Source organism: Heteronotia binoei, chromosome 15, assembly GCF_032191835.1.
Source record: "Heteronotia binoei isolate CCM8104 ecotype False Entrance Well chromosome 15, APGP_CSIRO_Hbin_v1, whole genome shotgun sequence".
NCBI lineage: Eukaryota > Metazoa > Chordata > Lepidosauria > Squamata > Gekkonidae > Heteronotia > Heteronotia binoei.
Genome location: NC_083237.1, coordinates 22,255,789 through 22,535,254, shown reverse-complemented (window position 1 = coordinate 22,535,254; position 279,466 = coordinate 22,255,789). Strand labels below are relative to the sequence as shown.

At 47.5% G+C, this 279,466-nt stretch overlaps 15 protein-coding genes and 1 long non-coding RNA gene across 22 annotated transcripts in view; 9 read left to right on the top strand and 7 right to left on the bottom strand.

Annotated features, from left to right (window-relative positions):
- The window catches only part of LOC132583315 (uncharacterized), a 31,521-nt gene extending 604 nt beyond the window's left edge, over positions 1-30,917 (bottom strand). The window contains exons 1-8 of the mRNA XM_060254978.1: positions 30,790-30,917; positions 26,535-27,519; positions 17,126-17,191; positions 15,594-16,645; positions 14,049-14,074; positions 9,503-10,390; positions 4,382-4,464; positions 1-3,136 (exon numbers count right to left, since the gene is read on the bottom strand). The exon at positions 1-3,136 is cut by the window's left edge and continues 604 nt beyond it. Coding sequence (XP_060110961.1) covers positions 1,137-3,136; positions 4,382-4,464; positions 9,503-10,390; positions 14,049-14,074; positions 15,594-16,645; positions 17,126-17,191; positions 26,535-27,519; positions 30,790-30,867 — 5,178 coding nt within the window. The 5' untranslated portion in view covers positions 30,868-30,917 and the 3' untranslated portion in view covers positions 1-1,136. The remainder of the gene's footprint in view (positions 3,137-4,381; positions 4,465-9,502; positions 10,391-14,048; positions 14,075-15,593; positions 16,646-17,125; positions 17,192-26,534; positions 27,520-30,789) is intronic.
- Positions 8,069-10,577, bottom strand: BORCS6 (BLOC-1 related complex subunit 6). The gene has a single exon (XM_060256635.1). The coding sequence runs from the start codon at positions 10,219-10,221 to the stop codon at positions 9,499-9,501; it is 723 nt and encodes a 240-aa protein (XP_060112618.1). The 5' UTR covers positions 10,222-10,577; the 3' UTR covers positions 8,069-9,498.
- Positions 15,390-18,834, bottom strand: ZNF771 (zinc finger protein 771). The gene is made up of 2 exons (XM_060256632.1): positions 18,627-18,834; positions 15,390-17,191 (listed from the first exon to the last, which is right to left on the bottom strand). Exon 2 carries the CDS (start codon positions 16,467-16,469, stop codon positions 15,537-15,539), a length of 933 nt encoding a protein of 310 aa, XP_060112615.1. The 5' UTR covers positions 16,470-17,191; positions 18,627-18,834; the 3' UTR covers positions 15,390-15,536.
- Positions 30,918-34,444: 3,527 nt separating the features above from the next.
- On the bottom strand, positions 34,445-36,037 carry LOC132584732 (uncharacterized). 2 transcript variants are annotated; one of them, XR_009556253.1, is made up of 3 exons: positions 35,933-36,037; positions 34,981-35,097; positions 34,445-34,582 (listed from the first exon to the last, which is right to left on the bottom strand). It is a non-coding gene; the product is annotated as an uncharacterized LOC132584732 (long non-coding RNA). The 2 variants fall into 2 exon arrangements; XR_009556252.1 differs by lacking the exon at positions 35,933-36,037 and adding an exon at positions 35,724-35,766.
- A 3,508-nt stretch (positions 36,038-39,545) lies between these two features.
- Positions 39,546-42,961, bottom strand: ZNF768 (zinc finger protein 768). The gene is made up of 3 exons (XM_060256626.1): positions 42,749-42,961; positions 40,194-41,294; positions 39,546-40,078 (listed from the first exon to the last, which is right to left on the bottom strand). Exons 1-2 carry the CDS (start codon positions 42,903-42,905, stop codon positions 40,276-40,278), a joined length of 1,176 nt encoding a protein of 391 aa, XP_060112609.1. The 5' UTR covers positions 42,906-42,961; the 3' UTR covers positions 39,546-40,078; positions 40,194-40,275.
- Positions 42,962-44,198: 1,237 nt separating this feature from the next.
- On the top strand, positions 44,199-56,429 carry PRR14 (proline rich 14). 2 transcript variants are annotated; one of them, XM_060256617.1, is made up of 12 exons: positions 44,199-44,253; positions 47,373-47,572; positions 47,663-47,930; positions 48,738-48,871; positions 48,972-49,233; positions 49,338-49,387; positions 49,651-49,742; positions 50,193-50,925; positions 51,698-51,812; positions 51,904-52,010; positions 54,222-54,293; positions 55,284-56,429. In XM_060256617.1, the coding sequence occupies exons 2-12, from the start codon at positions 47,475-47,477 to the stop codon at positions 55,531-55,533; spliced, it is 2,181 nt and encodes a 726-aa protein (XP_060112600.1). In that variant the 5' UTR covers positions 44,199-44,253; positions 47,373-47,474; the 3' UTR covers positions 55,534-56,429. The 2 variants fall into 2 exon arrangements, with proteins under 2 accessions (XP_060112600.1, XP_060112599.1); XM_060256616.1 differs by lacking the exon at positions 44,199-44,253 and adding an exon at positions 44,280-44,404 and having other exon boundaries at positions 47,370-47,572.
- Positions 56,430-59,152: 2,723 nt separating this feature from the next.
- Positions 59,153-81,608, top strand: FBRS (fibrosin). 4 transcript variants are annotated; one of them, XM_060256612.1, is made up of 18 exons: positions 59,153-61,354; positions 64,254-64,436; positions 65,692-65,727; positions 66,631-66,660; positions 67,495-67,543; positions 68,283-68,688; positions 70,140-70,378; positions 71,159-71,358; positions 71,542-71,586; positions 71,712-71,807; positions 72,372-72,440; positions 72,540-72,569; positions 75,717-75,953; positions 76,137-76,260; positions 76,708-76,791; positions 76,876-76,959; positions 79,480-79,699; positions 80,084-81,608. In XM_060256612.1, exons 1-18 carry the CDS (start codon positions 60,962-60,964, stop codon positions 80,811-80,813), a joined length of 3,255 nt encoding a protein of 1,084 aa, XP_060112595.1. In that variant the 5' UTR covers positions 59,153-60,961; the 3' UTR covers positions 80,814-81,608. The 4 variants fall into 4 exon arrangements, with proteins under 4 accessions (XP_060112595.1, XP_060112597.1, XP_060112598.1 ...); XM_060256614.1 differs by having other exon boundaries at positions 59,154-61,354; positions 75,717-75,788; XM_060256615.1 differs by lacking the exon at positions 75,717-75,953 and having other exon boundaries at positions 59,154-61,354.
- A 4,324-nt stretch (positions 81,609-85,932) lies between these two features.
- Positions 85,933-96,165, top strand: LOC132583314 (helicase SRCAP-like). Its single transcript, XM_060254977.1, has 6 exons — positions 85,933-86,224; positions 91,499-91,572; positions 94,785-95,029; positions 95,321-95,563; positions 95,726-95,911; positions 96,154-96,165. Exons 3-6 carry the CDS (start codon positions 94,973-94,975, stop codon positions 96,163-96,165), a joined length of 498 nt encoding a protein of 165 aa, XP_060110960.1. The 5' UTR covers positions 85,933-86,224; positions 91,499-91,572; positions 94,785-94,972.
- A 128-nt stretch (positions 96,166-96,293) lies between these two features.
- SRCAP (Snf2 related CREBBP activator protein) lies at positions 96,294-128,877 on the top strand. 2 transcript variants are annotated; one of them, XM_060256608.1, is made up of 28 exons: positions 96,294-96,430; positions 96,809-97,025; positions 97,308-97,588; positions 97,885-97,972; positions 98,080-98,169; positions 98,792-98,947; positions 100,004-100,239; positions 100,322-100,499; positions 106,957-107,093; positions 112,647-112,816; positions 112,926-113,118; positions 113,233-113,369; positions 113,623-113,809; positions 114,103-114,272; positions 114,815-115,152; positions 115,607-116,668; positions 116,759-116,926; positions 119,227-119,550; positions 119,786-120,018; positions 120,162-120,526; positions 120,716-120,918; positions 121,084-121,253; positions 121,817-122,013; positions 122,192-122,306; positions 122,652-122,780; positions 122,885-123,067; positions 123,449-123,532; positions 123,960-128,877. In XM_060256608.1, exons 1-28 carry the CDS (start codon positions 96,299-96,301, stop codon positions 127,644-127,646), a joined length of 9,630 nt encoding a protein of 3,209 aa, XP_060112591.1. In that variant the 5' UTR covers positions 96,294-96,298; the 3' UTR covers positions 127,647-128,877. The 2 variants fall into 2 exon arrangements, with proteins under 2 accessions (XP_060112591.1, XP_060112592.1); XM_060256609.1 differs by lacking the exons at positions 96,294-96,430; positions 96,809-97,025; positions 97,308-97,588; positions 97,885-97,972 and adding exons at positions 98,297-98,350; positions 117,974-118,204 and having other exon boundaries at positions 98,109-98,169.
- Positions 128,878-132,546: 3,669 nt separating this feature from the next.
- TMEM265 (transmembrane protein 265) lies at positions 132,547-136,835 on the top strand. Its single transcript, XM_060256629.1, has 2 exons — positions 132,547-132,778; positions 135,869-136,835. The coding sequence occupies exons 1-2, from the start codon at positions 132,572-132,574 to the stop codon at positions 136,028-136,030; spliced, it is 369 nt and encodes a 122-aa protein (XP_060112612.1). The 5' UTR covers positions 132,547-132,571; the 3' UTR covers positions 136,031-136,835.
- A 3,905-nt stretch (positions 136,836-140,740) lies between these two features.
- Positions 140,741-153,486, top strand: PHKG2 (phosphorylase kinase catalytic subunit gamma 2). Its single transcript, XM_060256625.1, has 10 exons — positions 140,741-140,862; positions 144,395-144,525; positions 147,619-147,794; positions 148,306-148,360; positions 149,532-149,597; positions 149,727-149,890; positions 150,091-150,181; positions 151,453-151,606; positions 151,848-151,973; positions 152,570-153,486. Exons 2-10 carry the CDS (start codon positions 144,431-144,433, stop codon positions 152,852-152,854), a joined length of 1,212 nt encoding a protein of 403 aa, XP_060112608.1. The 5' UTR covers positions 140,741-140,862; positions 144,395-144,430; the 3' UTR covers positions 152,855-153,486.
- Positions 153,487-154,856: 1,370 nt separating this feature from the next.
- On the bottom strand, positions 154,857-163,261 carry CFAP119 (cilia and flagella associated protein 119). Its single transcript, XM_060256628.1, has 9 exons — positions 163,001-163,261; positions 160,862-160,893; positions 160,122-160,187; positions 157,684-157,853; positions 156,915-156,985; positions 156,690-156,806; positions 156,367-156,421; positions 155,188-155,268; positions 154,857-155,072 (listed from the first exon to the last, which is right to left on the bottom strand). The coding sequence occupies exons 1-9, from the start codon at positions 163,061-163,063 to the stop codon at positions 154,894-154,896; spliced, it is 834 nt and encodes a 277-aa protein (XP_060112611.1). The 5' UTR covers positions 163,064-163,261; the 3' UTR covers positions 154,857-154,893.
- Positions 163,262-164,549: 1,288 nt separating this feature from the next.
- On the top strand, positions 164,550-179,320 carry RNF40 (ring finger protein 40). Its single transcript, XM_060256630.1, has 19 exons — positions 164,550-164,745; positions 165,790-165,957; positions 166,451-166,589; positions 166,689-166,922; positions 167,691-167,812; positions 167,918-168,064; positions 170,274-170,348; positions 170,465-170,584; positions 171,661-171,840; positions 172,134-172,269; positions 173,105-173,226; positions 173,606-174,108; positions 175,144-175,261; positions 175,742-175,891; positions 176,558-176,770; positions 176,904-177,029; positions 177,558-177,698; positions 178,383-178,484; positions 178,585-179,320. Exons 1-19 carry the CDS (start codon positions 164,614-164,616, stop codon positions 178,759-178,761), a joined length of 3,105 nt encoding a protein of 1,034 aa, XP_060112613.1. The 5' UTR covers positions 164,550-164,613; the 3' UTR covers positions 178,762-179,320.
- Positions 179,321-184,280: 4,960 nt separating this feature from the next.
- RUSF1 (RUS family member 1) lies at positions 184,281-192,207 on the top strand. Its single transcript, XM_060256622.1, has 14 exons — positions 184,281-184,493; positions 185,431-185,508; positions 185,835-185,949; positions 187,623-187,668; positions 187,798-187,830; positions 188,016-188,121; positions 188,426-188,527; positions 188,642-188,712; positions 188,854-189,038; positions 189,174-189,231; positions 189,798-189,868; positions 190,443-190,601; positions 191,338-191,415; positions 191,901-192,207. Exons 1-14 carry the CDS (start codon positions 184,290-184,292, stop codon positions 191,993-191,995), a joined length of 1,401 nt encoding a protein of 466 aa, XP_060112605.1. The 5' UTR covers positions 184,281-184,289; the 3' UTR covers positions 191,996-192,207.
- A 1,368-nt stretch (positions 192,208-193,575) lies between these two features.
- SLC5A2 (solute carrier family 5 member 2) lies at positions 193,576-211,851 on the bottom strand. The gene is made up of 15 exons (XM_060256618.1): positions 211,706-211,851; positions 209,623-209,694; positions 208,935-209,039; positions 208,487-208,546; positions 205,066-205,170; positions 204,560-204,665; positions 203,428-203,508; positions 202,003-202,232; positions 200,952-201,087; positions 199,762-199,869; positions 198,897-199,047; positions 198,438-198,606; positions 196,392-196,607; positions 195,195-195,366; positions 193,576-194,364 (listed from the first exon to the last, which is right to left on the bottom strand). Exons 1-15 carry the CDS (start codon positions 211,814-211,816, stop codon positions 194,138-194,140), a joined length of 2,049 nt encoding a protein of 682 aa, XP_060112601.1. The 5' UTR covers positions 211,817-211,851; the 3' UTR covers positions 193,576-194,137.
- Positions 211,852-255,048: 43,197 nt separating this feature from the next.
- LOC132584728 (carbonic anhydrase 7-like) lies at positions 255,049-279,064 on the top strand. The gene is made up of 8 exons (XM_060256627.1): positions 255,049-255,170; positions 256,629-256,655; positions 260,581-260,745; positions 264,579-264,724; positions 274,751-274,840; positions 275,451-275,523; positions 275,616-275,779; positions 278,764-279,064. Exons 1-8 carry the CDS (start codon positions 255,074-255,076, stop codon positions 278,911-278,913), a joined length of 912 nt encoding a protein of 303 aa, XP_060112610.1. The 5' UTR covers positions 255,049-255,073; the 3' UTR covers positions 278,914-279,064.
- The last annotated feature ends 402 nt before the right edge of the window (positions 279,065-279,466 follow it).

The window sequence follows — 279,466 nt, the reverse complement described above, 5'->3', positions numbered from 1 at the left end:
GCCACCTACATGGGAAAGTGTGCCTTTTTGACAGTCCTGGGCACATCAACCCCATTTTCCTTCTGTCAGCTCCTCATCACTGCTGTTTTCCCCAGCATGACAACCAGTTTTCAAAAGAAAAGAAAGAAACCGGTAATTGCTATTACACTATTGCATAATAGTGCTATATAACGCTATTACAATCCACTGCCACAATCTGCTAGTTCCTCTGAATCCTTAGCTTTCAAAAAATACCTCTTTAGTAGGTCATGGCAAAAGACAGTTATATGCAAATGTACTACAGTTTGATAGCAATTAACACTTCTTTAAAAAAGACTTTCTAAAAGCCTTCCAGTTGCGTGTGTGTGTGTGTGTAAAGTGCTGTCAAGTCACAGCCAACTTATGGCGACCCCCTAGAGCTGTCAAGGCAAGAGACATTCAGAGGTGGTTTGCTGTTGCCTCCCTCTGCATAGCAACCCTGGGTTTCATTGGTGGTCTCTCATCGAAATCATAATGAGGGCTGACCCAGCTTAGCTTCTGAGAGCTGATGAGATCAAGCTAGCCTGGCCCATCCAAGTTGCACGACAGTGGAGGGGGAAAAATGGAGGACAACCAGTAGCGCACTATGGAAACTACACAAAAAGCTCCCATGTGGATGCTCCGTTGCCAATGCCCCTGCATTTGGGGCAGCAATACGGAGGAAACATGATCCTGTGTGGATGCAGCCATGGTTTGCGTTGAGGAACGTGGCACACCATGTACATACTGAAAGGTAAAATTTAAAAGCGACCTGAATAAAGTCAGCCAATTTGGAATTCATTCGTTCAGCAAAATGGCACAAGACTTGCAACAAGACAGGGAGTTGGATCGTCATCAAGCATGACCACGAGGCAGCTGTTTGATGCTACCCAGCACAGGCATGCGGGTATTGGGGTGAGGAGCATTTTCCAAGTGAAAGGCAATCCCCCCACCCAACAGAAGCTCCCACAAATACGAGTATGGCCATGTGAATTGCAGAACCACCAAGACCTCTTTGCTTCGCAGGACCTTGGATGTTTCTGTCCGCTTCCAAGTCAATGACTTGCTGGTTTTTGGCTACAGTACGTGCTTCCTAGAGGACCCATTTGTGTACTCTCGTCCACTCAAACTCCCGCTGATTATTTTATTTCCACAATCTCCTCCTCCTCTTCACCCTGGCAACCCTGTCTCCAGCTTTTCCCCTCCAAGCTATCCTCTTCATCTCCCTGCCAACTTTGTCTCTCGCCATCCTCCCCACTGTCCTGCCACTCTTGTTCTGCCCTCTGCTGCCTGATGCTCTCGTCTGCACCCCATCCCTCCGTTGTTCTCTGGCCTGTGTCACCTCGCCACTCTCGCTCCACAGCCTCATCCCGACACAATCGCCTTGAGTTCTGATCACCGCAGTCCTGCAAGCCCTCCCCCATGCTTTCGGCATCGTCCTCCTGACATTCCAGCCTCACACCGTCAGGACCATCCTCCTGCGAATCCTCCTCTGGTTCCTCGTCGTCATCCTGGCACTCCAGCCTCATGCTGCTGGCACCATCGTCCTGCAAACTCTGCACCGTACTCTCCTCGTCCTGCCATGCTGCCCCATGGCGGGAAGCCACGGCTTGATCCGTCGTGCGCTCCCAACTTTGCCTCTCGCTCTCTCCACCGCTATCCAGCAAGTGCTTCTCTGCACTTTCCTCAGCATCTTCTTGCCAGTCGGGCCTCTCTGTCTCATCCCCCTCATCCTCCCATTCTTGCCTCATGCTCTCTTCCTCCCGCCACTCCTGCTCCATTATCCGTATTCCGTTGCCTTGCCACATGCTGTCCACACCCCCTTCCACTCCCTGCTCCCCGACACCTTCCATCCCTGCAGCTTCCCACCCCTCTACCAACGCCAATGTCTCTCCTCTCCTCACGTGGGCCCGCCGGTGCTGAGAAAGTGCTGATTTCTGTCCAAAGCCCCTCCCACAGTAAGGGCAACGGAAGGGTTTTTCACCAGTGTGGGTGGCTTGATGCTGAAGGAGAGCAGAGCTACGCACGAAGCCCTTCCCGCAGTCGGCACAGGAGTAGGGCTTTTGGCCAGCATGGATACGCTGGTGTATGTGATAGGTGGAGCTGACGCTGAAGCTCTTCCCGCACTGGCTGCAGCAGTAGGGTCGTTCGCCCGTGTGCGTACGCTGGTGTTGCAAGAGAGCTGAGCTTACGCCAAACCCTTTCCCACACTCGTCGCACTTGAACGGTTTCTGGCCTCGGTGCACTCGCTGGTGCTGCTGGAGGTTGGAGCTCTGGTTGAACCCCTTCCCACAGTCCGGGCAGCGAAAGGGCCGCTCACTCATGTGGATCCTCTGGTGACGGATTAGATGGGAACTCTCGGCAAAGTGCTTCCCACACTCAGGGCAGCCGAAGGGCCGCTCGCCAGTGTGGGCACGGAGGTGGCGAACCAAGTCAGCCCGGAGGCGAAAAGTCTTAGTACATTCCCCGCAGGAAAATGGCCGTTCTCCAGAGTGGAAGCGCTTGTGCTGGGTAACCTTGGAGCTCTGTGAGAAGCATTTCCCACAGATGGAGCAGACGTAGGGCTTCTCACCCGTGTGGATCCGCTTGTGCTGGATGAGGTCGGAGCTGTGGCTGAAGCTCCGCCCACATTCAGGACAGGTGAAAGGGCGTTCACCTGTATGTGTCCGCTGGTGAATGATGAGGTTGGAGCTCTGCGAGAAGCCCTTGCCGCAGTGAGTACAGCGGTATGGCTTCTCTCCTGTGTGGGAGCGCATATGCTGGACCAGGTGGGAGTCCTGGCGGTAGCTCTTGTCACAGTGGGGGCATTTATAAGGCTTCTCGCCTGTGTGGACACGACGGTGCCGAACCAGGTGAGAACTGTTGCTAAAGCTTTTTCCACAGTCAGGACAAATGGTGGCTTTGGGTATCTTGTCACTGTCAGAAAAGTTGTCAATAGTTTCCCGATCCACAATAACTACAGATTCACCATTACTGGCCTCATATTGAGTGATATCTATTGGATGGCCTTCTGCTGTGATTTCTTTCTCTAGAGAGTGTTCTTCCTGCATTTCTGCTCTTCTGTGAATCTCCATGTTTTCTTTCCATGCCCTCAGTGGTTCCACCCCTTCTTCCTTATGATCCTTCACCTCGATCAACTCTGTGGAAACAGCCATATCACAAGTTTTATCTCTCTGTTGCAAACTAAATTCACACCTTTAGATCATAAACGGCAGTTCCAGCTGGCTTGGCATCAGGGGGTGTGGCCGAATATGCAAATGAGTTTCTGCTGGGCTTTTTCTATTTAAAAGCCCTGATACATGGAATACTGGGAAAGCAGTCTATATTAAAAACAACAACAAAATTATGAATAATAATAATAAGATATTGGATTTATACCCCGCCCTTCACTCCGAAGAGTCTCAGAGCGGCTCACAATCTCCTTTACCTTCCTCCCCACAACAGACACCCTGTGGGATGGGTGGGGCTGGAGAGGACTCTTACAGCAGCTGCCCTTTCAAGGACAGAGTCTCAGAGCTGCCTACCATCTCCTTTACCTTCCTCCCCCACAACAGACACCCTGTGAGGTGGGTGGGGCTGGAGAGGGCTCTCACAGCAGCTGCCCTTTCAAGGACAACCTCTGCCAGAGCTATGGCTGACCCAAGGCCAAGCTAGCAGGTGCAAGTGGAGGAGTGGGGAATCAAACCCGGTTCTCCCAGATAAGAGTCTGAGCACTTAACCACTACACCAAACTGGTGGAATGAACCCTGAACCAGATTTACCTTTACTTTCAATATTGCAAGATAAAGTTGACTGTAAAGTCAGTTTTTATTACCAGAAGAAAACTGATTGCTATTATGTTTCCAAGCTAAACTATTTTTATCATTATAAGGAAAGGGCACAACTATGAATAATAACAGCATTACAAAAGAATAGCAATCTATTGCATTCTGATATTTTTATTAAAATATAAGGCTGTCAGTACCAAGTTGTTACTGTTTCCTCTGCGCCTAGAAACTTTCCTGCAAGATTTGGGAGGAATGAGAATTCAGCTTTCAAAGAATATTATAACTAGTCACTTGGGTGCAGAACTCTTTCTTCAACTAGTCAACGTTTTCATCCAGTAGGAATAATTATTTATTTTATTTTGACAGAATACCTATCTCATTTTAGTCTTGTCCTTGGTCAACAACACACCCACAATTCATGGTGAGGAAAAAAGCCATAATGCAGGACTCGCTTCCTTTCACCAGGGGAAGCAGCAAAAGATACATATGTAGTCAATATGTAAATCTTTCTCGTCCACAAACTGAAACGTTGACAAACTATTTGAAATTGCCACAAAAAGACTCAGCACTGGATTGCAGTTAGTCATTAGGTGATGCTATCTCCCCGCATTCCTCACCTGTTACAATCTCTCCTTCGCTGGAGTCCTGGAGATCCAAGACACATTTTTCTTTCCCACTTTCCATATGGGAGGTCACAGCCCTGTTGTGTTAGCACCAGGGACTCCTGACTGTGGAGGGGGAAACATCCGTATATGGTAAAGGCACACAGATCTTTCTCATTTGAACATCTCTAACATATCAGAAGGAGAACTCTATTCTAGTAGTTTCCAGAGACCTGCAACATAGAACTTCTGATCCGATGCCCACAGTCCAGAGGCATCCAAACCATTCTCACCTGCTCCATCACGTTTGAAACACCTCCTTGCACAAACCCAGAGCCTTAAGCGCAAAAGTACTGCTCTCTGTATAATAAACCTGTCTTCTTACATAAGCATGTACCGTCAGCTGTACAAGACACAGCACCACACAACAGTGGTTTTTGTTTTTTTAAGATTCCAAACCAACCTAACTCTATGGGAACCATCACTTCAGCGACACTGCTGTCATGAACAAGGGGTCGTTTGCACCATATTAATAAAGCTGCAGTATTTCGCACTCCCAGGCTGGAAGGCAGCCTTCCTTCCTAACTTTCCCCTCCCTGATTTTTTTTTTTTAAACATTCCTACCATGGTGACGGTTTCCTGACTCCATTGCAGTTTTTGCTTCCCACCCCCTTTGCGCAGCGCCCTCCCCCCTGCATCTCCCCGCATCTCCTGCCCAATAAGGAGCTGCGACTGCAGCCCGGTCCAACCTTGTCTTTGGCCCTTGTCTCCCTGGCGCGCGGGCTTTGTTTTCATTAAAGAGTGGGCATGGGGATGCTGCTGGGTATCTGGCCCTGGAGATCCGCTCGCAACAGGAAGGTCCCTTCATGATTAAGACCCTTCCAGCGCTGCACTTCCTTCCAAGTCCTTTCTAGGACGCCGCAACTGCGCAGCCTCGACGATTTTAACTCCGTCGCTTCCCTCATTCTGGTACTGTCCTAGGACCCTTGTTTTAAGGGATAGCAGCCTTTACTCGACTGCATTGCAAACCCAAGCGCTGTGACGTTTTATTTCAGGCAGCCGTTACGAAATAATCTTTTTTTCTTCCTTTTTTTTTTTAGGCCTTTGAAAGTTTATTCTGGAAATCCTTCCAGCAAGCATCAAGCAAGGGCTTGTTTTAGCATGCTCAGTGGGTTTGAAAGGGCATAACCCCGTCCAGAATTGCACTCTTAATCTGATATTACTAGCACGGCTAATAGTAACGTGACAAGTGTCAAGCTTTAAGCAAGGATGATGGACCGGACTGCAACGAGGCTGGAGGGTGTAGTAGGTGCCATTCGCTTCGGAGAGGGAGCGAGATCCTATTTAGGTGGCCCTGAATCGCATTGCTGTTGCCCATGCTGATCCGATCGTTACATATTTCCGTCCCTTTAGCTCAGGATCAGTTCTGCATTTTTCACGATGAATATTCATTTAATTAACTGTACAGTCTTGAAGAGGGTCACGCCCTTCCAAGGGCGCTGGCTTCGATTTCGAAGGGGGTGACGCTTTTGAGGATGGCGCGGTTTGCGTCCTGTTGTGGATATTATTTCCTTATTATTTGAGACAGCGGAGCAAGATGTAATTTCTTTCAGACTACGGTTTCCCCGACTGCGGTTACTGACTCTTATTGTTTCCCCTTTGCCCAGGGGATGAGACACCCCAGCAGCCCGTTGCGTTTCCTGTGCTCTTTAATTCCACTCCATCCCGTGACACTTGAAGAGCCAGTTGCTCCAGTCATAGAGGTCCCACAAGCCCCAAGTCAAGCCAGGTCCACTAGACCACCCTGCAACTTAAACATCTACATCCCGACCCTCGTGTGCCTCCATACGCCTGGGGCTCCTATTAGACTGTCTTTACATGCCCCATACCTCTAGTCATTCCGGTTTCCAATCTGTAGATGCATTCCTATAAACAGGCAGAATCCCTTTACTGAAAAGAGCGTGTCTGCCTTGGGGGTGGGCAGGCAAAACATAGACAGGAATATGGTTGCCTGTTTTACACACCTGCCTCATTCACACGTTCACATCTCCATTCATTTTTATGCAGGAGGTATTGCAAATTCTGGCGCCTCATTCTGCTCCACATTGCTCTACTCTCAATCATTTTTTTGCTCCACCTGCCTTTTGACTCCGCCCCCATCTCTGTGAGCCCTATAAATATGAGTTCCTCCTCATGCCTTGGAGTCATTTTCCCGCCCAGGGCTGGTGCTGCTGTTAAGTGACTTGGCTTGCTGTAACCTGCCAATTCTACCTCAGAGAGCCAATCTTCATAGAGTGACCGAATCAAATTTTAAAAAATTTACAGTGTGTATGGACTCATCCCTTGGTCTATGGAGTACCATCAGATAACTTTCCCAAATGGTGGTAGAATGGCCATCTAGGAAGAGTGATCAAAAACACAAAGGAAAGCAGACAAGAGCTCTTCCTTAATATATGGCAAAATTTACGTATGCTAGAGCCAGTTTGGTGTAGTGGTTAAGTATGCGGACTCTTATCTGAGAAAACCAGTCCTCCACTTGCACCTGCTGGAAAGGCCTTGGGTTAGCCAAAGCTATCGCAGGAGCTGTCCTTGAAAGGGCAGCTGCTGTGAGTCCTCTCAGCCCCACCCACCTCACAGGGTGTCTGTTGCTGGGGGAGAAGATATAGGAGATTGTAAGCCTCTCTGAGTCTCAGAGAGAAGGTCAGGGTATAAATCTGCAGTCTTTTTCTTCTAATGTACATTCTTGGGTGCAAATGTATATCAAATTACTTTAAATAGAAATACAGTTCCCTACAATGCCAGCAAAGTCTAGGGCAGCTCTGCTTCTTGAGTGACCCTCAAATTTTTACAAAAAGCTTCAGCCAAACACAAACGAACCTACTTTAGTCTTTTCTCTTTTTTTTACTAGACAGAAGCAGTACCTGGGAAATCTCAGATGACAAGCCCCCCAAAAGCCAGATTGTCTTCTGAAAAAAGCAGACACCCAGTTACTCTACATCAGGGGTCTTCAAACTATGGCCCGCGGGCCAGATGCGGCCCGCTGGGGACGTTTATGCGGCCCGCCGGGTTATGGCAAAATCAGACCGGAAGTGACGTTCGACCTAAACTCGCGTTAGCAACGCACACTTCCGGCACTGGGCTGAGGTGGCGGAGACAGAGTGTGAGGTGATACCGAGGTGAGGTGAGTTCCCAGGTCGGGGTGTGTGGTGTGGGGAAGGGAGAGAGATGCAGAAGACGGAGAACTGATGGCCCGCGGCCTTGTACAGTAACGGCAGTCCGGCCCTCCAACAGTCTGAGGGACAGTGAACTGGCCCCCTATTTAAAAAGTTTGAGGACCCCTGCTCTACATAGTGATTAAGTAAATTGTTACTGTGATGTTGCAGGATAGAGTACATGGCCCCCAGCTCATGTGTCAAACTGTGCTACTCAAGACCATTTTGCACAGCAGGTGCGGCTGATCCTTCACCCAAGGCACCGAAGCAAGTACTGAAGGGCTGGCAAGTGTTTCTGGGGCTAAGCTTGTTCCCAATGTGTCTGGCCCTGTACAGTCATTTTCTACCCTTCGCTTCCTTTTGTTTGCCAGCACACCGACAGCTTCAGTGATGGATGGTGCTGAACTTCAGGGTAATGCCAGGCTTTATCATTGCTGGAAAGGATCACACACCCCGGCTCCACTGAAGTAGAACACCAAGACACATCTAATGGATTAGCCATGCTATAAAAAGAAGTAATTTATTTCTTGGTATACACCACTCAGCCATGCTTCCAAATGAGAAATACAAAACCCATAAACAACTTTGCATTCTGCCAGACCCTGCCAGCTGCTGGATCCCTCCTGAGAAAGGTCCTCTGTGTTTGTTTTAGCTGCGATGGCCTCCTGGAAGAGAAGTCTTTGCCAAACAGGAGCACAGAACCCAAGTGTTGGTAGCTCTCTACAACCAAAGGGTGTGTCTGGTAGCTGTGGGGGCATGCCCATTAGGAACCCAGTAACTGGCAACAGCAGCTTCTCATATTATTTCAGACGCTGGCAGAGGCTGAATTATTCAGTGAAACTAGACAAACAAACCAGAGCTCTTTGCAGTCATTAGCGTATGGGCTATATATTTCATGATGGTTCAGCAACTGACTGTAATGAAAAATGCACAGAAAGAATAAACATGGGGCTTTCTCCTCCCGCTCCCCCCTTTGCTACTGTTGGCCCATTTTTTTAATACTCCATGATGTGTGTCAGGTGCCTTTTGTTAATCATCTGCTGGAACTGGCGTTGAAGACAAGAACACACCATTGGGCCATCTATTTTTATGTTGTCAATTGCTCTTTGGAAAGCTTACTTGTACAGACAAATGCTGAGAACTGTCCCTTGCTTTAAGAATATTATATGAACTATGATAAGGTATGGAGCTTAAACTCTTCAGATTCATAGCTACTCCTTAGATAGCCCTTACCCTTTGCCTTGTATGGTGTGTGACTTTGGTAACCCATTACATTAATAAAAAACACTGCAAATTCTCAAGGACTTCTCTTCCACTACATTCATATAGTATGCATGAGAAACATATCAGTTTAAGTAATAGATATTGTAGAAGAGTCAAATACTAGGGCCTGAACTTTTCTAAACAGATTCCAAGGCCTCCCACCAGTGAGCTAAAACTTTTCTAGCTGTAAAACCTGGCATATCCTATTGGTAACTGGAATATAAAACCCCAAAATGGGTACTAAGGCTTATAATAGGGCTGAAAGTATCTTGGTTTCTTCAAGCTGAAGATAGTGGCATTAAGAGAGGAGGTATGGTGAAGGAGGATTTTGTCAAGAGTCTGAGGCAACACAAGGATGAAGGAATCTACACAAGTGGAGTAGAAGTGGCACAAGAGTTGTATGAGCTGGACCTGTAAGCCACATGATACTTCAAGCTTGGAAGCCCCATGATATTTCAAGGCTGGAAAATCAGGAGGAAGCAAAATTTCATAAAGCTTGAGAAACACTGCAATAATGCATTTATTACAGTGCAAGAAACACACCTAATTTCCCTTTTGGAGTCTGAATCACAACAGACCAAGTGTTCTCTCTGTCTCACTGCCCTCTGCCTTGTTCCCCACTGCTGAGCAAGTTCACTCATTCTTCTGAAAGGGGCACTACTTGCAAAGTGCCTCAAAGATCTCTAGTGTCCGCTTGATCTCCCTGATTTGTTTCGCAAGAGTATGGACTGGTTGCATGGACCGGTCCAGCTCCTCGCACCTCGCCATCAGGGTGTACATCCCTTTGATGCTCATGTCCACGGATTCACCCAAGCTGTCCACAGCATCCCGGTAAGTCTGGATGTAGCCCACGCTCAAGGCAGTCATGTTCTGGATAGAGCCGTTCAAGACTCTCAGCATCTGGTCCACTCTCTGAGCCACATCCCTGGTCAGCCTCTCCAGATCCCGAATCACCTCCGGGTCGATGGGAGGAATGTCTGCGGTTTTGCCCCTTACAGACAGCTGCGATGACATCGAGGAGGAAGAAGTGGGCTCCGTGTCATCCAGGCTGCTTCGAGAACTCATCTTGATCTTCATCTGCAGATTGTTGGCCACAAAGTGGGTCAGGTCCCCATCATGGCTCACCGTCCCCTCCAGCTCCAGGGCGCTAGAGATGGTGGCCCTCCTGCCTTCCTGGGCCTTGGAGGCTCCATACACCTGGCTTATCCCATCCAGGCTATGACTGTCCAACAGACGGCCTCCCACCATCCTTTCCCGGGCTGCCACTCGTACCGGATTGGGCAGCTTCCTAGATTCTTCCCCGGCCACGGAAGACGAGGAAGAGGAGGAGGAGATGGGCGTCTGGATGTGCACCTGAGCCATTATGTGCTGCCCCTCCATCGCGCCACCCAGAAGCAAGAAGGTGAGCAGGAGCAGCCAAGGGAGACGGCAGCGGGGACCGGGAGACCTGAAGGAGGAGCTTCGGCAGAGAAAGATATTGGCGACCAGGCGCAAGGACGAGTCTGTCTTCCCATTTCCTACACCTCCGGGACCAGTGGCCTCCCTGCGCCTTTAAGGGGCGGGGAAATCTCCCCGTAAGGGGAGGAAGGGAAGCACAGGTTGGTTAAGGAGGTCGGATGGAGGCTTCTCATTGGCTCTTCTTGGCCGGGAAAGAAGCAATCGGCAAGAAGACACGGCGGTGGAAGGAAGCGGCGCTCTCCATCCGGACCTGCTCCTCTGCCGGAAGGAATTCTGGGCGAGGTAATACCCGTGCTTGAGTTGCCCGGAAAAGAGGGGAGGGCAGGTACAGGATTCGCCTAGGGAAGCCCTGGGGAAGCCTTTAAGGGGGTGACGGCAATTAACGCAGCAAATTGGATTTAAAAGCCGTGCTTCTTTTTGTTATATTTTTGAAGGTAATGCAATCCCCTCCCCTCCATTTACTGCATTGCTTCCGGCGGCATATCCCACCCCTTGGTTTGATACCTGTGGTCTGCTTCTTTAAAGGATATAAACCTCAGCCTACCAACAGATGCCGTGTTGTATATTTAAAAAAAAATGAATATTGCTAAACAGTATTGCAAAATCTGAAGTGTGTGAACGAACGGCAGGGGCCTGGAGACCAAGCCCTAAGAGGGAAGGCTGGGGGACTTGGGAATGTTCAGAAGAGGAGTGGAGGGGAAATATGATTGCTCTCTTTAAGTCTTTGAAGGGCTGTCGCTGAAAGGACAGGGAGCTATTCCTGTTGGCAGCCGAGGAGAGGAATCGTAAGAATGGATTTAAATTAAGGGCGGGAAGGTACCGGCTGGATATTAGGAAATCCTTTTTTTTACAAAATAGGAGTCGATTGCATCTTTAAGACCAACTTAGTTTTATTCAGAAGGTAAGCTTTCCTGTGCGTTCACACTTCTTCAGAGGAGGAATGAGGTGCAGTAAGCAGAGCTACATATAGCTGGTGGGGTTTGGAATAGTGGTACAAAGTTAAAATCGAATAGCAGAATAGCAAAATTAACAAATTCAGAAAACCTTTGATCTGGGTTGCATTAGCGTGGGAAACCATAAAACAGTAACATGTCAGAATGTGAGAATGCCTGTTAATTATTCTATTGCTAATAAACCTGGGTCAAAAAGAGGGCATTTCTTTCTTAGAATTTTTTTACAGTAAGAGTTGTTCAACAGTGGAATCAGCTACCGAGGAAGGAGGTGAGCTCCCTCTCTCTGGCAGTCTTTAAACAGCGGCTGGACAAACACTTGTCAGGGATTCTCTAGGCTGATCCTGCATTGGACTAAATGGCCTTTATGGCCTCTTCCAGTTATGCGATTGTGTTATTCTAGATATGCCTGCCTCCCTGCTTTCCTCCTCCAGTTTCTTCAGTTTCCCCATACAAGTTTAGTTCTAGTCTCCTTTTGTTTTGGCCCTGACTTCTGTGCTAAAGCACCCCAGAGTGGGTAGGTCTGGTAAGGGACTGTTTGCTTCAGAGATTTCTCCCTATGGAAAGTGAAAGCAGTGAAGCAGCAAACAGAGGAATGAACCCCCATATCCTACATATCGCAGTATAGCCCCAGAAGCAATCCTGAACACATGCAAAAGCTAAAATATGCTTGAGGTCAAAGAACATAGGACTACCTTGCCCGTTTCATTATGTTGAAATAGTTTCCTATTGCAAGGGTTATTTCCATTGCGAATTATTGCTAGTTCTCCCTCCTAGTCAACAGTATTGTGATTAGATTATAAAATGTGTTTGTATTAAACACCCATGCTATGATGTGTTCTTGTATCTGTGTTATCTTTAGGTCACACTTGTTAACGTGGTTTGCTGAACTGCTTGGGTAAGATCCCCCACTTGTGACTGGGCTATTGTAATGCCATAGGGCTGCAAACAGATTTATAGCTGTCTTGGATTAGAAAACCAATGCAATTCATTATCAGTCATTTACACTGCACTTTATCGATCATTTGCACTGCACTTTTTAGTGTCTGCCCTCACAACAACCCTGTGAGGTAGGCCATTATTCCCATTTCAGAGGCTGAGGTTAAAGACAGTTTGCCAGAGCTGTGCATCTCACTAAGTCCATGGCTTTGTGGAGAACTGAACCAGAAACATCCAAGTCCATTACCGAACTAAGGTCTTTTACTCCAAAAACAGGATGTTAACAGCTCTTGTAACAGAGAAACTATTCTATAGTCAACTTTTAAAAGAGTTACATCTGTTGAGCTTCCTGGCTTGGTTTAAACTAGTTCTCACAGAGATTATGATCTTTTTCACACAGCCTAAGTATTCCGGTATGGCAGCTGGTCAGTTACTGAACAGTAACGGGTTTCTGTTGGCATTTCAGACAGACCCGATTCAGTAACCGGCTGCTACCGGAATACTCTCACCTTTTCACACAGTCCTGCGGCTGTCCCGGTAGTGAGGCATGCCTGAGTCGTTACTAACAAAGAGCAGCTTCTTCCACTTTTCCACCCCTCCTTCCGGGTTGAAATCGCTATGGGGCGCTGTGTGAAATGTCCAGTATTTAACCCGGGAGCAGTTTTCACGCCCTTTTTCGCCCGCCGGTGCGCGATCTCCGGCTTTTGGGGGGGGGGGGGAACGTCGGCTAAAATCGCTATAGCGCTATAGTGATATATCACAACAGCATCACCATAGTTCACTGCCGCTGAAACTTGGTAACTTATCTCAATGGAGCCTAGCCATCTCTATGGTGGTGCTGTTGTGATATGATGCTATAGCGATCTTTGCCGGACGTTCAAAAAAAAAAAAAAAAGCCGGAGATCGCGCGCCGGCAGGCGAAAACGGCTGGCGCTGGTGGAAGCGAGATAAAAGCGGAACAGTGTGAAATGGCTTGCTTCAATCACGGAACCCTACCGGGAAAAAAAAATGTGTCTGAAAACTCCCATCCCTGTCTCGGATTACTGCAAAGCGGCACAATACTGACTCCCTTCCGGCTTCCACTGGTAAGTGTGAAAAGGGCCTATGACTCTTCCATCACACAGATCATTGTAGTTTCCAAGGAGATCCTGTCCTGCAGGTAGCTTTAATTAAGGGTTTCTGCCCGTTCTTTCTTTTAAAGGGCTCAGTGTTAAAATGGAGCACAGAAGGTAATTCAGAGGAACAAAAAATGATATGTCCCAGTGTCAGTGTTTTTTTTAAATGAAAAAAATTACATAACCTCTAGTTTTAGTGCTCTGTGAATAAGCACAGTGAATATATAAGCACTATTTGGGGGTGGGCAACTCCTGGAATGTGTGCTGAATAAGCAGCATACTGGACCAGTTTGGTAGTCTTACAGGGCTGGTTCTTTGCTGGAGCAACCAATGCTAGCCTTGAGGTGGTGACAGAGCCACTGGGCTTAGCATCATGGCATGGGAGAAGATGGCGGGCATGCTTATCCTCTCTGATCTGTGTAGCTGCCAACCATGTCCACGGTGAGACCTGAGATGCTGGTAATACCACCAGAGCTGAGCTTGCATCTGATTTGTCGGACCAAGCAGAATCTTCATCTCAGCCCCCACCCCTCTTTTTTGTCTGCTAGAACACCAGCATCTTCAAGGATAGACTTTTTTTCCCCCCACAGGCCAAAAAGACTTCCTACTCCTGAGACAGAATAAGCATTTTTTCCCAGAAACTAGTCTATTGGAAGCAGCTTTGCCTTCAGCTATTTTTAAATGTGGTATAACAATCCTTTTTTATACCCTATGAACCAGGACTAGGGGCAGGACTAGTAATTACCTTGCCATAAAGCAAGGATGCTTATTCTAGCAAGAGAAATGAAGCCAGAACACAATTACAGGGAAAGACTTGTATCTTAGGCACAGTTGTCAGTATGCCCTTTAAGTTGGAAACTGTCTTGAGCTGGCAATGGTGGGATTTTACAGCACCGTGACCTGCTGGGGCTTCTTTCATGATCTTCTGTACCTCCCACTCCCAGTTAGTTAGTTGTTGTAAAAGTAAAGGTAGTCCTCTGTGCAAGCACGTCATTTCCAACTCTGGGGTGACATTGCATCATGACGTTTTTACGGCTGAGTTTTTACAGAGTGGTTTGCCATTGCCTTCCCCAGTCATCTACACTCCCCCCCCCCACCCCCAACAAGCTGGGTACTCATTTTACCGACCTTGGAAGGATGGAAGGCTGAGTCAACCTTGAGCTGGCTACCTGAACCCAGCTTCCACCGGGATCGAACTCAGGTCATGAGCAAAACGTGGACTGCAGTACTGCAGCTTACCACTCTGCGTCACGGGGCTTCTTTAGTTGTGGCCATCACCAATATACTCTAATCCCTCTGCCTGCTTTCACAGTCACACATGCAACCATATGAGTCAGGAATCTGGTGATGGTATTACTTTTATAAACATGAGATTTTCCATCCTGCCCTGCCCTGCCCTGCCCTGGATGACTCAGGCTAGCCCAGTCTCATCAGATCTTGGAAACTAAGCAGTGTCAGCCCTGGATGGGAGACCACCAAGGAAGTGCAGGGTTGTTATGCAGAGGCAGGCAATGGCAAGCTGCCTCTCTGCATCTCTTGCCTTGAAAATCCTACAAGGTCACTGTGAGTCATCTGCAGCTTGACGGCACTTTCCACCAATGTTCCCTCTAAGCTGACTAGTGTGAGCTAGCTCACAGTTTTTTAGCCTCCAGCTCACACATTTTTGTCTTGGCTCAGGAAGGATGGCCCCAGAGCAAACTAATTTCTGAAGTACTGTAGCTCGCAATTTTAATACCAGTAGCTCACAAAGTAGAATTTTTGCTCACAAGACTCCACAGCTTAGAGGGAGTATTGCTTTCCACCACTATTTTTCTTTGTTCTGAAATTTTCAGAACCATGTTAATTTTAGGTGTTGTGTGGTGCTTTTAACGACCCTCAGAATTCAAACAGTAAAAACTCCACCCCCCCACCCTCCCCAGCCAGGGCTCTACTCTAAAACCCATTTGAAATGGCAGGATCCAGCTAGAATAATCTGAACTGAAGGAGTGCCCCTGAACATGTACTGAGTTCATTTTTGCTCACCTCTGAGGAACCAAAACTACCCCCAGCACATCTAGGATTAAAAAGGTGAACTTGGATTCCTGGGCAGGTTTCGGATACAAACTTTTCTTTGTAAACATTAACCCCTGCAGACAGATCTTTCTCCCTCACCACCTGGTTACATAAAAGTGTTTCCATTCATCCACATTCCTTTAAAAACACATGAAGCCCAGCTTCCATCTCACCCACCCCCTCAGTCATCCAGCTCCTCTTTGATCCTTAGGGATTTTGTTGGTTCTTCCATCCATGCCTCATCCAGCTTCTCCTCTTTCACCTGTATCAATGGCCCCATTGCCTCAGCCGATACACTCTTCTCCCACTTATCCTCAGGCTCTTCTTTGACCCCAGCGTCCCATGTCCCTGGAGGGAGCGCCAGCACTTCCTCTGTGTCATTCTCTGTGTCATTCTTTACCTCTCGGGGCCGGAGGAAAGAGTCTTTGTAAACGCTATTATCTACCAGCTCACCACCTGTCCTGGGAAGGGAGGAGTCCTTGGCATGAGTCCTCAAGTGCTTCACAAGAGCAGCCCGCTGGCTGTAGTTCTTGTTGCACCGGACACAGGCGTAAGGTTTCTCGTGGGTGTGAATCCTCTGGTGCTGGACCAAAGTGGAGCTTTGCTTGAACCCCTTGCCACACTCCTCACAACGAAAGGGGTGTTCGCCAGTATGGGTGAGGTGGTGCCGCTTGAGGGCTGACATACCGCTGAAGCTCTTCCCGCACTCCCCACAGCTGTACGGAGACACCCCGGTATGAGTCCGGAGATGCTGGGTCAGGGCTGAACTTTGGCTAAACCCTTTCCCGCATTCTTGGCATTTGTAGGGCCTCTCACCTGTGTGAAGTCTCCGGTGAGTTGTAAGCACTGATTTCTGGCTAAAATGGCGCCCACAATCTGGACACGGGTAGGGCGTCTCTCCAGTATGTATTCGTCGGTGTTGTGTCAAGGCAGAGCTAGCGATGAATCTTTTGGGGCAGTCCGGGCACTGGTAGGGTTTTTCTCCTGTGTGTGACCGCTGGTGCTGAAGGAGTGAATAGCGCTTCGTGAAGGATTTCCCACAAACTACACATAGGTTGGGCGGGCCCTCTTCAGAATGCATGCGGATGTGTTCGTTGTAGAGAGCTCGGCGCATGAACTTCTCCCCGCACTCCTCACAGGCCAAAGGACGCTTGCCAGTGTGAATGCGACGGTGCTCCGCTAATGTGGTGCTCCGACAGAAGTTCTTTCCACAGTCGTCACAGTGGTGAGGATTCCTGCTCTCTGAACGACCAGTGGTGATAGTTCTGATTTCCCCACCACCACTATCACCTGGGTGGGAAAGAAGATGCTCTATCAAAGAGGAGATTTCTCCAAAGCGTTTCCAGCACTCTACATTTAAACAGCTTCTCTCCCGTATGACTGTTTAGGTGCCACACCAGGTGTGTTTTAGTGCTGTAGCTGGCCCCGCAGTACTCGCATGGATATGGTCTTACACCATTGTGGACACGCTGGTGGCAGGCCAGAATGCTCTTAAGTCGGAAGTTTTTGCCACACTCCTGGCATTTGTGAGGCTTCTCCCCAGTATGGATACTTTGGTGGCTGGCCAGTGTGGATTGGACAGAAAAGCAATGCCCACAGCCTGAACACTGGTACGGCTTCTCACCTGTATGGGTACGCTGATGTGTGAACAGTTCACAAGTCTTGACGAAGCTCTTTCCACAAGCTCCACAGATTACCTGGCCCACTTGCCGATGCTTTGCTATTGCTATTGCTAACTTCTCTGGATTTTTGTTCTTGATGCAAACTGACCATCTTCTTGCTCTATGTTTGCAGGCTTCTTGCGTGACTCAGCTGCCTCCCATTTCTTCCTCATTCCTAGACAGAACAACAAATTCACAAGTGATTCCTCTGCTATCATTCTCAATGCTGCAGCCTTAGATCCTCTAGAAGCTCTGTCCTGTATCTGGGACCTCCTGTCCCTGCCACTTACTTTAATGCCTGCTTCCTCCATAAAGTCGTTTTGAAGTCCATGTTACTGGACACAAATCTAGCTGTTTTTGAACCAACGGAGCTTTACTTGTTTTGCAATCTGCTAGCAACTATGCCTTTACCAAGTGCTATTTCTTTGCCCCCGTCCTTTCTATGTTGGCCTTGAGTTTCCTGCAGTTTATCCAAATAAACAACAAAGAACCAATGTGAAGTTTTTTCTTCAACTCATCTTGGTCTCCATTTCAGAGAATGCAGACTTGTTAATGGAATTCACTATCAAAAGATGTTGTGATAGTGATTACTTGAGATGATTTTAAAACACATACACACACACCTGTGAGTTCATGGTCTGTAGGTCTTGTCAGTGGCTGTAAGTCACAGCACCGTCGTGTTTGGAGGAAGGATGCCTCTGAGTGCCTATCACTGAGGACAAGCGGGTGGGCTGTCTTCATCATGCCCTGCTTGCTCATTTTTGGCTGGGTACTAACGGAGTAATGTGTAAGATGGACATTCTACCTGTCACAACTTGAACAGTTCTTATTAATGACACTTTAGGGACTGAATTGCAAGTCAAGGCTCTTGTACTGATTTTTTTCCTCCATACATGTGACTGTTCCACAAGGGCTCATTTAATAAACATGAGCTGCATCCACAGACTCTACCTTTGTCTTTGCTACCTGTCCTATCCCACTACCATCTTCTGCCCGAACTGTCCAGCACCAATGCAGAGTCTTGTGAGCAAAAATTCTACATTGTGAGCTACTGGCATTAAAGTTGTGAGCATAAATTAGTGTGCTCTGGGGTCCTCCTTCCTGAGCTAAGACAAAAATGTGTGAGTTGGAGGCTAAAAATTTGTGAGCTAGCGCACACTAGCTCAACTTGAACGGAACACTGTCCAGCACTCCTCCTAATCACCCCAGAAAGGGCCCATAGCTGTGGATGTACAGAGATCTCAGCTAATGGATCAGAGAAAGACCAATGGCTTAATGCAATTTTCAAGCCATGGTACCAATAGATTCAGCTTGACAACCATTCACAGTTTTAGTTTGCTTAAACTGAGTCTCCCCCTTCACATTTTCTTGGTAAATATGCTTGATAAGCCCCCATATAGGCTGGCTAGACCTGACCGTAATCTAACGATTGCACATTATTTGATTCTATTTTGCCTGTTGTAGGATTTAAAAAGTAAATATACTAACTCTGTCTCCCTGGGATTTTGAAAAAATTATGTCTATGTATAAAAGCCTGACATGTTGTGGAACAGACGTATCTAGTGACTTTGCTCCCCTTTCTGCACTTGCCTACTTTCCCCCAACTTTACCAAATGGCTTTGGAGCTGGTATCACAAATGCAAGGCTATTTCTATCCTTAGAGCCTTTTTCGTTATGTTCCTCCTCTTGATCCATCTCAGACATCAAAGCAGGTTTGCAGACAAACAATGTCCTGCTTGTAAAGAAGGATATACAGGGCACAGCTTGTCAGGTTTCAATATAATTTTATTCTCAGTAACAACCACCTCTTTTGGTATCAACTTTTCACTGGGAAACTAATAGAGGAGATCCCAGTGTACTCTGGATGCTTTGACACTGGCACATATTAGGAGCCAGTGTAGTGTAGCGGTTAGAGCACTGGAGTGAGACAATCTGGGTTCAGATTTCTTCCATAAATCTCATTGGGTGGCCTTGATCCAATCATTCTCTCTCACCCTAATGTATCTCACTGAGTTGCTGTGAAGAAAAAATGGGGACGTGTACTCCACAAGGATAAAATTCTACTAGACATACCAGTATTACCATAATATTTACAAGCTTGTTTGCAGAGCTATAAAAACTACAAAAAAATTACTCTTTTTTAAAAAGGTGATTTGCGTTTCAAACTTCCAACAAAACCATGCCAGCTGAACAAGTCTTATGTGGGCTGTTGCCATCCTCAATCAAAGCCAGGGTTTCTTTACCAAGTCAGATGAACCAACTAGGGTGGAGTTCATTGTTTATTCAGACTAAAGAAGTGGACTAAAGTTTGCTGCTTATCTTTCCAATCAGATGCAGAATGTGTCATAGGCAGGGCTTTTTTGGTAGAAAAAGCCCAGCAGGAACTCATTTGCATATTTGACCACACACCCCTGACATCACCATTGTTTCACAAAGGGTTTCTTTGCAGAAAAAACCCCATCAGGAACTCATTTACATATTAGGCCACACCCCCTGACACCAAGCCAGCCAGAACTGTGTTCCCGTGTGTTCCTGCTCAAAAAAAGCCCTGGTCATAGGGAGAGTGAGTGTGACCAGCCCTAGGTCACCCAGCAAGCTGCCATGGCAAAGTGAGGATTTGAACCTGTGTCTCATAGATCCAAATCTGACATTCTGACCACTATGCCACACTGACTCTTGGACGTCTTCAATTACTTTTCCCAGATATAAATAAGGAAGGTTGGGAGTGGGGGGAAATGATCCAAAATAGATGTGCCTGTCATATTGAAAAGGTCAGATGCTCATCCACTACACAGAACTTAAAACTTTCCCAAATCTTAGCACATCCTTAGGCAACGGCAAACCACCCCGTAAAAAGTCTGCTAAGAAAACGTTGTGATGTGACATCACCCCATGGGTCAGTGATGACTCGGTGCTAAGTAGGTTGGGAAGCCCCTGGAAATTTGGGGATGGGGCCTAGGGAGGACAGGGACCTCAGTGGGGTACAATGCCATAGAGTCCACCCTCCAAAGCAGCCATTTTCCCCAGAAGAAGTGATCTCTGTGGTCTGGAGATAAGCTGTAATTCTGGGGGATTCCCCAGGTCCCACCTGGAGGCTGGCATCCCTATAGTTAACCAGGGACAAGGCAACAGGGAGAGAGAGAGAGGGAAGAGATATACCTGTTGAATTTCCACTTGTCATGTCACTGTTAATATCTCAGAAACCCTACAAAGAAAACAGAGAGAAAACCACTCCATCTGCGCCTGTGCAAGTTAGCAGATGCCCAGTGACCTCCAATTTCAGACCACAAGCCCAACCTTCTAATTTAGTAGCTTTGCTGTTTCTCCTCTTCTGACAATAGAGAGGCATCATTAAAAATAGAACCAAACCTGGACTTTCTACAGAAAACCAGAGTGTGAATGTTGACAGCTCTCCCACTTGGCAAATATCCAGGCTGTGTTTTGCCTTCAGCTCTGCTGAGGCTCTTGGAGCTGGAGGCAAGAAGGTCACAGGGAAGTTCCTTTGCTGTCTCCTTCCCCCTTACTGCCGCTTCCAGGGCTCTTCTAGCATGTGCAGCTCTCGTTGGTTTTAACCCCTTAAAAGTGATCCAGACTTTTAAAAAGCATTGTGTTGTTCAACATGAATTGCAAGTTATATTTTATTTATGAAATCAAATTCATGGATTTTCTTTAAAATCTTTTGCTTTATGAGCTGGGAGGTCCAACCCTTCCTCTCAAAGGTTCTGCCAAATGTATTTAAGGACTCCTTACCTGAAACCAGGACTCCTTACCTGGTTTTCTCACTGGTCCATTCATAGGAATATCTGTAATGATCCAATAGTTGGAAAATTTAGACAAGGACCATAGAGCCACATAACCTATTTATACTTATGTTTGGCTTTATCTTATGACATTAAGGCAAAATGGTCCCTTTAATAGCTGCTCTTAACTGGCCTTTGAATTATTTGCAACCGTTTTAGCTTATGAATATGTATTTAGTATTGCTGTTTGTAATATGTTTCTAGTGATTTAATGTGAGGCTTGGAGAAGACCGTAGTATTGTTTGGGAAGCTACTTCAGGAACTTGTTGGCAGAGAGCAGGAGATACTTTGAATAAAATGGCCACTTTTTTGCCTTTTATTTTCATGATACTGTGGTTGAACAGCTTCTAACAAAGGCTGCTTCCAAATTCCAAACAGCAAAAATGGGCTCCTGTGTTAAGATAGTGCACAGCTATATAAAACACAAGAAAATGCACTTCTCATACAATTCAATATCTTATATCACAGTGAACTTTTTATATATAGAACAACGGTAAATGTGAAATATACAAGTTACTCTGTTAATGCAAAGCATTCAAATCCTGTATCTCCAGCAGTAGCAAAGTACTGGTAAATTACTCAAACCACATCTCATTAAACAAGCCCACTCTACAAAACAGTCCTTCAAACAGAGTGCTCAAGGAATTATTTAACAAGATAAAAAATTCTGGAAGACAATAAAAACCAGGAGCAAGAGACTTCAGCGTCTTTCTAAGAGTTTTATTGTGGATGAGTAATTTACTCAATTTTTATTGTGGATTGAGTAATTTACTTTATATATATAAAGTTCACTGTGATATAAGATACTGAATTGTATGAGGAGTGCATTTTCCTGTGTTCCAAATTCACAGGGGCAGGGCAAAGACAAGCCTTGGTAGCCCTAGTTATGCTTCAGCAGCTCTGGGACCAACCACCGCTTTGGCCTGTTGGTTTCAAGAAGAGGCATCCCCTCTCATAGCCAACCCCTTAAGCATAGCTGTGGAAGGTGGCCCAAGTTCCAAAGCACCCACTTTATAACCTCACTGCCAGCTAGCCTCCTCTCCCATGTCCCACCCCCACCCTGGCCTGTTTGTCATCTAAATGTGAAGGAAGATTACAAGTGATGCAAGAGATATTTTTGTTATTAAAGAAAAACTGTGGAGAAATACATTTAAATTACATAACAAGGAGGAAAAAACTTTAGGAGACATTTGGTTGCAGATTCCTGCAAGCTGCAGAATATGGGAAGACAGAAATCCATCTACCACCAACCTAAAAAAGAAATCCTATTCCCCCAGCTCCCTTCTCTATAAAAGGCAAGCTACTATCATATGTTAAGCTAATTTCTGCAGGGGAGTATATCCCCTTGCTGTAAAGTAACTGACTAGTTACTTTGTGGATTGCAGTTTCATCTTCAGACTCAAGAAATGGCTCTTGCTCAAAGCCTTCAGACCCAGAAGAACTGGGGTTTTACAAGTTTAAAAGAGATTTTATCTTGTATGGAATAGGAATGGGTTAATGGTCTGTGCACAGAGGAATCCTGTGATAAACGTTTTAAAAAGGTATCAGTTGGGTAGCTGAATAATGGGGTATCCTTGGTGCGGAATCATCCCTAACTATTGCAGAAGTCTCCCTGCACAAGCTTTTATCAACTGTATCACACTGAGTCTGAGATTTCTGCTTGGGGTAAAATCAGGGCTGCTAGTGTTGTATTTCTATAAACTCTGAGCCTTTGTGATTTTTACCATTCAGCTGTTTTCAGTGGCTTTTGGACATGCATTATAGTCATTATCTTGCAGAGAGATAATTTCAAAACCATGCAAATAAACTTTTCAAAACCATGTACCATTGCTGCCAGTTGTGAAACTTTTATGATGGTATATGTTCTTTGTTAAGGGACGAAAAAAGTGGCAATTCTAGATAAAGGTGACTATTTAAATTCTAGATGAGGTGGCCATTTATTTAAATATTTACTCCTCCCTGCCTCTGAGGAGCTCCCCCCCCTCCATTTATCTTTATAAGAACACTGTAAGGTAGGTTAGGCTGAGAGTTCACCCACTCAATTTGGCATTCCATGAGTGGGTGTGCTAGTGCTCTAGCCACCTTGGCAAACTTGAAAGAACCAAAATGTATTCCTGGGGAAAACACAGTAATGTTAAGCAGCCTTTCATCCAATCCTTAGTCTGGATGGCCTTGTGTCTGTTGTGCCAGTTCATCTTCAATGTCCCTGGGGTCAAAACCAGCATATCATGCTCTTTCCCTTCAGGGTCCGGTGACTTGGCAAAATGGTCCCATGTACAGCCTCACTCTGCTGGCCAAGATCCCAGGGTCATCACTGTGTACATCATTCATCAAGGCAGAGCTCTGGCTAAAGCAGCGAATGCACTGCAGGCAAACACTTGGGTGCTCCCTTGCTGTGGATTTTGAGGTCGTGAATGAGCGTAGAGCCTTGACTGAAGCCCTTCCTGCACTTGGCAGTGATCCTGTGCCTTTGAACAGCAGCACAGAGACAAAAATAACAACCCACATAGAAATGTTGGGATGGGAAGAACAGTAGTTGGTTGGATTTCATCCTGGTGCATCGCATTTACTTCTGAACTTTCAAGCAACTACTTCACAGGCACAACTTCAGTAGGGGAAGCTGGTCTGCTAAACACTCCTGTGCATGAAAGGCTTTGGAGCCCAGCTTTGAGGGGTCAGGGAAATGTTGGTCACCTGATTTGACAGGGCTGCCTGCAATTCAGCGGGAAAGGACCACATCCTGAAAAAGCAGGAGCATTGCAAGGGCCCTGACAGTTGGAAAGTTAATCCCAGCAGAGGGCTGGTCTTGCCAACAAAGGGTACTTGAAAGGAAGTGGTTCAGGCTGCTTGAGACGGGTGGGGTGAATACCAGCATCATCTATTTTAATGTTGTTACATTTCCATTTTAATTGACTTTCAGTTGTCTCTTTATTCTTAATTTTTATTTATCAAACCATCTACATCCCGCCATTCCCTGTGGTTCAAGGCGGCTTACGATAATAGTTAAAAACATTTTTAGGTAGAAGCAAAAATAAGATAGCAAACACAAATATCCCCCTCCCCTTTAAAAGATGCCTGTCACTCAAACCTCCTCAGAAACCCTGGCAAACAGGCAGGCCTTGCTGCATTTCCTGGAGATCTCCAAGGAGGGAGCCCATTCCTCTGCAAGAGCCACAATGCAAAAGGCCCTGGCTCTGATTGCTGCCAGACAGGCCATCCTAAATGGTGGGGTAGTCAACAGATGGCTGCCTGGTTGTACCCTGGTTTGTAAATTTCAGAAAGCAGCATAAATATATATATATATATATATATATATATATATATATATATATATATATATATATATATATATATATATATATATATATATATATATATATATATATATATATATATATATATTTATGCTGCTTTCTGAAATTTACAAACCAGGGTACAACCAGGCAGCCATCTCAAAATCTGGGACAAACTGGTTGAGGTATGTGTGAATAACATTATTATATAGGACTTATGACAGTAATCTTTACGACAGCTCCATAAGGTAGCTCAGGACTGAGGTAGATTCTAGCCAAGTCCACCTAAAGAGCTTGCAGGTGAGATCTGAACAAGCCCCCCCCCCCTCCCCAACTCACACTTTTTTTAGCCACTACGATCACCAGCTCTGGAGATGCCACTTTAGAGGACAGCCTCATTTGCAAGCACCAGGCCAACCAAAAAAAAAAAAAAAATCTGTTGACTTTTATTTTAAAAACACAAATTAATTCCCTTCATGGTTGCTGAGAGAAGCCTGCCTGGAGAAGCCAAACTTGAGGCTGAACAGGGCTTCTGGTGGTGAACAATGGCTGGGATTTGCATGCCTGCCTGCCCTTGCTGCCTGGTTTAGGGAAACTGGATCACTAGCATGCTCAGGTCTCTGGCACCCCCAAACAAAAACGGTATCTCTTGTGTCCCATCAAACTTTAAATCCTGGGTATGGCCCTGATTCCAACCAATATTAGCTTGACTGGCACAGTTTGTTTAGGTTATCCTTTGTGGAAAATCTTAATTGTAGCCAGTTTGGTGTAGTGGTGAAGTGTGCAGACTCTTATCTGGAAGAACTGGGTTTGATTCTCCACTGGCACCTGCTGGAATGGTCTTGGGTCAGCCAGAGCTCTGGCAGAGGTTGTCCTTGAAAGGGCAGCTGCTGTGAGAGCCTTCTCAGCCCCACCCACCCCACAGGGTGTCTGTTGTGGGGGGAGAAGACATAGGGGATTGTAAGCCGCTCTGAGTCTCTGATTCAGAGAGAAGGGCGGCGTATAAATCTGCAATTCTTCTTCTAATTGTAGCATACAGAGCTTGGACCTTTTAGAAATCTGTAAGTCAGGGAAGCTGGGGTTGGAAAAGGTCTTTTGCTGAGTGTTCATTGAGGTGTGGGAGACAAAACCAAATGTGTCTAATGTTGCTGCAATTATTCTCCTTCTCTGAGAGCTGGATACCAGCAAGAAGACCAATGCTCCAGGGCACAGAAGAATTTGAAGAGATTTTATGTGCGGATTAATAGAGACAGCTTGTACTCTGCAACCAGGGATTCGTTCCTGGCTGCAAACTCCTCCTCCATCAATCTGAGGCGGGTTGAAGTGTGAGCCTTGCCTGGGTTAATGCTGAAGCATTGGCCACCATTATAATGCAAATCACGCCTGCATTTTTAAAAGGCAGAAAGGTTAAAACATCCTCATTCTAATTAGCATACCTTGGACAGCATACGTGTGTACCATATTTTAATTATCTAGCTGTAATGGAAGTACATTGGTTAGCCTCACCAGTGAGCAAGTCAGCAATGACCAAGTATTTTTATATATACACATAGACATTTTTTTTTGCTCACTTGGTCAAACGAAAGTAGAAGGCCACATTCTTCCTTTCATCCAAACACAGTACTATGTACATCCCCAGCCCCCCATCGTCCCCTTCTTGAACATAAAAGGGGATCCAGCAACACAAATCCGTTATTTGAAATTGATTTCCAGGCCCTCACCCATCATTTCAGTATTCCTTATGCTGTTTTCCAAAAATGCCAAACAAGAGAGGCTTGGTGGCTCACTGGCAGAGCATCTGCTTGGCACGCAGAAGGTCCCAGGTTCAATACCTGGCATCTCCATGCGGGAGGTGATGTAAAAGACCTCTGCCTGAGAACCATGGAGAGCCACTGCCAGTCTAAGTAGACAGTACTGACTTTGATAGACCAAGAGTCTGATTCACTATAAGGCAGCTCCATGTGACGAAAACATCGGAAATGTTCTTTGCAGAGGCAGGGAGTGAGTCAGGAGAGGTAACTGAAAATATCTTCCTAAAGTCATCTTGAGGCACTAAATTAAACCCAATCTCTGAGTGAGAATTCAGGAGTGCCACAGACACCCTCCTCCAGCCTGTTTTATTTATTCCTTCATAGCCAAAAGAGCACAACTTTAGGAGAGGAGCTAATAGCACTATGAAGGTCCTGGGGGTGAACTCAAGGCCTTGTTCATACAAAACCCCCAAGCTTACCTTTTCACCGATCGATAAACATTTGGGGCTCTCACTGGACATTGTATCCCCCCCCCAGTCCACACCCATTTCAACTACTGACTTTAATATTCAACAAGCCACAAGGAGGTTCTGATTCAGTCCTGTGCCCTCCCTGGCCCCTGAAGCCCTGCTCTTCTGCTCCAGTGCCCTCTCGCTACGTCCAACAGCTGTTACCACACTCAGTACAACTATAAGGCCCCTCTCCCAAGGCCGAGTCTGTGTGCTCTCGATGGTTAGGTTCCAGGCGGAAGCCCTTCCCACACTGGCTGCAGATCAGGAGGCGGCTCCCCTCTTCCCCGTCAGCATCGTTGCTGCCATTAGAGATGCTGGCATTGGCACACATGGCATCATGACTGGCACTGTGAAGGTTATCAGGGCTGTCATCATTGGCACAACCAAAGCTGATGTGGTGATCAGCATGAGGTATGTCAACACCGCTGAGAAGGTCATGCTCGAGGCTAATGCTGGTACCCCGGGCGCTGGCGTGAGTGCGACGGTGGCGAATGATGTGTGAGCTAAGGCGAAAGCTCTTCCCACACTCGGTGCACACGTAAGGTTTTTCTCCCGTGTGCACCCGCCAGTGATCCACCAGGTTTGAGTGGTGGGTGAACCTCTTGCCACACTCGGCGCAGCCGTATGGTTTCTCGCCCGTGTGGGTACGCCGGTGATTGGCTAGAGTCGAGCTCCCGGAAAACCGCTTGCCACATTCCTGGCACTGGTAGGGCTTCTCTCCAGTGTGGGTCCTTTGGTGGCGCGTAAGGCAGGAGCTCCCAGTGAAGCGTTTGCCACACACGCTGCATTGGTAGGGCGTGACGCCCGTATGGCCACGGCGGTGCAGGTTGTAATTGGAGCTTTGAGAGAAGGCCTTGCCACACAACTCACACCGGTAGGGCCGCTCGCCGGTGTGGAAACGCCGGTGCTGCAGGAGGTTGGAGCTGGCTGTGAAGGCCTTGCCGCAGTCTCCGCAGACGTAGGGGCGCTCCCCGGTATGCGTTCTCTGGTGCTTGGTGAGGGCTGAACTCTGGTTGAAACTGCGGCCACAGTCCTTGCACCGGTAGGGCTTCTCACCTGTGTGGATGATCTGGTGTTTGGCCAGGTTGGAGCGGCGGCTGAAACTCTTACCGCAGATGCCGCATGTGTTTGAGCGCGAGGAGGGTACCTGCAGGGATAGCAGTGAGTGAGATAAAATTAAAAGCAGCGTAGGCTGTATACATAAACGAAAGACAACAGCGGACAGTATTTTTGTAACTGTTACTACTTACGATGCTGTGCCCTGCTTCTACACTCTCTAAATCTATATCTCTCCCTTTTCTCCAAAAAGGCACATTAAAATGACATTAAAAGTCCCATAATTCTGTTCTGCTTTCCAGACCAGAGCCCACCACTGTGTATGTATGGTGGACAGAGGCAACCAATGGAGGGCTGGAAGAGGTGCTATTCCAGAATGTATCATCCTGTGAGCCAAACATTCAATGACTCTACAAACTCATCTTTAAAAGAGGATTCCTTCTCCTCCCTGGGTGCTTAAAAGCTCTTCTTGCAATGAGAAAAGAACAAAAGGGTGCTGCAGGTCAGCTGAACTGAAAAACAAGATAATGTGCTTGACAGCTCTCTCCTTCCACTTAGTGGGCCTCTCAGACTATCACTCTCTGTATTAGTAAAGTGCAAGCCAAGTGCTGGACAGGGCTGACAGGAGGGACCCCAGAGGAATGTAGGAAAATCCTTAAAAGCACCCTAATCTCTTTAACACTTTCCAGTTCACAAAGCCAGGTTTGCACACACACACACAGACAGCACCATGGAAGCATGCAGTTCTGACCGCATTCGAGTGCATGTGGAAAGAAATTTGTTACTGGCTTGCTTTCAGCCTGGGTCCTAAACTGCCCCTTCATGAGTATCTTTATCAGGGTGGCCAAACTGTGGCTCTTTCACGCATATTGTGCGGCTCTCGAAGCCCCCACCATCCCACCTAGCCAGTTGGCGGCTTGGAGGATGTATTTTAAAGTTGCTTTCTCCACCTCTCCCTCCCTCATCTATTTTCCTTTCTTCCTTCCTTCCTCCCTCCTGCATCTGATGTTCTTCTATGAGGCTCTTACATTAAACAAGTTCGCCCACCCCTGGTCTATATGTACTGCACTGGCTTTCGATTATTTTTTTCATTGAGAAAAATTTGTATGCTGCCTCTCCAGAGACCCACTACAGAGGGCTCCAAAAGTTTAAAAGAAACCATAAAAGCATGAGAAATTATGAACAGCCATTATGAATAACGTATAAGAACAGCATTAAAATACTCCGTATCCTACACTGATACTCATAGAGCCATCCTCAAGCAACAAGCTGACCATAAAAGTAGCTTAAAAAAAAGAAAAGATGGGATGGGGCCCATCAGTTAAGAGGCCACGCTGTCCTCCGTCATCAGGGTGCACTGAGTGTTCCACTGAAAACAATGCTGGCAGAATGGACATTGTCCATGCTCAGATGGCATCCAGCTGTGGTATGTGGCTCCTCATACACAAATTATGTTGGTGGAAAGATGCTTCCAACATGAGGATCTCTTTCAGTTGGATCAGGCAAGGAGAGACGAGGAGGCAGAGTGAGGAGGAGGAGGAGGAAAAGGCTCTCCCTTATTACCCCATCAGTGCTTAAGTCCATGGCAGAGATCCCTCCATCGACCCTCCAGATCCTTTCTATTTTATTTCTTAATTTGGCCTCACCCAACACTTAGAACAGAAGGGAAGGTCATAAGGTTAGAGTCCAGTAGCACCTTTAAGACCAACCAAGTTTTATTCAAGGTATGAGCTTTTGTGTGTACATGAATGTGTTCCTCTAATCTGGGTGCAGAAGGGAATACCAGTGCAGCCAGCACTTTCTCCTCTTCAAAGAGAGGATACGAAGCAATTACTGAGCATGCTTGGAAGGGGACAAAAGCAAGACAGCTCACTCACCCCCTTCCTCATTCAAAAGCTAGTGTCTTAGTTAATTCGTTTTGCATTACATACTGGTGTATTTTAATGTATTCTTTTTTGCATTGGCAAACTGGAATATTTATAATGCTATGCTACATGTTTAAAAATATTGGGTGGACAGAAACACCTGAGAAAAAGATGTTATCAACTTAACCCATGCTTGAGGAGAAGTAGAACAATTAACAGACTCCGCATTTAGTGAAATTCTCACCATCATTCTCCAATTCCGACATGTTTATTGGCTTTTGCTGTTTTTCCAGGCAACTTATACTATCCAAACCGAACTTGTATTCTTTCAATTTGTTAATTTCACTACTTTGCCAATGGATTCTAACTTTGAAGCATTTTGCATGCTTAGCCCTACCCGCAAGCTATATGTAGCACTGCTAACTGTACCCCATTTTATTGTCTGATGAAGTGTGCATCTAGCACACAAAAGCTTACATTCTCAATAAAGCTTAGTTGTTCTTAAAGTGCTACCAGACTCTCACTTTGTTCTATTACCAAGAAGATCTGTTAAGAGTGACATGTAAACTCATCCATCTCTGATGTTTATTCCCCTTCACTTGGCTGGAATTCGATCCAACCAAATGGTGACCATATAACCTAGTTTGTTATTCCACTTGAGCCATAACCCTCATCAAAGAAGAAATCAACACCTCCAGTTTCCCCCACCTATCTTTACACTTTTGGGGTATAAAGAGAACCCCATCTCACTGGGCTCCAGCAAATGCCTCCAACCCCACAACCACCCCCCTCCCCCCGTGGGATTGCCTAAAGGGGAATGTGTGAATGATTCTGCTTCAGTTCTGCTATCCCAGTGCAGGTGCCTGTGAAGATACCGCTCTGCTCCTGCACCCCACTTTCACCTACACTGCCTTCCCTTTCTCTGATGAACCCTCTTCTTCTTCCTCTTTGTTGGTGGATAGAAGGGTCTGGGGTACAAGGCAGGGACCAAAATATATAAGCAGTTAAAAGGTGTCAATAGGTCTACTTTTTTTTTAACCTTAGAATTGCCTTGAAAATGTTTCTTGCACCTCAGGTTGCTCGGAAGTGGAAGATCTACCAGGTGCAACTTCTCTCTTTGCTGAATCACAATGAAAGGAAAAGCAACACCAGACCAAATTCCATGTGGCACGTGTGTCATAGTATTGAGGGCTGAAATGAAGGGATCATTTGGTAGCTGTGCCACTTTTGAGCACTACAAGGGCCTGGAAAGTTAGATATGCCAATTGCAGGAGCACGATGGTGGGAAAAATACATCAAAGAGGCCACGTGCTGAATCCAGAGAGACCTCCTGTTGTCAAAGCTGACCAAAAAGCTAGCACTAGGATGCAGCTTTAGTAACACTGGGACCCTCAGCGTTCCCAGAGATAATGGAGACAACAACCACAGGGCTTGGAGGTTCTCCCCTGGAACAGACTCCTCTGCCACAAACGTCTCCTCAAGTGCTCTTTACTCACCAAACTTCCACTCAGCGGGATGATGACTTTCTGAACTTTGAATTCTTCGGCCTTCTGTTCCTCCAACTCTGCTTTCATCTCGCCCTCCTCTTCCTTGGAAGGCAATTCTTGAAGGACCACAGGATCAAGCTGCAAGAGATCAGCAAAGGGAAGATACGCCAAGTTTGTCTTTGAAAAAAATAGTTAATAACATCCTTATTTATTTATTTAAACTTATACCCCGCTCTCCCCATTACGGGCTCAGGGGGGCTAAAACCGATAAAAACTACAAAATGTAAGACATGAAAACAGCAATATACAAAACAGATAGATTGTAAATTGGTCCTTCTGCCCACCCAAATGAATCTCCTACTCTCTTTAGCTGACTCTCTATCCCACACACCTCCACTTCGAATTCCTGATCCACATCTCTTTCCTTCTTCACTTTTCTAAGTACCAGCTCCTTCTCACCACCATCTGCTTCCTCAGACAGCCCATCTGGAAAGGCCAAAGAATCTAGCTGGAAAAAGAAACCAAAGAGCATATAAGAGAAGCCATGTTGGATCAGGCCAATGGCCCATCCAGTCCAACACCCTGTGTCACACAATGGCCAAAAAACCCAAGTGCCATCAGGAGGTCCACCAGTGGGGCCAGGACACTAGAAGCTGACCACGTTTCCCAAGAAGAGTGAGGCATCTATAAGAACCACGCAACTTGGGAGGCACCAAGCCAAGCACAGTACAGACAGCAGCTGTGTGTTATAGCCCACTAGGAGAGCAAAATGCCAAAACAAACCCCAAATTTATGGAGATGCCACAGAGCCATCATGGCAACCACTGGTGGGTCACAGCTCATGCAGGCCAGTCTTAAGAAAGTGCAAACAATGAAGCCACAGCCTTCTTCATAACGCCTAGTAAGGTGTGTCCTGAAGCTAACACATGCAGCCATTGATTTAAGGTTACAAAAATCCTCACAAGAAGATGACTGTAGATATATACCCCGCCCTTCTCTCTGAATCAGAGGGCGTTTTCGCACTCACCTTAATCAGCAGCGACGCCCCTCTTCACCGCGCAGGATCTGCGCGGATTTCGCACTAATTGCCGCGGAACACCCGGAAGAGCCAGAAAGTCCCGGCGCTTTTGCAGCACAAATGGAAACTGGTTTTTGGCGGTTTCCGTTTGCGCCGCAAAAGCGCCGGGACTTTCCAGCTCTTCCGGGTGCTCCGCGGTGAAGAGGGGGTCGCTGCTGATTAAGGTGAGTGTGAAAACGCCCCCAGACTCAGAGCGGCTTACAATCTCCTATATCTTCTCCCCCCACAACAGACACACTGTGAGGTGGGTGGGGCTGAGAGGGCCCTCACAGCAGCTGCCCTTTCAAGGACAACCTCTGCCAGAGCTCTGGCTGACCCAAGACCATTCCAGCAGGTGCCAGTGGAGAATCAAACCCAGTTCTTCCAGATAAGAGTCTGCACACTTCACCACTACACCAAACTGGCTTTCAAGGACAACCGCTGCCAGAGCTATGGCTGACCCAAGGCCATTCCAGCAGGTGCAAGTGGAGGAGTGGGGAATCAAACCCGGTTCTCCCAGATAAGAGTCCACACACTTAACCACTACACCAAACTGGCTCTCAAGAAGCCAGCCTGCCTTAAAGATTCCAGTGTGCTGAGAAATACAGGGCTGGATCTCACAATAAAGCAAGCAGGCAGAGTTTGCAGAGGCAGCTCTTCCCCAGCAGAATTTTCCGTGCCCTGAAAATTCTCAGCTGAAAGTTGCACCATGACACCAGCATGGGGAGCTTGGAACGAAGACGGGGGGATGAGGGGGAGAATAACCCCTGCATGTGGCAGAGATGATTCCAAGAGATTGCCCCTCCTTTCTGCATCTCATCTCACCCTACCGCAGTGCATTTTGTTTGACCGTCCCCCAACCTACATCTTGGTTCACCCTTTTAATAAGCCCAATCCCCCACAAAGCAAAGCTGCCCTTAGAAGAAGAAGATATTGGATTCATATCCCACTCTCCACTCTGAATCTCAGAGTGGCTTACAATCTCTCCTTTATCTTCCTCCCCCAGAACAAACACCCTGTGAGGTGGGTGAGGCTGAGAGAGGTCTCACAGAAGCTACCTTTCAAAGACAACTCCTACAAGAGCTATGGCTGACTCAAGGCCATTCCAGCAGCTGCAAGTGGAGGAGTGGAGAATCAAACCCAGTTCTCCCAGCTCTTTTCCTGTTACAAAAAAACCCTTAGCCTGCTGGACATTCAAAGAGATTGAGGGAGGCACAATGGGATGCTAAAGGAAGGGAAAGATGAGCAAATCAAGTAGGCATGAAAAACCTCAGCTGGAGACCCTGGAGAGCTGCTGCCAACCTGAGTAGACAATACTGACTTTGATGGACCCAGGGTATGATTCAGTGGAAGGCAGCTTCATATGTTCACATATAACCACTGCACCAAACTGGCTTTTTTGTAGCAGGAACTCCTTTGCATGTTAGGCCACACACCCCTGATGTAGCCAATCCTCTTGGAGCTTACAGCAGGCCCTATACTAAGAGCCCTGTAAGCTCTTTTCCTGCTACAAAAAAACCTTAGCCTGCTGGACATTCAAAGAGACTGAGGGAGGCACAATGGGATGCTAAAGGAAGGGAAAGATGAGCAAAAATCCCCTTCTTCACACCCTCCTGCTGTCTCCTCCCCTTGGCTGATCCTTACTTTGTTAAAAAAAACAAAGGGCAAGTAACATGGGTTGGTAAGCAACCCAAGTTGCCCACTGGTATTTTTCTTTTACCACATCTGCACATGCAAAGTCATAGGTCAGAGGGCTAGTGTTAGTGTTAACCTCCCTTTTGTGCTTCCTCATCTGGTTGGCTTCCCTCATGGATTTTTTTTATCCGCACGGTGGAACTACTCATTACTAGCAGACAGATGACAGAGATGTCAGCTATTCCCAGCACGCCATAGTTACTCACACAGTCGTCATTTCCTGGGATTTGGACCATCTTCACCTTGAACTGAGGACCCTCACCATCATCTCCTCTGCCTGGCATGATGCGGAATTTCTGCTTCTTTGGAGAGGGCTGAAGCGGAAAGAACAGGCAGAGGGAGGGGATGGGGTGAGGCAGAACACCAACCAACTGTGTGATATCAGGATGGACACCTCTCCATGTCAGAAGATCGGAGATGTACTCACAGTATCTGGTTCAGGGGGTTTTTTTTGTAGCAGGAACTCCTTTGCACAGTAGGCCACACACCCATGATGTAGCCAATCCTCCAAGAGCTTAGACGGCTCTTAGTACAGGGCCTACTGTAAGCTCCAGGAGGATTGGCTACATCAGGGGTGTGTGGCCTAATATGCAAAGGAGTTCCTGCTACAACAAAAAGCTTGAACCTGTCCTTTCACCCTCATCTATACATACAACAGAAGTACACAGAGTCTCAGTTCCTTGTCCTTTCCTGGTCTGGCATGCTGTGGAAATCTGGACAGTCCTTTTCATGTCTTGGGTGAACCCAATGCTACATATTGGTTCACCTTTTTACAAAGCCTGAGGCTCACCCCCCCCCAAAGCACAGCTGCCTTTAGGCTGCTGAACATTCAAGGAGAATAATGACCAAATTACACCTCAGGCAGACTTGTGCTCCTGCTTCTCCTTTCCGCCCCTGCAAACACAATACTTTGTCCTCTGCGATCAATTATGACTGCACCTGAATGCCTTGGGTCACTCCTATGCCTTTCTTCGCTCTAGTTCTCAGCCTTTTCCTTCGTGTCCTTGAGGCTCTCTCCTTATCTTTCATCAGTGATCCATCCACATCCAGCTTGCAAGAAGAGAGAACAAGGGAGAAAAAAAATTAAACAATATGCCTTAAGACCAAATACTATCTCCAGATGGTGTAAACACCTTCCATTGGTCCTGCCCCGGTCTTCCTGTGGTGTTGCTCACATAGCATCGAGGCTACTTTAATTATAACCAGGGGTCGTTTTGTAGAAAAATAGGTGGTGGAGCTCACCCAGGGATTGTGATGCAGCTGCACCTACTATTCAATGGACAAGGTGGGGAGGAGGAGGGGGAACCGTCAGAAAGGTACAGGCCTGATTATAAGTCTGACTAGAAAAAGATATGTTTTAAGCCTCTTTCACAGAACAGCCTTTTCCAAGAACTTAAGGGGTCAACAGGGGAAGCATTCTGCACTCAGTCAGTAGCTCTGTTACTCACCACACTTCCATCTTGAACCAGGATTGCTGTGCCTGAGGCAGGAATCCCCTCCGGGCTCTCTTCTTCCACATCCTCCTTGTCTTCATCCATTGTGAATTTAAGGGCAGAAATGAAGGGCTGGGGTTGGAGGAAGAGGAGAGAGAAACACCAGTGACTTCCACCCTAGGTGTATTTATTTGGAAGCAAATCCAACTGAAATCTAACCATCCAGGGCATATCCTTCCCTAGAAACCAGAGACACATTTTTAGATGTGCTAGATTTTTAGATGTGTGAGGAGGCTGCCTCAAGAAACACATTTGGCCAAAGCTGTTCTCCCGTTTAGCTCTGCAGTAGCAGGGACCAAGACCTCCCATTTCCCTTCCAAAGGCATCACTTTACCCAACGCACCTCCCAAACTGACAAACGGGGTTTACTTTTGAGTAAATTTAGGTTCTGGGGAGGGAGGGCAGTGTGGTACCAGAGCTCAGACCTGCCTGGGAGGCCAGCCCCCACCCCAGATGTGTGGGCTTCTTGGCTTCATAACAGCCCTGGCTTATTATATTCCTCAGCAGCAAAAGAAATGCACTCTGCCCACCCCCAGAGGCACGCTTGCTTGAATTCAGCTCCTTCTTGGGGAACCTAAACATCCAGTTTAATCTAGCCTAAACCGCACGAAGGAAGAGGGGAAATAAATACGGGAGGGGGCCGTATGGAGATTCCCCCTCCCCCGGTCTCTACTCAAAGCAACAGCTGCTTCTCCAACCCGCGCAGGAACGCCCGGATCCTCCCCACCCCACCCCGCAGCCGCCACGACGTCCCTCCGGGGTTGGGCTGTCTGGGGAGGCTGGAAGGACAGCTGGAAATCCTCTCGCCCCGCAGGAGCAACTCCGGGAAGGAAGTTGGGCGAGGGAGTGACTGCTTCCTGCGATCCTGGCTAGCCTGGCGCCCACCCCGCTCGTCTTCCCCACTCACCGGGGCCTCCGGAGGAGAAGCGAGCCGAGTGGATGGGGAAGGCACGAGGGGCGGCCGAGCGAGATCCGGAGGCTCCCCCTTCGCTTTGGCGAGCGCGCAATGGGCGCTCGGTGCGCGCTCGCCTCGCTTTTTGCGCTTCTCTTCCCCCAAGTGGAGACCCTGCTGGGAGGCGGGGGGAGGGGGAGGAATGCGAGGGAGCTGCTGGGGAAGGGGGAAGGGGGGGCCAGATGGCAGAGGGAAGGCTCCGCGTGCAGATTGGCCAGCGGGTCTCTCCCCGCTTCTCTCTCACTGGCGGAAAGGCCGGGCAGCGGGGCTGAGTGGCAAGGGCACAGGCAGAGCGCTTGGCTGTCAGAGCGGGGCAGGGGAGGGACTCGCGAGCTCGGCGCCCGCCCACTTCCCTTTGCCTTCTCCCACTACGGGGCTCGCTGCTGCCCTTTGAATCCCGCAGTCGGAGCGTCATCTGAGCTGGCGGCGCGATGCGTTGACTCCCTCGAGATGAATGGGGTAGCGCGGAAGAGAGTCTGTGCAAAGTGCCTTTCCTATGAAGCGGAACATAGATATATGAAGCTGCCTTGTGCTGAATCAGACCCTCGGTCCACCAAAGTCAGTATTGTCCACCCAGACTGGCAGCGGCTCTTCAGAGTCTCAAGCTGAGGTTTTTCACGTTTACTTGCCTGGACCATTTTTAGTTGGAGATGCCGGGGATTGAACCTGGGACCTTCTGCTTACCAAGCTTTACCACTGAGCCACCGGTGTCGAGTAACCACGCCTTTCCAAAGAATCTGAGCTTCCAGGGTCATAGCGGCCTTGAACCGCGAACATCATCTTCAAAATAGGAGACAAGTTTCACCTTCACGACCATCTGTGTTTTATTCATGTGCGCATGCACACTTCTTCAGACGAGGAATCAGGTGCAGACAGTCAGCAGAGCTACATATAGCTGGTAGGCAGTGGTTTAGAATGCGAAATGGTACAAATTTAAAATCCAGTGACTGAATAGTAATTGCATTCTAAACCACTGCTTACCAGCTATATGTAGCTCTGCTCACTGTACCTAATTCCTAGTCTGAAGAAGTGTTCATGCACATATGGAAGCTTACATTCTGAATAAAACTTTGTTGGCCTTAAAGCTACCACTTGACTCCTACTTTGTTCTACTGCTTCAGATCAACATGGCTGCCCACCTGGAGCTATCACCATCTTCACTCGTTCCACTCCAGCTTGAAACAAGTGAAGGGATACTTAAAGAGAGTGTCGTAGTAGAGCACGTGCAGGGTACCAGTTACCATCTTATTTCACATAGCTGCCAACTGATTGCCAGCGCCTGCCAGCAAACCAAGGCTGCCTTCTGATGTTGCCTCTAAATATTTGTTTTTTAAAATTTCTTTAATTCATTTACGCCTCACCTTTCTTCCCAATGGGGACCCAAAGCGGCTTACATAATTCTCTTCTCGCATCCATTTTTTCCTCACGGCCCTTTGAGGTGGTAGAAAATAGCAGGAGCACCGTAAAGACTAACAACAGTTGTGGTGGGGTAGGAGCTTTCCTGAGTAACTGCTCCCTTCAGAAGTGACTCCTGAAAGCTCCTGCCCTGCCACAAATTGTGTTAATGCTACTGGAATCTTAGTCTGCCTGTAGCGGCAGAAAAGAATAACTCAACTATCCATCTTGCTCTATCCCTGGTAGTCCAGGGACCCTGGTTGAGGTAGGTTAGGCTGAGAGTACGGCTGCGATCACACACAATAAGCAATGCACTTTCAATGCCCTTTCCAACCGGATTTTGACAATTAGCACAGCGAAATCCAGTTGGAAACTGAATTGAAAGTGCATTACTTAGTGTGTGTGATTGCAGCCTAGGACCATGGCCTTTAATCAACCGGGCTGGTAGCCACAGATGGACGTAGCCTCCATTAATCTGTCTAACCCTCTTACAAAGCTATCCATGTGCTCTTGGCCATCACAGTCAGGACTATATACTCTTGAGTTAAGTGGCACCCTGAAGACCAACAAAGTTTTATTCAAGGTGTGAGCTTTTGTGTGGTTGGGGCACCAGTAAAAGGCTCTCTAAGCACATGTAAACCACATGCATACGTAGCTGCAAGCAGCTTCGCTGTGGGAGATGCTTGGAATGCAAACTGCTTTCTTAAAAAAGGAAAATAATTTTTTATTTACTACACCTTAACAATCAATCTAGAGCAGGGGTGTCAAACATGCGGCCCGGAGGACAAGTCATGCCCCCAGAGAGCTCCTATCAGGCCCCTGAGCAACTGGCTTTTGTCTGTTTCCTTCTCCCTCTCTCATCTCCTGCATCTCAACTTACTTTCCAAGGCTTGCTCAATCACACAGGAGCTACAGAGCAAAACCTCGATTTTCTCCATTGACTAAGGCCACTCCCCCTCCTGGTCCCCTAGGGAGGGAGGGAAAGAGCCAGAGCTTCCTTTGCCCAGTTCCCTGGATCCCATCGGAGAAATACATTATATATATAACATAGTTCCAGCTGGCTTGGCATAATGGGGTGTGGCCTAATATGCAAATGAGTACTTGCTGGTTTTTTTTCTACAAAAAGCCCTGTGTGAAACAATGGTGGTCAGGGGGTGTGACCTAAATGAGTTTAAAATCACTGGATGCTCAACCAAGACTTTGTAGGCTCAATGGCAAACCACCCCATAAAAAGTTTGCCATGAAAATGTCATGAAAGCATCATCACCCCAGAGTCGAAAACGACTGGTGCTTGCACAGGGGACTACCTTTACCTTTACTGTTGCATTTGGAGCTATAAGATGCAGGACCATTCATCTGAGAGACAGCATCTTTTAAATGCAGGGCATATAAGGGACCAGCAGGAAAGCACAGCCCCTCAGGTTCTGTTGGTACTGTAGCATAAAATCAATGTAGACGTGTCTGGACAAGCTGCTATCAAGTGTGCCTTCAGCAGGACAATCCAAAGCAAATATGTATCTCATTTCTCATACCTGATATTGACCGCTGGCAGTGGCAGCAAGAGATAGGGCTAAGCCAATTACATCCTACCCAGACATCACTGCAGATCAGAAGGTCATGTGTCCAAGAGAGGAAAAAATGCACCATGCAGACACATGAATGGGAAAATGTATAATGGGAGTGGTGGTGGAGAATGGTGTTCTGATGAATTGAATTGAGGCTGAGGACTTGTGGCCACAAAGCAGGCAGGAGACTGTAAGAGTCACTGATCTTGTACTCTTTTTGAAGAATCTCTCCAAGTCTAATAGATCCCCCTAAAGAAGCCTGTTGGCAAAATGTACAAGGAATGTTGGGAATTTTAACTGAGATATATATATATATATATATATATATATTTCGCCCTGTTGGCCTTTGTCTTATCTTTTTTAACACTGAAAGTAAGTTAGGGCTTTTTAAACATTGAAAGTAAGCTAGTTAAAATTGAATAATATATACATTACTGAGTATCAAAATGCATGGCTTCCGGAGTACAAATTCACAGTGAGATAAGAGGCTCTAGTAAGAGGGAGGGAGGGACAGTGGCTAGGAAGTGAGACTCCTAGCCTAGCTGAGGATGCAAAAATTTGTATGATTCTTTAGCTACTCCCCCCCCCCCAAAAAAAAACCCCAGAAATTGAGCACCAAACGTATGATTGTTTAATTGTGATTGTTCCATCTTGGACAATCTTCTGTAAGGTTGTGTAAAAACAGCCAAGCAGTACACACCCCTCAACTTTTAAAGAATGTGACTGAAAAACAAATTTCACTGTGCCCGTCCTATGCCTCAGTAATCATAACCAGATACAAAGACAAAACACACACATACATTCTGGTGACACCTGGCTCTGTTTTCTAATAAGCTCAGTTCTATGGGAATAAGTGCCAGATAGTGAGATTCACTTCTGAGTAAATGCATAGGACTGGAATACATACAAGTATATGAAAGCAGCCCCTCCCAAACATATTATTAAAAAGAAGACAATGTTGTGTTCAGGACGATGTTAAAAAAAAGTGTAACTGGAATAATGGCTTTGTTTCCTCCTTGAAAATAATGCTGGCCAAACAGGTTTCTTGCCTGGTATTTCTGTAACAAGAATACTTTGTTTTCAAATAATGGCAGTTCTCTCCTGCCCCCTACCTCTCCAAAAGAAGAGAAAATCCCCCACACTATAATTTATTTATTTATTTATTACTCTACATTTATATCCCGCCCTCTCCGCAAGCGGACTCAGGGCGGCTTACAATATCATAAAAACAATCAATTCCATAAAACATATAAAACCATAAAAGTGGGCTTTCCTTCCCACTTCAGTTTCTTGGATTCCTAGTGGACTCAAATTCACTCTGAATACTTCTTGGACTTATCAGGTTTTTCTACCAGCAGAGTGGATTTTCTGTTGCCTAATGAATCCCAGTCCCCAGTTTAACATTTTCTTGCCTTTTAGGAGGCATTTGAAAGGTTTCTTGGCTTGGTGGATTGTCTCGTGCTGCTTACGGTTGGAGTTCTGGCTGAAGCCCTTTCCACACAGCCTGCACTTGTAGGGTCTCTCGCCTGTGTGGATGCGCTGGTGCTCGGTGAGGACAGAATTGCGTGTAAAACTCTTGCCACACTTCCCACAGGTGTAGGGCTTCTCTCCTGTGTGAGTGATGTGATGCCGAATGAAATCTGTGCTGCGCACAAAGCACTTCCCGCACTGTGGGCACCTGTAGGGCTTCTCAACCAAGTGGTTCCTCTGGTACTTCAACATCTTCAGGCTCCAAGAGAAGTTTCCCCCAGGCAACTGAGAGCCCCCTCCAGGTCCCAGCTCAGCTCCCAGAACCTTGTCAGTTGTCATCGCACTTGTAGAGCTGCTCTTCTGGTCATCTGTCCTTTGCTGATTCTTTCCCCAACATGCCGGGCTACTCATTTTCTCCTTGCTGTGAGTCCTCTCATGCTGGTTCCGGTTGGAACTCTGGCTAAACCCTTGCCCACAATGGCTGCATTTGTACGGCTTTTCACCCGTGTGGATCCTCTGGTGTTCAAGGAGGACTGAACTTCGACTGAAGCTCTTCCCGCAGTCCAGGCACAGGTAAGGCCTTTCTCCAGTATGGGTTCTCTGGTGCCTTAAGAGATCTGTGCTCCTGCGGTAACTCTTCCCACAATCAGAGCATCTGTAGGATTTAGACTTGCCACACAGGGACCCAGTGGGATCCTTGAACTTTTGTTTACGCACAGTCGATTGGTCTTCTGCAGGGTCTCCTTGCTGGATCCCATGATCGCCTTCCCATTGGGGGACATTCAAGGGCATCCCAAGATGCCCTGCACTTTCTTCCTGCGAACTTTCCGCTTTGCTCTTACTCTCAGCTGGGAGAGACAGAATCCAGGCAGGATTTGTTCCATGTGCTGCGAACAGAAAAGAGATTCGGCCACCAAATTATTAAATTCCTGCATTGAAACAGAGCATAATCCCATCCTCTTGCAGATACTGTTTTCTGCATACTCATGCATTGGTGATGTGATACAAAATACAGAATTAGCACCAAATTGTTTAAACTGTTTTAAACTGTTTATTTTAACTATTTTATTGTTGTTCTATTGTGTTTGTGAGCTACCCTGAGCCTGCTTTGGTGGGGAGGACGGGATATAAATCAAATAATCTAAATTAAACTAAAACTTCCAAGACAAAAAAAAAAGATCTTTGAAAGAAAATTGGAACAACTAATACCTGAGAAGAAGGTATCGTTTTTGTGGATACTGAGCAGCCTCTAGTTAGTATTAATTTTTTTTATCAGTGTTACCCAGAACAGCATCACTATTTTACATGGATATTTCTCCCTCTCATCATACACACACTTATGATTACATACCTCCCATTCCCCACTCCAAGGAGCAAATGATAGGAGACCATTAATTCAAGCTCTAGGTTTTAGATAAGGCATTAGGGAAACACATTCTGAGATAGATTCCTGCTCTACAGAGCAGCTCTACAAGTGACATTAAGCCCTCGTCTATGACTCCCTGTAATGGACAGTAAATGTTAAACGTGTTGGTCCAGTCAGAGAACCTCAATTGACAGGGGATTCTAATGGAATTTGACAGCTGAGGGTGACCACTGAGAGTGCAGTTGAGGTGGCAGTTAGTTCATTTAAGCAGAGTGAAAGGATCAAGAAGGATCCTGAATTAAGGAAGTGGGACCAGTAGTCCTGCCCTGAGAGAAATAGCTGCAAGTAAAGGGTGGGGGGTAATCCCTGTCAGGTGTTTAAGAAAGAAAATTGGAGCTGCTATGTTCCTTCCTTCACAGACATAAGAAGGTTTGAGACAAAGATGCATATGCCTGTTAATTTAAGCAGTGACTGCCACGGGATCTTTCTCCACAGTTTTAAAGCCCAATCTGTAGACGCAAACTGCAATTTTATTGTGACAAACTTACCTGTTGTTTATAGTTATACAGAGTTACCTCATTCTAGTTGCCTGTTCATTTGCCAGATTTAAATCTGACACCTACCGTACTTGACCATTTCCCCTATAAAAGTGAAATAAATTTTGATTTACTATTAGCCTCTAATGTGCCATAATTTGACATTTATTAAAGAAGAATTCCTTGGTTCCTCAGTTCCAGGCTGGGTCAGTATATATCCATATACATTTAAACAACTGGGTGGGAGAGACAGAAAAACAATGAAGAAGCTCAGCCAAGAAAAAGAAAAGAGGAAGCAGGAAAACGTGTTATGCCCCCCCTTTCCACACATTTCACAACCTTTATTTATTTATTTATTCGAGATTTATATCCCGCCCTTCCCACGAATGGCTCAGGGCGGCTTACCTGGGCTAAGCACCATTGATCCACCTAAGCTTACCTGGGCTAAGCACCATTGATCCACCAGCAGAAATGCCGAGAGGCAAGAGCAAATATAAGGAACTCTCAGCTAGACCTCCAAGCCACAGAGAGGGGCAGGAGGCAGCGGAAGCTGAAGGAGCCGCAGCCTCCATAGCAATAGACAGGTAGCCGAGCATGCCTCGCTTGCAGCAGCGATTCCCACCCGACAGACACAATGCAAAGGACTGCGGGGAAGAACGCTGTCCTTGCACAGCATCCTGGGAGACGTAGTTTCCCAAACTAAGGCGTTTACAATAAAAAAAAAAAACAGACGGGCGAGTGAATTGGGAAAGAAGGAGAGAAGAAAACGAGATGGATTCAGGGGAAAGAGAAGAGAAAGAATGAATGGGCTCCAGGGATTAAAGAGGGTAAAGGCTGTTAATATAAAATGCATCCATAACATTAGAAGCCCAAGAGGAGGTTGTTTTTTTGGCATCATCCGAATCGAGTGGTCGGTTGCAGGGGCGCCTCTTGGAATGCTCTGGGTACGTAGTGGTAAATGTTTAAGCTTCCTTACAAGAAATGAAAAGTTAAAGTGCAGGTTGCATTGTTTGTGAAGGATATCCCTGCCTTTTAGGGCAGTCAAAAGCGTGTAAATGTTATTTTATTAAAACGGCTTAATAATGGTGTAAACATTAAACTGCTATATCTCTCCCCCACCCCCCCGCGCTGTTTGAAACTATTTTTCACCTTTACTGACCAGATTTCCGTGCTTAGGCATGCTAGGAAGCAAGAACTTCATTCGATAGCTATTGTCAGTGTGTTACGAGATTGATTTTTTTGCTTTTGACTTTAGCAATCTAGGAATATATTTTGATGCTTCACTGGGTTTTTCACTAAACTTCCCAACAAGGAGGGGTTGGGGATTTAATAGCAGCGAAGCTGAATAAAATCCTGGATTATCCCAGAATCGGGCTTTTGTATATTTTAAAAACTTTTAACTGAAACTTTGCTGAGAATGGGCTTTTAAGTATAAAAGCGAGGAATCCAGGTTTTTATCGCAACAATCGGAGTGACTTCAACTGCGTAATGAAATCTTTCTGAAGCAGGAAAACACCTTTACCGCGGATCCCTTTAAAAGTTTTCCATTTCTGAGCCTCCCTTCAAATGGCGGCGAACAAACCGGCGTCAACTCTCATCTGCCCTGACCCAAGATGGCCGCCCACTCATACGTCTTTCTGGTTTTTTTTTTTTTTTGCCTTTGCTAAAAATGACGAACCTATTAACTTCAGCGGTGCTCTTTCCCTTACCCAAGATGGCACCCACACTTCCTTTCTTGCAACGCAACCAGGCCTCCCCCCCCCCGTTTGCCCTCAGCAAAGATGGCGGCACTTTAGCCGCCCGACTTTGGCAAACAAGAGGTTGCCTATTGGCTGTGGCTGATAGCAACGTTGCCTACTATTGGGTGAGCTGGATCTGGAGAACGGTCTGGGAAGCTCAGACGGCGGTAGTGGCAGGGGGGAAGAGGAGGACGAGGGAGTGTTGGTGAGCCGAAGGGAGGGGGTAAGGGCGGGCACGACACCCGGGAGTGTGTTTGCTTTTGAATTTAGTTGTATTTAATCGGAGAGACTTGAATTTATGTCTGTACTTAACTTTACTGAGATAAGTAAGGTGCCTGAAGAAGGTGGGGCTGGAGGTGAGATTCCCCGGGGCTGGTGTGTGTGTGTGTGTGTGTGTGGGAGGGGTGGGGAACGGTTGCTGTATCCCGTGGGCATGAAGAAGGATGCGCCAGGCGTGTGATGGTATTGGGGCGAAGCAGAGATCTGCTAGATAGAAGGCCTTGCAGCGGGAGAGGATGCCGGCAATGAGTGAGAGAGGGAGGTGGAAAACTCATGGGTGGAAGACTTGGAGGGACGGATCGGTTGGGGGGAGACAGGCAGGGAGTGGTAGAATGGAGGGGTGGGCATGGAAAGATACGTTGGGGAGAAGTAAGGGAGTGGAGAATTCCCAGAGTTTGGAGACAATGCGAAAGAGAGACTCCGGCAGAAGGTTTTAGGGTAAAAGTAGTTGAGTCGTTAATGAAGAGGCTCAAATGTCTGTTATATCTGGGGAAGTAGGGTTGCCGATCCCCAGGTGGGGGCAGGGGATCCCCCGGTTTGGAGGCCCTCCCCCGGCTTCAGGGTCATCAGAAAGCGGGGGGGGGGGGAAATGTCTGCCGGGAACTCCATTGTTTCCTATAGGGACCGATTCCCATAGGGTATGATGGAGAATTGATCCACGAGTATATGGGACTCTGGGAGGGGGGGGGGTGTTTTTTGAGGTAGAGGCACCAGATTTTAAATGTAAGATCCGGTGCCTCTCCTCAAAACACACTCCAAGTTTTAAGAAGATTGGAGGTCCAATTCTATTAACCCCCAAAGAAGGTACCCCTATCCTTCATTATGTCCAATGGAGGGAAGGCATTTAAAAGGTGTGCCGTCTCTTTAAATGTGATGACGAGAACTCCCTTTGTTTCAATTATGCTTCTGGTTTCACCCCCAAAGTCCCCAGATATTTCTTGAATTGGACTTGGCAACTCTATGGGGAAGTCAGGTGGGGCAAAGTGGTGGGATGTATCCTGAGTGGCCCAAATCCATCTTTCCCTTTGGGAATAGGTTGCCTTTTACACCGCCTGTTCCATTTGGTACAATACACCACAAGAAAGGCATGTTTCGTATGACGAAGAGCCATCCTATCCCATTAAGTGTTGTTTTTTTGTATGGAGAAGAGTGAGCCTAATCCTATGAAGCTTAGTTGAGTAGAGAGGGATGGGAGGGTGAGACCCTGGAGGGCTGGAATTTTCTTTGGCCTTGAGCCCTCGGCTTGTTAACCTTCCTTCGATCGGAGATTGTGTCATACCACTATTCTGTACAGCACCTAGCACCTTGTTCCTAATGAAAAAACAAATGCATGGGGAAGGAAGAGAATAATGTACCAAGTTGGAGGGTGAGATTTCGAGGAAGGAAGTGTATGAGTGGAAGAGAGGCTACAGTCCTACTAGTGTTTATTGAGGAGCTTCTTTCATTGAAACGAGAGGGTTAGTTAATTCAGAAGCGCATGCTGGAATCAATGTTGTTAGCCTTGAAAGTGCCCCTGGATTTTTGTTTTGTTTGACTTCACAGGAGACATTATTAGGTGTGGTCTGTGAAGGGCTGTTTACGGAAAGGAGCAACTAATTAATTTAATTTGCTGTAGACTCATTGTGGCTTGTGACTGCCTGATCTTGCCACTGGTGTCAGCGGCTGCCTCTGCCTGGGTGCTTACCAGACCGTTTATTACATTTTGGCATGGAGCCTGATATGTCTGCCTGGCCAATTTTGGGTGCCTTGGTTTCTGTCATGTGATAGGAAGAAGCAGCATCTCTGTAATGCCTTGACTTACTTCCAATGGTCATGTTTGACTTCTAGTCCACTTACCTCTAACACAGGGGTGGCAAAACTGTGGCTCGGGAGCCACATGTGGCTCTTTCACACAAATTGTGTGGATCTCAAAGCCCCCACTGCCCCATCAGGCAGCTTGGAGAAGGCATTTGTCTCTTTAAATCACTTCTCCAAGCCAGCTGGCAGCTTGGAGAATGCATTTAAAGTTGCTTTCTTTCCACCTCTCTCTTCTTCCCCCCTCCCCTCCATCTATTTGCTTTTTATTTTTCCTTCCTTCCTTGTGGCTCTCAAACATCTGATGTTCATGTCTTGGTTCACGTGTGGCTCTTACATTAAGCAAGTTTAGCCACCTCTGCTCTAACATAACGAAAAGGATAATGAAAGCTGAGTTTGGACAATGCTTCTATCATGCAAGGGCCCATGTTGGCCTGCCCCTATCCTGTGTCTCCTTTGGGACCTTTTAGAAGAAGCCTGTTTTCTTCTGTGTTGCCCTGGTGTGTATCTCCGGTGGCTTTTGTATCTTTTTATTTGCTCCTTGAATTCATTGGTGCTCACCTGCCTTTGGCAGATGCCTGATTAGCTTTGTGCTTGTAAAGGTGCCACTGGAAAAAATTTGTTCTGCTGCTTCAGACCAACATGGCTGCCCGCCTGACTCTAGCGTTATGCTTTTCACTCTGCTTAATACAGTCACATCTGTGCTGGGAAACTTCCCCTTTGCCTTGTGAGCTGGGATTCCAGTTTGGTTATCCTAAAGAGAATCTGTGGAGAGCGTCTGGATTTTCTGTTGTCACTAACAGTGCTGTTTGCATGGCAGTTAATGATTTATAATTATCTTCTCTGAGGGGAGGCATAATTAATCCCCCACATGCCTCTGTACCTTCTTTTCCTTCTGAAGACTGCGCGTGTTTAGAGCTATGGGGAAGACATGTTTGTGAGCTGCCGAGGCCTTCGAATGTGATGTTTGGGCATTCAAAAAGGGGGCACCTCACAAGAACTGAATACCCTGAGCTTACCTAACACGCTATCCTTTTACTAGTTTAGTGGTACCTCCTCCCATTTATAAAAGATAGAACTACGACTGCAGTCTGTCTTATGAATTACAAGAATAGAGCTGGTGGTTGAATATGTTCTAGAGAAATGTGAAATGAAAGGGAACTTTGCATGGATGAGGTAGAGCTGCCTCTGGTCTGTAAGGAGGCAGTGGCTGAAGTCGGGTTTCTTCTTTTCTTTTTCTCCCCGAAGCAGAAAGGTGAGAGATGAGGACCCGGTGGGCCATCCTGGGCCGGCCTCCAAACCCCTGATCTCAGGGGACTGGCGGGGGGAGAACTCTGCTTCCTGGAGCTAGCCATGGAGTGCTCCCTTTTGGCAGAAGCCTCAGAGGGAGACCCTCAGCTAGTGCCTGCCTGTCAAAAGCAGATTAGGCGACGAAGAATCATGGTATACAGGTGAGAGAGGAGTCAGTTGCCTTAGAAATTCAAGTAAGGGAGCAGCTGTGTTGCAGCCTTGAGCCTTTATGTATTATTTCGCATTTTCAGGCCTTCCCCTGAGGAGCAAGAGTCCCCCACCGTCCGCCAGAAACCGCCTGAGCAAGGCCGAACACCTTCCTTCCAGTGTGTGGATGCAGACAGGTCGCCCAGCAAGAGGCAACGGCTGCAGCAGGGACCTCCCCCGGTGGTGGAGAGCAATGGGGACACTTGTGACCCAGTGGGAGAGACCCTGTGGCGCATGGCATCTCCTATGGAAAAGAAACAGCGGAAAGTGCTGGCTGTGGGCCTGGAGGACTTTTCCACGATTCAAGTGCCTGTGAGTGGGATGTTGCAGAGCAGCAGCTGGGATACGGGGAGGGCCGGGATGAAACGGGACCTCAACCGAATAAGGACCAAGGAAGCAGTTTCATAACCCCCTCCTCACGGCTCCCAGTTGCCTCTTCAGGGGAAATCCGGCTCTTCTCCATGTATCTAGAACCACTATGGCAAAACCTTCTGGGGTTTGTGCCTTCATCTGAACACCGTGGGATTCGCCTCATACATTTGTTTCCAGCAGCTTGGCTGCCTCAGAAAATTCTCTGTAACTGCTGGTTCAGCTCTGGCTACCAGTGAATAGGAACTCCCCACCCACTTCTCAAGAGTTAACAGAGGGGTGAAGCCACAGGCTCTTGAGCTGTAAGGTTGTGTAGCTCTCATGGTGCTTTGTGCCTCCCAGTTAGGAGAATGGGGCCCTGTGTTATATTGTGCTCTCCCCCAGGGGTGGGGGGTGGGAAGTCTCAAGATGCTTGGATTATGTATTACTTGTGTCCCGCCTAAGTCAGCTCTCAGGATGAAGGAAGAGGAGGAGAGCAGACCCAATTTTACTTCTCCTCCTCCATGTGTATGCGCCTGTAAGTCATGTCACCCCCCCTGGTGACTGACCCCCTACTGGGGGATATTCATAGAGGTGGCTGAATAAAGCCTGCCCCTGTCCTCCCAACTTGGTATTTCAAGGAAGTCTCCCATCTGTGTACTTGCCAGAGTCGACCCTGTTTAGCTTCCGAGATCAGCTTTGCCTGGGCTATCCAGGCCAGGGTGACTTTGCCTGTTCTTAAGCTGTCGGGGGATGTCTGGCTTTCCCCAGGAAGCTCCAGAAGGCTGCTCACCTCTGCAGAGATCGCCTGTGTCCCCCTGTGCAAATCCTCTCCCATCAACCCGCATGAACGAAGCTGGATCCTCCTCCTGCCAGGCTAACGGTCAAAGCATCACTGTCTCCAGGTGAGCAGCAACTCACGTGACCAGAGAGAGAGGGCTGGGACTGGGGTTTGGGTGCCCAGCTCAAAGCCCTCTGTCTTCCGCTCCTTCCTTTCCCTCCCAGATCATCTCCTCCTAAGGGGCATTCCCCTTCCCATCAAGAGCCTCGGGAGAGGCTGGCTCATGCTTGCCAGAAGCTGTGGCCCCAGAGGCTGCCTCCCTCTCAGGGTCACGAGTCGGAGCGCCTGCAAGCCAAAAGGCAGCGGCTGCAGAAGACGGTACTCCCGCCCAGCGGCAGTGAGGAGATAAAAGCGTCCGCCCTGGAGAAGGCCCGGCAGCAGATCCTGGCCATCAGCCTTGAAGACTGCTCCTTGAGCCCAGCGAGAGTGAGTGGGGAGGGTGAGGGGAAGGAGGGGAAAGGTGTGAAGGGAGCCGGGAGGGCAGTGGCCTGGGTCCAAGTTTCAGTTCAGACGTCTCTTCTTGCCGGCAGGATGGCGGTGCTGGCAAGGAGCCACTGGAGACCTTACTGTCCCCCTGTAGGTGAGTGCTCCTCCACAAAACAAACCGAGGCTCAGAACCGGCTGTGCTGCCTTTCCCCAACAGGGTGGTGCTCGCTGATAAAGCAGGAAAACTCACCGGCTTCCAGGGCTTTTGCATCAATGCCTTGTGTGTCATGCTCCTGTGCTCCCTTGTGGTGCGAAGGGGTGGTCTCTTTGGCTTCCTGGTTTCCCTAGAGCACCTTGGTTTCTGAAGGGCCAAGGAAGGCTGCCCATCATTTCCCCTGTGTTTTTGCTCCCGCACAGTAGCCATCAAGTGACTCTGCCTCACCCGACACCCGCTCTTGACGTGGAAAAGCCCACCCTTTCCGATAAACACGAGAAGGATCATCAGACAGGTAGGAAGGGCTTCTGGATTTGGCCCTGTGCATTGTTAGCCCATTCTTTTGCGTAAGGTGGCATTTTGGGGGCAGGACGATGTCGAGGACAGTTACTGTATCAGTAGGTTTTCTGGGCTAATCGTACCTGCTGCAGGAACTTGCAGCCTCATTGAAAAGCAAATCTGACTCTCTCCATCAAAATGGGCATGAGCCAATTTTGTGTACTGAAAGCATCATTTGGGTTTACTTTGCATCTGCACACGTGGGAGGGGAGTCGTTCATGCACAACTCTGACAAGAGGTTTGGAGTGCACCAGAGGGTGTTAGGGGGATATGTATGTTAAGCAACTGCGCAAGAAAGGGAGAAAGATGAACCAGGCCATAAGGATTAAGAGGAATGATAACTTTGTTTGTGAATGACCATCTGTTCTTGGACTTCCCTGTTTTGTTCTGCTCTTCCTCCCATCAGATGCCTCTTCTGAAACAGCCGAACCTCTCTCCTCCTGGCCACCTTCAGTGTCAGCTCTCTTACGTCCGACTGTGGTCCCCCGTTTTCGGCACTGGGGCCTGGCCCCCGTCTTCCAGAGCATGCGATCCAAGCTGGAGGCTTTTGCCGATATCTTCCTTAGTCCATCCAAGCCCTCCCTTCCGTCCACTGAGGGGACACCCTCTTTGCCACCATGTCCCGAGGAGACAGAGGACCGGGTGGCTGCCCAACCAGAAACTCCACGCCAAAGAGTCAACATTGAAGTCAAAATTGCAATTTCAGAGCCTCGTTCGCGGAAGAGGACTTGCCACCATGAAGAAGAGGAGGAGGAGGCGGCAGGCAGCTTGGTGGTGAGCGGGCGGCCTCCGATCCGCCAGTGGCGCTTGAACGAAGGGGATCTGGCTCCCCAGCACCGCCTCGGACGCAGCTACTCCTGCCCTGATTTTCCGGGGGCCCGTTCTTGGCGAGCGTCCTCGACCTCTCTTTCCCTCTCTGCGCAGCTGCGACAGCGCCGGCACACAGTCTGCAGCCTGGAGGTAGCCCGAGAGTTGGGCTGTCCCACCCTGCCCTGCCTACGCAAGGAGGTGTATCCCTTCAGTACACCACCTGGGCGCCTCCTGATTGGTCCCTCTGTGCACACTCCCCACTGTGACGGGTCCTCCTACTCCTCCCCTGTGCCTTCCTGCTGCCTTGAATCCAACCCAGGTCGCTCCAGGTAAAACCTTCCTCCTTACCCTCTGCCTTGCCCCATGTATGCTGTTCCTTGGGAGTCTTGTAGAGCCCTGCCTTTCAAAATCTAAGGAAGGTCCCTTGAGCATAGTATGAGCAAGCCCTTAAGCAAGTGTGTGTTCCTCTCTGATAGGATGGCTTATGCTTTAAAAAATAAACCTTGATTGGACATAAGCCTCCAGTAGATATTTATCCAACCTTTTCCTCCAAGCATATCAGGGTGGCATGATTTCCCCCCTTCCCACAACATCTCTGCTAAGTAGGTTAGGCTGAGAGAGAATGAATCACCTTGCAGACTTCATGACAGAGTGGGGATTTGAACCCAGGTCTTCCAGATCCTAGTAAGACACTCTACAAAAATCACGTATACTACTGAGTTGCCCTCTTCGGCAGAAAACATATCCAAAGCTCCCCTGCTGTATTCCTGCCGCTTCTTTACAGGATCAAGAACAGGGCTGGGGAAAACGCTGTTCCTGAGACCCGGGCAGCATCTCTGGGCTAGAAGGACCAGCAGTCGGATTGTGTAATACGCACAGCTCCTGCGCTTCTTTGTGCTGATCAGTGCTGGAGCGTAGTGGGGGTGGGTGGGGTGGGCCTCATGTTCTTTGACTGAAGCGAAGGCACTAGTTCTCCTGCCTCTTTGTGCCGCCAGTGCTGTATCCCTGTTTCAACAGTTAGTCTTGTTTGCCCTCCCCCACCTCAAAATGGCAAGTGAGAGCTGCTTCTCTAATTGCCCTGTTTCTCCTGTGCCCTTCTAGGGACCTCTCCCCTTCTCCTGAGGGTGGACAGAGAGTACCCAGCATTGGCCTGAATGCAGCTGACTCGGAGATGCTCACGTCAGACCAGATGATGCTTTCAGAGTCTGAGATGAAGGTCAACCACCCTGGGAGGCGCTGGTAGAAAAGGGCTCTGTTTGAGGGCGATTTTATTATCATTTTGCCTGACGGTGCCCTTATCTCTCTAGGGTTCCCAAGAGAACACCGTAGGGAAAGTTTCCTGCATAAGGATCCGCAGGACGCCTGCCAGGCAGCAAGCAAACCTCACCCCCATGGGGCTTCCCCGGCCAATCCGGTGAGAATGTCTACAAGAGGACTAGAATGGAATGAACAAGGCTTAACTGCTCAGGGAAGAGGGGTGGGATTTTGAAAAGAAGGGGCACGGCCTGGGAAGAACTCTGGGTCTGCAGTGCAGGGAGAAGAGATGGGGGCTGGTAGTTTATAGGCTTGGGGTAGGTGTGTATGTAGTGGGGGAGGGCAGACAGATTATGTGCAGGAGAGGAGTGGAGGCAAAAACAAAGGATGTCCTGTCCTCCAGTTTTAAAGCTAATCATCTGGGTTTCAGTTAAACATGGATGAAGTTGGGGGTTCAACATTTTATTATCAACTAGGGCAGGGGTGGCCAAACTGTGGCTCTTTCACACATACTGTGTGGCTCTTGAAGCCCCCTCCCACCCTGATAGCTTGGAGAAGGCATTTGTTTCTTTAAATCACTTCTCCAAGCCAAGCCAGCCAGCGGCTTGGAGAATGCATTTAAAGTTACTTTCTTTCCTCCTCTCCCCATCACATCTGTTTGCCTGGCTGCCTGCCTCCCTCCCTCCCTCATACATCTGATGTTCATGTCTTGCAGCTCTCAAACGTCTGACGTTTATTCTGTGTGGCTCTGACATTAAACAAGTTTGGCCACCCCTGAACGAGGGGCTCCACCCATTTGCTCCACCCTCCAACTCCGTAGCTTGCTCTGCTTGCAATGTGAACAGTAGTCTGAATACTGAATGAGCAGTTCCATCTCCTGCTGCAAGATGTACAGCGATACCTGATGAAGCGAAAGCAGGAGTGATCTTTTGCTGGCAAGCTGTAGGCAAAATAAAACGTATAGTAAATGTCATATTCTGCCTTTCTCCCCAACGGGAGTTTCTCCCCAACGGGACTCACAGCAGTTTACGTCATTTGCCTCTTCTCCATTTAATCCTCACAAGAACCCTGTGTGGGGTAGGTCTCGTTAGGTGTGTGACTGGCCCAAAGTCAGCTAGCAGCTTTCCATGGCAGAATGGAGATTTGAACTTGGATCTCCTCTTACCACCGTACCACACAAGTTCTGATCGATGAACCCTTTGCCACAGAGGGGATATTTTCTACCCTCCCTGTCAGTGCTGCCTTCCCTTGCTGGCCACTCTTGAGTAAACCTTTGCCATACAGGATGGATGTGCCAGGACGCTCCCTTCATTTCTGCCACTGCAACTTCCAGATCATCCTGAAAGTGGCAGTCAATTTTGAGGCTCCTGGCTTTAATTTCAGTGGAGTTGTGCCTGGCTCTGGCCGCCCATACTGCCTTTTGTGTATAACAATATTTTATTGGTTTAGAAGGGTAGGGAGGTAGAGACAAGGTGGGGGGAGAATATCAGTCAACATTTACACTCTTCCATTCTTACATCATTTCATACTTAATACATCTCCATATTTTCCATAATTTGCTTAAAGCATCTCTGAAAGTCTGATACAAAAATGTTAAATCTCTTATTACCTTAAACGTTATTAGCTCTACTTCTTAACAGTTGTTTACTCTTAACGGGTGAACGTAGTTTCTAAGGGAAAAGGCAGGGTGGGTAGGTTCTGGCAATTGCATTGGGCCAGGATGCTGGCCTTCACATTTGGTACTGAACTCCCACCATCATCCTGAAACTGCTGGCCAATTTTGAGGTGACTTGCTTTATTTTCAGAGGAGTTCTGCTTGCCACGAGTGGACACAGAGATCCAGGTTACCTTCTTGGCCTATACTTTGCCTTTCTCCCACAGGGGCCCCAAATGGCTTATGGCCTTCTCCTCTCCATTGTATTCTCACAACAACTCTGTGAGGTGTAGGTTAAACTGAAATTGTGTGTGACTAGCCCAAGGTTGTCCACCAAGCTTCCATGGCAGAGTAGGGAGTTGACCCTGGGTCTCCCAGATCCTAGCCCAACCATTACAGCATTCTGGCTCTCTGATGGGAGGCCAGTAACAAGGTCTCTTGGGTACTGTAGTTCATGGGTTACTGATGAGCATTTCTGAGAGTTCTGGAGAATGTCAGTTGCAAAAGGGGAAGGAGTGGGAACCAGGATTCCTGGTCTATTGAGATGGTGCTGCCCTTGGAGGACTAAATGTGAGCTGAGAGTCCAGTAACCGTGGGAAGTGGTGTTTGGAGGGTATTGGCATACAGCAGAGCTAGGTACCGATTCCCTTGCTTTTGAGAATATGCATTTTTGGCACTGAGCAAGCAATCCGCTGAATGATGTTCTTTTTTTATCAGGCTGAACAAGAAGGAATTCAGCTTAGAGGAGATCTACACAAACAAGAACTATCGCACACCCACGGAGAAGAGGTGAGGAGGCCTTCATAGTTCACAGGCTTCTGCCCTTTCCCTACTGTTGTCCGTGTGTGGACATGCCCTGTCAGCCAGAAACAGTCCAACAGTGGTTGGCCTGGAACACAGAATTCTTTCTTCAGGAACGGAGAGCACTGAACGCTAATTTCAGAATCTAAACATGTTTTGTGAATCTGCAAAACTTACTCCAAAAAAGGGATGGAGGGAGATACATGGGGGTAGGACTTAAGACAAAAGCTGTAAAAATTCTAAAAACTCTTATCTAATTTCTGAGCCTCTAGTAGTACAGGTCAGGAAGGGTGTCAATATTTGAGAATGAGCATTTTGGAGAAGTGCTGGTATTAAAATAATGTGTCAGTTGTCTCAAATACAGCATGCGGTATACCTAAAAGCAATATATAAATTATGCTGCTTCCATTTGATACAAAAATATGCAGACATGCTGTCACAGTTTAGATTTTGGCATAGTTATTCCATGCTGAGGCAATCACTCACTTTTGTTCCATACTTCATGGTTTTTAGGGGTTCCCTGGTCCTTCAGGTTGTGCATAATCTACTTTCTTTGACCTGTGGAATCTGCTGCTTTTCATTTAGAAGTTTCTAGTTCTCAAGGTTGATAAATCAAATTTTTAATGTACAGTTAGTACCGGAGGTGCTGAATCCAAGGGGAACATCTCTTTTTACGACAAAGGCATTCTGAATTCTTCCATGACTTTTTATCCTGACACCCTCCTTTTCCTGCTTAACTTTTTTTTATTCTGCTGTTAGATGCTGCTAGCGTATTCTGATTTTTACAGAAACCCAAGTATTGTGACCAGAACCTGTTATACATATTGTGTCTATATATTTGATTTATTCCAGTCACAGCATTTTGTGAGGGCATTTTGTGGCTGATCACTTATTAGTTCTTCATAGAGGCCAAGCTAGTCTTCATCTAGAGTCTCTCAGAGATTCCCTGCCCCTTAGCTGATGTGCCTGTCTCTGCAGGTCATTTGAGACCATCTTTGAGGTACCACTGGAACGCAATGGGGCGCTCATCTTCACCAGCCAACGCAAGCTGAAAAGAGCCATGGAGTTCCGGGAGGGAGGCCTTCCCCGTAAACCACGCAAAGCCCGTTCCCGAGGAGGACGCAGAACAGGGGGACGGAGAGCTCAGCCGCAGCCACCTGAGTTGGAGGAGATGTTGCAGCAGAGGCTGGCGGAGTTGGATGCCTTATTTAAGGAAGAAGACTGCTGAGCTGAACAGAGCTTGCATCTGTAACAAGAAAGGGTAGCCGCCTTAGGATCCTTTGCACTCCTGTTTTTCCCCAGAAGTACTTGCTTCTCCAAACTAATGAGTTTCTTTCAAATGGCCATCACCACTCCAGACTTCATCTGTGGTTATTGTCGTTCCCAAAGCCCAGCTCTACCCTCAAAACTGGTATTCTGTTACTGCTGTCTCATCCTCTATGGATCCTAGATCAGACTCAAAACATGGATCATGTCTCTATGAAAACTGAGTTTTGGCATCATTCAGTGCCACTTAGCCAATCACCAAGCTGCCTAAATTGGCACCATGTCACACCCCTCCCACTCAGCTCTTTGTTTCACAAGTGCAAGAGGAAGAACGTTTGTGGTGTCATGAAGCCGTCCCATCTCTTAGCTCTTCCTACGCACAATTAGGCTGTCAGTGCCTCTCATTGCTGGGCAGGGTGGTGGAGAGATATATTCCATCCAGTGCCCTATAATATTGTGTCATATGTCAGAAAGTGATGTGGGGAACAAATACACATTCTGGGGTTCATCTCCCCCACAAACAAAATATGAATGTAAAGCAATTTCCAGGCCTATTGGTTAGAAAGGACAAAGAAAGATTAAAAGAGAAAGCAGCGGGGTCGTTATGGGACATGAAATTAAATGGACAAAGTGAAGAGGTGCCAAAAGCCTGGAAAAAGAGCATCCATCCATCCTGGGGGGCAAAGCTACAAACAGCTGAGAATTTTGCAGGTTTTTATTTGGCTCTTCTTTTAGGATCAGGGCCTCGCTATTCCCACTTCATGTTGACTTTCTGGGAAGGTGTGCAACTAGGCAGTTGTTTTTGGTTTGCATTTTTGTATTAATCTATATTTCTAATAAACATTTTGGCTTTAAAAAGAAGTATGTTCCATGTTGCTTCCTTTAATAGCATTGTTGTGTTCCCAAATTGTAGGGGGCTAGAGTGTGTGAAGGGTTCATTCAGTCTTTCGGCCAGTATATTGAGAATAGAAATGAGCTGTGAGCCCTGGGATATGTACAATTGAATTGCTGCTCCAAATTTGTCTACTTTCAGGAATGGTGACAAGTTTGTTAACCAATATAAAATGAGAAAAACTGGGATAATGGTGGACAGTTCTGCTGTATGACAATATTTTTACATGAGTAACACTGCGGTACAACAGTGACCGGTAATTCAAATAGGATGCAGCTCATCTTGATCCTACAGTTTGAAGTTTTGTCTGCTTTAAAATCTTCCAAGATGAAAACCTTTCTACCTTTGACAGGTATGTGCTGAGGCCACCTTCTTTCCTGTAGTTAGTACCACAACAGAGTAACTTGCCCCATTAGATTATGAAGTTTAAAACCTTTCTTGCCCAATATGCAGTGTGGCAATCCCTGAGGAGCTGCCTTATGGTTGTAGTTCCTGTACAAGGAAGGGGGTTGGACTAGATGACCCTGGTGGTCCCTTCCAACTATGGTAATAATACCACATGGCCTTCCTACCCACTTTGTAAACTCCTTTGGCCAGCACACAAAAGGTGAACAGCAGTCCACAGCCATTTCTACCCATATGTAGGGTCTAGTTCTGTTGTTCCAGACTTAAAGTTGTAGAAAGGCTTCCTACCTCTACTCTGTTGTGGTTAAATGGAGGCTAGGCTGTACATGATAGCTTCTCTTTAGAGATCCAGCAAGATAAGAAAATAGACTGCCATACAATCAGGTTGGCCCTATTCCTCCTCTCCCCACAACTGTTCGTAGAGAAGGAAAGGTCCCCTGTGCAAGCACCAGTCATTTTCGACTCTGGGATGACGCTGTTTTCACGGCAGACCTTTTTACAGGGTGGTTTGCCATTGCATTCCTTGGTCGTTACACTTCCCCCCAGCAAGCTTGGGTACTCATTTTACCGACCTCGGAAGGATGGAAGGCTGAGTCAACCTTGAGCCGGCTACCTGAACCAGCTTCTGCTGGAATTGAACTCAGGTCGTGAGCAGACTGTTTCAACTGAACTGCGGCTTTACCACTCTGCACTATGGAGCTCTATATTGCCTATTCCTCCTCTCCCCACAACTGTTTGTAGGGAAAGGAACTCCAAAATCTTGCCAAGCTTGCACAGTGCAAGCAGGCTTGTTCCAGCAGTTGCCGTCTTATGGGACAGCATGGGACTGCCCTGAAGTGACTGCAATGTGCAGGTAGGCCTGTTTTCACCCCCCCTGAAGCGGCTGTCCCTCCCAATTGCTACGGAAGCTGCTGTTGGCAGCGTCAGATTTGAGTCCAGTAGCATGTTAGGGATGAACAAGATTTTTTGAGTATAAGCTATGGAGAATCAAAGCTGTTTTTGTCAGTATCCTTGAAATCTCATACCCCCAAAATCTTGTTGGTCTTTTAAGATGCTCCTGGCCGTGAATATAGCTATTCTGCTGGAGACCAACATGGCTACCCTTTGAATTAGTTAAAAGTGTGCCCCAATATTTCTCCCCCAAAATTTAACTTTAAATATGCTGTCTGGCATGTGTGTGTGTCAGTTTTGTCATCCGGCTAACCTTGGGGGATCCAGATTCATAAGTGGTGCTGCTGCAGACCCTATGGCTTTGTTGCTTCCTGACTCCCATTTGTCTCTGATCCCTTTCTGCTGGGCTGTGAGAGTAGTTTTCCTGTCTAGTTCTGCACGGCGAAGGCTTAAGCAATTCAAAATCTGGTGTACATTTTAGCACTTTCGCAAGTATTGATATTGTGTTGCTGCTTTATTTTCTCTACAACCACAAGGTAATTTACCTTGGCACAGTTTTTTTAAGTGCCAGTACTCATAAGGTTAATTTGGTTTATTCAATTTCTACCTCTCCATTTCCTGCAAGCAGGATACTGATGTCCACCAGTTCCTCCCTCAGGGCTTTGGGCAGGCCCCATACAGGTGCTGGGGTTCAGTACTGGCACCACAAAAACCAACCAACCCTGAGACCAAATGTTTTGAACAATGTAATGGCTTAGCATTTATACAGAAAGTGCTCCGGCCTCTCAGTCATTTCACCAAACGCTAGTCATGTCAATGCCCTTTATTCAGACCAACCTCAATACTTTGCATGTGCGCTTTCAAGCTTTGTGGAACTCTTCGTTAGCTTGGAGAGGTTTGTAGTAGAACGCAAAAAGCTTGCCTACTACTTTCCATTACTGAGCATGTTTTTTGACAAGGGGGTGTGAGATGATTTTTGGTTTTGGATTTGCTGTGAGTCAGCATCGCTTACTTACCAACCTACCATTTTAAAATAATTGCAGTTGACCTTTTCACTCCATTCAGCTTTAGGTTAGCCCTTGTGAGCTGAGGCAGCTAGGTGGGGGGAAGCAATACTATGCTATTACGTCATGCTGCCGTACAGTGTGACATCACGGGTCGGGCTGCCTACGACTTGTGAGGGGGTGGGCCACTGCGTCACGACCTGAGGCAGTGGCTTGGTATGACGTCACCGCGCGGAGGTGGAAATAATCGTAAACCAGGACAGGGATTGAAAATGACGCACCAGATCCAAAACGACGCGTGGGCGGAGTTTCACGGGGGGACTACTTCTTTCTTCCAGCGGAGGAATTTTATTACTTGTCTCTCCGCGCAAGGCGGAGGGATATGACGCTGTGGGCGGAGTTGCGTGCCGTGCGCAGAGAGGAAGGGGATCCGGCAGCGACAGCCAGAGAGGGAGAGTCCGAGGGCTGCTGCGGAGACAGAGCGGGGAGGGGGTGAAAAGACGACGCGACCAAAAGCCCCCCCCGCCCTTGGGGGAAGGGTCGCAGCACCCGCCTGGCCGCTCGCTCGACAGCTTCCCTCAGGCCGGACCGCTCCAGCCACCCCTCCCCCCATCCTTACTCACCTCACGGCTTCGGCCAATCAGCTGAGGGGGGGGCCGCGAGGTAGCGGAGGGTGCCAGCCCTGCGGCCAATCAGCGTTGGGGGCGCGCGGGACCCCTTGCCGCGAGCCTCAGCGAGGGTGGGGGGACGCGCCTTGCAGCACCCTCAACGGCCGGCGCTCTTAAAGGTACAGCTTTGGAGGGGGGCGACGAGAAGAGGGGCCCTTTCAGCCGGAGGACAACAACCCCCCCTCCAGCTCCTGTCAATGGATTTAAAGGGAGTTCGGCCTTCTTAAAGGGGAGTTTTCCTCGGCCCTCATTGTGGCTGGGAGGGAGGGGTGGCTCTTAAAGGTGAAATTTGGATTTCTCTGGACGTGGAACGCTCGAGCCTTAAAGGGGAGTTGGAGCTGGAGAGAAAATACGTGGAGGGTTTTTAATTCCGATTGTTAGAAGACGAGGCCTGACCAGGAAACCGGGGGAAGAAATCTAGACGCTTTAAAGGGGAGGCTGCGCCTGGCAGGGAATGCGTGGTGGACATTAAATCGTGATTTTCCAAGGGGGGGTATAGGATTGAGAGGAAACGAGGTTCTCCGATCTGGGGCCTTAAAGGCAAAGTCACAGCATGTACGGAAGGATCCAGGAGACCTTTTAACATTAAAGGCTTGCAAAGAGGAAGTGACCCAGGTAAAGAAGGCCAAGCAGGAATTTTGGAGGAAGGGAGGCCGCTGCAGAACTGCTGATGGAAACCCGCGTCATCAAAGGGGAGGAAGTGGCTGCCCTCTGAGCGGAAACCATTTGCCATTGTTGGCAGAAGTTGCATCTGCAGTCTTAAAGGGGAGGTTGTTTGAGTTCTTACTGCTTGGGTACATACCAGGCCTGATTCTTAAAAGAGCAAGACCGGGGACAATTCTTTTTTCAAAAATATAGGCACTTAAAAGTGGAAGTCTGTTTTGTGCTGTTAGACACATACCAAGTTCTGGAGTTTGTTTAATGGGCTTTTAGAAGCAGACTCTTAAAGGCACCTATCCTTTATCTCTAGTTGCTGGAGGGATGTAAAAGTCCTTATTAAAAGAGCGTGTGCTGGTGTTTGGGATATTTTTATTCAAGGCAGAAAGGTGATGTTCAGTAATAAAGGAGATTGGCAGTGGCAGAGGCTTTTATATTAGAACAGTCTCAAACTCATTTCTAGTTTTTATTATGTTGAAAGTATTTAATTCTTTAATTTAAGGATCTTCTCTCTAAGGGGAGGACAAAAAAAGGAAGCTGCCATTCCTGTCACAGGGAATTAAAAGGAGGTGCACTGACTTGTGAAGTAAAGATCCTTCTGTTTTGAGTAGGTTCTGTAAATGTAAATTGAAGAAAGGTTCAGAAGAGGAAGGAAGGAATTTCTGGTGGAGGATTTAACATTCTTTCTGGAAAAGGGTCGTATTGCCTTTTTAATTGGTGCTCTGCTGAGTGGCATCCAAAGAGAACAGCCCTATTGAGAGCAGCTGCAATGAAACTGGCTGGTGAGGGGTGAAGGGTGCCCTGCCTTTGGCTGCATCTGCCACACCCGTAGGACACAGCGCGAAACATTCTCTGTACCTCAAGAGGGACATCATGGAAGGAACAGCAGCAGCTCCTGCCCCGTGTTGGAGTGGGGGAGGAGGCAGCAGTGGCAGAGCCCGGAGGCAACGGCGTTGCTCACGGCGGGACCGTGAGAGTCGCTGCACTCACCGCAGAGGAAGCCGTCCTGGGGATGTTTCTCATCGGGGACTTTCGTCGTCATCGTCTTCAGGATCGGATACTGAAGGGCCCTCTCCTCCTGCCCCTGTGGCGCCTGGCAAAGCTCGCCCCCTGCAGCAGCAGCGCCGTCGCCGGCGGCCCCTGCGGCGGCGGAAGAGAGCCTCTGGATCTTCCTGTAGTCGTGAGGAGGAGGAGGAGGAAGAGGAAGAAGAGGATCTTATTGATGGCTTTGCCATTGCCAGCTTTGTCAGCCTGGAGGCACTTGAGGTGAGGGGGGACCTCCCTTGACCTCAGTCAGCAAGGGGTTCTATTGTCTAGGGAATAACGTGGGGAGGGGCTTCTGGGAGCTGGTGGTGTAGCAAAAGAGAATTAGGATGAATCTAATTCTATATGCCTTAGAACTAAGTTTGGCCAAATAATAGGTATCCAAAGTTCCACAGGATCAAGTGAGGTACAGTAGGATGTAATGGTGCTTGGGAGTGGTGACCTATTTGGATGCTGGTATGCGTTAATGCGGCTGGTTTTTCTCTCTGTGGAGTTCCCACATCTAGAAACTGCTGGAGTTCTTGGTGTGTTCAGGTCATCAAAACTGAAGCAAAACTAATTTATTTTTGCCTGTGTATTGAGTACAATGTGAACATAGCAGGAGCAAAAACAAAAATAACCCATGGTTCTGGCTTCATTGGGAATGAGTATCAAAAGATTGTCAGTCATCCCAAATGATGAGGCATACAGATAATCAAATTAAAATTTGTGCATAGGGTGGAACTGGTCTCTTTTCTTTTTCTTCTGGTCAGTCATAATGCATGCAAAATATAAGGTGCTTAGAAATAGCTATGAACATGACAGTGAGAACAAGGTCCCATCTCTTGGAATGCAGTAGAAGGAGTGAGATGGTATGAGATCAGGGGTAGAACACTAGCTCAAGAGATATAGCTTGTACATTTCTTGGGTAAGGACCTCACTTCAGTTCTTGTCAGCTCCGTTTAGAAAGGTCTCTGATAACAGGACTTGGTAAAAACCTGTGTGAGACACTTGGGAGAATCTCTGCATCAGGGAAGATGGTACTGGGTTAAGTGGGCTAGTAGTCTGTGATATAAGAGAGCTCATATGTTGTCTTGTGAGGTGAGATCACAGGACTCTTCATGGGACACACCATGGAATGTGGCACCAGACATAAAGCAGTGGAAGATTTAGCCAGTTGAAATTAGGCCTGGAGATAGGGTTAAGCCTTGGCCTTTGAGGGTGGTTTGCAGTCTCATGTTTGTTAAAAAGTGCATGGAAAATGAATGGACCATGCTGTAGTGTGTGTTTTAATGTTTTTGTTATAGCAAAGAAATCCTTCCCCTTTCCTCCTCTTTCCAAACATTTCTCCTCAGGCTGGGAGTCAGCAGAACTCAGCTTGCTGGATTTTTGTGGCTGGGGATATATAGCTTTCTAGCTTGAAACAGGTTGAACAGGTGACATGAATGTTCTAGCTGTTTTGCCTGTTTGAATCTGGAAAGAAGACTGCTTAACACAGGAATGCTCCAGGCTGAGTCTGTAGCTCAATTCAGGACTGGCTTCGCCTGCCTTTCCTGTTAGGCAGGACTGGGTGAGGAGCAGGGTGTGAACACAGGTGTCTCGGCCAAACTGAAAGAATCCAAAGGGTAGCTGCACAGCGCACAGAGGAATTGTAGAGCTGGAAGGGAGTGATAGGTCTAGTTACTGAGACAGGCTGTCTCCCCATATCTTACCTCCCATATCTCTGTCTTCTGGCTTCCTTCAGTGAAGCAGATCTAACTTTTGGGGAAGTAATTCACCAAAAATGTTTATCAGCCCTCTCTTGCCTATGCTAGTCACTAGTATCCCCATGGTGCAGAGTGGTAAAGCTGCAGTACTGCAGTTGGAGCCCTCTGCTCATGACCTCAGTTCGATCCCAGAGGAAGCTGGTTCAGGTAGCCAGCTCCAGGTTGACTCAGCCTTCCATCCTTCCGAGGTTGGTAAAATGAGTACCCAGCTTGCTGGGGGGAAAGTAGATGACTGGGGAAGGCAATGGCAAACCACCCCGTAAAAAGTCTGCTGTGAAAATGTTGTGAAAGCAACGTCATCCTAGAGTCGAAAACGACTCGTGCTTTCACGGGGTACTACCTTTACATTTAGTAGCACATCAACAATCTAGTCCTAGAAGAAGGGAAAATACAATTTCTTTGGATCTACAGAAGTCTTTGTTGTGTACTGGATTGCCAATAGGTGACTTTTGCTTGCCCCAAGCAAGTAATTGTTGCTTGTCCCAGGCAACCAGGCGTATGGCAATTCAGAAGTCTCCTGTTTTGCCAGATTCAGTTCTCTTTTGCATTTCTGGTGCTTCAGGTTCAGAAGCTGAACACTTACTACAAGTTACTGTAGGATCTAATGTGCCTTTGCATTTGAGGTAGGAAGATCTGAGGTGGTAGTATCAGTATTTCAGAGACCAATATTACCTGATAACAATTATTTGTATGTATTTTTCAATTTTTAAAAAAAATGTTTACAGTTTCCTTTCTGCTTTCAATATTTGCATTTCTACCATTAAGACAGCTTCATTATAATTTTATTTACAAGATTTATATCCTGCCTTTCTACCCTCACAATGGCTGCTAATTAACATAAACAACACGACATTTCAGTACCTCTGAAATCAACCACTCCCCTAATACACGTTATTTATACACTTTGAAAATAGAGTTAAAATTTGTACAAAGAAGTAAAAAGCGAATAAAACTTTGGTCAGTAAGGAGAGATCACTGAGGGAATGCCAATTGAAACAGAAAAGTCCACCCACTGGCAGAAGGGGGTAAATGAAGCTGCCTGGGGGGAGAGTTCCAGAGCTTTGGTGCCATGATTGAGAAGGCCTTCTCCTGGGTCACCACCTGTCTAATATCTGAGGGGGGGGCACCCAAAGCAAGGTCTCTGAAGATGACCATAGTGGCCGTATAAGTTCATAAGGGATTAGGTGGTTCTTCATGTATGTTGATTCAGACTCTATAGGAGTTTGAAGGTCAAAACCAGCATCTTGGATTGTGGCTGAAAACTCTGGGAGACACTGTAGATAATTCTGCTCAGGGAAGATCTTGAGGAATGTTTCCCTGAAGGGTCCTAGATAAGTATAATTTAATGCATGTGTTCCTTTGCTGGCTACCCGCAGAAGGATGCAACCTTGAAGACCCCAGAGCGGTTGGAGCTTCGGATGAAGCAGTCCGGAAAAAGAAAGCGGGGCGAGGGGAACAACTCTGAGCCTGAAGATGATGAAGGGAATTCAGAAAAGGGTCGCAGGGGCTGCGGTGGGGAAAGAGCACTGAGAAAACGTAACAAGAGGCGGCGCAAAGAGGTGAGGCCTTGGGCTGAAGGGGCTAAGATGAAGGGAGGCACATGGGCGGGGTCAAGAGAAATTGCAGGGGGAGGGTGAAAGTTACAAGCAAAAGTCTGCTTCAAGCTCAAGAGAAGCCGGCGGAATGAAAGCAGTGAGTTGATATTTGGGTATTTGTCCAGTCAGAGGGGAGGTCATAGGCAGCTAATCAGGTGACCAAGCCCTGATAGTATTCAGCAATAGATAACCTAGTTTAAGAAAATATGATTAAAATCCTTTAGCTTTTGTTGCAAAATAAGTTGGCTTGTGACAGGAAGATGTGATACTGATTAATATTCATTTAGTGTTTGCCTTCTTGAGTAATTTGTTTGGGAAATTACATTCCTGAACATGATGTTAACTTGAGAACGTGTCTCTGGTGTATCTTGAATGCTCATCAGATTTTAATATGGTTCAGCAAACAGAACTCTGGACAAATAATAAATTGAATGTATGGAGGGGGTGTAATCTGAAGCAAAATATAGCTCTCTGAACTGATTTTTGCCCAGGTGAAGCCTTTAATCTTGTGAGAAAAGAGTTCAGTTCAACAGGTACAGGGTGCCTTTGCTTTACTATGGAATAACCGCAGCTTTTCTGCTTGTGCCTGGACTTTAAATATAAAAGAGCTACAGAATGAAATTTCGCTTATTGTTTGAAGGAAATAGCACCTCATTCAGAGTTGCCAGATTACCAGCCTGACAAATGGGTTTATGAAAACAGATGGTTTTAGGGCAAAAGATGGAGCAGTTGATTCCCATGTATACCACGTTGCTGCAGAGAATGTGCCAGCTAGCCCCGAGAGAGAAGAAGAAAGGGCCATAACTCACAGGGAGAATGCATGAATTGTGTGCTTCTAATAAAACCCTATTCAGTCTCCACTTAAAAGATTAGGTATAGACTGATAGAGACCTCTTGACTGAGACCCCAGAGAGCCTTGCTGGTCAGAATACCTGCATGGATCAGTATAAGGCATCTTATATTTCTTACTCTGTATAGGGCACTTTTGTTGTATGCTGATATGACCATGGAGTGTCCCATCTTTTGGGAATATAGAATATGTATTTGTAAAGTAGACAGTTTCCTTCCTTTCGCCCCAGTATATATCTTTAAAATCTCACAAGTGGACCCTAAATGTTGTCTTTATTTTAATTTTTTTTAAAAAAAATTAGGAATGGCAGTCCCCATAATAATTATGAATCTAATGTCTGTTCCCCTTACCTTTTAATTTGTCCCCCAGCCTTCTTTCCAATCCTTCCTGGAAACTGGATATATAGTAAGTGGATCCAACATTTTCCTGATTCCGTTCTCCCCCTCCTGCCTCCAAAATTTGGTTGTGGTCATAGTTTTGCAGTGAGTCCTGGCAGCTAGTGTCTTTCAGCAGGGTAGAATTCTTGTTCCTTTCCTGTAGAATCCTTCCTTCCCTTCCTCAGTTCGGAGCAGTATTTTAGTTGGTGTTTGTTTTTTTGTGCATGAGTGCGTGCACCAGGAAGTCATGACCTCTGGTGACTGATGGCCCTACTGTGGGGGCATGGAGGATATTTAGAGAGGTGGCTGAATAAAGCCTGCCCCAACCTCACAATTGTTGGTATTCCAAGGAGGTCTCCCATCCAAGTACTTGCCAGAGTTGGCCCTGTTTAGCTTCTGAGATCTAATGAGATTGGGCTTGCCTGGGCTGTTCAAGTCAGGGCAGTATGTTAGTTGGTTTTGTTGCAGCAGTATCCCCAGGAGAGCAGTGAGATCTTGGGAAACCTCCCTTTGCAGTGCTAGATTAGCTTCCTAAAACCCCTAGACTGCATGCAGTCTCCTTCTTCAGTCTCCAGCGGATTCAGCTAGCTTTGTTTGCAACAATGTAGAGTCTACTCGCTCTCCCCCCCCCCCCACTTTCAAATTGTTTTTATTTTGGGAACTAGGGGTAGAGTTTCTGATATTGGGGGATGCTAGCTGGACATCATTGTTGCTTTCTCTACAATTTTATTTGAGCATCTTTTTCTTCTGGATACCATGTATTCCATATACTCCTGTTGCATAACAAGCTACGCATCTACCTTCAGTCCTTGTCAGAGCTGCATCCTTTCAGACCTGGCCAGTTAAATACGACATGGCTGTGATCTAACAAGGAGGGGCTCTGATTGGTTGCACCATTTGACTTCCCTTTTCATCTCTTTCCTCTCTGCAGTGTGATACAGAAAGTGACCCAGAGGAGCAGGTAGGCAGTAACTCCCTCCCCTCCCCCCCGCATCCTATAGCTGTCTGGAACTCACTTGTCTCTACAGAACTCACTGTTGCTTTAGCTATATAGGTTTTTTTTGGGGGGAGGGTACTTGGAAGGGGGGGAATTGCAATAACAACTGCATGTGTGAAGGACACTGAGACTCCCTTCTTGTGCACACCAATGTTAAGAAAAACTCCTCTACAATGATATCCCACACAGCTCCTGTGAATGTGAATGCCATATCCATCTCTGAAGAGTTAGAGAAAGGTTCTGAGAGGAGCTGTAGCCTTTTGATTAATCCTGAACCTGTAATATATAGGCTTCAAGTCATTTGGGACTTCAGGAATTACAGCTACTGTGCAGAAATGTGGCTTGCCGTAGGTGGCTACTGTGAATTCTTTCAACTCTGGCATCATACCTTCTAAAAGGCCTGCCCCACTGAAAATTAATCTGCCATGAGCATTGCCTCTGAATGCCAAGAGATGTCCGAGGTGGTCTGTGTACAATACCCTTCATATTACAGAATAGAATATGACAGCTGCTAGTTTTGAGTGCAAGGGTTGAGACAGGCATAGAGCAATCTCATTGCATGAAAAGTCACACTTCATTCCATGTGACTTCATACGCAGAAGGCATTATCATGCACTAATACAACTAGTGTAATGGTCTTTATTTGGATGGAATTTGAGAAGGAAAAACGGACCTTCCATGAGAAGCTTGTAGGCAGCTTTTCATTTTGTGTAAAAATGATTTGATTTGATTAATATGTTTTGAATTCCCCCCCCCCCCAGGCTAAATAGTGAACCACTGTTTCTCTTATCTCTTCAGGCCTCCATTGATGACCTCGAACAGTCATTCACTGTCTCAACCAGCAAAGGTGGGTGTGGGGGCTGTGAACAAACAACAAGGCCTGTGCCAGAGATGGTGTTGCAACAGCTGCATTTTTGGCACAGACATGTACATTACCAGGTTAACTTTGGTGGCAGAGAAACATCTGTTGGCCACGCAACAAGGAGATATTCTGATATGCAGTAATCTGTTCTGGTGCTGTATTGAAGTAAGCTTTTCCAGTATCTCCTGAGACTTCTTAACACAGTTGGCAACAGTGTTGTGTAGTACCGGAATGTGGGTATGGGGGCACTAGAATTTAAGTCAAATTATGTTCGCTTGCAGTAGTTTCTGTTGACTCTGTTTTAAATGGCAGAAAGCCCTCTGATTTCCTCAAGTGATCGCCAGTGGCAAGGGGATTTCGTAGTTATAATGCTTAGTGCTTTGTACAGCTCTGCCTATTAAGGCCTTTGGGCTTTGGCATCTTCTATGGATTAGGCTTCTCTCCTCTACTTCCATACCTCATTTACACAGGACTTTGCTTTTTGGACCAATACCTTAGGAATATTTACCTAATTCACCCCTAAAGCCAGTCTAAGGTGGGACACCACTGCCTTTGTTCTGCACTTGCAGATGAGAAAGAGTAACTTGTCAAAAGCCACCTGAGGAGTCCATGAATAACCTAGCTTTCCCCTCCAAATTCTGCATCCAGCACTACTTATTGGGCTGTTGTTTGTACCTCCCTGACTTCTGTGTCTCTCTGCCTCCTGTCTCGTTTTTTCTTGCAGCCTCGGGACCCATTGGTGCATTAAACGGGAGCTGTGAAGCCAAACTCTCTGTGATCCCTAAAGTCTCTGGCCTGGAGCGGAGCCAGGAGCGTAACTACGAGGCCGACCGGGACCCCTTGATAGTGCCTTTCCTGCCCAAGGAGCCCCCTTCTCAGGCAGCTGTGGCCTCTGTTCCAACTCAGGCCTTGCCCCCCAGTCCACCTGCCCCACCTTCCACAAGGACTCGGACTCAGACGCCTAATACTGTTCATGGGACTCCCCAGCCCAAAGGCCAACCGCCTCCAATGCCTCAGGGGGGATCAGCCCCCCACAACCTCACACAGAACCAGCTGCACATGAAGGTTCCAACCTTTGCCAGCCAGACGCAGGCACAGTATTCTGTAGGGCTGGACCTCAGCACCGGAGGGTGAGTCTCAGTGGGATTTTCTCTGGGGTTCTTTTGTCCATCTCTCTGCTGAGCTTCTGTCTTATTGCTTTCAAGTGATTCTCTGGTTTTCTTCATTGAAATTTGACACTCTGTCTTCTTACCCTTCTTTCTTTGTTCATTCTTAAGCCATTTTTTCCATTCTCTTTGTTTATATTCTGTGAGACATTTGCCTTCCATCTCTTGTCTTAAGTATTACTGTCAAGTATTAGATTGAGTTTCTGGTGCCAATCAGAAAGGCAGCCAAACCAGAACTCCACAAACAAGGCAGGGGGTCCCACATAATCATGGGACTGCCACGTATGTAGAACAATGACCTTTTAAACATTGTGTGTTTATTTGAATTATTTTATATGTAGTTTATTTTAAATTTTAATGTTGCAATGCTTTCATGTTTTGATGTTCATCACCTTTATGGGGGACACAGAAATGTTTTAATAAAATAAATTGGCCAAAAAAGGGAAAATGTATCAAAATGGCTCAATGGGGATTGAACATGTTCCAGAATGCATGGAGCGTTGAGAGTAATTAGGAGGTCCCGGAAAGGGGCAAAGAGTGGAGACCTGGCCTGTTCGTGTTCCCTAAGACCTTATGGAATCCTGCAGGTCTCTGTGTGGGGATTTAAACCTCTTCCACCCCTAATTCTTCATTGTCCTTGCTCAAATATAATAATACTTAGATGGTTTAAAGTACGCCATGTGCCCTTACCACAGCTCTGTGTATTGTCCCCACACTGCAGGCAGAGGACTGAGGCGGGGATTGAGAATAGCTTGCCTAAGGCCATACCTAATAGCTTCATGGCAGAGGCAGGATTTGAACCAGAGGCTTCCTGGCTCACTGCTCAGACACTAAACACCTCACCTGGGTCTTTGCCCTGTAAATTTATCTTCTACTACTTATGTTCCATCTTTACTTGAGTGATTCCCCTCCACACAATATGTATAGACTATAAACATTCCTCTGTATATTATATATACAATTCTGTTCCTTGATTCTTTCCCTATGCCTTTCATACTTGTACAGTTTGTTAGATTGATTTGATAGTTTTAAAATGCTGCTGTTCTTACATTGTTATGTGTGACTGGTTAACCCTGGTGATCTAAATTCCAGATGCAATTCCTACTTTCTGTAGAATTACTTTGAATAAAGGATGTTTGAGATTTGTTTTGATGGTCCCTCAGTGAGATGTGTCGTCGTTTTCTTGCCTCATTGACGAGAGACCTGAGGTTGAGAAAGTCACACATCAAAGACTCCCTACTTGAGTCTATGACTAAGCTGGGGTTTGAACCCCAAGGTCTCTCATAATCCGAGTCCAGTGCCCTTCCTAGTGCTTTTCTGGCTTCTGGGGTGCACTTTGACTCCCCTTCCACTGTTTATGCTCAATCTTCCTGTAATTTCTGAACTTCAAATTGGGTTTTCTTTCCCTCTTTCAGGTGCAGCCGTGGTGCAGCTCACCCCAAGCCCATACTCCCCCCATGCTCCCCTTCTTCCTCTCAACTCCCTCACCGACCCTCTACCCCCTCACTGGCCCTGCCTCCCCACGCCTTTCCGCCCTCCCTTCGCCCCCCTTCCCATCACCACCCGGGTATGTTCACCCCCTCGCCCGGCCTCCCACCACCACCCCCGCTGCTTCAAGTTGCTGGGCACCCAGCTGCAGCCGCTGCCATCTCTGGTAAGAGGGACTGGACTGGGCCCCAGCAGATTTTGAGGAAGATCTGCAAGGGCTGAAATGGCAGGGTGGTAATTGTGTGGCTCAGGCAGGGTGGCCAGCAGCGTGGTACCCAAGCTGTGTTGGTGTGGACCGTAGTAGCTTGCTAGAATCTTATTTTATAAATTGGTTTGTGGTCCTCATTGTATTAAAGAGAGGTAGTGGTTAAGTGTGCAGACTCTTATCTGGGACAACCAGGTTCAATTCCCCACTCCACTTGCAGTTGCTGGAATGGCCTTAGGTCAGCCATAGCTATCTCAAGAATTGTCCTTGAAAGGGCAGCTTCTGTGAAAGACCTTTCAGCCCTACCCACCTCACAGGGTGTCTGTTGTGGGGGAGGAAGATATAGGAGATTGTAAGCTGCTCTGAGTCTCTGATTCAGAGAGAAGGGCAGGGTATAAATCTGCAGTTGTCGTCTTTTAAATGTATGATGGTAAATTCAAGAAGCAAGTAGATGATGGTGGGTAGAAATTTTGATTTTCAGGTTAGATTTGGGGAGAACAGCTGTGGGGGAGGATAACTGGAGGGCTGGGCTGTGGAAGATTCTGGCTTCCGCATGCTAGAAGCTGACAAGGAAAGAAATCTGGAATCCAGGCCGCTTGGGGATAGGGCTCTATGCAAGTGGAAAGTTGCGTGGAAGGGGAGTCTGGAAAAGGGACTACATTCTTGTATTGCTTGCTTGCTTTCTTGCCTCCCCCTGTCCTGCACCCCCCTTTGCCCTTATGTTTCCTTTTGCCTTTTCAGAACAAGAACTAATCCGACAAGACTTGAGCTCACGATTCTTGGCTGGGCAAGGCGGGCCTGAGATGGCAGCCGCTGCCATCCGCCCACTGGCCTTCCAGTTCCACCAACACAACCACCAGCACCAGCACACCCACCAACACACCCACCAGCACTTCACCCCTTTCCCCCCAGGCATGGTGCCTGCGCCCAGCCCAGCCATGGTGAGAGCTTTCTGGAGCTTGCTGGGGGAAAGGGGTGGGGGTGGGCAAGCCGGCAACTGTGTGTACCTGTGGCACTGTGTTACAGCCCCTGGTGCCAGTCTCAGCTTTTTTGGTTTTCCTGTTCAGGAGTGTTGGCTTTTTGTCTCATGAATTTCATTTCTTCCTGTTTTCTCTTCCCTTTAGTTTGAGAAATACCCTGGCAAGATGGATGGGCTCCTGAGGCATAATGTAAGTGCAGCTTCTTTCTTTTTTAGAGCAGGGAGCTCCGAGGGGACTGACCTTTTGGAAAGGGGCAGATCCCCCCTCCCAGTTTCGCTGGGTGGCGCTTCCATTGCTTTCTCTTCTTCTTCCAGTTTTATGCCGCATTTCCCCCAACCGTGTCGGGGATCCCCCCGGTCCTGCCTCCCGCTGTGACTTTTGGCTCCTTGCAGGGGGCATTCCAACCTAAGGTGAACCCTCCAGACATAGTAGAAAAATGGGCTTTTTTGGAATGGGACAGTTCAGGAGTCAGGGCTGCTAGGTGTCGTTCTCATCCCTTGGAGCTAGCAAAGTTTTCAGCAGGGAGGGCTGAAGGCCAGGTCTTTTGGGCTCTCTCTGTGGAGAATGGACCCCCCCGTGGAGTAGAGATAAGGCTGAGAGGAAGCCCACAGTGACCATTGGGTTTGAGCGTGGTCCTTAGGCTGGTGTAACAGCCCTTAAGTGATCTGAAGAAACCTGGTGTGTATGTAGTGGTCTCTTCTGCAGTTGTGTAGAAGAGAGGAACGGCAACTCCTAGGTTTTCCAAGAGGTGTGGTTGGGTGGGACCGCAGGCTTGTATAAAGAAAAAATTAGACAATTTGAGGCTAGACAGAAGAGAGGACTTGATGGAGGATGAGCTTTGGATGGGGTTGGGGAGGCAGCTCTAAGCCAGGATTCTCTGTGATGGAATTGGCATCCAGTAGTACAGAGCAGACAGGAGAAAGTAGCTAGGCCTTGGAATGTCTCATTAACCTCCAATATTGTTTCTCCCACAGAGCACTAATCCTGACCTGCCATCCCGGCTGGGCGCCGTCCCCCCCAACTTGTCTCAGAAAGGGACCCAGGTGAGTCTACTGTTTGTACAAACTAGGTTGGGGGCAGAGGTCAGCAGAGTGGCACACAGACGTCAGCTAACCTCCGTTTGGTTTTCTGTCTCCTTGTAGCTCACAGATCCTTTCAGGCCTACGCTGAGAGTGAGTAACCCCGGGATCCCTCCTGGTCAGAACGCAATGGGGTGGATGTCTAGAGGATCGAGGACTAGTGGAGGCAAACCTGGCGTGGACGGGAGGAGAGATCATGAAGAGGGGGAGGGGGACAGGAGGAGGAGAAGGATGCATCATGTTAGAGGGCAACATGTGCCCAGCTGGAAAGATGTGAAGGTTCTCCGTTAGTGGAGGGAGGGAATCCTGGAGTGGATTGCTCCTCCCACTTGCTCTGAGGGCAGACCCATGTAAATTTACTTGAGCCTCTCCTTTCTGGTGGGAGGACTGCTTCCCCCCCACCCCAAATACCCATCCTGCTTGTTCTTTGTCAGTAGAGCTTTATTAGGACCGCTGGTCTATTCCTGAAAGATTTGTTCTTTCCCAAGACACACAGTCTAGGTTTTTTCCCACCCCTTTCCCAGGGAAGAGAACGAGACCAGAAATTTTTTTTTGAATTGACCTTAATATTTCTATATCCAATTTTTTTTTCTTTTTCCAACCTCTTTGGTTATAAGGGAATGAGAGCAAATAGACTTTTATTAGGCCTACAGCTCCAAGAAGAGCAGTTGGCTTAGCAGCTGCTAAAGCGAGCTGGTTAGGACTGGTGCAAATGAAACACCTCATATGGCATCCAGGACTCATCTTCAGAAACATTGACATAGAGCTGTTTCAGAGCTGAATAGGGCAAAGGCTTCAGGCCCTCACTAGCCTGGAGGGAGGAACAGTACCAGCTGAGAGATGGATGCACTCCCCCCCCCATGAGTATCTTGGACTGTCCTGAGCAGCAGTAATGACCAGACATCCATTTTGGGATAGTGCCACACAGACAGCCTCGTGAAGCACAAAGTGACAGACGCTCGCTGATTGGATCCAGCGGACTGCTCTCCCTCTCATCAGTGCCTTATAGCAAGACTTTTGGAAGTGGATCAAGACTTCTGTACCAAGACGTTTGCAAGAGGATCTTTTGATCCTCATCAAGGATATTGGAGCCAGCTTAGCCGTAAAAGGGAAGCAGAAGGCCAGGGCCCAGAAAGGCATTGTCCCCTCTTCCCTCAGTCTCAGACTGGGGATAAAAATAGTTCTCCGAGAAAACCTGTTCTTCTGGGATTCTGCAGATAAAAAATATTGCTTCTTTGAGGAATGAGATTCCCTAGATCTACAGAGGACTGCTCAGGGGCAGATCTTTGGGGGTTGCCAGGGGGCAACCAAACACTCACACTTGGATTCAGGCATGAACCTTCCCCCTCCTGGCATAGAGGATGCATGTGGAGAGAGGGGCTACTTCTGCCCCAGTTTCTCCTACTTTGGTCAGAGACTATGGCTATTTTTAGAAGTGAGTGAAGATCAGCAGCAGGAGGAGTTTCTCAGACCATTTCAAGTCAGGGAGACCCAAGGGCTTTCCCCTATGGTTATAGTTCTAAGCCATATTATTCATTTCCCCGAGTCATTTGAAGGGTCACTGCAGCCATTTTCTCTCTTAATCATGACCATAGCCAAAAAATTCAGAGAGCCCAGAAAGAATGGTGGCTGTCAGGCAGTTCTGGACCCCAGACATCTAGTTTGTAGAGAAACGGCCAATTCCGTAAAGAAATGCTACAAACCCTTCAGCCAGTTAACAGTGTTGCTTATCATTTTTAATGGTTCTTTGAGACATTAATGTTTTGCCCTGTCTGGGTTTTCTCCATTTGTGTTCATCTCTGAAGTAGAGGTTTGTGGGTGTCTAGAGGACTATAGGATACTGAACAGACTGTGGGCTTCTAGTGAATGTCCAGAAAAGCTGCCTTACTTCAGTCCACAGGATGCTACATCAAAAAGTGAGGGGGTAGATTCCATCAGAAACAGCTTCATTTACTCCATTGTGGCACACTAAAACACCAGTCAGTGGCTCTTGCTACAGTTGTAGGCAAAAAGAGGAGACTACTTTCCTTATATCCTCACTGATGTTGAATTCCTACAAGAACTGTCTTTGAGCAAACTTCCAAAAAAGGGTTTACAGATTTCCCACATACTATGCATGCACAGGGTGTTAATGCAGGAGTCTTCAGAACCTGTTAATTTTCTCTCTTTGGATTCAGTCTTTGGAATTACATCTGTAACAAGGACCTTGCTAGGAGCCTTGTCAGTCCAAAATAACTTCTTGCCATACATCATGAAATCAGAGGGATCCTTAATTCTCCATCAGTGGAAGAAGGTAGCCTTCTGATGTGGTTATACTTCCCTTGATCTGCAGGCAAAAATTGCCACTGCTTCCTCATCTGGCTGGACCACTAGTCCACATCCAGCCTGCAAGGATGGAACTTTCACAGTTTGTCTCTCTCTTTCCTAGACCTTTTCTTTCTCTAATCATCCATAAGAATCTAAACAGGTCTACTGCTATGTAAGGCCACCATTCATGGCCACCACTGATTTCCTTGGCATAGAAGTACGGCATTTGGAGGATTTGCAGCCCGTCAGAAGACCTGGGACTCGTGCAGTTCTCAGCATGAACACTCCATTGGAAGAAATGTGCAGTAGTGCCCACATGCTTTTTCTGTTGGAGCATTTCACATTGGGTGCTTTTGCTTCTTTCTATATAGCTTTCAGGGATCCAAGTGCCTTAATAGGTTCTGTCCCCTTAGATTGTGAGCCACAGAGCTGAGTGTCTGTAATGTAGATACACGTTCCACTCCAGAGTACCCTCCTCCACTGGTGGAGAAAGGAACATTGGACTCACTCGAGAGTGTTTCTCTTATTAGTGAATGAAGGGTATCTGGCCCCACCGGAAAGCCTTCAAGTTATCTTGCTGAGCGGACGTGCTACGGTTTTCAGTTGAGTGTTTTCTGTCTGCTGGGGATACCTGTCCCGTCTCCTTCTGCATCTTCTTTCAATATTTTCAGCTTGCATTTTCAACCTTGTTTTCTGAAGTAATTTACTAAAATAAAGATTTTTTTTTTGTCGTCTCAGCTTTACGCACCATGAAATGGTTTGGGGGTGGCACGGGGCATTCCTCCCACCAGAAGGGAGAGGGGCAAACAGATTTATCCGTCCCTGCCCTCAGAGCTAGTGAGAAGAGGAACTGGCTCTGTGATGCTTGCCATCCACAGATGAGAAGAAATTTTTGTGGTAAATCCAACATTTCCCTTCCTCCTTCTTTCGCAGAAGCCCGGGAAGTGGTGCGCCATGCATGTCCGTGTGGCATATATGATCCTGAGGCACCAGGAGAAGATGAAGGTAGGGTGGGCCTGTGCTGCCTCCTCCCTCCGCCTGCATACCATGATGGGGAGTGGCCCAGCTCCTGCTGGTGGCCGCCAGAGGGTCACTGCAAGCAATGGGAGAGGCCTCTCCTCTTCTGCTCTTCTGATGTCCATGCCGGCCTCTGGATGCAAGTCAGGGTTTGTGAGTGTGGGTAAAAGGGGACTGTGAAACTGAAAATTGGAGGCAAGGGTCTGGGGCGGGGCTGATCCGGAGGCATCCCTGACCAAAACGGGCTGTGCTTCATGCAAGTGAATGGTGCTCGAGGGAGCCAGTGGTTTTGTTTATGACGGGTTCTTTTTTCCCCCCCCCATCACAACGATGCAGGGTGACACCCCAAAATTGGATTTCCGGAACGACCTCCTAACCTGCCTGCCTGGCACTGGAGCCTTTGGCAGCCTTCCCCACAACCAGGAGCTGGCCCGTCCTGCCACCCTCTTCACAGCCTCTGGTTAGTGTCTTCTGGCCCACCCTGGAGGGATTTTCTCAGGACCCATTCCGCCAGCTTTCCTGCCTTGCACTTCCCTGGGACTATAATCTTAGTGAGCTTCCCTAGAAATTCTGCCCTGGTAAATCAGGTTTCCCAGGCAAGCTGTTTCTTCCATTTCTTCTGAAAATGTTTAAGCTTGTGTTGTATCTTAAGGGGGTTACGCAGGGCTTTTTTGTAGAGAAAGCCCAGCAGGAGCTCATTTCCATATTAGGCCACATCCCCTGATGCCAAGCCAGCTGGAACTCCATTCCTGTGCGTTCCTGCTCAAAAAACGCCCTGGGGTTATGTGACAAATATAATAGGCCCTGATTAAAAGAAGTAATGGACACCTCTTACAGCCCAGCATGAGCTGCCTCTCCAAAGCTCTTAGCTGTTAACTAGTCTCTCCATCCCTCCTCCCTCCTTTAGGTGCTGTCCACCCAGGGAGTGGCTCATCTTTTGGCCCTGCCAGCACTCCTCATGGTTCTTTCCTCAGCCCCAGCCCCCACATTGGTAAGAGTGGAAGACGGGTCAAGTGGGGCAGGTGCCAGAGGTTTCTGTGCGGTTGTTCACTCCTCCGCTTGTCTTTTTTTGCAGATCCCTTTGGCAGACCTACAAGTTTTGCCTCCCTGGGAGCACTCTCCAATGGAGCTTTTGGGGGCTTGGCCAATCCGTCTTTCAGTAAGTACTGCTTGAGGGACAGGACAGAGTGTGATTGTTAAAAGGCCAGAAAGTAGTTTCTTGGGATTTGTATGACAACTTACAGGGATTGAGGAAAGTGTACCTGTTTGACTGGTAGAGGCAGAAACTAGGGCTACTGGCTCCCATTTCTTCCCCTCACTCTGGAAATGTTGCTGGCTCTTATCCTTCTGTCTCCGTCTCTCCCTCATCTTACCAAGAACTGGAGCGAGAAACATGGCACTTGCCATCCAGGAAGGAGACTACCCTAGAGAGAGTTACACCTTCCACTTGCTCCAAAAACAAGGCCTTATGCCTTTATTCCAGATGTGATTCCTAGTTTGTTCTTTTCCACCTTCTCTACCTAGCTAACAAAGGAATTTGGCAGAATTCTGAAGAAGAATCCAAAGTGCTGTGCTGCCTTTTCAGCTGCCTCTCAGCTTGTGCCACCTGCCATGCAAAGTCCTGACAGGGTCCTTGGGGTGCAGTGCAAGATGTCCAGGGACACTGCACAGTGGAGCTGATCCCTTGGAGGGGTGTCTGTAGTGAAATTGGCGGAGTCCATCCCTTTTCAGGCCACCAGTCACTGGGTACCAGTGAAACCTTCATAACTCCAGTCTGTCTCTAGTCTTGCCAAGATAATGCCAGCAGCTGGATGTGCTATTCCTAAATTGCACTGAGGCTTTGGGCACATATGGCAGTGTTATCCTGTGCCATTGTGGTAGCTTCCAGCCCAGTTACTACTTTTTACTCCAAGGCTCTGTTGTTTTATCGATCATAATTAGCTCCCCGCAGATGGCCAAAGCTCTGACAAAGGGCCCAATTGGACAAAGGAGACCCGATAGATGTTGTTTACCTTGACTTCCAGAAAGCTTTTGATAAAGTTCCTCATCAAAGGCTCCTTAGAAAGCTTGAGAATCATGGAGTAAAAGGACAGGTCCTCTTGTGGATCAAAAACTGGCTGAGTAATAGGAAGCAGAGAGTGAGTATAAATGGGCAGTCTTCGCAGTGGAGGACGGTAAGCAGTGGGGTGCCGCAGGGCTCGGTACTGGGTCCCATGCTCTTTAACTTGTTCATAAATGATTTAGAGTTGGGAGTGAGCAGTGAAGTGGCCAAGTTTGCGGATGACACTAAATTGTTCAGGGTGGTGAGAACCAGAGAGGATTGTGAGGAACTCCAAAGGGATCTGTTGAGGCTGGGTGAGTGGGCGTCAACGTGGCAGATGCTGTTCAATGTGGCCAAGTGCAAAGTAATGCACATTGGGGCTAAGAATCCCAGCTACAAATACAAGTTGATGGGGTGTGAACTGGCAGAGACTGATCAAGAGAGAGATCTTGGGGTCATGATAGATAACTCACTGAAAGTGTCAAGACAGTGTGCGTTTGCAATAAAAAAGGCCAATGCCATGCTGGGAATTATTAGGAAGGGAATTGAAAACAAATCAGCCAGTATCATAATGCCCCTGTATAAATCGATGGTGCGGTCTCATTTGGAGTACTGTGTGCAGTTCTGGTCGCCGCACCTCAAAAAGGATATTATAGCTTTAGAGAAGGTGCAGAGAAGGGCAACTAGAATGATTAAAGGGCTGGAGCACTTTCCCTATGAAGAAAGGTTGAAACGCTTGGGACTCTTTAGCTTGGAGAAACGTCGACTGCGGGGTGACATGATAGAGGTTTACAAGATAATGCATGGAATGGAGAAAGTAGAGAAAGAAGTACTTTTCTCCCTTTCTCACAATACAAGAACTCGTGGGCATTCGATGAAATTGCTGAGCAGACAGGTTAAGACAGATAAAAGGAAGTACTTCTTCACCCAAAGGGTGATTAACATGTGGAATTCACTGCCACAGGAGGTGGTGGCGGCCACAAGTATAGCCACCTTCAAGATGGGTTTAGATAAAAATATGGAGCACAGGTCCATCAGTGGCTATTAGCCACAGTGTATGTGTGTATATAACATTTTTTGCCACTGTGTGACACAGAGTGTTGGACTTGATGGGCCGCTGGCCTGATCCAACATGGCTTCTCTTATGTTCTTATGTTCTTATGTTCACCGAGGCGGTGAGTAGGGATACACTTATTACCCATGGGTCTGTCCCTTGGCCATTCTGGATGTAGTTACCTGAGAAGCTGTTTGAGACTCCACATCAAAGACATTTCTCTGCTTGCTCTCCTGGCTGTGTAGCTGTTCTCTTAGGGTTTCCTGCATCTTCTTTGTAATCTTGAGGATTTGGCTGACCCACGGGTTCAGGAAAAGCAAAGGGTAGAATCTTCTGGATTTGCAACAAGGGGAATAATTTCTTGTGAATGTACTTTATAACAGAACCACTACCCTTGGGAAGCTATTACATAAAGGGGAAGGCTGCTACTCTGGTATTTCCAGATGTCTAAGGGCGTCACTATGTTTATCACTGGGCGGGAGTTGTGAGGGGCTACAATGCCTGCCCCACTCTCCAAAGAACACCTCCCTCACCCACCTGTTGCCTCTAGCATAGCCAATTTGATCGTTTTGCTTTCCTCTCAGACCCAGCCTCTGTCTTTGGGCAAAAGGATAGCCCTGGAGCTCCAGCCTACCCCAGCCCCCATGAAACATGGAACCGCCTACACCGCACGCCACCTTCCTTCCCCACTGCCCCACCCTGGCCCAAAGGTGGCACTGGAGATGGGGCTGAACGCGGGGGTACCCAGCATGACAAAGAGAGCGAGAAGCCAGAAGGGCCAGTGATCAAGGACGAAAAGGACAGGTGAGAGGGAGGGCATGAGGAGGACATGAAGGTTGGGGTCCGGGCTTATGCTGTTCAATGGACATCCTCTCTCACGCAGGTTATGCTTGGGAGTGGGAGGGGAATGGCTACTTCAGGGCACGAGTGGATTTGACTGGATTATACTGAGAAATGAAAAGAATGCAGGTGAAAACCTCCCCTTGATTCTGGCAACAGAAATGTCTAGATTGCATGAGTGCTGCTACTGTTGATGTTTCGGATTGGGTAAGAAGCAAAGATTGGGATAGGAAGACTTTGGGCCAGTATGATGCAATGGAAAATAGGCTTGAATGGGGGAGACCTGTGCAATTAGTGATAAACGAGAGGGCAGAGAGCCAATGTCCGTCTTTTGCATGCATTTTTCAGAGACGCCCTCTTCTCCCGCCATCCACTGCGTGCCTCTCCAGCCACGCCCACCCCAAAGAACCCAGCCCTGGCCCACGAAGAGCCTCCAGGCCGCCCTCATGCAGCAGCAGAGCGTGAGCACCGCTATGGAAGCCCAGCAAGCTCAAGCCATGCCTCCCGCTCACCGTACCCAGAGCCACCTTTGAAGAAAGAAGTGAAGGTGAAGGAAGAGCCGGAACTGACTGGATTTGAGGGAGCGCTGCGCGCAGGTGCTCCTTTCCACAGCACCCTCCATGTCTCCCACCCTCTGGGGACCCTGGCTGTGTTTGAGCGCCCCCAGGCTGGGACTGGAGGAAGTGTCTCCCCATACTTGGTAGCCGGCCCACCTTCAGCTGCCTCCTATGCCGCGCTTGAAGCCTGGCGTGAACCCTACCATCGGGGTCTGGAGTTGCACCCGCTACAACGCCTGCCTCGCTTTCTGGAGACCCCATCACCCGCTGCCACTGCTGCTGAAGACTATGAACGGGCTCGGATCTATGGCCTGCCACCCCCAACCCACCCCAGCCTCATGGCTTACCCCCGACACCAGAACGGGCTGCTGGCAAAGGCCACCCCAACGGCTGCCGCTGTGGGACTACTGAGTGCTCCCCCGCCTCTCATCCCAGCTTCAAATGCCCGACCCTGTTCTCCTAGGCGTGCCCCTGACATCCGGGAACTGGCAGCCGCCTACAAGGACCGGGACTCCAGATAATGGTGCTACGACGGGGCCCTGGAACATGAGTACCTGCGCCAAGCAGCTTCCCTTGTCTCCAGCTGGGCCCTGGCCAGATATGTAGAACCCCTTCCGCATTAGTGGGGATAGACATCTGGCCTCCTGCCGCCTTAGCCTGAGAGGAAGGCTACCACCACCACCCCAGAAGGACTTAGCTCCCTTCAGCTCTGAGCATTGGGAACTCTTCCTGCCCCAGACAAAAGACTTGAAAAGTAGTCTTGTGGAAGTGTTAGGGGTGGTGGAGGAGCGGGCAAGAATCCAGACTTGGGATGCCCTTAATCTTTGTTTCTGGCTTTCTTTTAAAGCTCCCTTTGCCCAACTGTGGGAATTCTTATTAAAAGATTTGGTGACTGCTTCCAGCATTCCTGCTGGGCTGAAAAGAACTTTGGGGTGTGTTCTCCCTCCCTCCATGGACTGAGGGGAAGGCTGCTTTCAGGGGAAGGGGGACTATCTTGGGGCACCTCCCCCCACCAGGCAGTGTAAATATTTATATATTCTGCCCCAGGCAGGTGGGGAAAAGGTTTTTGTACATTTATAAAAGGTTTGAGATTGTGATTTTAAAAGTGACTGCTCCCTCTTTTCCTTCCCTCCAGCTCTCCTTGTTTTTACTGTACTGCTCTTTTCTATACCTGTATCCAGTCCCTCATCCTCTCTTCCCCCCCATCCTTCTGTAATTGATCAGAAAGGTGCAGCAAGGAGGGTGCCACGCATCTGTCCACTGCCCTTTCCTCCCCAGGTTGGTTAATTAAACCCCAAACTGGTGCTTCTGGATTCCTTTTTGCTTCCTGACTGTTTGTTTGTCTGGGGGTGGGGGGGAATCGGGACATGGAGGGTTGGTGCTGGATTCCTGCATTCTTTGGGGGTAGGGCAGGAAAGGAGCAGCGTTGTATTGGGTTGGAAATGGATTTCTGGGAAGGGGCTTCTCGATATTTGGAGAGGATCCATGGTTAAGAGGTGGTTCCAAATGTGTGTGCTGCCCAGTGCAGATTCTTGTCCTGCTCTCCAGACCAGGAGGATACAGTGTTTTGAAAATGGAATTGTAATGTGGGCAATGCAGAAGCCAGTGCCATTAAGACAAGAGCCAGCAGTGGTTTAGTGGAAAGCCATATCATCTCATCTCAGTGTTGAACCCTGCACTTAGCTGCTGAAAATGGATTCTCATCTCCCGTCTTTCACACTGAGTCTTAGAACTGGAGAGCAAACAGGTGTAGAAACTTCTAGCCCATGAAGACACCCTCCCCCCAAAAATATACAGGACAATTTGAAACTATATGCCTAAATTAAAGATTGTATTTTTACCCTTTTGGCAAAGAGCCTGAGGTGGTGTCTTCAATCCAGTAATCTTAAAAATAGATTAGTTGATTGGCCGGAGGTCGCCCTGTGAGCTTTGTGGCAAAGGGGCCTTGAGTGCAATTTTTCTAATGTTGAAACAACGTAATCTGTGTCCCCTATAGATTAGTCTGTGGAATTTATTGCCACAAGCTGCTCCACAGGCATAGATGTGTGGAGGACAGGCCCAGAGGTAGCTACTAGCAGTCACTAATGGCTAAAGTATCCCATTTCCTTGACCTCATGCACCTATGAAGGCCAGGTCTTTTCAGTAGTTACTTGTGAATGTAGCATTAACTGATATGACAATGGGGGAGGCAATGGCAAACTACCCCATAAAAAAGTCTGCTGTGAAAATGTTGTGAAGCGATGTCACCCCAGAGTTAGAAACGACTGGTGCTTGCATAGGGGACTACCTTTACCTCCCCACTTCTTGCATTTAGAGAACTGGGCTGAATTAACCAATATGGTGAGGCATCCCTTTCACATCCATTTCTTTGATGTGGCATGGTGAATTTGCTATTCTTTTAAGGCGGGGAACAGGCCTATTACACTGCTTGCAACTTTGGTGCTTATCTTAAGAGTCTTCTGGAGTACTAGCTCCCAAGCTTGCATCTGTCAATCAGAATGTAAGGCTTCTAGCCTATGAAAAAGCTGCTGGGCAGCCATCCTAGTTACTGTATGCTCAGTCCAACCTGCAGGAAGCAAGAGAAATGAGCCAGACTGGATGGAGGGGAACTCTGCACTGCTTGTTGCTCTTCAGGAAGAACTGGAAGTCTTGGCCAAGAAAGGGCGGTAGGCCTTGATGTTCCAAAGCCAAAGTTGGGCAGGGGGTGGAAGTACCACCTTAAGTTCCTAAATGGGGTCTACTTTGAAGAAAATGGCTTGACTGGCTCTTTGAGCCAGGTTCCAAACCCAAGTTACTAGAAATGAATAAGTGTAGAATTTCTTGTCATAGCCACAGTCCATCCTCCCATACCCACAAGAATAGGTGACCGGAGCATCTAGACTGACATTGCCTACAACACAACCAACAGACCATATTTTAAAAAAAATAGATAATGGAAAGCTTCAATTTTCTAGTAAACATAGAAGTATGACTACAATTGACTCCACACAGAACAAAAACTTGTCTTCTGCTGAGTCAGACCGCTGTGGTCATTATTGGCTATTCTGACTGGCAGAACCTTTCCGGAGTCCCAAGTGGATAAAATTCGCATCACCTATTATTTGACCCTTTTAACAGGAGACATTGGGGATTGACTCTGTGACTTTCTGCATGAAAAAGTGGGTGGTATACCATTCAGCCATATTTGTCCCCCCATTACTATTTACTAAAGCCCAGATTATTAGCTTGGTAGACTCCTGATAAGGCACCTTCATTTATTTAACAACTTTTAAGATGCATGCCTTCATGAAATGCATGAATACATAGAATACAAATGTGATGGATTTCTATGTTCCCAGAGTCCAGGTGCCATTTAGGAGCATCCCCCTCCTCCACTGTCATCCAATTATTTCAGTGGATAGGTGTATATACAACTTGGTGTGTGGCCCAATATTTTTTTAATGTAGCAGAAAAATACAAGGCAAAAGGCCTCATTTTTAATTTTTTATGCTTGCACAAAATGGATTGGTTAATTTGTACAAGTGTTTGCTCAAGATCTAGACACCTCTGAACCTGATATTGGCCCAGTTTTCAGCTTCTATATTAGATAAGAAATGGCACATAAAAGAGGCAAGGGGTCTGTTCATCCAAGCATTTGAGTTTCATTGGCTGCTGAATTCATTGCTCCCCCCCAACTCCACTTGACCAGATCGACTGCTGGTACAGAGGTCTCCAACCTTTTTAGTGACTGGGCATCTCTGGAATTTCGAAAGTGGATGTTGAATGTCATCCCAAAATGGCTGCCACAGGTGGGACCAAACCCAAAATGGCTGCCATAGGAGCCAACAATATTTTATTTAGGAATACATTTAATTAAAGCAATCCTACATTGTGATTTTAAAAGTTTGGTTTTATATTTTAAATGTATTAATATTGTAATCCGCCTTGAGCTATGTATTAAGAAAGGCAGGTAACAGATATTTTAAATAAAATACTTCCCCCTTTGCAAAACAATTGCAGAGCAACTATGCAGAACACACAAAGTATTCAAAATGTGGCCCTTGGTCTGTCAGGGCTACTATTATCTGTATTTTGGTTGGTAGTAGGCTTCCCAATCCCCAGGTCCCAGCAGGGGATCCCCTGGTTTTACAGGCTTTCCCCCTCCCCCAGCCAGCTGGCCGTCGGGGGAATCTCCACCCCCACAGCCATTATGCACCTCCAGGAACGATTCCCATAGGGAATGATGGGGAATTGATCCGCGGGTGTCAGGGGCTCTAGGAAGGCTGTTTTTTGAGGTAGAGGTTCCAAATTTTCTGTATAGCATCTAGTGCCTCTCCCCAAAATACCTCCTAAGTTTCAAAAGGATTGGACCAGGGGGTCCAATTCTATGAGCCCCAAAAGGTGCCCCTATCTTTCATTATTTTCTATGGAAGGAAGGCATTCTAAAAGGTGTGCTGTCCCTTTAAATGTGATGGCCAGAACTCCCTTCGAATTCAATTATGCTTGTCACACCCTTGCTCCTGGCTCCGCCCCCAAAGTCCCCAGATATTTCTTGAATTGGACTTGGCAACCCTAGTTGGTAGTGTGGTCCAGCCACTGCAAGGACAACAAACCTGGAGAAGGGGGTGGGCTTCTACTCTGGAATACTCATCTCCCCTCACTCTACAGCTCTCAGCTTTCTGGACTCTTATGATTAGGACAAAGCTTACTCGGGGCTTTGCAAATGAAGGCCATGACAACTGTTGGTCAAACCTAAAGTGGGGTGGGAAATGGAACCCTACACTGACCCTGGTGCTTATCAGTACTCCTGAGCTTCCAACGGTGACAGCTGCTGTGGTAGCCATGGAAAACTTTCATTTGAACGAGGGCAGCCAGTAAGCCGACTAACTTTACAATTCTATGCAGCTATTCCATTCTAAACCCATAGAAATCAATGGGCTTAGACTGGACTAACTGCATAGGTTTGCATTGTACTGCAGTTTCTCCATTATCGAACAGCCCCAATGTGATTTCCAATTTAATCTCCTTTTACATTTTTCATATTCCAACCGAGACTGAGACCATTATTTTTGTTTTAATGCATGGGAAATTGTTGGCTTCAAAGCACACGCATGCACAAACAGTAACGTTTAAAATTTACCCCGGAACACTGCAAATATCTCCTCGTTCTGAAAGTCATCTAACTGAACACGTCACGCATCTATATTAATATTCATCGACACACTGATGACGGCAAATGCCATTTTTAAATTTCCAAATACAAATAAAACATCTTTGCAACGCAACTTTTAAATGACTGGAAGTCGAAGGGTCATGTGTACTCCAGTCGAACAATCGAAAATATCTCCAATAGAATTTTCTCTTCCATTCGGCGGGGACGTTTCTCAGCCTAAAGAAAGGGAAGGACTCGACTTCCCAGCATTACCTAGGACTCCACGCGGGTCATAAATTCGACTCTTGCTTTTCTTATAAGAAAAAGTACTCGGTGTTCCGCAGTCCTGGTGCCAAAGTCTCTCCTTTGGACTCCAGCCCCCATCAGTCCTCATGACTCGCTTCTGAGCCTCCTTGGAGTTCCTCTCTTCCCCCCACCCCGTCCCGTTGCTTTAGCTCTCGCGAGATTTGTATGCTGAGGCCGGCGGGCGGAGGGAGCTGTGGGAGGAGGGAGGGGGTGGGCCCTGGCGCTTGGTGGTGGCGGCCGCCATTTTGCTGCGGCGGGTCGGGTCTGCCACGGCGGGGCCTGGTTAGGGATCAGCATCCGGGTGGGAGGGGTCGGCGAGGTCCTGAGTAGGACCGGCAGAGACCACGCAAGGGGAAAGGCCGGACAGGGGCAGCCTGGGGGCTACGGATGGCGGTGGATTCTATCCGGCCGAGGCGGCGGCGCTGGGGCTGAGGCGGCGGCAGGAGAAGGCGGGGCAGGAGGCGCCTCCCCTCACTCCTCCCCCCTCCCACCCAGGTAAGATGGCGGACCGGCCGGGCCTTTGCTCTTTTCGCTCACACCCACTTAGCTGGAAGGGTACGGTACTCCGCTTCGAGCCGGGAAGGAAAAGTGAGAAAACGAGTAGAGAAGCCGCGCGTGCGCCCCGGAGACAGGAGCCGCCGTCGTGCGCGCGCGCTCCCTGTTTCTCTTCTCTACCTCCCCCCCTCCCGTTTTCTTTTCCCTCCCCCGCCTGTAGAGGGCGCGGGGCTGGAGTGTGGTGCGGGCGGGAAGTAAGAGAACAAGCCAGTGTCAGGGCGCGCGCGCTTGTCCAAGCAACTGCCGGCCAACGCTGGCCTGGCGCGAGCTGCTCCTCTCGCGCCCCTGCCCGCGCTTTCCTCGCGCGCGCCACGAAACCGTCCGGCCAACCAACTGCTGCGTTCCAGTCTGTGGATGGGGGAGGGGCGAGCCGGGAAGCTTAAGGGGAAGGGGCTAGGGAGGGAAGGGCGCATGGGGGAAAGTGGAGTTGGGGGGAACAGGGCGGGGCAAAGGGTCAAGGGGGGAACGAGGGGGAGGGTGACAAAGGGGCTGCGGGGAAGGGGGAAACCAAAAGGCGTCGAATTTATGTTGGGGAACTGGGATCAGAAGGGTCGTTTCTCAGGGACACGAAGAACGAGGCAAAGACGATCTGTTTAGCAGGCGAGAGGACAAAAAGAACAAGCGCCATAGGAAAGGTGGCTGGAGAAGTTGCAAAGCCTTGGGGTGGGGAAATTGTTGGGGTGTCCAAGGGCATTAGGGTTGGATTGGTTTTTTTGGGGGGGGGGGGAAACGGAAGAATTTTATTTACTTAAGGTTGTCACATGGTATAGAAAGTTTGGAATAACGTGGTCAGTAATAAAAAAAAAGTTCTGAAGTCATGGAGTCTAACGAACAGCAGGTAGGACCCCAAGATGGTGGCGGTACAGATGAGGGAGAAATGAAGCGAGATACCTTGATGGAAAAACCCACAAGCGAAGTGATAAAGGAGGTGGGTGAGGAGACACCAGTGTTTCATCCCAAAGAAACAGAGGACTTGGTGGGGTCAAACAAGGATATAGCTGGAAGCTTGGCGGAAGTTGCTCAGAGGGTGGTTGAGGAAGTGACCAAAGGAGTGATGGCATTAGGTATAGTTTGGGGAAAGGAAGAACCGAGTCGAGGGAAAGCAGAAGAGCTGGGGAGACCAATTCATGAAGACCTCAAAAATGTTGAAGAGGAAAGCAAAACAGAGATGTTGGAGGGAGTAGAACACGAGGGAAAGCTTGCCATTTTGAATCTAGATCAGAGTGATGGTATTTCATCAGTGCTGGATCAGGTGGTTACCCAAATGTCTGTGCAAATGGAAGAGAAGGGAGTGACTGAAGGGGATGAAGTGAGTAAAAAGGAGGCTGAGGAATTGTCAAGACCAGATCACGAGGAAGCAGGAAAGTTAGTGAAATTGGATGGTGCAGATGCTGAAGAAAGGAGCACAGAAGGTGATCAACAAAAGGCATTCATGAGACTTGATGAGAGAGAGGTTGAAGACATAACTGGCAGGGTGGATGTAGTACCTGCAATGGAGAAAGTTGAGGAGGATCTCGGACCAGATCGGAGGAAGCCAGAGGCAGTGAGTGGAGAAAAAGCTGTTGAATCAGCTATGACTCTGGGAGATGTTGATAACTTGGTAGGCTTAAGTGAGAGGGACACTGAAAAAGTAGCAGGGTGGGAAGAGAATGCAGACCATGCTGTAGACCTGGCGGAAATTGAGGTGATGCCAGGAACCGATCAGAAAGAGGCAGAGGATGTGATTGTAATTCAAGATGTCACACCAGCTGAGGGTCAGAGGGATACCAAGGAATTGGTGGAACCAGTTCAGGAAGAGATTAATGTGTTGACTGGAGAAGACCTTAGGATGTCAACTGTGGACCAAGGAGAAGCTGGGGTGTTGGGACCAGGTCAGGAGGGACCTGAGAAAGCAAGTGAAAGGGGAGAGAAGGATGCAGTTTCTACATTGAATCAGGCAGCTACAGACAAGGTGCCAGAAGTTGATCAGGGAGAGGTGGAAAGAGTTGAGACATTAACAGTGGCCGAGGGCTTCCTTGGGGGACCTGATGGAACAGTGGAGGAGGAGAAACTCAAAGAGGATGTGACACCAGCAGATGAAATAGGAATTGAGGGAGTCCCAGGAACTGCTCCAGAAGCAGTCAAGGAGGCAATTGCAGAGAGAGATGAAACGTTAGTGGTGACTGAGAATTTGCTGGAGGACAGTCAGGGAGAGGATGAAGTGACTGCAGAGAAGGATGTAATACCTGCCTTGGACAAGGGGGAAGTGTCAGGAGCAGAAGAGGCAGAGGGGACGCATGGAGAAGGAGATGTAACAGCAGGATTGAGCCAGGAGGAAGCTAAGGGATTGACTGGAAAGGAAGATGTAGTACCAGTAGTGGGTATGGGGGAGGTTGCAACAATGGATATGGAGAAAACTGAGGACTTGTTGGGGCCCAGTGAAAGAGAGGTCAAGGAAATACCTGTAGAAGATAATATAGTACCAATATTAGATTATAGGAAGGCTAAGGAATTGGTAGAGGTGGCTCAGAAAGAGACAGAGCGGGTGAGCACAATGGAAGAAATGGCACTTACAGTGTCTGAGGATTTGTTAGCAGCAAGTTTGAAAAAAATTGCAGAGGTGGCTGGAAAGGAGATGATACCAGTGGCGGATCAGGCCGTGTTTGGAGAAGAGGCAGAGTGGGTGAGCAGAGGAAGAGAGACAGAATCAACAGTAAGTCTTGGGGAGGCAGGAGTGGTGGTAAAAATGCAAGAGACATCAGGTACACGTCTGCAGGAAATACCTGGACAGTATGGGATCGTGGAGGCTACAGCAGTTGAAAAGACATTGGTTTTGGATGAGGAGAATGTGGAAGGTTTAACAGGATCAGAGGGAGAAGAAGCTGAAGAGCAAATAGGACCTTGGAAGGAAATTGAAGATGCAGATCTGGACAAGGCTGAGGATGTGGTGGAACCAGAGCAGGAGGAGACACTGGAGGTTGCAGGTGTGGCTGAAGAGGTATTACATGACTATACAGGGGATGCTATGGAAATAACAACAGTGGCTCAGGAAGAAGCATTAGTGTTGGGCCCAGAATTAGAAAAGAAGATGACAGAACAGGAGATGACTGGGGTGGAAACTGAGGAGGCAGTATCTGGATTGTCTCAGGAAAGAGCTGAGAAGATGACTAAACTAAGTATAGAAGAAGCAGCTGTGTTGGCTAGAGTAAGCTGGACTGCAGCAGATAAGGGTTTGGATCAAGGGAAAGTAGAATCAGAATTACTACGACCAAGCTTGAGGGTACCTGAAGAACTGGATAGATCGGCCTCAGCGTTGTCATCTCATTTGTCACGGATCACTGACACTGCAAGACCGGATCAACATCACAGAGGTCGAGGGAGAAGAATTCTGGGGTTGGCAGGACTGCGGCAAGGGCCAGGAGTGATCTCACATTGTGGGATGACACGGTCAGCAGGAGTTGTCCATGGGGTACTGGCACACAGGGCTCCGGGATTAATTATAACCAGCTTAACTGCACAGGCTCAAACTGAGCAGACAAGATTGACAAAACATGATCATAAGCAGCTGGAAATGAGGGCTATAGAAAAGAGAGGGACGAGATCAGCTGAACAGGTGCGTGTTGGGATCAGAGCAAAGGTGGATAGAAATATAGTTCTCATTGGCCACAGAACTGGAAGAGAAGGAATGTCATGTTTCTCAGAGGAGAGGCAGTTCTGGGCAAAGAGTCAGCAGGTGCCTTTTTTTGAGGAGACAGGAGGGATGTCTGATCAGAAACAAATAGATGCACTAAAGCAGGAACAGGAAATTACAAAGTCGGAGATGCTAGGAAAAGATACTAGTGGCTTAGCAGGCCCGCAGCATCTAGAAGAAGTGCAATTACCACAACTTGGTGGGCTGCTGACCCGAAGTTATGAAATGCCAAGACCCAGTTCTGGATGGACTGCAAGATTAGGGGAAGGTCATGGGCTTTCTTTAGGGCCATTGCGGGCAAAAATGAAAGGAGAGTATGACCTGATGGTTATAGGTAGGGGTACAACCAGGTCTGCAGGACACACACCTGAACCACCAAGATTTACAACAAGAAGCAGGGTGTTGAGGCTTGCAAGCAGATCAGCAGATGTGCATTGGATAAAAGAGGTACTGGGATCAGAACGGGCACCATCTCCATCCTCTGTAGCAGGTCTTGGCTCAGCAGCAGAAGAGAGTCCTGATCTCCTAAGAAGGAAGCAGCAATTGAAAGATTGGCGTGATGGAGTGATGGGTATAGCAATCAGAAGATATAAAGCAATGAGGCTGGCAATGTGGGGTGAAGGCCCAAAAGGTTTGCAGGTGAAGGGAGTGAAGTTGTCTGAGAGCTTGGAAAGAGTTCAGGACAGTGTCATTCTGGGACAGATCGAGAACAAAAGACTGAAGATGGGGCAGCGTGTGAAGAGTGCACATATACCAACATTGGCAGTGGAAGGAGAGGTGTTGAGTGATGTGTTTGCAGAGGGTATAGGGTTGGCCAGCTCAGAACAGAGACATGGAATTTCTAGGTAGCTAGATTAGGAACTGGGGGGAAGGTATAGTGGGTTGGACAATATGAGGTTAAGAGCTGCAGCAGTGTAAGAAAATAGGAGCAAACGGCCTCAAGTCGAGAATAGGAAAGCACAAAATAAAACAGATCTAATAGAAAAAGATAGCAATAGAATTGAGTTGTAGGACTGAATGGGTTTGTAAAATCAAGCAGATAAAGGAAACTGTACTCCAGACAATGGGATCAGGATAATGGACAGAATATTGACACTTCTGGAGTCAGAGTGGCTGCATTGTAAAGGTGAGGTAGGCCACGGAACAGACACTGAGAATATTTGGAATTATGGCTTCCTGGGATCAATATGAACAGTAGGATATCATGCAGATGCCCCAGCATCCTCAAGGGGACTGAGGGATTTGTTCTGTTTGTTTTGCTACCCAGCACCCCAAACAGGTTCTTGCCTCTTCTCATAGGCATGGATTTGGTAGCTGGTGCTACAGTAAAACTCTTCACTGCAACCCGCAGCCAGGCTATCCCCATGCTGTCTGCGTTACAATCATGGAGAGACAGTTGTTTTGGCCAACCTTTTGGTTAAAGACATTGAGGATCGGGGGGGGGGGGACGGACAACGATGGAGAGCTAAAGGGATGGATACTTGTACAGGTGTGACAGAAAAGTTGTTAGCAGTCCTGGAATTAGACTCTTACCTTGTTTACAGGAGTAGTCTTCCCCAGGAAAGCGAAACCCTGGAAGTGGAGCCTGACAAGGAAGAGGAGTTCTCAGCTCACAAAGGTACTGATGGAGGTGAATACATATGGGGAAATATCTTTTACAGAGGAAGGCTGAAGAGAAAATTTGGGGGTGTTTTTCTGAAACTGAATTTACATTGAGTTCATCCCCAAGGTGGTTTTTCACCCTATAATTTCAGTGATCATTGATGAGTCTGAATTTATAATGTGATTTGACAGCCACATGCAACCTTTTTTTGATTGCTGAGGTGTGTTACTCCATAGGCAGGAATATGTGTACGTGTCATATCTGACAAATCCATGGTTGTTACTGTAGGGGGGGAAATGGAAAAACTTTGCAGTTAAGCATTAGGGATGGGCACACATACCCCCTCCAAAAATGGACTACAGATGTTTGAGGTCTGTGGGGTTTATGGACCCCCAGACCACAAACCTCCACATTTAACGGATTGGGTCTGTGGCATGCAAGTGAGGGCCATTTAGTGACTTCACCCACTTCCAGTTCCCTTCTGGGTGAACCAGAAGTGGATGAACTCGCCACTTGATCTTCAGTCACATGCTTCTGGTTTTTGCAAGCCCCACTGACAGAGGCCTTACAAATCGATGCCCATTTTGGCAGGATGGCATGGACTGGGCTCATGCACTGCAAACTGTACCCTGGTCTGTAGAAAAATTAGGTCTGTGGCCCAGTCCATCCCCATCAAGCACTATACTTTCTAAATAAATGTCCTTGTTTGCCCTTGTTAACATTCACTGTATTTTTGTGACTGTGAAGTTGGGGTTATTGGGTTTTCAAGTGCAAACTTTATAAAGAAAGATTAAAATTGTGTTCCGTTTTGGGATGACAAATAGAAAGTCTGTTTCTTGCATTCTTGGTGGTGATGTTTGAAAACAAAGTACTAGAGAAGCATTCAAGCTAACTTTGTGGCAGAGATTCCTGAACATGTAAATGTACCAACTCTCAAACTTTCTGCTCTGTTTTGCCAGAGAATCTGTTATAGCAGCAGCCATCAATGTGCCTGTGGGTACCACTGTGCTAGCCCAAACCTTTTTTGTTGCCTACCAAGTGTTTTTAGAAAGTGGGCATGCTAGGTGGAGTTTTTCCCGACAAAGTTTCTGATTGGCCATTAGAGATTTGATCAGCTGTGCAGATTTTTAAAAGCTTCCCTGTTGCTTCCACATGATGCCCTGATCCCTCCCATTCATTTTCACTCCCAAAATGGCTCATAGTGGACTGCTGTAGATGTCTGATTGTTGGCCATCTTGTTTGGAAAAACCTTGTATTTCCCAGACTGAGCTTTGTTGGTTTAAAGAGAATGTATTCAATCAACACAGTAGATGTGGTAATATCTACTTCTATTGTTCATGCCAGTTCATATAAGCAATAAATGTTGCATGTGTGGGTCAAAAGGAAATCCAGAAACAAGTCATGCAGTACTTTTTATGCGGACCAGGGCTTTTTTTGAGCAGGAATGCACAGGAACGCAGTTCTGGCTGGCTTGGTGTCAGGGGTGTGGCGTAATATGTTAATACGTTTGTGCTGAGCTTCTACAAAAGCTCTGTGTGAAACAATGGTAATATCAGGTTGTGTGGCCTAATATGCAGATGAGTTCCTGCTGGTCTTTTTCTACAAAAAAAAGTCTTGATGAGGACTAACTATGGTAGCAAAGCTATATACAAGCTTTCAGTTCTTCAGAATTCTTTGCCAGAGTAGATGTTTTTAAAAAAACCCAACCTCAAATAGTTGCTGTTAATGTTTCAGACCTTGGTCTTTATCTTTATTTGTTGCAGTCATGGATCAGCCAAGATTGACACACAAAGTCGTCAGCACACCTACATATAATAAATTTTCAAAGCCACATAACAGATTGATTTCAATAGTACAAGCATAATTAATAAAAAGACTTAACCACCTGCTTTGTTGTTGAACATTACTTAAGCACATAATTTGATCACCTTGAAGGTGGTCCTGTTAAAATAATCTGAAAGGATCATAAAGCCTGTTTACTTCATCTTTTGTAAAATGTCCTGCAGGCTTGACTAGATTTGATGGCGGCAGGCAGAGCTGGCATTAGTTTCTATCTTCTGGCTTTCAGGGAAGAAGGAAAATAGCAACCAGTTGACAAAAGATGGGTAGTTGATCAGATGACTGCAACACCATATAGAACGCATAGATCCCTTCAGAAGTCAAGAGCAGAGTAACAACTTGGTATTCATTATATTAACAAAAGTGAAGACTGAGATGATGCTGTAGGTAAACGGTTAGCAGAAACTAAAATGGGTAGCACTTGAATCTGACTACTTAGTAATTCAGATTTCTGATTTAATTGCAGAACAGTTATTCTTGTATTTTTGGCTCATGCTAGGAACTGTATTCAAACAAGCACAGTATTTTGATCTTCATGCTAATTCAGGAGCTGTAATGTAACAGGTGCTGCAATTATATTTTGTTCTGCTGGCTTATAGATAGTTTTTCATGCTATGATTTATGTGCTTTAACCAACCCTCTTTTGTCTTAAACACTTACTCTGTTAGCTATTGGAGTATGATACACACTCAACTAAGAAGTTATTCCAGAACATAACAAACAAAAGTACAAATCCAACACAAGAGTTATTGGGATCAGTAGCATCCCATATACCAACCCTTCTAAGGTTACCCAGCTCAGTTTGCAGAATGTCTGCAGTAGAGAGCTTAGAAACTACTGTTTAGCTGTGCATTCTTGCTGACCATACATCATTATGGGGGATAAGAAATGGCTGGAGGGCATTTAAGTGTCATTAAACAAAATTAACTTGCAAGGCCAATCTAGTTTGGAGGAATAGTAAGAACTCATTGTGCAGAGTTTTGCACAGTCTGTTCTTCATAGAAATCCCTTCAGAGAGGCCTCTTTTTGACACCACTTCGCAGGGGTTTTTGTTTGTTTGTTTGTTTTTGAGTATTGAAATTTTTGTGCCAGAAAAAGGTTAACTGCTGGGTAAAGAGTACAAAGCTAATTCATTTTATTTTTTTGTTCCCATCCCCTTTTACATGAAATTGGGGAGAAGGTATGATAAACCACGGGCACATGCCATTGTTCTTGAAGAATGCTTATTTAGTGGCACAGGTTTGGTAACTATTTGTTACACCATGAGTAATTTATCTTCTTCAGTAACATTTTCTTGCCTGTTTTTGAGAGGCAGAGTTTTTATTTAAGATCTCTTAAACCTTGCTTTGATTGCTGTGTGATTGGCATTGCTTTTTGAATTTCTTCAGATACTTCTGAAACAGGCAGTCCCGAGCGCAGGCTGGGCTGCCAGGGAACCCAGGAGCTGGACGGCTCGTCCCAGTGGCTGGCTGACCAGAATGAGGCCGGTTCCCAGCATGCACTGGAGGAGGACACAAGCACTACAACCACAAACGAAGCTGTTGGGACGAGAGGCAAAGAGCAAGAGAGAATTAAAATGCAGAACAGCCCTACCCAACAGCACCATGCGCTGCATGCACAGGTAGAGTTGGAGGTGAGGGTGATCCCTGTGCCAGGCCCTGTGATTTGGATGACCAATTTGCAGGGACTGGTAGTTTGATGGGGACCTTTAAAGTGGATTTTTAAAAATTTCACAAACAAAAAGCAAAGTGACTTTTTGATTGTTTTATATGATATATTGGAGTCATTTGCTGTGAGGAGAAGGGTTAAAGGATATTCTCTGATATCCCACTCCAGTATGCTCTTAGAACAGTTATGTTCCTCTGGAATGTAAAGTTGCTGTATTAATCCCTTGGTCTTTTCTGTTCTCCTGCTGGTACTACAGATTGCATCAGACAGAATGACGGGCAGTAACCCAGTATCACCAGCCTCTTCAGGCTCACCTGCCTCAAGTGGCAGCATTTCACCACCACATCTCACCCACGACTCCTCTCTGGATAGTCACCTGGGCTTTGATGGTACTAAGACACAGAACAGAGCCCTGGTATCACCTGGGATGTACACCTCTGCTGACCCAGCAAGCATGTGGGACAAGACACATGCTGAGATCGCTGAGCAGGCCAAGCACGTAAGTGACACGTGGTCCAGAACTTACCAGTTCCCCTCTTCCATCTTAGCTTAGGCATTAATACCTGAGATCCAAGCTAATGGCTTGTGCATTGCATCCTTTTGCACTGCAGTACAAAGAGAGGAAATGTTTGAGCTAATTAACCTTAGCACTGTATTTCAGGAAGCAGAGATTGAGAACCGCATTGCTGAAATGAAAAAGGAGGGTTTCTGGTCCCTGAAAAGGCTGTCCAAGGTGCCCGAGCCAGCCCGTCCCAAAGTGCACTGGGATTATCTCTGTGAGGAAATGCAGTGGCTGTCTGCTGACTTTGCCCAAGAGCGCCGCTGGAAGAGGGGAGTTGCAAGAAAGGCGAGTACCATCTTTTTGCTGGAACCATCCACCAATCTCCATCATTATTGTCCCTTCTCCTTCAGTCAGTTTTTTATTTATATATTACAAGCCCTAGACTTGTTAGAGGTAAATGCCATTGCATGGGACAGCCTTGGAGCTTCTGCTGGACTTGAAAGCTTGCCCTGCCAATCCTCTTTGTCAGTTAATATTTAATAATGATGCTAGTTTTGTAGCTTCTAAATTGGTTTCTATAACTATAGAAGGTGATGTAACGTGTGTCCCTAAGAATTGTCATCCTTTTGTGAGTTAAAGATTTTCCCTACAATCCTGGTATCGAGGTTATCTGTGTTGAGTTGTGGCCACCTGTGCATCACTCCCTCTCTTCTTTGTGTGTAGGTTGTGCGGATGGTGATTAGACATCATGAAGAGCAGAAGCAGAAAGAGGAACGCGCCAAACGGGAGGAACAGGCCAAATTGCGCCGCATTGCCTCGTCAATCGCCAAAGAGGTCAAGCAGTTCTGGAGCAATGTAGAGAAGGTACCTGTCTTGCCAAATTAAGACACTGTACTCATGTGAGTTGTCTTTTTTGCAGAGTACAGGAATCAGCCCTTCAGTTGTCATTGTGTGTGCTGTAATCTAACCTGTCTAATGAAGAAAAAGAAGGAACATGCTTGGGAGGAGAGATTGTATGTCAAAGACTACGCCAAAGTTGAATATATAAAGTGTTGGGGGGTTTATTGGCATAGGAGGGTTAAATAAGTTTCACATCTGCTGTGGAAAGGATAATTGTATGTGAGTGATGTTGCTAAAGACTTAGAATCTGTGGTGGGCTTTGAGTAACTTTAGCCAGCATTCTGAGAACAAGTTCTGTAGCTGCCTTTGTACTTCAGATGAACTCTTGTTACCCTTTCTCAGGTTGTTCAATTTAAACAGCAGTCACGTCTGGAGGAGAAGCGGAAAAAAGCCCTGGACCTGCAGCTGGACTTCATAGTAGGCCAGACAGAGAAGTACTCGGACCTGCTGACCCAGAGCCTCAATGAGACCCTTCCAGTTACCAGTAAGACCAGCAGCTCCCATGCTGGCTCTACTGCCTCTAGCCCACCACCTCCCAGTCAACTTATTGAGGATGAAGGTCAGCACTTTAGGAGTCCCCAGCTTGGTACTCTGAATCTGTCAATCCTCAATCTGCTCGGATTTCACTGAAGACTACGAGTATAGCGTATATTCCATAGTGTGTCTTCTACTGTCCAGGCTTCATTTCTGTTAGATATAAATTTTACTGGGAAACTTCCATGCCTATTACCTACCTATGTGCTGCCAAATCTGAGGCAAAACTGTAGTCTCTGCCCTCTTTTACATAGAGATTGTCACCCCAGGGTGGTTGCATCTGACCATTCCCTCCCTTCTTTGGCAGATGGCGATTTCCAACCCCATGAAGAATCAGATGATGAGGAGACAATTGAGGTGGAGGAGCAGCAAGAAGGGAATGACTCAGAGACTCAGCAAAGGGAGATTGAACTACTGAAGCAAGAGGGTGAACTGCCTCTGGAGGAACTACTGCAATCGCTGCCTCCCCAGATCCTGGAGAACTCCTTCAGTACATCCCCTTGTGCCTCCAGCTCTGACAATGAGGAAGAAGAGGATAGTGAAGAGGAAGAAGAGCAGGAAGAAAAAGACATCTCCAAGAATCTAAAGGTGTGTTGCTGGTTTACGGGCAGGTCTTTGGTTAGAAAACTTGAGGCAGTGCATTTAGATTCTGTTGCTTAGCAAATCTGGTCACTGGATTTTAGAAGTTGTACTTCCGCAGGTATCTGCAGAATTTATTTATCAGTGAGTGCTCACACTACCCTCTGTTCTACTGCTATCCTTAGCTGGTTCTTCCCTACCTAGGCTCAAGGCTGATCTGCCACATGGATGGTCTGCCCGTGCAGTGCCAAAGGCTTCCCATCATGGACTGTCTTCTTACATCTCTTCCCTTCCTATATTCACAGGAAAAAACAAAGCCTGTTGCTCAGAGGAATAAAAACCCTTGGAAGCCTGATGAGGAAGATGAGGAGTTCACTGCCAATGAAGATGAAGGTGAGCATGTTGTGGTTAGGCCTGGATTCGAGTGACTGTGAGGAGAATCAAGGTTGATTGAAAACTGGAGCCCTCTCATGTAGTAACCCAGATAATCCTTCCCACAGCTGAAGATGAAGAAGAGACAATAGATGCAGAAGAAAGGCTGGAAGGGAATGTGGATCATAGCAAAGAGCTGGATGACCTGGCCAAGGAAGGTTCGGAGGCAGATTGTGCATTGGGGGAGGGGGGGAGATTATGGCAAATTGGGGTCTGGATTTGCGCTCCGTGGGCCCTGAAAACAATTAGTCCTATTACTGAATTGTGTTTCCGAATGTCTGCTAGGTCTGTGGACCCTCGTTCCCAGAATTTCTGCTCTTAAAGGGACATAGGGCCAGGGTAAGCACCTGCCCCACCTTAGTACTATATCTCTTGGAATACCCCCCAAAACTTCTCCAGTAGCTCTGGAGGCTTTAATGTTTGACATGAATCCTGCTTATTGGTCAGTTTAGTTGGGCCTGTATTGGTGGCTTCATTCATTTTTATCTGTACCTGAAACTATAAGAAAAGGAAAAGTACTATAGTGATCTAAAAATGGATTTATTTGAACTGATGGGTAGGGTGGGCTCATTAAGGACTTTAAAAGAATCAGGTGGCAGATTTTTAGCTAGTGCTTAAGAAGAATTTCTCTGCTTCTGTCTGCTATTGAGGCCTCTCCATGATGGCTGTGATATAGAATCAGAGGAATGCTTCAACACAAATAGGATGTTGTCAGCACTGAGGAAAAAGAACTCATCAGAGCATGTGGGCATAAAGTAACATCTTCTTTATCTGTGGCAGGTGAGCTGCCCATGGAAGAGTTGCTGCAGAAATATGCTGGTGCCTATGCCTCAGACTTTGAAATGGAGGAGTCAGATGCTTCATCTGGAGCTTCAGAGCCTAGCACCTCAGAGTATGAAGAGGAGTCAGAAGAAGAGGACACCAGTAGCCAGTCAGGTATGAGGAGAGGGGAAAGTCTTCTGTTAACAGTGGTTGAATTAATATTGCAATATAATGCAATTCTGTTTCAAGATCATGTTCATAACTTCTTGAAAGATGCTATCCCCAAGTAATAATCAGACATTGGTTTGTGAAGACATGTTTGCTCCAAGAACAAATATATGTATTGCACTTTTTTTGGTGGAAACTGAAATGTGTTGTGCATTTGCGTTTTGATGAGCCTGGAATTTAAGGTTGCCAAAAAGTGGGATGTATGTACATGGGAGCAAGGAATATCCAGAGGAAGTATAAGTTCTATTTCTAAGGGACGTGTGGGTGTATTACCTACTGGTACAAATCAGATTGTTTGCAAAGTGTTTTCTTTGTGTTGGGAAGTGTAAATTATTTCAGATGTGTGTAATCAACTTAGAACTATGGCATCCTTATTACAGTACTTGTACTCTTTTGGTGTATGCAGACATTAATGGAGTTGTGTGCCACAAATCTTGACAGCAATCTTTTGGTTTCCCTACCATCTCTCTGGTTTCCCCACAGACAGGTTTGGTGAAGATGATTTTCTTGTTTTAATATTGCCTGTGTTCTTGCCTGTATCCTGCTAGTTGACGTATGGGGAAAGGATTGTAGGCTGGAGGAAAGGAAGTGTAGGAATTGCACACACACACACACACACACACCGGCTTATGATGGTACTATGCGGATTTGCATTTTGATGAGCCTGGAATTTAAGGTTGCCTAAAAGTGGGATGTATGTACATGGGAACAAGGCTCATATCCAGAGAAAATATAAGTTTATTTTTTATTTATTTATTCATTCCGGGATTTATATCCCGCCCTTCCCACGAGTGGCTAAGGGCGGCTTACAACAAAAGTTCTATTTCTAAGAGACGTGTGTGTGTATTAGCTATGGGTACAAATCAGATTGCAAAGTTGCAGTTTTGTCCTATGAATCCAGAAGCCCCTAATTTAAAAATGATCAGAAGAGGCCACACAGAAGTCACACAGAGATGGAATCCAATTATGCTTTTTGTCCTCACGTTGAGGGGTTTCTTCCAGATTCCACTGAAGAAGTGGGGAGTGAAAGTGAAGAGGAGGTTGCTGTTGAGGAGGAGGCTTCAGCGAGTCAGGAGGAGGACTTTGGTGTTGAGTACCTGCTGAAGCAAGATGAGGATTGTGAAGGTGAGGGAGAAAATGACTCGGCTCCAACTCCAGGGCCCAAGAAGGAAATCACGGACATCGCAGCAGCCGCAGAGAGCCTGCAGCCCAAAGGCTACACCCTGGCTACTACGCAGGTGAGTAATAAGGAAATGGGTTGAGACTGGGGGGGGAGGAGGCAAAACCAGCAAACATTATTACTTTTCTCCCATTATGCAGGTGAAGACGCCCATTCCTTATCTGCTGCGAGGAACTCTGCGGGAATATCAGCACATTGGACTGGACTGGTTGGTTACCATGTATGAGAAGAAACTCAACGGTATTCTGGCTGATGAGATGGGGCTTGGCAAAACAATCCAGACTATCTCCCTGCTGGCGCACCTGGCCTGTGAAAAGGGTGGGTAAGGGACTTTGTGGGGGAAGAGGGAGGACAGTAGAAGAAAGGATGGAGCTGATGACATCTTAAACAACATCTACGTGGAGTGCTAAAGTCTGGACCCTAGTGTGCACTGTCTTACTTTGTGGTAGCCAGGATGGCATTTGGGGAGTGTGTGGGCTGCAGAGAGCAAGTTCTTGAGTAATCCTTTAGTACTAAATTTGTTCATTGACTTGTATGTGAGTGAGGCACAGAGGCGGTCTGTAGAGGCATGTAATCTATCTTCTTCGTGGTCTCTGTGCAGTCCCACACATGGGTTTTCCCGTCAGGACGAACCCTACCTCGGAGATTTTAAAAGCTAGCCTAGGCGTTATTTTTGGCGCGCACTCCCTTTCGCTCTGGGGAGCAGGCATCCACTGCGCATGCCTGGAGCGAGAGGGAGGCGCCCCACCCACTCAGTTTCTTTCCAACCGCCGCCCGGGATAGTCTTACCTCGCTGCGCTCCTCGTTTACCTCAGACATCTAGCCTTCGTTTTTTTCTCTTTTCATATCGCTATTCCGTCTCAAATTCTTCTTCTTACTATATTTTTCCTTAAAAAAAAAAAAAATAGTTCTACCCTTCTTTTTACCTCAGACCTCCTTTCTCCTTCCCCCCCCCCTCCCCCGGGCGTATGGAAGGAAGGAACAGTAAAATAACCTTTAAAAGGTGTTCGCGCTGCAGAGCGAAATTTCCTACTTCAGACGGGCACTCGCTTTGTTTGTTTTGCCTGGGAGATACTCACAAAGTGGACACTTGTGCGCATTGCCTTCAATTCGGCAAACAGGCGCGGAAAAATAGGGCCGCTAGACTACAAAGCCACCTCATTGCGTCTGCGCTTCGCCCTGAGATGTCGCAATCATCTTCTACAAGTAAGTCGCCTCCCCTTCTGTCTCCTCAAGGGGACGGCGCAACGTCGGCAGCTTCAATGGCCGTTGTCCCTAGCAAGCATAAGTCCGGCGACGCCGCTAAGACAGGCGACGGCATGAAATCGTCAGAATCAACAGCCGCTCCTACTAAAATGAAGAGCGGGAAGCATACTAAGAAGTCCCATGACCCTAAGCATAAGCATTCCGATTAGAAGGATCCGAAGGACTCGAGGAAAACTACCGACTCGACAAAGCACCCCGACCCGAAGAATCCGAAGGAGTCGAAGAAGACTTCCGACTCGACCAACCCTACGGATCAACACGCGAAGGTCCATCAGCCTGACGGCAAGCAATGTGATCCAATAGCGCATGGATCCATTGCCCATGAATCCGTTCTGGTGCCTCTGAACCCGACACCACCTCGGCAGCAGGAAGAAGTTATACCGATCCCTTCCAGATCTCCTTCTCTCCACGATTCCAACCAAGAGCCACTGACTGAAGAAGTCAGGGACCCGATGCAGTGGACCCGAAAACATCTCGACCCCAGATTCTTCTCTGATATGTCGAATCCAAAACATCTCGACTCCAGATTCTTTTCTGATATGTCGAATCCGACTCAGCAGTATCTACAGCACCGCCGTTACTCCGAACCTCGTCGGTTTCAACACAGGTCTCCTAGTATCAGCAGCCGATACCATCGTACCGGAGTTCCAGAGAGATCTCCAAGCAGGGGGAGGGATCGCTACCGTTACGACCCGAGATCTCGGTCTCCATCTATGTCCCCCAGACGACGTTACTATCGTTCGAGATCTCCATCTATGGACTACCACCAATGTTGCGGATACCATCACTCTCGGTACCGTTCAGAACACCATAGCGACCGATCGAAGGAGACAACCCCTGTTCAACGGGTTAAACACTCATCGGATCCAACGTCTCCGACTCCCTCCGCTTCGACTTCCAAGCCGGGGCCGAAGCCGGGTCCGAAGCAACAAAGCCCAATCAGACCTGACCCGGAGCTACCCGCACCGGACAACTCAGATGCTGAAACCGAAGCAGAATCCTCGGAGTCGATACACTCGATGTCTCCTCCTGGATCCCCTGCCTCGGATATTGCCAAACCCGCGGATTTGTCACCTTCCGAAGGGGCCAAGACACACCTGGACTTGATTGCCAACATGGCCTCTGCGCTTAACGTTACCCTTACCTCAGATGCACCCAAGGTAACAGACGTGGTACACGACTTGGTGCACTCAGATTTACCTGCTGGTTCCTTTCTGCCGATGTTACCGGTACACTTAGAAGCCATCAAAGAAGCTTGGGACAACCCAGCATCTATTCCCCCAACTTCAAAACGAATTGAATCCCTTTACAGGATCCAAGCAACGGAGTCGAAATTTTTATTCAGCCATCCGGCCCCGAACTCTCTGATAGTTCATTCTTCCTCTAAATCTAAGCAAACCCGCCACCCTGTACCTCCTGAGAAGGAAGGCAGGAAATTAGACACCCTAGGAAGGAAAATGTATTCAATTTCTACGGCAAATGCCAAAATCAACAATTATTTAGCATACTTTGCCGCGTATTCCCACAATATTTCCTCCCAACTAAATATGCTAGTCTCTGCCCTGCCTGAACCTTCCCAGAAACAAGCCTACAAATTGCTACAGGAGCTCAACAGGGTTTCAAAGCAACAGATAAATACTATTCGTCACTCCGTGGGGTGCACCTCAAAGGCGATGGCTGCCTCAATCGCCCTAAGAAGACACGCTTGGCTTCGGTCCTCGTCGCTGCAACCTGATATTAAGTTCAAAATCGAGGACCTCCCCTTCGACGGCCAAGGTCTCTTTAATGCCACAACAGACGATATACTTACCACCGTTGACGACAGCCGTAAACGAGCAAAAAGGCTCGGGGTAGCGCAACAACAACAGCAGAGCTATAAGCCCAGATCATGGAAACCAACGTCGTTCAAACGTTCCAGATCTCCTCGACAATCTGAATACTGGAAACGTAAGGCTCCTCCTCCGAAGCAATCCTTTAACCAGAGACAGCAGAGACCACAACCACCTAAAAAGGCTGCGTCTTCATCGAAGCAGTCTCTTTGACTTTCTACCAATCCAACACATTTCCAGACTTCTCCCATTTCACGACAACTGGCAACGAATAACCACGGACAAATGGGTTTTAAACATCATTTTGAGAGGCTACTCCATAGAGTTCCAAACACCACCAACGAAACATCACTTTGTTTCAACCCCCCCATCCCCTTCCCTTCAGGAAGAAATCGACACCTTAACAGCCAAGGCGGCTATAGAGCCTGTCCCAGACCAGTACCATCGGACGGGATTTTATTCCCGGTACTTTCTAGTTCCCAAAAGGGATGGGGGACAGCGCCCGATTTTGGATCTAAGAGCCCTAAACAAATTCATCCGTCACAGAAAATTCAGAATGATCACCTTACAATCGATTCTGCCCTTAATCCCTCGGAACTCTTGGATGGCACTGGTAGATTTACAGGACGCATACTTCCACCTGACAATACACCAATGCCACAGAAAGTTCCTACAATACACCAATGCCACAGAAAGTTCCTGCGTTTCGCCGTGGGCAACAACCACTACCAGTTTCGAGCCCTACCCTTCGGACTCTCCACAGCACCACGGACATTCACGAAATGTATGGCGGTAATTGCGGCATACCTCAGGCAACGCGGAATTGCAACTTACCCATACATAGACGATTGGCTCCTCGTGGGAGCTTCGAGGGCACAGTTGATGAAGGACATTTCAATAACACTTGCGCTCTTAGCAGAACTGGGCCTCCAGGTCAATCAACAAAAGTCAAACTTGACCCCAACTCAGGACATCCATTTTATAGGGGCTCGCTTATGCACCACGGACCACAAGGCATACCTTCCTGTGGACAGGATATCCTCCATTCAGACGCTGGCCACACATATAATTCAACAACCCAAGCAAACGGCCTTCAACATTCAGCGCATGTTAGGACTTATGGCAGCCACGACTGCAGTTTTAACACACGCAAGACTACGCATGTGAACCCTGCAAATCTGGTTCGTCCGTGCATTTCGTCCCCAACGCCAGTCTCAACGAACCGTCCTCACTGTTCCAAACCACATCCTCCCCTCGCTCGAATGGTGGACAGTACGAGCTCACCTGCTTGCAGGAATGCCATTTTTAAGGCCAAGCCCATCAGCAGTGGTCACAACAGACGCCTCGAGGTGGGGTTGGGGAGCCCATCTCGACACACTCACTGTCCAAGGGCAATGGACGCCTTACGAACAGTCGCTCCACATCAATTGCTTAGAGCTTCTAGCTGTTCACAGAGCTTTAAAATCGTTCCTCCCATCTCTTCAAGGCCGACATGTACAGATCGCTTCAGACAATGTGGCGACGGTGTTTTATATAAACAGGCAAGGAGGGACTGCATCCACCCGTCTTTGCAAAAGAGCAATGCACCTTTGGCACTGGAGTATTGCTCACCGGATCCATCTCACTGCGGTACATCTTCCTGGCGTCCAGAATGCTCAAGCGGACAGGCTGAGCAGACATCTCATCAACGACCACGAGTGGTCACTCCACAGGTCATATCTTCTGCCAGTATTCCGGAAATTCGGAACCCCCTTAATAGATGCGTTTGCTGCACCAGACAATGCACAGTGTGCTCTCTTTTTTATGAGAGGTCCGCCCTCACAACAGTCTGCAGGGGATGCCTTCATACAGACATGGACCGGTCCACTACACTTCCTCTTCCCACCCTTCCCACTGATAACACGATGTATACAGAAAATTCAACTGGACAATACAGATTGCATTCTAGTGACACCATGGTGGCCACGCCAGCCATGGTTCACAACCCTCCTTTTTCTGTCAAAAAATACTTACCATCACTTCCCTCTGGCACAGAACCTCCTGTCTCAGCAGAACGGCAGGGTTCTCCATCACGACCCGAACAGGCTTCGCTTAACAGCTTGGAGGATATGTTCTCAGACTTTCCTGAAGGAGTAAGACATGTTCTCTTAAATGCGCGGAAACCATCCACGAGAAAGTCATACTCCATGAAGTGGAAAAGATTTTCCATCTACGCTACCAAGCATAACTTCAGACCCCTATCTGCTTCCATACCCCAAATCTTGGCATATACACTGTCTTTGTCGGAAAAGGGCCTCACTTACTCATCTTTGAAGGTGCACCTTGCAGCAATCTCAGCTTTTCACCCGCATGTACAGGGTCGAACTGTTTTTTTACACCCTGCTGCGAAATCCTTTTTAAAAGGAATCTTACATTTGCACCCACCATTGCGGCAAATGTACCCTAGCTGGAGTTTATCACTAGTGCTAAGCCAGCTGGTAAAACCGCCTTTTGAACCTATGGCTACGATACCGCTTCACCTTCTCTCATGGAAAACGGCACTATTAGTCGCACTCACCTCTGCTAAGAGAGCAAGTGATATTTGTGCGTTTAGAGCAGACACACCTTACACCATCTTTCACCACGATAGGGTGGTGTTACGACCAGATCCTGCCTTCTTACCCAAGGTGGTTTCCGCATTTCATTTGCACAGAGTCACAACCTTACCTGCCTTTTTCCAACGTCCTACGGACAAAGGTCAAGAAGCTCTACACTGCCTAGATGTTAGAAGAGCACTCGCTTACTATATAGATAGAACAGCATCGTTCCGTACGGACTCCAGACTTTTTGTGGCCTACGGCCGCCATAATAAAGGAAGAAAGATATCTACACAGAGACTGTCAAAATGGTTGGTTGCTGCTATAGAGCTCTGCTACAAACTCGCAAAGCAACCAGTCCCGTCTGCTGTACGAGCTCATTCCACAAGAGCCTTGTCAACGTCATCTGCCCTTGCCAGGGGTGTGTCCATGGAAGACATTTGCGCTGCTGCCGCCTGGTCTTCCCCTTCGACCTTCGCCATGCACTACGCTTTGGACGTTCGTGCTAGGCGAGATGCATCCTTCGGACAGGCAGTACTCCGCTCTATCTTTGACTGATGATGCGGTTTCGTTTTGGTGAGTACTTGCTTACCTTGTACTCTGCTATGTGCTGACTGTGTTGCACTAACCTTTGCATTATTCTTTTCTTCAACTCTAGTGCCAGCACCCACCACCTTGCAGGTCAGCTTATCAGTCACCCATGTGTGGGACTGCACAGAGACCACGAAGAAGATAAACAGGTTACTCACCTGTAATTGATGATCTTCGAGTGGTCATCTGTGCAGTCACACACGCCCGCCCAGCCATCCCCGCTGCTGGCTACTGGTCCTATATAACCGCTCACCTACGGTGTCAGCGGCGGGGAAAGAAACTGAGTGGGTGGGGCGCCTCCCTCTCGCTCCAGGCATGCGCAGTGGATGCCTGCTCCCCAGAGCGAAAGGGAGTGCGCGCCAAAAATAACGCCTAGGCTAGCTTTTAAAATCTCCGAGGTAGGGTTCGTCCTGACGGGAAAACCCATGTGTGTGACTGCACAGATGACCACTCGAAGATCATCAATTACAGGTGAGTAACCTGTTTTTATGCTGTGATTCTGTCCTCTTGTAGGTAGCTGGGGACCCCACCTGATCATTGTCCCCACCAGCGTCATGCTGAACTGGGAGATGGAGATCAAGCGCTGGTGCCCCAGTTTCAAGATCCTCACTTATTATGGGGCACAGAAGGAGCGCAAGCTGAAGCGGCAGGTGAGGAGATTCTGGCCTTTGTGTCTGGGCTCAGGCAGGGGGTGGCGTGTCTTGCAAAATAAACGGCTTAAAGCATATGCAGTTAAGCAGAGGAGACAGAGTTTTGGGAGAGAAAAGAGAAGATAAACATTTTCCGTGGGAGAAACATGCAAGTTTTACAGGATCTTTACTTGCTCCTCACAAGTTGTCTCCATTCATCTGAGTCTAAATGGTTGCTGTTTTAGTTGTTGATAAATTGAATTGGGGAATAAAGACTATTTTAGAATGTAAGAAGAAAGGAAGTTGATCCTAACTTTTTTCTGAGGAAGAGAGCTGTGACTCCTGAAAGCTTGCATTGAAATAAATGTTCAGTATTTTTGTTGCCACTGGATTGTTTTATTCTGCTGCAGCCGACTAACATGGCTAGCCCTTTGTTTTTGTCCTTGTGGGTGGGGTGGAATAGAAATTTGAGTGGTGGAGGAAAGTGCCATCAAGTCACAGCTGACTTAGAGCAACCCTGTAGGGTTTTCAAGGCAAGACTTCAGACGTAGTTTGCCGTTGCCTTTCTCTGTATAATGGTATTCCTTGGAGGTCTCCTATCCAAATATTAGCTGTGACTGATGGAAATCTGGGGGGAAATTTACATATATGCAGTACTTACTTTCCAGTCAAACCTATATTTATTTTACTGCTTTTGCAGCATAAAATGCATCATTTATAAATTAGATGGTGTACAGAATTGTACTGAGTAGGATATTATGAATTCAGAAGTACAAATGCCTCCATTTTCTGCAGTAGAAGCAAAATTGGAGATCTGTCCAGTCTCTAAGAGAGGGCTGCAAACTGTTGCATTGTAGTTGTCTTAGTGGTATCATAATTTTTGCCACCTAAGAGGTAGGGGAAAAAACCAAAGTAGCAATTCGAGAACAAATATTGTAGGGAAGAAATAAAATGCAGAACAGAAACAGTTTTGTACAGATACAACAGGCAGGACTCTCAACATACTGGCTTTTATCAAGTTAAACTTTACAGTATTGAAAACACTGACCTTTGTTCCTCAAATGCATTATGGCATATAGTTGCCAAAATTAATCATATTTAAATTATTCTCACAGTAAACATATCCTTGAAAATGTGTTGTGCATGTCTACAGTATAAGAGGTGTTACCTAATGCTGTAGATTGTCTCGCTTAAAAATGGAGTGAGTAAAACTTTGCCTTAAGCACTGTTAAGAGATTCTCTTATATATTTGAAATGGTTGCTATTCAGATGTTTGAGAAGACTCGTGGTAATGGGCTAGCTGTAACCTGTAAATTTTAAAGCATTTTACTAATTCCAAAAAGAAAACAATCCCCCCCCCCCAAGAGTTCAGCAAAGTTTTCTAGTGGAAAGAATGTGGGGGGTGGAATCTCAGAGGTATTCCCCCCTCCCCCAGCAGATTTTCACATCTCTAAGACAATAGAGCCCCATGGTGCAGAGTGGTAAAGCTGCAGTACTGCAGTCTGAAGTCTCTGATCACAACCTGAGTTCGATCCCAGCAGAAGCTGGTTTCAGGTAGCTGGCTCAGGTTGATTCAGCCTTTAATCCTTCCGAGGTCGGTAAAATGAGTACCCAGCTTGCTGAGGGGGAAGTGTAGATGACTGGGGAAGGCAATGGCAAACCACCCTGTAAAAAGTCTGCCGTGAAAACATTGTAAAAGCAACATCACTCCAGAGTCGGAAACGGGACTACCTTTACTTAATTAAGACAAATGAGAACTATCGCTTGTAAATATATAGGTTGTTGCTATTGAATTTTTGCGCTTAATTGCATCCATTTCTTTGAAATAAACTTGTCACTTACCATCATATTGAAATACATTATGGTATTAAGTAGTCTAGAGAGACATGGGTAGTCCAATCCAGACATATGTAGCGGCCGGCTGCTCGGGCGTGGATGGATCTACGGTGCCGCTTGTTGGCTTCCAAAGGGGTTTGGGGTGCCGGAGCACCCAAGCCCAGGCTGCTGCCTGTAGATGTGTAAAATGTGCTGGAGTGTGGGCTCCCAGAGCCGTGCGAGGGTGAGGACAGGAGGGGGCACTTCCACAGTGACGCCAGGGATTGGCTGGTGGCAGCCGGGGAGCTGGCTCATGTGACACTCTGCAGCAGAGAGAGTGCTCCCTGGCGAAGGCTGCCCGCATGCCCCACCCCCCTCACACACACACCCAGCCCCATGAGTTCGAGGCTGCCTTGCGGCAGGACTGCTCACATGCCCAACTTCCCTCTTTATTGAGCCTGCCATCCAGCCGCCATTATTTTTGGTCGGCCAAGTCAAGTCCCTGGGCCACCCCCCCTTTCTTGTGGGCACCCACCCCGATCTCAGCCTGTGGGAGCAGGGCGAGTGTCCCAGCTGCCTCCTGTGGAGCCATCCCACACAATTCCAGCTGTTCTGCATAACGGGCCAGCTGAATTGCATGCGAGCCCGCAATTATGGCAGCCATGGCCGGGACCGGTGCGAGTGGCAGGACCTGCCTTAGATGGCGAGTCGCTGGCTGGGCTGTGGAAAGCCGGGACACGTGTTGCACCCCCTTCGCCCTGGCATGGGGATGCCCGAGATGGGGGGGGGGGGCTGCCAACGGGATGGATGGCCAGGGCTCACCCCCACATGCACATGTCTAATGGCCGGCACACTGGCCGAAGCTGCAACCAAGCTGGACTGTCTTGGCTGGGGGTCGCAGGGACTCCTAGCTGGACTTATCCGTCTATACGGGGGGCTCTGAAAGTGAGACCTGTTAGGACTGGGAAGCATGTGGTTAAACAGGCAGCCCAAACTTAGCTCAACTCCCCCCAAGTCCAGCTGCCCTAACTTAACTAACATCCTTCTCTGTGCCATTCCCTCCACCAAGTGCAACCCTCTTCGTGCTAAGTCCGCACGGCATGGTCCTCTGGAGCAGAGTGCCATGCCATGTGCCCTGCCCTCCCTGGGGAGTTGTGCGTGGCAGGAGTTGAAACCTTTGTAGGGGGGGCACTGATTGGGTGCGGGAGGGGGGCTGTACCCAGCCTGGAGCGAGGGGATTGGTGAGGTGATAACACAGCTCCCTAACAGGTTTGTGCGCTGCCACCACCAGTGTGTGCTTTCTGCTTCCACTAGTGCCTATGGGTTATGCCAGCATTTTGTGTGGCGCAAGTTTACGCCTGGCAGGGGGGGACGTTTCCTCGCCGAAAGCTCTCTGGGAGTCAACCAGCAGCAGCCACGCCCCTGGGTCGGCTCCCTCCTTTGCCGAAGTGCCACCCTGTGCCTCTGCCGCGCCCCAAGTGCGGCATGGTGGTGCACCACCATCAGCCCACGGTGGCAGCATGCTGCGGTGGCCGGAGAGTGGCACACGCCCCATTTCCGCCGGCGTAGTGGTAAATCCGCTTCCACAGCGCTTTCGTTCCCCCTCCTTCTGGATTGTGCTGATATTTATTTAGGAAATTTATATTCCACTTTACCCCACTAACAGACTCAGGGCGGATTACAGCATAATCAGACAATAAAAACAATAGGATTAAAACATATGAAAGTCAAACTTGCATAGGATTCATGGCTAATATTTTGTGCATTATCAAATCATATGGAAAATTAAAGACCTTAATAAATTTACTTTTATTAATATGGGAAATTAAAGACATTAACACATTAACTTTTATTTATAACCTGCTTTTCTCACAGAGACTCAAGTGTAAAAATGTAGAACGCTACAGCCAAATAATATGAGTATGGGCCTTGGTTTGCCATAGTTTTAATTATTAAAGTGAATGATATTCTATAGTTGTTGTTTTGGTTTGACATTGTCTTTAATCACAGACTCAGATGTATTAAAATGTCCCAAAGTTATACTTCACTTAGACTGGCAACAAGCTTCTGCCGTGCAAAAATTGATTCAATAAGGGCAATTGCAATTTTGTGATTTTTTTTTTTAATTGGAGCTGCAGAGATTTGTTGGCTTACTCAATCATTGACTTGTAGATAAGGCTGCTTCCTGTTACAGACTAAAATAAACGGTGTTATCAATTCCTCTTCTGTGGATTATCAGAAATGAGAGGCTGGTGCCATTGATTTGAGAAGTAAAATATGCTGCAAAAATATTTCCATATGGTGATAAATAGAAAATAGAGTTCATGCTGGAGTCTGTCCTTTAGTTCCTGTTGGAAGATATCAGACTAATTAAGGTGATAAAGAGTTCTCCCAGTAGGATGGTGACATTATTAAATAGAGGGTTTTGATGGTAAGTGACAAGTTTATTGCAAAGGAATGGGTGAAATTAAGCTTGACAATGAGCTGGGAACATATCTGTTCAGAATGGATGCTTGTTGCAAAAAAAGCAAATTTATTTATAAGTTGGTGAATAAAGAGCTTGTCAGCATCTGAAAAATTAATGATGCACATTTCAGAAAATACAAGGTTTATTTCTAAGTTTCATAATGTCTTAGAAAGGAGGTCAGAAGTTTAGGATATGAATTAACAAATGGTGTATAAAATTTCTCTGAATTCTTCCTGTGTTGATAATAAAAGAGTTTTAGTTTGAGAGCCAGTTTGGTGCAGTGGTTAAGTGCACAGTCTCTGGGAAAACTGGGTTTGATTCCCCACTTTTGCACATGCACCTGTTGATGTGACCTTGAGTCAGTCACAAGTCCTCGCAGAGCTGTTCCTTTCAAGAGCAGTTTCTGTCAGAACTCTCAGCTCCACCTTCCTCACAGTTGTCTGTTGCGAGGAGGAGAAGAAAGGAGATTATAAGCCGCTCTGAGACTCTTTCAGATAGTAAAGGGCAGGGTATAAATCCAACCTCTTCTTCTTCAATATAAACCTGTGTCCTGCTGGTACCTGCCCTCTGCAAGATGCGATAAGATCTGTTCACTGATTGTTTCAAAATTTGTGCCAGGCTAATAACGTGGACTTCCTTTGACTTTACTGGCATTCTTAGTGTATCCAGAAATATAAAAGACAGATAAGAGGTAGTTAATGAGATGTCAGTATCAAGCTGTGATCTGATACTTCTATAATCATGTTAATGGAAAACACCATAGCTTCACTGGATCATCCCCAAAGATGTAGGTAGTGGTATCCTGTTTCCCTACAGGGGCTAGCCATAAGTTGCTCTGAGCCCCACAAGCAGAGCATGTTGTAGGCATCAGCCTTTCCCTGTTGTATATCCTCAGCAGCTGGTATTCAAAACTGTAATGCCTCTGAACAAGGAATGCTTAGAGGAATATGTGCAAACTGGCAAATAAAACCAACAAAACCCTCTGTTTATCTTATGCTGGCTGGTTGCAGCAAAAACTTTTCTGTGATACTGGCAATTTTCAGTGCTGTCTGTGAGAGGTCCTTATACCTTACCAAGGTACTAGGAATATCAAAAACATAAAGACCTGCCAGACATAGTGGGTAGAAGAACTGGTGTAATGGTGTTGGATTTAGGAACAAAGTACACCCTTTTTCTAAATTATTGGCATGGGATGTAACTTTGTAATCAAAGTGTTTGCTGATGGCGAAGAAAACACTGCTTGTATCTTCTTTACTGGCAGCATTGTAAACCCTCTCCCTGCCTTTATCTAGGGCTGGACCAAACCAAATGCCTTCCACATCTGCATCACCTCATACAAGCTGGTGCTGCAGGACCACCAAGCCTTTCGGCGGAAGAATTGGAAGTATCTGATCCTGGATGAAGCTCAAAATATTAAGAATTTCAAATCCCAGCGCTGGCAGTCTTTGCTCAACTTCAACAGGTGGGAGCGGCGAGAGTGCATGGGGCTGTTTTCAAGGCAAGGACTGGGGGGAAGCATAGGCGATGTCTCTTCCTTGAAGATTCTCACCCTCTTGCATTTTGTGTTTCAGCCAGAGGCGATTGTTGCTGACTGGAACTCCTCTCCAGAACAGTTTAATGGAACTGTGGTCCCTCATGCACTTCCTGATGCCCCACGTCTTCCAGTCACACCGTGAATTCAAGGAATGGTTTTCCAACCCTCTGACAGGCATGATTGAAGGCAGTCAGGAGTACAATGAGAACCTAGTCAAGAGGCTGCACAAGGTTAGTAGGGTGGGAGCTGAGAAACACTGCCAGAGAGTGCCAGAACATTAGAGGTGGCCTTTGTGATAGGATTTGAGGCTGAGTTTTCTCCCTTTCTGTCTCCACTATTCATAGGTGTTGCGCCCATTCCTTTTGCGGAGGGTGAAAGTGGACGTAGAGAAGCAAATGCCAAAGAAATACGAGCATGTCATCAAGTGCCGGCTTTCCAAGCGCCAGCGTTATCTCTATGATGATTTTATGGCCCAGGCTACGTGAGTATGAAAGGCTGCATGGGAATGGGAAGGGGGTGAAAGAGTCAGGATTCTTACTGTGACTGAGGTGGGTTTGAGCTAGTTGCAGGAAACCTAGGTTTACTTCAGGGTGTAAGGAGTGAGCTGAGTGTCCTGTAGCTTCCTGTTCTCCCATGTATTCAGCATTGGCGGATACATTTCATGTCTTGGTACTGTTTTACTATAAAGTCTCAGAGTGTGTGTCTTGATTTTCTGCGACTGGTTTCTTTTTCAGCACCAAGGAGACGTTGGCAACAGGCCACTTCATGAGCGTCATCAACATCCTGATGCAGCTTCGTAAAGTCTGTAATCACCCCAACCTCTTTGACCCAAGGCCCATCCACTCACCATTTATCACGGAGGGTATCTGCTTCAACACGGCCTCTCTTGTCCTGCATGCCCTTGATAACGACCCTTTCAAGGCAGGTGCTCTCCCACTGGTCTGGTGGGAAAGTGGGGTGCTCTGTAGGAAGTTCCATGCTGGAAGAATGACATCCACTTCCAATGGGGGAGGAGGTTGTCCTTCAGGCAGGTGGGTCCTGTTATTGAAATCAGACGGCTTAGATAATCCCCTGCATTGGGAGGAGGTGTCCCCCAGTTGTTGATCTTGCCTGCCTTTTCCTCCTCCTGTTGTCCTGAGGTAGTCCTGTTCAGGTTGAGTAGCTCAGAGAAGTGTTAAGTTGGCTCTCATCTCTCTGGGCCTCACTTCTTACAGCATGTGGACATGGGAATTTTTGACTTGATCAATCTGGAGGGCCGTGTTTCCCGTTACGAGACGGACACATTTCTGCCCAAGTGGAAGGTGACCAGGAAGCTGATCGAGGAGATTGCTGAGTCCCCTGATCCTCCTCCCAGACCGAAACCAGTCAAAATGAAAGTGAACAGGTATCTGTCACATACCCGCACTTCCTTCAGGGGACAGCTTGTGCTTAGAAGTGCTTTCAGATCTCTCTTGCACGAAGGCTGGGCCTCCTTTACTTTCCCATAAATCATAGAAAGATGGCACCAAACATTCTTTCATAACCCATAATCCTCAGCTTTGAAGGATGTGGAGCTTTCTGGCCAAAGGAGGATGAGATTGATGCCAGGAAGACATTCTGTTACTGGGCAGCTTACTGGCTGATTGTCAGGGACGCCATCAAGTAGTCATCTTCCGGGATCCTGATTGGGAACAGTCCCTTGTCTAGAGCAGAGATAGTGAGGTAGTTTGGGCTTTTTTTGAGCAGGAACGCAGTTCTGGCTGACTTGGTGTCAGGGTGTGTGACCTAATATGCAAAGGAATTGCTGCTGAACTTTTTCTACCAAAAAAAGCCCTGGCTGAAAGTAACCTAATGAGTGATATGTGGGGGATGAAGATGTACCAAGGTGGATGTACTATCCTGTGTTCTAGTGCTGAAATAGTTTTATTTCCCTGTTTCCTGCTTCAGGATGCTGCAGCCTATGCCGAAGACAGAGAACCGGACTGTGGTGCTGGTGAACAACCCTCGTCCAGCAGCTCCCCTGCAGAGACCCATGACCCCTATCCTTCCAGAGACACTGACCCCTGGTCTAGCTCCCATTCATCATTCAAGCCCGATCTTGCCAGGGCCTGTGCAGTCCCCCACGCTTCCTGTTTCCGTTTCTCTCCCTGTGCCACCTTCTCCAGTCACCATGTCGATACCAGTGCCGCCTCCTGCCAGACCACAGACCCCAACTCTAGTGCCTCCTCTGAGCCAGAACAACACAGCTGCTACTCTGCTCCACACCCAGGCGTCTGCTGCACAAGGTAAGGTTTGAATATCCTAGAGCAGAATGGGGAGGCAGATGCTTACATGGGGTTTTCCAACTCCTTTTCTCTGAAAAGAGGAGCAAAAGTGTCTTAACTTCTTAAACATTTATTTCACGCGCATGAGTGAAATTAGAAGCTGACCTTTTGTTTTCAATTTCTTAAACTAATTTATCAATTTTATAAATAATAGTATCACAATATATCAATAAAAGAAGAGGGTTTTTTTAAAAAAATGTTTGCTTATAGCTTCAGAGGGAAAAGTGCTGCTCTCCTTTGGTAAGAAACTGCAATGCTGGATCCTCCATCCCGTATGGGAGGTAATAGCTGCTGCAGGAAAGAGAAGGCAAAAAGCGCAGCATAACAGTTACTTTGAACAGAAATGTTACTGTTGAGGAGCACACAACTAAGCCAGATGACCATGCGAGTCTAAACCTCTCTTCTCTTTCCACAGTCCTTCCCATGGCCATGACTGCTGCTCAGCTGATCCCAAACGCTTCTCGACTTTCTTTGCCACCTACCCCTGTTTCTCCTACTGCAACGACCACCTCCTCCTTTAAGCTTGGTATAGTGCCAGCTCCTGTGGGGCAAATGCAGGCCCCCAGCACCCTGGCCATGTCTGCTGTGGGGCAGCCACAGGCCCCCAGCACCCTGACCATGCCTGCCATAGGGCAGTCACAGGCCCCCAATGCCCTGGCCATGCCAGCCGTGGGGCAGCTGCAGGCCCCCAACACCCTGGCCGTGTCTGCTGTGGGGCAGCCGCAGACCTCCAACACCCTAGCCATGTCGGCTATGGGGCAGCCACAGGCCCCCAACACCCTGGCCATGTCCACCGTGGGGCAGCTGCAGGGCATGCCTGTTGTGGGGCAGCCGCAGGCTCCCAGCACCCAGACCATGTCCCTTGTGGGGCAGCCGCAGGCCGTGTCTGCTGTGGGACAGCCACAGGCTCTCAATACCCTGGCCGTGTCCACCATGGGGCAGTCTCAGACCCCCAACACGTTGGCTATGTCTGTTGTGGGGCAGCCACAGGCTGTGTCCACCATGGGGCAGCCGCCAGTCCCCAACAGCCTGGCTGTATCTGGTATGGTGCAGCCGCAGGCCATGTCTACCATGGGGCAGTCACAAGTCCCCAACACCCTGACTGTGCCTGCTGTGGGGCAGCCACAGGCCTCCAACACCCTGGCTGTATCTGCCATGGGGCAGCCACAGGCCATGTCCATTATGGGGCAGCCGCAGGCTCCCCACACCCCAGCCATGTCTGCTGTGGGGCAGCCACAGACCCCCAACCCCCTGGCCATGTCCACTGTGGGGCAGGCACAAGCCCCCAACATGCTGGACCCAGCACCTGCAGCACAGCAGTCTACCAGCACTATGGGCTCAGGCACTATTGGAGGGATGCTGAAGCCAATGAACGTTCATTCTGCTGTCCCCGCCTTGCCTGGCTACAACTTTGCAACTGCTGGAGCTCTGCAGCAACGGCTCCTGCTGTCCCCAGATATGCAGGCACGACTGCCCTGTGAGTATGAGGAGGCCAACAGAAAAGCAGCTGCAGGGGCGGGGGGGGGGGGGTTGTTGCTGGAGCTAATAATCTTTTCGTTCACTACAGCGGGTGAGGTCGTCAGCATTGGACAACTTGCATCACTGGCCAACCGGCCCCTCCAGAGCGCTCCAGGCAGCAAACCCCTCACTTTCCAGATCCAAGGCAACAAGCTGACCTTGACAGGGACTCAGGTGCGCCAGGTCACGATGCCTCAGCCCACCCGACAGCTGCCAAGTAGGTACACCCCAGGCCTCATTAGCCCAGTGAGCTCTCCCTTTCCTTTGGCTCCTGTGAGCCTAGCTGTGTGATCAGCAACCTTGTATCTGTTGCTGTAGTGTATTACCTGGGATAAGAAGTGGGACGTAAAATGTTCCCTTGCCTGCTATGTGTTTGTTGTTCATTAGCTTTGTTTTTTTAAAAAAAAAAACCCTTCCCAGATGTATAGAATCAGCATATTACAGAAAAGGTTTTATCATGGCCTGCTCTCTGATGTGCTAACTTCAAATGTATGGGAAGTTTTTTAAACAAGGGAGCATTCATTCTCCAGTCTGCAGTCTAATGTGGATTGAGTAATGGGCCATTCTACAAGGTTGGTAATTATGTGTCATGTCTCTAATTTGCTCTTTGGCTTTTCTTTTACGCTAACATTGTGGTTTGGGTGGGATTTGCTCTACAGGCAGCTGCATTTCAGCCCTAGCAAATAAAATTCTGTATAAATAGCACCATCCCCCCCCCCCATTTCAGTGGTAGCTTGAATGTCAGCACTCCCCGATTCTTCTCTTTCCAAAAAAAGAATAGGAAGAAGAATGGAAGGGTTTTGTTTTCACCAATCAGTATCTGCCAAGCTGCTTAGTACTTTTACTTTCTATTCTGCTTGCCAAGTCAGAATACTTGTAAGAAACAGAAATGAAAAACATCTTCGCCATGAGTCCACAAGTGGGATGAAAACCTTGTGAGACGAATGTGCAGGGGAGAGGTACAGTGTCAGAACCTTGATGGGTATGAAGGAGACGGAATATGTGGGGTGGGAAACAGCTTTTAAATATCAGCACCGTCCCTCTAAGCTCCTGATGCCTCTCTCTGTGAGTCATCTGGTGACCGGAGGGATACAGGAAACTCCAGAGCCTTGCCTAGCATTGAGGACTACCAGTTCCTTGGTGGGATCTCAGCAGGAGGGCTTACATGGGCATTTGGAGCATTGCCATTGCACAGAGTCCAGACTGGTGACTGAGCTGGCAATTCCCCTCTCTTTCCCCTCTTCTTCCTCCCCTTTTCTTCTAGGGAATGTAGTTCACCTGTTGTCTGCTGGGGGGCAGCACCACATCATCAGCCAGCCAGCACAGGTGGCATTGATCCAAGCCATGGCCCAGCAGGCAGGGCAGTCCCCTGTTGGGGTGCAGGCTGTGCCAGGCCACCAGCCGCCCACCATTCTGCCTGTCCCAGCTACCACCACAGCTGCTGCAGCAGTTGCTTCTCCGGCAACCATCAGCGTCCCCATTGCTGCCACCCAAGGTTGGTGATTACCAGAGCCAGAAAACTGGGATTTCTGGATATTTTTTTAAACAATCAACTTTGGCTCTAGAAGTGGAATGTGGTCCAGTGGGTTGAGGTGCTAGGTGGCAGGGTTCTCGGTCAGAAAACAGACTACCTGTGCCTCAAACTGTTCTCTTGCTGCATTTATTCCATCATCTGCTGCTTGCTCTCCTGCCATTTCCTTTGCTCTTGTGCGTGAGCCTTCTGCCATGCCCTTGCTTACCCTTCAAAATCATTTTCTCAAACGTTTCCTGAATTAGAACTGTGACTTGCTGGTGGTTGCTGCTTTTGGGGAACTCTTTTCTTGACAAGAGGTCCCCAACCTTTAGCCTGTTGGCTGCTTTTGGAATTTGACATTGGATGGAGGAAATAACAAAACAAAAAATGGCTGCCCTAGCAGACAGATCCAACCAGAAAATGACTTCCACAAGAAGCAGAGCCAGCCTCAAGCTGTCAGAGTGAGATTATGCATAACTCAATTGTTATGCCCTGAGCCTGCCTTTGGCGGGGGAGGGCGGGATACAAAAATAAAATTTACTTACTTTACTTGTATTATTGAACTGGTTTTTAATCACATATTTATTGTGTTTTATTTAAGTTTTGAGCTGCCATGAGCCCTTCACGGGATAGATTCCTTTTAAAGTGAACATGCATGTTAAAATATTTTCTTATAAACACATAGTTTACTTTCAGTGAAGATCCTTGTGCTGTGGTAGCTACCTGCTGCTGAAGCAACAGATCAACTTTGGCCTATCAAAAGCTCTGCTAGGCAAACCACCATCTGGCCCTGCCCAGTTCTTAAAAAAACTTAGCAGACTCCAGAAGAGGTGCCAGCAGGCACTGTGGTGCACATGGGCACCATATTGGGGGACCCCTGTCCTAAACCCTTCTTTATTTATAGCTAACATTGGATGCCCAGTATCAATAATAGGGAAGTAGAGTGTTCTGCAAGGTAGCTAAGTTCAGCGTGCAACATCTCCTCTCTCCCATTGTCTCGGTAGTGCCCTCCTCGGCAGTGAACAGCTCTGGTGTGGTGAAGATAGTAGTGCGACAGGCCCCTCGTGATGGGCTGGTGTCTCCTCCTCCTGGACCACAGCAGCCACCATTGCGCCCTGCTACACCAACAACTGCTTCTTTGCCTGGCCTTCCGGCATCTCTGATGGCCCAACGAGCCCCACTCTCCATGAATCCTGTGCCACCAATCAGGATACCCACTCAGCCGCAGATGCCGGTGCGCCCGTCCACACCAGCTCCCTTGCAAGCCCTCGTGAGGCCTACTCTGCGAATGCTACAGGCGCCAAACCCCAGCATGGAACAGCAGATGGGTAAGCGTGTCTCCCACCATCCCATGTAGGGCTTTGTGCTTCTGAGAGGGTTCTAGGAGTGGGAAATTGTTTCCAGTTCTCAGTGCTGACAGCCAGCATCAAACCCATAAGAGTCAGCTCTATACATGGCTTGAGGGGGATGCTTGAAATGCCCAGGCACCAGTTGCAATGTAGTTTCTGGAAGCCCAGAAAACCAGATACCTGCCTTACATTAACTCTTCTGTTTTCATTCCAGTGTCAGCTCCCTTGCCTTCCTCAGTGGCTCCATTCGCTCTCTCCCCAGCTGGCACTGTCACTGTCAGCGCATCCCCTGCCATGGCTCCCCAGACCACCTCAAGCCCAGTGCCCAGGGAAGAACCAGAGATGCTGCTGCTCCGCTCCACAACACCCACTCCACCTCCCCCTTCGATCCTTGCCCCACGGCCAAGGCGACAGCCACCTCCCCCACCTCGTTCTCCCTTCTATCTGGTGAGTTGCTCAGCTAGGGACTCAGGCTGTAATTGGAATTGGTCGAGGACTGTGGAGGAGGGATGGTACAGACACTGGGACTTGTGACGTAAGCAGGGGCCTGGGCAGCTTGGCTGGTTTTCATTCCTTTCTCTGGCTTGAAGGAATCACTTGAAGATAAGCGGAAGAAGCAGAAGGAGGAGCGCCTGGACCGGCTCTTCCGCCTCAACGAGCAGCACTGCAACCTTGCGCCCATATACGGCACGGAGGTGCTACAATTTTGTACCCTCTTCCCCCCTGCGCCTGCTGTGTGGAGGAACGAGGAGGAGGAAAGTGATGAGCAAGTGGTGGCAGCCCAGGACATCAAACCGAAGGGCTGGAGAGGAGCTAGCTACGCCCACTGCTATGCAGCTCAAGTACAGAGAGATCCCCAGAGCCTCGCTTCCTACTGGCAGCGCTCAGAGGCCTTGGCCCAGGCAATCCTGACACCCCAGCAACGCATCGAGCAACTGACAGACATTATAGAGAGGTAACATTTTCCCTGGGAGCTTGGAAACGGAGGTGTGGGTTAAGGAGACAGTGTCGCATTGCCTGCCTTTGGTTGTTCTGAATTGCTCCTGGGCATTCTGGGTCCCATTCCCTCAGGGGAAGCCCAGCAACCGCTCTGCTTCCCCGATCTCCCGAGGTGGCCTGGAATCTCCCTTCCTTGTTTCTGCAGGTTCATTTTCGTTATGCCTCCTGTGGAGGCTCCCGCCATCACCATGCACACCTCTCACCCGCCCCCATCGCTCCTGCTCCAGCAGGCTGTCTTTAAGGAGACACTGCGCCAAGAGTTCTCGTCCCGTGCCAGTTGCCTGCATCGCATCATCTGCAACATGAGGACTCAGTTCCCTGACCTCCGCCTCATCCAATATGACTGCGGTAGGTGCTACAGGGCTGGACCTTTCTGACACTGAGAGTGTAGGGCTGCCAGGAAGGCTGTGCTGCGAGGACAGGGGAAATTGTGCCTAGAACATCATCACCAAGGCTTGCGGCTTGTATGCCTTTGGCTCAATTTTTTCCTCTGGTCCCCTTTCTTGCCTGCAGGGAAGCTGCAGACATTGGATGTTCTGCTGCGGCAACTTAAGGCTGGAGCCCATCGAGTCCTCATCTTCACCCAGATGACTCGCATGTTGGACGTGCTGGAGCAGTTCCTCAATTACCATGGGCATATCTACCTGCGGTTGGATGGGAGTACACGTGTGGAGCAGCGGCAGGTAGGTGACGGCAGCTTGCTCTCTTGCCTGTGGACATTCTGAGGACTTTTGGGAGTCATAGTTGTGAACCTTTCCATAACAGGCAAAAAATCCTCAGGAACCAGCTTCCCTTTTTGGAGAAATTTTGTAAAGGTTTGCATCAAGAATCTGAACCAAGAGTTCAAGGAGAAATGGCATTTGGAATAAAGTATACGAACACTTCTGCCTACCAGTTTGTGTACCTAGTCTAATGTTTTTGAGGATTTCTGTTGTCATTGGCAGAAAGCAGTTTGATGACAGGAGTGCTATGATGGGATGGAGAAGTGCAGAACAATACTGAGATTCGGAGAGGGAAGCCAGGTGATCCTGAGAGGGAATGGAAGCTAAGGAAGCCCATTTTGTAATTTTGATGACAGAAATTAATTTCCTGCATTGTAGAGTTAAATGAATTGTAGTTCCTACACTGGGTGCCTCACTGACTTGTTAAGTGTGTTCCTTCTAAAGCTAGGGAGATAAAACTACGGAATCATCATCCTGGCCTTTCTTCCACTTCTTGACTTTGGGTTCTCATCCAACTTTGGCAGGCACTGATGGAGCGTTTCAACGCAGACAAGCGCATCTTCTGTTTCATCCTGTCAACACGCAGTGGTGGCGTGGGGGTGAACCTGACAGGTGCTGACACTGTGGTGTTCTATGATAGCGACTGGAACCCCACTATGGATGCCCAGGCCCAGGACCGCTGCCACCGTATTGGGCAGACACGGGATGTTCACATCTACAGGTTAGCTGGGCTTCCTTGTGGCACTGGCAGAGACAGGTGTGCAGCCATAATGGAAAAAGCAGGACTTACTCCCAATGGGGGAGGGGGTTTGACAAATGTGTTTGTGGGTGGGAATGATCCCATAGCAGAGAGGTCGTATTCACAAGTGGTCATTTAAGCTGACTTGTTGCTTCTTCAGATTGATCAGCGAAAGGACAGTGGAGGAAAATATCTTGAAGAAAGCTAATCAGAAGAGGATGCTGGGAGACATGGCCATTGAGGGGGGCAACTTCACCACAGCCTATTTTAAACAGGTAACCACAGTAAAGTGTGGCTGTTCTACAGCCTGAGTGCCAAACTGCATTTGGTACAGCTGGTTGGATTGTTAGTTTTGCACTGGTGTTGCTTCAAACCGCAGGTTTCTGAAGGAGCTTCTTGTCATTGTAGTGCTGCTCTTGAGACAGCCTGAAGAGGGATTGCAAATGAATAGCAGCATTAGTTTGTTCTGGGGAACAAAAGAGAATCTTAAAACATAAACTAGTTATCTGCAAAGAGGAATTCCATGGGCAAGAGCATCGCTTGTCAGATGCTTGCTTTAGGAGTTAGCAGCTCACTGGCTAGAATCCATTTGTAACCTTGCTCCCCTCTGTTCTTCTCAGCAAACCATCCGCGATCTGTTTGACATGCCACTGGATGAACCAGGCAAGAAAGAAGGAGAGGGCCCCCCTCCAGCTCAGGAGGAGGAAGAGGACCCCATGGCCACCAAGCAGGCTCAGATTCTGGAGCAGGTAAGCACACACACACCGGACACAGTGTTGATGAGAGGATTGCTGATCCCCTGGGTTTGGGAGCCTTTATTACTCAACCCTCCCTGGATGTCTCTGGCTCATAGGCTCTGTGCAGAGCAGAGGACCCCGAGGACATCCGAGCGGCCACCCAAGCCAAGGCAGAGCAAGTGGCTGATCTGGCTGAGTTCAATGAGAACATCCCTTTGGATACAGAAGACAGACCCAGCAGGGAAGAGGAAGAGGAGATGTCGAAGGCAGAGCAGGAAATTGCTTCGCTGGTTGAACAGGTATGCAAACTTGTTTGTCTCTTTGCAAAATGATAGTCCTGTTCTATCTTACACCTAAGTGAAGTGTTGCCCCCATCATGCAAGTTCACATTAGATCATGAAACCTGTTTATACTTCCTTGGCTCATTAAGACAGTACTTAATGTGATTAGCAGTTGTTCTTCAGGGTACCCAAATGTCTTGAGGTCTTTCCCAACCTACTTCTTGAGATTCTGTAATCTGAAGATCATGTTCATTGAACACCCTGATTTGTTTCTAGTAAAACCCAGTCCCTGGCTAGATCACTAAAGTCCTGTCTCTTGGACACCTTGCCTGTTCTGACCCATTGACCTGCCTCCCCTTCCCTCAAAGTCCTCATCTGAACTTTGCTTTCTCCCTGCAGCTCACTCCCATTGAACGCTATGCCATGAACTTCCTGGAGGCGTCTCTGGAGGACATCAGTCGAGAGGAACTGAAGCAGGCAGAGGTAAATTCCTATCTTGTTAGGCAAGTGCAGCTGCAGGGGACTCTGACATGTGGCCGGCTGTGTCATTTTCCAGTTCAAAGTTGATCAGCTCCTCAATCTGATGCAACTTTCTGGACAGCCGCATAGCAACCATCTTTCAGGCTGTTGTGAGTCCCATTTCTCTGGACTCACAACCTTTCAAGGAGATGACACCCAGGGTTGAAAACTGTATTCTAAGACAGTAGAGCAAGAGCTTTGGTTGGTTGGATGGAAGGAAAGGGGTAGTGAGGTTCATTGCTTGAGCAGCATAAACCTCAGAACCTTGCTTTTCTAAGGTACCCTGGAACAGACCAGACCAAATCCTCTAACCTCAGTGGCACCATTTGTCACAACAATAAGCTGTTTTCTGGCTACTCACTCAGCCAGCTCCTTTCTCTGTTGTCCTTAGGAACAGGTGGAAGCTGCCCGCAAGGACATTGACCAGGCTAAAGATGAAGTGGTCTTCAAGCTGCCAGAAGATGAAGATGAGAGCCTGCTTACTGAGGAAGTCTCCAGCAAGAAGAGCAAGAAGGCCAGGGTTTCCAGCCGCACAGCCTCAGAAAGGACAGGCACCCGCGTCAGCGAAAGATTGCGTAGCACACGACAAATGCTGCGAGATGGGGATGGCGGGGATGCAGAGTCCCCCCAAGGGAGGCTGCCCAACCTCCGACATTCCCGGATGGCTGCGGAAGAGGAGGAGGACGGCCTGCCTCAGGTGGCCCAGCACACACGAGGTGCTGCCATACGAAGGGAGTTGGTGCGGGAGGAAACACCAGCGCATCCTGTCCTGCATGCTCGAAGGACCATGGTTCGCCGAGAGGAGCTGTGGACGAAACCACCGACCACTGCAGAGAGGCTGCAGAAAACAGCCCTGTACAGGACTGAGGCATTCACTTCCAGTGATAGGGTTTTGAGAACTAATCCTCACAGGACAGACACCCCGCCTGCTGGGGAGAAGGTGCTGCGAGTTACTCCCCCAAAGCCAGATCTAGGTGCTGCTGGTGATAGGATGCAAAGAGGAACTCAGCCTACTGGTGACAGGCTGCCCCGAGGTGCCCCACAAAGAGCAGATACCAGTGTGGATAAAGTTCTGAGGCTGGGTCAGCAGAAACCTGAGAAACCCATTGGGCTGGACAAACTGCAGAGCAGCCCCTCTAGGCCTGATGTCCCAGCCTCTGGGGCACAGATCTCCCAGCTCCACCCACAAGGACTTGACAGAGAGGCAGTCAGATTAAAGGTGGATTTAAGAGAGCAGAAAGAAAGTGAAGTGTCCCCTGTCCGTCTCTCCTCCTCTGAATTGCAAGCCTCCAAGGATGTCCCAGGCGTTGAGCTAGCAGCATGTCTGGCACAAGATGGTCCAGCGGCTGTTGAGAAGCCATTGAATATACAGACACCGGCTGTCACAGAGAAGGCCATTGTGGAGAAGGCACCAGGCCCAGTCACTCCAGTTGCCACTGTGGAACTACCACGTGAAAGCAAACTAGAGGATGCACATGAAGTAGGTCTTGCTGTGGAGGTTCAGGAGTGCCTGTCTAGGCCAGAAGAAGAAAAGGGCAGCACTGTGAAACAACAAGATTCACTGAACTCTGTGGATGATGTACCCACGCAGGAAGCTCAAGAGGGAACTCCTTTGGGCAGCGCTGATAGGACAGTGTCTGAAGGAGCCATCTCTAAAAGCTCAGAGGACACCCCTGTGCAAAACACAGGCAGAGCAACTCCTGAGTCTGTTAGTGAAGCCACCAAGGTTGAAGTGCCTGTGCTGATTCCAGACCAGTCTGTGGCAGCTGCTGATTGTCTCCCTCAACTGGAAATTCTGCCTCGTGTTAAAGAACAAAATGGTTTGGAGCAGCCTCCCAGAACTGGCAGCTTGCCTCTTCCTGTTCCAAACTCCCTGAACGAGCCCAAGCCTAAAATGCTGCCTCCAGAGACTGTGCTGCCAACACCAGAGCCAGCGATAAGTGAAACCGGCAGCCTCAAGGAATCGCCCAGGCAGGAGCAAGGGGTGGTAGGGAAGCCGCTGACTGGGGGTGAGCTGCAAAACAAAGAAGCCAAGGTTCCATCTGGCTGCACAGAGGCTGGTGCTGTACAAGAGAGTCCATTAGCTGCTGCTGTAATCTCCTCAGGAGTTCTGTTCTCAGATGAGAATCCTTCACCGGCCAGAGTGCCCCGCCGTCGAACCAGTGCGGATGTCCTGATCCTGCGGAGTGGTCAGGGCAAAGATGGCCCTGCTGCCAAAGTTTTGCGCAAACTGCCAGGCCGCCTGGTCACTGTGGTGGAGGAGAAAGAGCTGATTCGACGGCGACGTAACCGTATGCGCAGACTTGATGCCGCCAGCATTGCCATGTTGAGTCCTAGCAACAGCTCAACCCAGAGTGTGCTAGAACCAGAGACTTCCCCCTCTGGCAAGGAGTTGCCACTGCTCCGTGACTTACCTGCCCGTCGGAGGATTGAACTGGAGAGCCGGGCAGCAGCCAAGGAGAAAGGTGCTGTGAGAGAAGAGCTGCTCGTTAATGCTTCCACTGAGCCTGTCAAACGTAAACGAGGACGTCCCCCCAAGAACAAGTGCCCTGAGCGCCAGAGTTCAGGGTTGCCACAACCCAGCCTTGAACCAGCCCTGGAAAACAACCCCCAAAGCAAGGCACTGGAGAAGGTCCCAGAGGTCCAACCCCCAAATAAGGCATTGGAGAAAAAGACACCCAAGGCAATCTCTGCCAAGAGAGAGTCTCTCAAGAATAAGCTTCCGAGTAGCAAAAATGACTCTCCTGTAGAAAAACGTAGGCGTGGCCGTCCCCCTAAGGTACGGGACCCCCCTGTCATTCCACCCAAGCCACCTGCCTCTGATACGCCACCAGCCACACTTACAAAACCTCTGGTCACAGAGCTACCCTCTAAGGCATCAGAGCAGACGAACACATCCATTGGGCCTGCCCCAGTGATAGAGGCAACATCTAGGGTGAATGAATCAGCAGGCCTTCATCCTAAACCAACTTTCATCTCAAAAAGCTCCCCTAAAAGACGGAACCGTATGACCACACATCCCAAACTCGCATCAAAATCCGTTCCTAAGGCAAAAGAGTTAATAGCCAGGCCTCCAAAACCTCTTTCCAAGTCATCTACAGAAGTACCTGAACCATTTGCAAGTCCATCAACAACACAGCCTTCCTCAGAGGTGCAGGGGCTGCCTTCTCCACCATGCCCACCACCCCAGACTGTCCTTACTCCCCCATCAGCAGAAACTCCACCAAAACGGAAGAGGGGTCGACCCCCAAAGAACTCGCCCTCTCCCCGTGTGGAGGTGGCACAACCGCCGCCTTCAGCCTCTGACCAAGAGACCTCCATAGACAACCAGGCCCCAGCTCCTCCTGTTCGCAAGCGGCGGAGGCGAAGGAGGAAGGATGAACTGGGCCCGGCATTGCCTAGTGTTAACCAGAGCTCATCAGAGGGTGAGGATGGCCGGCCACTGACCAGACTGGCTCTGCTGAAGCGTGAGGAAAAGCCAGAGTCGGGCAGTGAGGGTTTAGCACAGCCTTCCCCAAAGCACGTGGTCATGGAGGGTCCTTCGTCAGCAGAGAGCAGTACTGGGGAACAGCCTTCAAGTGACACCCCCTCCCGTTCCACACGTCTCCGGCCCGGCAGCCTTGTTCCGCCACTGGAACGGGAGACCCAGCGACGGAAGCGGCGCGGCTCCTTGGCAGGCAGCCGAGTGAGCAACAGCAGCAGGAAGTCACCTGTTCCCCAAGCTGCCTCAGAGCAAGAAGGTGGAGAGTCGGAGTCCTCCCTGCGATCATCTTCTGAGTCGAGTGGTAACAAAAGCATCCAGCAGCCCAAGCGCCAGTGCTGTAAACCTGGAGGGGCACGTGGCAGAGGGAGGGGCCAGCGGCACCGTGGGGGATGGGCCAGCCGCATTCTTCGTAGTGCAGCTAAGCCCTCTGAGAGCACCCGCTCGGCCTCCTCCCCCATCCCCACACGGAAAGCAGGCCCAGCTTCCACATCCACTTCGGCAGGGGTGCCCACTGGAGCGCCCTCCGCTGCCAGCTCTCCAGCCGCTCTGCTTACCTCCTCGCTAAGTAACAGAGGCCGCAAGCCCAAGACGTGACCACAGCGCAAGAAGTTATGACGTAACTTCTCTGCGGGGGCGGTTCAGTGGCCATTCCTTCCCCTGCACGCCTCTGAAGCAGATTTAGCCTCCGCCCTCCCCTCGCTCTTGCTCCTCCCCTTCACACTGGGGCAGCAGATGGGGCTCAAGTCTACCCGCACAGCTCCCTGCATTCCAGACTTGACTGTTAGAGTACTACTTGAACGGAGGACGGTGAGCACACTTCATTCCCAGTTGCTCCCTGAGTGGAGCAAGGGGCACTCCTGCTGAAGTAGCTAGCTACCTGGGTATGTCGCTCAGCTGTTCTGTCACTATGGGACGTGGCATGGCCAGCAGCACTTTCTCAATGAATTCTGCTACTTTCCTGATTGGGGAGGGGGAAGCAGCTCCTAGAGTTACACTACAGGGCTCACACCATCCCTGAATGCCCCAGCAGTTCAGTACCATTGGGCTTTCTGGGCACTTGCATCCCGTGTCATCTTTGGGGGTTACGTGCCAGCCCTCTTCTCTCCCCACCTCCCCCCCTATTTCCCTCTCCACCCCAAAAGTAACACAGGGGATGCCTCCTGGTTTATAACATGGCTAGCTCTTTTTTAATAGCTTTGGGTTGGTTTTTAAATGACAGTGACCAAATGCTGGCTCTCTATCTCCCTCTGGATTGTTCCCCTCTGCTTATTCTGTTCTCAGCTTGGAGTCCTCTTGAGGCACAGCAGTAGACAAGCGGAGCCCTCCGAATGAGGCACGAGGCTGCCCCGCGGGGAAGGTAGTGCCTCCACTGCTTGCGCCACCACACACACACAGACATTTACATGCACCAGGAGAAAACTCTTATTTTTAATGATGTAAATTGCAGTCTTGCTGCTCCAAGGACTCTGTGGGTATCTCAGTTTGCTCAGATCCTCTCCCCTTCCTTTCTCTCCCCCCCCCCATCACTCTGTGTACAGCTCTCATTGTAAAATAGGTTCTTTTGAACATAATCTATGCAAAGGTTATTTTGTATAGGGGAGCACAACGTTCCCTCCCCTCCACCGCAGTGGGATGATGGGGCGGCAGTGGTTCTCTGGTTTTGGGGAGGGGGTGCCGTTGGGGTGGAGGGGGAGGTGTTCCTATGGAGCTGTCTTTCCTACTGAAGCATGTTCAGAACTTGTACAGAAGACCGGTGTAATCTTTCTTCAGAATAATGCTATGAATAAAGTGTTAAAAAAAAAAGGAAAACCAACAGCACACCAAACAGGCCTGTCGAGTCTTTTTGTTTCTTTCTTTGTTTTGGCGGGGCTACCTTGTCCACTTCTGCTTGCTTCAGTCTTCTTTGAATATAACCTCTCACAGCTGGCCTGCAGAACAAGGGGTTCTTCTTCCCTGTGAGCCTGATGAGAGTTGCATAGCTTTCCTCTCCCTTGCCTGCCAGTGGGCATATAAACGGATCTGGGTGCCAGGAGTTTTAGGGGTTCATTCCTAATTCACTTGAGTCTTGACCATTTAGCCACTGAAGATTGTCGCTTCAGTAGGCACACAAGTCTATTATGTTTTGCTCTGTAGTTAGATGAGCTGCCTCCTCTGAAATGGGCAGGGCTGAGTTCTTTGCTGGCTCAGTGCTCTGAGGGAGTGGAAGGCTCTCCAGTCCCCTGCCTTTCTGAGCAGCCTGCTAAGGTAGGAAAAGCCATTCAGCCTGCCCTGCCGGGTTCTTTTTGCGTCCTTGAAAGACTTTGCCAAACTTGTGATAAGGGATGGCCTGACCTTTGAGTAACAAGGCAGTTGTGCTGCTTTGTTCAGTGCCAGGGAAAGGAGTGAGATTCAGTCTGCTCCTACAATTGTAAGCCCAACCTCTGCTCCCTGAAAAGATGGGAAACAATATACCAAGGAGCACAGGAGTTAAAGGAAAATTCGTTGGATTTTACAGTTGCTTAGGGCACTGAGAAAGGGACAAAAGATATGGACTCTACCTGTGCCATCTTGGTGGAAAGTTTCCTGATCAGAGAAGCCTTTTGTGTAGTGGTTCCAAAATTACTTTGGAAGGCTTGTCAAAAGGGCTATCAAGTGTTAATAGATGGAGTAATCACGGCTTTTCAGGTTGGGTACAAGAATGTGGGCAAACAAGTTCCCCAGCCGCCCTTGACATTGCCTGCCAATGGGAGTAGTGTGTGAAAAATTTGCCGGTCTTACTGTTGAGGTGTGTCCTTGTTTGGTTTTGGCTGGACCTATTCTAGGATAAAGGTGGCTTTTATTTCTTTTTGATAACCTACATTGTTGCTGGCGACCCTAAAAACACTGCTGAGCGTAGAATCAAAATGCTCATGGCACTTCCTTTGCTCATCAAAATTGAGACCTGAGCAAAGGCCTGGAGCTTTCTCAGAAGTAAGGAACCAGCCACCATATTCCACTTACAGGAGTGGGATCAGCCCCGATTAGTACTTGGATGGGAGACCACCAAGGAAGTCCAGGGTCACAACAGCCAGGCAATGGGGAGAAAAGCACCTCTTCACTTCTTGCCTTGAAAGCCCTATGAAGTTGCCATAATTTGTTTATGTTACTTTCTGTCTGCCCTATCCCGCCAGTGGGCCTCAGGGTGGATTACAACAAACAATAAGCAATAAAATCAGAAGTAAATTTAAGTTAAAACAATAAAACTCCATTTCAGGTGGAAGACAACTAATCAGGCCATTGAACACAGAGCTGGAACTGATATCTTAATAGGCCCAACAGACGGTGGAATCATCTGCAGTGTGACAACCACACCCCACTTTAAGCTCATAATCCTTTATGTGCTGTATACATTTCAGTTTATAAGAAAGAAGGTGGAAAGTGGGGAGATGAATGCAGTTTTGGTGCTGGGGGCAAAACATGTACAATCAGGCTGGTTTGCCCTAGTTAAAGTTGCTTAATTGCAAAGTCGTAAGGTTTATTACTCAGGTCAAACTTTTTTGTAGTAGTAGTAGATAATGAGGCTGTATGCCTAGCCAAAAAGAGTAAGCGTCTCCTCCAGTATTTCCCAGAATGCTAGAAGGTCCTATTGTTGGGGTGGGAAACCATTCATGGGATTAAAAATCAACCATATGCAGGAATTGGAAAAGTGACCGGGGATATCACAACAGCCTATAATGCACAGCATAGTTAAGCTTTTCCTTTTGAAGGTGCTATTCCTCTGTCTTACTTCAGCAAGTAAGGCTGGTGGTTGAAATAGGATTGCTTGATAGCTCCTGCTGTGGGAAGAGGCCTCTTCTAATCAATCAAAATCTTGGCACTGCTATTCTGCCTTCATTCGTTTCAACAGATTCCTTGCTGCCTTTGGGGCCCCAGGCCCTTAATTTCTAACCTTGGTAAGGTTAGAAAGTAACACTATGTAATAACCAAACATCTATATTGATACAGAACCTCAACCTTTGTGGTATTGCCTGTGATTCCAAGCAGGCTTGGTTAGAAGTAGGGCTTCAGTTCCCCAATCTCTTAATGGAACATGGAGAGTCAGGGTAAGAATTAGATGTGCAAAGAGTTGCTGCTGTGACCATCCCTGTCATCTGCCTTTCAGAGTTCACAAAGCAGCAGCCGTGTGTCTTAACTTGTATGACAGCAACATTGATTGTAAACATCATCAGACCCGCCCCCCCTTCGGGCTTCCAGTAAGGATTTATGGGAAAGGGAGATACAACTGCTCCTAACTTGAGTATGTTTCCCCTTTTATTTATTTATTTATATTTGTATCCCACCCTCCCTGCGAACAGGCTCAGGACGGCTAACAGCAAATTAACGTAAAATACAGTAATCTGTTATAAAAACAGAATAAAACATTAAGCAATTATTAAAACCATAATATATAATACATAAAATACAATATATTATAAAAACAGTATTAGAATAAAACATTAAGCAGTTATTAAAACCATAATATATAAAATTAACTTCTTTGGTGCTATATCTGCTGATATGTAATGTATTAGATAAATGGACAGCATCCCATAATTCTTCATGGCATTAGTTATATTCCATCAAAAGTCTAAAGGTAGGGCAAAAAGACATCTATCTGTCCCTTGCCCTTTTCTAACCCCCCTGGACACTGCTATTTCCCAAAGCAAGAAGGAAAAAAAAATTATCCAGGGGCTCTTCTTTGTATAATGCTTTTAACGAGGAAAGCCCCACTGCTTTCAGCAATTGAAGAAAGAAGTCTCAAAGTGTTAACTTTTCAGCTTTCCTGCTCCTTGGAGGTCCCTCTTGAAACTCCCTGCTCTGTAACACAGAAGTACTAGAATGTAGGCAGGAGGATGAAAGTATGAGCACACGCTGACTACCAGGAGCAACCCACATTCCTGGGTTGGTTCCAGATAGCAGTGACCTCATCTACCAAGAGTCTGGGACCCAGCCCATAACAGGCATTGGGAAGCCAGCAGGTATGTGAGCATTCAGCAGCCTGAGAGGTGAAAAGACTAAATGGAGAGTTCCAGAGGGGACACAGGAGAAGCCATCTGCTCCCAGTTTGTGGTGCTTTTTAAAGATTCCTTTTTTATTTCTCTAAAAGAGGAGCTGAATTTTGAAGTCCTTGGAGCGGGGAAGATCTAACCAGGCATCCAGAAGACCTTAAAACTCAAGAAGACGACCTAATTACCATACTATTTATGTTTCTAATTTTGTAAATGGCTCTACAGGTGTTTATCACAAAAGTCTGGTGAATTACGGCACCAGAATGTTCACATTACAAGCAAGAAGTCGGCATGGAGAATGATATTTTTTAAGGATTTTAATCCGGGACACCCATATTGAAGACTTGATTGACTTTCACAGTTTTCTGATGCTGAATTCAGAACCATTGATGTGGACTCAGATGCTTGCTCCACATTAAGGGCAAAGAAACGGGGGCATCCTTGTTTTAGAAGGTTAAAAAGGTTTGCCCACATTCTTGTAACCAGTAGCCTCGGTTCTGTGTCCCAGAAGCAATGGCCGAAGAGATGGAACTCAGCAATAGGACCCTTCCTAGGGAAGGAAATGAGACCTCTGTGATGATCAATATGGGATCTGCAGGGACTCACAATGCTAAGAAGTCCTTTCTTTTGCGCACACACAAACTACGCAACCTGGCTATTGCTAGCATCGTCTGTGGTTGTTCCTGCATTGGAATTCTGGCCCTGATCTATGCATTCAAGGTGAGCTATGGATGTCTGTATGATAACTTTATTTCTGCGCCCAATGAGGGGGGAAATTCAGGGCAGCCCTTGGGCCAGAAAGGGTTCTGGACACTTGCCTTTATAAAAAACACATTTGCCAATGCATTTGGCACAAGAGGGAGAATGTCATGAGCAATGTTCCCTCTAAGCTGTGTTAGTGTGAGTTAGATCACAGTTTTTTAGCCTCACATTTTAACTGCCGCTTGAACTGATCTCATCATTCAAGACAGCTGTGCCCCATGGCAAGAAAATTCTGACCATGACAAGCTAGGATTTCTGTAGGTCTGAGCAGAACAGAATGGAAGTTCAGGAAAAATGGCCCCAGAGCAAGCTAACTTATGCAGCAGCTCACAACTTTCATGCCAGGAGCTCACGAAGTAGAACTTTTGCTCACAAGGCTCCACACAAGGGAGTACTGGTCATGAGGAGTGACTCACAAAAGCTCATGCCCTACCACAATTTTTGTTAAGGTGCTGCTGGACTCTTCTACTTTGTCATCCCATAGAGATGGTGGAGAGTCTGCAGTTTAGTGACAGAGCCCCTGCTTTTCAGGAAAAGTCCTAGGTTTACCTCCTAGTGTCTCCAGTTAACAGAGTCTTGGGGCAGACAGGCTGTGTTGGGAAAAATGCCTCTTTGGGCTAAGACCCTGGAGTGTGACTTGCCACCAGAAAAGATCACAATGAGCTGAATGGATTCCTGTCCGGATTCTCTGCGGCAGCTTCAGAACCGTTAGAACCTCAGTCCACCCACCCAAAATTGAAACCAGGCAAATGTTTTTAGCACTGTCATTCCCACCGAGAGGATGTATGTGTCTTTCATGGACATTCCACGTCTACCCAAGTGCGTTGTGGGCACCTCCTGGTGGGCAGGAAAGAAAGAAAAGGCTTAAGTGCACTTTGTTGCAGTTAACTGCTGCTTGAATGGATCTCATCATTCAAGACAAAGCTGTGCCCCATGGCAAGAAAATTCTGGCCATGGCAAGCTAGGCTTTCTGTAGGTCTGAGCAGAATGGAATGGAAGCGCCAGTTCATGTATTTCACTGGTGGGGACAAGCAAATTCCAAGGGGGCATCTCTGTCAATGAGAAGTAATGATATCTCTGCCACCCCACAATTACTGTCCTATGAGAGTTTAAAGCACTGGGGGGGGGGGGGAGCAGTGTCCATGCAGCTGCTGAGGCCATAGGTACCTGTCATTGAAAATACTCTGGCATAATAAGGGACATCCGTTAAGTGCCATGTGGCAGTGAGGTTTCAGAGCAACAGCTGCTGCATCCTTTAAGGCAGTGGCCCCCAACCTTTTTTGCACCAGGGACTGGTTTTGTGGAAGACAATTTTTCCACGGACCAGTGGGGGTGGGAGTGCTGGGGTTTTTGTTGCTCCAGGCTGCCATCCCATTCCACCCCATCCCTACCCCTCATGGGGGTCTTTAAATGAGGGGTGGGCAAAAGTCATTGCCACAATGCCCCTTCTGCCCACCCGGGACCTAGGAGAATGAAAGAGGTGGTGCTTTGGAGCAATGCCATGCTGCCTCTTTCAGCAAAAAGGATGGTAGTGCAGCTCTGCCTCACTCCGCAGCCCAGTTGCTAACAGGCCACGGACTGGTACCGGTCCACGGACCAGGGATTGGGGACCCCTGCTTTAAGGGAGCTCTGGAGAAACCTGAAAGCTTATCAGGGGCCCCTGAGCTAGGAGAAGAGCTACTGCAGAAAAGATTCTCTGAAAGAAGTGTGTTCAGCCACTACCATTTGTTTCCAAGGGGGTGTTCCAGAGGTCATATGAACATTATGGGCACTCCAGGACTTGGCCTAGAATCCCCTGCGATATGTAGAGATTCTATGGCAGATACAAACACGGAAAAGTGTTCCTTGAAAGCAGAAAAGCTTTGAAAATCATGGCATTGTTTTTGTGGCTGCAAATGGAACCACCCATTTGGAATCAGCTGCCTCCACCACAGGAGGAGGAGGATGTTATGCTTGGAGCCTACTAATACTGTGATTGGCTGGTTTATGAATGGTCCCTTCCCTGTGACAGCTGTTTTGTGGTGCTCTCCTTGATCTGGATGGGACCAGGCTAGGTGATCTTATTAGATCTCAGAAGCTAAACAGAATCAACCGTGGCTAGTACTTGGCTGGGAGAGAACCAAGGAAGTCCAGGGTCATTACATGGAAGCAGGCAACGGCAAACTGCCTCTGAACATCTCGTGCCTTGCAAACTCTATGGAGTGGCCGTAAGTTGGTTGTGATGGCACTTTCCCCCCTGCTGCCTCAACATGGTTTTTGGGACACCTGGTCTGAACTATGAGAACATTTTGCTGCACAGAACTAATTAACAGAAATCCCATCTAGCCCTTTGGACACAACTCTCTTACCTGAGATTAGTTTTGATTGTTCATAAACAGATTAACCCAGATGGCATTTAGGATTTTGAGAATTTTCCTTGTCCTCCCAGCTTCTTAGTACACTTTTTTCATGCTTTCCAAGTTCCTACATAATGTTTCCTATCAAGTCACACAGAAACCTATTAGACTTTTTCTTTCAATGGAAAATTGCTAATTGATAATAATACTTCATCAGATCTGAGTCTTTACCCTGAGCCTCAGGTCACACAGCAACACAGTACGATGCAGGGCCTTTTTTGTAGCAGGGACTCCTTTGCATATTAGGCCACACAAGCATGATGTAGCCAATCCTCCTGGAGCTTACAGGGCTCTTAGTACAGAGCCTACTGTAAGCTCCAGAAGGATTGGCTCCATCAAGGGGTGTGGCCTAATATGCAAAGGAGTTCCTGCTACAAAACAAGCTCTGGTAAGGTGTATGCAAAACACGCAGCGCAGTCCTAAACCGAGTTATACCTTAGCAATCTAATAGACTTTACTGTTTTTAAAATGGTGCAACTCTGCTTAGGACTGCCCCATGAAAGAAGTAAAAGATTTTGTCAGTTAATGCCAAGCACCAAGAAAAGTTTGGTCAACAGGAGCTAACTTTGAATACAGTGACCGTTTTTTTAAATTAGTGACAACAGGTGACCAGTGATGAGATTTTCTAACCTTTCTGTCTTCTATCCTGCAGGCTAGGGAGTACCAAAGAGCAAATTCCCACAACTCAGCAGCCTACTGGTATCGGAAGTCCCTGCGGATGTCTTGGCTAAGTATCGGTGTCTGGGTCTCCCTCCTCATCCTGGTGCCCCTGTTAACCATCCTCGTTTCCTACATCTTCTCTCAAGCCGAATGATGCTCGTCGTGAACATAGGCCAGAACCATGTCTTCTGCATGGCTTTCCCAGATGGACTTATTCTAAGCTGGCATCAAGCAACTCATTGCTTGCCCCCTGTCAAGGTGCCCTGGTATGTGGCCTCTGTCCTGGAGGAGATTGGAGAAGTGAGAGTGTGGAAACAGTACGACTTACAGTACCTTCCTGGGCTACACCGTCTCAGAAAGACTTCTTCAGGGCTGAGGAGGTGGGGCTACTGACAAAGCACTGGATTCTCTGTTTATGGAAGATCAAGCCTGTAGATAGTGCTAGACAGAATGTTATAAATCTTGTTTGGTTTCCGCAAGAGGACTTGGCATACTTGAATTATGCCTGTGGCACAGATGCCCAATACATCTGGATTTAGACTTCTCTGATGCCTGTATGTACATGGAGGAGCCAAGTTCAAGAGACTGAAGCTGCATCATTCCACTGCTGTGCTGTTTTCCTTTGATCAGAAGTCGTATTCTTGTTGCTGCCGTGTTTGCGTGTTCTTTGACCGCTTGTTCCACGAGCCCCTTTGGACCACATGCCCAGAGCATTCAACATGGATCTTGGAGACTTCACTTCAAATCCCTGGTTGGCTTATAGCCAACGTGTCCAAGGGATCCTTGGACACGTCTGAGTCTCAGTTCTTCACTTATAAAAACGAGAGACTGCAAGCTGAAGGACTCTTTCTAGGGAGTGAGCCTGATTGAATAACATGGAGCTTCTGAGCTGAGACTTGTCTTGCATTGCTCCCAGCAAGGCTGATGGGAGAGTGCATGAAATAAAGGTTGTAAAACCACTTTAAGCACTTTGTAAAAGGAAAATAACAAATAGAGCTCTGTAGAGACTTTTTTTTTTTTGCTGCTGTTAATGTTACATGAAATGCACCTCTCTCACATAGTCTGGTTGGGTTCTCTGACAAGGGCCACCAACCTCCAGGTGGGGTGTGGAGATCTGGAATTACTGCTGATCTCCAGACACCAGATCCCCTGGAGCAAATGGCTGCTTTGGAGGGCGGGCTGAGCTCCCTCTCCTCCCCAGGCTCTACTTCCAACTCATAGAGTTGCCAGATCCAATTCAAGAAATATCTGGGCCTTTGGGGGTGGAGCCAGGTTCTGACAAGAATGACTGAACTCCAAAGGGAGTTCTGGCCATCACTTTAAAGGGATCACACACCTTTTAAATGCCTTCCATCCATCTGAAATAATGAAGGTTGGGGCACCCTCTTTGGAGGCTCATACAACTGGACCCCCTGGTCCAATCCTTTTGAAACTTGGAAGGTGTCTTGAGGAGAGGCACTGGATGCTATGCTGCAAATTTTGTGCCCTCCCAGGGCCCCAGATACTCACTGATCAATTCTCCATTATACTCTACAGGAATCAGTCTCCATAGGGAATAACGGGAGTGCCCAGCAGACATTTCCCTCCCTCCACTGCTTTCTGATGACCCTGAAGTGGGGGGAGGGCCTCCAAACCAGGGGAAGCCCTGCCTCCCCAACTGGGGATTGGCAACCCTGCCAGCTCCCCCGGAATTCCCCAGCCCAGAGTGGGCAACCCAAGCTCTTCTCCATGCTGATTATTATCTAAATGCAGGCTCATGTGAAATATTGGTTAAATACAGAAGAGAAACTTGGTTTAGAGATTTCTTGCTATTGCACCCCATGTGAATAAGAGGAAGCCTAGAAGCAAGCCTGCAAAGGGATTCAAGTTTGGAGTGATCCAGTCCAAAGGGAAAGGGGCCTCCTGGTCAGAGACTGCAGAGGATGTCAGTCAGCCGCTCACTTTAGACCCCAGCAGCTCAGTCGCAGCACAACTGCTCCAAGTTGTTCTCTCGGTCCACTGGAGCTTATCACGAGGTTAATGATTCCTTTACACATTCTCAAATTAAATACACAATGGGCACCTGACCAACTTGGTTTGCTTTAGGCGCTGGTGCAGAATAGGTTGTTGCAAAATAAGTGAGTGCCACGCATGCCTTGAGCTGATAAAAGAAGCTGCCCTCTCTGATGTGAGAAACAGTGGGGTGCCAGTGTTGCAGAGCTGGATTTTTAGCAGGTTCAAATCCCCCATCTGCCTTGAGAAGGACCTTACGCCAATCTGGTGTCAGAGGGTTGTAAGGATAACATGCTATAACTCTTTATTAACATCTATCCCCCTGAGCTCAGGGGAAGGGCAGGATACAGAGATCTTAATTTTAACAATTTATGACTTTGTTTCTAAAAGTTAAGTGGTGATGTCCACTTGTAATCATGGAAGTAGAAAAAACTGGCCACCCACAGCCAAGGTATGACTCTCTGCATATTTGAGGGACTGCCTGGCTATGCAAAAGAGGGGGGGAGATTTTCTATCAAAAAAAGGGGGGGACACCTTCCAAAATGGGTTTGCTGAGGTTTGCATTCTTTTTTTGACAGCAAGCAGTTACTCTTGACAGGGATGTGTATTTACAAAGACTGCTTACAGAAATGTCTTCTGACAGTCTGTGGAAAGCAGTTGCATTTTACACATTCTGTACATCTTACCTTGGCTTGAGGAGAAGAATCCAGGCCCAGGATTTCTCCCTCAGGCTCTTTAAAAAGTGACTAGCTGCAAAACAGGAAGCAAACCAAACAAGATGTTGGTAGGTGGCTCTCAGGAAAAACAGCTCTCATTGAACAGATGCCTGAGATCTGTGTATTGTGTGACATTTTATGTCACAGCAGCTGCAGAGTATTTGAAGATAACGTTATGTACTGAGTGAGGTGGGGCAACTTGCAACCACATGACTTGCATTTCTCACCAGGGCATGGCCACTTGCTTCTATTGAACAGCAGCCACCCCACAAAAGCCAGTGCAGTGTAGCGTGCAGAGGTGGCCAAACTGTGGCTCTTTTACACATACCATGTGGCTCCTGAAGCCCTCATTGCCCAATCAGCTAACTTGGAGAAGGCATTTCTCTCTTTAAATCAGTTCGCCAAGCCAGCCAGTGGCTTGGAGAATGCATTTAAAGTTGCTTTCTTTCCAGCTCTCTATCCATTCCCCCTCCCTCATCTATTTGCCTTCCTGACTTGCGGCTCTCAACCACCGGATGTTCATGTCTTGCGGCTCTCAACCATCTGATGTTTATTCTATGTGGCTCTTACATTAAGCAAGTTTGGGTCTGGTTTAGAGTTTCAGATGAGGATCTGGAAGATCCAGGTGTGAATCCCCACTCCGCCATGGAAGCCTGCTAGGTGACCTTAGGCCTAACCTACCTTGCAGAGCTGTTGTGAGAATGATGTACCGTAAGCTGCTTGGGTCCCCATTGTGGAGAAAGGCAGGGAATAACGTAAGAAAAGAAAGAAATTAATATAGCTGAAGTTGGGGGTGCGGTCAGTTAAAAGGCTGATTGCTGGGTGGGAAGGAGAGAAAGAAGTAGGGAATGGTGAGGATATGAGAGGAAGGGGCTACCATGAGGTCAGTGTGTTCCCCAGTGTACAGCTGAACCTTGTCCAGCCCAGCAGCTGAAACAGTATAGGCTTTTCCTAATGAGAGAGGGGGGGGGGGGGTGGGACTAAAGATGGAAGCAGATAAATCCAGGTGGGCAGCTGTGTTGGTCTGAAGCTGTAGAACAAAGTTTGAATCCAGTGACATCTTTAAGGCCAACAAAGTTTAATTCTGGGTAGCAGTTTCTGTGTGCATGCACACTTCCTCAGATACACAGAAGTGGAAATTAACCATAGATTGGTAGGTAGGTAGACAGACACACAGATGCCTACCTAGGCGAACAGCAAATTACCATACAACCTAATGAAGCTGAAAGCGGAAGCTGGGTTTTCAGGTAGCGGGCTTGAGGTTGACTCAGCCTTCCATCCTTCCGAGGTCGGTCAAATGAGTACCCAGCTTGCTGGGGGGAAAGTGTCGATGACTGGGGAACGCAATGGCAAACCATTTTCTGCCTGTGAAAACGTGAAAGCAACATCACCGCAGAGTCGGAAACGACTGGTGCTTGCACAGGGGACCTTTCCTTTTTCCTAATGAAGATGTTTCGACATAGGCAAAGGCCAAACAGCTGCATGCAGCTATGGGGGCTGCCATAGAGGAGGCAAAGGGAAGTGTGTGGGTGTGGAGGGGTGTCTCTCCACTGGCCTCTGTTCTGCTGCCTGTGCCCCCCCCCTTGCCGCTATAATACCAGCTAGGAGTGGAGGTGGCGGTTTGGAATCCTGAGGCCAGGCTGAGGGCCAGGGGTCACCTTGGGTCACCGGCCTTCAGGCCACTGGAGGCGAGTCCCTGTGTGGTCATGTGACTGGGAAGCGGCAGAAGGCGGAAACAAACGGTGACCTCACTCTAACCTTTCCTTTCGCCGATTGTGAAACCCCGAATAACCTTTCTCTTCAGCATCCGCCCTTTCCCCACTTCTGATTGGCTGCCGCCTTGTTCAGCCTTCGGCTTTCGAGCACCGCCTCCTCAAATCTAACCGCCCATTGAGTGACTTTTGTGTCAAGTATAAACGCTCCCGCCTCCGAGATTTTCCTATTGGTTTTTCCGTTTTCCCCTCCTTCCTTGTAGCGTATAGGAAACGGTCGCTTCCTTCTTTCATCGCCGCTTTTTTGTTCGCCTCGATTTTGATTCGCTCCTACCCTAAACAGCCCGCCCTGTCCTTCCGCCTCCTTCTCAGCTCTCTTTTCATAGGACGCTGCTTTCGCCAGTCTCCGCTTTCCTCCCCTTTTTTCTTTGGCCGATTGGTCTTTGGGCCCGTCGTTCCCTGCTGCATTCGAAGACCGCGGACCAATCAGAGAGGGAAAAGGCGGAGCTTGGGAGTCGCCGGTTGCCGCGGGGTCATTCGCTCAGTCCCAATTAAGGCGCCGCCTGGTGAGGATCTCGGGGAGTGAATGCGCATGTGTATTTTGGGGTGGGGATAGGAAAGGGGTCGAGGGCGGGGGGAAGAACTTCAGAATGCGTTTGGTGGGCTTGGAGTCCCGCAGCCTGTTTTTTTTTTTCTAGGCAAAGGCCCTGCGGTCGAAGCGGGCAGCACCTCTGAGCATGAGCAGAGTGCCGGCTCCTCGTCATTAAGCAGCCATGGATCAGCTCCTAGGGTTTGGGAAGGGAAGATTTCCAGGCTAGAGGGAATTTGCCTTTCAGGGGTGCTTACCTCGACCCCTACATGCTTCATAATGTTGTTAATCACTATTTAGATACTGCTTTCCGTAAGCATTCAAAGAGCGTCACTTCACTGTCATATTCTATTGATACGTTATAAACTCAGTCCTAAAGCTTAACCATGCTGCTGGGTAAGATTGCTGTAACTCTGTATGGTTCTCTGGCTTTTCTCCTGAAATACTACGTTTGGTGTACAGTTAGATCAAATTGAGACAACAGGGAAATTAAAACCAGTGTGGGGACAAAGGAATGGCAACCATTGAAAATAGAAGGCTGTGTTTACAGGAACTGGAGCTCGCTGAACAAGGCAGGAAGGCCAATATTTCCTGTTCGGAGAGGCTTGCAATTACAGCAAGTGGCCAGTAGGAGGAACTTTGCTAGGCTGTCATGTGTGCCGCCGGTTCTACTGGACGCGGGATGTGTGTGGGGGGGTGGAGAGCAGCTTCCCCCACCCCGGTTCTTCCTTCCTCTTACTGACAAATGCTATCAACCCTCTGGCATTCTTGGCTTGTAGGGCCACTGTCAGATAACAGCTGGGTCAATGGATCAGGTCCCCTCCTCTGGTTTTTTTCACAGGACCGGATTTTATTTATTCATTACATATGCCCCAGTTTTCTTGCCAGTGGGGACCCAAAGCAACTTACAAGGTTCTCCCACCCAGGGCTTTTTTTGTAGCAGGAACTCCTTTGCATATTAGGCCACACAACCCTGATGTAGCCAATCCTCCAAGATTGGAGGATTGTTCATTACACTAGGCCAGGGGTGGCCAAACTTTCTTAATGTAAGAGCCGCATAGAATGAATGTCAGATGTTTGAGAGCCACAAGACATGAACATCAGATGTTTGTGGGAAGGAAGGAAACTAGATGGGGAGAGAGATATGGAAAGAAAACAACTTTAACTTTTAATGCATTCTCCAAGCCACTGGCTGGCTTGGCTTGGAGAAGTGATTTAAAGAGACAAATTTCCTTCTCCAAGCCAGCCAGTGGAGCAGTGGAGGCTTAAAGAGCCACACAATGTGTGTGAAAGAGCCACATGTGGCTCCCGAGCCACAATTTGGCCACTCCTGCACTAGGCCCTGCACTAAGAGCCCTGTAAGCTCTTGGAGGACTGGCTACATCAGGGGTGTGTGGCTTAATATGCAAAGGAGTTGCTACTACAAAAAATGCTCTGTGTCCCTTCGTTTTATCTTCACAATAACCCAGTCAAGGAGGCTAGGCTGAGAGTATGTGACTGGCCCAAAGTCACCCAACAAGCTTCCGTGGCAGAGTGTGGGATTCAAACATGGCTTTCCCGGATCGTCGTCCAACACTAATAGCTAAGCCACAGAGGCCTGTGGGTATTTTTTTTGGAGGGGGGTGTTGAAATAGTGGATTTCAGGGGTTTGGGGATCTTGTGGGAGAGACTGGATATTTCAGGTCCTGTCGTCTGGATTGTTTCTGGATTTTCGTACCTTAGTGTTTAACCTGGGCCGTCAAAGGAGAGATTCTGTTTCTGCTTCCCCAGTCTACTTGCCTTCAGTGCATGTTTGTGGTTTTTGACGGTGGGCTGGGTTGGTGTTGGAACGGATGTCAGTACCACTCTGGGGTGTATGTATAAGTGCCATCAAGTCCTAGCTGAATTATGTTGCCCCCAGCAAGGGGCTTTTGAGGCAAGTGAGAAGCAGGGGTGGGTTTGCTATTGCCTTTCTCTGCAGTCTTCCTCGGAGGTCTCCCATCCAAGTACTAACCAAGGCTGACCCTGCTTAGCTTCTGAGATCTGAAGAGATTGGGCTATACCAGGGGTGGCCAAATTGTGGCTCGGGAGCCACATGTGGCTCTTTCACACATATGCTGTGGCTCTCTACTGCCATATCGACTGACTTGGATAAAGCATTTCTCTCTTTAAATCACTTCTCCAAGCCAAGCCAGTCAGCAACTTGGAGAATGCAGTTAAAATTGCTTTCTTTCCCCCCTCCCTCCTCCTCCTTCCCCATCTATTTCCTGCCTGCCTGTCTTGTGGCTCTCAAACGTCTGACGTTCATTCTGTGTGGCTCTTACGTTTAGCAAGTTTGGCCACCCCTGAGCTATACCATGCCACCTTCCCATACAGTACAACACTTATGGCTAAAGTGTAAAACTGGCAAACTCACTCATGTCAAATCTCACAATCTGGGTTGTCCTAAATCTCATGGGACTTGACCTAATGAGACCTGGGCTGAAATCCCTGCTCCGCTATGAAAGTTAGTGGATAGCATTTGGCAAGTCTCTGTCCTTTGGCCTAGTCTCCCTAACAGGGTTGTTGTGAGGCTTGAACGCTGCTCAGAGCTCCTTGACTTCGAAAGAAATAGATGGGGGCTGGAATTTGTCCCATCCCTGCATCCACTGAGGCAGGATGGTAGGCTAGATTTGGGTCTTCAGTGAAGTTACGAACCAATGGCTGCTCTGACGGTGCTGCTTTAGGATTCCTCTTTGATGGGGGGCGGGTGGGTGTACATTCTTTCCACTTAGCAGGACTTTGCACCTGTGGCATTGCTGTGAGGGCTCATCTTGTCAGATCTCAGAAATTAAACAGGGTCGCTCTGATTAGTTCTTGGAGGGGAGGCCATAAAGGAAGTCCAGGGCTGCTGTGTGGAAAGCAGGCAAAGGCAAGCCACCTCTGAGCATCTCTTGCCTTGAAAAGCCTACAGGGTTGTCCTAAGTCAGCTGCGACTTGATGGCACTTTCCACCACCAGTCTGTTGATGTTCACTCTGTCTGAGGGTCCAAAAAAGGATCCTCATCAAAAGATGCGGCTCGCACAGGTGTCGGGTGTTGCTCAAGTCAAGAGAGAGAGCTCTTCTGCCTGATTAAACAATGCGGCCAAATCTGCACTAGACCTTTAACCCTGGTCCAGCCCTTTCCCCAAACTGGCATTCTACACTAGAATCATGGAATCATAGAAACCAACTCTATGACTTTATGATTCTGGGATTCTAGCATAGAAAATCAGGCTTGGGGACAGGGATGACAAATCTAGTGCGAGATTGGCCTCGAAGTGCTGACCGGTATGTCTTCTTCAGCCACTTCACCCAACAGCCCTCTCTGCTTCTTGCCTTTACTGCCTTATTTGCCCTCTCCGAAGCCCTACACTGTGTTCCTTCCCAGCCTCTCTCCCCAGTCGTCTTCAGAGGTGGAGGCAAGCTGTATGTGCTTGACGTGGAATAATTTGCCCTGGTGACACCCAGCAGTTTGAAAACGTCTCCTCTGGACTCCTCTGGCTTTTCAGGTCTCCTCTCCGCATCCCCTCCACTCCTGTGGCAGGATGACCCGGGACGTGGGCCTTGATGACGAACTCCCAGACTGGGCTGGAGCGAAGGAGTTTTACCAGAAGTATGATCCTAAGGACGTCATTGGCAGGTATAGTGTGGGCAAGGATGGGGAGGAGGAAATCGTGTCAGAGGGGCATGGCGAGTCAGCTTCTGTGGAGTGGCTCTATTTACAACTGCAACAGTTGTCAGTATCTAAATATAACCCTGTTGCACTAACAGCTTCAGAATCTCCCTACATTTTGGAAACTCTCATTGAATCAATGCGGAAATTGAAACCTGCAATACTGGTTTAGAAATATTTGGTGCTGATCCATAAATATGATGTGTGAAGTCCCAGAAAGGAATGGAATAAGGAACCAGATTGACTATTTTTTTGCTAAAGCCATGGAGTATTGCCCTACATTTTGTACCTGTTCTGTGGGCCTTCAGCTGCGACTTATTCAGAACTTATGTTTAGGGTATACTGGACACCTCATCCCTTTGTAGTAAAGGACTCAGTAAAGTGCCTAATTTCTGGTGCTGTAACTTATAGGACATATATGCCTTGGGCCTGTCCTGTTATTCCCTCTTTGAAGGAGGAAGAAATTACTCGTATCAGTTTGGTATTCTGTATTTATTGATCCTTGACTGAGGATTTTACAACCTTATTGGCATTTAAACGTTTGGCATATAGTTGACAATTGCACTTGCACACATTTGGAAACTAAAATTACTGAGCAGTCAGGTTAGAACTGATAAAAGGAAGTACTTCTTCACCCAAAGGGTGATTAACACATGGAATTCACTGCCACAGGAGGTGGTGGCAGCTACAAGCATAGCCAGCTTCAAGAGGGGATTGGATAAGCATATGGAGCAGAGGTCCATCAGTGGCTATTAGCCACAGCATATTGATGGAACTCTCTGTCTGGGACACTGATGCTGTATATTCTGAGTGCTTGGGGGGGCACAGTGGGAGGACTTCTAGTGTCCTGGCCCCACTGATGGACCTCCTGGTGGCACTTGGGGTTTTTTGGCCACTGTGTGACACAGAGCGTTGGACTGGATGGGCCATTGGCCTGATTCAACATGGCTTCTCTTATGTTCTTAAACGTTTCATAGATGCTAATCTTTAAACTTAACATGACTGTTGCTACATTTTGATATAATTTTTATTGTTTTCTGGTTGGGATTAAATAATTTTAGAGGGTTTTTTTCCCAAGGATGGGTATGGAGTGAGAGGATTTCCCTCTGTTTCTAAAATCTGCTACCTTGACATTTCAGAACTTTGATCTCTCTTTTGCTACCACCCCTATAAGCCCCATGCTTTGTGGTGGGCACAGGCTGCACCACAGCGCAAGCAACCCTCGATAGCACTGGGCATGGCTGATATTGGAACTCTCTGAAAACCCTTTGCCAGGCTTAGCACACAAAATGGAGTCTGACAACACTCTGGTCCAGCTGGTCCAGCTCTCAGCAATGTTGTGACCTCTAGGCACAGCACATACAAGCCTTTAGCGATGCAGATAAGGATGCCTCCATCTCCTTTATCTCTGGCTAAAGTGTGGTCCCTGGGCTTGAAGAGAAAGCAAGCACCTAGCTAACCTAATCATCCTCTCAGCCTCCAGGAAATGCATAAACTAAAAAAGTATTTCACTTGAATCTCTGTCCTCCCATCAAACCTATCTTTGGTCAGTAACACCTTCAGGTGTATCTGTCTCAATATTTCCCACCAACACACTGTTCTCAACTCCCAATTCTCCTGCTCCCAATTCTCCTACTCCTGCTCCACAATATTAATTGCTCTCTTGCTCCCCTTTGAATAATCTAATCATCCCGCCCATCTTTCATTATTCTCCCATCACCTTTCTGGAATGGGCTATCAACACCTAGTAAAGGTAAAGGTAGTCCTCTGTGCGAACACCAGTCATTTTTGACTCTGGGGTGACGTTGCTTTCACGTTTTCATGGCAGAGTTTTTAAGGGGTGGTTTGCCATTGCCTTCCCCAGTCATCTATACTTTCCCCCCAGCAAGCTGGGTACTCATTTTACCTCCCTCGGAAGGATGGAAGGCTGAGTCAACCTCGAGCCGGCTACCTGAACCAGCTTTCGCTGGGATTGAACTCAGGTCGTGAGCAGAGGGGTCGGACTGCAATATTGCAGCTTTACCATTCTGCGCCACGGGGCTCTTCTTCAACACCTAGTAGGTAGACCCAAACCCATCATCCTGGCTTCCTGTGACCCTTTGTCTGTCTCAGCAGCACCCAGCTGCTCTTCTTTGCATACATTGTCTCACAGCCCCATAATCTAATCATGCATTGTTCCAAGGAACATCCTGACCCACTTACGCCTCGAGATATATTTTTGCCTACTTAAAGAGGCACTCAGAACATGCTGTGTGTGTCTCATCTTGCTTCAGACTTGTACCCCCAAACTGTTTGGGTCCCTTCCACAGTAGAGCACTGACTGTTCTGCTTCTTTGCTCCATGAACTTTCACACTGCAGGCAGGTAACTTATCAACCTCTTTCCCCCACGAATCTTACTAAGAACGTAAGAGAAGCCATGTTGGATCAGGCCAGTGGCCCTTCCAGTCCAACACTCTGTGTCACACAGTGGCCCAAAAAACCCCCACCCAAGTGCCATCAGGAGGTTCACAAGTGGGGCTAGAAGCCCTTCCACTTTGCCACCCCCCCCCAAAGCACCAAAAATACAGAGCATCACTGCCCCAGACAGAGAGTTCCAACAATACGCTGTGGCTAATAGCCACTGATGGACCTCTGCTCCATATTTTTATCCAATCCCCTCTTGAAGCTGGCTATGCTTGTAGCTGCCACCACCTCCTGTGGCAGTGAATTCCACATGTTAATCACCCTTTGGGTGAAGAAGTACTTCCTTTTATCCCTATCCACTCCGCTAAAAGCCTGTCTTTCTGGTGTTCTTGTTTTTTGTGTTAGTTTAATTGTGTGGGTTTTTTTAAATTATATTACTTTCGTTTTTAATAAAATCCTTTTCTCTAGTCAATTCATTTGGTCATTTCAAAGTTTATTTCTCTCTGGATTATTACCGGTATACACTTTGTGGGAATCTTGCTCCTAAATAGCTCTACCTCAGTCTACATCTGCTGATTTCCCTCATAAAAAAAGAGGAGGTCCTTAGCATTTCTAGGAACTCTCCCTCTCTGCTGTTTGTTTGTGCTTCCTTGCAGGGGTGTGAGCAGTGTGGTCCGGCGCTGCATCCACAAACAGACAGGCCAGGAGTATGCGGTAAAGATTATCGAGCTAACCCCGGAGCGCATGACCCCCCAGCAGCTGGAGGAGGTGCGCCTGTCTACAGGCAAAGAGATTGAGATTTTGCGGCAGGTCTCCGGTCATCCCTACATCAGTGAGTCATGACTCTTTGCAACCATAGCCCTCTCCCCCACGTGAAACATCAATATTCTCCCTAACGTAGTGCTGAACAGGCTTAACCCTGACTCTCGTCATCTAGCCATTTCACTCCAGTGCTTCTAATTGCAGGATCCATCCCAGTATTCTCGTAGTGACATCTCACATCCGTAGTACTGCTGTGTTGTCTCATCCCTCAAACTCCCAAGATCAGCACTGTGGTCTGTAATTCACCCCTTTATCAATGAGTTGCCCCGAATCCTGCTTAATTATGGTAATTTGGCCCCACAAAAGATATCCCCCTCCTCCTTGTTATAGCAAATGATGAACAGTGACTGGTCTGTACGTTGCTGTTTTCCTTACTGGACATCTCTTCATTGTTTTGTGGGCTTCCACTGGGTTGTAATGCTTGTGTTCTGTCAGTGCTGTTTTTGTTTCCTTGGGTATGCTGAAGGAAACAATGCCACAGCTGCTCAGTCCCTCCTCTCTTTATTTTCTTTTCCCTCCAGTTACTCTTATAGATTCCTATGAGTCATCCACCTTCATGTTCCTGGTATTTGACTTGTAAGTAACAATCCACTGAAAACAGGAGCTGGGATGGGAAATAGCCTTTCCAGCTGTTGCAGGTGCTGGCTTCATCAAGGGTGCTGCTTCCCTTTGCATGCTGTTGGGCACTGGCTTCTTCTGACTCAGAGATCAGGGCTACTAGAATAATGTATGAGGCAGCCTTCAGAGAGGGAGCTGGGAGTGAGGCTGGGAGGAGAAATTGTATTTGTAGGTGGCGCAGAGTGGTAACGCTGCAGTACTGCAGACCAAGCTATGCTCCCAACCTGAGTTTGATCCCGGTGGAAGCTGGGTTCAGGTAGCTGGTTCAAGGTTGACTCAGCCTTCCTTCCTTCCGGGGTCGGTCAAATGAGTACCCAGCTTGCTGGGGGGAAAGTGTAGATGACTGGGGAAGGCAATGGCAAACCACCCCATAAAAAGTCTGCCGTGAAAATGTTGTAAAAGCAGCGTCACCCCAGAGTTGAAAACAACTGGTGTTTGCACGGGGGACTACCTTTACCTTTAGGAGGCAATAATTACTGGAAAGGGGAGGGCACCTGGTATGTGCTGGGATTCCCAGATTCTGTGGGCTGAACTGATGTTTCTTTCAGACCCACCCTACTGTGTGCTTACTGCTTCTCCTTTGTACCTTACTTAATGTTCAGTCAACACAACTGTCGATAATCTACGATTTTTTACACCGTGCCTTTCAAGGCAAATAGCCCTGCCAAAATGCCCCTTAATAAGCCTGTATCTAAGGTGAGATTTGAACCCAAATCTTCCTGAACTTGTCATTAGCCCTTTGGCTTTCCCCCCTAAAGTGTCATTGAGTTTTGCAGAGAGGAAGAGTCTGATTCTCTCCTCTGTGCTGCAGCAAGCATAGACAGCTTCAAGAGGGGATTGGATAGACATATGGAGCAGAGGTCCATTAGTGGCTATTAGCCACAGCATATTGATGGAACTCTCTGTCTGGGGCAGTGATGCTCTGTATTCTTGGTGCTTGGGGGAGGCAACAGTGGGAGGGCTTCTAGTGTCCTGGCCCCACTGGTGGACCTCCGGATGGCACCTGGGTTTTTTGGCCACTGTGTGACACAGAGTGCTGGACAGGATGGGCCATGGACTTATCCAACATGGCTTCTCTAAGAAAGTTGTTGCAAGTGGATTTACCCCAGGTCCTGTGTTCCCTCTGCAGGATGAGGCGTGGAGAGCTTTTTGACTATCTTACCGAGAAGGTGACCCTTAGTGAGAAAGAGACCAGGTAAGGGGTCCTTCTGATTGAATCCAGACCTGCCTGCTCCAGCCCCCTTCTGCTTTCTGCTGTGGGCCTCTGATGCCGGTAGGAGCGAGGGGATGCACAGGAGACAAGGCTCTGCTTCCTCTCTCGCAGGTGCATCATGCGAGCCCTTTTGGAGGCCGTGAGCTACCTTCACGCGAACAACATCATCCATCGGGACCTCAAGCCCGAGAACATTCTCATGGACGACCAGCTAAACATCAAGCTCTCCGATTTTGGCTTCTCCTGCCACCTGGAGCCAGGAGAGAAACTGCGAGGTGGAGAAGAGTGGACGGGCCAGGTTGGGGAGGGGGATGGAGGCCCATTCTGCACCATAAGGCCAGCCTTATGGGTGGGGGGGGGGGTTGCATGCCCATGTCTGTCTTCCTGCTAACAGAATCTCTGAACTAAGATGTGGACAGGAGGGGCACTGGGCCTCTGAGTTTTCTCAACATCTGTTTCCCAAATCCCCTGACAGAACTCTGTGGAACTCCTGGCTACTTGGCCCCAGAGATCCTTAAATGCTCCATGGACGAGACTCACTCTGGCTATGGGAAGGAGGTGGACCTGTGAGTGACATGAAGTCCTGTCCTTGGAGGGAAGGATGTGGAGGAGGGCCTCTGGGGAGGCGGGAGTCAAGGAATGGCCGGTTGCCATGACAGGAACTTGGAGTAGGCCCCAGGCTCTTAGGCTGATTCTGGGAAGGTTTTATTTTTTTGGGGAGGGGGGTGCCAGTCAGTGTTCACTCTGAGCTGAGTTAGTGTGAGCTAGCTCACAAGTTTTTAGCCTTCAGCTTGCACAATTTTTATCATAACTCAGGAAAAATGGCCCCAGAGCCAACTAAGTTATGCCAGTAGCTCACAACTTTAATGCCAGTCGCTCATGCTCACAAGACTTCACAGCTTTGAGGGAATATTGCCAGTATATTTGCCTTCTAAGCCTGTCTGTCTCCTCTAACTAAGTCTACTCTGAGTCCTGAGCTTGTGATCTGAAGAGAATCCTAAATTCCTGGACAATGTTTTACAGCTGGTGATACAGATACCACTGCAGACCATGCAAAATTTTTGGTGCAGTGGTAAAGCTGCAATACTGCAGTCCAAGCTCTCCACTCACGACCTGAGTTTGATCCCAGTGGAAGCTGGGTTCTGGTAGCTGGCTTAAGGTTGACTTAGCCTTCTATCCTTCCGAGGTCGGTAAAATGAGTACCCAGCTTGCTGGGGGGAAAGTGTAGATGACGGGGAAGGCAATGGCAAACCACCCCATTAAAAAAGTCTGCCGTGAAAACGCCGTGATGTGGCAGCACCCCAGAGTCGGACACAACTGGTACTTTCACATTTACCTTTCCTTTATTCTGAAAGCGGCAAACTTTGCAGTTTTTAAAAACCATTTGACAGGGGTTTTTTTTAACCCCTTGATGAAGCCTCAGAACGCAAGCTTGGGAGTCATGGTACACCTGACAAGTTCAGGGAGAGGTGATCCGTTTGTATGGGAGGTTTTGGGGTACGGAATGTATGTACCTCTGGCTGTCCTAAAGGGATCAAAACCCCTTCTTTTTACCCTGGGCCCAGTCCTAGGCTGCGGTCAGCACCAGCGAGGTCTAGTAGTTCATCAGAAGTGGCCTGCTGGATTTGCCTTCATGATTAGCCAGAATGCTGACAGCATGACGTTATTCAGAAGGGGCATCTTCTTAAAAAACAAAACAACCCCCCCCCCACCAAATTCTGAAACAGTTGAGATTCTAAAAAACTGTCAAAGTTGTATGCAGTGCTCATCAGGCTGCTGCCGCTCTCTCAACTGTTTTTTGAATGTAAGAGACCTTTCTCTTCTCCCCACATCCCAGCTGGGCCTGCGGAGTCATCTTCTTTACCCTCCTGGCTGGCTCCCCCCCTTTCTGGCACCGCAAGCAAATGCTGATGCTTCGGATGATCATGGAGGGGCAGTACCAGTTTGGTTCTCCGGAATGGGATGACCGGTCCGATACAGTCAAGGACCTGGTAAGATGATACACGTGAATCCCAGCTTATCTTACCTGCTGCAGTACCTAGGGCACTGTGTATGTGGTCGTGTCCACCTCACCCCCATCCAGGAAAGCCAAATCCTTGTGACTGGAATTCAGTGAAAAGGCTCAGAAAGTAATTGCAGATCTCTTTGGCCAAGCCACCCTTTGTAATGACATTTGCCTAACCCACAGCCTGCCTCTGTTCCCCCCAGCACCTCCTAACTTGTCTCTTCCAGATCTCTCGATTGTTGCAAGTGGACCCAGTGCAACGCTTGACCGCTGAGCAGGCGCTCCAGCACTCGTTCTTCCAGCGCTGCGGCAGCCGTGAGCTCCAGCACTTCAGCCCCTTCCACAAATTCAGAGTAAGCCTCTCCTTTTTATTTATTTACTTTGCCCCACCCTCAGATCCATTATCTATTGGACTCTGCCAGTCACTGCTCTGATTCAGCCCTTCTGCAAAAGGATGAACTCTTGTAGGGTTGTTTTCTCCTACTGCCCAACATCCCTGCATTTATCTCCCAGCCTTTGTCTTGGCTCCAGTGCTGTCTTCTGTCTCTCCCTGCTCTTGTTGGCTGGAACTTTCATCTTCTACAGAAAATGGAAATCTTTCCTGTTGGTGGTTTTGCATGCATTTCCCATACAGATTTAATTGAAGAGTAACCATTAGTTAAATTAATTAAATCCTACTGGTTTTCTGAACGCTGTAGAGCTCTTTCTCCCCTCCCCTTTTCTCTTCTCCTATGCTCTCACAATTGAACCAGACTGGTGTCTGTTCTGAGCACGTAACACTTCTTGAGACAGGGGCGTATCTGTATGTTGGGAGGGGACAGAAAGGAGAAGAGCATGAAGAGAGACCGCTTTTCCCCCATCCAGCTTTCCAGCATTTGTTTGCTTCCCACTTAAGAAGCCGCTTGTGCTACTTGTTGCTTGAGATTATTCCCTCCTCTCTCCATGGCAGGTGGCCGCGTGGACGGTCAGGGCCTCCATCCGCATATTCTCCAACTACCGACGGGTGCGGCCGGTCACCAAGGAGCTGCTGATGTCCGACCCTTACGGGCTCAAGGGGGTGCGCAAACTGATCGATGCCTGCGCCTTCCGCATCTACGGACACTGGGTCAAGAAGGGCGAGCAGCAGAACCGGGCCGCTCTCTTTGAAAACGTCCCCAAGGCCATCCAGCTGGTCTTGCTCAGCGGAGAGGGAGAGGAGCCCCCGTCAGCTGCCGTGGACGACCTTCCCAACTAGAGACCAGATTGCCACTCCTGGGACAACTGGGATCGCAGGGTCTCTGAAAGCCGTGGAGGAGGAAGGAGGGAGCTGCTTGGAGAACGGCTCCCCCCCCCCCTTCCTGGCGGACTGGCAAGTTGTGGAGACCTCTTGGGAGGGGAACATTTGCCCTTGCATGCAAAGGGGTCCAACCCTGTGGGGAACCAGGGAACTTGCCTTCAGGATCACGGGGTCCTGAGCATGTAGCCGGCAGGAGTGAGGGACCTTAGATCTGCCTGGAGCCAAGAACACAGAGTGTCCATATTGTTTGGAGATGTTAGGGTTACAGAGATGTGGGGGGGCCGTGGGGGGAGGGAGGGGTGTGTGGCAGTGACTTTTTCTACATCTCTTCCCACAGCGAGGAGATACCCCGTCTCCCACCCATTCCAGCTGCCAAATTCCCCTACTGCTGTGTGAATGGATGTCGTGTATGGTCAATGCTGGTTGGCTGCTGGCCCAGAGGGGATGGGAGGAGGTACCAGGACTGGACACTGCAGCCCTCTGCTTCTCTGCTAAAGGGAACTGGGTTGGGCCCTTCTGTCTGCCTCTTTGTTTGCATCCCCCACCTCTGCCTGTGTCGTCATTGGAATAAAAATGGAAATGTGGCCCAAGCTGATGGCTGATCATTCCTAGAAGCGAGGGGGTGGGGTTAATGCTCTCTGTAGGGAATGGGACCAGAGGATAGAGAGAGAATTTTTCCAGCAGCACAAAGCAATCCCCAAAGAGTACACAAGGCGGTTAGGGCAGAGGGAGTGCAGTGAGCGAAGGGAGTGTGGTGGTGAGCAATACTCCCTCTAGGTTGTGGAGTCTCGTGAGCAAAAATTCTATTTTGTGAGCTACTGGCATTAAAGTCGCGAGCTACTGCATAAATCAGTTTGCTCTGGGGCTGTTTTTCCTGAGCTGAGACAAAAATGTGTGAGCGGGAGGCTAAAGCAAGTTCACACCAACTCAGTTTACGTGGAACACTGGTGGTGAGATGTGCCAGGTGCTAGAGGGAGAGCATTCCACCTGAAAGCACAGGATGGGAATGCTGCTGAGCCAAAGTAACCTTAAGGAGGAGCACCTTGTCTTCTTCGCCTTTGGCAACCAGTCTAGTTGAACGTTTCATCATGGGCACTAACCAATAGGTGCCTGTGCCCTTACCATGTTGAATGGGGGGGGGACGTGATGCAGAAGTCCCAAAAGAGTTCTTCTTCCTCCAGGAAATGGTCTGGATCTCAAGCAGCAACTGATAAGTCTGGAAAACTCCTGAATGTTTTCAGAAAACATTCCCAGGGAACCTAGCATTTTAGTAATTCCGTAGCGCAGGGGTGGCCAATGGTAGCTCTCCAGATTTTTTTTTTTGCCTACAACTCCCATCAGCCCCAGCCATTGACCAGCCAGCATGGTCAGTGGCTGGGGCTGATGGAGTTGTAGGCAAAAAACATCTGGAGAGTTACCGTTGGCCACCCCTGCTGTAGAGGACGATCCCTCCAGTATGTCACACTTCTAAAACCCATCTCCCTCATCACTCTTTATTGAATGCCTTAAGTGTGAGTTCAGAGTGAAGAAGATCAAATAAAATACAAGCAGAAGGGAGGGGGAGAAGAGAAATGAAGACTGTGGGAGGGAGAATAAAGAGCAAGATTTGCAGCCCTTGATACTGAGAAGCCAAATGCTGCACTTGTTGGTCACAGTTGTGCAAACCTTCCTCCCTTCTGATTAAGATTGGCAGTTCTGGGAAATACCTGGAGATTTTCAAGGCGGAGCCTGAGGAGGGTGGGGCTTGGGGAGGGGAGGGGCTTCAATGGGACATAGTGCCATGCAGCCCACCGTCCAAAGTGGGCATTTTCTGAAGGTGAACTGATCTCTGCTGTCTACTAGCGAGAGATCTTCAGCCCCCACCTGGGAGTTGGCAAGCCTACTTCCGATGCGCAACAAAAGGCTTAGGGAGGGTCCTTTGCAACCTCTGCCGTGCCGGAAGAAAAGAAGGGCACCAACCTGCTTTCAAAATATTTATTCTCCCTTCCTCTGCAGGCTCACTTCTTCTTGCCCTTGCCGGGCCCCTTGCTGCTGCTGGGCCCCTTCTCGAGCTGCGACAGCTTGCTGCTGAACTGCTCCTCTGCGGCCCGCAGGCGCTGCTCCACCACCAGCCGCAGCTGGGCCAGTTCCTGGTTGAGCTGGGCTGAGATGTACTCCCGCAGAGTGGCAGTGGGGTCTAGAGAGAGGGGGGGACGGGGTGAAGGAGCGCCCCCCGGTGGGTGCCTGAGGTGAAGCCAAGCCCCTGCAAAGTCACGTGGCGTTCGGGGCTCTAAGCCGCCCATCTTTCTTACCTTGCTCGGCTGCCGGGGCTTCCTCACTCTCCTCCTGCAGAGGTGACAAGGGAGACTCCCTGCTCTCGGCTGGCTCCTCCACTGTAGGAAAGAGGGAGGTTGAAGGCTTGGAAAGAGGGATGCAGGAGGGGGGATGGTACTCCTTCAGCTGAAGCGAGCTCCAGATGCGTCATGGCTGATGGAAACCTTCATTCATCGAAGCCTGAGCTAATAGCCCCTTGCGGGACGATGTGCCTTTCTATTTTGTAGGAGCTCAAGGCAGTTTACAATGTAAATAATAAAACCCGCGCAAACCACTGGCTAATGCCATTCTTTAAAACTGCTGGGAGGCAGAAGAGCTAGTCAGATGGGCCATGAATCCAACTGTCTCCAGGTGTTCCCTAAACATCAAGGGTGATGGGGCCAGGCACACCTGCCATGGGAGGTTAGGTTCTGTCATCGTGGTGCTGCCACTGAAAAGGCCCTCTCTTGTGTATCCAACCAAAGGAGCTACTTTGGTCAATGGGACAGTCAGGAGGGGTTAGTTCCTGGGCAGGAACATATGAAAGAAGATGGTACTTTAGATGCCCTGGTCCCAAGCCATGTAGGGCTTTAAAAGTCATAATCAACACCTTTTCGCTCCTTGTGGCCCAGTTCAAAGAAAGAGCGATGGTATCCCAAAAGGGGGGAGGGTGCGCAAGCATTACCTGTGGAAGGCCTGAAGTTATTGGAATCTACCAAATTGTTTTAATATGTTTTAATTGTTATACTGTTTAAGGTTTAAATGAGTTAATGCCCAATATTTGTAAATGTTTTTATTTCTGTAAGCCGCCCTGAGCCTGCTTTGGCGGGGAGGGCAGGATATAAATCCAATAAAATGAATCAATCAATCAATCAATCTCCAGGCCTTGGGATCTTCCACTGAAAAGATCTCAGTGGATTCCAGGCAAGACCTTTCTCTGCTTGAAGCCTGGGAGAGTGGATGCCAGTCAGAATGTAGAGGATACTGATCAAGAAATACTGGCTGACTTTGCATAAAGGAGCTTTATACATTGAAGTATTTCCTGTCCTCGTATGGTGGTTGTGACTGATCAAGACCCTCCAGTGATCTTCAGTCTCCTAACCTCCTAAGAAAGGTGCAGAAGTGTGCTGCAGGTTCAAAAAGTGGTTGTGGGAGACATCCCCCTCCCTCTCTTTTACCTTCCTCTTTGGCCTCTGGCATCCCAATATAGGTGAAGGATAGATCCAACCGCACCTAGAGTAGGAAGGAGATGGAGGGTTCAGGGCACGATTGTGAGACAGAAGGTCTAATCTATTGATTTCCTTGGTCTGTTATTTTGTAGTCCCATGTTATAAAGGCTTTTTGCTGTGTCCATGAGGGCTGGAAGCTTGTACGGGAGGCAACATTACACAACTTGTGGCACAGCATGTCTAGAAGCCAATGCCGTTTGCCTCCCAGGCTGAAGAAGGAAGACAGGAGGCCCCTCTTGCACCCTCTGAGATGACCGGAGAGGTTGCTTTACCTGCGGAGTGAAAGCATATTTGTAAAGTTTGAAGTGCCGGAAGTAGGTGTTGATCACGTAATCGGTTATGAGCACCAGCTGGTCTTGATTGAAGAGATCGATACTGAAGGGAGGTCTCTGTAGGGGGAACAGAAAAGGAGGTGGGCAGGAAGATGCCACTATTTCCCCCAAACAGGCATTGTTGTGGAGAGACCTTCCTGCCTTGCCTGGCACAAGGGCACTCACCCGGATGGAATGGCAGAAAACCAGTTCGGTGAAGTAGTTGTAGCATTCCTCCACGTTCGGTAGCGGTGTTTCTGCAGGGGTGGGGGAAGAGTCAGGGGTGAGCAGAGGAGCCGACTAGGGTTCTGCCCCTTCCTTCCACGATCCCTCATGTTCAACTCTGGTCCTTCCCCTAAAGCCCAGTTCTCAGCTGGTGGACCAGAAGGTCCACTTCCGGTCAGTTTGGTGTACTGGTTAAGTGCGTAGACTCTTATGTGGGAGAACCCACTCCTCCACTTGCAGCTTCTGGAATGGCCTTAGGTCCTCCATAGCTCTCGCAGGAGTTGTCCTTGAAAGGGCAGCTGCCGTGAGAGTCCTCTCAGCCCCACCCTCTCAGGGTGTCTGTTGTGGGGGAGGAAGGTAAAGGAGATTGTGAGCTGCTCTGAGACTCTTAGATTCAGCGTGGAGGGCAGGATATAAATCCAATATCTTCTTCTTGATACTTTTTCTCCCTCTGCTCGCCTGTCACTTGTGATTGCTGGCACTGCTTTGTTTGCTTATGGTCCTGCACACACAGCTGAGACTGGAAAGCTGGGCGTCATCTGGAGCCAGGCTAGGTAAGGAGGAGACGGGGGGAGGGATGCATTTCCAGCCTCTCACACTTCACCCTGGCCTGCAGAATCTGCACTCCATGATGGAGCCCTCCCAACCACCATGGACAATGTCAAGTAAGCATCATCCCCTAGTCCTCCTTCCCCTACCGCAGCATTGCCCCCCCCCCCGGTCTCCTTACCCACGCAGGCCTCATGCGTGTCCTTCACAATGGAAAAGAAGGCAGAGGTCTGTTCCCGGTTGAATCCCTGCTCCCGGCAGAACTGGATGGAATAGAAGTACAGATCCAACAAGATGGCGGAGCGCGGGTTTGACTGGAAATCCTGCAGGTCGAACAACTCCGAGAGGAGACTGACCAAGAGGAAGGAATGGGGAAGGAATTATTACAGGCATGCTTCTTTTAATGCAGAATTCTTCCAGCCTCCCATTTCCTTGTCCTCTTTCTGATGAGGGTTGGCCCTAGTTTTGCACGACCTACTGCAATAATTGCACGCGGCTGAAAACACAGAAGGGATTATTGACCTTTGAGTTTACTGCTGGTCCTGACGCTCGAAGTCTCTCTAAACCAGGGGTGGCCACATATTGTGTGGCTCTCAAAGCCCCCACCACCCTGTTGGCCAGCTTGGAGAAGGCATTTGTCTCTTTAAATCTCTTCTGCAAGCCAAGCCAGACAACGGCTTGGAGAATGCATTTAAAGTTAATGTTGCTTTCTTTTCACCTCTCCCTTGCTCCTCCCTCCCCATCTATTTTGTTCCCTCCTTCCTTGCAGCTCTCAAACATCTGACGTTTATTCTATGTGGCTCTTACATTACGCAAGTTTGGCCACCCCTGCTCTAAACCCACGTACACAGAACGTTATTGGTTGTTTCGCTCGCAGTATCAACAGTTTTCAAGACTCTATGATCTCTCTCTTCCCACCCAGGATGTTTTTTCTTGTCCTGTACAGTCTGATCCTGCTTGAGCTTACTCCCAAGTCAATCTGCCTAGGCTTGCAGCTTTACTCTCCAGATCCATTCACCATCTCCCTGGGACTGTTTGGTCTGGAGAAGAGGAGATTGAGGGGGGACATGACAGCCGTCACAAAGGAGGGCAAGGAGCTCTTTATGTTGGCAGCAGAGAATTTAAGGTACCGACTGGATATTAGGGGAAAAAACATTTTAAGGTCAGAGTGCTTCAATAGCAGAATCAGCTCCCTAGGGAGATAGAGCTCCCTCTCACTGCAGTCTTCAAGCAGTGGCTGGACAAATACTTGTCAGGGATGCTCTAAGCCAAGGGTGGCCAAAGTTGCTTAACATAAGAGCCAAATAGAATAAATGTCAGATGCTTGAGAGCCGCAAGACATGAACATCAGATGCTCGAGAGCTGGGAGGGAGTGAGGGAGGAAGGAAAACAGATGGGGGGATGGAGAGGTGGAAAGAAAGCAACTTTTAACTTTAAATGCATTCTTCAAGCCACTGGCTGGCTTGGCGAAGTGATTTAAGGAGACAAATGCCTTCTCCGTGCCAGCTGACAGGGCAGTGGGGGCTTCGAGAGCCACACCAGATGTGTGAAAGAACCACATGTGGCTCCTGAGCCACAGTTTGGCCACCCCTGCTCTAAGCCAGCCCTGCATTAAGCAGGGGGTTGAACTAGATGGCCTGTATGGCCCCTTCCAACTCTGATTCTATGAGATCCTACAGAGCATGGGACGGGGCTGTCTCAGCTGCAGTGCCTTCTCCAGGAACTGGGTCCAGCCCTTTCATTTTGTTTTTCCTTTGCTTGGCTATCAGAAGTTTTACTCCAAAGGAAGTGATCTGATGATCTATTCTCGTGTCAGTATTGTTGATTTTGGGTTACAACTGATTCTGCAGTGGAAAGACTGTTCTTTAAACAAATCAGTGTTCATCACACGACAAAGGATTTAATAACATGTATTGTGCTACTGTAAGCATGAGTAAGGCTCAAGGAAGCGGATGAGTTGCCTGGCCTTTCACTGGGCGTACAGGTTCCTTGGGAAACTGGATCTCACACTCTCAAAGGATAGAAGGCCAAGCCAAGCCTTCTTCAGGTTGGGTAGTCCTGCTAGCACGGAGCAGGGTTCCAGCGCTTGGGAAGAATCCCTGTTGTACTCAACACTATCCTTTTGAGAGTGTGAGATCCAGTTTTCCAAGGAACCTGTACTCCAGGGATAAAGGCTGCTGTTGCTGCTTGAGACACCTGAATAGGACTCTACATACGCAGCTGAAGTCGTGACCGCTGGGGTGTGAAAAATTAGTGCGCAAACCTGCATTTTGTATAGGGCTAGCGGGCAATCATGCATTTTTCTGTATGCTATCTTTCTTGGCTATGCACAGAACTGTATATGAACATAATCGGATTTTGCATTCGTATGGCCAACATGTGTATCGTGGTAGAAAATGTCAAGTCACAGCTGACTTATGGTGACCCTGCAGGGTTTCAAGGCAAGAGATGTACCCAGGTGGTTTGCCCTCACTGCCTGCCTCTGCATAGCAACCCAGGACTTCCTCGGTGGTCTCCCATCCAAGTACTGACTAGCTTAGCTTATTACACACACGCGTTTGTATTTTGATATGGGGTGTGCGTTCCTGCTGTGTCTGCGCTTTACCCAATCCCCATCACCTCTTCAGCTCATCGGTGGTTTGGGCCTTGTCAATGAGATCCATGGAGTGAACATCCAGGTATTTCCTGCAGAAGAGGAGAAGAAAGAAAAAAACAAGCAAGTAGAGACAGGTTGGCCACCCTACCCATACAGAGATACATCCACAGGCAGTCCTGAGTGTATCAGAGACCCAGCACCATCAAAAGGCAGGGGCTTCCTTTGCACAAACTAAAATGCATCTGTCTCTGCAGTGGGGTTGGTGTGAGGATTGGCCAGGTACCACCTCTGATAACATAGTAGAGTTTATTGTACTGGTACAGGAGTCAACCCTCTGCTTGAGAGTTGCCAGGAATGAGGTTACAAGGTACAGACAAGTTAGATATACTCAAAATGCATGGGCAACTTCAGCTCTTCCCCACTCTGTTTCTCACAGTAAGCTGTATAACAGTCAGAGACAACACAGTCCTTTGGTTCACACATACCCAAGGCCGCTCAGGTATTCCAAGCAAGGGGGGCATCAGGTCTTCATTCTCATGACAATTAGATAAGCCATGATGTGCAGGCACCAAATCCGGTCATAAAAAACTTCTAAACTACAAATCAATGAGCATCACCTCCCGCCCCCCCTTCTAACCTCAGACTACAATCAAGCAACTGGGTTACACTAAGCATGCAGCAATGTAACACAATATAGCATCTCATGGCAGGACACATCCTGACAACTGGTATTTCCAATGGAAGACAAAGGGATGCCACTTACCACATGCATATCTTTGCTTTGTGCTGCTGAGGCTGAAAGAAAGAGAGAAAACTTTTTAGTAAGCTTTCTCAGTATGGTAAACTTCAGTGAAATTTTTAAATCCAGGTATTTGAGGATGATCATTTCCATTGTGATTCACCGGCTGCAGCTCCAGCCCTGGGTGTCTCTGCCCGAAAAGAAGCCAACTATTAAATAGATGGACCGGGTGTGTGGTGAACTGTTTGGTACATGTTAGACAAAAAGATTGTCAATTAAAAGCCATATTGGTGGATTTCCTAATGAAACAATATTTTTAAAAAATCTTAACTGTGTTTAAAAATTCCACTGATGTTCATTCCGCACAGGGCTTTTTTGGAAGAAAAAGCCCAGCAGGAACCCATTTGCATATTAGGCCACACCCCTTGACACAAGCCAGCTGGAACTGTGTTCCTGTGCGTTCCTACTAAAAAAAAAAGGCCCTAATTCCAGACCATGTGAAGATGGCCACCTGATGGTGGTGGTGAAAAGTTCAAGCCACGGTTGACTTACAGCAACCCCTCGTGGGGGTTTCAGGGCAAGAGATATTCAGAGGTGGTTTGCCATTGCTTGGCTCCATATCACAACCCTCCTATTCCTTGGTGGTCTCCCATCCAAATACCAGCCAGGCCAAGCTTGCTTAGTTTCCAAGATCGGCTGAGATCAGGCTAGCCTAGGCTATATGGGTCATCCTGACAGGACAAGGCATTTTTCAAGATTCTTCAAGAAAAGATGTTTTGATTGACACGGCTCTTCCACATGAATGCAATCTAGGCAGCCACATGCCCATGACATATTCCTTATCCTCTGTGAATTTTCCAAGGAGCCCAGTATTGAAGATATCCATTTTATTCTCACAATTACCCTGTGAGGTAGGATAGACTGAGAAACATTTGTGGAGACTGCCCAGTGAACTTTCATAGCTGAATAAGGATAAGAATAAGCGCACTCCCAGATTCTAGTCCAGCCTCCCTATCTTCTGCAACAGACTGGCTTAGATTTTATCATTATCATTCTAACTACAGAATTCCATTTCCAGAGGCTAGCCATGTTAGACTGGTAAAACAAACCAAAAGGTTTACGGTATCATCGAGACTAACAGACAGACTGTGCAACTCAAGAAAAGCACTAGTTTTTAAGGCACTCTTAAGTCTCCCCCACCACGACCATTTTAACAAATTCTATTGTGTAATTCATTCATTTATACCCCTTCTTTCTCCCCAGTGGGCACCCAAAGCAACTTAAATCATTCTCACTGCCTTCATTTTATTCACACAACGTCCCTGTCAGGTAGGTTAGATTGAGGATGTGAGTGGCAGCCCAAGGTCACCGAAGCAAGTTTCCATGGCATGAGTGAGAATTTAAACCCAGGTCTCTCAATTGCTACTGAGAATTTGAATCCGGGTCTCTCATATGCTAGGCTGACACTCTTAACTACATGTCTGTTAAAATTCCAGAGATAACTGACAACAAAACTCCCTATTTATGAAAACGGAGCAGGTAATTTTTTTTAAATGCATTCCAAGGCAGTGAAAAATCACAATAAAAGAGAGAGTGGTTGGCTGGGAATTGTGTCCTGGACAAATGTCAACTGTTCTTTATTATTCTGAAAAAAGACCCCCCAAAAGTTGGTGTTCTCCCATAACCTTGGCTGTAGCCCATCTTTTGCACTGAGACTCGAGGAAAAACACAAGATATGACAAAGCACAATTCACTCAGTCAAACAGCCTGTGGGACCCCAGCAAAATCTATGAAAATGTGTAATCTGCCTTGAACAGCTGTGAGAAAGGCGGACTACGTAAAATTAAATAAAACCCATACATTCCCTTTTATTAAAACCGACCAAACTAACACCCCATGTTGTTAGTCTTAATGAAACCTATTGTACGGGTTTGGATATTTTAATAATTCTTTATGAGATTTCTCCACTCCCGCTATTCAGCCGAGCCCAAACCGCGCCGATGTGGGGCTTTCTCGGACTCCTCCCTTTTCCACTCAGAGACTTTCTCAGCTGCGGCATTCAACAGGTGAAGCGGGGCTCGTCCCTCCGCAGCGGCACCTGTTGAATTTCGGCCTCCGAGACCGTCGTCAAATTTGTATATTAGTTAGGACCGCCCCTTTCACCTGCGGGAGGGATTCCGGACCCATCACTGCTTGGACCCGTCCGGAACATGAACGCGTTACCATAGCAACCCCGGCTTCAACCAATCCGAATTCAATCTAAGTTTGCCGAATCAGAATGGGCAACGCAGCAAGGGGGCGGAAAATGACGAATGCTTGCGCTCGCTATTAAATAGTGAATATTCAATAAAAGCCTTATATACATATTGACTACACTATAAGGTCGGAAGTGCTAATAAGGTGGGCTCCTTCCAATCTCCATCTGTCTCCACGCGGAGTTACCGCAGAGACACAGAGCAAGCCAATCACAGAGCCTCTGATAGCGCGAACCAATCACAAACGCCAACCATCTCGCTCTCGTTCGCGCTTTACCCAATCCCCGTCTAATTTGTCCCGTCTTCCGCCCGAACGATTCTCAGAGGACTGACCCCGCCTCGTGTGTCGCTTTTGGCCAATAGAAATGCACTTTCGGCCTTTTCCGGGAGCTGGGTGCGCATGCGCTCTAGAGAGAGCTGGGGGCGAAGGGTCTGGTTAGTCCTGAGGGCCGAGGTTGGGCTTGCGAATGGCTACTTGCGAGCATGCGCACTAACCGCTCTGGTGTTTCTGGTTCGAGGCGTCGCATGGGGGGGAGGGGGCGCCTGGGCAGGTGAGAGAAAGAGGAGCCCCTCCCTCAGTTGGGGAGCCTCACCCTGCACCCCCCCCTTTATCTTCAGCCTCCTCTTCCTCCTCTCCCCCTTCCCCACTGAGGTCCCCTCCTTGTCTGTCTGAGCTTTTCTCCTTCCAAGCTGAACTTTCCCTCAGCCATCTCGTCCCCCACCCCCCTTTTTGGCGTAGGGCGGCTGGCTCTTTAAAGACTGGGTCTGCTAAGGGATTCTGGCTTTGCAGGTGCCATCGACCAGGGTTTTCCCCTCAGGGGCTGGATGGGAGGAAGTTAGTTAGAAGCCCCCCCTTTAAAAGCAACAGGTTCTTGCCATGATCTTCCTCATCCCCCTGCAGTTGTCACCTTTGCAAACCTTTTTATTCTCTCCCCGCTCTCCAATCTGGCTACACTTCGATTGGTGCCACTGCTTTGCATTCTAACCCTAACACCAACACCACCCTCCTGCTTATTGGTAATCCATCCTGCAGTTTATGGAGGTCCCAGGCTCCGGTTCAACGTTGTTTCTGCATACTGCCTTCCCTCAATAGCAGTCTGGGTTGCATGGTAGGCAGCAGTGCTACAGGTATGGTTCCCTTCCTGCATTGCTGCATCTCTGTTGAGTTCCTGCCATTTCTACAGAAATGCCCAGGATGGCGGAGGGAGAAGGTTGGCTTTCTGTCTGCAACTCCCCCCTCCCTTGTTTATCCACTAATCCTGCTATTGTAATAATTCACACAGGTGCTCTGCCCTCCCTCGTTTGCTTCTGTTCTCAACTCCCTCCTTTTTTTCTCCTGTTGTGGCTGGACGTGGGGTGAGCAAACTCTCTGGTAGTCTTAGATTGTGATGCGTGTCCTTCTGTTTATTGACAGCCACCTCTCACCATCCCCTTTCTCTTTTTCCATTTTAGCTGAGGAGTTGCCTCCTGGGCTGGCTGCCTAATTCCTCTGCTCCCCCCCCCGCCCCGTTTCAAGTCACCATGTCGGGGCCAGGAAGCAAGCGGGCAGCAGGCGATGGGGGCTCAGGTCCCCCTGAGAAGAAGACCAACAGGGAAGAGAAGACCACCACCACCCTTATTGAGCCCATCCGGCTGGGGGGCATTTCTTCTACAGTAAGGCCCTGGGCAGGAGTGTTGTGTGTGGGGAGCTGAAGTCTGTGTGGCTGATTTCTACTGCACTGTTAGATCGTTTTCTTGTTTTAACTCCTGTAAATTATTCAGTGTATTTTAATATTTATTAACCTTACTGTTTTGAATTTTATGTTGTAAGCCACCCTGAGCCCACCTCGGTGGGGAGGGCGGGATATAAATCAAATAAATAAATAAATAAATATTTTAGTTCCCTGTTTTGGAAAGCAGTGCTGGGAATCCTCATATGCTCTCCAGCCTTTTAAACAAGTGACCCACTTTGATGGGATGTTAGGAAAGTTTTGTGCAACATGACAGGACCCAGCCAGAAAAATTCTAGGCATGTGGTTGCCTAGGAACTGGATGTCAGCACCAAGGTATCTGAAGTATTTCTTCAGGCTTGTGTCAGACTGATGAGTTAAAATGAGATGCCAGCACTGGGGAATCTGAAACGTTTGTCAAGCTTCTTCACGTGTACACAAAAAAAAAGAAGGGAAAAAATTCTGACATCTTCTGAGTCAAAAGAGACAGGTTTGAAGGAGGCGGTGGCAGGTTGAGTCACTCAAGAGATTGCCTGAGGTCTTTTTCTCCTGCTATTAATGTGTTTGAGAGCCCAGAGAGCCAAAGATAAATAAAATCTTTGAAAATTCATCCTTGTAACAAGGTGCTCAGATCTGTTTTTGCATGCCTTACTGTTAAAAAAAACTAGCAGGCACTGCTTTCAATCCAGGGACCATTGCTACTGTGGTGGTAGAGTTTCAATGATATGCTACTAACAAATGCACAACTCGACAATTCAAACTGTACTGTTTCCATGTCTATGGCTTTTCCCCCTTGTTGTTTTGATTGGTTTTTGAGGATTTGATTAGAAGCATGTGAGCATGGCTGCTAGACAGCTAACATACTTGGCACATCAAGGTTTGGGGTTATGTAATGGGGATGCTAGTCTATTATCTTGTGAGTTGAAATGAGGGAGAGGCAGAGAGTTGGGCTGTGCTTTAATTCCAGTGGTGGGCTTCGTTTCTGCAGGAGGAGATGGACCTCAAGGTGCTCCAGTTCAAGAACAAGAAATTAGCCGAGCGCCTGGAACAGCGGCAGGCCTTTGAGGACGAGTTGCGCGAGCGCATTGAGAAACTAGAGAAGAGGCAGGCCACCGATGATGCCACCCTCCTGATCGTCAACCGCTACTGGAAGCAGGTCGGGGGATTTCCCTTTAAGATCCTACACCTGAATATTACAGATAAGAGCCTAATAATTGGTCCTTTTCTTTTTTAAGTCACAGCCACCTTATGGCAGCTCTATAGAGTTTTCAAAGCAAGAGATGTACAGTGGTGTTTTGCCATTGTCTGCCTTTATGTAGCAACCCTGGAATTCCCCAGTGATCTTCCCTCCAACTACTCAGGCTACATCTCTTTTAGCTTCAGTGATCTGATGAGATGGGGCTAGCCTGTGTTATCCAGGTCATGGCTGCCTTTCTTAGGAAACCAGCAGGGGGCTAAGTAGGGTTTTTTATGGCCAGGTTGTAAAGCTTGGATCCGTAGCTGCTATGTTCTGTCCCTCTTGACTTGCCGAATAGGAATAGCGTTAATGTTCTGAATCTAGATAGTTTTGACATAAGCTCACTCCCGCATCCTGCATATCCTTTTGCATTTTCTTTCCCCAAACTCTGTTTCCAATCTCATTCCTCCAGCTGGATGAGACAGTGCATGGACTGCTAAAACGATATGATGGCGATTGCGGGCAGCCTCCGGAGGAGCCCAAGCTGGATGCGGCAGGGGCAGAGTTAGAGACCGTGTCTGTCCTAGGACAGGAGGGATTGGAGAGGAGAGGTGAGCTGGAATCTCTGCGCTGGGGGATTGGGTGGGATCGGACAAGGGGCTGTTCCTTCTTTCCTTTTTGTAGTGATGATTCTCTCTTGGTCCTTCTAGAGACAGTCCTGTCTCCCATCACTCCTCCTACCTCCTGGAAACCTGGAGGCCTTGTGCTGAATGAACCGGCCCTCTCCTTCTTGGCTACCTTGGCCAGCAGCAGCAGCGAAGAGATTGAGCTGCAACTTCAGGAGCGCATGGAGTTCTCCAAGGCAGCCGTCTCCCGGGTCGTGGAGGTCTCTGACAAGATCCACCGGCGCACGGAGGAACTTTGCCAGAAGATCCATGCCCGTGGTGAGCTTTGACCCTACCATGCCCCTCCAAAGTCACGACAGGGTCATGAGGCCCTTGAAACATTTAACAACACTCCCAGTATCCTTTCCATAACACTTAGTGTAGCTCTGTTCAAGGCAACACTTGAGAATAGGTGTTGGGCAGCTCCTGAGGTTGAGTTCTCAGGTTCCTCAAGGAGAGTTAGGGGGTGGGCAGGACGCATAAGAGAAGACTACATTGTCTGCTTTCCTTATCATCTGGTGGAACAAGACCTGGGAAATGTGTCCCAGCTCTGTTCAGCATACTAGACACATTATTCTGTACCAGCTGTAGCTTTGAAACACTAAAGGGCAGCCCCGTGAACAGCATGTTGCAGTAATCTAGATTTAGTCACCATGTGTTAAAATACTGACCTTTTCTGACCAGCTTTTAACTGTTCCATATAGTTGGTTTGACTGATCAAATGTTCCATCTCTAGTTCAAGGTAGAGACTCAGCATTCTTCTGGCAATGACACAGTTCATTTGTTGAACTGTTTTTTTCAAAAATGCTTTGTGGTATCACCTTGGTTTTGCAATGAGTCTGTGGAGTAGGCCCCTGCTAATTCCGTATTTGCAGATGGAGAGTTGGCTCTGAGAGAAATGAAATCAGTCTCTGAAGGACACTGGCTTTTAATCTTGTTTCTCAAAGCAGCATCAGGCCAGAAGATGACGGTGGTGGTGGCTGGGCCCTGCTGTGGGCAGTAATTCATAGCACAGCAAGGCAGCTCAGGCTTCTCTTTCTCCCCCAGCGGAATTCGATCAGCTGGAAGAGGCAGTGAAGGCTCTCAACAAGGAGCTGACGCAGGAGAACCAGCACCTGCAGGACCTGATCACCCAGCTACAGGAGAAGCACCATAAGATCTCCCTCGAGGTAGGTTATGGGACTGGGTGCTGCTGCTGTCTTCTGTGGGCTTTTCTTGAACTGGCAGACAAAGTGCTCTGAGGCCCGTCACAGCTGCCTCTTTTTCCTGCTCAGTATACAGAGCTTCAGGACAAGGTGACTTCATCAGAGACCAAAGTGCTGGAGATGGAGACAACGATTGAAGACCTGCAGTGGGACATCGAGAAGCTGCGCAAGCGCGAACAGAAGCTGAACAAGCATTTGGCCGAGGCTCTGGAGCAGGCAAGTGGCAGCCATCCCAATGCTCATAAGTGTTCAAGTGCCTTTTTACATTTCTGTGTCCCAGTACAGCGGGGAAGCAGCTAACGCAGAAGGGCAGCGACGTGCCCACTGGTACTTTCCTTGGCGCTGGTGATCAGAACCAATGTTTCCTCTATGCTGCAGAGTCTTGTGAGCAAAAATTCAACTTTGTGAGCTCCTGGCGTTAAAGTTGTGAGCTACTGCATAAATTATTGTGCTCTGGGGTCATCCTTCCTGAGCTAAGACAAAAATGTGTGGGCTGGAGGCTAAAAATCTGAGCTAGCTCACACTAACTCAGCTTAGAGGGAACACTGGTCAGGATTGTTGTAAAGAGGGCTTGATTTTAGCTGCTCACATTCAAATGAAAATTTTCCACAGCTGCAACAACAACCAGCCACTGGAAGATCAGGAGGGCCTCTTTGAGCTGCTTTCCCCTCAAAGGTTACTCCAGCCGTATCTTGCAAGAATTTCTCTTCAGTGAGGCTTGGGGAGGCTCAGGCACTGACAGAGGGGTGGGGTTGCCTAGGGAACATGCAGCAGATGCCAAGCGGGAGAAACAACAGAGGGCACAGCTCAGACTTTATTTTTCTGGAACAGAGTGGAACCAGCCATGGGCGAAAGTCCTCACATGCAGAGCCTCCGGGAGCCCGGAACCTGTAGAGACCTGGAAATAAGAGCAGTTAGCCCCAGGGGAGAGACCTCTCTCTTCCCCTCGCAAGTCAAAGATACTGAGATAGTGTCAAAGCAACCGCGAGGTGCAAAACCCGTCACCAATGTGCCTGCTTGTCCCTCACTCTAAGTCTGTATGGCTGGGAGCTCGCCAGCAGAACTTCCTGCCATGCGCTCTTCTTCCTAACAACTGAGTTGTGCAAGGCCAGAGCAGAAGTATTTCTAGGAGGGGGGAGACCGTGATTGGGTGCTGGGGAGGGGGCTCGTCAGCCCGAAGCGCGAGGGGATTGGCGAGGCAATCACACTGCTCCCTAAGGGGTTTGCGAGCTTCCGCAGCGGCGGAGGCAACCTTTGTTTTTGGTTTCAATGAGTTCCTATGGGCCATGCCGCCATTTTTGCAGGCATAAAGTTGCACCTCTCAGGGGGTGTGTGTCATGGGCCAAACTGCTCAGGAAGCCGCCTGAGCCTGGCCGCACCCCAACTCCACCCCCTCCTCTACCTGAATGCCACGCTCTGCCTCACTTCCGCCCATGCTCGGGCACAGCCCTCAGGTGCCGCTGCCCTCGGACAGAGCGGTGCTCAGGCATCCCCCTGCCTTGCTCACGGAACTCCCCTCCGATGGGGCGGCGCCGGTAGTACATTGGCGCAAACCCTTCCTGCACCCACGTAGCGGCTCGTCTGCTCCCAAAAGACTTTTCACACACACCCCCGGATTGTGCTCTAAGTGTGGGGCAAGAGTAGCAAAAGTGGCTTCCCTGCCCTGCGTGTAGGCTTTCCAGGGGCATCCAGTGGGCCTCTTTGTGAAATGGAACTCTGGACTTTATGGACCACTGGTCTTATCGAGCACAACAGTTCTTTGCATGCCTTTGGCTTTAAAGGGAGCTGTGTGCTGAGGACATCCCAGGCTTGGAACCTTGCTCCCAAATGTAACCGTTCTGCCCCTCAACCACCATACATGGGAAGAGTCTGCTCGGCCCTGACAACAGGCTGGCAGGCTCCTGTGTGTGTGTGTTGTAAACATTTAATCATCTCCCAGGGCAACAGAGTGGCTACCTGAAGACACTTCTCTCTGATGTTTAAGCTAACTGAGAATAATAATCCCTCCTTAGACAAAAAGGACCAAGTCTCTTTTAAGTTCAGAATTTAACTCTTCCATTTCTTACATAGACATTTTATTGTTTTTATATTCTGTGTCTAATAATATGACAAAACCTAGATGGATTTTTTTTCTCAAAGGTTTATAATAGTGTCAAATACTGTCAGTTGACAAAGGATCTTGTTCCGTCTTTGTTGCTAAAAAATGTCTTACCTTAGATGATGAAAAAAGGGATTGTGGCATTCATCTTTTTGTTGCTATTGCAACATTGTTTTTAATTACCACATCTCTATACCAATAAATTGCATTCTTTACCATCAGAGAGCAGAGTTTGTGGCACTTAATGTTGAGACAACAGGTTTAGTTTTTGGAAAATGCAACTGTGATGTATAAGATTCTTAGTGTTGTTTTCCATTTCTTTGGCAGCTAAATTCGGGCTACTATGCATCGGGCAGTTCTGGCGGGTTCCAGGGAGGGCAGATCACACTGAGCATGCAGAAGGTAAGCAGGAAGAAAAGGGGTGCCAAGTCCAAAGGGGTATTGGGATGTGGGCATTACATCTCTCCATTTTCCTGGCAATGCCTTGCTGATTGTTTTTTTTTGTTTTGGGCTCACAGTTTGAGATGTTGAATGCCGAGCTGGAAGAGAACCAAGAACTTGCCAACAGCCGCATGGCAGAACTGGAGAAACTGCAACAGGAAATGCAGCAGGCTGTTAGGACCAATGAGAAGCTCAAGGTAGTGAAAAGCCTGCCACAGGATAGATGGAAAAGCAGAGCAGCTTCCACTGCCAGTGTTTGGGGGTGGGGGGGGGAGAGTAGATGTAACCAGGAATGTTTCCTTGCCTGGTAATCTGTGTTAGATGTCAGAATTTCCACTCCCAAGTTCTTTCTTTTTTAAACAAGACTGATGTTGTCTAGTCCTTATAATTGCATCAAGAAAACTTTTAAAGATCTGGGGCTCTTGGGGCAGATATTTTGAGAGTAGAGGAAGATCTCTCTGCATCTTTTAGGCCTCCTCCTCCTTCTATCTAAGTAGAGCATCATAATCTTTTTTTTTTTTTGGTGGGGGGGAGATGCTGCCACTCAACATGTTGCTTCCTAGTGAAATAATTCCCAGCAGCTATTTGTACTCTGGTTTTGGCATCTAGAATAGAAATAAATAAGGCGAATCATGTGTTTTTCTAGTACCAAACAGTGCTTTTAAAAAAGAGAAACAAAACTGACCCACTTGAGCCTTTTATGTAAACATTAACAAAAGGCCAGTCTTGCTTGTGGTTTGCAAAAGGGACACAAGGCAGGGAAAAGAAAGTGCCTCATGACTTGTCTGTGCCGTGTGTTTGGTATTTCAGAGATGGTTGTCCAAGTGCAAATCTTGCATTGGGCTTCCTACCGGGCTTGAATTTCTGACAGTGCAATCCTATGCCACATTAATCCAGTCTGAGTCTATTAATTTCAGCAGGCCTAGACAGGATTTACTTTGCATAGAATTGCACTTGTCAGCCTTATGGTGTGGATTACTTATCCATTTTACAGGGGCCAGCTCAGAGTGCATGGGGCATAGCTTGCGTGAAAAGAGCAACAAAGGCAGATTGGGAATCGTGTGTCATTATTGCTTTTTACATTTATCTCATATGCCAAAGGCAGTGTACGTGGGCACCTTAGGGAGCCTCTGGGCCTGCTTGGTTCTGTGTCACATGCTCTCCAATAACATGTTGGGCCGGTTGGAGGGCGCCAGCCCAGGAATGCTCGTTGTTTGGGGCCCCAAGATGGTGCTCCTCCCTCTATGTGACCATTCTCATGCCTGTCCTGCAGGTGGCACTGCGGAGCTTGCCCGAGGAGGCGGTGAAGGAGACGCTGGAGTATAAAGTGCTCCAGTCTCAGTTCTCGCTGCTGTACAACGAGAGCCTGCAAGTGAAAACACAGCTGGATGAGGCCCGCGCCCTTCTGCTCACCACCAAGAACAGCCACTTGCGCCACATCGAGCACATGGAGGTGAGGAGGGGTCATGGGGGGGGGAGGGCCGCATGCATGCCTATGGCCTTTCCTGCCTGCAAGAATGTCAATATCAAAAAAACTTTTAAAGTCCTAAATTGGAGTGGGTGGTGGAGGAACCATCCTGTCCCTTCTTCTCCCCTCTGCCTTAGCTTGATGGCACAGAACTGAAATACATAATGCAGGTTCTTAGTGCTGGGCCGTAATGCTACATTTTGAGAAAGGCATGCACCCATCCATTTGCATGCACTTCTGCTCTTTGTGGCTGATGTTGGTCTCCTCCCTGGCAACAGAGCGACGAGCTGAACCTGCAGAAAAAGTTGCGGACGGAGGTGATCCAGCTCGAGGACACGCTGGCACAAGTGCGCAAGGAGTACGAAATGCTGCGCATTGAGTTTGAGCAGAACTTAGCTGCCAATGAGCAAGCAGGTGAGGTTGAATCTCCTTCCTTTCGGTCATACCACTCCGAATAAAGTTTCCCCCTTGTAGTTTGTATGTTTCTGTAACCTGTACAGTGGGCTTCCCTCCTGCTGGGTGCCCTTAGGGGTGTGTTACTGCTGTGCTGCAATTATGGAAGTTCATTTATTGTGACTGAAGATCATTCATGGAGCTCTGTCCATGCCCTTGTGGCAGGCTCAATCCCGGCACTGGTGGGATGTTCCCATGACCATGGAGAGTTGGGTCCACTTCCATGGGTCTTATTCATTCCTCCCCCTCTCTTGGTTTCAGGTGTCTGTTATACTCTAGGCCTTCCCAGTGTGGGCAGAGCAGTCCTTTTACAATTAGCCACTAGCTTAAATCAGTTTGTGTGGGAGTCTGTTGAACAACAAAGCAAGCCCCTTCTTGACAATTGGAACAATGTCTTGACTTTATCCTATTGCAGGTTATTTTGGTTTGTTCTTTTAAAAAAGAATCCTGTTAATCAGTTTTTATACAAGGTCTTTAAAGAAAATCTGTGTAGGTGCCTTAGGAAAATCCCTGTAGGTGCCTGTTTTTTCTTACCCCAGAGGAGCTATGTTTTAAAGAGAGAGCATGTCACAATATGGAGTGAACATTGGCTGAAAGCAATTTTTTCCTCCCTCAAAACTGTTCTTTTACTGACACAAAATGTGTGTCAGTTTAATCGCTCCATCTGTGAATCCAGTGTAAAACTCTTATGCTAGTTTGACTGAAGATTTCCTTAATCCAGTGACCATCCCCCTTTCAAAGCAGCCTTCTCCCCTCCCCCCCCGCCCACTAAACCACTTTGCCCTTCCGCTCTCAGGGCCCATCAACCGAGAGATGCGGCACCTCATCAGCAGCCTCCAGAACCACAACCACCAGCTGAAGGGTGATGTGCAACGCTACAAGCGCAAGCTCCGGGAGGTGCAGGCAGAAATCAACAAGGTGAGTGGAGGGGCTTTAAAGGCCAAAACTGGCACCTTGAATTGGACTGGAAGCAGATTAGTAGCCAGCGTAATTGCTGTGATAGTTAGGTCACATGCTCCCAATAACTGATATAAAGATGTTATAATCGGGTGGAATTCTAGCAGGAGCTCCTTTGCATATTAGGCCACACACCCCTGATGTAGCCAATCCTCCAAGAGTTGACAAGGCTGTTAGTACGGGGCCTATTGTAAGCTCTTGGAGGATTGGCTACAACAGGGGTGTGTGGCCTGATGTGCAAAGGAGCTCCTGCTAGAATTCCACCCTGGTTATAATAAATAATTCTGGGTGTTCTAGTGGATTCTGGCCCCTTGTCCTGCAATGTGTTCTTTCCCTTCAGGTCCGGATGCAGCAGAGTGGCTTTTCTTCTGGCTCAGCAGCAGCTCCCCCTCCATCAGGGGGCGAAGACCCTACAGGGCCGCCAGGGGCTCCCAGTGCAGCTACAGTGAAAGAAGAGGAGGGGGCCATGCCCCCCGAAGTGAAGAGGGAGCCCAAAGAAGTCCAAGTGAAGAAGGAGCCCAAGGAGGAGACGGCGGCCTCCCAGGCTCCTGGGGCCCATGAGGGGGTGAAGAAGGAGGAAGAAGAGCTGCCTGCTCCCCTACCACTCACCCCACAGCCACCCCCACCTCCCCGAGCCAAGGAATCCGAGCGGTCCAAAGGGCGTGGCGGAGACCGGGGCGGGGACCGTGAGAGGTCCCGAGACCGGGACAAAGAGACCTCCTCGTCTTCATCTTCATCCTCCTCTTCCTCACGGGACCGGGACAAACAGAAGGGTGGCGGGGGTGGCGATGACCCCAAGAAGAAAGATTCAGATCTTCTGAAACAGCTGAGGACCGAGCTGAAGTGAGAGCCGTAGAGTGTCAAGGGGAAGGGGCTGCAGGGTCAGTTTGGTGTAGTGGTTAAGCACATGGACTCTTATCTGGGAAAATTGGGTTTGATTCCCCACTTCTCCACTTGCACCTGCTGGAATGGCCTTGGGTCAGCCATAGATAGCACAAGAGTTGTCCTTGAAAGGGCAGCTGCTGTGAGAGCTCTCTCAGCCCCACCCACCTCACAGGGTGTGTGTTGTGGGCGGAGAAGACATGGGAGATTGTAAGCCGCTCTCTGATTCAGGGAGAAGGGCGGGGTATAAATCTGCAATTCTTCTTCAGGGTGGAGGCTTGAAGTGCCAGTTAGAGACAATGTGGGAGGAGAGAGAACTTTTGAGGGCTGGGCTGGATGAATCAAGCGGAAGGGAAGATTGTGACTTAGAGTGATATGCTTGAAGGTATTGGTGAGCCCTGGAGTTGCCTTGGGGCAGGGGTTCTTTTTCATGAAGGGTCTCTTACCATTGCTGAGACTCACAGGAATATCTGAATCCCCTATATGCTGCAGGGAGAGTCCAATGTGCCCCATGGGAAAGAGCTGTGGCTCAATGGTAAAGCATCTGCTTGGCATTCAGGAGGTCTCCAGTTTTATCAGGTAGGAGGTGACACAGAAGACCTCAGCCTGAGACCTTGGACAGCTGCCTGCGAGAGTAGAGTCCATGCTGACTTGGATGGACCAGTGGTCTGATTCAGAATAAGGCAGCTTCAGCTTTGTTGTCTGCCTTTCTGGTTGAGGCTCAAGGCGGAGTACAGAATTCTAAAAACAATCCAGTGAAGACCTGCATGATATGTACAGTGCATAATGCGGTACAACCATGTTTCACAATTAGCCATGGAACAAAGGCAATTTAGTAACATTCAATTAATAACATAGAATAAGAGGAGAGAAGGGGGGGAAATGGCTAGCATGTTTACAGGCCTTTAAAACCACTGTGACTGGTTGTTGGGGGGAACTTGTTGCTTTGGGGAGTGACCTCAACTTTCACGCTGCTCCCATTTCTTCCTTCCTTAGGAAGGCTCAAGAGAGCCAGAAGGAGATGAAGCTCCTCTTGGACATGTACAAGTCGGCGCCCAAAGAGCAGCGGGACAAAGTGCAGCTCATGGCGGCAGAGAAGAAGACCAAGGCAGAGGTGAGGCATGCCTGGTTGGCGCCCAGATCTGTCCTTCGCAGGTTACGTTTCTGCTTGTCATCCCCCCACCCCTGAGCATTATTTGGGCTTAAGTATCTTCCCCAACTCCTCTTAGTAGCTTGTGGCTAAGGACTGGTGCAGTGAGAGCCTGCGTTAGTTTGTTCACTTGATTGCGGTGACACTGTGCATCAAACATATTGGTTCAGGGCAAGAGAGTGTGACTAGAGGAAAGAGTGAAGCGTCTCTGTGTGAGTCACAGCAGCCCAAAGGAGGCTTCCAAGCAAAAGGTTTAGCCATATGTAAAAACTCAATTGCAGAAATGGTTGTTTAATTTATCTCATTCTTTGTCACGGGATTTGACTAAACCAAGTCAAGAATTTTCTTTGTTTATTTGATTTGATTTATAGCCTGCTCAGGAGAGCCCTCTGTTCTCTATTCAAGGTGCTCTCTGTTTCCTCTTTGGCTCGGTCTCATTGGCAGGTGGAGGAGCTGCGGTTGCGGATCCGCGAACTGGAGGAGAAGGAGAAGAAGGAAAGCAAGAAGATGGCTGACGAGGACGCCTTGCGCAAGATCAAGCTGGCTGAGGAACAGATTGAACATCTGCAGAAGAAACTGGCGGCAACCAAGCAGGTGTCACACATGAGGGAATTGGCATGGCTGAAAATCAGCGGTGTGGCTCAGTGGTCACACTGACCTGGAGGTTTCCCCAGCCTATATGTGACCATGGAGAGGTGGCTTTAGTTAGACTAATCCACTGGTAACTGTGGGGAACAGCCTCTGTAATTGCCAAATGTGCTCCATGTGAGAGCCGGGGTGATGCAGCAGGTGGACGAGGAGCTGGGAGACCCAGGTTTGAAACTTGGGCCAGTCACACTCTCAGCCTAACCTACTTCACAGGGTTGTTGGGAAGAGAAAACAGACAGAGGAGAGGAGCACAATGTAAGCCATTGTGGTGCAATATTCCCTCTATTTTTTCTCCCTACTGAGTGGAGCAGTTCATATCCTGAGCAGAATAGAACTGCTGTAATCTTAAAATGGGCAATAGGCAGTGCATGGCTTCCTATGTTAATGAGGGGCCACTCACACACACACACACACACACACACACACACACAGCTTAGAGGGAACACAGCTGGGCTGTTGTGTTCAGCACCTCCAGTCTGTTACCAGGGGCTATTTTGTTCTCAATGTCTTTGTGACCACGCAGCTTAGGCTATAATAAGGGCTAACTGGAGAAGAGAGAGCTTGAGGGACAGCAATTGAGGCTGTGCTTCTCCTGTTTCATCTCTTGGGCAGGAGGAGGAAGCTCTGCTGTCCGAGATGGACGTGACGGGCCAGGCCTTTGAGGACATGCAGGAGCAGAACACGCGGCTGAACCTGCAGCTCCGTGAGAAGGACGACGCCAACTTCAAGCTGATGTCGGAACGCATCAAGTCCAACCAGATCCACAAGCTGCTGCGGGAGGAGAAGGACGAGCTGGCCGAGCAGGTGCTGGCCCTCAAGTCGCAGGTGAGCGCGGGTTCCCCTCTCTCCTCATCGGAGCCATGGAGCTTCGGTTGGAAGGAGGGAGAGGAAAGGGGTGGTGAAGGGAGCTCCATCGCACACCGGGTTTCTGTCCCCACCGCTTTGGTTTGTCTCCCAGGTGGACACCCAGTTGCTGGTGGTGCAGAAGCTGGAGGAGAAGGAGCGAGTGCTGCAGGGCAATCTGGGCACCGTGGAGAAGGAGCTGACCTTGCGCAGCCAGGCCTTGGAGCTCAACAAGAGGAAGGTGAGGAGGGGGGGGGGTCCAAGGTGTGGGGATGGAGTTTTGGGAAGAGACAAGGAGAGGACAGCCGGTTCTTCTAAAACCAGGCTTCACAACAGTAACATTTTGCCCATGGAGAATCTGAATCCTGCACCTTATGAACGGTTTTGGCAAAATGAAAATACACATATTTTCATGGGTTTTTTTCCTTTCTGTTTATAGGGAAGGGCTAATAGGTATGCAAGGTTCTGGACCCCTGAACCACTGGCAGTCCAGTCCATCCAGCTTCTGATGCATCTCCGGGCAATAACTACATTTTCTATCCAGATTGTTTCATCCAGGGCTAGAAACTTAATTTTTAAAAAAGCTGAGATTACCAGACTGGCAAGTTCTGTGCCTCAATGTCACCCTCTGTGCTTAGTTGTGGAAAATACACAGGCCTCGAAATGGGATTCCCATAGAAGGATACTGTTGGGAACATTCACAGCAGACGTCACCTTGGATGCTTTTACGAAGGGGCAGCTCATAGGCTCTCTTCTGTTCCCCCTGCAGGCAGTGGAGGCTGCCCAGTTGGCGGAGGACCTGAAGGTGCAGCTGGAGCACGTGCAGTGTAAGCTGAAGGAAATCCAGACCTGCATGGCCGAGAACCGAGCAGCCAAAGAGAAGGAGTCTTTTAACCTAAAGAGGGCTCAGGTACAGAACAGGGATAGCTTCTGCTGTGCCGTGCAGGTGTGCCTGAGAGCTCTGATGCTTTTGGTCCAGAGCAGAGGTGGCCAGGCTTGCTTAACATAAGAGTCACACAGAATAAACATCAGATGTTTGAGAGCCACAAGACACGAATGTCAGATGTTTGAGAGCTGCAAGGCAGGCAGGCAAATAAATGGGGGGAGGGAAGGAGAGGTGGAAAGAAAGCAACTTTAAATGCGTTGTCCAAGCTGCCGGCTGGCTTGGTTTGGAGAAGTGATTTAAAGAGAGAAATGCCTTCTTCAAGCCAGCCAACAGGGTGGTGGGGGCTTCAAGAGCCACTTGTGGCTCCCGAGCCACAGTTTGGCCACCCCTGGTCCAGAGGCTTGTATAACTGGGGCTTCTGCCTCGCCTGCTGTGGTGATGGGAAAGTGGTGTCAAATTGCAGCCAACTTACAGTGCCCCTGTAAGGCTCTCAAGGAGAGAGACAAACAAGTGGTTTGCTATTGCCTGGCTCTGCCTAGCAACCCTGGACTTCCTGGGTGGTCTGCCATCCAAGTACTAACCGGGACTGGCCCTGCTCGGCTTCCAAGACTTGATGGGACTGGGCGAGCCTGATCCACCTCCTGGCCCTGCATCTGCTACACAGCCCTTGACTCCTTTTGGTCCCATTGACCTGTCCCCCTTCCCCAGGAGGAGATCTCCCGCCTACGGCGCAAGCTGGAGAAACAGCGGAAGGTGGAGGTCTACGCAGATGCTGATGAGATCTTGCAGGAGGAGATCAAGGAGTACAAGGTGAGTGGAGGAGGAGGAGGGTGTTCCTGGCGCAGCCTCGCCTGGGGGAAGGTGATGCAGGGAGCCCAGCCTCACCCTCCCCTTTGGTCTGCATCCCCAGGCCAAGCTGACCTGCCCCTGCTGCAACACGCGCAAGAAGGACGCTGTCCTCACCAAGTGTTTCCACGTCTTCTGCTTCGAGTGCGTCAAGACGCGCTATGACACTCGCCAGCGGAAGTGCCCCAAGTGCAATGCAGCCTTCGGCGCCAACGACTTTCACCGCATCTACATCAGCTGAGCACCCGAGACCCATTCCCACCCAGGGGGATCCCCTTTATGGACTGCGCTTGGATCTTGTGGTTACCTTTAAAAGGCCTGCTTGGGATCCACACAAAACCCACCTCTGCTCTTTCTCCCTCCCAGTTCCAGAGTTAAAATATCATCACCCAGGGGTTCCTTGAGGGTGGAACTTTCTCTCTCTCTCTCTGTTTGTTTTCCTCCTTCCCCCTACTGCCTTCTATTCAGCCTCTGCCTTCCTGAGTTTGCTTACTGGGTCCCCATCGGGTATCACTGGGTTCCCCCTCCTTGTCATCTGGAATTCACTCTGTGAGCTTCGCTTTGACCTTTCCCAGGCAGGCCCCTCTCAGTTGCCTCCAGAACTTCTTTGTTGTTTTTCTTCTAGCATTTTGAAAACTTCTGATGGCCCAAGAGTCCCAACCCCCAGCTGCTGGCAGCAGGCACACAGATTTGATGGCGCCCTGTTGCAGGAGAGGGTTGTTTCTTTTTTTAATTGTTACGTTCTGCGTGGAGGTTTTTGAAAATAAAGCTTGGGAGGTGGTCTACTCCCATGAGATGCCTCTGTGTTTGTTCCTCAGTTGTTTGTGTCCAGGTTGGCTCTGGGGCAGGGTTTGCGATGGGATCTTGAGGGTCGGAGGCAGGGGGTCCTGATTTTACAGAGTATGAAGTCCCTAGGGAACAAGAGAAGCCATGTTGGATCAGGCCAGTGGCCCATCCAATCCAACACTGTGTCACACAGTGGCCAAAAAACCAGGCACCATCAGGAGGTCCATCAGTGGGGCCAGAACACTAGAAGCCCTCCCACTGTTGCCCCTCCCAAGCACCAAGAATACAGAGCATCGCTGCCCTAGACAGAGAGTTCCATCAATAAAAAAGGTAAAGGTAGTCCCCTGTGCAAGCACCAGTTGTTTTCGACTCTGGGGTGACGTTGCTTTCACAACGTTCTCACGGCAGACATTTTACGGGGTGGTTTGTCATTGCCTTCCCCAGTCATCTGCACTTTTCCCTTAGCAAGCTGGGTACTCATTTTACCGACCTCGGAAAGATGGAAGGCTGAGTCATCTGGAGCCGGTTACCTGAACCAGCTTTTGCTGGGATTGAACTCAGGTCGTGAGCAGAGGGCTCCGATTGCAGTACTGCAGCTTTACCACTCTGTGCCACGGGGCTCTGTGACTAATAGCCACTGATGGACCTCTGTTGCATATGTTTATCCATGAATCCTGCATATGCAGAGGCAAGAGTGTGGGTGCTTCAAAGAGACTGACAGCTGGAGCAGAAGACAGGGTGTAGATAAAAGGGACCTTGGTCTTAAATAGGTATGGGGGAAGGTCTAACCCTGTGCGTTTGGTGCCCAGAAGGCTCTTGCGTTGTGTATGGCTTGTTGCATATGTGATATAAATGGTGGTTTTAAGGCGATTTGACAGGAAGGACAGAAATTAAAGGGCAATGTTGGAGACCAATCTGAGAAGAAAGATCAATGTCAGGAAGGAACTCTTCTGTAGTTTTTTGTGAGGGCTCTCCAGCGGCTGGGCAAAGGTGTCAGTTGCTTTTCCCAGTGGTCAGACCGTTAAGCCTCAGCAAAACGGGCATTTGAATTTATAGCTTATCTCTTAAATTCTGTGTATGGACAACAGGATTGGAAAAGGAAGAGTCCTGTGAGGAAAGGCTAGGGAGGCTGGGTCTTTTCAGTTTAGAAAAAGATGGGTGCTGTGGGGAAGCAGAAAGAAAGGTTTATAAAATTAATTCTTAGGGTGTTGGAAGTGGATAGAAATCCCTAGTACTAGAACTTGGAGACACTCCAATTCATAGGCAAATAGATTCAAGATGGACAAAAGCGAATACTTCTACTCCGTGAGCAATTGTGGAATTTATGGCCAGTAACCATAATGACAACCTCGAGCACAGATGGTTCTAAATTTGGATTAGACAGAGGTCCCTGTGGCCTGGATGGCCCAGGCTAGTCCGATCTCAACAGATTTTAGAAGCTAAGCAGAGTCAGCACCTGTTAGTATTTGGATGGGAGACCACCAAGCGAGCTCAGGGTCGCAAAGCAGAGGCGAACACTGGCAAACCATCTCTAAACATCTCTTGCCTTGAACATTCTACAAGGTTGCCATAAATCATGTGCATTGGACAAGACTTTTCACCACCGTCTGGCTGCTAGCCATGATGACTAAAGGGAACCCACATCCAGAGGCAGTAAACTTCTGAATGCCAGTGCTAGAAAGCAATATTCAGGGGAGGCCTTGGCCTGTATGCCCTGTTGGTCTTCCAGGGCAACTGGTTGGCCACTGTGAAGCAGGATGCAAGATTAGATTGACCGCTGGTCTGATCCAGCAGGGCTCTTCTTGATAATGCATATAATGGTAAGAGGTTAAGACAAAGAGTGGGAGTGGGAAAGAACATGATGAGCCAGGGCTCATCTTTTGGAAAAAGCTTTTCGGGGCACCCAAAAGATTATTGCTGTCATTTTTTCACGGTTTGAACCATATACAAAGTACGACAAGTCCAAGCCCATAATAAAGGAGGACGGGGAGGCGATTACTTCTTGCCCCACATGTTGGGACTGGGAGACACACAGTGAGAAACAAACTTCTTATTGTTACAAGTCCCTGTAAATTGTATTAGATTCGTGCAGATCGTAGACCGTATTAAAATCGATTTGAATTGACATAAGTTACCAACATTCCCCAGGTCCTCTTTCGGCTATAGGCATAGAGGGGATAGCTGCAGAACTACGTTTCCCATACTGCCTCTCAACGCGAGGGAAAGACAACAGTGAAACGGGGTCGGTCTGACGACTTTTTCCTTTTCTCTGAGTTCCTACTGCGAGTCAGGTATTGCTGAGTCTTGAGGACATCGTATGTGTGCGTGTTTAGGGGAACGGGGTGCTTTAAAAAGAATTCTTAGGCAAGAATGAGTTGGCACATCATCTTAGTGGACGAGCAACCAGTTGCCGGCCCCATCTGATTCTGGAGAGTAGAGTTGCCGCCTCCTTTCCCCGTCCGTCAGGACTTTTGTGCCTTTAACTGTTGCTGTTCTGACGGAAATGCAATTTGTGAAATCCTATCCATTGCCGAGTCTCCGTGCTGGGGGAGGTTGCCCCAAAATCCTTTATTTCAGCGTCTATTTGGTGACATCTGGGTTGCAATTAATTGCACTCCACTCGCCAAATCGTTTTGAAGTCCCCTCCCCCCTTTCTGGGTACAATTTCAGCTGCACTTTTGCAAGCTCGAGGACTGGAAAGGTGTGCAGTTTTATATGGGCTAGAATTGTGGAGGTCGGAGATAGATCAGGCAGTCATTGTGCGGGAGCAAATCCTACTGACATCAAGAGTCGGTCTGGCAAAAACGTGGATAAACCAGGAGGGTCCCGCAGAATGTGCGAAATGGAATTATTCAGGATCAGGACTCATTTTTATAAAGGGAAGAGAGTTGTAGTTCTAACGCTTGTTAAATTAGGCAGTTTCATTGGATTATACTTGTTTTATCAAATTATATTCTAATTTTGTAATCCGGTTTTGTTGCGTTGTTTGTTGCTGTATGTACTATACGGTTTTTTTATCGCATCGGGTTTTTTTTTAAAACCCATGTAATTCTCCTGGAGTCTAAGCGAGGAAGATTATGAAATACATCTGTAAAATAAATAACTTCAAATAAATCCAGCATGCTAAAAAGTATGTGGGCCGAGATCTAGCGAAATAAATAACACATGAAAGTTTGCCCATAAATGTGCTTGAAAAAAGTGAAAAGCTAATAAGGAAAGAAAAGTAGGAGGACCTTTGTTAAAAAGGCACATTCCTGCGATCAAGGACTACAGTCCCCATAGTCCATTGCTGCTTTCCCAGCATCCCTCGAAGCCCCTTTCCACTCCAATAAGAAACAATTGAGATCTGCCACTTGGCGAAGTGTAACTAGAAAACACTGGTCGATTTTCCAGAAGTAGACGCTGCTTTGCCAAGGTATGAGAGATCAGGTGTCATGTTGTCCTCCTGAAAAAGACTGACCAAAAGGCACGTTGGGCAGGTATGCAGGGTACAGCTGGTGATCCACAGTTAGTACTTGCAGATTGGAAAATATGCCTTTTTGGATGCAGCGGTCGCGCTATCTGGAAGGTGTTGTACACTCCTGTAGTTGGGTTATATATAGGAGCGGGTTTTTGCTGGGGTTTCGAGCAAGGGAATATTGTTGAAAGCTTGTGCAGTCTGTGGAAGATGTGGACTGTCTCGGATGTGGTTTTTGCATAAGCAGATAGGATCTGAAAATGGTTCCGCTGGGGCTTCTTACTGAGCCGTCTGTACGAGTGAGGCGGCAAGTTTGTGAGTTGCACAGAACTCTGCTTCAGGAAGAAATATGCATTTTGTTGCCCTCAAAATGTTTAGGGATGCAAGTATGTGTGATCTGTTTAAGCATTTAATGTGTGAGTTGCAGCTTACATAGAATCATAGAGTTGGAAGGGATCTCCCAGGATCATCTAGTCCAACCCCCTGCACAATGCAGGGAACTCACAAATACCTCCTCCTAAATTCACAGGATCAGCATTGCATGTTGTTCTCCTGTCCTAGTAGTGTGTGGAGTCGAATGGTGTAGTGGTTAGAGGAGCAAACTGGGATCTAGGATTCGAATCCTCATTCTGCCTTGGAAGACAGGATGACCTTGAGCCAGTCAGTGTGTCCCAGTCTAGCCTGCCTCACTGAGTAATTCTTGTGAGGCTAGAAATGAGGGCAAGAGAACAATGTTGTAAGCTGCTTTGAGCCCCCACTGGAAGAAAAGTGAGGTATAAATATATTTGGAAAGGTAAAACAAGGTTAGTGTTTTTGCTGCTACAATTTTCTCCAAGGAGAGCAGAATCATATTATTTTGTCAGTCAGTCTCACAGTCCCTTGCTATGCTTTCCCATTATGCTCTGCAGAAAAGCAGGCTATAAAAACCAACTTGTCTTCTTCTTCAAGGTATAAGCTTTCATTTCCCTTTACTCTTGAGAGAAGATGGATGTGTAGTGTAGTGGCAGGGTGTAGTGTAGTGGCAGGGTCTCATTTAATTACTCTCAGCATTCCACAACGAAGAAGGGTGCATCTGCCCATCAACCTCTGATTTTGATATATTTATTTTCTTCACTACATTTTCCCTTGGAATTAAACCCAAACAAATGGTAGCCATGTAAACTAAGCTTGTTTGATCCTTGAATCTGTTAACTTCATTGTGGTGTATGCTAATTTGCTGCTCACCCTCTGCCTAGACGCATGGACCGAAAACTTCCATTTTAATGTAACTGAAGCAGGGGTGGAATTCTAGCAGGAGCTCCTTTGCATATTAGGCCACACACCCCTGGTGTAGCCAATCCTCCAAGAGCTTATAAGGCTCTTTTTTGTAAGCTCTTGGAAGATTGGATACATCGGGGTGTGTGATCTAATATGCAAAGGAGCTCCTGCTAGAATTCCACCCCGATCTGAAGAAATGTGCATGTACACAAAAGTTTATATTTTTAAGTTAAATTTTGCTGACCTTAAGGGTGCCCCTTCAGATCAACATGACTGCCCACCTAAATCTATCATCATTTAAAAGTTCAGGTGCTGCTTCAGCCATGACTGGATTTGGGACCCCTCCACTTTGCACGGAGAGTTACGGCTCCCGCAGAGCTCAGCATTACCAGCCCTTGCCTGATGGGACCCTGAGATGTGTTCCAGACAGACCTGAAGATCAGGCATACCGATCACTACGGGATGTCTTCATGGTGAGCAAACGGCTGCTCTTTCCAAGAGGCGCCTGAAGGTTATTCAGGTCAATTGTTACCAGTGTTCCCTCTAAGCTGAGTTAGCGTGAGCTAGCTCACAGATTTTTAGCTTCCGGCTCACTGCTCAGGAAAAATGGCCCCACAGCAAACTAATTTATGCAGTAGCTGACAACTTTAAAGCCAGTATCTCACAACTTTAATGTCAGTAGCTAGGGCTTTTTTTAGCAGGAACTCCTTTGCATATTAGGCCACACCCCTCCTATGTAGCCAATGCTACAAGAGCTTACAGGGCTCTTAGTACAGGGCCTACGGTAAGCTCCAGGAGGAATGGCTACATCAGGGGAGTGTGGCCTAATATGCGAAGGAGTTCCTGCTACAAAAAAAGCCCTGTCAGTAGCTCACAAAGTAGAATTTTTACTCACAAGACTCTGCAGCTTAGAGAGAATACTGATTACTACCTTGGCTTATCCTCATCAGTTTATAGGCACTTCATTTCTACGATACTATATATTTAAAAAAGTTTATACTGACCAATTGGTAGTGTGTCTAAGGTCGATATACCCCTGCAGTATGGAAAACAATACTTAATTCTTTTTTTTATTTTAAAAATTGCATCCCACTCTCCCTTTCCTACCAAATGTCCTGTTTTCTTGTTTAAATTATCTGTTGGCCTGTTCTGATAGCATACTAGCTTTTAATATATTTTTTCCTCATTGGATAAGCACGTGGTCCACTTTTCCCTATTAATTATGTCTGCTTTGAATGAGACCAGCTGCAGTCTTAATAATTAATAACACTTGGAAAAAGATGACATGGCCACCGATCTTTGAGTCACCTTGCAGGTAAGAAGGATGTGGTACCCAAGGAGAGACACTAGTTCTTGAGGATTCCAAATAATATTGACATATTTTCTTTCTCTCCCCACCCCCTTCCACAGTCGGTCTTCCTACCTCAGGGCTATCCTGAAAGCGTAAGCCCGGATTATCTTGCCTACCAGATCTGGGACACCGTGCAGGTGAGGGCCATGACTTATCCAACCCAGCATGTGGGACTTCTCTTTTCCAGTTGAGAAGTAGCTCTCTTCTCTGCTTGCCAGGGGCTGAGAAAAGGAAAACAGAACTTCTGTTTAGGGAGGGTGGAGGGATTACTGTTCTCCAAGCAGGCTTCTGCCATGAATGGGACTGTGTGAGACTTGGGTGGGATCAGATATTGAAAGTCAGAGAAAGCGACAAGTGTTGGTTAATTGAGGCAAAATCTCTTCCCCCACTTCTTGATTTTTGAGGGTCATCCACCCTTGCTCTGCCTTAATCCTCCCTCTCTCCTTCCCCCTCTTTCACTCAGGCTTTTGCTAGCAGCATCACTGGGACACTGGCCACCCAGGCTGTGCTGAAAGGAGTGGGAGTCGGGGACGAGACTTCAACCGTCGCCGCTGCCACAGTCACGTGGATACTGAAAGGTAGGCCCCCCTTCGGTTCATCTGTCACTGAGCATCCCTGCCATATCTTATCCCTTGATTTGCTTGCTGGAAATGCCTATGTTAATTTCTGGGTCCCTAGGAACTAGCCTTTTAAAGCAGCAGAAAATCCCACAGCTTCAGACTTCTTCCTCTTTTACCGCTGTGTCCCAGCTTGAACCCAGTCATAGGGCCGAGTCACATGGTACAAGGGTGCATTCTGGAGTTCTATGCCTCCCAGGCACAGGTGGCCCTGATTTGGATTAGGATTGTAATATGTGTGTGGTAGGGAGAAGTGTGGTTAGACTTCCCCCACCAGTATTGTTTTCCAGACCTGAAATGGCCCATGGGAAGCCACTGTTTGCCCCACTGTAGAAACTTATTTGTAGCTGTAGGGCCGTCCCTAGACAGTCTGGCACCCTAGGCAAGGCTGACTTCTGATGCCTCCCCTTGCACTGATAATGTCACTGTGTCATATGGTGGGTGCCCAATTTGGCACCCCCAAAAGGCTGGCGCCCTAGGCAGTCGCCCAGTTTGCCTAGTGGCAGGGCCGACCCTGGCTGTCACTACCTCCTTGTTTTTCCAGCAGAGCAAGTAGTGATTCCAAAACAATATGGGGCAGGGACAAATACCTTCTACCAGCACACTGTCGTTCAGATGAACTTCAGAACTTGCCTTTGTAATGTGTTAATGGACCAATACTTTTGCTCCTGCTCCTGCAAGATCTCCTTGATCTGAACCCACTCCCTCCCCTCACTGGAGTTCTTTCTGCTTTTCCAGCTTCACATAAGAACTCCAGATGTTCATATTTTCTTCCTTGTGTCCTTACATCTGACTCCACCTCATTACTTTCTCCTCCAAATTTGAGGGCCTCTTATGTGGCAAATATATGAACATGCAGTAGAGACCATGTGTTTGTAAAGATGCAATAGATAGGCACAGAAGCTGTTAGCTGGGCATTTGTGTATTTCCTTCAAATGGTAACTGAACTTGAGCATGCTAAAAAAAAAAGCATGACACATACATTTGTATGCCACATAGGTTCCCTCTCACCTGTGGAGTCCTGTGAGCAAAAATTCTGCTTCATGAATTACTGGCATTAAAGTTGAGCAAGCCATTTGGCTACTGCATCAATTAGCTTGCTCTGGGGCCATCCTTCCTGAGCTAAGACAACAGTGTGTGAGCCGGAGGCTAAAAACTGTGAGTTAGCTCACACAAAATTCAGCTTTGAGGGAACACTGGTTCCTTTTCATATTGATTTGGAGCCAGAGTCATTCTCCCAGGATGACCAGTTTCAGTGTCAACTCTCTATTAAAGGTCATGCTTTATTTTAAATTTTGCGCCCCACTCAACCACCCCAGTCTGCCCTGAATACTCTTCTCTTCTCTTCCTCCCTCCCTCCTCTCTCCCTCCCTCCCTCCCTCTTTCTTTCTGTCTCTCTCTGTCTGTCTTCTGTTCTTTTCCCATGGAGTTCAGTGTGGTGAATGGATGTGGTTCTCCCCCTCTGTTTCATCCTCATGACAACCCTGCGATGCAGGCAAGCCGAGAGTGTGGCTGGGTCAAGGCCAGCCACTGCACTCCATGGCAAAGGGACCCATATGACCCCAGCTCTCCCCAGTGCACTCTTCCCACTGCCCCACCCTGTCTCACATCTGCCTCAATCCCTTCCGTTGCAGATGGGACAGGAATGCTGGGGCGAATTCTTTTTGCATGGAGCAAGGGGTGAGTTCTGCTTCCCTGCCCCTCCTCCCCATTTGTGCATTTGCAGTGGGGCTGCAAATAGATGGCTTTTGGAGTTTTGATTAGGTTCTTCAGGATTCTGATGCTTTCCTTTTTTGCTTTTTCTCCCAGGAACAAACTGGACTGTGATGCCAAGCAATGGCGGTAAGATTTTTGATCCCAGTTATAGATTTCATTCCCATTATTAGATACAAATTTAGAACATCATCACCGGTATATAAATGTATTGCAAAATGGTGATTGAATTGACAGGTGCCCTTCATGGGTGCTTATGTTGCCCTTTGACTCAAGCTAATTGACCTTTGCCCTCTGACCCTCTCTGCATTTAGGCTCTTTGCAGACATACTCAATGATGTTGCCATCTTAATGGAGATCCTGGCACCTGCCTTCCCAGCATGCTTCACTCTTATTGTGTGCATCAGTGGTTTTTTCAAGGTATTAAAAACAGCATCCTATGGAAGCGGGTGGGAATTGGTTTGGTGAGATATTGCAGCAATAAGTGATGGACAAAAGGGAGGTGGATTGGGGGTAAGTTGTGTGAGATATTGAGAAAGAAGTAGTGATGTAACACCCAGGAAGACACTGGTGGTGGGAGCAATCACGATTCCTTGGAGGTGAGAATGCGCAGTTTGGCATGATGCTCTTTGTTGAGTTTTAGTTATACAGTTGGAACTCTGTATGTGGACTGCAAGGCCCTCTCTTCAATCCCGCTTCCTCTCCTTCCCTCTTTCTGCCCCAGTGCATTGTGGGAGTTGCTGGAGGTGCCACTCGGGCAGCCCTTACCATGCACCAGGCCCGGAGGGACAACATGGCGGATGTGTCAGCCAAGGATGGAAGCCAGGTGAGAGCTTGGCTTGGCCTGGCAGAGGAGAAATTGTTCAACCCTCAGCATGGCTGTAAAATTCTCAGAGCCTGCAATTTGCTCTCTCCTTGACTTGGTTCCTTGTTTCTCCAGGAGACACTGGTGAACTTAGCTGGCCTCCTCTGCAGTCTCTTCCTCATCCCTCTCGTAGCTGACAACCTCCAGTGAGTGAACTGACGCCACTCCTTGCTGTGTGGTGCACCAGAGGATTGTGGGAAGCCAAAAGTTGTGAGGATGAAGAGAAAGAGGGCCAGGCTTGGTGAAGTCAGGCCTTTCTCTAACTCCTGTGCCTCCTTCCCCTTCAGCCTCACCTATGCCCTCTATGCTCTCTTCACTATCTTGCACCTCTACGCCAACTATCGGGCAGTGAGGGCTGTCTGCATGGAGACTCTCAACCAGGCCCGGCTGCGCCTGGTCTTGCGCCATTTCCTGCGATGGGGGAAGGTGCCAGGCCCTGCACTTGCCAACCCCAAGGAGCCCCTGTTGCTAGGTAACCAAGGGTTTGCTTCTAGAGTCAAGGCTGTGAGAACTACAGGGCCTCAAGAGCACTGCACTTAGAGAAGCTGGCTTTCGTATCTCTTGCTAGCTATTGAAACATGGTTTCTCCCTCCCTCTCTCTTTGTAGGCTCCCAATGGCAACTCAAGCTGATCCTGGGGGCACCGCTTCATACATTGGTCTCCAGGTGAGTGACATCTGTTGAATTCCTCTCCTCCTCCTCCTCCAATCTGCTAATTTTGTTTTTGATGTTGTTTTTGTGAATTGGGTGCACCTGACTTAACAGTCCTAATTTTTCATTAAAAACTGCTTTGGACAATACAACTGAAAAGATGTATTAGAAATTTTAAAAGCAAACGAACGATATGTTACTTCTACCCAGCTTGGTCCAGTCTTGTCAGAATCTGGAAGCTAAGCAGGGTAAGCTCTGGTTTGTATTTGGATTGGAGACCCCCAAGGAAGAGGGGTCTCTGTGCAGGAGAAGGCAAGGGCAAACCCCCTCTGCTGGTCTCCTTGCCTGGTTGCCTCTTGACAGCATGTTCTTTTTCTACCAACTGGCTGGTTCCAAAAGCAACCTTTGCTCACACAAAATATCCTTTCTGGAAAATCCAGAGGAGTTGCAGAGGCTCATCTTTTCTAGTTCTCTCCATTCATTCTGTCTGTCAGTCTTTTTCTTCTCCTTCTCCCACAAATCCCCAATTGTGAAGCATATTCTTAACTTTTCGAATTAATACTTCCTCTAATCTCCACCAGCACCGCTGATTTCCAGAAAGCTCTTGAGGGAAACTCTTCCAACTACTTACTCTTCTTCAACCAAGCAGCAGGTGAGTATGTGGGAGAGTCATACAAAAGAGGGGGAGGCTGGTGTAGTGTAGTGTAGTAGTTAAGTGTGCGGACTTTTATCTGGGAGGACCGGGTTTGATTCCCCACTCCTCCACTTGCAGCTGCTGGAATGGTCTCGGGACAGTCATAGCTCTTGTAGGAGTTGTCCTTGAAAGGGCAGCTGCTGTGAGAGCCCTCTCAGCCCCACCCACCTCACAGGGTGTCTGTTGTGAGGGGAGAAGATATAGGAGATTGTAAGCCACTCTGAGTCTGATTCAGAGAGAAGGGTGGGGTATAAATCTGCAGTCTTCTTCTTCTTCTGGGGATCCCAGCACTTATTAATACAACCTGGTGAGCAGTTACAAGTCAGTGTGTATATTGTTTGTTTTTATTAGTTGAAATTGAAATTGTATTTTTGTATGTTGCCAGGCTCTTTTGGTCCCCATCTTGAAGTGAAAATGCTTAAAGAAATGACTAGAACAGAGGTACAGGCAGGGATTCCCACAGCTACCGGGACTCTGTGTGTGAGAAGTCCCAGCATTCTCTAACTCCTTTGTCCCTTCTTGCTTCCCATAGGGACAGTTTCTGTAGTTTTGCACCAAGAGGCAGGCAGCGTGGATGTCATTAAAGCCTGCAGCCATGCTCTCATCCTGGAGGTATTGCTGCATCAGGATGTAGCAGCATCTGTCGTGGAAGGAAAGTCTCTCCTGGATTTGCAGCGTAGGCTACAAGAAGGTGATGAACCAGGAAGTGAATCTGGAGATGGCGTGGGAGGGGGAAGGAATCCAACTTGGGGACCGTAGCTCAGTAGCCACCCTTTGCAGACCTCCTGATGGCGCCTGGGTTTTTTTTGCCACTGTGTGACAGAGTGTTGGTATCTTTGCTTGAAGGATCTTGGGCAGGAGAGCTGGGAAGGATGTCTGGCTGTGGCGTGGGAGTGTTGCTGCCAGTCACCATAAATGGAGCTGGGCATGGCTTTTTTTGTAGAATAAGCATTAACTACAGCCGACCTAGCTTAGCTTCCAAGACCTGGTGAGAACAAGCTAGTCTGGGCCATCAGGCAAGGGCCAAGCAGCTTCTTACAACCTCGTTATTCCTTGTGCGTTCCTTGGGAAGAGATTTTTCCCAGTCCCATTGAGGTTATCTCATTTATGTGCAGTGTTCCTTCTAAGCTGTGGAGCATTGTGAGCTACTGGCATTAAAGTTGGGAGCGAGCGATTTGGCTACTGCATAAATCAGTTTGCTCTGGAGCCATCTTTCCTGAGCTAAAACAGAGGTTAAAAACCTGTGATCTGGCTCTCACTACCTCCACTTAGAGGGAACACTATTCGTGTGTTTGTTTTATTTGTGCTTCCTGCCTGTTACCTCCAGTATATCGCTTCTGTTCAGCATATTCCTTCTGTTATGCAAATAGATTTTATGTATCACTGCTTTATGTATCATTACTTTTTGCCTGTTTTTGATCCTTCAGACCCTTATAAAAAGGACTGGACTACACTTTCTGAAATGCAGCAACTATTGGACAGGATCTTCCCCGCATTCCTGACAGGTATGTCATCAAAGTAAAGACCTTTAACAACCACAAATCTGAAGCTTGCATAAAGAAAAGCTGAATACTATCTGAACAATTTATGCGAATTAAACCTATTTGCATCCAGTTGCTTGTTTGGCATAATTTGATCTGCTGCTGCCAGATGTGGGGATGGGCACTGAACTTTTGTGAAAGGTTGGACAGCCCTCCCCCCCAAAAAATAATTTTTAGATGTCGTTCCCAGCTTCCTTCAGTCTTGTGATGCCCTGCAACAGATGTTCAACCTGATCTTCATTTAGAAATGTGCTTGAAGTAAAAGCTGAGATTTTTCTGATTTATGCAGCTGACTTTTGCACTTGCATGGATAAAATATAGCTTCCTGCTTTATATTCATTCCTTCCAAGTATGCAAAGTATGAAATTGCAAAGTATAAAAATCAGCAAATGTCCACATTTCCAGCTCCTGCCTTTCTTTCTCTTTCGACCCATCTCTGCCTTTTCCAGGGCTGACGTCAGCAGGGTGGATTACTGACCGGAACCTTCTCGGCTCCGAGGAGTGGCGTGTGGATTGGACCATGGATGGGAAGAAAAGTCTTTGACTCTGGGAGATCATCAGCCTTGATACCAGGGACATTTGCGTGCTGAAACCAAGATGGGAGCCAGTGCTGATTGTGTCCCTGATGCCAGCACCTGTAATATCAACGTGAAGGAGAGGAGGGCAGCAGGAGTAGGTCACCTGTCCCTGTGAAAGTACATTTTTTTGGGGGGGAGGGGTGGAACAGGACCACAAAAATAAAACTTTTGTACAGATGTTTAGAGCAATTTTTAGCATTTTTAAAGTGGTGGGATGACGTGCATCCCGTTAACAACTCAGCTTTCCTCTGGCAGAACGAGCATCGCTGCTGTGGAATGCACCTCTTTCACTGGAAGGGTTCTGCCACGAGTGGCATGGAATCCTAGGAGCAAGCCCATTGTAAATAGTAAGCATTAAGTACCATATTTACTCAAAAGGAGCAAGGCCCTGACAGTAAGACAACCAGCCCAAAGTTCTTTATTACCCGTAAATTGCAGTTGAATTTAAGATGATTCCCTATTTTTTTTTTATAGTACTGTGGGTGGGGGAGGCTAGTTTTCCTTCCAGGCAAACAGGATATTATTGGTATAGCTGTACATTTATATGTGTGTGAAAGAACCAGATTCGATTCCAGTACCATCTTAGAAACCAACAAGGTTTTGGGAAGAAGAAGACTGTAGATTTATACCCCACCCTTCTCTCTGAATCAGAATCTCAGAGTGGTCACAATCTCCTTTATCTCCTTCCCCCACAACAGACACCCTGTGAGGTGGGTGAGGCTGAGAGGGCTCTCACAGAAGCTGGCCTTTCAAGGACAGCTCTGCGAGAGCTATGGCAGACCCAAGGCCATCCCAGCACTGCAAGTGGAGGAGTGGGGAATCAAACCCAGTTCTCCCAGATAAGAGTTCACGCACTTAACTGCTACACCAAACTGGGAGTAGAAGCTTCTGAGAGTCAAAGGCTTCCTTTGTCAGATCCATTCCAGTGGGTAGCTGTGTTGGTCTGAAGCAACAGGACTTTGTTCTTCACCAGATAAAGGCAGCTTTGACTCTCCATTTTTGTTGATCTCATTGTGCCACTGGACTCAAATCTGGCCAAACTGCAGCTCGGGAGCCACATGTGGCTCTTTCAGACATATTTGTGTGGCTCTCAAAGCCCCCACCGCCCCATTGGCCAGCTTGGAGAGGGCATTTGTCTCTTTAAATCATTTCTCCAAGCCAAACCAGCCGGCAGCTTGGGAAATGCATTTAAAGTTGTTTTCTTTCCACCTCCATCCTATCTATTTTGCTTCCTTTCGTCAAACATGTATTCTATGAGGCTGTTACGTTAAGCAAGTTTGGACAGCCCTGCTCTAGCTCTTCAGATGCTGACCAGCACAGCTGCCCTCTTAAATTAAGCAGTTAGGCACACCACACACACTCACACACAATTGGATCTTCCACCCAAAGGCCATGACTGACAGGACATGTGGGGGTAGGATCTTCTCTTCCAGTAAACTCCCTGTTTAGGACCATCTGTGTCCCACCAGTCTGGTGTGCCTCTATGCAAATGACCCAAAGTAAAACACTTTCCCTCCAATCCAGAGCACACATGCATGCACAAAAATCAGTTGTTTTCTGGTTTATTAACATGTTTTCTGTCATCCCTAAACCTGGATCAGAACAGCTGCGAGTGAGGTATGAATTTGAGGGGGTTCATAATCTTTTGGATTATGATGCAGGAGTGAAAACTGTGAGAAAGGGGTGTGTGCATTTGGGAGGGTCAGGTGTGTATAACAAAGGAGGAGGGAGGGGATGTGGGTGAGCAGTTGTCAAGCGTGCATGTCTTGTCCAAGGTACAGGAATGGATAATGAACAGGGCCCAAGGAAGCCCTAGGCACCCGAGCACCAATGAACAATGATATTTTTTTCTTCCTCCAGTTGGATATTTGCTGGCATCGGTGAATGGTCTTTAAGCCAGGACATTGTATTGCCTTGCAGGTGCTTGCAGTTTTAGATAGGTGTGAGGTGATTATAAGTAGGCTTGGTAATCCTGGTTTGCAGACGTGGTTGGGCCTTGGTAGCCTTTAAGTTCCCTACCAGCTTTGCTTCCATCTTGTTGCTCCTGTTGTTCCTCAGAGGCACCCTTGGAGGAATGGGGATCAGAGGTTAAAGGTCACAGAGAGCACTCAGGCATAGTAGCCCCACAAGAACATGGAGAGGGCCATCATGATGAGGGCATTGAGGTTGACTACAGTTTTCCAAGTTGGGTGCTCCGTGATGTCCATCGTGCGCTGCATCTCCTCTGCTTTTGCCTCCAAGCTTGGCTCTGCCTGCTCTTCACTGCCTGTTCCCAGCCCGCAGAACCAGCCAACACACTGACGCAGCCAGCTACAGGAAGGTGCTGCTTTGGGACCTGTCAGATGAGATGAAATGAGACAGGGAATGGAGGGCGGGGCCCATCTCATGGCATTGGGCCCACTGAGGGTGGGAAACTCGACACCTCCATCTGCAATAAAAGCTGATGAGGACTTCTACTGTCCTGGCCCCACTAATGGACTTCCTGATGGCACCTGGGTTTTTTGGCCACTGTATGACACAGAGTGTTGGACTGGATGGACCATTGGCCTGATCCAACATGGCTTCTCTTATGTTCTTAAGCCCAGGGCTTTTTTTGTAGCAGGAACTCCTTTGCATATTAGGCCACATACCCCAGATATAGCCAATCCTCCAAGAGCCCTGTACTAAGAGCTCTTTAAGCTCTTGGAGGATTGGCTACAAAAAAAGCCCTGTCCACGCCCATGTTTCAGAGTGGGGCTAAATTCTAAGGAACGCCAAGTGTGGCAGAGAATCTTACTGGCTCTCACTACCACCACCTCTGTTGGGTAAGCGGGTGGGAGAAAGACATTGAGAGATGTGGTGGGGGGAGAGGAGGAAGCAAAGTTTTGGAGGGGGGGAATGAGATGGCCACTCCTGCAAGTTTCTTGCAAGTCCCCACTTCAGTCTAATAGCAGATAGGTTTGAATAAATAAAATAATAAAATATTATCCCTATGCAAGTGACAGGAATTGTGGGATGTCGCATTCTTTGTAGAACAGCCCTCAAATGGACAGGAAGTGGTTATCAGGATGAACCCAATGCTGGGAATAGGCAGGATTTGAGGTCAGCCCAGAGGGGATAACTGGGATATGACTGGGGTGGTAACAGCTTGCATCCCTCATTGTCTCTTTGACCAACCTGCCTCACCTTCCACCTCCATCACATGCTCCAGTTTCCCGTTCTTGGCTGCTGCCATCTCAGTCTGTTCTAGGTGCCGCTGCCGTGCTGCCTCCCTCTTCTTAGCCTCCTCCTCTTCCTCAGTGTCCAGATCTATCCGCTCCTCCTTACTGTGTCTGAGGCTGAACACCAGGCGGTGCAGCTGCAGTACAGAACAAGGTTGGTTTAGAGCAGGACCGGATCTACATGTTTTTTGAGGGGGGGGGGAGGGCAAAATTAAAAAATGGCACCTCCCTTATAGGCCCATTCTACCTTATGGGCCATAGAATAGAATGGACTCCATACCCAATTTGGTGAGCCCCCCCCCTCCGGTGGCGCCCAGGGCAAGCACCCCCCTCTGCCCCCTGCCCAGATCCAGCCCTGGTTTAGAGACCAGACACAGGGAAGAGTGCATTGGAATCCCGGCTGTGCCTCTTGAGGCAGGGTGGCTGCAACCAATGCTCCCTCTAAGCTGTGGAGTCTTGTGAGTAAAACTTCTACTCCATGAGCTACTGGCATTAAAGTTGTGAGCTACTGTATAAATTAGTGTGCTCTGGGGCCATTTTTCCTGAGCCTAAGACAAAAATGTGTGAGCCGGAGGCTAAAAAACTCTGAGCTAGCTCACGCTAACTCAGCTTGGAGGGAACACTGGCTGCAACCCCTCTCAACCAGCAGATCTAATCTAGCCGCCCTGAGCCTGCCTAGGCGGGGAGGGCGGGATACAAATAAAATTTAATAATAATAATAATAATAAAAAAAAGAACTGTAGTTCCGTCAAGATCTAACGATTCCCCAGTTTTCATCAGCAGCAGAGCCTTCATTACATCAAGCCCTCCCCTTTGCACAGCTTCTAGGAAGGTACTTAGACCTCTCTAGGCCTACAGTCTTAGCATCATTACAGGCATTGCTCTTAGAAAAAGAGATGAGCGCAGAGGAAGCTGGGTTTATAAAGCGGAAAGAGCGGAGTCTTTCCTTGACCATGAGACCAGTGATACAGAAGATGAACCACAGAGAAAGAAAGACATTGTAAAATAAATATGGACATGGAGATGCAAAAATGGCAACACTATAGTAGTTATGACAATACAAGACTTGTGGCAGGCAACAGCCCCCTGGCCCAGTTTTGCTTCTCGATCTAGGAGGCAGCCCCCTCCGATTTCCCTTTTCTGCTGGCATCTCCTTCCTTACATGTTTATCTGGGATAGGTGAGGTGCAGAGGGAAACGCCGATCATGATGGCAGCTGTGACAAAGAAGAGGATGATAGCAAAATAGAGATAGTGGACCCCGCAGATCAGACGAGGGCAGGCCCCGGGGAAGAGGCAGCTCCCTGTCCCATAAATGAATTCCGGGATCATCCGGGCCATGCCCATGGCTAGTCCTCCTACCATCCCCCAGAATGCACCCTGCAGAAGGAGAGAAGCAGAGTGGAAATGGAGGGTGAGCAACACAGCAGGGTGGATCTTCTTACTTTGCATCTTTTCCACCCCAGCTGTTTACACACACACAGAGACTTTTTGCCCTGACCTGGATAGCTCAGGCTAGCCTGATCTTGTCAGATTTCAAAAGCAAAGCAAGGTCATCCCTGGTTAGCATTTGGATGGGAGGCCACTAAGGAATCCCAGGGTTGCTACACACATTCAGGCAGTGAATGTCTCTTGCCATAAAAACCTTATGGGGTTGCCATACATTGGCTGTGACTTGATGGCACTTTCTACCACCACCATGTTTTCCAGTTTCCGAACCCATAACCTAAAACTGAGACCCCAGCAGATCCTCAAAGGAGGATTTGAAAAGGTGATGTTTTAATAGACTCCTTCAAGCTTAGTCTGACAAGCCCCTTTCCCCAACATCTCCAGGTTTTCCATCCTTGGATGCTTGTATTTTTCTGTCTTTCAGCCACATGCCGAAGGAAGAAGGGCTGTGGCTCGGAATTGGAGCATCTACTTTCCATGCAGAAGGTCTCAAGTTCAGTCTCCAGTTGAAAGGGTTAGATGGCAGGTGACATTAAAGATCTCTGCTTGGGGACCCTGGGGAGCCACTACCAGTCAGAGTAAATAACAACCCAAAAGAAGAAAAGAAGAGGAGGAGATTGGATTTATACCCCGTCCTTCACTACCTGATGGAGTCTCTCCCTTCCCCTCCCCACAACAGACACCCGGTGAGGTAAGTAGAACCAAGACAGCTCTGACAGAAACTGCTCTTGAGAGGAACAGCTCTGCAAGAGCTAGTGACTGACTCAAGGTCACGTCAGCAGGTGCATGTGGAGGAGTGGGAAATCAAACCCGGATCTCCCACATATGAGTCCGGTCACTTAATCACTACACCAAACTGGTGTAGTGAAGAATTGATGTTTATACCTCACTTCATAAGTCTGAAAGCGGCTTACAATCACTTTCCCTTCCTCTCCCCACAACAGGCACCTTGTGAGGTGGGTGGGTCTGAGAGAGCTCTGAGAGAACTGTGACTGGCCCAAGGTCACCCAGTAGGCTTCATGTGGAGGGGGGTGGGAATCAAACCCGGTTCTCCAGTTTAGAGCCCACCACTCTTAACCAGTACACCACATCAGATCTGGTACGAAGCACCTTCATGTGTTAATATCATGAAATGGCTACTGTTCATCTCTTAAATCTCCCCTATATGGAATACTTTCTTTCCCCTCCACTGGCTGCCTGCTATTTACAATGGGACACATACGTAAAGGACAAAGAACGGTGTAATAGTAGTTCCAGGCCTTTGAGGATTCCTCTCCTCTGAATTGCAGGGGTTAACATCTATCTTTGTATGATGAAGTTGACAGCTGCATCAAATTAGGCCGAGGCAGCCTAATAGGCGGGGTGGAAGCCAGGTGCCCAAGCCCGTGGAGTGGGAATAGAATTAGGAAGAAGAGATAACGTTTTACTTGCAGTTGGCGCCAGGAAGATACCTGCAGTTTGTTTTACTTTGTTGTTCAAACCAATCCTCCTCAGAAGCCAGAGTGAGGAATCTGCTAACGCCTTGGAATTGTTACAAGTGGTGACTATTGGGGAAGTTACTTGGACTGAATATCCTTGTTGTGCCCTTTTGTTTTCTTTCGGTCCTGGAAATTGATTCAATAAAAGCGAACTGTGTATCTTTTGACTCAGGAGTTCCCTTCCTGGTGCAGTAATTACGCCCGTAGCCGGGTGAGAGAACCCTATCTGGGACTGGCAGTCTCCTTTACAGGTGTGTATGCATGTTTTTAAGAAATCACTCACCTGTTCATTCACCCTTTTGACAAAGACTCCAAGGAGGAAGATGGCGGCAATGGGCGGGGCCAAGTAACTGCTGACAGACTGGATATAGTCGAAAAGCTGTCCGCCCTGGGCTGCTTGCACCAGTGGGATCCATGCAATACTGACCCCCACCAGTAGGAGGATCCACACCCTGCAGGGGAGTCGCAGCAAGGTAAGAAAGCAGGCTGATGAGCAGAGACACAACTAGTTCTAATCACTTTCTCTGGCTCTAAGGGGGGGATTTCCCGCTTTGTACAGGTGTGCATTTGCTTTCTTCTGTGGCAAAATATTTCAGTTTCCCCGAAGAAGATTCCAGAAGGGTAGCTATCTTGGTTTGCTGTAATAAAACCAGCCAAAAAATCCATGGCCACAGTACTCTTGCTGCTTCTCCTGAGGAAAATGGTTCTCAAGCAGTGTGAGGGCATGCTATTGCTTTCTTACCTGCCCACTATCAACAGCTCCTTGTCTCTGGCCTGTGGCCTCAGCCGGTTATAGATGTCCATGGTGAAGAGGGTGCCACTGCTGTTGAAGATGGAAGCCAGTGAACTCATCAAAGCAGCCAGCATCACAGCCAACATGAGTCCTCGGAGACCTGAAGGGGATGACACCTAGGGTTGCCAAGTCCAATTCAAGAAATATCTGGGGACTTTGGGGGGTGGAGCCAGGAGCCTTTTAGGGTGGAGCCAAGAGAAAGGTTGTGACAAGCATAATTGAACTCCAACGGGAGTTCTGGCCATCACATTTAAAGGGACTGCACACCTTTTAAATGCCTTCCCTCCATTTGGAAATAATGAAGGATAGGGGCATCTTCTTAGAATTGGACCTCCCCTGGTCCAAAGTTTTTGAAACGGAGGGTATTTTGGGGAGAGGCACAGGATGCTATGCTCAAAATTTGGTACCTCTATCTCAAAAAACAGCTCCCCCAGAGCCCCAGATACCCACAGATCAATTCTCCATTATCCCCTATAGGAATCGGTCTCCATAGGGAACAATGGAGTGCCCAGCAGACATTTCTCTTCTCCCCCCCCCCCCCGCTTTCTGATGACCCTGAAGCAAGGGGAGAGCCTCCAAACTGGGGGATCCCCTGTCCCCACCTGGAGACTGGCAACCCTAATGACACTGTAAGACAGTGAAGTGGGGTGTCCCCAGAGCCTTTCCTTCCTCTCAGAGCTTAGCCCCATGCACAACCCATAGCAGATATGGGATCACATTAGGTTCAGCATTCACATCCTAGTCAACACAGGGGCCTTAATAGACTGGAACCCCTCCATTCAGTGCCAGGAATTAGTTGAGAGTGCCCCCTTACCATTTGGCATGAGGGACACCACCAGTTTAGGGTAGGCAATGTTAGAACAGCCAACTTCTGTGCCACAGATTCGTTTGCATTCTTCTGGGATGACACAGGCGATTTCATCTGAATAAGCAAATGAAAGAAGAGAGGATGCATAGGAATTATAATCCCATCTTCAATGTAAAGATCTAAGAATGTGTGTGCACATCCTTTCACTGCAGTAGTGAGAAGCTGTCATCTGGGTACCAGTGATCTGCATTAGCACTAAAATTCAGATTCAAAATTTAGAAAATCCAGAAATTCTGGATATTGGGAACTTCACTGAAGTCAATAAGAACAGTCATTTTCCATTTTAAGAGGAGGGGGATGAGGGAAACTTTCTCAAAAATAGTTTGCCTGTGGGTGTGTTTAAGCGGAGAAAATGGCTTTTCCTATTGACTTTGGCAGAGTTCTAGCTGTTTAGAAGTTCTGGATTTCCTGAATCCAAAAAGCTTGAATTCTGAATCTGAATTTGGGTGCTACCACATATCCCTGTTATTCAGTCCTTCCTTCTGAATATTTTTGAATCCAAATTGCACATCCTCCTTAATTAACCAACTTCTAAATTGGTGACAAAAGATTCAATTCTGCTATGGCGGTCATTCTTAAACTATGTCTAGGAACCCAGAAAAACTACAGCATAAAAGGGGGATGGGAGGGCCCCGGAGAGCTATTTTCAAATTGCCCCTGCATACAGAAGAGTCAAGCCCCTTTTCAGAGTACATTTTGGACTGGAAGAACAGCTTGCTTCTTCAGCAGTGTGATCATCTGCAGTGCAAATATCAAAGAAATCCCAAGCTCTGCTTTTGAGTGTCTTCCTAGCTGTGGTAATCCACAAACAGGCAAATCAAAATTATGAACCGTATTAAAGCAAAGTTGAAGAATAGCTGTCCTTGGAAAATTGGTCAATCTCATTTCTAGCATAGAGACTTATAACAGTCGGTCTTGAAGTAAAATTAGTGTATCCCAAGCTTCAAGATGACCTAGGCCTGAATATCACAGAGTGCATTCCTGTCCCAACATTTGAGCTTCCAAAATGGAATCATTCCTGGTTTAAGGCAGATTGTGCTTCCAACAGACTTCCTCTTGCAGTGTCAGAGTCTGGTCCCTTTACATCTAAAACAGATCAAGCCATGCCACATCCCCAAGTCTGCCCAGATGCTTACCTGGATACAGGATCCGGCTGATCATGCCTGGCATTACCATGAGAAACATGGGCAGTAATTTGAGATAGCCACAAAGGATGCAGCCAGCTTTGACGTGGGTGAGGTTCTTCCCAGCCAGGCATCTCTGCACAATAACCTGGGTTCAGGTAGAAAAGGGAACAAGAGCAGTAGTTCCATGCCATGATTTTTAATAATATTCCTAAGCACCTTTGAGTAGAGAGAAATAGCATTACAAGAAGGCAGCTCCCTCAGGTAGCACATGCATTTCAGGCATTGGGGACCCTAATTCAAGAAACTTGTGGTAAAAATACACGTATCCAATCAAAGCGAATTGCAGAGTGGTCTTAGTTACCATCTGCAAGTGTTGTGGATCAAGAACTGAGAGGGGAATCCGGCTGAAGCCAGTTTATAAAAGGTTGTTAATTTCCAGGTGGGCACTGGAGATTTCCTGGGATTACAACTGATTTCCAGGTGACAGAGATCAGACCTGGAGGAAATGGCTACTTTGGAACTTGGACTCTGTTGATGTGTTCCCCTAATGCCCACTTTCCTCAGGCTTCCCCCCCCCTCCCCCCAAAAAAATCTCCAGGTATTTCCCATGCAAGAGCTGGCAACCCTATGTTCAAGTGGAATGAGGGTTCTAAATGACTTTTCCGATGGTGAATAAGGGTGTGTGTGAGTTACAGGCTATCAAATCTCTTCTGGCTTATGGCAACCCTACGAATTAATCACTTCCAAAATGTCCTATTGTTAACAGCCTTGCTCAGGTCTAGCAAACCGAGGGCCGTGGGCTTCCTTTATAGAGTCAGTCTATCTAATGTGGTGTCTTCCTCTTTTCCTGCTGCCTTCAACTCTTCCTTGCATTATTGCCTTTTCCGGTGACTCTTGTCTTCTCCTGATGTGACCAAAGTATGAGAGGCTCAGTTTAGTAATTTTAGTTTCCAGGGAGAATTCAGACCAGGTCCTAATCTAAAGTAAAGGGGTCTGATCCTATGTACATAGCTGCAGAGAGATTTTATTCCTGCTCTGTACCATTGTCCTTCTCTCATACCTGATCACTGCACCAGTACCACAGAGAATTTATGGAAAGACCAAGGATAACAGCTGGCCAGGGTAGGTCACTGCTGACAGCATCTCTGATCATGTGGAAAGAGTCTTCGCGGGGCATGTAGCAGGAGGCCGAGATGTTGTAGAGGGAAGGCGTGGGAGAGTGTATCTGGCTGGGAAGGGCATCCATGTATTTCTCAAACAGCCCCTGGTAGCCGCCCACTTCATTAAAAGCTGCAGAGCAATAGGTTTAGGCAGTGTTAGGGATGGAAATAGCCAGGGCATTTTTTGAGCAGGAACGCAGTTCTGGCTGGCTTGGCATTGGAAGATGTGGCCTAATATGCAAATGAGTTCCTGCTGGGCTTTCTCTACAAAAAAGCCCTGTGTGAAACAATGGTGTTAACGGGGAGCGTGACCTAATATACAAATAAGTTCCTGGTGGGCTTTTTCTATCAAAAAAGGAGTAGCATTTCTGCTCAGCTTCATTTGACATGTCTGCTTGCTAATTTCAAGTAATTTCTACCAATTCCTAGGCCTTCCTATCTGTATGTAACTTCCCCTTTCAATCCCACCATGCTTTCTGCACAAATTAAAGCATAAAGAAAATAACTAAAATGGCAGAATTTTTCCCCCCAAAATACTTTTACCAGTCAGAGCAATGCAGGAATCTTGGTACTATGAATAGTCAGAAAGTTTGAGAAAAATAAGTAAATCTTATGGAGACACAATTTTCTGGCTGTTGTGTGAGCTCTAAGTTCTGCCCATATATGATGGGGCTTGGGACTAGCAAACTAGAGGGGGGCAGGAACAATGCCAGCCAAAGCTCTTTAGACACCATCCAGCATTCTCTCTGCCACTTCTGTGGTTAGTGGAGACAGGCAAGGGAAGGGGATTTACCTTGTGCAGGGAACCCCAAAAGATCTTTCTTTTTTTCAGGGGAACTTGTTGCCAAGCCATTTCTGTTCTAAGTTTCTGCCTTGAGTTACTTGGAAATTGGCATCTTGGACCCTACCAATTTCAATATCATATATTTTAAAGCTTTTTTTAATGGGGAGGTAACGTTTTTTCTGCTGTTGAAGTACAAGACAGCATTGAAGGGTACTGTGCTAGGTGATCTCTCCAATCTTCCTCGCTTTTCTGTGGGAAATAGCTGTACTTTGTCCAGAGACATAACTAGATAATTTTGTGCCCACAGCAATAATATAAAATCATGTCCCCCTTACGTTCATAGCAGTTATTTTGGTAAAAACGTAATAACCAGAGTAACAATAACATAACATTTATTTTAGTCATTGTATACTTTTTCTGCATCCCTCAGCTTTGTTCACCCAGTGGCTTGGCCCTTGTTACAGCTCTGACTTTGCCCAGTTTGGGGGAGGAGAGAGGTTGGCTTCTGTGTAGCAGCTCCTAGTAGAAGTGGAGTACTTACTGAAGCCCATGAGAATAAAGGCGCCACCAATCATGACAAAAGTCTGGACAGTGTCTGTGTACATCAGGGCTGCCAACCCACCTGAGGAAGAGGCAAGAGTCATTTGACAGTTCAGCCTTGCCCAGTTTTTGAAACACCTGAAGCGTTATTACTTGCAAATTGGGACCTTCTGGCACAAAAAGGGGAAAAAAACCTTAAACACCCCCCCACCCCAATTCCATCCCCTTCTAGGGAAGAACATAAATGCTGTCAAAAGTGTTCTCTGGGTCAGGCAAGTGGTCCATGTTTTATGAATGGCCCTTCACACATTACACAGAAAATCATCAGTGGGTTATGAAGCCAGTATCTAAACCTATTATTTCTGATTGCTGGTAAGGTGGTCAGCTTTTTCCTCCTTGATAGGTTCTTATTCTGTTTACAGTTGGCAGAAATTCAACTTGTAAACTTTACCCTGAGAAGATAGATACACTGGTGAGAAAATTGCTTCCTGATAGTATGTTGACCACTGTTGTTATTATTTACTTCATTTGTACCCTACCTTTCTCCTCCAATGGGGTCACAAAGTAGCTTACATCATTCTCCTCTCCTCAGTTTTTATTGTCACAACCACCCTCTGAGGCAGGTTAGGCCAAGTTTTTCTCCTACTGACGGGTCCCCAACGTGGTGCCTTTCCTGGCACCCATCAAATGTTTTTATAAAGTGGGTGGGGACAAGTGGAGCTTTTGCCCAGATAGACTGTTGATTGGCCACTGGGGATTTGATTGGTTGTGCAGATTTTTTAAAAAATGTTGATTTAGCAGCAGCCGCCATCACAGCTCAAGGATCTTCACTGTGTGACTGACATGGCAGCCATTTTGTGGCTGACTCCACCTCCTGAAGCAGCCATTTTGTGGTTGTGTTCACCAAACTGTGTCAGTATTCCAAAGGTGCCCACAGGCTCAAAAAGGTTGGGGACCTCTGGTATATATTATCTTGAAGCCCTGCCTCCCCGCCCTTCCCCAGCCAGTCAGTTGGCAACTGGTTTCACACAGTTTGTGCTTGTCACATCTCTCCACCTTCAACTCTTAGCCCCCTGTTCTGGACTGAGGCAACCATACTGCCCGTCCCAATAATCAATTAGCCCTTGGGTTACCTGTCACTGTGTAAATGGTGGTGATGATCAGGAGAGCAATGACAGCCACATAAATGTTCCAGCCCAGGGCCTGCTGAATGAACACGGCCCCAGAGAACATGTCCACCTGCAGAGACAGAGAGGAGAACCATCAACATGGTTCTAAGGGGAAGGTTATAAGCTAAAGATTGTCTCCCCCCGCCCCATCCCTGACTGTCATATCTGGCAGCCAAGAATGGCCTAATTATCCATTATCAAGATCTTAACCAATGTATGATGTGACCTATCAGCAGGCAGAACCCTTTTTTAAAAAAATGGTCCCCACCTAAACATTACAATTACATACTTATACCTGCGGGTCAAATGAAATGGCCAGTTAAAAAGACAGCTAGACAAGGTAAAACACTGAGCAATTCTGCATGCTATTAAGACAAGCTTTTCCCCTCTGGTGAAAAGGGATGCCCAGAACCCTCTTTTGAAGCTCATGTTCCCCCACCCTCTTCCTTACCACGGCTGAAGTGACATACCGAGATTTTGGTAAAGATATACATTAAAAGGGAAAGAATGGAAAGGTAGAGGCGAATTCGCTGGCCTCCAAAGCGTTTCTTCAGGTACTGTGGCATTGTGATGACCTGCAAAGGGAGAAACGGTCAGGAGAGACAGTGCTAATCTCACACCAGCTAACCGAGGCAGGGCAGGTTTCCCACAACCCCTGTTTATGCAGCCAAAGCAACCAGGTGCCCCCAGCAGAAAACAAGTGTGCTTTGAGAAAGGTACTTGCAGAACAGCCACTAGCTTATGTAAGTGAACCAAGCCACAAAGTGAAGGGACAGACCAACCCTGCAGGATCGCCAGTCAGGCTGATCTCTGAAACATCCTTCCTGGATCAAAGGTGGTGATTGCTTAAGCAGTGAGTAAATGTAAAGTCCACCCACAAATCTCCCTAGGTATTATAGCACAGAACAGTATGACTCCCACTATTCTGCCCCACGCTATGCTTGTCTTGGATGTCTCAGGAAAAAGGTGAGTAGTCATAAGCAGGGCTTTTTTTGTAGCAGGAACCCATTTGCATATTAGGCCATACCCCCCAGATGTCACTGGAAGTGACATCACCCATTCAGTGGGCAATTTTCCACGTATTGACACAGTACCATCAGCTGCATTTCATGGATGTGTGTTCTCACACAACCTCATGAGAGACTTTGTTTTGCCCCCCAACACAGACCTGTCATCTCTGCATATTGCTCCACAACCAATTTTTTCAATAGAAAGCAAACCAAGTGGTCATTTATAAATAATATGTTTTTTAAAAGTATTAATATTTGGTTTCATTTTAGTTCACGTTACTAAGTTAGTTCATGTTACTGAGTTTTCACACAGCATACTTGGAGATGCAGTCCCCACATAATATAATTACTTTATGTATGGTCTGCCTGTGTCACTGGGACTCAAGATGGATTATACAGTGTATATGAAATTCTGAATGTATATGTAATTATGAACATTATTCTGAATATGTCCCTAGATGCAGACTGATAAATTCATAGAACGTGGCCATGTAAAAAGATATATTTCTGCAAACTTGGGAGGAGACCCAGGACATCCATTGGAGGAAGTGTCAAACCCCCTCCAAAGCGTGGTCTACTAGAGCACAGGCAATTCAAAAACAAAACGATTCTTGGCTGCCATTGCAAAGCCCCAGCTTCTCCCAGGGGGGGGCGCTCGTAGGCGGCTCCGCGTCTTTCACTCTTTTTACAAGCCGGTTGGATGCTAAAGGCAGCAGAAAGGACGAAGCGTGTAGCTGCCTAGTGGAATGAAGTGAGTTTTCAGGGAAGGATTTCGGGAGTGCCTGACCCTCCCCCTCTGAGTCTCATTGCTAATCTCTTCCCTGGATACCAGCAAATGCTTTTCTCAGAGGGAGAACCGCAGGGAGGGAAAGTGCCTCTATAACCGTTTCCTTCATGTCCCATTGAACAAAGCAGGAGTCAAGTGGCACCTTTAAGACCAACCAAGTTTTATTCAGAACGTAAGCTTTTGTGTGCTCACTTCATCAGACGAGGGGCTCAGGTATTGTGGGCTGAAATACAAGCAGTTTGTTGATTAAATGCAGAGTGATCACATGGTAAACCAGTGTGGCTTAGCCATTTGGTCTGGATAGCCATAAAAGGTAATAAAGTCTTCTGTCAATTGGTGTTTCTGTAAATCTATTGTGAGTCACAAAAGGATGTGTATTTCCTAGTTGTAGTCCACCTAGTCCAACTAGGAAATATATGTCCTTTTGTGATTCACCTAGATTTACAGAAACGCCAATTAGCAGAGGACTTTATTACAATGGCAATGGCAAACCACCCCGTAAAAAGTCTGCTGTGAAAACGTGAAAGCAACGTCACCCCAGAGTCGTAAACGACTGGTGCTTGCACAGGGGACCTTTCCTTTCCTTATTACCTTTTATGGCTATCCAGACCAAATGGCCAAGCTACACTGGTTTACCATGTGATCAGACTGCATACTTAATCAACAAACTGCTTGTATTTCAGCCCACAATACCTGATCCCCTGGTCTGATGAAGTGTGCTTAGAAAGTACACGAAAGCTGACATTCTGAATAAAACTTGGTTGGTCTTAAAGGTGCTACTTGACTCCTGCTTTGTTCAACTACTTCAGACCAACACGGCTGCCCGCTTGGATCTACCTCTGAACAGTCACCCTTGAGCTTCTTGTACCCCCACAGTGTGGGGAGGATATAAGTTAACTTTCTCTGTGGGGATTAAAAGTGGCTTGGGTGTTCCCCCTCTTCAATGCTGTTCTCTCCCTTGAAAAAACAGTTGTAGCTGGGGTTGCCAGCTTCCAAGTGGTGGCTGGCGATCTGCTATTACAACTGATCTCCAGACAACCAAGAGCAGTTCCCTGGAGAAAATGGCCACTTTGGAAGGTGGAGTCTTTGTTTCTCATTGAAGTGCCTCCCCTCCTGAAACTCCACCCTCCTCAGACTCCATCCCCAAAATCTCCAGGTATTTCCCAACCTGGAGCTGTCAACCCTAGTGGTTGCATATAGGTAGGGTTGCCAATCCCCAGGTGGGTGCCCTCCCCCCACTTCAGGGTCATCAGAAAGGGGGGGATGTCTGCTGGGCACTCCATTATTCCCTAGTGAGACCAATTTTCATAGGGTAAAAGAGAGAATTGATCTGTTGGTATCTAGGGCTCTGGGGGGGCCCCTGTTTTTTAAGGTAGAGGCATCAAATTTGCCACATAGCATCTGATGCCTCACCTCAAAACACCCTCCAGGTTTCAAAAAGATTGGACCAGGGGGTCCAATGCTATGAGCCCCAAAAGTTCGTGCCCCTATCCTTCATTATTTCCAATGGAGGGAAGGCATCTAAAAGGTGTGCAGTCCCTTTAAATGTGATGGCCAGAACTCCCATTGGTGTTCAATTATGCTTGTCACAACCTTGCTCCTGGCTCCACCCCCAAAGTCCCCAGATATTTCTTGAATTGGACTTGGCAACCCTATAGGCAAGGGAGTGTGTGATATTTGAGCTAGAGGGAGCCCAGAATCCCATTTCTTCTCTTCCATTATCAACTTAGGTCCCAGCCCTTTCTTAGCGTTGAGGACAGAATCCAGAACTCTGGCTCTTTGCACACACCCCGCTGTTACCCTCCTGCCATTTCATGTGAGTATGCTGCAGTACTGCAGTTGGAGCCCTCTGCTCACGACCTGCGTTCGATTCCAGCGGAAGCTGGTTCAGGTAGCCGTCTCAAGACTGACTCAGCCTTCCATCCTTCTGAGGTTGGTAAAATGAGTCCCCAGCTTGCTGGGGGGAAAGTGCAATGACCGGGGAAGGCAATGGCAAACCACCCCGTAAAAAGGTCTGCCGTGAAAACGTTGTGAAAGCAGTGTCACCCCAGAGTCAGAAACGACTGGTGCTTGTACAGGGGATATCTCTCTTACCCCAGCTGTGAGGTAAACTGGGACAAAGAGCCATCCAAGGAGAAGAACAATAAACATTGCCTGGAAGAAAAGAGAGGAAAGGGGCAATCAGGTGGTTGGCGTGGGAGAGGCAGAGTTGGTGAAGTTCTTTTCATCATGACAGCCGTACTAGGCACCTGTGGGATGTCTACAGAAAGTCCAAAAGAGGTTTTTGCATCTTGGCAACCAGTAGCGACTAATACCAGCCAGAATCTTATGTTCTGTTCCAGATCCTGCCACTAAAGGGCTCTCTCCCCCATCTCCCCACACCGTTGTGTTCCCCCAAAATACTAGCAGTGACTAATCCCAGCTGGAATGTCTTGTTATCAAGTAATGGTTCCAGATTCTGCCACCAAAGGCTTGTCTTTCCCATTGCCCCAGACAGTTGTGTTCCCTGGGTTAAATATAGAGTCCTTAGCCCACAGCTTACGTTCCACTCGAATCCTGCCACAGCGAGGCCGTTAGCTGCTCCGGTGCCTGCCAAACCCACAAAGTGCCCGCTGCCAATATTGCTGGCAAACAGGGAAGCACCAATCTGCAGGAAAAACAACCACCAATAAACAACAGGATAGTGCTAGGGTTGCCAAGCTCCAGGTGGTTACTGGAGATCTCCCACTATTACAATTGATCTCCAGGTAACAAGATCAGTTCACCTGGAAAAAGTGGCCACTTTGAAAGGTGGACTCTGAGGCATTATATCCCACTGAAGTCCCTCCCCAAACTTTACCCTCCGCCTCAAAAATCTCCAGGTATTTCCCAGCCCTGAGCTGGCAACCCTAAGGTCAGTGCCTTGACTTTTTTCAAGCCCACAGACCCAAACACAGGGCAACATTAATCTGAGCTTGGCACCTGTCACTCACATCCTTCGATGCACCCAGTATCCTGATTGTTTTCTTTATTTCGCACTTGGATCCCTCTCAGTCCCTGTTCTGTTTTTCCTGAAAGGTCTTCCTGCAGTTGATCCTGCCTGCCTTGCTCTTTCCAGCCTCCCTTCCTCACAAATTTACTCCATTCCAATCATCCATCCCTTTACCTATTTTCTCAATGTGTAGAGTTTGCCCCCTCTTCTGGGAAGTACATCTATCCCCTTTGCCCTCTTCTGTTTTCTGTTTACTCACCGGCCACCACACCATGTTCCTACCAGCCAAGAAATATCCCCCAACAGTACCCCGGTTGGTCCGGCACATGGACTGTGAGGCAAGGAAGAGAGAGGAAACATGCGGTGAACAGATTGTATGGAACGAAGCCACCATTTTAAGATGAGGAGTAGGGTTCTTTGGTTTGATGGGAGGAGGATAGAAAGGGAGAGGGGATCCCCTGAGAAAACAGATTATTCAGCTGTTAATATCTCGACTGTACACTTAATTACCAGCTGCTTGCACATTCCTGAGCATAGTAATTTGATAATAATTAACCTCTCTGAAGAGATGAGGCCTAGGATCAAAGAGAAGCAGCTATGTGAAAGAAAAACAGCAAATCTGGAAACAACACTTGCCAAGTTGTGGGGCAAAGGAACACTGTGTGAGAGAGAGTTACAAAGGAAAGCCTTAATATGTTGTTTCGATTCTAGAGAGGCCACTGTAGTTCGTATTAATAATATCTAAATAACTTGTAATGTATTGATTAAAAATTGCTTGCTCTTTTTCTATCAAATCATATATAATGCAGCATATTTAAAGATATAAACTATATTAAACTAATGCAATAAATAAAAACCAAGAACAAGCAAGAACATCAGCAGTCCATCCACTTCCTTTTAGATGAGGCAGATGTTCTTTCTTTCTTTCTTTCTTGCTTTCTCTCGTTCTCTCTTTCTCGCTTTCTCTCTCTCTCTCTCTCTTTCTCTTTCTCTCTTTCTTTCTTTCTTTCTTTCTTTCTTTCTTTCTTTCTTTCTTTCTTTCTTTCTTTCTTTTGCAGTTATAAGTGCACTGTGCACCATTCATATTTTATAATCTTGCTTTCTGGATGAAATAATTGCAGCAACTTTTTGTATTTCTGAAGCTCATTTTCTATGCACCATTTGGGTTAATACATCTGCCTATGGATTCTGCACTCAGGAATGGCATTGAAGTTCTAGGTTTCAGCAATGTGCAAGGTGTTTTAAATCTTGTGAGGGGGGAGGCCTTTTTTCATTTGAGAAAAAATGGTGCTGGGTTTGGAAGGAAGAACAACAGCACTTGAAAAGAGGTTAAGAAGAAAGAATATGAGGTTCAGTGGTTCATTAGTTCAGAGCCTGAGATGTGCAGAATCAGAAATGTGGCATATCAAAAACACTTTAGGCTTCCTTCAAAATTCTTCCAATGTTTCCTCTGATAAGGAACATCTGAATTCACTTTGAATTTTGCTGAAGTCAAAATTTGGACAGAAAATCTATTCTGTAATTGTTAGTGATGTACAGTGTGCACACAAGTATTTTGTAAATTGCATATTAAAACCATTCAGCGCACCTGCAAAATACAAATGCACAAAACCAACAGTAAGTGGAAAATAAAACCATTTAAAAAAAGATAAATATAAAAAGAAATTAAATTGGGACTACTCACTCACCCCTGTGAGGCTGGGGATAACAGAAGACCACTTAGCCCAACTTCTGAAGAGATTTATCTTGTCTGCGAGCTGGATTATTACTAATGACACTTTGTGATGGATGAGTTGCTTTTTTGGTAAGTTCCTGAAGACCTGAGTGTGCCTAGTTCTTTCAAACATTTTTTTCTGAATAGTGAGGGACATACAAAGAATGGACAACTAGAAGATAATGTAGGAAATGTAAAGAAGAGCGGAAGGATCTTGTGCATTTGGGATTGCACAGAGAGTTGTGGAAGGAAAGATAAATGAGCAGGAAGAGAAAGGTGTATACAGGCAAGGAAGGGAAAATTGATACATGAAGAGCAATGTGTAATGTGCTGATTTGATTGCTAGAGACTCTTGAACAGGATAGAATAAAACAGATCTATGTGATTTTGTGTGTGCGGCAAACTTTTTGAGTTCTGAGTTCTAGGGCTTTCATTATGATAGCCAAATCTAAATAGGACATTTGGCCATGAGTGGCTTCATTGGAGGCACGTTTTGACCTAAATCTCAGTGTCAGCTGCCGGCTCTCCCCAGTTCCTTCTGTAGAGCCAGGTGATGGTCTTGGCAAGGAATAGAGGCCCCTTCCTAATTTTTGGAAGGTGTCAGAATGCAGGAAGCCCCTCCACATACCCACAGTCCGACTCCGATGACCACAAGGAAGTAGAAGGAGATGACGGAAATGTCTGCTGGGTTGCTGATTGATGCTTTCTGCAGCTCGGAGACCTGCGATTCCTGCTCCATAGTGAGATAGTAAGTTCCAGATTTTCCACAGCCAAATGGGCAACTGAGACAGCTTCTCAGAAGGAATCCCACATGGATGGTTAATGACAAACTGATGGATGTGCGATTAACTTGGAGTGAACGTGAAGGGAAGGCTTAGGGGACAAGGTAGGAGGAAGGATGGAATGGTACAGAACAGTGGGACAGGGTAACATCCTGGAATCAATGCCAAAGTTGTGGCATCTTTGTGAACAGAAATCCTCTTTGTGAACAGAAACAGCTTCATAATAAGCAAGTACCAACTGCACCACTTTATTAATCACTTTGTTTCCAAGATTAAAAAAGCTTTGCCTGAGAGAGAAATGGCTGCCTTGGAGGGTGGGGTCTAGGGCAGGGGTGGACAAGGGTAGCTCTCCAGATGTTTTTTGCCTACAACTCCCATCAGCCCCAGCCATTGATCATGCTGGCTGAGGCTGATGGGAGTTGTAGGCAAAAAAACATATGGAGAGCTACCCTTGGCCACCCCTGGTCTAGGGCATTGTACTCCATTGAGGTCCATCCCCTCCCCATCCTCTCTCCCCACTTCCACAGGCTCCACCCTGAAATCTCCAGGAATTTCTCAACATGGATTTGGCAATCCTAGACGGAATCAAAGGGCCTCTTGCCTCTGCCTTTATATTCTTCTGGCTCCACTTCTGAACCACCAAGCGCGAGCCAAGTTCTGACAAGCCAGGTGCCATTTCTTCTTTGCCTCAGGCTCTACTTTCTAACCCATGATGAACTATTCCTTAGCTCTGAGGTTCCACCTTAGGGTGGCCAGGTCTGTGTTGGAAAATACCTGAAGACTTTGGGGGTGGATCCAGGAGAGGGCGGGGTTTGGGGAGGGCCTCAGCATGGTACAATGCCAAAGAGTGCTCCCTTCAAAGCAGCCATTTTCTCCAGAGGAGCTGATCTCTGCTGGCTGGAGATCAGTTGTCAAAGTGGGAGATCTCCAGGCCCCACCTGGAGGTTGGCAGGCCTACTCCACTTCCTGAACCATGAGGAACCATCTTTTACTCCCAGGCTCCACCTCTTGAATTTCAGAATCTGAGTCTCATGGGACCTGCCCATCTTCCCACCCAAATAATACATGCACCCTGTCATCCAATTCTATATAGAAACAATGGCAACATCAGGGGTGTGTGGCCTAATATGCAAATAAGTTGTTTTCTACAAAAAAGCCCTGTGTAAAAGAATCTAAAAGTCCTGGTTCCAGATATCACCCCCCCCCCCTTTTTTGCTCAGAAAATTATAGAGCCTTCTTGCCAGTTGTTCCCTCCATCTCATGCTTTAACCCAGGGGTGTCAAATGTGCAGCCCGGGGGCCGGATCAGGCCCCCGGAGGGTTCCTATCAGGCCCACAAACAACTCTGCTTTCTTCTCCCTTTCTCTTGTTTCCTTCTGTGTCACAGCTTGCTTTGCCAGGCTTGCTCAATTGCACAGGAGCAAAGCCTCTATTTTCTCCACTGGCTGAGGCTCCTTACTTGGGGAGGAAGGGGAGGAGGGAGAGCTTGCTTTGCTAGGCTCTCTCAATCACACAGCAGAGCTACTGAGCCAAGCCTCCTTCTATTGGCTGAGGCTCCATCCCCTCCTCATCCTGTGGGGAGGTAAGGCAAGAGCCAGAGCGTCCTTTGCCCAGTTCTCTCAATCACACAGGAGATATACAAAATCTTTCGTTGTAATTGTCTGTGTCCTTTATGAAGTTTATGAGCGTTTTCGCACTGACCTTACTTGGGAGCGACGTCCTTCTTCACCGCGCAGCATCTGTGCAGATTTCGCACTAATTGCTCCGCAGAACCCGGAAGAGCCGCAAAGTCCCGCGGCTTTTGCGTCACAAATGTAAACTGGCCAAAACCCAGTTTACATTTGCGAAGCGAAAGCCGCGGGACTTTGCGGCTCTTCCGGGTTCTGCGGAGCAATTAGTGCGAAATCCGCGCAGACGCTGCGCGGTGAAGAGGGACATCGCTCCCGAGTAAGGTCAGTGCGAAAACGCCCTATATCTCCACTACCTGGCACTACAGTTTATGACACACATGGCCCAGCCTGACAAGGTCTCACTTATGTCAGATCTGGCCCCCATTACAAATGAGTTTGACACTCCTGTTTTAACCCATTTATCCCCATGTCATCTGCACAGCCAGTTAACTGAAGCCAGGAATCCTGGGAAGTTGTGTGAAAATCCCTTCTTGGTTTGCAAGTGCCATGATATCCAGCTGATTCTGTCCCGTTCCCACCACCAGAGAGTGCTCTGCACCCATCAGATTTGTTCTGTTTTGATACAGCAGGGTTATTTATCAGATATCTACTTATATATTTTTGTGCCAGAGATGTGAAAACGCATTTTTTAAAAAAGTGATTAAAGTGATGTACTCTTAAAACCATAGACGGGAAGGTTAAAACAACATTGTAGAAAATATTATAAATGTGTCAGCACAGGTTAAAAGCTTTTGAAAACCGAAATGTCTGAAGCTGCCAAGAAAAACAGAGCTGCCCAGAGAAAGGACTCAAAAGGGTGAAGAGCCACCAAAGCTCTGCGATGTGTCTTTACAGATTTTATCACTGTAAATGATAGGGCATGGGGCAGAGTTTCACTTTACAGTAAAGGTATAGGATTCTACTAAGTTATATCACATGAACTGGGAAGGTCTGTAGAAAACTGTTTCAGGCAGCTCTTCTTTTCTCCAAGGGCCATTAAAAAGCAACTGTTGAAGTCCTCTCACCTGACAGGAAGGCCAGATTTCACCTCAACACCATCAAATTTATGAGGTGAACTGAGGCAAGAAGCCACTCTGTCTGCTTCAGACTCCCCACAAAGTCCCATAATACAAGCATAATAATACAAACCTTACAGGGTTGTACATAGGCCTGTCAACCTCCAGGTGGTGCCTGGAGTGGCATTATATAACATCTCCAGACTACAGAGATTAGCTTCCCTAGGGCACATGTCAGTTTTGGAGGGTGAACCCTATAGAATTACATCTCCAATGAACGTCCTCCCTTCCTCAAACTTTGCTCTCCCCAGGCATCACTCCCAAATCTCCAGGAATTTTCTAAGCTGGAGTTGTCAACACTAGGTGTAAGGCTTACAACACTATCAGTTACATGAAGTGGTTTGAACCCTCCAGTCCTGTATAAATGCTACTTACTTCCAATGACTAACTATTAGAATTAATTATTGTTATTGCTCTTCTGAGTGGACGTTATTAATGTGGGAAAGAAAGTGATCATTAATTCAGATGTTTATCATGGCCCGTGTAGATTTTACATTTGCAATGCAGAATGATTATATAAATCAATCACACATTGGGATACTGTCCAAACCTGGGTTGGATCCAGCCAACTTTTCCACTCAACCTTGCTGAGTTCTTCAACTAACAGCAGATGGCTTTTGTCCTTGTAGGTCTTGTGCCAGGACTCCCAGCATAGTTCTTCCGGGTGCTGAAAAAGGGCCTCTCCTCCCTTTGTCAGTCGAAGAAAAGCTGGTGGGGTCCCACTGTTGTTATCTTCCAGGGAAAAACAAACAAACCTAAGAGCTTTCCTGCAGTCTGTTTTATTTTATTATTTAGTTATTTATAGTCTGCATTTCTCAGTGAGTCTCAAGGCAAATTAAATGCAATCAACAGGATGGGACATCCGATTAGCAGTAACAGTGGGGTTTGGACTACAGAAATCTGAAAACAAACAGAGCTGAAACAAAGCATGATCTTTTAAATGTGATACTTTAAGTGGGGTAGAAACTACCTAGTCTGGAACATACTTACAGTAATGATACAGTACTGTAGGCTACAGTCCCTATTCCTTACCAGTACAACTTTCTGAGGGCAATCTTCCTTCTCCTTATGGGGTATCCTTTAAACCCCATAAGGAGGAGATCTTTAAACCCCATCTCCAGGGAGATCTTTCAGTTACGACACTAGTCTCTTCTTCATTTCAGTATTACAAATCAGGTTTCCTAGAAATCTCTTGCTATTACAATTGATCTCCAGGCTACAGAGATCAGTTCTCCTATAGAAAATGGCTGCTTTGGAGAAGGGACTGCTGCTGAAATCCCTCCCCCCAACAATCCCCCCCTCCATACGCCACTCCCAAAACTCCAGGTATTTCCCCATCCAGAGCTGGCAATCCGGATTATAAATGATGTTGCAGTATCTTGCCTATAAACAATTCCTACTGGAGCATTTATACGTTGTCAATGATAGGGCATTTTAGAAATCATTACACCAGGTCTTTTTTTGAGCAGGAACACACAGGAATGCAGTTCCAGCTGGCCGGACATCAGGGCCTAATACACAAATGAGTTCCTGCTCTGTAGAAAAAGCCCTGTGTGAAACAATGGTGATGTCAGGGGTGTATGACCTAATATGCAAATGAGTTCCTGCTGGGCTTTTTCTATTAAAACAAAACAAAACAAAGCCCTGCATGGGCAGCCCAATCCAGACATAAGTGGTGGCCATCTATGACGTAGCTGCCGCGCCACTAGTAGACTTCCTAAGGACTTCGGCACGCTGGAGCGTTGGGAGGGGAGAGGCGTAGCTTGCTGTGAGGGAGACGGTCGCCATACAAACGTTTCCCTGGTGCGTGCTGGGCAGTCTCGCCAGAGCGGTGGGCAGAAACAGCTGAGGGAGTGGAGGGGGTGGAGTGACACATATGGAAGCCTCTGTGTTGGAGTCCCACCTGCAAAACAGAGACAGAGATCAACAGCACCTGCAGGGGATGCGGCTGGAAGTGTAGGCTGAGTTTCAGCTGGGCGCTCTCTTAAAAGAACAGTCTCTGACCCACCTCCCTGCAACGAGGCAGGTGCCACACAAACACCCCCCCCCCCCGTGCCCTGCCAGGGGTTGGGAACGCAGGAAGCAGACAAAGGGAAGGGAGCAGGTGGCATCACATGGGAGCGGGGTCAGCAAATGCTCCCTGCCGGAGCCCACTGCCTGGTTCAAGTGCCAGAGATACTCGCACACTGAGTGGTCAAGAGTGAGGGGAGGGGGAGGCCGGGGGGGGCAGTGGAATTTACCCAGTCATGGGCGACAGTCCTCGCATGCAGAGCCTCCGGGAGTCCGGAACCTGTGGAGACCTGGAAACAAGAGCAGTTCGCCCCAGGGGAGAGACCTCTCTCTCCCCCTCGCAAGTCAAAGATACTGTCAAAGCAACTGTGCAGTGCAAAACCCATCACCAATGTGCCTGCCTGTCCCTCAATCTCAATCTGTATGGCCGGGAGCTCGCCGGCAGAACTTCCGCCACGCGCTCCTCTCCCTAACAACTGAGTTGTGCGAGGCCAGAGCGGAAGTATTTCTAAGAGGGGGGAGATCGCAATTGGGTGCTGGGGAGGGGGCTCGTCAGCCTGAGGCGCGAGGGGATTGGTGAGGCAATCACGCTGCTCCCTAAGGGGTTTGCGAACTTCCGCAGCAGCAGAGGCTACCTTTGTTTTTGGTTTCAACAAGTGCCTATGGGACACGCCGCTGTTTTTGCAGGCGTAACGTTGCTTGTCTAGGGGGGAGAGGGGGGTGTCATGGGCCAAACTGCTCAGGAAGCCGCCTAAGCCTGGCCGTTTCCCCAACTCCACCCTCTCCTCCGCCTGAACACCGCACTCCGCCTCACTTCCGCCCACGCTCGGGCGCAGCCCTCAGTCGCCGTTGCCCTCAGGTGGACCAGTGCTCGGGTGGCCCCCTGCCCACGTAACTCCCCTCCACTGTGGCGGCGCCGGTAGTACATCGGCGCAAACCCTTCCTGCGCCTACGTAGCGGCTCGTCTGCTCCCAAAAGACTTTCTGCCCCTCCCCCTCTGGATTGTGCCGTAAGTGACTTGACAGCAAATACATATTCAGGGGTGTTTGGGTTCAGAGTCCTTTGTATCGTTACCATATTCTGTGGCTAGTTTTTCAGATCTGAGGTGGTCTTTTTTCCATTTCTTTTTCTGTATTATGTCTTCATTTATAGTAATTATACATTAGAAAGGAAAACACAGTTTAAGAAGCAAAATGCCTTCTCCACATCCTATCTTCAAATGTCGTGTTTACCTAAAAATATGAATATGTGGAACTGCAATATGGTGGTAGGTGTTTGCTATGCTGTTAAAGCTCTATTAACACTGTTGTGTCTGAGAACTCAAGTGAGGACTGAATTGGGTGTTCCTACCTGGCTCACTGGAGCCATACGAATGGAGCTTGGAGACTTGGGCACAATGGGCAGCAGGATCCAATTACAAGCTCCTGCCAGTTTGAATGATCCAATAACTTGCTTGCACAGGAACCCTGAGCTGTATAAAGTTGGCCCTATTGGCCCAGTTCTCCAGACTTTGTACAGCAGCCACCTACCATGCTGCATCTAATAAAGAGCTGATTATCTTCTATGCGTGGAACCCACTATATTACAAACTCCTTCTAGTTCTTTCTTCTGTCTTCATATCTCGTCAGTATGGGCCTTTGCGCATCTGCAGAGTAAATCTGGAAAGCCTGTACCAATTTTGTCCAGGTTGACTGGAGCAAGATAACTATTTAGGTAATACCTTATAATGAAAACAAACAGGCACATGGTGACACCTTGAAAACAAACAGATTGGCCGTGACATGTGCTTTCCCTTTTGTCACCTACACGAAGAGTTCCTTCAGTTAGCAGATATAGGAAAGAGTGAGGCCAAAAGTCTTTGAAAGGCAGATTGTGGTGTTTCTTAGTAAACCCCAGATGTACCCAAGATAACCACTTTAACCATTCACAACAGCAGTACTGGCAACATTTTCCGCTGAGCTAATTTGTCCCCTATAACCTGTGAGAAAACTTTCGGTCTTGATTATGATCTAATGGATACAATCAAGATTCTTGATAAACTCTGCCTCAGAAAATTCATGCTGGAGTACCTTTTTGAAGTTGAATTTTGAATGGTGTAGTGGGATGAGAGTGTAATGGAGATTCTGAACATGGGTGTTTTGATCTCAGATTTATGCCCATTTTGTACAGAGAGCCAGTTTGGTGTAGTGATTAAGTGTACAAACTCTTATTTGGGAGAACCGAGTTTCATTCCCCACTTCTTCACATGCACTTGCTGATGTGATCTTGGGTCAGCCACAAGTTCTCTCAAAACTGTTCTGCTCAAGAGCAGTTCTGGAAGAGCTTTGTCAGCCCCACCTACCTCACAGGATGTCTGTTGAGGGAAGGGCATGGGAAAGGAGATTTGTAAGCAGCCCTGAGACTCCTTTGGGTAGCAAAGGGCAGGATATAAAACCAGTCTCCTCCCACTCCTCCTCCTCCTCTTCTTCTTCTTCCCTTTCAACTCTGCGATTCTATTATTTTTTAAGTATTCATTTTGTGAGCTTTCGCTTTGTTTCTCTGTGACTGAATGTCAGAAGTCCATCGTGTATCTGCTTTGTCAGAACACTAATGTCTATCATAATTCAGATGGGATTCTTATTCACATGCATAATTGTAATTGTTCCTTTATATATTGCACATAGCTATCAATTTCATGTTCTTGAGTTATTCTTCTTCTAATATTAGGATAAATAAGAATAACTTCTTCTTTCCCTGACTAGCTGAACTTCTTAACGTGATTTGTATTCCACTTTTAAATTTACAGGAGCATGATCTCCCTGGGCATTAAGTTCAGTTTTGTAAGTAATTGCTTCTTCTATGCGGTTTAGTTAACAAATAATTTTGAATACAAATTCTAGACAACTTAAATGAAAATGTATAATCCCTTGTTTTGCTGGTTAACCTGCTGGACATCCGCTAGACCAGGGGTGTTGAACTCATTTGTTATGAGGGCTGGATTGGACATAAATGAGGCCTTGTAGAGCTGGGCTGTGTTGGGCCAGGCCATGTGTGCACCTATTTATGCCCATTTTGTACAGAGAGCCAGTTTGGTGTAGTGGTTAAGTGTGCGGACTCTTATCTGGGAGAACCGGGTTTGATTCCCCACTCCTCCACTTGCACCTGCTAGCATGGCCTTGGGTCAGCCATAGCTCTGGCAGAGGTTGTCCTTGAAAGGGCAACTGCTGTGAGAGCCCTCTCCAGCCCCACTCACCTCACAGGGTGTCTTTTGTGGGGGAGGAAGGTAAAGGAGATTGTGAGCCGCTCTGAGACTCTTTGGAGTAGAGGGCGGAATATAAATCCAATATCATCATCATCATTTAAGATTAAGTGGTAGGGATATAAACTTTGAAAGGACACAGACAAACATGACTAAATTTTTTTTTAAAAAAACCTTAAAATAAAACATGCTTAAAACATTAGCACTTGTTGGTATGAAAGGTGTTTTCTTTGTATCTCTCCCATGGGATTCAGGGAACTGGACAAAGGAAGCTCTGGCTCTTTCTCTCCCTCCTCAGGGGACCAGGAGGGGGAGGAGCCTCAGCCAATGGAGAAAATCGAGGTTTTGTTCTGTAGCTCCTGTGCTATTGACCAAGCCTTGCAAAGCAAGTTGAGATGCAGAAGGAAGCAGACAAGAGCCAGTTGCTTGGGGGCCTGATAGGAGCCCTCTGGGGGCCTGATTCGGCCCCCGGGCTGCATGTTTGACACCCCTGCTCTAGATGCCCTTCATTACAACCTAGTGCAGCAGTTTAAAAACAATAGGTAAGCATGATTCTAATGTGATGTTTTGTCTATCTATGGATTCGTTACTCCATTAAAATCTTCCATAAATCAGTATATATTCTTTTAATTTCCCTCTGATATTAATTTTTAGAGTTGTGTTTGTGTTATATGAAGTCAAGTGATTTCTGACTTATGGAAACTCTGTGAATTAATTCTTTCCAAAATGTCTGAACTGAGGCACATACTATTAGCAAGGACATGTATGCGCCAAAACATCTATAAAACCACAGCATAGGACAAAATTGAACTTTCTAAGAATTCGGCCCTTATGGCAGAGAAGATATGTTTGTAAATATGGAGGGAAACAAAGCCAATAGGGTTGCTATGTATGATTTCCAACAGCCAAATTTTATTACCCTGTATAACTCCTTGTCTCACAGCAAGGTGATGGACTCCTTTAGGTACTTCTGTTGCTCATGCAGTGGGTAATAGTCTTTTTTTTAAAAGACAGATTTAAGGATCTTAGCTGCTAGGTTTATGTTTGTGGAAGAGCACCTCATTTCGTTGCTCTCTTTTTGTGGAGAACAATGACAATAAATTTATCTATCTATCTATCTATCTATCTATCATCTATCTATCTATCTATCTATCTATCTATCTATCTATCTATCTATCTATCTATCTATCTTTATGTCATCAGAATCCAGACAATGATTTCTTTTGGGAAAGCACTTCCTAGACAGCACTTGACATATGTATGAGGTACAAGCTTCCTCCAACCTGGGAAATTATAGATGTTTGTATGCAAATGCTAGAAGTGTTCAAAGTAAAATTGGTGAATTGGAATGTTTAGTGTTGGGAGAAAACATAGACATTGTGGGAATTTCAGAAACTTGGTGGAATGAGGAGAATCAGTGGGACACGGTGATTCCTGGATATAAGCTATATCGGAGGGATAGGGAGGGAAGGGTTGGAGGTGGGGTGGCTCTGTATGTCAGAGAGGATATACGGTCCAGTAAGACTGAGATCAGAGAATTAGATTCACTTTTAGAAATGCTTTGGGTTGAAATAGAGGGCCCAAAAGGAAATTTAACTATGGGAGTTTGTTATCGCCCACCAAATCAAAAGAGAGAGGATGATTATAATATGATGGAAGGCTTAAAGATAGCGGCTAAACGTAAAAACTGTGTTGTAATAGGTGATTTTAACTACCCGCAGATTGATTGGGTCAATATGTGTTCTGGTCGAGAGAAAGAGATTGAGTTTCTTGATGCTCTCAATGACTGTGCTATGGAGCAGATGGTCTCAGAACCAACCAGGGGTGGGGCGATCCTGGATTTGGTCCTAAGTAATGCCCAAGACTTGGTGAGAGATGTAAAAGTGATTGCGCCGCTTGGGAGCAGTGACCATAATGTTATTGATTTCACCGTTTGTATAAATAGGGAGTTGTCCAAAAAGACCACCACAACCACGTTTAACTTTAAAAGGGGTAAATACACTGAGATGAGGAAGCATGTGAGGAAGAAACTGAAAGGAAAGGTACATACGGTCAAAACCCTTGGGGAAGCTTGGACGCTATTTAAAACTATAATCCTAGAAGCTCAGATAAAATACATACCACAAGTTAGGAAAGGCACAAACAGGCATAAGAAAAGGCCTGCGTGGTTAACAAACAAAGTAATGGAAGCTGTAAAAGGTAAGAAGGACTCCTTTAAGCGGTGGAAAACCAGTCCAAGTGAGATTAGTAAAAGGGAACACAGGCTGTGGCAAATCAAATGCAAGACTGTGATCAGGCAGGCAAAAAGGGACTATGAGGAGCATATTGCAAAAAACATAAAGACCAACAATAAAACTTTCTTCAAATATATTAGAAGTAGGAAACCAGCCAGGGAGGCAGTGGGGCCCTTGGATGACCATGGGGTAAAAGGATTACTGAAGGAGGATAGGGAAATGGCTGAGAAGCTAAATGAATTTTTTGCCTCCGTCTTCACTGTAGAAGACGAGAACTTTTTGCCCGCCCCAGAACCACTAATTTTGGAAGGGGTGTTGAAAGACCTGAGTCAGATTGAGGTGACAAATGAGGAGGTCCTACAACTGATAGACAAATTAAAAACTAATAAGTCACCGGGTCCGGATGGCATACATCCGAGAGTTCTGAAGGAACTCAAAGTTGAACTTGTGGATCTTCTAACAAAAATCTGTAATCTTTCATTGAAATCTGCCTCCGTTCCTGAGGACTGGAAGGTAGCAAATGTCACCCCCATCTTTAAAAAAGGTTCCAGAGGAGATCCGGGAAATTACAGGCCAGTCAGTCTGACTTCAATACCGGGAAAGTTGGTAGAAACCATTATCAAGGACAGAATGAGTAGGCACATTGATGAACACGGGTTATTGAGGAAGACTCAGCATGGGTTCTGCAAGGGAAGATCTTGCCTCACTAACCTGTTGCATTTCTTTGAGGGGGTGAACAAACATGTGGACAAAGGAGACCCAATAGATGTTGTTTACCTTGACTTCCAGAAAGCTTTTGATAAAGTTCCTCATCAAAGGCTCCTTAGAAAGCTTGAGAATCATGGAGTAAAAGGACAGGTCCTCTTGTGGATCAAAAACTGGCTGAGTAATAGGAAGCAGAGAGTGAGTATAAATGGGCAGTCTTCGCAGTGGAGGACGGTAAGCAGTGGGGTGCCACAGGGCTCGGTACTGGGTCCCATGCTCTTTAACTTGTTCATAAATGATTTAGAGTTGGGAGTGAGCAGTGAAGTGGCCAAGTTTGCGGATGACACTAAATTGTTCAGGGTGGTGAGAACCAGAGAGGATTGTGAGGAACTCCAAAGGGATCTGTTGAGGCTGGGTGAGTGGGCGTCAACGTGGCAGATGCGGTTCAATGTGGCCAAGTGCAAAGTAATGCACATTGGGGCTAAGAATCCCAGCTACAAATACAAGTTGATGGGGTGTGAACTGGCAGAGACTGATCAAGAGAGAGATCTTGGGGTCATGATAGATAACTCACTGAAAGTGTCAAGACAGTGTGCGTTTGCAATAAAAAAGGCCAAGGCCATGCTGGGAATTATTAGGAAGGGAATTGAAAACAAATCAGCCAGTATCATAATGCCCCTCTATAAATCGATGGTGCGGTCTCATTTGGAGTACTGTGTGCAGTTCTGGTCGCCGCACCTCAAAAAGGATATTATAGCTTTAGAGAAGGTGCAGAGAAGGGCAACTAGAATGATTAAAGGGCTGGAGCACTTTCCCTATGAAGAAAGGTTGAAACGCTTGGGACTCTTTAGCTTGGAGAAACGTCGACTGCGGGGTGACATGATAGAGGTTTACAAGATAATGCATGGAATGGAGAAAGTAGAGAAAGAAGTACTTTTCTCCCTTTCTCACAATACAAGAACTCGTGGGCATTCGATGAAATTGCTGAGCAGACAGGTTAAAACGGATAAAAGGAAGTACTTCTTCACCCAAAGGGTGATTAACATGTGGAATTCACTGCCACAGGAGGTGGTGGCGGCCACAAGTATAGCCACCTTCAAGAGGGGTTTAGATAAAAATATGGAGCAGAGGTCCATCAGTGGCTATTAGCCACAGTGTATGTGTGTATATAACATTTTTTGCCACTATGGGACACAGAGTGTTGGACTTGATGGGCCGTTGGCCTGATCCAACATGGCTTCTCTTATGTTCTTATGTTCTTAACCACATCCTTACAGGGCTGACTCAACGGCCAACAACTCACTGGCCCAAGTAGGCCCCGAACTGCCAACTGGTTGGATGGCTTGGGGCTTTCTTACCTGCCAATGTGGCAAAAGAAAGGGGGGGATTTCAACCAAACCTAGAAGTGTGATGCCACTTCTGGGCAACACTCTTGAGAATCCCTGAAATCTCAGTGACAAGAACCATAAAAATTTGGGAGTTCTACATAACATCTGTGTTCTGGCACATCACACACACCCCATACTAATCTCACCAAACTGTCAGGCAAGTGAGCCCCAAGTCAGCTGGCCAGGGCACACCCTGAGTCCCCAGTCAGGAGGTGGCACTGAGGTCAATCTTTTCTAGGAAATGCCAAACTCTGGTTTTCCAAGAAGTGACATAATGCTGTTGGCCAACAGCCACTTTGTAATTGTAATTGTTTTCTCACTGTCCCTCAGAGCAGCTGGGGTTCAGGGATCCCACATCCTCCCTGAAGGACTGGCAACCCTAGTTGACACTCTGACCACTATAACACACTGATGCTCCTTGATGAGTTCTCCTTTTTTTTGTCCAAAAACTTTTTTATTGAATTTAATAAACATACAAATAAAGCAATCAATGACTGTATCTGCAATCATTCTTTGTGTATAAGCATAGCATACCAGCAGAAAACAATATATATATATATATACACACACATACACACAAAATAGAAACACAACAACAAAACACTATATATATATATATACACACACACACACACAAAATACAAACACAACAACAAAACACAATATATATATACATATATACATACACACACACACCCATATATATATGGACAGAGTACTTATTTTTTTAATTCAGCTGCCAATTATGTATGTGTGTGTGAATATATATATATATTCACACACACATACATAATTGGCAGCTGAATTAAAAAATAAGTACTCTGTCCATATATTAATTACATCAAATTGATAATGTCATAATATCTACCAGGTATACATGTATGCATTTGATCTACAGGAACAAAAGAAAATTTAAGAAATGGAAGCCACTTGTACATCAGAGAATCGTTACCTTCTGAATTGTTTATATTGCATAAACTATCTGCTATCTTGTCCATAGCATAGACCTCCCAGATTTTAGCATACCAGGCTTTAACTGGAGGAATACTGGGAGATTTCCAAAATTGGGCTAACACCATTTTAGCAGGAGCTAGTAAAAGGGATATCAGGGATTTATTGAGAGAAGTAATAGAAATACCTTTCCAACAGTCAAGCAAAATGAGTTCCAATCTTAAGGGTAAACTATAGCCCGTGATAGCCTTGATTTTTGCCACAATTACTGCCCAAAACGACTGCACCCTTGGGCAAGACCACCAGCAGTGTATAAATGTGCCCACCTCCCCACAATTTTTCCAACATTTGGAGGATTGATTTATCGCCATATGGCTTAATCTCTGAGGTGTTAAATACCACCGAAACAAATTTTTTTGAGTTTGTAATTGTATATTCAATGATTTTGAAACGAATGAAGGAGATGACCAGATTTGTTGCCAAACATCCTCCTGAAAATTAATTGAACTATTCCTTTGCCAAATTTCTTGATAGGATAACAAATCAACAGCATCGTCTAGCAAACCCTTATAAATAAATGAAATCAGTCCCTTCCGCTTTAAAAAAGGAGAATTTAGCAAGTATTCAAAGAAAGTAAGAGGTTGATTGAAATTGTATTTCTTTGAGTGATGTCACCAAGTTGTTAGTTTGCAAGTTAGTTTGCAGTTTTCTCTTCTAAAGATTTTTTGTCGAGCATTTTTCCATTGGACAAAATATCCACAAACCTATAAAGATTATATTTTTTCCAAATTGGAAAAGACTTGTAAAAAAAACCCGGTTGGAACCAAGAAACATCCATAAAATGAGATAGTGGAGACATTGGAGGGGCTAAAGAGAGGCGACGTTTGTCTCAAATCTGAAAAATAGCTTTAAGAAAAAGGTTGGAGAAGATATTAGGAGGTCTATTCTTCGGAAATTCCCATAATGTAGATTGAAACGATTTGTTATTTAGATAGGTATCTTCTAGGGCCTTCCAACCTGAATTTAATTAGCATCATGGTATCTGATAAGGCCACCTAAAATGGCAGCTTCATAAAATTTATGCAGATCCGGAAGAGCCAGACCACCTGAGGATTTAGAACGAATAAGAGTTGCATACCCTATTCTAGATAAGCCCTTGTTCCAAATATATCTTAAGAACGAACGACGCCAACCCACAAATAAATCCTCAGGAATAAGAATAGGAATGGCTCGAAATAAAAACAGAAATTTGGGAAAAATAAAAGATTTAATAATCTGAATTTTTTCATTCCAGGGAATGAGTGAAGAATTTTTATTCTTTTGCAGAGTAAGAATGTCCTTAATCAATAAATGATGATTAACTTTAAAAATATCTCCCAATTTTAAAGGTATATTGATCCTCAAATATGTCCAATATCTATCCATTGTTTTAAAGTGATAATTAGAGTAGATGGAATCTTGGAGAGCATCTGAAATTATGATGGGATAAAGAATGGTTTTGGATGGGTTTACTCAAAGACCCGATATAGAAGAAAATACAGATAATAAATCAAAGACAGACAGTAAAGAAGACTTAGGTTTTGTAACAAAAAGCACTAGGTCATCTGCAAACAAAGACACCTTAATTTGTTTCTTTCTAATAGGGATACCAGCAATAATATTGGTATTACGGATAGCATTAGCAAGAGGTTCAATTGCGATCGCAAAAAGCAGAGGAGGCAAGGGGCAACCTTGCCTCGTCCCTCTGAAAAGATTAAATTCTTCAGAATCCAAATTATTAATAGAAAGAATAGCAGAAGGCGACTTATATAAAGAATGGATTATCTTCAGAAAATTCGGGCCAAAATTCATTTTCTGCAGTAAGGTTGTAAGATAAGGAACTTCAACGGAATCAAAGGCTTTTTCAAAATCAATAGACAAGATAAAAGAAGACTCAATATTAAATTTCCGGCAGTATTGAATAACATCAAGGACCATTCTAGTATTGTCCGTTAACTCACGGTGTGGGATAAAGCCCGATTGGTCAGGATGAATGTAGTTCCCTATAAAAGTATTAAGCCTAGCCACCAGGGCTGCTGTAAAAATCTTGTAATCACAATTAAGGAGCGATATCGGCCTGTATGAACTAGGGTCTAGCAAGTCTTTGTCTTTCTTTGGAAGAAGAATGATTTTTGCCTGTGACCAAGTAACTGGAAAAGAACCAGACTGTACAAACTGATTACAGGCGTCCGCCAAGATAGGAGCCAACAAAATATTTCAAAATTTATAAAATTCTGGAATAAAGCCATCTTGGCCTGGAGATTTATTGGATTTCATAGACTTGATAGTCTCCTGTATTTCAAGTGCAGTAAAAGGTTTGTCCAAAAGGGATTTAACCTCAGGAGAGACAGGCTTAATAACTGAGTGAGTGTCTAAAAAAGATGAAATAAGGTCTGATGATGGATGCTGGGAGGAATATAGAGATGAATAGTACTTTTTAAAAACTCCTACAATATCCTTAGTGGAATGTTTCAAGGTACCAGATTTAGAATGAATGGAAGAAATAGCCATTGAGGATATTCTCTTTTTAACCTTCCATGATAGGAGTTTAAGGGATTGAGTTCGAAACCAGTATTTTTGTTTTATAAAAGCCATTTGTTTTTGAATCTTGGAGACAGCAAAAGATTCTAATTTTTTCCTTTCTATAAGAAGTTTTGAATAAGTTTTTTTGCTACCAAATTTTTTAAATTTCTCTTCCAATTTGGTAATGTTGGTAACCAAATCAGATCTAATTTTGTCTTTTTCTTTTTTATACGAAGAGGCAATAGCAAAAAATCTGCCACGAATTACAGCTTTAAAAGAGTCCCAAACTATATGCTGGGGTACTCCACACTCAATATTGAATTGAAAAAATTCTTTAATGTTTTTTTCAATGGAATCTGTAATTGATTTCATAGACAGAAGTTTACTATCCAATCTCCAATTAAAAGAAAAAGACCTGTCAGTAATTCCTGACATATAACCTTCCAACCATGCATGATCAGACCAAATCATTGGGCCAATGTCTACTTTAAAAAAAAGATTAGAAATAGAATTCGAAACTAAAAGAAAATCTATTCTGGAATAAGCTTGATGACGAGAAGAAAAGAAGGTATAGTCTCTTTCTTTTGGATGCCTGCTTCTCCAAATGTCTGACAGATTATAGGATTGAAAAATTTGAGCTAAATTGTTTTGGCCATTCAAATCTTTTGATTGAGACCATTTATTGGCAGATAGAGGTAGCAGGCTTTTTTGAGATCTATCTAAAGAAGGATTGACAACATAGTTGAGATCTCCTCCCAAAATAATGGGCCCTGTATGAAAAGTTTGAAGTTGTGACAACGTATCTTTAATAAATGCAATTTGCCCATCATTTACACCGATGCCAGAGTATAAGGGCTACCATTAAAGACCCCATTGATAAAAATATACCGACCCCTAGGGTCAATTGAGGAATTTTCAAAAGTGAATTGGACTGATTTACCTATTAAGATGGCCACACCTCTTGCTTTGGAAGACCCATAAGCTTGAAATTGATGAGCAAAAAATTTTGACTGGAAGACCCTGGGCTGGTTACCCTTAAGGTGAGTTTCTTGCAAAAAAACTATATCTGGTTTCTGACGAGAGATGGCAGAGGCAACCCGTTTTTTCTTAATTAAATTATTTAGCCCATTATAGTTTAGAGATAGAAATTTCAAGTGGCACTCTACCATAATTGAAAGAGGAAATAACCAAGGTTATCAAAATTATTGCAATTCATGGCTTTGAACCCAGGTGCCACCAGGATAACTAGAGGCAAATCCTGTAGATCAAATTTCAAAGGTATGAGGACAGATTTCAGATCAAAGGCTTTAAAAAACTTCCAACTAAAACCATAATAATTCAATTCAGTTATGCTGCCCGTAACACAAACAAAAAACCATAACCAACACCAGTGGTCTAGCATTAACAGACAGTAGCCACTAACTCACCCTCCAACTCTGTTAACCCAAACTTGGGAAAACAACAGCTACTTACTTAAAAGGATAAATTTGAAGCAGAAGTCCTCGTTACTGAAGACAGCACACAACTAGCAACAACTACAAAATGGAGCTATTAAACCACCCCCCCCGAAGTTCTCCATTCTCCCTCTCTGCCAAAAATGCTTATATTTAACAATATCAACCCAGCAAAATTAGAATTTATAAACAAAATAACAGAGCCGAACAGAGGATTATAAGTGGCTGAAGGATAGTTGGTGGGGAGTGTTTGGGGAGATCAGTATTTAATAGTGTTCATAGTTCTGTTTAAAGTTTCATTGTATTTTTATCATAGTGTCTTAAGTCTTACAATAACTTTGTGATCGAGATCTGATGCTGTTACACATGGTATATTAGTTTGCCTGTAATTATCTTTAATTCACTAATCTGAGTTGGTAAAAGGCACAGGTTTTATTATATGTGGCTTTCTAGGCATTTTAGCCTTGACTCGATCAGCTTTGTTTGGCCTTTCATTATATACCTCCAGAATCCCTGGAGAAAAATTGCTTCCTGACCCCAAAGTGACGATCAGCATTTCCCTGGGCATGTAAGAAAGGGCCACAAGAACTAAGCACTGATGCAACCTTTCCTGCCATGTTAGGTGTTTCTTTACAGAAAGAGTGGAGCTGAAGGGATGTGATTAAAACAAAGTCCAGGATGAAGACCTTCAAGTTCATCCCCCCCCCCCTGCCTCCTGAAATCACTGCATAGCTCTACGTGAATCTCTGATTTCTGGCTCCACACAGCCTATCATCTATGTGGCCTTGACTTTAAAGATAAAGATCAGCAGTCCTGGTCTGGTGCACATAGAAAGTCGGAGGAATCCTACAACAAAGAGATTGTGAGGCTGAGGTCAAACTAAGCAGGAGCCATGAAACACAGGGATGCTGCTGGAACAGCAGAAATCTTGAGCATCTGTTTGAGCACCGAAGAATGCCGGTGATACACAGACCACGTCAGATCCCTACTTCCCCTAGATCTAGGGCCGGTTCACTGCTCAAGCAAACAACAAAGAAGTTGGTTGTAGAACAGATCACCTTCTTCCGACCCGCTGTTTTCAGGCAAACCTGAATTGAATTGGTCCTTTGAATATTTGCTAGCCCTTCAGTCCTCATGATTGCTCTAGTTCCAGATCTTCCAAGGACCATTTCAGATCCTACACTAGATTAATTAATCCAGAATCCAGATCACCTACCTAGTCTGAATTGTTGGGAGAGGGGCAGCATCCGGTCCTTTACTTCCAACATGAATATGAGCCAGAAGAACAGTCACTTGGGCAAGCTCCATACCTATAAAGAACACTGGGGCACTGTAGCACACACACGCATGCCATTTGAGTATCTGGAGAAATAAGCAGTGACTCTGTCGGAGTCCAGCTCGGACACTTGTGGTGCAAGAAAGGAAACACAGGGAGACGTCTGATAAGGTACAAAGCGTGCACAACTTGGTTGCGCAGAATCAGTCTGCCCCGGCCTCGTCAGCACCTCCTTTTATTGACTATATGACATCACAGCACACTATCAACAACAGCCTATGAAGCATCGAGTATAATCTGCCCAGCAACAAGGGGCGCATGCGCACACACACAAACATTATATACCTTTGCACACGGCACTACAAGACTTCTTTGCACACCACACTCCTTTGCGCACTGCACACTTGCCATCTCTGCTCTTGGACCTCTAGGGCCTTGCACACTACACGCCTACATGACTCAAAAGCTCATATCCTACCACAAATTTTGTTAGTTTTTAAGATGCTGCAGGACTCTTGCTCTTTTCTACTGCTACAGACAGACTAGCAGAGCTACCTAGGGTTGCCAATCCCCAGGTGGGGGCAGGGGATCCCCTGGTTTGGAGGCCCTCCCCCAGCTTCAGGGTCATCAGAAAGTGGGGGGGGGAGGGGAGGGAAAAGTCTGTTGGGCACTCCATTATTCCCTCTGAAGACCAATTCCCATAGGGGATAATAGAGAATTGATCCATGGGTATCTGGGGCTTGGGGAGGGTGTTTTTTGAGGTAGAGGCACCAAATTTGCAGCATAGCGTCCGATGCTTCTCAAAACACCTGCCAAGTTTCAAAAGGATTGGACTAGTTCACCTGGAGAAAATGGCCGCTTTGGAAAGTGGACTCTATGGCATTATGGCCCAGTGATGCCCCTCCCTTCCCCAAACCCCACAATCCTCAGGTTCCTAGGCAACCCTAGGTGAAAACTGCTGCCAAAGCAACATTTTAAAAAATCTGCACAGCCAGCTAGGTGGGCAAAAGTCCTACCTGGCCCTGCTGGCTTTATTTAAAAAGAAAACCCCACAAACTGGTGGGCACCAGGAAAGGTGTTGGCAGATTCCATGGCACACACGGGCACACTACTATATGGGGGGGGGGTGTCAAAAGGTAAACTCTCTTGCAGTGGCAAAAAATAGCCTTATCTTCAATTTTGTACAGTCTCTTGATTGCACCCCCCCCCCCCCAGTTCAATACAGTGTTCTAAGTATGAGTAAGATTTCTTTCCATGGAATGAATTACAGTCCGTTGCTAACATGCTATCAGAATGGGTGATCAGTCCAGCCAAAAAGCTTCTTCCATGTGCTGTCTCTTTTTCTTTATATTTAATTAACATACGGATAAATTATGGAGAGCTCAACTTGCCATGGGAATCAATAATGCAGGAACCAGGTTGGCACTGTAGAAGAGATGCCAGGTCGCTCTTCCCCAGCTGGCTTAGCATTTGCTAACTTTGCCACAAAGGTAAAAGAAAAGGCAAAGACCAGCTATGGTGTGGTTGCCACTAAAGGGCCTTTTCTGTGGTACCTCTAAGGTCGTTTAATTTTTTAGAACTCTATCTGTTGATCTATCATATTTTAATTTTGCCTTTATTCTGAGCACAGGATGGCATACGTGGCTGTCTCTGCCTGTTTTATTCTCACAACATCCCGGTAAGGTAGGTTAGGTTCCAGGTGACTGGCCCAAGATCAACCAGTAAACTTCAGGTCTTCTTTGTTTTGAGACCTGTTGGTTCTATGCAGGGCTTTTTTTTGAGCAGGTACACACAGGAATGCAGTTCCGACTGGCTTGGTGTCAGGGGGTGTGGCCTGCAATAAGTTCCTGCTGGGCTTTTTCTACAGAAAAGCCCCACGTGAAACAATGGTGTTGTCAGGGTGTGTGACCTAATATGCAAATGAGTTCCTGCTAGACTTTTTGTACAAAAAAGCCCTGGTTCTATGTATTGGTTCTGCTATTGCACCTACATGAAAAAAAAAAATTGTGGTGAGACAGCTACTTTTATAAACATAGACATTGTGGGAATTTCAGAAACTTGGTGGAATGAGGAGAATCAGTGGGACATGGTGATTCCTGGATATAAGCCATATCGGAAGGATAGGGAGGGAAGGGTTGGAGGTGGGGTGGCTCTGTATGTCAGAGAGGATATACGGTCCAGTAAGACTGAGGTCAGAGAATTAGATTCACTTTTAGAAATGCTTTGGGTTGAAATAGAGGGCCCAAAAGGAAATTTAACTATGGGAGTTTGTTATCGCCCACCAAATCAAAAGAGAGGACGATTATAATATGATGGAAGGCATAAAGATAGCGGCTAAACGTAAAAACTGTGTCGTAATAGGTGATTTTAACTAACCGCAGATTGATTGGGTCAATATGTGTTCTGGTCGAGAGAAAGAGATTGAGTTTCTTGATGCTCTCAATGACTGTGCTATGGAGCAGATGGTCTCAGAACCTACCAGGGGTGGGGCGATCCTGGATTTGGTCCTAAGTAATGCCCAAGACTTGGTGAGAGATGTAAAAGTGATTGCGCCGCTTGGGAGCAGTGACCATAATGTTATTGATTTCACCGTTTGTATAAATAGGAAGTTGTCCAAAAAGACCGCCACAACCACGTTTAACTTTAAAAGGGGTAAATACACTGAGATGAGGAGGCATGTGAGGAGGAAACTGAAAGGAAAGGTACATACGGTCAAAACCCTCGGGGAAGCTTGGACGCTATTTAAAACTATAATCCTAGAAGCTCAGATAAAATACATACCACAAGTTAGGAAAGGCACAAACAGGCATAAGAAAAGGCCTGCATGGTTAACAAACAAAGTAATGGAAGCTGTAAAAGGTAAGAAGGACTCCTTTAAGCGGTGGAAAACCAGTCCAAGTGAGATTAGTAAAAGGGAACACAGGCTGTGGCAAATCAAATGCAAGACTGTGACCAGGCAGGCAAAAAGGGACTATGAGGAGCATATTGCAAAAAACATAAAGACCAACAATAAAACTTTCTTCAAATATATTAGAAGTAGGAAACCAGCCAGGGAGGCAGTGGGGCCCTTGGATGACCATGGGGTAAAAGGATTACTGAAGGAGGATAGGGAAATGGCTGAGAAGCTAAATGAATTTTTTGCCTCCGTCTCCACTGTGGAAGACGAGAACTTTTTGCCCGCCCCAGAACCACTAATTTTGGAAGGGGTGTTGAAAGACCTGAGTCAGATTGAGGTGACAAAAGAGGAGGTCCTACAACTGATAGACAAATTAAAAACTAATAAGTCACCGGGTCCGGATGGCATACATCCGAGAGTTCTGAAAGAACTCAAAGTTGAACTTGTGGATCTTCTAACAAAAATCTGTAATCTTTCGTTGAAATCTGCCTCCGTTCCTGAGGACTGGAAGGTAGCAAATGTCACCCCCATCTTTAAAAAGGGTTCCAGAGGAGATCCGGGAAATTACAGGCCAGTCAGTCTGACTTCAATACCGGGAAAGTTGGTAGAAACCATTATCAAGGACAGAATGAGTAGGCACATTGATGAACACGGGTTATTGAGGAAGACTCAGCATGGGTTCTGCAAGGGAAGATCTTGCCTCACTAACCTGTTACATTTCTTTGAGGGGGTGAACAAACATGTGGACAAAGGCGACCCGATAGATGTTGTTTACCTTGACTTCCAGAAAGCTTTTGATAAAGTTCCTCATCAAAGGCTCCTTAGAAAACTTGAGAGTCATGGAGTAAAAGGACAGGTCCTCTTGTGGATCAAAAACTGGCTTAGTAATAGGAAGCAGAGAGTCAGTATAAATGGGCAGTCTTCGCAGTGGAGGACGGTAAGCAGTGGGGTGCCGCAGGGCTCGGTACTGGGTCCCTTGCTCTTTAACTTGTTCATAAATGTTTTAGAGTTGGGAGTGAGCAGTGAAGTGGCCAAGTTTGCGGATGACACTAAATTGTTCAGGGTGGTGAGAACCAGAGAGGATTGTGAGGAACTCCAAAGGGATCTGTTAAGGCTGGGTGAGTGGGCGTCAACGTGGCAGATGCGGTTCAATGTGGCCAAGTGCAAAGTAATGCACATTGGGGCTAAGAATCCCAGCTACAAATACAAGTTGATGGGGTGTGAACTGGCAGAGACTGATCAAGAGAGAGATCTTGGGGTCATGATAGATAACTCACTGAAAGTGTCAAGACAGTGTGCGTTTGCAATAAAAAAGGCCAATGCCATGCTGGGAATTATTAGGAAGGGAATTGAAAACAAATCAGCCAGTATCATAATGCCCCTGTATAAATCGATGGTGCGGTCTCATTTGGAGTACTGTGTGCAGTTCTGGTCGCCGCACCTCAAAAAGGATATTATAGCATTGGAGAAAGTCCAGAGAAGGGCAACTAGAGTGATTAAAGGGCTGGAGCACTTTCCCTATGAAGAAAGGTTGAAACGCTTGGGGCTCTTTAGCTTGGAGAAACGTCGACTGCGGGGTGACATGATAGAGGTTTACAAGATAATGCATGGGATGGAGAAAGTAGAGAAAGAAGTACTTTTCTCCCTTTCTCACAATACAAGAACTCGTGGGCATTCGATGAAATTGCTGAGCAGAAAGGTTAAAACAGATAAAAGGAAGTACTTCTTCACCCAAAGGGTGATTAACATGTGGAATTCACTGCCACAGGAGGTGGTGGCGGCCACAAGTATAGCCACCTTCAAGAGGGGTTTAGATAAAAATATGGAGCAGAGGTCCATCAGTGGCTATTAGCCACAGTGTATGTGTGTATATAAAATTTTTTGCCACTGTGTGACACAGAGTGTTGTACTTGATGGGCCGTTGGCCTGATCCAACATGGCTTCTCTTATGTTCTCTTATGTTCTTAAACAGTTGGTGGAACTGCAAATACATTCATAGGCAGTGCTTTTTTTGCAGCACGAACTCTTTTGCATTTTAAGCCACACACCCCTGATGTAGCTAATCCTCCTGGAACTTACAGTACGCTCTAGGGTGACCATAATGTCTGAAGGCCAGCCAGGGACACCTTGGGGGGGGGGAAGGTAGGGGTGCGCGCGCGCGAAGCGCGTGCGCTGCCGGAAACAGGAAGTGACGTCACTTCCGGTGACGTCATGCCACCGCTGGAAACAGGAAGTGACATCACTTCCTGTGACATCATTTCCCCGCGTCACCTGCCGGAAACGGGAAGTGACATCACTTCCTGTGACATCACTTCCCCCAAATGACATCATTTCCCCCAAGTGCCACTGCCGGAAACAGGAAGTGACTTCACAGCACTTCCTGTGACGTCCCCAAAAATCCCCCAAATATCACCGCCGGAAACAATTTTGTTCTCAAATCCTGTATATACTTCATCAGTATATGGGATAAGGCACTTTCTCAACTGTGCTGCATAATGCAGCCTATTTATTTTGTCCTGTTTATTCTGTTGGCTCTATCTGCGCCACCTTCATCACTTTCGGGGTGTGGATCCCCCAGTGGGGTGGTCTCGCGACTCCCTCCGCCGGCTGTTTCTGATAGCCCTGCGCCCCCTCTTTCATTTGATATGTGTCCCGTGCGGATGCCACCCTCCCGCCGGGAGATGCCGCAAAATGAGCCCCCTTGAGGCTTATGGCGGCAGGGCTCGGGGGAAGCGAGCTAGACTGCTGTTCTTTTGAGGGGTTATAGAGTGTTTCGAGCCCGTCCCTGTGGCATCGGTCCCATCGTTGTGGAGCCCAGGGGGCTGGCGCAGCGGCACGCTGAAGCAGCCTGTCGGTCACTTCCAGGTTCCTGTCCTGCATCTCGACCTGTGTTATTAGTGACAGGCTGCTTCGGCGTGCCGCTGCGCCGGCCCCCTGGGCCCCACAACGATGGGACTGATGCCACAGGGACGGGCTCGAAACACTCTATAACCCCTCAAAAGAACAGCAGTCTAGCTCGCTTCCCCCGAGCCCTGCCGCCATAAGCCTCAAGGGGGCTCATTTTGCGGCATCTCCCGGCGGGAGGGTGGCATCCGCACGGGACACATATCAAATGAAAGAGGGGGCGCAGGGCTATCAGAAACAGCCGGCGGAGGGAGTCGCGAGACCACCCCACTGGGGGATCCACACCCCGAAAGTGATGAAGGTGGCGCAGATAGAGCCAACAGAGCAAACAGGACAAAATAAATAGGCTGCATTATGCAGCACAGTTGAGAAAGTGCCTTATCCCATATACTGATGAAGTAAATACAGGATCTGAGAACAAAATTGCACCAGAAGACACAAACACAAAGCTCCCTTACACTGAATCAGTGCTTGGGTCCACCAAAGTCAGTATTGTCCACTCCAGTCACAAACACAAAGCTCCCTTACACTGAATCAGTGTTTGGGTCCACCAAAATCAGTATTGTCCACTCCAGTCACAAACACAAAGCTCCCTTACACTGAATCAGTGCTTGGGTCCACCAAAGTCAGTATTGTCACATAAGAGAAGCCCTGTTGGATCAGGCCAGTGGCCCATCCAGTCCAACACTCTGCGTCACATAAGAACATAAGAGAAGCCCTGTTGGATCAGGCCAGTGGCCCATCCAGTCCAACACTCTGTGTCACATAAGAACATAAGAGAAGCCCTGTTGGATCAGGCCAGTGGCCCATCCAGTCCAACACTCTTTGTCACATAAGAACATGAGAGAAGCCCTGTTGGATCAGGCCAGTGGCCCATCCAGTCCAACACTCTGCGTCACATAACAACATGAGAGAAGCCCTGTTGGATCAGGCCAGTGGCCCATCCAGTCCAACACTCTGCGTCACATAACAACATAAGAGAAGCCCTGTTGGATCAGGCCAGTGGCCCATCCAGTCCAACACTCTGCGTCACACAACAACATAAGAGAAGCCCTGTTGGATCAGGCCAGTGGCCCATCCAGTCCAACACTCTGCGTCACATAAGAATATAAGAGAAGCCCTGTTGGATCAGGCCAGTGGCCCATCCAGTCCAACACTCTGCGTCACATAAGAACATAAGGAGGGAGGGAGGGAAGGAAGGAAGGAAGGGAGAAAGGGAGGGAGGGAAGAAGGGAAGAAAGGAAGGAGGGAGGGAGGGAAGGAAGGAAGGGAGGGAAGGGAGGGAGGAAGGAAGGGAGGGAGGAAGGAAGGAAGGAAGGAAGGAAGGAAGGAAGGAAGGAAGGAAGGAAGGAAGGAAGGAAGGAAGGAAGGAGGGAAGGAAGGAAGGAAGGGGGAGGGAGGGAGGGAAGGAAGGAAGGAAGGGGGAGGGAGGGAGGGAAGGAAGGAAGGAAGGGGGGAGGGAGGGAAGGAAGGAAGGAAGGGGGGAGGGAGGGAAGGAAGGAAGGGGGAGGGAGGGAAGGAAGGAAGGAAGGAAGGAAGGAAGGAAGGAAGGAAGGAAGGAAGGAAGGAAGGAAGGGAGGAGGGAGGGAAGGAAGGAAGGAAGGCAAGGGAGTGAGGGAAGGAAGGAAGAAAGGAAGGGAGGGAGGAGGGAGGGAAGGAAGGAAGGGAAGGGAGTGAGGGAAGGAAGGAAGGAAGAAAGGAAGGAAGGGAGGAGGGAGGGAAGGAAGGAAGGAAGGAAGGAAGGAAGGAAGGAGGGAGAGAAGGAAGGAAGGAAGGAAGGAAGGAAGGAAGGAAGGGGGAGGGAGGGAGGGAGGGAAGGAAGGAAGGGGGGAGGGAGGGAGGGAAGGAAGGAAGGGGGGAGGGAGGGACTCTGGAGGGCCTCCAGGGACCAGCGGAGGCCGCGGGGAAGCCTTCCGCTGGCCGGCGCTGGTCCCCGAAGGCCTTCCAGAGGCTCTGGAAGGCCTTCCGGGACCAGCGCCGGGTGCCCCGCGGCCTCCCCGCGGCCTCCGCTGGTCCCTGGAGGCCCTCCAGAGACTCTGGAGGGGCTCCAGGGACCAGCGGAGGCCGCGGGGAAGCCTTCGCTGGCCGGCGCTGGTCCCCGAAGGCCTTCCAGAGGCTCTGGAAGGCCTTCCGGGACCAGCGCCGGGTGCCCCGCGGCCTCCCCGCGGCCTCCGCTGGTCCCTGGAGGCCCTCCAGAGACTCTGGAGGGCCTCCAGGGACCAGCGGAGGCCGCGGGGAAGCCTTCGCTGGCCGGCGCTGGTCCCGGAAGGCCTTCCAGAGGCTCTGGAAGGCCTTCCGGGACCAGCGCCGGGTGCCCCGCGGCCTCCCCGCGGCCTCCGCTGGTCCCTGGAGGCCCTCCAGAGACTCTGGAGGGCCTCCAGGGACCAGCGGAGGCCGCGGGGAAGCCTTCGCTGGCCGGCGCTGGTCCCCGAAGGCCTTCCAGAGGCTCTGGAAGGCCTTCCGGGACCAGCGCCGGGTGCCCCGCGGCCTCCCCGCGGCCTCCGCTGGTCCCTGGAGGCCCTCCAGAGACTCTGGAGGGCCTCCAGGGACCAGCGGAGGCCGCGGGGAAGCCTTCGCTGGCCGGCGCTGGTCCTGGAAGGCCTTCCAGAGGCTCTGGAAGGCCTTCCGGGACCAGCGCCGGGTGCCCCGCGGCCTTCCCGCGGCCTCCGCTGGTCTCTGGAGGCCCTCCAGAGACTCTGGAGGGCCTCCAGGGACCAGCGGAGGCCGCGGGGAAGCCTTCGCTGGCCGGCGCTGGTCCCCGAAGGCCTTCCAGAGGCTCTGGATGGCCTTCCGGGACCAGCGCCGGGTGCCCCGCGGCCTCTCCGCGGCCTCCGCTGGTCGCTGGAGGCCCTCCAGAGTCTCTGGAGGGCTTCCAGCGACCAGCGGAGGCCACGGAGAGGCCTCCACCACTGCCGCCGGGCCCCGCGCGCGGGCGGGGAAGGCGGCCAGTGAGGGAGGGAGCGTCCCTGCGCGTGCGCAGGGGCCCTGCGCAGGCGCAGGGACGCTCCCTCCCTCCCTCGCCGCCTTCCCCGCCGGCGCCCGCGGCCCACCGGCTCCGGGGCTGCCTAAACCGGGACCTTTAATGGTCCCGGTATAGGCAGCCCGGGATCCGGGATTGGGTGGCCAGAACCGGGAATGTCCCGGGAGACCGGGACGGTCTGGCCACCCTAGACGCTCTGTACTAAGAGCCCTGTAAGCTCTTGGAGGATTGGCTACATCAGGGGTGTGTGGCCTAATATGCAAAGGAGTTCCTGCTACAGAAAAAGCCCTTTTGGCAACAAATCCAAACTCAGATAAGACTAATTACAGGATACCACTTACCCTTAGAAACAGATATTTACTTACTGCACAAGTGGAAAGACTTTTCGCTTAGTAAAAGCACTTCCGAATTAATTAATATACTAATTGCAGCAGCCAGTCTCACAGCAGCTGCTAACTGGATAGACTCCTCTCTGCCTTTATTAGAATATTAGTTCCATAGATTATGGGAATTGTTTGTACTTAATAAAGTAGCATGGAATTCATTCAACTTAACTTTAGAACATTATGAAAGACATGTGGTAACTGTTTGATTTCTTTTAATATCATACTTAACGGAACATGATATTGTACCTAAGAATTTATTTTACAGAAAACTTATTTTTTAATTTATCTTTTGTTACTTTTATTATTTAATTTTAGAGTATATATTTTTGTATTTAACCTTAGATTGAACTAGTCTATGTAAACTGCAAGGACATGTTATGGTTGTATCTGCAAATGTTCAATAAAGTTTGTAAAGTTGGGGGAAAAAATCCCCTTAAAATCTGCAATTAGACCTGAATCCAGGCCTTCCCATTCTAGAGCTAGACCAATCTTGCTGTGAAAGACTGGTGAGGTGCCGAGTTTTAAAATGCTTATTTGCAGCTCAGGGTAGCTGTTTTGCAGATTGGAATTTGTGCGATATAACCCTTTCCTGCTATGCTTTTTCCATAATTTAAAACACCGGCAACAGACACTTGCCAGCCAGCCTCCAGGTGAGGCCTGGAGATTTCCTGCTTTTACAATTGATCTCCAGTTGGCAGAGGTCAGTTCCCTAGGAGTAAATGGCTGCTTTTGAAGGGTGCTGGACTCTATGGCATTGTACCATGCTGAGTGATCCCCCCCCCAACTCTGCCCTCTCTTGGCTCCACCCCCAAGTCTCCAGGTATTTTCCAACACAGACCTGGCAATCAATGTTCCTTCTAGGCTGGAGAGTCTTGCAAGCAAAAATTCTACTTTGTGAGCTACTGTTATTAAAGTTGTGAGCTACTGCATAAAGTTTTGTGTTCTGGGGCCATTTTTCCTGTGCTAAAACAAAAATGTGTGAGCTGGAGGCTAAAAATCTGTGAGCTAGCTCATACTAACTCAGCTTAGAAGGAACACTGCTGGCAACCCTATTTTCCCATCAGACCAAACTGCTGCTTTGGAGAAGTGTTTTGAAGCAGGGGTGGGCATGCAGAAGGTCTCTCAAGAGGTACCAGTCCCCATGCAATTAGCTCTCTCCACCCTCTTTTAGTGGTGCTGTAATCCAAACTATAAGCCCAACTCTGGTTTCTTGATTTTCTCCCTTTTCAATTTCTTAATTAAAAAAGTTTCTAGGTGTTGTACACTGGGAGATTTATTATTATTATTTATTCCAAAGCACCAGGAGATACTGCAGCTAGACAGAGACTATCAAGTGGTGGTGAGTTCTTTTTCAATAACTGTTGCCTTGGGATTTGGCTGAGGTGGATAGGGCTGGCAACCTTTAGGTGGGACCTGGAGATCTCTGTGGCATTGCAGCATGCTGAGGCCACTCCCTCCTCAAACCTCACCCTCTCCCAGATCCACCCCGAAGTCTCCAGGTATTTTCCAGCACAGACCTGGCAACCTTGGAGGTGGGAGAATTTTGCTCTGGAGTGGGCAAGTGAGAAGTCAGCTTGGAGAAACCGATTTGGAAGATTCCTACAACCTGCCCAGCCTGGGAGAGCATAACATCTCCTGGGAGCTTTATAGCACACCTGAGATTAACTACCTGAGAACACCTGATTCCTAGGATAGCCATTGCTATGCTGCTGAGCAATTTCATCAATAGGATCACTAACAGAAGAACTGAGACATCAATATAATCTGATCCGCCTATTCCTTTAGCACAAAATATCTAGTTTTTAAATTGTTTGTGCATGATTTATCATTTTAAAACTGTAATTTAAATTGTTTTTATCATGACCGTTAGCCGCCCAGAGTCCACTTGCCGAGTGGGCAACATATAAATCCAAGGTAAATAAAGGATCTAAGGGATTCTGGGCTGTGGGGCTTTTTTGCCAGCCTCAGCTACTTGCATTTCCTTCTTCCATTCAGTTTGACCTCCTGTAACAACAGGGAATTAGCCAGAGGTTGTCACCTCCAGTGTGCAGGTCTCCTGGTTTGAGCCTCACACAGAGGCTTAATTTAATGCAATTAAAAAAATCATGTTTAATGATAACTGCATAGCAACCAGTTGCATGCCTCTGTACCAAGGCCTGGAAGGCAATTCCAGTGTTTGCAATTTCTCTGCTAACCCTGCTGGATCCCAGCAATGACAGGAATGAATAAGAAGCCGGTGGTTTGATAGAGAAAGTAAAAGAGGAAACACACAGCCACCAAGGTGATGGTAAGTAGGGAATGTATTCAAAGTGTAATACTAATCCAAGTCATCAACCAGGCTGTTCAGGTTGCTGTTTCAGTAGCAGGCTTGCATTCAATTATATATTTTACAGTTGCTAACCTCCAGGTGGATCCCAGAGATCTCCCAGAATTACAACTGATCTCCAGACCAGCCTGCTTTTGCAAACTGGCTCATAGGCTGCAGACCCCTCTTTCTTTCTTGTTATGCTTCAGCCCACTTTTTATCTCCACACTTCCTCTTCCACCTCAGAAAGGATAATTCTGTTTTCTCAGGTTATAATCAAGAGGAAAGTCTGTTAGGAAATTTGTGCCCTACTCACAGAAGCAGGGGTGACTTAAGTGATCTTGGGGCTCTGGGCAAAAATCCAAGATGAGGGCCTAGGATCACTGCCACCACTACCACCCTGCAGTGCCCAACTCCTGCCACTGGGCTTCAAACAAGGCTGGCCCTCTTCTTGTGTGAGGTGGTTGCCACTGGAAACCAACTGCCTGAACCTCAAACAAGGTGGACGTGATTAATGGCCACTACTATGAAGCTGGCTATCCCTCCTCTGTTTGTGGGGAAGGGTCATGGGCGGTCTGGAGTAGCTGCCCCTGTTGCTGCCCCTGCTGAGCAGACTGAATCATGCGTTACAAAACCCATGTGGTAGACATGTGGTCTGCCAACAGATGTGCACCTCAAGTTCTCCTCACATGCCATAGCCCCAATCTGTATTGCGCCCATGTGTCCTGAGAACTGAATTCTCAACATGGAGCTCCAGGCATATGGCTGATGCAGAACCCTTGTGATGGCCACAGGTCAATCATGTGGACTTTGTAAGAAGTGACTCAGTCCTCAGCATGACCATTGTATGCGGTATGTTGTTACAGGGACAAGCCTTGGAATCCATTAGTATGTGTGTTCTCTGCCTTTTTCAGGCACCGATGGAATATTTTCTCTTGTATGGAAAATCATAGTTTGTCCTTCTGTTTGCCTCACAAGTGATGGCTTGTTCTCTTCCCTTCTAACCAGGATATCAATAAGACCTGACTTGGGATTGACTAAAATCGTTGATTTGAATAAAGTAACAAATTATGGTTTCCTGTGAAGGCAAAAGTCTACTGAGCCCTGTGTGAAGGGAGGAGGAGAAGGAGCACATATATCCAAGGATCACACCCCCACCCCCAGTTCACTAGGAATGAATCATGCCAAAATATCAAATTCCACAATGAAGTGTGAATTTACTCTGGTTGCTTGTGACCCTGGGGTTTTGTTGCTAGGTACAGGATCTGGTTTGGCTTGTTTGCGGTAACTGGACATTCAAGGACAGGTCTCTCCATCTTACCATTTCTGACACATTCTGACCTATGGATTGCATAAGGTAGATATTAGTTACTGTTCCCCTGAAGGATAGCGTGTACCTTTCTCCTTGTCTTCTCCATAGTTCTAGAAACAATTAACCGTTCTGGCACCTTTTAGCCTGGTTTCTCCAGCAAATAAGAGCATGTTTAATTAGCAAACAATGGTTATGCCCTAAGAATAAATATTCATGGGAAAAGGCAATTAATGCTTCCTCAGAATTGAAAATGCATATATGTGCCCTACCAAACTGTTTAGTTTGGACTAGTGAGTAAATTAATTGAAACAGTGATGCTTGCTGATATCGAGTATTTCCAGTTTTGCAGGTTTATTAAGGATTCTGTTAACACTATATACTTCAATAAATTAATTGTGCTTAATCTTTGAGAAAGAATATGATATTCTACAAATTCTGAGGGAAAAGCTATGAGGGAAGTATATTAATTTCTGAGCTTCCAGCACAGAAAATCTACAGAGACTATCTCATACACTTTTAACAGGTATAATCATATTTGTTAGTAGTTAGAGATATCGTACAAGGAAATTAGTTTTGGACAGGGCTTTTTTCCCCTGTGGAACATGGTGGAATAGAGTTCTGGAAATAAAATTATAAAAAAAATGTTTAAAAGTTCATGAGGTGCACCGGTATGTTTCTCCTTCATTTTCCTCCTAAGAGTTCTGGCACCTCTTTTTCTAGAAAAAAAGCCCTGGTTTTGGATATGAAAAAGCAGCAAAGGCATGTTGGCAACTTAGAAACTCCAGCTGCAGTCTTTTACTAGCAAGTGACAAACTCAGAATGTGTCCAGTTCCTCTTTTTTTCTGACCAGAATTGTTTTTCCTGTAGGAAATGGTCCTTTGAGGCCTAGTCAGGCAGGGCTTGGGTTCCAGTATCTCTCATATTAAAACTGAAGCTTCTGAAGCCAAGCAGTTTCCTAGTAATGCTGTTTAGGTTGTTTTGCCAAGGGCCAAATCCGAGTTGGCACATCAAGGCCTTTGGCTTTGATTTGCATGTTGCTTCTTGGCAAATTTGGGCCACCACAACTGCTTGGGAAAGTGACACACAGAATTTATAGAGGGAGAAGAACCTCAGAGTGAGGAGTGTGGGGAGAAAGAACCCTGAGATACGTGGTTCTAAGCAGAAGCATTGAAATTTCTCATCACCCCCACTAAATACCATTCACGAGACTCTTTGGTAGACAATGCTTTCTTGAAAAGTGGTTTGGCAGCCACTCCCAGCCTCAAACCTTGCAGAAATAACCATGGGGAAAGGTGTTTCAGAACATGCCTGTTCTGGCCTGCAGGGTCCAGGGTTGCCTAACTTCAGGTAGGGACCTGGAGAAAACCATGTAATAACCAATTATACGAGCCAATGCTTATGCACAATTAGATTTATGTATATATTTATAGTGTTCTAATACATACTAACACATTAGTTTTACACAATAATGAATATACAATATACAGTCATAACACTGATTGCTAAGTAGTGATGCAAAGAGTCCACAATTAAAGATACAAGCTCTATACTCGTGCTGTGTCCAAGAAGGTGCAGCGTAGTCTCATACACACCAATTTAACTGTATAACAACAAACCGCGCAACCTTCTGATTTGAATCCCCGTGACGCACACCCATTGGACACTATAAATGTGGTAAGTATTGTGCGTTTTGTTATACAGTTCAAACGGATGTTGTTACTATTAATAATTTTACTTGGCATTGTCAACAGTACACCAATGGTGAGTCTTCCAGAATAATTTACTATCTTCATTGTAGCTGCCCTTTATTTCAAATAGGATCTTCTATGAGACCTTTTAAGGTCCCATTTTTGGAACATTTGTCTAGGGTGAAGCTTAAAAGTGATGGAAGCACCGATGGTGAGTCATATGGTTGAATGTAATCATGATCCTAAGGATCTTTGATGTGGAATCGTTTTAAAACTTCAGTCCAACAACCAGTATGATATGAAAGAAACTCACAGGCTACTTCTTCAGAAAGAATACTTTATGCATAAGTTCTCTACTGTTGTACCATCTGGTTTAAATGCAGCATTAGATCTTTCTCCTTTTTATAATCATGGTAAATTATAGTGTAAGACACCTTTAAGATCAACTCAGCTGTTTGTATTTAAGGATTGGGAGCCGCTCTAGCAGCATCGGAGAACCGCTAATGCCGCTTGTGAAATTGACCAGACTGATGCGCTATAATTCTATTGAGCATTGGGTGAATGTGCAGCACTGCTATATGTTTTGGATAATATGGTGTTATGCTTGATAGTGTATTGTATTCAGTTCCAGATATTGGAAATAAGTGTGTCAGACAAAGGCTATTGAAACATGCCTAAAAACTGGAAGTGTGTCACACTGTATCTTTGCTGAAACACAGCATTTTTGCTGAAGGTAAATTTACCAGCAATACAGTATCCTTGTGGGAGTATTGGCATTACTGCTGAAGAAAAATTTACATCATAGCTGTTTCAGTTGAATTGGTGTGTATGAGCGGATGCAGCATCTTCTTGGACACAGCATGAGTATAGAGTGTCTCTCTTTAATTGTGGACTCGGGTCATTACTTAGCAATCAGTGTTACGATTGTATATTGTGTATTCGTTATTGTGTAAAACTAATGTGTTAGTATGTAATCTAATTGTGCATAAGTGTTGGCTTGTATAATTGTTATTACATGGTTTTTTCCAGGTTTCAACCTTACCATGTTTTTCCCATTGGTTGTGACTCGAGGTGGGGCCTGGAGATCCCCCACTTTTACAATTGATCTCCAGCTGGCAGAGATCAGCTCCCTTGGAGAAAATGGCTGCTTTGAAGGGTGGACTCTGTGGCATTGTACCCTGCTGAGGCTCTGAGAACATAGACTGCTGGCATTATCCTTGGACTTGTGTGTGTGGAAATTTTTGAGCAGTGGTTCCAAATTGGGTGATTTGAAGTGATTTGAAGAAGGTGATTTGAAGAAGGGAGAGAACCTCTTGAAACATGCTACTAAAAACCCGGGATGCGTGTCATCAGCAATCTACAGAGTAGCTCTGGAAAACCATTACTGAAATTGACTAGAGTTGCATACTGACTTTCGCTATTAGAGATGCATTCAAACAGCATACCATGAGCTAAGAGATTGTAACATTGAATGTGTATTAAGTAAACTGTTTAAGTGTGTATTGAGAGGAAATATATTCACCACACTAATATAAGTGAGGTATATGGTGTTTTATTTCTGTGATGGCTCAACCTTTACACCATTGTTTCTAGTTTGTTGCCAATCTACCTGGAGTTTGGCAATTCTAAATTATTCCCATTTCAAAATCAACACAGTCAGCGATCAATCAACATTCTGCAGAACAGCATTATTATAAATCAGGGGTAACAAAACTTGCTTAACGTAAGAGTCACATAAAATAATCATATGTTTGAGAGCTGTAAGAAACAAACATCAGATGAAGGAAGGAAGGAAGGAAGGAAGGAAGGAAGGAAGGAAGGAAGGAAGGAAGGAAGGAAGGAAGGAAGGAAGGAAGGAAGGAAGGAAGGAAGGAAGGAAGGAAAATAGATGGGAGAAGAGAGGAGGGTAGGAAAGGTGGAAAGAAAGCAACTTTAAATGCATTCTTTAAACTGCCTGCTGGCTTGGCTTGGAGAAGTGAGTTAAAGAGACAAATGCTTTCTCCAAGCTGGCTGACAAGCTGGTGGGGGCTTCGAGAGCCACAAAATATGTGTGAAAGAGCCACATGTGGCTCCCAAGCCGCAGTTTGGCCACCCCTGTTATAAATGAAGTCAAACTAGGGTTGACGGGTTTCCCCTGGCCACCAGTCAAGTATGGGGAGAATAGGATTACCAGCTCCAGTTTGGGAAACTCCTGGAGATTTTGGGGGGTGGAGCCTGGGAGGAACAGGATCTCAGTGGGATATAATGCCACAGAGTTCATCCTCCAAAACATCCATCTCTGTACTCTGGAGATGAGCTGTAACTCCAAGGAATCCCCAGGTCCCACCCAGAGGCTGACATCCCTAAGTTAAACTCATTATTACTAAGTGTGACCTAATATTGGTTCCAGGAAACCTGCAGGAACATTTCCAGGTCTTTTGGTTATGTAGGTGTGTGTTCTTCCTTGTCAGAAGTCAGGGGAAGAAGTGTAGTAAATCCCTTTCCCAATCATTTGTTCCCCATAAACTGGTTTATAAACTTGTGGCAGAGGACCCACCCATCAGAAGTAATATATGTTGTAGTGGGATTTGAGTATCTAATGTTCACAGCACTAAATGTTCCCTTGCATTCTGCTGTTGATATACTCAACAAGGTATAACAGGTCCTTCAAGTAGCTAATGATCTGGCTTATTTCAGACTTCTAGCTTTGGTCAGAGCTATTTAAAGAACCTAAAGAGATAGACAAGCATAGACAAATTGAGCCCTTAGAGCTTTGAGATCCTCTGGGAGAAGAAGAATTTGCTTCTCCAAGTGCCTGCCTTTCCAAAGGCCCACTCCATAAACAGCTGAAGTCTGGGCAAGCCTAGATGAAATAGGACTCAGGCTATTCCCATCTAGGTTTCCCCAGTGCTTGGCCATTTCACACATTATGGAGTGCACAGATCAGATCTTGGGGCTTCACCTTTTGTAACAGCCAGACGTATGTTGCAGGTTCTTCTAGGGTTGCTAGCCCTGGGAGTTTCCAGGGTAGGGCTGAGTGTTAAGCAACATCATGCGCTACCATGGCAGCATTTCCAGACATGGATCAGGAATTAATGTCGCATACCCCTGGCGATTTTCTAGCAATCCTAAAGCATCATGCCAACACGATGATGTCACTTCTGGGTCACAGATGTTGCAGCATCTGAAGACTGTATAATTTCTCCCTTTCCTCCTCCTGCTAGGGTTGCCAAGTCCCTCCACCACTATGAACGTGCAGCACAATGACATCACCCGGAAGTGATGTAATCACACAGGACATGTTGTGCCAGGGGCACTCTAGGATTCACAGTAAAAACTCTATGGTATGGAATCCTAGAGGGGCCCTGGTGCGACGTGCCCTGCAACTTCCAGGTGATGTCATCGTGCACGGCATGTCACGCAATGATGGGGCTCTTTGGAGGCAGGGATCCCACCAGCAGCCTGCTCTGTGCTGGTCGGTTGGGGCTACTAAAACCGGGGGATCCCCCACCCCTGGTGGGAGCTTGGCAACCGTCTCTGCTGCCAATTGGTGACAAACCATGTGGGTTGCCTGTTGGGTTGCCAGACTTACTCAAGAAATATCTAGGGGCTTTGGAGGTGGAGCCAGGAGTAAGGGTGTGACAAGGAATGCTTATTAAACTTGGAAATGCAGATGATACTAAATTGGGAGGGGTTGCAAATACAGTAGAAGACAGAAACAGGATCCAGGCTGGAAAACTGGGCAAAAACCAATAAAATGATTTTTAACAGGGATAAATGTAAAGTTCTGTATTTAGGTAGGAAAAATCCAATGCATGGCTATAGGATGGGGGAGACTTGTCTTAGCAATGGTATGTGCGAAAAGGATCTAGGGATCTTAGTGGACCATATACTGAACATGAGTCAACAGTGTGATGTGGTGGCTAAAAAGGCAAATGCAATTTGGGCTGTATCAACAGAAGTATAGTGTCCGGATCACATGAAGTGATGGTGTCACTTTATTCTGCTCTGGTAGTGTCGCTTTATTATGCTCTATTGTATTCAGTTCTGGATACCACATTTTAGGAAGGATATAGACAAACTGGAACGAGTCCAGAGGAGGGCAACAAAGATGGTGAGGGGTCTGGAGACCAAATCCTATGAAGAAAGCTTGAAGGAGCTGGGCATGTTTAGCCTGGAGAGGAGGCGGCTGAGAGGTGATTTGATCACCATCTTCAAGTACTTGATAGGCTGTCATATAGAGGATGGTGTGGAATTGTTTTTTGTGGCCCCAGAAGGTAGGACCAGAACCAATGGGTTGAAATTAAATCAAAAGATTTTCCGGCTCAACATTAGGAAGAACTTCCTGACCATTAGAGTGGTTCCTCAGTGTAACAACTTCCTCAGGAGTTGGTGGGCTCTCCTTCCTTGGAGGTTTTTAAACAGAGGCTGGGAGAACCGCCATGCCTTGAGAGTAATTGACTAGACTCATGCGTTTGTAGCAGCTGAGCTCTGGTTCCAGGAAAATTGTTCAGCACAGCTTTAAGCTGTGAGAGAGAATGCTTATGCTTTGGAAACTGAAGTTGTTGTATGTTACATGAATTGAGCATTGGTTCCAGAAAAAATAATTAATAGTCAGACAAAGGAATCTTCTACCGAAACGTGCCTATATTATTACCAGAAGCGTGTCACTTATTCGGAAAGAATTATTGTCACCTTACCCATCCATGATACTGATGAAGAGGAATCAATTCTGAATGTTTATGGACTCTGTATGATTTTCCTACTCATTGTATAGGAATTCATTGTTTAAGACAATTGTAATATTGTAACAAGTATTATATGATAATAATTGCAATGTGAGTGTTATAAATCCATCAGTGGAAGCATACAATTGGTGTAATAATTTCAGAGTAGTCATTGTATTAATTAGTATAGTTGTGCACGGTTATCTCCAGGTTCTCAACTTCCCAGCGTCACTTTCCCTTATTTGCCAACCACCTGGAGGTTGGCAACCCTATTTCACCTGGAGAAAAATGGCTTCTTGGAAGAGTAGACTTTATGGTATCACATCGCTGTTGAAGTCCCTCCTTTTCCCAAATTCCACCCTCCCTAGGTTCCACCCTTAAATTTCCAGGAATTTCCCAACACAGCAGCATAGATACCAAGATACCTTTTTGAAGCCACGCTTGCTTATTACAGAAAACACAGGTGCATTCCTTTTCTTTCTAATGTTACTAGGGAGGGACTGTTACTGTTGGGGAGGGACAGTGGCTCAGTGGTAGAGCATCTGCTTGGTAAGCAGAAGGTCCCAGGTTCAATCCCTGGCATCTCCAGCTAAAAAGAGTCCAGCCAAGTAGGCATGAAAAACCTCAGCTTGAGACCTGGAGATCTGCTGCCAGTCTAAGTAGACAATACTGACTTTGATGGACTGAGGGTCTGATTCAGTATAAGGCAGCTTCATATATTCATATGTTCGATCCCTTGCTCCTGAGAAGAAGAAGAAGATATTGGATTTATATCCCGCCCTCCACTCCGAGAGTCTCAGAGCAGCTCACAATCTCCTTTACCTTCCTCCCCCACAACAGACACCCTGTGAGGTGGGTGGGGCTGGAGAGGGCTCTCACAGCAGCTGCCCTTTCAAGGACAACTTCTGCCCGAGCTACGGCTGACCCAAGGCCATGCTAGCAGGTGCAAGTGGAGGAGTGAGAAATCAGACCCGGTTATCCCAGATAAGAGTCCGCACACTTAACTACTACACCAAACTGGCTCTCCAGGGAGGATATGCTTATTGTTCCTTTGGGGAGGGATGGTGGCTCAGTGGTAGAGCATCTGCTTGGTAAGCAGAAGGTCCCAGGTTCAATCCCTAGCATCTCCAACTAAAATGAGTCCAGGCAAGTAGGCGTGAAAAACCTCATCTTGAGACCCTGGAGAGCCGCTGCCAGTCTGAGTAGACAATACTGACTTTGATTGTCTGATTCAGTATAAGGCAGCTTCATATGTCCATATATGTCCACTATTCCCCCTTTCCCTTGCTTCATCATAATTGGGGGGGGGGGGGGCGTTATTTCTTTATTTGTTTGTCATCATCTCTGCTGATCGCAACAAATCATATCTGAGCGGATTTTCTTGGCTGTGTTTGATATACTCTCCAGCTATAAATCTGCTGTGCGAGGAAGATCGGTTGACTGAGTGGATTACATTCTGGTCCCATCACTGAAAGTAGCTGTTGGATCTTAATCCCTTCTGATTCTGGGTTTGAGATGAAACTTTTATCACCTAATCAGGTCACATGGCAGGCTCAGATATGTGAGCATGAAGGAGAAACCTGCTTCTCCTGTGGTGACATCACACTGCTCAAACGTGTGGGAGGTTTGCATGGGTAGTTTGCACTCAAGGACAAATTCTAGGTTTCAGCATCTCCTTCAAAACATCCCTGACAAAAGGCTCAGATTAAGAGCATTTAAGTAGCTACTGTACTCTTACTCTTTTTTACTGCTGCAGACAGACTAACATGGCTTCCTATCTTGGCCAAGGCTTAGTTTGTTAACAGGAGATTAGCAAGTGCTCCAGACAGAAGATTTCAGGGAAGGGGGCCGTTTTAAAGGAACGGACTCAGAATTCCAGCTGACTGTACCATCTCATGAGGGAGGGCAGGACAAAGGAAATGAGAGTTTTTGGACAAGAGACAAAAAAGTTAAGCATATCTAAAACCCATGAATTTGAGGCAAAATTCAACAACAACTCAGGAAAAGTCCAAAAATATTGTGGTGCTTGAGATGAAAAATTCCAACAGCATCCCCTTTCTCTGTAACTGATGTGGGGCAAAGTCCTCATGGAATTCTCCTATATAAACCCCATTACTCATTGTAATTGGCCAGAGCAGGGGTGGCCGACAGTAGCTCTCCAGATGTTTTTTGCCTACAACTCCTATCAGCCCCAGCCAGTATGGCCAATGGCTGGGGCTGATGGGAATTGTAGGCAAAAACATCTGGAGAGCTACTGTCGGCCACCCCTGGGCTACTGCAAGAGATGGTCCCTTTGGATTGCGCCCTGGGTCTGCCCTAGACTGTCTGGCACCCTAAGCAAGGCTAACCTCTGGCGCCCCCCTCCCGCACTGATAATGTCACCAAGTTACATGGGGGCTCCAAAGTTGGTGCCTCCAGAAGGCTGGCGCCCTAGACAGTTGCCTAGTTTGCGTAGTGGCAGAGCTGGCCCTGATTTCACCTCATGGGTCAAGTCTGCCAACCTCCCACTCTGTTGTCCTTGGGAACATTCCAGTCTTCCTCTCAAGATGAGCCACTTTTGCACTTGCTGAACTTTTCCCAAATGAAAGTAGTGACGTTTTAAAGTGACTTCGCTTAATTTGCCTAATCTTTTTTTTTAACAGAACAAACATCCCTCAAAACCTGAAGCAAACAGTTGAAACAAAAGTTCCTGGTGAAAGGAAATGGAGATTGAAGATAGGAAGACGAAGCCTTCTTGGGAATTTGTGGCCCAAAGCAATAGCTTCACAATGCTGCATGGAAAAGTCGGATCTCCCTTCATGCAAGGCTTCCCCGTGGCCAGTGAGAGAAGAAGATAGAAGATATTGGATTTATATCCCACCCTATACTTTGAATCTCAGAGTGGTCACAATCTCCTTTACTTCCTCTCCCCCTCCCTCCACAGCAGACACCCTGTGAGGTAGGTGAAGCTGAGAGAACTCTTACAGCAGCGGCCCTTTCAAGGACAGCATATACCAGACCTATGGCTGACACAAGGCCATTCCAGCAGCTGCAAGTGGAGGAGTGGGGAATCGAACCTGGTTCTCCAGATAAGAGTCTGCACACTTAACCACTACACCCCCCCAGCACATAAGAACACAAATAGAGCTGTGCTGGATCAGAACAGAGGCCCATCAGCATTCTGTTTGCACAGTGCATGACCAGTTGGAAGCCCACAAGCAGGATGACTGCAACAGCGTCATAGAATCAGAGAATCGGAAGGGACCTCCAGGGTCATCTAGTCCAAATCCTTGCACAATGTAGGAAACTCACAAATACCTCCCCTTCTACCCGTGGTCCCCAGCAATTGATGTCGGTGGTAAAAAATGCTGTCAAATTGCAGATGACTTATGGTGACCCCATAGGGTTTTTGAAGCAAGAGACATTCAGAGGTGGTTTGTCATTGCCTGCCTCTGTGCCGCAACCCTGGACTTCTGTGGTTGTCTCTCATCCAATTACTAACCAGGACTGACCCTGCTTAGCTTCTGAGATCAGGCTAGTCTGGGCCATCGCTAGAAAGCTATACAAAGAAATATACTGCCTCTGGTACTGGAGGGAGCTGACATCCATCATGAATAACAGCCACTGAATTTGTCCGCTTCCCTTTTAAAGCCTTCCAAGTTGACAGCCACCCCGCATACTGTTGGCAGTGAGTTCCACAGTTTAAGTATGCATTGTGTGAAGTAGCACTTCCTTGAGTTTGTTCTTAATCTCCCACCATTCAGCTTCAGTGGGATGACCCTGAGTTCTAGTATGATGCAAGGAGGAGAAAAGAAAAGGAGCACCCAACAGATAGTCTTGGTGTATCACCATGGAATGTTCTATATCCCAGAGTCCCAAACTGATGACAGAACAATCCGAAACCACAATATCTTTGTAGCAGTGAGAGAGTGAGGGAGTGCACGCTTCATTTAAAGCCTATAAGATAGCTACAGTAACTACCTATATTTAATCATTTGGCTGGCCAAGTAATTTCCTTCTCATATGCAAAGTCAACACAACAAATGCATTGTAAATGTCTTCGTCACCGAGCTTTTGCAATTCTCAGCTGGTGCCTGTTTGTCAGGTCCAGGTTTCTTGTTGTGAGGTGTGTCCAATCGCACCTCTGGATGGTTTGTCTTTCTCACCTACTGCTGCCCTCCTTCCTGGGGAGGTGGCCCATGGAAGATATAATAAGCTCTTGGAAAGAGGCTATTTGAAGAAGCAAAGGCAACAATCTGGGGAGATTCTCCTTAGCAGGTAAGAAGTAGGGAACATTCACCCAGGAGCATGGAGAATCTAGCCATGTTTTCCATCTTTTCTGCCTAAATTACAAGGAATATCCATTTCTTTGCTATGGGTATTTAAATTTTTTTTTATGATGCTACCCTCGGGGAATTTTGGAGTAGAAACCTTCCAAGGTTGCTATCTGATTGTCGATCAGAGGATGGGCTGTTTCTGTGGATTGACACTTTACTACTTGCCACCTCCCTTGAGAGGGAAGAGCCTAGATCCTGGACTTGGGTGGTCAAGCTGTTGTTTATTTATTGTCTTCCTTTCTCACCGAGACTCAAGCTGGATTGTTAATGTCTTAGATTGCATCATTATTGTGAGGCATTTTCATTGTTCCATTTGGAGCTGATCTCGGCTGAAGATGTCCACAGCTGGTGATCTCCGCAGCTTTCAGCAGGGGCAGATTAACAAGGAAGTCCTTGCCTGGGGTAACTCATTTGACAGGAAGCCCATTCAAAACTATCCCCGCTGAGCACTCCAATTTATATAGTGGCATATGGGAACAGCAAGCTGGTAAATGTCTTTCATCTGGAATATTGTGAATATGGCATTGTGACATTTATGTGGCTTCTGATATGGCTACATATATTTTTCTTCAGTGGGGACCCAAATTGGCTTTCAGCATTTCTCCCTTTTCCATTTATCCTCACAACAACCCTTTGAGGTAGGTTAGGCTGAAAGCATGAGTGGGGATTTGAACTCAGGTCTCTCCCACAACTTAGTCTGACAGTCTAACCACCATGCTAGCTCTCTGCATAGCTGTTGTTAGAGTAACGAACACAAGCAGTTTCCATTAGCAGGTCTGTTTCCATTAGCAGATCAAGGGACGAACACCAGCAGTTTCCATTAGCAGATCAAGGGGCCCATGCCCTGGAGTGGATTAGCATTCAGGCATTTGTATTCCTTAGCTGTTGTCAAACAGGCTTGACCCCAAAAGGAGCATCAATTTTGCACCATGATCGGATAGCTAAGTAAAACTGAAGTATTGTGAATCAGAATGGAGTTGGTGCTGTAGATGTTTGGTGTTGGTAGAGTGATAAGGTTGAACCAAAAAGGGAAGGTGGCATTAAAATATTTTAAACAAAAATAAAACAAATATCCATATTTCCCTCCAAGAATGTGGGTTCCAAGAGATGTGAAATTGTGAAAGATGTGAAAAAGCCATCCAATAATAAGCCCCTTCTATGCAGGTGACAATGGAGAGCATAAATCCCCCTTGGAAACTGGGAATGCATGTATTGCTGCTACTTCTCTTGGGAGGCTTCTATGTTAGCTGTAAAGGTAAGAACCAAAACCATCTCCCAGGGTACAGGCAGGGCCAGCCCTGTCACTAGGCCAGGGGTTCCCCACTCGTGCACTAGGCAAACCAGGCAATTGCCTAGGGTGCTGGTCTTCTGGGGGCACCAAATTGGATGCCCACCGTATGACTTGGTGATGTTATCAGTGTGGGGGCGGTGGGGGGTGGCCAGAAGTTAGCCTTACCTAAAGTGCCAGATAGTTGAGGGCAGCCCTGGATACTGGGAAGCTTGTTCTGCTCACCCAGAGGGCTAATTGATCCCAAAAGGAGCATCAATTTTGCACCATGATCAGATAGTTAAGGAAAACTGAAGTATTGTGAATCAGAATGGAGTTGGTGCCATAGACGTTTGGTGTTGGTAGAGTGATACGGTTTGATGAGAGCCAGTTTGGTGTAATGGTTAAGTGTGTGGATTCTTATCTGGGAGAAGCAGGTTTGATTCCCCACTCCTCCATTTGCACCTGCTGAAATGGCCTTGGGTCAGCCATAGCTATCACAGAGGTTGTCCTTGAAAGGGCAGCTGCTGTGAGAGTCCTCTCAGCCCCACCCACCTCACAGGGTGTCTGTTGTGGGGGAGGAAGATAAAGGAGATGGTGAGCTGCTCTTAGATTCTGAGGGGAGGGCGGAATATAAATCTAATGTCTTCTAAATTGCTACCATAAACTGTTTATGTGCAAAATCCCCAGATCTCTTCCTGGGAGAAAGTTTGAGATGATTTCTTGGTGGAGTCTTAGACTGAGGTTGTAGGTAGCTGTGCCCATCCAAACCAAAACTCAAACACCGTGTAATGATTGAACGAGCTGTCTTCTACAGATAACAAAAACTGAAAGATGTATTTTTTAAAAAATCTTTTGTGAGGGAGATTTAGAGATTTAAATATTTTAAGGCTGAAATGTTTTCATATTCACTGCCTCGGGGACCCAATTTGGTGGGAAGATGGCATTAAAATCTTTTAGAGAAAAACAAAAACAAAACAAATATCCATGTTTTTCTCCCAGACTGAGTTTTGAGAAATGTGAAATTGTCAGATTTGGGAGCGAACAAAGAAAGGGAGCCAAGATGGCTACGACAGTTGTCAGAATTGTGGTTAAGCGGGAGTTCCTGAAACTAGCAAAAGGTGGGAAATACTTGGAAATTTTGGGGTTGGAGCCATAAGAGGGTGGGGTTTGGGGAGGGGAGGGTTTTAAAAGGGTATAATGGGACCTCTAGTAGAGTATAATGCCATAGGGTTCACCTTCCAAAGCAGCCATTTTCTCCTAGTGAATTGATCTCTGTCACCTGGGGGTCAATTACAATAGCAGGAGATCTCCAGCTACCATCTGGAGGTTGGCAACCCTAGAGCTCCTGGTCTCTCTTGCTGCGGGGGTTGGGCTTATGGCAGATCAAGGGGCTGCTGCATTCTTGAAGTCTCTTCTATAACCATCTCTCTTTCTCCTTTTCAGAGTGGTGCTATGACAAACCCAGCTGTGGTAAGTGAAAAACTTCATTGCCACAGTTTCACACACAGCCTGAAGGGAACCTCCACAATGAAAGAAGCGTAGGCAGTTATCTCTATTGGGTTGATTAAATCATTGGAGCACAGAAAGGGCAGCCATTTCCTCTAACTGGACTGCTAGGGAGAACATGGATGACTCAGTCCCCAAGCATCTCTGACTTTGCTAGAACAGGATGATTGGTTGGGGTCTGGTGGTCCAGACATACTTTGTAATGATATCTCATGAACACACATGAATCTGCCTTATACTGAATCAGACCATTGCTCCATTAATGATGATATTGGATTTATATCCCGCCTAACACTCCAAATTTCAGAGTCTCAGAGCAGCTTACAGTCTCCTTTATCTTCCCTCCCCCACAACAGACACCCTGTGAGGTGGGTGGGGCTGAGAGGAGTCTCACAACAGCTGCCCTTTCAAGGGCAACCTCTGCCAGAGCTATGGCTGATCCAAGGCCATTCCAGCAGGTGCAAGTGGAGGAATGGGGAATCAAACCTGGTTCTCCCAGATAGGAGTCTGCACACTTAACCACTACACCAAACTGGCTCTAAGTTTAAGGCCAGTATTGTCTACTCAGGCTGGAAGTGGCTTTCCAGGGTCTGAGGCAGAGGTCTTTAACACCACCTACTGCCTGGTCTTTTTTACCAAAGATGCCGGGGGTTGAACCTGTGACCTTCTGCATGCCCAGCAGATGCCCAACCACTGAGCCATGGCTCCTTCCCTTTCAATCTAGCTGGCCTACCAACTCAAATATATGTACAAGGCTGAAGGGGGGGAACTAATCTTTGATTTGCTGCTCCAGATTTCTGATTCTTATCGTGAACTTCCTCCCACTTCCTCCCCCATTTTCGCATCACCCGATGTCATTATGGTCTTTGAGATGCTGGGCCAACCTGTTTGCCTGGCCTTTTAGCAGCCTCTGTCATCAATAGCTTTTTTTATTGGTGGTTGCACACATGGGGTTTATCTGAGGTTGAGATCACACCTCTGCCGTCAAGCGCCCAAAGGCTGAAATCCGAGAGTAAATCAGTCTTCTGGCATGGCCAACAATTGAGTCAGAACCCCCAAACAATTACATATTAGAACTGCTGTTTTTGTTTTTCACGTGTATACACTGATAGGAAGGAAGAGGCTGAAAAGTGCTTTGAATTGTATTGATTGATTGATTCATTCATTCATTTGTTGTTCTTCAGCATTTTTTTTACTAGTTGTGACTTGTGTTGTAAATTGCCTTGGAGATTTTTTACAGTAGATTGGTGCGTTGTCATTAGTTAAATGTGTTAGACAGGAATTTGAACATCTTGACAATAGTTCCTAGAAAAGTCAATAATCAGTTAAAGGCAGTAGGAGAAGAGGAAGACCCAACATGAGATGGATTGACTCAGTGAAGGAAGCCACAAGGGCTTTCAGTTTGCAAGAACCGAGCAGAATAGGACATTTTGGAGGTCACTCATTCATAGGATGGCCATAAGATGGAAGCAACTTGACATCACATAAAATGTACAAACCCCAAAACAATTCTTGGACTGTTCAGAATTTTGTATCTAGGCTTCAACCTCGTAATACAAGTATCCCTGTTTGCCTCAGATTCCATTTTACTGGTCCAGGCATATTTGTGGAAGGCCAACTACACATTCAGCACTTCCTGTTGGAACTACTAGAAGATACTTGTGAGGTTGTTCAGCAACTTGAGCTACCCACATGGCTTCCCTGTTGCAATGAATTGGTTTCTGTGAACAAACAGAAATACTGCAGGCCCCAGTGAGAAACTGGGGAGGAGGTCTTGTCTTGTTGGTATGCGATGAGGACAGGACTTTTTTTGTAGCAGGAACTCCTTTGCATATTAGGCCACACACCCCTGATGTAGCCAATCCTCCTGGAGCTTACAGTAGGCCCTGTACTGAGAGCCCTGTAAGCACTTGGAGGATTGACTACATCAGGGGTGTGTGGCCTAATATGCAAAGGAGTTCCTGCTACAAAAAAAGCCCTGGATGAGAATATCCCTTCAGCGATCCACTAAACAGCCCCACATTAAAACCTGGAACTGCCCTTCTATATACAAAATCAAGGTAATTGAACAAGGACCCCTTGTAGAGGGACACTAACTGTCAATGTTAATTGATTACTTGTTCCCTTCATTTATACCTTACCTTTCTCCGCAGTGGGGATGCAAGCCAGCTTATGTTGTCCTCATCTCCTCTCTTTTATCCTTACAAGAACCCTTTAAATAGGTTTGCCAGCCCTTAGTGGGAATATAGTTGGAGATTTTTGGGGGTGGGGGTGGAGCGTGGAGAGGGTGGGGTTTGGAAAGGGATGGGACCTCAGCAGAGTGTATCATGCCACAGAGTCCATGCTGCAAAGCAGCCCTTTCCCCAGGGGAACTGATCTCTGTCACCCGGAGGTCAATTGTAATAGTGGGGAATCTCCAGGTACCACCTGGAGGTTGACAACCCTACAAAGTAGGTTAGCCTAAGAGTGTGCGACTGACGCAAGATCACTCAGCATGCAAGCTTCCATGGGAGAGTGGAGATTTAAACCTGCCTGTCCCAGATCTAGTCCCAGATATGACTTAAATGAAGCAGCAATTGGGATGGCTCATGGTGATGGGATGTATGGACTGATGGTAATTACCTACAATGATTGAGTTTGGTGTCGTGGTTAAGTGTGCGGACTCTTATCTGGGAGAACCGGGTTTGATTCCCCATTCCTCCACTTGCAGCTGCTAGCATGGCCTTGGGTCAGCCATAGCTCTGGCAGAGGTTGTCCTTGAAAGGGCAGCTGCTGTGGAGAGCCCTTTCAGCCCCACCCACCTCACAGGGTGTCTGTTCTGGGGGGGAGAAGATATAGGAGATTGTAAGCCACTCTGAGTCTCTGAATCAGAGAGATTGGCGGGGTATAAATCTGCAATTCTTCTTCTTCTTCAATATGGAGGGTTTTTAAAGCATTATTTTCTGTACATGAAACCACGTGACTCAGGAGATAAACAGTCACCACTTCTGCTCTGACCCACTTGCCTCCCAAACAATGAGATACTTCTGAAAAATGGGTGCTTTGTTGTGCTTGTTCTCCCTTGGGGACAATCTCCCTTCCTCTTCCAATATATCTACACACAGCTGAGATGGGTGCCAAGCAATGCTCCCTCTAAGCCAGGGGTGTCAAACATGCAGCCCCGGGGCCAAATCAGGCCCTCGGAGGGTTCCTATCAGGCCCCCGAGCAACTGGCTCTTGTCTGCTTCCTTCTCCCTCTCTCTTGCTTCCTTCTTCATTTCAGCTTGCTCAGAAGCGACAGAGGAAAACCTCAGTTTTCTTCATTGATTGAAGCTCCTCCCCCTCCTGGTCCCCTGGGATGGGAGGGAAAGAGCCAGACCTTCCTTTGCTCAGTTCCATGGATCCCCTGGGAGAAAGAAAGCACCTTTAAGACCAACAAGTGCTAAAGTTTTAATCATGTTTTATTTTAAGGTGCTCTTTTTTGTCGTGTTTGTCTGTGTCCTTTAAAAAGTTTATATCTCTGCTACCTAATCTTTAATAGGTACACACATGGCCCGGCCCGACATGGCCCGGCCTGGCCCAACAAGATCTCATTTATATCAGATCTGGCCCTCATAACAAATGAATTCGACACCCCTGCTCTAAGCTTTAGAGTCTTGTGAGCAAAAATTCTACTTTGTGAATCTAAATTATTGTGCTCTGGGGTCATCCTTCCTGAGCTAAGACAAAAATATGTGAGCTGGAGGGTAAAAATCTGTGAGCTAGCTCATGCTAACTCAGCTTAGAGGGAACACTGCTCCCAAACCAGGATTGAATGAGGATGACTGTCAATCTTGCATTTGGACCTTCCCCTTTAATGCTGTGGTTGCCTCCTTCACTAGCTTTACCCCCTTTGTCTCTGCTTTCCTAGGGCCCAATACATGGCATTCCATCGGTCAGTGCAATGGTGCCAAGCAATCTCCGGTCAACATTGAAACCCGGAAAGCCATGCCTGGTACCCATTTGGGTCCTATTGATTTTATAGGCTATGAAGATCGTATGCGCCCGCAGTCTTTGGTCAACACTGGAAGCTTTGGTAAGAAAGGGTTATTATGAGCAACTGCAAGGTATGGTGGTCTCAGATGTAGGGCTTTGGCAGTGAAATCAGGGTGTTTTTAGTTTAGTTTAGTTTAGTTTAGTTTAGTTTATGATTTATATCCCGCCCTTCCCACCAAGGTGGCTCAGGGCGGCTCACATGGCCATTTACCAGAGAGGGAGCATTTCAGCACCATGACAGCAAATGGCTAGAGGGTGGTATTGCAATTGCCAGCTCAACAAGAGTCATGTGGCACCAGGGACTCACTGGATACCTCCTCCTCATGTTATCAAGCTTCTGAGTTTAATCTGGTTTCTTGGCCAGAGTTCAGATGGGGTTACTCTTAGACCTATGCCTCACTAGCAGTTGCTCCACCTCTGGGTTCAAGCAATCAATTCCCCATCAGTTGCTGCATGGGTGCTTTTTGATCCGCAGCTTCCTCCAGTTCACCTTGCAGCTTCCTGCTCTTATTTAAAGATCTGGAAGCTGTGAGGGGCATTGGAGGGAGCCATGGGTCAAAATGCACCCCGTGCAGCAACTAGTGGGAAATTGATCACTTGAGATGGGGAAAGCAGAGGCCTGGGGGTGGAGCAACTGCTATGAGGAATCGATCTTGTTCTGATAGCTAGCCTGACAGCTTGCTTTATGACTTTCTAGCTTGACATCCCTCTTGTTTGATGGCTCTTCTGCATTGCTTGGTTGGTATATGTTTTCTTACAGGCCTCCAGCGTATCACCACCGAGGCCAGCCTTGACACTCTAGTGATCATATATAATGTAGAGAACAGGGTCCTATGATGGAACACATACAATACGATAGCTCAGCTTACCTCAGGTAGATGGCAATTCTGTGGAAGAGTGAGGCACAAGTTGTGCTGGGAGCAGAAGAATCATGACGACAGCTCAGAGATCTTCAGTTATGTGTTAGCAACATATTTGTGACGGTAATACATGATGTTAAAAAGGAGTGTGCATATTGTAAAATTGGAGTCTTCCTGGAGTAGAGAGAGTAGTCCTGCTCACAAGCTACAGTGAGCACTTGTACAGCCTTGACCTGTGCTGATGCCCCATCTGCGCATCACTGTGTGGGCATGAAGAGGGGGCATGTGTGTGCTAGAAATACCCCAGCCTCCATGTGATTGGTGAGGTGTCTGCATTATACAAACACACAGAGGAGGTGCCCGCACATACACACCTCTCCATGCAATCAGCAGTGCTTCCTTCTGAATGTTGCTGATCACAGGGAGGAAATGTTGCGCAGGAACTTCCTCCACATGTCCACACTGTGCAGATGACTCGGCAAGTGCCCAGAGGTGGAGGGCAAAGCCTGCTCTCCCTCCTCATGCAGTGAGTCAGCACACAGGTAAGTCATATGAACAGGCCTTCCCTGCACAGTATATACTTGGTTTTTCTTTACACAAACTTTGAGCCAGCTCATTTTATGTTCAATACAGGTACAGCAGAATATGTTATTTTAACCCCCATATTTATCCAGGTACATTTGTCCCCAGTAAAGTAAATTTGTGCTGGGCGTTTGCTGCAAACAGATGTGTGCACCAGGGTTGTCAGCCGCCCCACCCCCCGGCCACTGGTGAGGGATGGGAGTAGGACTCCTGGAGATTAGGAGATGGAGCCTGGGGAGGCAGTGGCCTCAGGAGGATACAATGCCATCAAGTTAGGGTTGCCAAGTCTTCCCTGGCTCCGGGCAGGGGATTGGTTCCATTGCCAAGAAGTGCGCTTGGCACAATGACGTCACCTGGAAGTGACATTATTGCTCTGGGCATATTGTGCATGTGATGCTCTAGCAATCGGGTAAAACTCTATGGCACCATAGAGTTTTTATTTACCTGATTGCTAGAGTGTCACATACACGAGATGGCCAGCATGATAACGTCACTTCCAGGTGATGTCATCATGCCAGGCATATTGTGGCATGCTGTAGCTATTTGGGGGTGGGGCTCCCCCACCAGCCCTTTATGGGGCAACCGGTTGGAGGTCCTCTTTGCTTGTGGAGCTGTGCTCACCTGAATTCCAAGGGGCAAATTGCTGCTTGGAATTCAGGTGTGCAGCCAGCATTGTTAGGGGTGTGGCTGCATCCCCAACATGATGTCATTGCATTGGGGACACCCTGCCCTCTCCAGGAACACCTCCCAAAGTCCCCCACCGGGGAGGAGGTTTGACCTGGCAACCCTATTATGTGATATAGAGTGAGTTGACATTGGGATATAGGGGAAGGGCCATAGCTCTTTGGTAGGGCATCTATATGGCTTACAGAATGGCCCAGGTTTAATCTCCAGTTGAAAGAAACAGGTTGTGGAGACTCTACCTGAGACCCTGGAAAATCACTGGCAATCCAAGTAGACAGTACAGACTTTAATGGATTCGGTACAGGGCAGCTTCATATGTGAACTGTCTATTACACACACAGAGATCTGTGTTTCTATTTTTATATCCTGCTATCTCATAACAAGCAATCTGGGTAGTCAAATTAATTGCATGTGTGTAATCTAAAATGCAGATAAAGCCATACTTCAATAAAATCTTGGTGCTATGGGTAATAAACTTGTTACAGTTTCACTGTAACAAATTCAAGAGGCTTAAAATTAAACTCTGGGATTAAGAAAGGCCTCCGTGAGGCTCCCTGAATTTAAGTGCTCTAAATTACAGTTCTTCCCAAACACCTGCAGGCGACAGTAGACCTTTTTCAGGACATGTTCACTCTACAAAGTAAACATGCATCAGAGAATTCTGGCTGGGCAAATAGGACTGAGGGAAAAGAGAAACTGAGGGGTGAAGTGGGGGGAGGGTTAAGCGATGTTTTCCAGTTTCTTGTTTCTCCCCCTCCCGCCTTATCTATCTGAGCCAGTTTTTAGATATTGTGGGGCAAGATTCACACTCTTTTTGAGCCTCTGGGCACTTTTGGAATTGTTACACATTGTGGTGGGCACAGCCACAAAATGGCTGCCTAAGGAGGCAGAGCCAATCACAAAAACATGACTGCCACAGTTTACTTTCAGTCACACAGTGAAGATCCTTGTACCGTTGTGGTAGCTGCTGCCAAAGCAACGTTTTAAAAAATTTGCATAGCCAATCAAATCTCCGATGGCTAGGCTTCCCAATCCCCAGGTCCCAGCGGGGGATCCCCTGGTTTTACAGGCTTCCCCCCACCCCCAGCCAGCTGGCCGGAGGGGGAAGCCCCGCCCCCATCTATTATTCCCATAGGGAATAATAGGGAATTGATCTGCGGGTATCAGGGGCTCTGGGGGGGCTGTTTTTTGAGGTAGAGACACCAAATTTTCAGTATAGCATCTAGTGCCTCTCCCCAAAATACCCCCAAGTTTCAAAACGATTGAACCAGGGGGTCCAATAATATGAGCCCCAAAAGAAGGTACCCCTATTCTTCATTATTTCCTATGGAAGGAGGGCATTTTAAAAAGTGTGCTGTCCCGTTAAATGTGATGGCCAGAACTCCCTTGGAGTTCAATTATGCTTGTCACACCCTTGTTCCTGGCTCCACCCCCAATGTCTCCTGGCTCCACCCCCAATGTCTCCTGGCTCCACCCCCAAAGTCTCCTGGCTCCACCCCCAAAGTCCCCAGATATTTCTTGAACTGGACTTGGCAACCCTAATTATACCCCATTGAAGTCTCTCTCCTCCCCAAACCTCACCCTTCCCAGGCTCCATTCCCAAAATGTCCAGGAACTTCCCAACCTGGAGTTGGTAACTCTACCTGATGCTACAGGTGATAAGTAATCTAGATTCTCCTCCACTTATTAATCACAGCTTTATTAAAACATTTTCCTGTTCTCATTTCTCATCTTGGTTTAATTGCAGCTGAAGTTGAAATGAAGAGCGGAGCGGCCATCTTTGGGAGGGGGCTACCAGCAACATATTACCTGAAGTCATTCCACTTTCATTGGGACAAAAGTAATGATCCAGGATCAGAGCATGCAATCAATGGCAAGCGCTATGACATAGAGGTGAGTTGTGAAAACAATAGGTAGAAGCAAACGAGGTGAAAGGGGAATGTTAGGATTTGGAAGTTAGAGGGGGTGACATTGGGATGTAGGGTTGCCAGTGACCAGGTGTAGGCAGGGGATCCCTCAGTTTGGAAATCCTCCCCCCACTTCAGGGTCATCAGAAAGCGGGGGGGGGGGGGATGTCTGCTGGGCACTCCATTATTCCCTATGGAGGCCAATTCCCATAGGGTATAATGGAGAATTGATCTCAGGTATCTGCGGCTCTGTGGGGGATGGGTTTTTTAGGTAGAAGCACAAAATTTGTGGAATAGTATCCAATGCCTCTACATTCTTCCCATTCTGAGAAACACAAAGGTAGAGGAATGTATTGCAGGGTAGCTTCTTCCTCTCCAGCTATTAGAATGTTTGCAAACAGACGCTAGAACATACAATTGGGATTCCCAATCCCAGCCAATGGGGAACATGCAAAAAGACAAAAGATAACATCTAGTATTTAGATATATAAAAATATGTATCTTTCTTAGGCTTAGGATATGTTCTTTTCTAAAATTGTTTTGCAAAAGTTATGTTCCCTTCCAGACACAAGGCAACTCTTAGATCCGTGTTAGCCTGTTGCTGCAAAATAGTAAAGAGTCCAGTAGCACCTTTAAAACTAACAATTTTACTGTAGCATAAGCTTTCGAGAAACTAGGGTTGCCAATCCCCAGGTGGGGGCAGGAGATCCCACGGTTTGGAGACCCTCCCCCTGCTTCAGGGTTGTCAGAAAGCGGGGGGAGGGAAGGGAAATGTCTGCTGAGAACTCTTATTATTTGCTAGGGAGATTTATTCCCATAGAAAATCATGGAGAATTGATCCGCGGGTATCTGGGGCTCTGGGGGGGCTGTTTTTTGGGGTAGAAGCACCAAATTTTCTGTATAACATCTAGTGCCTCTCCCCAAATTACCCACCAAGTTTCAAAAAGATTGGACCAGGGGGTCCAATTCTATGAGCCCCAAAAGAAGGTGCCCCTATCCTTCATTATTTCCTATGGAAGGAAGGCATTGAAAAGGTGTGCCGCCCCTTTAAATGTGATGGCCAGAACTCTCTTTGGAGTTCAATGATGCTTGTCACAGCCTTGATCTTGGCTCCACCCCTAATATCTCCTGGCTCCACCCCCAAAGTCTCCTGACTCCACCTCAAAGTCCCCAGATATTTCTTGAATTGGACTTGGCAACCCTACGAGAAACACAGCTCTCTTTGTCAGATGCATGGAGGGTATGTAGAAACTTCCCAGAGATAGATAGGTGGTAAGGGGAGGGGAGAATGGATGTAGGAAGTGAATGCAGTGTAAATGCAAAGCAGTTGCAAACGTCATAAATAAGAAAAGCAAGAATGTGCAATCCAGGCTGGGTGTGACCACTTCCTTCTATTGATTAATCTGAATGGAATACCTGAAAGGGAAAGGCACTTACTTCTGGTAATGAGATAACACTCCAAAGTCTCTATTTAATCCAGGTCTGACTGAGTCAAATTTGCACATGAATTCCAGTTCATCAACTTCCCCTTGGATTTTGGTTTTGAAATGTTTCTGTTGAACTGTGGTAACCCTTAAGTCCTTGATGGAACATCCTGGTACATTGAAGTGTTCTTCTGGTTTCTGGATACTGCCATTTTCAATGTCAGATTTGTGTCCCTTTATTCTTTTGCGTAGAGGTTGGCTGGTGTAATGTACTCAGAGACGAGACGTGTTGAAGGCAACATGCTTTAATGGATGGTACATCACAACAGAACAGGCAACGCGGGCCGGGACCCGCTTTATATACACACAGCCCGGAACGGCCCCCCAGCTGGCCCAGGCCAATCCTGGCCAGTCAAACTTCCCGCCACAGATCTTGATTGGCGGAGTCCTTTCGCGCGCTGTGCCGAGTGACCAGGAGATTCCCCCTGGTCACCTCTGCTGCATGGCCGCACAGTGCTTTATTAAAGCACAATACACTACACTCCTCCCCCCCTAGTTTAAGTCACATAATCCTGCAAGTAGGCGGGGGCCCGGCGTTCCCGGGTTGATCGCCTTGGGGTCGCTTGGGGTCGCTTGGGGCATTGGGGCGGCCCCCACAGAGGGGCTCTCCTCTTGGCGATTCTCTTCCGGCGGCTGGCGGGCCACCTCTGGTGGCGGTTCTGGGTCGGCCGGTCTCGGGGAATCGTATGTTGGCAGGGTCGGTGCCGGCGGGGCCGCTTCAGGTGGTTCCATTGTTGGCTCGCTCCCGCTCGCTGCTTTCCCAGTCCCTGTTGGCTCCTCCTGCACGGTGCGGTGGCGCAGCTGGTCGATGTGCCTCCGGAGGATCTGGCCCCCCTCCGTCGACACCTCGTACGATCGGGACCCCGTCACCCGCAGTACCCGGCCTGCTACCCACTCTGGTCCGCTTGCGAAGACTGGGTCACCCGGGAAGAACCCCCGCGCCGCTTCCCTGACTTCGGGGGAATTGCAGATGTTGGTAGCCCGGTCTGGGTGCAGCCTGTCCAACCTGGTTATCAGTTTCCTCCCCATGAGTAGTTCCGCGGGGCTCGACCCTTTCGTGGGGTTGGGGGTAATCCTGTTGTGGAACAGGAAGGCTGCCAGGTGGTGGTCCCAGTCCCCCTGCACTATGCGACCCAGGGCCTCTTTGGTGGTCCGCACCATGCGTTCTGCCTGGCCGTTGGTGGCCGGATGGAAGGGGGTGGATCTAATGTGCTGGATGAGGTACCGACTGGTAAACTCCCGGAATTTCCGGGAGGTGAATGCCGTCCCATTATCCGTGACCAGGGTGTCGGGGATCCCGTGCGTACAAAAGATACTCCGCAAAGCCCTGACGGCCGCTGCAGTGGAGGTGGATGCAACCGGGATCACCTCCAACCATTTAGTGTAGGCATCGACCAGGATGAAGAATATTTGGCCCTGGTATGGCCCGGCAAAATCTAAATGTAGGCAGGACCATGGCCGCCGGTTGGACTCCCAGCGGTGGACGGGGGTGCTTGGCGGATCGGGCCGGGATTCTTGGCAGGGTTGGCACCTTCTCACCCATCCCTCAATCTCCTCATCCATGCCTGGCCACCATACGTAACTGCGGGCCAGGGCTTTCATTCTCACAATCCCGGGGTGGGTTTCATGTAGGGTGTCTAAAACCTGCTTGCGCATGGGGCGGGGGGAACCACCACCCTGCTGCCCCAGAGTAAGCAATCCTTGTGAGAGGATAGTTCGTCCCTGCGTGATGCGAATGGCCTGAACTCACTGTCCACCTTGCCCGTAGGCCACCCCCTCCCCACCCAGTCCAGAACCCGTGTGAGGATGCAGTCCCTGCCTGTAGCCCGAGCCACCTCAGCGGCGTGGAGTGGTTGCTCGGGCAGAGACTCTATAAGCATCAGCTTGTGGGCCGGGGCGGGATCTGGTTCCGTTGAGGGGAGCGGCAGGCAGCTGAGGGCGTCCGCGTGTCCCATGGCTTTGCCTGGGCGGTGCACCAAAATGTAGGAGTAAGAGTTGAGGAATTGGTTCCACCTCAGGACTCGCTGGGACAAGATTTGTGGGGTCTGCCTGTCGGGGGCGAGGAGGCCCAGGAGCGGCTTATGGTCCGTGCCAATGGTGCCATATAGGTAGTCGTTGAACTTGTGCACCCCCGCCACGATTGCCAGAGCCTCCTTGTCGATCTGAGCGTAGTTGCGCTCCGTGGGGGTTAGGGTTCTTGAATAGTATGCCACCGGGACCTCCCTCCTGTCCGGGAGTTGGTGCCCCAGAACTGCGCCCACCCCGTACGGGGAAGCGTCGCAAGCCAGGATCAGCGGTAGGGCTTCGTCATAGTGGTGGAGCACAGCGTTGGAGACAAGGAGGTCCTTGACTGCCTGAAACGCTGCGGCTTGGCGCTTCCCCCAAACCCACGGGGCTTGTTTATCAAGCAGCCGGTGGAGTGGTTCCGCTACGGCCGCTTTGTGGGGCAAGAACGAATGGTAAAAGTTCAACAACCCCAAGAAACTTTGGAGCTCCGCCTTGCATGTGGGGGCTGGGGCTTGGACGATAGCCCTGATTTTGTCCTCCGTCGGGTGGATCCCCAATGCGTCCACGGCAAACCCCAGGAACTCCACCCGTGGTACCCCTAGCAAGCATTTTTCCTTTTTGACCTTTAGCCCCGCCGCTTGGAAGCGGCGGAGGACCTCCCTCAAGTGGCTGCTGAATTCCACTGCGTCCGGGGCGGCGATTAGAACGTCATCGAAAAATGGCTGCACTCTGGGGATCCCTTTAAGAAGAGAGTCCATTATACTCTGAAAGATCCCCGGAGCTACACTAACCCCAAATTGTAGCCTCCGAACCCTAAAAGCTCCCCGGTGGGTGACAATGGTCTGTGCCTCGGCGGTCTTGGCGTCGACCGGTAGCTGCTGGTACGCTTGTGCCAAATCCAGCTTCCCAAAAATTTTAGACCCTGCTAGGGCCGCCAGTACATGGCTGACCACCGGGACGGGGGACGGGTTGTCCTGGAGCGCTTTGTTGATAGTGCACTTGTAGTCAGCGCAAATTCTCACCTCCCCATTAGGCTTCACAGGTGTGACTATGGGGGTTTCCCAGGCCGCATAGGACACTGGTTCTAAGACTCCCTGGGCTGTGAGGCGGTCCAGCTCTGCCTCAATCTTTGGTTTTAAAGCGAACGGGACCCGGCTCGCTTTGAGCCGGATCGGTCGGACCAGGGGATCGAGCAGCAGGGTGATGGGCGGCCCTTTGTAACTCCCCAGGGACCCATTGAAAACGACTGGGAACTCCCGGCAGACGTCCTCAAAGCTACCCGCCTGTACTTGCTCTACCCCCACTAACTGGATCCCCAGTGGTTGGAACCAGGCCAGCCCCAGTAAGGTGGTAAGCTGGCGCTTGACCACCAGAATGTCCAGAGGTCCCCTGAATTTCCCTCTCTCTACCCGTACCCGGGCCCAGCCCACGATGTGTACCGGGTTTTTTTGGCAATCCGTCAGAACAAAGTCAGCCGGCCTCAGTTGGAGGCAGCAGCGGGGGCACAGTTTCTTTAGGGTTTCCTCCAAAATTATGGAGATGGAGGAACCGGAGTCCACTTCCATGAGGCATGGGGCGCCCTCGATGAGAACCGTCATTTTAACCTTGTCGGGGGCAGAGAGGGGCAAGTTCAATACCTGCAGGCTGGTTGACGCTGTCATGTGGAGTCGTGATGCGCTGTCGGTCGCTGAGGCTGTTCTTGGCTCGGCAAGCCTGAGCGATGTGACCCATCTTCCCACAGCTACGGCAGTCCATGTTGCGGTATGGACAGTCCCTCCTCTCGTGGGGGTCACCGCAGCTGGCGCACTTGATGGTGGATGGTCTCTCCGTCGCTCGTTGCCTCGAGGGGGTTCTTGGGTCTGCTCCTTGTGGCCGCCGGAGCTGGAAAGCCTCTTCGTCCTCCCGGTCACCCGGCACCATCTCTTTCTGGTGGACTGCCTCTCCACGTGGGTGGCTGTATGCTTTTGTGGCCCTCTCGAAGGCCGTCGCCTCGTTGAAGGCTTGTTGGAGGGTGAGCTCTTCCTTGGCGAAGAGCTTCTGTTGCAGCCTTTCATCTCGGGGGCCCCAGACGAATCGGTCTCTCAAGGCTTCCTCCCGCTTATCGAAACTGCAATTCCCTGCGATCTGCCGGAGAGCGGCCAGAGAAACTGCCGCCGTTTCCCTGGGCTTCTGATCCCTCTTATGGAAGAGGAATCGGCAGGCTACGATGGACGGTTGGGGCGAGAAATGCCCTGTGAGGAGTCGGACGACCTCCCCGTATGTCCTCTCGGTGAGCTTCGTGGGGGCAGAGAGACCGCGCGCGATCTCGAAGGTCGCCTACCCACAGACGCTCAACAGGACGTCACTCATGCGGTTGTCGTCCGTGATCATGTTGGCCCGCAGGTAGCACTCGACCCGTTCGGTGTAGGTCTCCCATCGTTCGGGGTGGTCAGGATGGAACTCAGCAAGATGGCCCGTCGTTACTCTAGAGTTCGCCATGGTGGCGGTGGGCGTCTCAGTTTCTTGCGGTCCTGTGCCTTCCTCGTCTCCAGCCAGGTCAGGTTCCACTCGGGGAAACCTTCCTAGCTAGATCCCACCTTTGTCGCCAGTGTAATGTACTCAGAGACGAGACGTGTTGAAGGCAACATGCTTTAATGGATGGTACATCACAACAGAACAGGCAACGTGGGCCGGGACCCGCTTTATATACACACAGCCCGGAACGGCCCCCCAGCTGGCCCAGGCCAATCCTGGCCAGTCAAACTTCCCGCCACAGATCTTGATTGGCGGAGTCCTTTCGCGCGCTGTGCCGAGTGATCAGGGGATTCCCCCTGGTCGCCTCTGCTGCATGGCCACACAGTGCTTTACTAAAGCACAATACACTACAGCTGGTTTGTCCTATGCAGGCCTGTAGCCACTAGGGTTGCCAATCCCCAGGTGAGGGCAGGGGATCCCCCGGTTTGGAGGCCCTCCCCCCACTTCAGGGTCCTCAGAAAGCGGGGGGAGGGGAGGGAAATGTTTGCTGGGAACTCTGTTATTCCCTATGGAGATTTATTCCCATAGAAAATCATGGAGAATTGATCTGCGGGTATCTGGGGCTCTGGAGGGGCTGTTTTTTGGGTTAGGGGCACCAAGTTTTCAGTATAGCATCTAGTGCCTCTCCCCCAAATACCCCCCAAGTTTCAAAAGGATTGGACCAGGGGGTCCAATTCTATGAGCCCCCAAAGAAGGTGCCTCTATCCTTCATGATTTCCTATGGAAGGAAGGAATTGAAAAGGTGTGCCATCCCTTTAAATGTGATGGCCAGAACTCCCTTTGGAGTTCAATTATGCTTGTCACAGCCTTGATCTTGGCTCCACCCCAATGTCTCCTGGCTCCACCCCCAAAGTCCCCAGATATTTCTTGAATTGGACTTGGCAACCCTAGTAGCCACAGGAGGGGCCTGTGGGGGCACTGCCCCCTGACTTCCAGGGTGGGCCCCCTTACTCCAGGGTGAAGCCTGCTTTCTCTCTCTTTTTTCCTCCTCCCCACCCCTTTTGCCATGGCAGAGCTTGTGGAGCAGCAGCAGTCAGAGCTGGGAGAGCTGAACAGGCCCAGGGCACTGCAGCAGCAAAAGCATTAGGTGGAGAGGAAGGATGTACAAGAAGCTCCATGGAATAGACTGGGATGGGGGGAAAGATGCAGCTGCTGGCTGCAAAGTGCTGGGGTGGGGGAGAAGGAGGTAGAAGGAAACCCCCTTGTCTGCATGCAAGGTCCAGTCCCTTCTTGACTCCAGAGTTTTAGGGCTGGCTGTCTTGACTTGGCCACTTTCAGAGCCTCCAGCTTTTGCCCACACCCCAGAAAGCTTCTGAGAAGTGGCAAGCCCCACAGTGAATGCAAAAGGGTGTCCCCTGACTTTTAAAATCCTGGCTATGGCCCTGGTCCTGTGTACAGATCAGAAGGGCATTGTTGACACATGAGGATTGGAGGATGAGCAGCTGTAAGAGCCGGAGATTATGGAGATGACACCAATGGGTATAAATGGGCAGTCTTCACAGTGGAGGACGGTAAGCAGTGGGGTGCTGCAGGGCTCAGTACTGGGTCTCATGCTCTTTAACTTGTTCATAAATGATTTGGAGTTGGGAGTGAGCAGTGAAGTGGCCAAGTTTGCAGATGACACTAAATTGTTCAGGGTGGTGAGAACCAGAGAGGATTTTGAGGCACTCCAAAGGGATCTGTTGAGGCTGGGTGAGTGGGCGTCAACGTGGCAGATGAGGTTCAATGTGGCCAAGTGCAAAGTAATGCACATTGGGGCCAAGAATCCCAGCTACAAATACAAGTTGATGGGGTGTGAATTGGCAGAGACTGAACAAGAGAGAGATCTTGGGGTCATGGTAGATAATTCACTGAAAATGTCAAGACAGTGTGCGACTGCAATAAAAAAGGCCAACTGGGAATTATTAGGAAGGGAATTGAAAACAAATCAGCCAGTATCATAATGCCCCTGTATAAATCAATGGTGCGGTCTCATTTGAAATACAAGATAATGCATGGGATGGAGAAAGTAGAGAAAGAATTACTTTTTTCCTTTTCTCACAATACAAAAACTCGTGGGCATTCGATGAAATTGCTGAGCAGTCAGGTTAAAACGGATAAAAGGACTTCTTCACCCAAAAGGGTGATTAACATGTGGAATTCACTGCCACAGGAGGTGGTGGCAGCTACAAGCATAGCCAGCTTCAAGAGTGGGTTAGATAAAAATGTGGAGCAGAGGTCCATCAGTGGCTATTTAGCCACAGTGTGTATATGTGTGTGTGTGTGTATATATAATTTTTTTTTGGCCACTGTGTGACACAGAGTGTTGGACTGGATGGGTCATTGGCCTGATGCAACATGGCTTCTCTTATGTTCTTATTGGGTCCTGTAATCATATTTTCTGGGCAGATAAATGGGCAGAATTAGCATCTGGGTCTGTTGCAGGTCTGGTTCCTGTGTTGGAGACTCTGTTAGATGGGCCATGGTGGTTAGTGAGAAGTCGTTTAAGGTTGAGGGGCTGTCTGTAGGCAAGGAGAGGTCTTCCACCCAGGGATTGTGTGAGAGAGGCATCATTTTCTAGGACCAACCTGGGCGTTTAGTAACCATGGATGACAACAGCAGAAAGCAATTATATATATTTTAGAAATGACCAGTTGGGCAAATAAAAATATTACCTTCCTGGCATCCTGTATATCTCTAGAAAAAGCTGGGGCCATTTTTAAAGGGAAATTTAAACATTCAGAGAAGGGGGCATGCAAGATTCAGGAGGGGAGCCTCTATCTACTGCCTATTTTTTGAAAAAAATACAGCTACTTTTCAGTCTGCTAGTGCTTCCTGACAACATCACCCATCAGAGAAGAAAAGTTGGCAACTGGATTTTGTGCTGGATATTCAGAGTGTGGAGTGATGACTGCAGGATACACTAAGTGCAAGTGCATGGGACTGTAACTTTAAGAACTTCGATAAGAATTTATGTTTCAAATGCAATATGAATGATGTATGCAATATATGAGAAGCATAATATGCTGTTTTGATAAATATAATAGAATTTGATGTGCAAAGGATTTATGTGGTCTTTAAGACTTTTCCACCAGCTATTAGTGTTGTTCAATCCATCTGCGGTGATTTCCTCTCTCTGTGTGCATAACCTCCAGGTGATGGCTGGAGATCTCCTGGGATTACTACTGATCTCTGGGTGACAGGGATCAGTTCACCTGGAGAAAACAGCCACTTTGGAAGGTGGACTCTATGGCATTATGTCCCATTGAAGTTCCTCCCCTCCCCTTCCCAACCCCTGCCCTACTCAGACCCTACCCTCCAAAGCTCCAGGTATTTTCCAACCCAGAGCTGGCAATCTTACACTGTTGCCTTGAGGAAATTATATCAGCTGATAATTACCTAGGAGACAGCAATCTGCTTAACCCAGAATACTCACTTAGCAACCATAGCAGTTAAGAGATCTTTATTATTGTTCGGCCTTCCAATCAGATGGCGCTTTCACACATGCTAAATAATGTAGTCTCAATCCACTGTTTGCAAGAGGATTTTGCCATTTCACACAATAAATTCCTGTTGCAAAGTGGATTGAAAGGGTGTTATTTAGTGTGTGCAAGAACACCCAAAGGTTTTATGGCTCTGTGTTAGAGTAAATCTGGGGCTCCCAGGGCTTTTTTTCCCTGGAAAAATGGTGCTGGAACTCTCGAGGGAAATGAAGGAGAAACATACGGATGCCCCTCATTTGGTGCATTTGGTGCCCCTCATTTCGTGCATTCATACATCTGGATTTTTGCTATTCTTACACAGTAAAAATCTGGATGTAAAATGCATTATTTAGTGTAGCGTGAATGCACCAATTAACTTTTAAATGTTTTTTTGAGAATGTTATTTCCATGAAGAGGTTCTGGAACTCCATTCCACCACGTTCCTCCAGAAAAGAAGCCCTGGGGTCTCCCATAAGGAACTCAAGAACTTGCCTATTGTCTTAAACCATCATAACATCATCTTTCTTTCTTTCCTTGTTATACCAGCTACACATCGTTCACACCAAAAACAACATGAGTGACGAACAAGCAAAAAAAGACCCTGAAGGATATGCTGTCTTGGCGTTCTTCTTAAAGGTGGGAGGCTGAGTTGACAGCAATGCCAGTGTGAGCAGCTGGGTGGTTGTCAGACGCTTTTGTTGCATGAGCCATCCCATGGTGGGCAAATTGGTTTTTATTCTAAGAGGGGTGGAGTCAGATGTCTTGAAAGATCATCCTAGAACAGGGGTGGCCAAACTTGCTTAATGTAAGAGCCACATAGAATAAATGCCAGATTTTTGAGAGTCACAAGACATGAATGTCAGATGTTTGAGAGCTGCAAGACAGGAAGGAAGGAAGGAAGGAAGGAAGGAAGGAAGGAAGGAAGGAAGGAAGGAAGGAAGGAAGGAAGGAAGGAAGGAAGGAAGGAAGGAAGGAAGGAAGGAAGGAAAATAGCTGGGAGAGGGAGAAGGGAGGGAGATGTGGGAAGAAAGCAACTTTAACTTTAAATGTGTTCTCCAAGTGGCTGGCTGGCTTCGCTTGGAGAAGTAATTTAAAGAGAGGAATGACTCCTCCAAGCCAACCTATGGGGTGGTGGGGGTTTCAAGAACCACACAATACGTGAAAGAGCCACATGTGGCTCCTGAGCTAGTTTGGCCACCCCTGTCCGAGAACATCACTAACACCCTCTCCATTTGCTTCCCTGTAGAAAAGCAACCGTGCTCCCAAAATGAATTCCTGGAAGACCCTGTCTGACCTCCTGGAATTAATCCCAGAGAAAGGTGAGCTCTCCCAGCCCCCTCAGTGTTCTGGAAGATGGCAGATTCCCACCAAGTCTTTTAACCATTTTCTTCCCTCGGTTCTCTTTCTCCAGGGAATTTTGTACATCTGAATGGAGAATTCTCATTGGGAGGGTTACTGAGCGTAGTAGATGTCAGTCATTATTATCGCTACCATGGCTCCCTCACCACTCCCCCTTGCAGTGAGTTGGTGATCTGGACCGTCTTCCCTGACCCCATTGAGGTGTCTCCTGGAGTGGTGAGTGAGTAACGTTGACCAAATAGAGGAGCTGGCTGCTAGCAATCTTTAAGTCCTCGGAAAGGAAGATGAGATGCCTGGCATGTCAAAAGAGAGGGAAATCCAGGAGTGGAAGTTCCAGAGTTCTTTTGGAAGCAAAGGGTGGCTTATGAGGCCATGGATCATAGAGTTGCTACTGAAAACCAGCTGGATTTGAATCTAGAAGGACAAGATTTGGAGAGTACAAGCTTCCGAGAGTCAATGCTCCCTTTGTCAGGTATTTGACGAAGCAAGCGTTGACTCTCGAAAGCTTATAGCCCCAAAATCTCGTTGGTCTCTAAGCTGCTACAAGGCTTGAATCTAGGTGTCCTAGTGGAGACCAACATGGCTTCCCTCTGAAACTACTGAAAACTAGCAACCCTTCACCTGTTCCCTCTGGTGCTAAGTCAAATCATGCTCCAGAGTTTCTTGCGATTTCCCAAGGAGTTAGAGCTTATAGTCTCTGTCCTATAACTGCCTATGTAGTTCAGTGATGGCCTTCATTGCTTAGGGGTCACCAGCCTTTTTGAACCTGAAGGCACCTTTGGAATTCTGATGCAGCAGGGGTATCAAATATGCAGCCAGGGGTCGAATTGGCACCTCAGAGGGCTCCTATCAGGCCCCTGAGCAACTGGCTGTCATCTACTTCCATCTCCCTCACTCTTGCTTCCTTCTGCATAACAGCTTGCTTTGCAAGGCTTGCTCAATTGCACAGGAGCTACAGAGCAAAGCCTCTATTTTCTCCATTGGCTGAGGCTCCTTCCTTGGGGAGGAAGAGGGGAGTGAGAGCTTGCTTTGCCAGCCTCTCAGTTGCACAGCAGAGCTACTAAGCCAAGCCTCTCTTCCTTCTATTGGCTGATTCTCCTCCTGCTCCTGCACCCCTGTAGAAGGAAGGAAAGAGCCAGAGCTTCCTTTGCCCAGTTCCCTGGATCCCTTGGAAGGAGATACAAAGAAAGCACCTGTAAGACCAATGAGTGCTAATGTTTTAAGCATGTTTTATTTTAAGGTTTATTTTTTTTATGTTTGTCTGTGTCCTTTATAAAGTTTATATCTCTACTACCCAATCTTAAATAGGTACACACATAGTTTGGCCGAACATGGCTCGACCCGAGAAGATCTCATTTATGTCAGATCCGGCCCTCGTAACAAATTAGTTTGACACCCCTGTGATACAGGATTCTGGGCGCAACCACAAAATGGCTGCTGCCAGAAGTGCAGCTACATGCATAGAGGAAGCCTTAGTGCAGGAGAGAAGAGGGATAATTTTAATGAATGTACTGGGAAAAAGGAGTGAAAGAGAACAAAACTAACCCTGAGACTGCAGCTGCAGCTGAAACAACGTTCTTTTAATCTGCCCAGCCAACTGGATCCCCAGTGGCCATTCAGAAGTGCTGCTGGGCAAGTGCCTCACCTGGCCCGGCCCACTTTCTGCAAACACATGGTGGGCACCAGAAAGGGTGTTGGAGGGTGCCATGGTGTCCACGGACATCACACTGGAAACTGCAGTCTGGGCCCTGGCCAACCCCCATTGTTCCACAAAGTGTGTTTCCCAGAATCCCAGGAAAGGCAGAGGTTGCAAATACAGTAGAAGACAGAAACAGGATACAGGATGATCTTGACAGGCTGGAAAACTGGACTAAAACCAATAAAATGAATTTTAACAGGGATAAATGTAAAGTTCTGCATTTCAGTAGGAAAAATCCAGTGCATGGTTATAGGATGGGGGGCAGACTTGTCTTAGCAGTAGTACGTGCGAAAAAGATCTAGGGATCTTAGTGGACCATATGCTGAACATGAGTCAACAGTGTGATGTGGTGGCTAAAAAAGGCAAATGCAATTTTGGGCTGTATCAACAGACTTATAGTGTCCAGATCATGTGAAGTGATAGTATTGCTTTACTCTGCTCTGGTAAGACCTCACCTGGAATATTGTGTTCAGTTTTGAGCACCACATTTTAAGAAGGATATAGACAAGTTGGAACGGGTCCAGAGGAGGGTGATGAAGATGGTGAAGGGTCTGGAGACCAAGTCCTATGAAGAAAGGTTGAAGGCGCTGGGGTTGTTTAGCCTGGAGAGGAGGTGGCTGACAGGTGACATGATCACCATCTTCAAGTACTTGCAGGGCCAGTGCGTGGGAGTAGGCGGGGTCGGTGGCAGCCTCAGGTGCTACCCCACCTGGGCAGGATTGGAGGCAGGATTGGAGGAGCACTTTCCCCCTGCAGTAAGCTCAGCGCACTGCTTTAGCAGCGCCAGTTATTTTCAGGTTAAAAGCGACCAAGCAGCACCTTTGGAAGAGGCACGGAGGGCTGCCTCTAATGGCAAAACTGCTAACACCAGCCCTGAGTACTTGAAGGGCTGTCCTATAGAGGATGGTGTGAAATTGTTTTCAGTGGCCCCAGAAGGTAGGACCAGAACCAATGGGTTGAAATTAAATCAAGAGTTTCTGGCTCAACATTAGGAAGAACTTCCTGATCGTTAGAGCGGTTCCTCAGTGGAAAAGGCTTCCTTGGGAGGTGGTGGGCTTTTTAAACGGAGGCTAGATGGCCGTCTGACAGCAATGAAGATCCTGTGAATTTAGAGGGAGGTATTTGCGAGTTTCCTGCATTGTGCAGTGGGTTGGACTAGATGACCCTGGAGGTCCCTTCCAACTCTATGATTCTAACTTTGGGATATTCTGTGCATCCGTTGGCTCACACAAATAATACTTTTGTGTGGCCCTCTGGCCAGGGGAGAGCCCTCCTAGGCCAATCTGCCCCCTTAAAGATGATCAGAAGAACTTTCCTGTGATCATAACTTTCCAGGATTTATCTGTTGAGAAGGCTAACATAATTCTGGAGTCCTAGCTATTACTGCTTTACTTTGGAGATTAGAAAATGGTCCTCTCGTTTACACAAGTTCTCTGGATTTCTTTCCACTGTTTCTTTTCCTCCTCTAATTTCCTCATCCTCCCTTCTTCCTTGTTTCTAGGTGAAGAAGTTTACCCAATCACTCCTTTTTACCACCAGAAAAGAAGGCAGGAGGATGCAGAACAATTTCCGTCCAATGCAGCCATTCAAAAACCGAAAGCTCTTTTACTTCACCGAATCAAAATACCGTCATGATCCAGCCTCCTTCTGAACACTGCCAACTGGAGGTTTAGGATAGCAGGGATGTATTCTGGGCAGTAAACGCTAACAGGTTTCCTCTGTCTGGATGTCCCAATCAATATCCTAAATTCCCTCCATCTGTCCCTGTTCCAGTATCAGTACTTTCCACACCCTAGGCTGCTCCAGCCAACAGAGTGTCCTTGGGCACTTAATAATGTGAGATTGCTGAATCTGAGTTCATTCACAAGTTCAGAACTACAGACCCGCACATTCCCCTGGGCTGAATAGGGACATACGATTCTTACCTCACTACAGATTTTCTGCCTCCAAGCAACAGGGCTTTTTTTGAGCAGGAACACAGTTCTGGCTGGCTTGGTGTCAGGGGGTGTGGCCTAATATGCAAAACTTTTTGCTGGGCTTTTTGTAGAAAACAATGGTGACATGGGGGGGGGTTGTTGGTCTAATATGCAAATGAGTTCCTGCTGGGCTTTTTCTGCAAAAAAAAGCCTTGCCAAGCAGTATACCTTTGCATCCTTTGCCACCCCTCCCACCTTCCAACTGGGATAAAAAGACTCAGATCTCCA

Bases quoted from the DNA above. Each gene is read 5' to 3' on its own strand.
- BORCS6 (XM_060256635.1), bottom strand. From the start codon at position 10,221: ATGGAGGGGCAGCACATAATGGCTCAGGTGCACATCCAGACGCCCATC.
- ZNF771 (XM_060256632.1), bottom strand. From the start codon at position 16,469: ATGCGCCGAGCTCTCTACAACGAACACATCCGCATGCATTCTGAAGAG.
- ZNF768 (XM_060256626.1), bottom strand. From the start codon at position 42,905: ATGCTCGGCTACCTGTCTATTGCTATGGAGGCTGCGGCTCCTTCAGCT. The intron at 41,295-42,748 runs GTAAGCTTAGGT...TTCTGTTCGCAG, and splicing joins ATCAATGGTGCTTAGCCCAG to CACATGGAACAAATCCTGCC.
- PRR14 (XM_060256617.1), top strand. From the start codon at position 47,475: ATGGAGTGCTCCCTTTTGGCAGAAGCCTCAGAGGGAGACCCTCAGCTA. The intron at 48,872-48,971 runs GTGAGCAGCAAC...TTTCCCTCCCAG, and splicing joins CAAAGCATCACTGTCTCCAG to ATCATCTCCTCCTAAGGGGC. The intron at 49,388-49,650 runs GTGAGTGCTCCT...GCTCCCGCACAG, and splicing joins ACCTTACTGTCCCCCTGTAG to TAGCCATCAAGTGACTCTGC.
- FBRS (XM_060256612.1), top strand. From the start codon at position 60,962: ATGGAAGGAACAGCAGCAGCTCCTGCCCCGTGTTGGAGTGGGGGAGGA. The intron at 64,437-65,691 runs GTGAGGCCTTGG...TTTGTCCCCCAG, and splicing joins ACAAGAGGCGGCGCAAAGAG to CCTTCTTTCCAATCCTTCCT. The intron at 65,728-66,630 runs GTAAGTGGATCC...TCCTCTCTGCAG, and splicing joins TCCTGGAAACTGGATATATA to TGTGATACAGAAAGTGACCC.
- LOC132583314 (XM_060254977.1), top strand. From the start codon at position 94,973: ATGCAGAACAGCCCTACCCAACAGCACCATGCGCTGCATGCACAGGTA. The intron at 95,030-95,320 runs GTGAGGGTGATC...CTGGTACTACAG, and splicing joins ATGCACAGGTAGAGTTGGAG to ATTGCATCAGACAGAATGAC. The intron at 95,564-95,725 runs GTAAGTGACACG...ACTGTATTTCAG, and splicing joins TCGCTGAGCAGGCCAAGCAC to GAAGCAGAGATTGAGAACCG.
- SRCAP (XM_060256608.1), top strand. From the start codon at position 96,299: ATGGTGATTAGACATCATGAAGAGCAGAAGCAGAAAGAGGAACGCGCC. The intron at 96,431-96,808 runs GTACCTGTCTTG...ACCCTTTCTCAG, and splicing joins TCTGGAGCAATGTAGAGAAG to GTTGTTCAATTTAAACAGCA. The intron at 120,527-120,715 runs GTAACATTTTCC...TTGTTTCTGCAG, and splicing joins CTGACAGACATTATAGAGAG to GTTCATTTTCGTTATGCCTC.
- TMEM265 (XM_060256629.1), top strand. From the start codon at position 132,572: ATGGCCGAAGAGATGGAACTCAGCAATAGGACCCTTCCTAGGGAAGGA. The intron at 132,779-135,868 runs GTGAGCTATGGA...TCTATCCTGCAG, and splicing joins CCCTGATCTATGCATTCAAG to GCTAGGGAGTACCAAAGAGC.
- PHKG2 (XM_060256625.1), top strand. From the start codon at position 144,431: ATGACCCGGGACGTGGGCCTTGATGACGAACTCCCAGACTGGGCTGGA. The intron at 149,891-150,090 runs GTGGAGAAGAGT...ATCCCCTGACAG, and splicing joins GCCAGGAGAGAAACTGCGAG to AACTCTGTGGAACTCCTGGC. The intron at 151,607-151,847 runs GTAAGATGATAC...TGTCTCTTCCAG, and splicing joins CCGATACAGTCAAGGACCTG to ATCTCTCGATTGTTGCAAGT.
- CFAP119 (XM_060256628.1), bottom strand. From the start codon at position 163,063: ATGGTAACGCGTTCATGTTCCGGACGGGTCCAAGCAGTGATGGGTCCG. The intron at 156,986-157,683 runs GTAAGGAGACCG...CCACCCCTGCAG, and splicing joins CACGCATGAGGCCTGCGTGG to AAACACCGCTACCGAACGTG. The intron at 155,269-156,366 runs GTAAAAGAGAGG...TCTTTCCTACAG, and splicing joins GCCAGAGGCCAAAGAGGAAG to TGGAGGAGCCAGCCGAGAGC.
- RNF40 (XM_060256630.1), top strand. From the start codon at position 164,614: ATGTCGGGGCCAGGAAGCAAGCGGGCAGCAGGCGATGGGGGCTCAGGT. The intron at 168,065-170,273 runs GCAAGTGGCAGC...TTTCTTTGGCAG, and splicing joins TGGCCGAGGCTCTGGAGCAG to CTAAATTCGGGCTACTATGC. The intron at 178,485-178,584 runs GTGAGTGGAGGA...CTGCATCCCCAG, and splicing joins AGGAGATCAAGGAGTACAAG to GCCAAGCTGACCTGCCCCTG.
- RUSF1 (XM_060256622.1), top strand. From the start codon at position 184,290: ATGACTGCCCACCTAAATCTATCATCATTTAAAAGTTCAGGTGCTGCT. The intron at 187,669-187,797 runs GTGAGTTCTGCT...TTTTTCTCCCAG, and splicing joins CTTTTTGCATGGAGCAAGGG to GAACAAACTGGACTGTGATG. The intron at 187,831-188,015 runs GTAAGATTTTTG...CTCTGCATTTAG, and splicing joins TGTGATGCCAAGCAATGGCG to GCTCTTTGCAGACATACTCA.
- SLC5A2 (XM_060256618.1), bottom strand. From the start codon at position 211,816: ATGGAGCAGGAATCGCAGGTCTCCGAGCTGCAGAAAGCATCAATCAGC. The intron at 209,040-209,622 runs GTGAGTAAACAG...TTTTTCCTGCAG, and splicing joins GGAACATGGTGTGGTGGCCG to ATTGGTGCTTCCCTGTTTGC. The intron at 201,088-202,002 runs GTATGAGAGAAG...ACCTGAACCCAG, and splicing joins GGTACTGGTGCAGTGATCAG to GTTATTGTGCAGAGATGCCT.
- LOC132584728 (XM_060256627.1), top strand. From the start codon at position 255,074: ATGCAGGTGACAATGGAGAGCATAAATCCCCCTTGGAAACTGGGAATG. The intron at 260,746-264,578 runs GTAAGAAAGGGT...GTTTAATTGCAG, and splicing joins GGTCAACACTGGAAGCTTTG to CTGAAGTTGAAATGAAGAGC. The intron at 275,780-278,763 runs GTGAGTGAGTAA...CCTTGTTTCTAG, and splicing joins TTGAGGTGTCTCCTGGAGTG to GTGAAGAAGTTTACCCAATC.